The following is a 285,659-nucleotide window of genomic DNA, read 5'->3' as shown; positions in this document are numbered from 1 at the left end:
CGTTTTGGAAAGAAGACTGCGGTTTGCGTCGGCTCCTTGGTAAGGCTCACACCACTTCCAATTCAAATGAAGCCTGTAAGATTTACAGGCCGTAAGTCATATTCTCGGAGATTAAGGAAAATGGCTCTGCGGCCATTAAGAGACTTGTTCTGAGAAGTAAATCTGAAAGACGGCTGATCTTGTGTGCTTTAGTGGTCTAATGTGTCGCTGTTTTTTCCAGTCCGTGATTCCTTTCATGATCCTGGTGGTGTGTGTAAAGAGTAACCTGATTGTTACCTACATCGTCTCCTTCGCTGCCGGAGTTGGAGTGGCTGCAGCCTTCCTGCTGCCCTGGTAAGAACCCTGCAAACTTCTGTTTTTCCCTTTTATGTTTTCCTAACAGGAACACTATATGCGTTATGTATTTAACCAATCGTGACTTAAACTGTCTATGTTTTTCAGGTCTATGCTGCCCGACGTTGTCGATGATTTCCAAGTGCAGAACCCCGACTCCACCGGCCACGAAGCTCTCTTCTATTCCTTCTACGTTTTCTTCACCAAGTTTGCCTCTGGAATCTCTCTTGGCATCTCCACACTCAGTTTAGAGTAAGTATTCACTTAAGCACACACACAGCCTATATTTAAAGGAATTTCAAGCTTTTTTGTAGATGTTTCATTCACCAGACTGGATAACAAAAAAAGAAAAAAAAAAGTAGTCTAAATAAGGTTAAGCTAAATCTCTAGCACATAAATCCCACATCAAAGCGAGGAATTTGCTTTCATTAGATTAAGTACAGTAAGGCTGGATTGTAGAATCACATGACTGACTCCTCAGCAGACTGTTGGTCTTTGATCAGCGATTTTGGTGCCTTCACATCAAGATCTTTGCTTTTCTGAGAAAATAATAAATAACCACAGGAGATGTACGCCTCAGCACCAACGTTCTCCGCACCACAGATTTTAGTTTCATGATGCGTCTTCTTCTTCAGTTTCGCAGGTTACATCAGTCGAGGCTGCACTCAGCCAGCGGCAGTAGATCTAACCTTGAAACTGCTGGTCTCCGCCGCCCCCGTGGCTCTCATCCTGATCGGCCTGGTCATATTGTACTGGTATCCGATCGATGAGGAGAGGAGGCAAGGCAACCGCAAACTGCTACAGGAACAGAGGTAAGGCAGGACATGCTTTACTCTCTTGTGTTACCGTGTTAGGGTGAAGCCGGACTTCGACTGATCACTCTTTGTTTTCTCTCGCAGGGACAATGAGGCAGACTCAGAAACAGACTCCACAGAGCTGGCCATCGTGTAGCATATTTTAGAGACCCACAGACCAATCGAGCTATCGACTGGTATTTTGCACTGGGCGGGACCAACGGACCTGGGCCTGTTGGACCAAACAGACACTGCCCTGTCCAATCACACTGCTGCTGTTCCACCTCTACAAAACTTGACTATGAAACATTTTCCTGGCATGAAATTCACTCTCCTCTTTTGTTCAGTCAGATCTCAAAAGCCTTACTTTTTGTATGACACACTACTTTTGAGTGCAAAAATCTTTCGTTTTTAAAGGTTGGCCCTGGTTCTCAATTGAAGTTGCAAAGAACCATGAAATGTGATGGGAGCATGTTTTGTCAGTGCTGCCGTTATTGGTGCTACTCACTGGAGCTTGTACATAACACATCGAGCATTAACGACCTTGAGCACTGCGCTAAAAACAACTTGACAGCTGTGGGACGTGAACATTGTGAGAAACTTGAACAAACAGTGAAAACGCCTTAATTTTAGTCCTGATTTTAGGGTTAAGAATCCTAAAGTGGCAGACTGATACTCGTGTCGGTCACCTGCTCTTGAGTCATGACTTGGTGTGTATTTTGAACATGTTTAATTTTACAGTTAATCCTCACCGTTTACTTAAACCAGTCAGCCAGTTTGTGTTTCCACCGCATTCCCATCCCACTTTACTTTTAAAAGAGGCCATAATAATGTGATACTGGAACTAGTGGCCTGAGTAACTTCTGTGCTCTAAAGGGCTCCTTTTGTACCAATAAACATAAACCACTACAATACAATTTTTTTTTACGTCACATAAAAAGCATTTGAATTACTCTCATTACCTTTTTCATAGGACAGCTACTGAAGACAGGAAAGGCATCTTTCTTTCCGTGACACTGACAGTAGCCTCGACTACAGCCGGTACTAATTTAGTGACATTTGTTATTTAAATATTTATTAGTTTTTTGATTTTACTGTTTTTTGAATTCATGCTTGCTGGAAAGTCCTGCGCCTCGCAGTATTTAAATCTCTTTAAAAGCTTGAAAGGTTCCAACTGAATCGGACGTCTCGAAATGAGGAAAATGGGCTGTGAGTGAAATTTTTAAAAACATTTACACACCTTTTAATGCATGTTGCTATTGCTACTGTCTTTGCTATATATGCATTCAAAAAGGGAAGCACATAAATGTGGGAGGGAAAAAAAAGAAGATTGAAAGATGTAGGAGTGAACGTGTCATTGCCCTTGAGTGTGTTTTTTGAATACGTCTTATTTGTTTGTATATATGTGTGTGTTTATTGAAGGAACAATGAGGATGCTATGTGATCATCTCAATCCCTGTCATGGACGTGTGGATTGACATATTTCATATCATTGATATGGAAATGTGTACATACAGTGTCATATGTTATACATACTGTTACACCTTCGATATGTTGTCTCTGACGACTGGTTTGCCGATGTGAATTTGTTCATATTTCTTCCTCTTTACTTTTTCCCCCTCCCCAGAGATTCCTTACTGTACACGACAACATGGTGCCATTTTCACTCACTCAGCCTGTAATAATTGTACATCGTGTAAATCTCGCCCTGTTTTTTATTTTGCCTTTGTTTTTCTCTTTTTAGAACCTGTCAGTGAACTTTCCTCATCAATTTTGAGGCTGTAGCCAAATGTGTGAGCTTGAATCCCACAGTGGACACACAGATGCCTTGTGTACATGCCTCCTGTGCATATGTATATATTGTATGTAAACCTGTAAATATCTTTGATATTTGTGGCTGCGAGTGAAATGAACCTATGTACACTGTACTGTAGTTATTTAAGAAAAAATATTGACATTGAAAAAGATATTGTTAATAAATACTAATTGGTAAGTGTACTGTGAACGAGTTGTCAGCATTCCTTGTGTCATAAGGATTTGTAGCCATAACCCAACACCTACTGATGAGATAACTCTATTTTAATAGCTCCTGTCCTCAAAACACCTGACAGTGTCCTCAAAGGTAACCGGAGCAGGTTGTGAAAGCAGCAGACACAGAAGAATCACATCAAAAGTCAGATTTTAAAGCTCTACAAATACGTATTTGAAAGCGTACTGAATGATGATGAAGAGACGATTCAGTTGTGCCATTTTCCAGTCAAACACATCATGATGTGCAGAAATTATTAGTTTATTATTTTGGTTATTACAAAGTTTATAAGACTCACCCAGTCCTTCAGTTCACTAGACACACAGTTCTAGTCACACTTTGAGCATTATTCATGGTAAACCACTGCCATCTAGTGTCAGGGTTTGGTCCCAATGTAGTGAATGAAATTTAGACATGGATGATGAAAAGTATAAGCCTGCAGTCACACTGCAGTCTACACTATAAGTGTAGTAAATTAAACTACAGGCTACACACTTTGTTTGACTTTCATAGGAGCTATGTCTATTACAGTCATTTCATTCAAGGGTTTTTTGGAAAATACACTTGACTTGAGACTGTTTAATTTCAGAACATATAACACATTATCTTTTTACAATATCCATTTTCTGAGTTATTGGGCAGCTTTTTGAGAACTAAAACTTATAAAATCAGAAATTAAAAAACATACATATAACCTGCAAAAAGATGTATTAATATGCCTTTAAATGCTCCAAAAACAAAATTAAAAATAAATAAATGTAAGCATTAATCAATGTATAAAACGTGACTAATTTCTTTGTGATATTTCTGCTTTAATTTGCCTCTAATTTATCTATGTTTTCATTAATTCAACTATTTATGTATAGTTATGTATTTATTTATGTATTTGTTTCAATTTGCATTTCCCCCAAATGTATTTCCACAAACTGAATGAATGTAAATTGATAAATGAATAAATAATTAAAATGGAAACTTAAATGGGAAAGTAAATGAATAGTTAAAACAATACAGAGGTAAATAAATACAGAGGTAAATTGAATCCGACATATCTATTTGGTCACATTGTATACATTTTGTTAATGCCTACATTTATTTACATTTTTATTTTTGGTGCATTAAATCACATATAAATCAGTCTATTTAGCAATATATATACTTATTCTTAGTTTTTGATTGAATCATAAATCTTGTTTTGTGGACCCACTTATCATCACATAGTCATCACAGTGCAGATGATGTATCGTTGTGTTATGGCTCATTTATTAATTATTATCAAATATTTCTATTAATAATAGACCAGTTTCGTTTCCTGACCAAATAAAGGAAGTGGAAGAGTAAATGCAATGTAAAGCTTGTCAGAAGTCATGCGCTTTTATTTTGAAGGACAAACATTCGTACCGGAAGTGTTCTTCTGTTAGCCTCCAGCGTTGAGTGTGAAGCTGAAGCTCCTCGGCTTTTAAAACTGTTTCCCTCTGCTTTTTCTCCATGTCTGACAGAAACTACAACGACTCTAGCTGAGTAAGCACACAACACAATAAACACTCTCGGTTTTTTTCCTCATGGACTCGTAAAAGCCTTTGTGTTCACGGCTAACTCCGCTAGCTTGATATGGCAGCTAACCCTCCAGGACCAGGCTTTCAGAACAAGACGCGGGTGGCCATCCTGGCGGAGCTGGACAAGGAGAAGCGGCGGCTGATGCAGGGCCAGGCCATGAACAGCCCCGGGGCCAACATCCCTCTGTCGTCCAGACCCAGCCTGAAGGAGGTGAGGGACAGCGCGGAGCAGCAGCACATCGCCGCCCAGCAGAAGGCCGCCCTGCAGCACGCTCACGGCCACTCGTCGGGCTTCTTCATCACTCAGGACTCCTCGTTTGGGAACCTCATCCTCCCGGTGCTCCCGAGGCTGGAGGCCGACCTCTGACTCTCAATCTGCCGGCAGACGCTGAGCAGTGCCTCGGCCCGGCTGGACATTAACAGCAGCTCACATGCAAACAACACAAGCTGTTCTATTTCTCCCCTTTTTCTCGCGGTCTTTGTCCTGTAATCAGTCCCATGTAGGTGTCCAAAAAAAGTTCTCGCACAGAATAAAATCTGACATTTGAACACTGGCACTGTTGCTCCATTAGCAGGGGTGTAGATAGAATAAAGCAGGGTCCCCAAAAATAACAGCGCAGTCGGCCCTTGTGTAATGAATGCATCCTGCTGTGATTAAACAATCATCATCATTCACCTTTTCAGTAATGATTATACAGACACCTAAAGCTATAAGAGTGTAATAATCATTAATAACACACTAACTGCTCATAGACAAGGCTTTTATGATGGGGACAGCCGTGTGATGCAGGGGAGGGGAATCATTTGCACCCTCAGAGCTGGAAATGCAAAAGCAGGAGGAAAACTAGATATGATTTGTACAGGACTGTGATATTAAAACATGCTGTTAGGCCACTGAATGCCGCCAGGAGAAAAAGAAATCTGCAAAAGCCGGAGAGGCAAGGCTGGACTACAACCAGACAAGAGCACACAACTGTCAGAGGACCCGAGACTGTCAAGGGCTCCAAAGCTCCACATTCACTGTGTGTTCATTAGTTGCAATTGTAACTTTACAGGAATTTGTAAAACTAACGTTTGATACGAACTAAGGCGGTGCTACTTTGAATACAGTGGTGGAATGTTATTAAGTACATCTACTCAAGTACTGTACTGAAGTACAAATTCAAGTTAGGCCTGTATGTGCTTTACTTCAGTGTATCCATTTATGCAATTTTATACTTCTGCTCCACCACATTTGTCTGACGTCCCCTTCCTCACCAGTGAAAAACCACGTATGTCCAGTTGTGAATGTTTGTGTTAAACTTGAGGATAAAGTGTGTGTTGGTGATATCAAACTGAAAACCCATTGGATTAGCTGTGAAATGCAACAAAGCTGAACACATCAATCGTTTATAGAACATAAAGCATGTATATAATGTAGTCAAAGTGATCGTTTTGTTGTATGTACTGTTTTTGTATACTGTCTGTTGTATTTACTGACTGTCTGACGGTTACGATGCTGTGAAAAAAGGAATTTCCCCTTTGGATAATAAAGTCTGAGTTCAACCATAAACATCTACAGCAGTAAAATACAACATACACATTAATGCAGCAGCAACATAAATAACCCCCCAAAATCAAACATAACCGTTAAACGATGACAAGCACCATTTTCTGCACAATGAGTACTTTGACTTTCATATTTGAAACATTTTGAGGATAACAGGCTACTTTCATACACTTCTGTAATGTTTTGAACGCAGGACTTATACATGTAGTGGAGCGTTTCTAATGGTGCGGTATCATTTAATTAAATAAAGGATCTGGATACATCTTCCACCACTGATTGAGCACTACATTTATCACTACTACCTATTAGCCTTGATTGTTGCAGCAGTATAGTGTTTTCAAGGTGTTAAATATGTGCATTTGCTCATCTGGTATGGTATTGAATTCTTCTCTATTAACGTTATTATGTAAAAAATATATTAAAAGTTTATATTAAGTATATCAAGGACAAAATCATACTGAAGTGTTTGTTCAATCAAAAAGCACATCAGTTTTTATTTCAATTAGGGTCATTTGGTAGCGCTTCATAATAGCCATAATTAATAAATGGGACATTTATAGTGACAGTTTATTGTTAGTTAACAGTTATATGACTGTTACAATAAACCATCACTAAGAAATGGTACATGTATAGTTAATTAAATGTCGATTAACAGTTATTTCAGTATAATCACTATTGACATGTTTATAAACAGTTTATTAAACCATTGTGTTTCATAAACATCAGTTGAAACTTTGCAATAAACTATTGTTTGATAAATAGTTTTCAAAGGATTTCATTGTTTTTTTTAAGTTTAAGATTATTAATGTTATGGACAATTGTAACTGATAATAACAGTAATATTTTCAGTAACACCATGAAAATCTCATACCTGTGCAAACCTACTTGTTTTGCAGAGAGGTGCTGCATATATACATATTTTTACATGCTGTATGTATTGTGATTAACTAAATTACTAAATTTCAAACACAGCATGTCCCATCCCAGGGATAGCCTAATGATTTGTTTCTGTGTATCTTGGTGAATAATTCAGTAAGAAGATGATAAGTAGGGGAGACCAGGGACAGTTGTAACAGGGGACGGTTGTAACACCTTGAATTTCTCCAATCAGAAACAACCTAAAGTGATGACACTCACTGTGCTCATGCTCAGTTAGTTTCCCTCCATTCTTGCTTAAAAGGGAGCCACATTTGAAACTTCCTGACGGCGTTATCTACAAAAGGTTGTTTTTGAGGTGAAAAAAAATTACTTTTCTTTCTGATGTACTTTTTTGGATGCTGTTATAAGATCAAATGTCTATGAATTCAAACAAGTATTAGTAGAATCACTGTTTTGTAAGCTAAAAATAGAAATGGCTAACAGTGTCAGACTAGCAGTCAAGCTAGCTCACATGAGATGAAAACATGGTTGGTGATACTGGGACGGTTGTAACGCCCGTTGTAACAACCGTCCCAGTATCATCCACCAAGTTTCATTTATATTTAAAAAACTTGCTAAGGTTAGGGATAGAGTTGCAGATATTGGTATTAAAGAGAAGCTATGCGGTTTTGGCAATTTCTTTGCTGTTTCTAGCCAGCTCAAAGTTGCATGGCAGGTTTTTCCGCTCACAGAAGCTGATCCAGTAAAGGATCAGTTTCAATTTGGTTGGAATGAAAACTTGCAGCCACAGCGGCCCTTTACTGGATCAGTTTGACACCACTGCGCTAGGGGGAAGCGTGACGGCCACCATTCACCCCAGAAAAAAGTCATATAACCATTCCAATGACTCCGAAGCTGTCAAGTTAAGGTAAATGAAGCAATTAAAGTTAAATGTGCACTTTTTTTAGGTGTTCTACCCATTAAATACTTTTCTTGCATTATAATTTGATGGCTTCACCACTTTTTTGTCATGTCGTATGAAAAAAAAGGTAATCATTACTAAAAAACATGAAATTAATAGTCACGATAACGTGACTGATAAATAACATTTTCCATTTTGACTATATGATTGATTCATTGTGTATTTTAGACATGTTACAACTGTCCCTGTACACTGGGACGGTTGTAACAGTGGAGAGACTGTATTAGAATCCATTTTGCAACCTGTATATTTTCATAAAACCACTTAAATACATTATTTCAGCAGTTGATAGATTGAAGATTATAATATAACAAATTGGTTATTCCAGTGTAAATGGTTTATGATGTATTGCTAAAATTGCAAAAAAGTGTTACAACTGTCCCTGGTCTCCCCTACAGGCCTACTGTCTGCTGTGTGCACGTTAAAATCACAACAGTTTTTGTTTGCGCCTCTGCACTCTGCACTCGATTGCTTTCCCCTCTGTGTCTTGTGAGTCGATAGCAGAGTCGATGCTTTCGCTGATGCAACACACTGACAGGTACGCTCAGCCGGCTTTTCTCACCCACGTCTCATTACAAGAAGACAGGTTTTGAGGTGAGTCAACAGCTCTTAAAATATGGCTTCATCGTGGACTGGTACTACTGCCAGATAAACCAATAGTACAGTACCAAACTGGTCGCAGCTTTAACCCGAAACATCACCGGAGCGAGGTAACGTTAACGTTAGCTGCACATGGTTTTGTTGCTAGCTAGCTAAACAGCCTTAGCTGGCGTTTTCATTCATTATCAGCGTGACGTTTGAGGTGAGCTGGCCAGTAAGGTAGCAAGCATGTTATCTGAAAGTTGACTGAATGGCCTGTTTCTGACATATGGAGGAAAAGGGGTAATGAAGTGTAAACATAGTGTTAACAAGTAGCTCTCTGTTTCTTGCAGTCAGTGGCTAACCTCCTCAGGTACAACATGGCGAGCTAAAAACGTTTTAATAACATTCGTGGTCTTCTAGTAATTTCGGCTTAATTTAGTTTGAGTCAAATTTTAGTTTATATTGTCCAAAAATGTCAAAGATTGTGATTGTGTGACGCTGCTCGTCGCCCAGTTTTTTGGGAAACAGCCAAGTCTGCTCAGAGACTTGTTCCCATTTTATCTTCTTGATCAACATCAAACCGAAAGTGATCTAACAGATAGACATGTTGTAGAGAGAGAAAAATGAAACGATGCTGTCGGTCTTCATAACAATCGTGTCGTCTTCGTCAGAAGGCCCTGCACCATGGCAGATCAGCTGAGTCCAGATGAGAAGTTGAACCTTATCACCAGGAACCTCCAGGTGGGACACACAAATAAAAACATACAGTCACGGTGACTGAAGTCCCCCAGCAGCTCACCTCATTTATCCCTGACTGTGTGTACTGCAGGAGGTCCTTGGAGAGGAGAAGGTGAAGCAGGTTCTCCAGGAGAGAGAGCTGAAGGTGTACTGGGGCACAGCGACCACAGGCAAGCCCCACGTCGCCTACTTCGTCCCCATGTCCAAGATCGCAGATTTCCTCAAGGCCGGGTGTGAGGTGGGTACACCCACTTAAGCTTCAGGAAGGAATTTAGATTTTAATATGTAGCTCACATGCATGTTTTTGTTTCCTCTGCTTTTCCTCAGGTCACCATTCTGTTTGCAGACTTGCACGCCTACCTAGACAACATGAAGGCCCCCTGGGAGCTGCTGGAGCTGAGGGTGAAGTACTATGAGCAGGTCATCAAGGCCATGTTGGAGAGCATCGGCGTGCCTCTGGATAAACTCAAGTTTGTCAAAGGAACTGACTACCAACTGAGCAGGTCATTGTCGCGATGATACTCGGACTGTATTAACTTTACATTCTCTTAAACAGACTTTTGTTGCTGCAGCCAATACTTAAGCTAATGTTTTAAGTCTTTATTGTCTTGTGTGTCAGAGAGTACACTCTGGATGTGTACCGTCTGTCCTCCATGGTGACAGAGCACGATGCTAAGAAGGCTGGAGCTGAGGTCGTCAAACAGGTGGAGCACCCTCTGCTGAGTGGTCTGCTCTACCCAGGACTACAGGTAATAAAAAAAACATCTTAAAAAAGACTGTCAGACTCATCACAGTGATACTAATATAGGAGTGGTATAATATTACTCTGGGTCTCATAAGAACAGCAATGATAAGACTAACCACACTGATTACTGTAATTACAGCCATTTGATTACTCCAAAGAAAAACAGATTTTCAACTAGGACTTCCAGATGTGATAATAGAACAATTTTCATTTATATAAAAAGTAAAAATCTTGGTTTTAGAATTTGGAATGACCAGTGATGGAATTTTACATAAGTACAATTTATGCAAGTACTGTACTACGGTAGAATTAAGGGGTACTTTACTTGAGCTTTATTGATTTTTCAATGGTATTCAATGTTGATATGCCATTACTTGTGGCGTTTAATCAGATAGTGTTGTCGAAAGGACACTGAGTACAGAGAATGCAAATGGATACTGCATCAGAGCCAAAATATTGTATAAGATTTATTCCACCTATGATCGAAAAAATGCTGAATATATTTGCCCTGATAATTAGTCTGTCCCTAGTAAATATTGGATTTGCTGATAAGATTGATTAGAATCTCGATGCTTGTTCTCAGGCTCTGGATGAGGAGTACCTCAAGGTGGACGCCCAGTTCGGAGGAGTTGATCAGAGGAAGATTTTCACTCTGGCAGAGAAGGTAATATCTCCCTCCATTGTTGTACATTTCTTTCAACCTGTTACTGTCTCTCTCCCTCACATGATTTACCATTTACTTCTCTTTCATTATGAAACATAATGTATCCATTTAGCTTTAGTAGACGCTGATGATTGGTTAAGAAATTGTTGTCAATTTGTTGATAGCACATGGCTCATTCTTATGCACTTCAGGTGTAGACATGCAAACTAAATTATGAAGATCATTTATAGCAATTAGTTATTGATGTTACAGCATGATGATCACATGAAACGGTTTTCAAAATAAGATCCCAGTTAACTATAAAATGTAACTGAAGCCGTTCGTTTGTCTCCAGTACCTGCCCTCTCTCGGCTACGCCAAACGCGCCCATCTGATGAACCCGATGGTACCAGGACTGACAGGGGCCAAGATGAGCTCCTCAGAAGAAGTGCGTCACAGGAAAAAAAACATTTTAAATGGAGCCTTTTCCTCTAGTATGGTCATTTATATCATGTTCTGTTTTGGCTGCAGGAGTCAAAGATTGATCTCCTGGACACCAAAGAAGACGTGAAGAAGAAGCTGAAGAAGGCATTCTGCGAGCCAGGCAACATCCAGAACAATGGAGTCCTCTCCTTTGTCAAATACGTTGTCTTCCCTCTACGTGGAGGTAGATAAACTTCTCCTTGAATCTGACTCTGGTGTCTTCGCTTCAGACCTCCCCACTTGTATAAAGAGTATAAAATGAGTTGATAGTTAGAAACATTGTGTTTCAGAGTTCTGCGTCAAAAGAGACCCAAAGTGGGGTGGAGACAAAATCTACACTGACTTTGAAGAGGTGGAGAAGGAGTTTGCTGAAGAGGTAAAGTGTCGAAATTTGTTTATATGAAAAATAAAATTCCTCCTTTAAATACATTCTTGCTAAACGCTTGAGTTTCCCTTCATGCTGTGCTCTAAACATTACTAATCTCTGACCCTGTTAGACTATTCATCCAGGAGACCTGAAGGCCTCAGTGGAAGTTGCACTAAACCAGCTACTGGAGCCAATCAGAAAGAAGTTTGAGTCTCCTGAGCTCCGCAAACTTACAAACTCTGCCTACCCCAGCGCCTCAAAGACGAGTGAGTATTGTGCCCTTCATTCTTGGTGTGTGGTCCCTCTCTCACATCATTTCAATTCCTTTAATACAAATACAGAGGTGTGACTAGTTTGGCATAACATCGGATGTCAACAACCTTATGTGACTGGTCATCATTTGTGTGTGTGTTTTTTCTTTTTTTGTGTGTGTGATCAGAGGCAGCAGGAAAAGGCGCCAAGGCAGGAGGAGGTGGAGCAGGAGGAGACAATGATGAGCTGGCTCCTTCCAGACTGGACATCAGGGTGGGCAAGATCGTCAGTGTGGAGAAGGTAGGACGTCAAGATCATCAATGGAGTGCCTCTTCTGACGATGTGTGTTGAGATGATCCACCTGTATCACAGTCATCTGTCTTTGTTCACATGATTATTTGTTGTCCACCTCACAGCATCCAGATGCCGACTCGCTGTACCTGGAGAAGATTGATGTAGGAGAGGCGGAGCCGAGGACGGTGGTCAGCGGGCTCGTGGCCTATATTTCACAGGAGGACCTACAGGACAGGATGGTGTTGGTGCTGTGCAATCTGAAACCCCAGAAGATGCGAGGGATTGAGTCTCAAGCCATGCTGCTGTGTGCCTCGATGTGAGTGTCATTCGTGTTTTGCACGCACGCCGCATCCCTCAGACTCATTTCTCTTTCAAAAAAGTTAATTGCCTTTTTTTTTGGTTGGTTGATTTCCAGTGAAGGGGAGCCCAGGAGGGTGGAGCCTCTGGACCCTCCAGAGGGGTCCTCGCCAGGAGAACAGGTCTTTGTGGAGGGATATGAGAATGGCAAACCAGATGACAAACTCAACCCAAAGAAGAAGGTGTGGGAGAAACTACAGGTATGTGTCAGTCAGACTTTAAATAAGTATGCTTTTTTTCTCTAAAAAGTTGATGACATTATTTCCATAATGGCATATTGGAATAAAATCAATCGGCATTTGTACATTTAGATTATATATATATTTTCTGTCTCCAGGTGGACCTGAAGATCTCAGATGAGTGTGTAGCTCAGTGGAAAGACAACCACCTGATGACCAAACTAGGACAGATCACATGTAAGACACTCAAAGGAGGCAACATCAGTTAGACACGTATCGCACTGACCACCGACGCTGCTCCTGCCGGCCACATTACATCAACTACACTCACAAAAAACGCCCTGGCAACCAACAGTCAGAATTCATCTGGGTGTGATGATGATGGGACAATTATGCCAAAAGGTGCTTTGGCCTGGCTGCAAATTCTGTGACCTTGCTTTGACTATTGGGGAAAAAAAAGAGCCTTGTACAACAACGATTCTGTAACTAATGATTCAGCCTATGATTCATTACTGTCTTATTTTTTTTTTCTTTTACCTGTGGTTATTTGGTGTTATTAGTATACTTTATAATACATATATGACGCCGTTTCTGTCAAAGAGAGACATTACTACTCAGAAAATGAAAGTTGGAAAGGTGCAGAGCTGGTTGTTCCTGGAAGTAGCTGATAAGGATTCTCAGGTGTTTGCAAAGGGACTTAATGTTTCAGTAGTTTCCCACATTGTGTTGTTCTCTTTATTGTAATATCAGGGCAATTACCAATCTGTCAAGTACTAATTTAAAAAATGGTTTTATTGGTTTCAGACATCAAATGTGTATAAAAATCAGTATGTGATGAACTGTAAGACATGGAACGGTTGCATCTGGGCAAGTGTTGTATAGAAATAATTATCTGGAGTTTAACTGTCATCAAATATTGCATCATCTCTTAATATGGAATAAACGCTGGTTGAATTGTGGTCTGCACAAATGAAGTATATTTGTATTAGATAGCAATATTACGTCTGTACAGATCTTTGAAGACAGGAAAGAAGAAACCACATATTTAATACACTTAAATTTTATTTATAGAAGTAATAACTGTACATAATTCTTTATAATCATCAAGATGTCGATTTTTGACCCATTACAAAAGGTCAGCATTATTTACTCACCAATGATTTTGCCAGGGAAAAGCATTCTGTGCAAATAGTGAAGAGCTGGATTTTTCTACCACAAAGGCTTCAGGCCAAAGTTTTAGATGCAGAGCATTTAATAAAAACACTGACCTCACACTAAGCCTACTCCAGTGTATCAATCATCCAGGGCCAATCGTCACATCAATAGCCCTAAAAGTGGTTTTCAGATGAAGTAGATTCTTAAATATTTCAGATTTCGGTAGGAAAGGTGACTGACAGTGCTACTAGTGGAAACAACCACACATAAATAAATAGGATACTTGTGTTACCTTTATCTGAATTTGTGGGGCTGACCTTGATTAAACCCAGGAGGAAGATTGTGCAGATTATGTCGAAGCATCGAACTGACGTTACAGCAGTTGCTGTGATCAGATCCGTCTCCGTGTTAAATCTAACTGGTTTATCATCTGTAGCTTTACAAAAGTGCCCTTTGTCCTAACTTACAAAATATCTTCCTCTCACTCTTATGAGTATGCAGCATCCCTTTTTCTCAAATGCTATTCCTGATATATTTAAACACAGTGAAACTGGGCCTGACAATTTTGTTTTACCACATTTTAAGTAAAGAAAGCGATAAAATACTGATCTGTCCTATATTGGATGTAATTGTCAGCCTTTTCTGACAACTGCTTGAATCCCCGTGAAAGGTCTGTATAATATTACAACAGGGAAAATAAGACTTAACAGACAGTAAACCTCTGTACATAAATGCTAAGTCATGACAAACCCTTTTCTCTGAGCTGCAGTTATCACTACCTAATTCTACCTCTGGGAGGCGATCTCACACAAGCCAAATATTTACAGTTCAGCCAATGTACACCATTTCATCCTGAGGGGCCTTAATAAGAGATAAACTATAGCTTAGAAAAATACTTCAGAATAAAGCTATCATAAGAAACTGGGAGTGACACTTTTTTTTTTTGCATAAATATGTAGGAAGGCCATTACAGGCTAAGGCTTTTGGAGAGAAGACTGAGCCCACACAACACTCTGATAGTTGAGTTAAACGTCTCTCAGTAATGTCAGTCCTTGCTTTGAGTTGTTCTTTTACTTGCTTGGAGTCTTTGCATGCTCATCTGGCATGGTCCTCAGTTAATAGCCGCAACTCTCTTTTCAAAACAGTGTTTCAATTGTATCCGCTGTCACTCTCGTGGCTGCAAGGGGGACATGAGAGGAGGTTAGACATCAACATAATACAGTTACAGCCAAACACGTAATGAGTATTCTGTCCTAATCTGATTTAGTCACTGAGACATGATCATGAGCTTCAGGTTAAGGCTGACTGACGCACTTTTGACTGAAAAAGCTGTGGGCAGGCCTGCCACATTTGTATTGTGTTTGTGTGGGATGGGGGCTTGCGTGTGCAGTTTTCTCTTATTGGCATGGGGAGCAAAAAACAGGCTTTTTAAGGCAACATGAAACTGCCAAGTTGGTTAAGATCATGGTAATGCTAGAATTTGCATTTTGCTTTTTCATGACAAGAGAGTGGCATGTCAGCTTATCGATTCATTCAGGCACTGAATCAGCCTTAATGGGTTTACAAACTCAGCAGCAGTACCGAGATACATTGACGAAGGCAGTCCTTCATGACTTAAAGGTGTAATTTGTAAAATCTTGCCAGAATTCAAGGGTAGCTCCGAAACTATAGTGGGCAACATAATTACTGACAACTACTACTCTTTGCTAGCTACCATTAGCTAATTAGTTCAGTTAGCAATGGAGCTGTTAGCCGAGTTCCTATTAGCTGACAGGAGTCCGCCTTGACCGCAACCTTAGATCAGTGGGAAGTCACCCTGGGCACTGGAGCTCAGCTCAACCAAGCTCAGCCACCTCCCAGTGACCACGGCTAGATTCCACACTGGGACTAAGCACAGACTCCGAGACCTCACGGGGTCAGTTTGAGGACAGGGGATACAGTATGGAGGTGATTTACAGCAGCTCACATCTGAATGACACTGAGGAGTAAGTGAGAGTCTAGAGCTTAAGTATTAACATCTCGTTTGCTTAGTTGAAGACTTATTTTGTCCAAACCAGAGGTGCGTAGAAAAAAACCAAGACTAGGCTGGTGAGTTGTATTTTGGTGATCTCGAATGTGTTTTACATTGAGTTAATAAGGCAATTAAACTCATCTAAGTTCGGTAAAAAGGGAGAAACTTGATTTCAAAAGTTGTATCATTGTATTTCTGTTTTTGGTAAGGTAAATAGATGCAAAAGTATCTCCTTTCTTGACATTTTCTCAATTTATTTTGTTCATTTATGAAACTAAAAGCTATAAGAGCTTGTAAAACATAGCAAACTCTCTGCTTGCATACATCTCTCTGATGAAAATATGTCTTCTTGATTAACATAATGTCCATAATGTTGTTTCTTTACATTATGTTGACAATAGTTTGTTTTTTATAATGTTGTGAACTAAAATTCTGGCCATATCCTACAAATTGCACAATTGCAGTTAACAAAGATAATGACTGAAAATGATGGTCACAAAAAATGTTGCTGCTCTTACTTGTTGTCTCAGGATGTGATATTCCCGTCATATGTACTCCTCCTATTGCTTCGTTTCCTTCAACACTTAAGTCCATTTTTGCTGCACAAGCAGGAAGATTGTGTGAAGGACTGATGCTCCCGTGGGCTGGTTTCTTTGCTACTGGTGGAGGAACTTTGTCAGACTTCATCCCACCATTAGAGAAAGCGATGGCCTTTGATTGGTCAGACACCTGCATGAGCTCGGCTGCCAAGCTTTGCTTCAGACTTGCCTGAGCTTCAGGGGAGGAGGAGGCTGCAGTCTCTATGACAACCTTTTTCATGCTCCTGGAGAAGATGAAGCTGGCGGTAGAGGCCGGGGACTTGTGCATGTCACATCCTTCAGGTGATCTCATGGCCAGAGCCCCCTGTTCACTGACACAGCTGAAAGTGGATGATCTCACACCTAGTCGCGGTGGAAGACCATCTCTTGATGACATGGCTGCAGTTTTCATGCGTATGGCTTCCTGTAAGCGCATTGAAGGGGTGTTTAGTGTCACAGAGGATGTTTTTACTGCATGTGGAGGAGATTTTAGTGACAGAGACTTGCGGATAGGCTTCTGAGGAGTGCTGTGAGTCCCTGGGATTGAGACTGGGTAATTCTCCTGAACTGGAGCTCCCTCATTTGTTGACTTCTCCTCCGATGGAGCTTTCACCTGGTCTTCAGTCATGTTGACTGATCTGAGGCGAACCATCTGAAGCAGGGAGGGTGTGACTAGAGGTATGTTAGCGTCTTCTTTGGGAATGGGTGCACTTTTGTGGCGGGAAAGTATCTCCTTGCTCCTGGCATCACGATTTGCTACACTGGGCTGCCTTCGGAAATTAACCCCATGGTTTAAAGTCTCTGCTGGTAAAGGGGGTGCCACTGGGACAGGTATTGGAGGTGGGGCACTGACTGGAGGCTCAGAGGGAGGCTGATCTTCAGTCTTCAGAGAGTCTCGCCTCAGGAAGCTACTGGAAGGAACTATGGCAGACACTGTTACTGGGATCTCTGCTCTTGTAATAAGTGGCAAAGAAAGGGCTTCCACTGGTGGAGGTGGGACACTCTCAGGAACTGATAAAACATTTTGCACTGGTCTGCCAGACATCTCATTGACTGTGTTCGCTTTTGAAACTTGCAGAACAACCTCTGGTTCGGCGTCAGTTACTGTTTCAGGAACAGCAGGGGGCAAAGCTGGAATTTGTTCATGTGCAGATGTCACCACTTCACTCGAATCCTCAATTGTCTCTCCGACATTCTCTGTGGAACTTTTTGAGACATCCTTCTCTGTGCTACCTCTGTCCATCACATTTGACATACTTTCAGTCACGAAGGGTGGAGGAGGTGGAGGAAAGTCAACCTCATCTCCTCCATCAAAGACAGAGTCCCCTTCCATGGGAGGCGGAGGAGGTGGCCAGCAGGACTCTACAACTTGGATCTCCTCCTGTACCCTCTCTAATTCATCTGGTGGTGTAGATACTGATGAAGGAGGTGTCTTTCTGGACAGAGGAGGTGTAGGGTGGTATGCTGGGGGAGGGGTGGGTGGTGGTGAGGCCTTACCTATTTTGGGAACCTTTACAGATAGCATCTGCATGGATGTGACCTCACACTTGTCCATGTCCTTCTCGCTCTTATCAGCTAAATCTATAACCCCATTCTGTCTATGGTTCTCAACAGGTAACTGAAGTTCTGTTGAGGCACTGCTACTCATTTTCCTTTGCTGTCCTTCCACTGAGTGCTCTGTTGACACCAGTTCCTCTCTGTGCAGTACTGTTGTGGGTTTCTTCATGACAGGAGGGGGGTCTTTCTTTTGAGTCATCGCTTGAATCTCAGGGCCCTTCACGCCAGGGCTAGTACTCTGCTTTTGTCCCTGAATGTCTGCTTCAATCCACTGTTGTTCAGTACCAGAACACTCCCTATTCTCCAGCTCCTTTTGAACACCTTCGGGACCTGTTGCTTGCAATCTCTCAGACTCTGCTTTGCTTTCTGTCAACTCTAAGACAGATGTATCCATGACCGATTGTTTTTCCACAAAATCTTGCATCTCCTTGCTGGCCTCAGTCTGTGTTCCTGCTTGTTTAACTGTGCTCTCTTGTATCTGTGCTGGTTTCTGGGTTACTTTGCTGATATTTGGGCAAGGTCCAAACAGTAGCTCAAAGGAACGTCTGTTGTGAACCCATGCCTCTGGAGGAGGAGGACATGGTGCTTTGACTTTGGGAGGAGGTGGTATATTCATCCGTTCTCTGACTTCAACACTCATAGTTGAAGAATTGTTATCTGGAGTGAGTTCTTTTGCAGCAACAGTGGGTGGAAGTCCCTGTTGAGGCAGGCTAGGGTTACATGGGGAAACATCTTGATTCACAGGTTCAGATGTGCCAGATGATAGAGAGGTGAGAGAGGACGAAGGAGAGGCTGCTGAGGATGAAGCTCGGGACACAGATCTCTCTGGTTTGACTGGTTTCTTCTTCTCTTTTTCAGGGGAGGTCGGAGAGATCCCTTTAGGGGAAAGTGTTGGCGTGCCACTCTGACTGGAATAGCCACTGGAAGGGGACATAGTCCGTTCAAATTTACCCCCTTCCGAGGGAGTTTTCTGTGGGGAGGAGCTGCTGTATTCTGTTGCTCCTACTACCTCATTGGAAGAGGCCTGTGTGTGGCTCAGAGGATTGGAAGAAGTATCTAGGGAGCTTGACCCAGTGGAGCATGGTACAGTGATGGGGCTCTTACTGGTACCTGCATTCATCGATTCTATCTCCTCCTTTGCTACAATATTTTCTGAGGCATTTGACACATCTCCAGACACGGAGTCATTGAGCTCTTTGCTTTCAACCAGAACTTTGGTGTTGCTCCTAAACTTATTATTATGCAGAGAATTTGTCCTCCGCGGAGGTGCCGGGGGTTGCTTGGTCTTCATAACCGACAGACTACGACTCTGTTTGGTCTTTGCATCCTCCCCGGCAGCCACTCTCCCTGAAACACCAGACTCAGATGCTTGACCTGTAACAACCATGTCATTTTTGGTGCTGGTGTTGCTTATCATGCTAACTGAACTACGGAGACTGACAACATCTTGGTCACCACTTGGCTGCTCTGTCTGGCTTACCTGCCCATTTAGATGCACCTTCTGTGATTTACGACTTTGCGTACTACCCTTGGAGGATACAGGGGAGGAGTTTGAAATAATGGTCTTTGAAGACTTGCTCCAGTCTGAACCCGAAGTAGATGTGGGCATCACTGTGGGGTCGTGGGAATTGTCCGACTGGGAACCATCGCCATCTGATCTTCTGGACAACAAAGGGCTGACAGATGAGTCCCCAGATGCCAGGCTGCTTTTGCTTACAGTACGAACACTACCACCATGATTTACACTGCTGCCACGCGTCCGGCTGCTGCTACGGTCAATCTCTATGACTTCGACTGAGGCTGGCAAGACCGCATTAGGGATGATTGTAGACAAGTAGGTAGCCTGAGGAGATATGGACATCACTGGGCCCTAAGGAGACATATGAATTTTGCAGCTAAATGTCACAGCTGGTAAAGAGACAAGAAGATTCAAATGAAAATATGGTGGAATTCTTACCTGGGGTTCCTGGAGGAAGTTAAACAACGTTGAAGGTGAGAAGGAAGAGGAAGTGGTCATGCCAGGTACGGCAACAGACCTAGGTCTCAGGGTTGGGGGGCAGAGATATGAGCCCTGTTGGTTTAAAGGCTGCTCGTCTTGGTACACTGCCTGGAGGTGCTTCCTCAACAGCTGTTCATCTCTGGATGCCTGTTTAGTAGTGGAGAGAGGACCATTATTAAGTGATAAATTACACAAAACCATGAATAACATTTCTGGAGGAAAGAATTATTTCCGGTGAACCCTTTACCTCGAGCTCCGAGAGATGCACTCTTGCTCCTTCCTTATTTGCTACTGTAGTCCCTCCATCAACTGTTGGAATGATAACAACACCTGATTGGCTGTTTTTGATCTGTCCATCGTGATTAGGGGTAGAACCAAGCTGCTGGAAGGTTGAGTTTCTGTGCAAAGCTAGGAAGAGGGCACATTCCTGTCAATAACAAGTTTGCTGGCAAGGATGCAGAATGTTTACGCATTTAGCAAGGATGATGGTGTGGCCATACCAAGCTCTTTCTGGACCTGGTTGGGGATACCCATGATGGTGGTCCTCCTGCTCCTCTTCCTGCTCTTATCTAACCTTTTCACAGGATTCAGAGGTTTGAATGTAGAACCTGAGAGACGGAAGAAAAAACTCTTGTTTCGTCTTGTTGCAGTAATTTAACTTGAGGAGGGGTATTTTTGCAATGAGAAACTGTGTGCAGGAGACGACATTGGTGAAATAACGGGAGCAGTACACCAAAATGCACTGAAACTGGCTTTTAAAAGGATGTTTGAAATATGTATCAGAATACCAATCACACTTTCTTTGTGCATACACACTCATACACACAGAACTGCATACTTTGCCCTCCAGCTGTGATATGCAGAGGCAGCGACGTGCTGTCTTAAGATGAAAAAAAAGCCTCAGCAGCCTGCGTCTTGTGTCAAGTATCTTTCCCTTTGAATTTAAACCATAACTGCAGAGGCACCAAGCAGCCTGGAATGAGACGTGCATGCTAAATAAATGCTGCCTATGATTCATCATAAGGCCGTTAGCTCAGGAAGAAAACTTTAAGTGCTCTCAGAGACTATTATTAGCTCCTATTTCCCTAAGATGAACAAGATATGGATCCTTCCTTTTCAAGTCTTCTCTAAACACACACACATGCTCACACACACAAACAGGGCTGTCGTTTACCTTGGCGCGTGAGCACAGGCCTATTCGACACAGCAGAGGTTACTGTGGTATCAGTACTCCCGGTGGTTGATCTCGCCTCCGGAGAGCCACCTCCGTCCTTGGAGCTGATATCCTGCTCCGGACGCAGAGTGTCTGTGGACTGCAGGGCACAGACACACACAGACACACACATACACACACATTCACACACACAGTGTTTAGTTAGGTGGCATTCGTTGTGTGGAGGAAGTGAAAGGAAAAGGTATGGCGTTATCCATACTTACAGCAACGCTCTCATCGTCTGGAAAGTTAACTCCATTCTGGTGTTCTGTTCGAACCAAATAGACAAGTCAGAATAGTCAGAATCTAAATACAGTGGGACTCCATCCATAATCATGTACACAGTATCCTTATCACTGATCACGTATAAAAAAAGAAGGTACATTTTAAAGTGCCAGTAACCCCCGGAATCTGCGTTGTTGTGGTATCTTTTATATATCTCACAAGTAAATACCAGTAAGTGTCTGCAGTATGAATGTATATGTTTATAGAGACCTTCCTGCTGTAGTATCTTGAGCCCTTCCTGGGCCTCAGTGTGCAGGTCCTCCAGATACTGTGGCCTGCTGCCCTCGATAAAAACATTCTCCTGGTAGTGCTGAGAGGTCCTGTAGTGGACGGTCAACCTCTTCTGGTCTTCATTGCCCTTTGGGCCAGCTGTGGAAAGACAAAGAAGACACTTATCAGCTTTTCTGATAATAAACTTTTTGCTATTGTGTCCTACAGTTTCAAGGAGAAATATTCCACTGTAAATAGCCTGGAATAGTAACAGACTAACACCGATTTAAAATGCCATTTAGCAGCAGCTTAGTACACCTTCCTTTCTATTTACCTTGTATCTACCATGTTCTCCAAGCCAATTAAACTGAATATCCCACTGACGTCTATCCCCAGGTACCTCCCCATCCTCTTAGGATACAAACATCAACACACAAACAACAGGTGTCTGTTTGCCAAAACATTTATCAGCTTTACAGTGAATCCGCTGCACCTCCACCTGGCATGACCGTGTGTGTTTATCTGTGCACATTTGACGCAGCACACTCTTCAAATCTCCTCAGCCGAGGAGTTTGGTGGGCAGACGTCCAGCCTGACCAGACTCTCAACATTAAACTATTGCCCTGCTAATCTCCTGAAGTCTCTTCCCTCCTTGCGGGTCCGTGGAAGACTAGATAATCTGGATTGCTTGCATGTAGAGATGGCACTGGACCGCCTACTGAGGGTCCACCTGCGTGGGAACTGGGCCAGGCTCTCCCTTCAGGATGGCTTAACTCTATGTCAACAGACAGCCAAAAGGAGTGACTGAACAGAAAATTAAGATTTTAAAACAAACTCACTAATTAGCACTGGTACTAGCTGGACAGCAGTCCATATGGCCAGTGGCCAGCCAGCTGTTGTTCAGTCACGCTTAACCACAGCATTTGCTAAACTGTAGTGCAAACTGAAGATGCTTTTATTTTGGTTTCATCCCCATGTAATTGCCTCATGGGTAGAAATAAAGAGATGGCTGGCTTTATATTCAGTTGCCTAGAGTGTGTGCACACATACAATTACATGAGATTTTGGAAGTCCTCTTGCCTTTCAATACTGTTGTATTGTTGGCTAACAGATGAGTTTCTGATGTGACAAACGAGGTTTGACTTCTTGTGCCTTGTGCCTATTATGCACTTTTTTATTCTATAATAATTGTAATAATAATAATAATAATAAGAGTTACAAATAAGCAAGGGAGGCTAAATTAAAGGGGCACTATGTAGTTTTGGAGAGGAAATTCAAACTCAGAATTTGAGTATTAACAATATTAAGGTAATAATACAAAATCAGATATATTTTTTCTTGTTTCCATAACTGAATAAAAAAGCTGTTCTCAGAGGAAAATAAGGTCCCCAGAATACTGTTTGAAGCTAGAAAGGTGGCAGGGTCCGCCACATATAAACAAAGTAAAACAGTATGAAAATATGTTGTCCTTTAAGTTCAGTTTGTTTATAAAGTCGTGAATATGAAGGAGTTTGTTTACTTAGTTTGTGATGGATCAATGAAGATCTTTCCCCTCTGATTAAAATTGCTTTACCAAAGCTACGTAATGCCCCTTTAATGGTCTTCTGTCATGTTTTTGACCACTAGACCACTTTGATTTTTAGGATTGGTTCCTGTATTGTTGCTTATGCAAATGGACAATACTACACATGTTCCTACCTTTGGTTTTGAGGTATTCCACTCATTGATTGTTGGTGGCAGCAGCAAAGCAAATCCACATAAATGTACTTCAATGCACCTTTGAGGACCAGCCCAGAAAAATGGAACAGTTAAAGATGTTTAAGAATATTATTTTGTTTTGTTCTGTTTATTATTAGTGTGTGCACTGACTTTTTCACCCTTTAGCTTTGCACATTATGTAAGTGATCTAAGTTGTATGTCGTCTGTTACTAGGTTATCAAAGGTCAACACGAGGTGTCCGCTTTCCCCCCTTTGTCACTTTCAACAGTGTGGCTCTCAGTCTCACCTGGTTAGGTAACGCTGTGCGACTGACGATGTATATACTGTACATGTTTGTGTGTGTAAGGTAACACACACTCCTCCTACATTCACACAGGTGAGGCAGCCCAAACACAATGCCCTCCCCTGTGTGTGACTGTGGGAAATCTCGAGTCATTGTGAACTTGGGGCTGTCTGACGCAATCCAAGGAGTGCAGACGCATTTCATTAGGAAACAGCCACATAAAAATTCAGGGTGTCGTGATTTAACTAACAGTTGTGATTATGTTTGAGAGCAGCCCCTCGATTAGATTCCGCCAGACCCCTGCTGGAGGCTTAGGGCTTTTTGGTTGATTTAGACGATCGCCATAAAAGTCAATTAAGCTCTTTATCTCATTACAGGGGACCCCCAAACTGCCTTCAACACTAATTCTTGCATGCCAGTGTGTCTGTATTTGTGTGTTTGAGACAGAGACCAGTGCAAAAAAATCTGCAATTATCATCCCATCTTTGCACTAAAGCAAAAAAAAAAAAAAAAAAAAAAGCCAATAATTCATCATTCATCTTGATTGTGTGACACAAACTTTCAGGGTATATGAAGCGTTGGAAAAAGGTCAGATTACCAGCAGAAGCCTCGATCAAAGCTACGTTAAAGAGTATTACACTGTCGTATAAACCAGCGTTCACTTCTGTCAGCAGCCTAAAGTCTGACAAATTCCTCCGTGTGACTCAGCACTCACCCTTCTTCTTGAAGACAGACAGCAGAGAGTGGATGCTCTTCCTCAAGTAGACCACCATGCCTACACCAGCGCCATTACAAAATCTAAATAACGAGGTAAAGCAAAGCGGGAGTCCAACAAGTCCCCGTTCTGTCAGTGGGGAGAGAAATCAGCCTACAAAGAAGATCCAGAAGAACTCTCGGCGTATAAAAAATGATGAAAGCGTGACAGCAGTTGAGTGAAGAAGCTCTCTCCTCCACCCGCAGAGTGTCTGAGTGACTTGGGAAGGACACAATAAGATCTGCTTCCAGCCGGGCAGCCTGTCCCAGCTGCCTTATCCCTGAGTCTGATACCCTCCTCCCTTCCCCCTCTGCTCTCTCTCTCTGTCTCTATTTTGCTCTGTAGCTCACACTGGCTCTCTCCATCGCTATTCCCTCACTATTGTCAAATGAAGAACCCCCCCACCGGCAAAACGGCTGTCAAAGTTTGGCTTTCAGGAGGCATCCACCCCCACTTCACTCAATGCAGAGCGACACGTGTGACTGTGTGTATGCACACACACCGCGCATGTGAATTCCCAGTTAAAGCATACAGTGAATTTCCCTCCTTAGAGTGTGAGCTCAGAGCGACACACGATAAATATCGTGATATTTTGAAATCTCCTAAAAGGACTTCATAAACCTTGCTACTAATTTTATGATGACTGCGTTCAGTAAATTACCACATACACACAAAATTGCCACATTTCACAAAGCCAGAATCTAAGCAGATATAGTCTCATATCACGGTATAGTAACATGTTGCTATATTAACCGGCCCTAGCAGGACATCAGTGCTGTCAACATAAACATTTTACTTCTTACCTTGGAGTAAAATACTACCTTGTTAATTAAATCACTCAGACAACATGAACATCAAGAAATATTGTAATGCCTGATACATGCCTGATTATTTATGATGTGTTTTTGCAGCATTTTGGCCCTTGACTCTTTTTTTCACTTGACCTAACTTATAGCGACTCATAACCGGCTTGTTATGTATCACATCTGCCAATAACGCAGGGATTTTATTTCTTTACTTAAACATGCCATAAGTTACAGTTTGCCACCTGTCAAATTCATACTGACGACAAATACAGGGCAGCATTTTACCAGATTAACCTCTAACTACTGCCAACTGTAGCTGGCATTAGCTCATTAGCTCAGTTAGCCTTGCAGCTAGTGGCTCAGACTGGGAGCTCGGGGACCAGAGGTGTGTCAGTCATCACACCACCTGCTCAGTGGTTCTAATGTGTTATAAATACCTTATACATTACAATAAAATGCTTCATAATGTATGATTGCTATTACAATACACTGCGAATGTTTAGACACTATAGAACTTACAGTATAAACACTGGTGCCATAATACGCAAAGATTATTGCCTCAAAAGCATCGTGAATATTCATAAGTGCTTATGACTAAGATTAAACAGTGCTACAAGTGCATTATAACACGTTATATGTATGTTCATAATATGTTACAATGCATTACAGACATGGGCGTCATAGGAAGTGTTGCCTTAAAATGAACATATAAACTCTCGTCTAACTAGACTCTCCTCAGAGACTATAAAATTGAACATTTTTGGCAATAAAAGGAAACACAAATGAATTGTCTTACTTTAAATCAACTGCACTCTCTAGTTGTGCAGCAATGGAGGCTTTCCTCCTTGTATTTGTTACTGCCAATTCCAATTGCAGCTGTAAAAAAAAAGCTAAAACAACATCATCCTCATTGATGTATTTAATGGTTAGCTCTATTCGTCTTTGTCCTTACCCTAATGAAAAGCCTTCAGCACCACGCATCTGTCTGACGCTGTGTCTCATTATCAAAGGGCTACAGGGGCTGCATTAGGGTAGTGACAGTAGAGGTTGTGTCCTCACAGTGAAAAGCCAAACAACCACCGTTTCAGTGTACCGTTCTGTCCCTGCTGAATAACACCATCCTTCTCTCCAGTGCCCTCTTTCCTCCCTCTGTCTCTGCCAATCTCTCCTCCTTCACATCTTTCTCTTTCTCTGCCTTTCTCCTCCTGTCTTCCCCTTTGCCTTATAGCCACAGAGGTCCTGTTTGAGTTATAAATAGCTGACACAGCCTCGGCTCGTCGTCGCAGCTCCAGTGGGGCTGTGTGAGTTCCTATGCGCCTGCTAATGTTTCCTGACAAACTGCAGAGGGTATGAAATACAACACGGCTGTGGGGAAAAAAAATAACTAAAAAGGCTGATTCTGTGCCAAGCGAGCAACTGGTGCCGTGGTCCAGGATTAGAGAGGCAGCACGTTGGTCCACTTGCCCTCTGAATGGGTGTCTATTCCCAATAAAGTGGCTCAACGGGGGGCTACAGCTGGCTCATACACCCGGACCAGCTGGAGGGTAGTAACACAATTACCTTCACCCATACACCCACCATCCCACCTCACACTGCACCAACACACAACTCCAGGCAATGGAAAATGGGTGGCGATACTAAGCCACCCCTCCAGTGGAAAAAAAAATCTCTTCCCCAGTGTTGAGGGTCAGCCTGCCCGGCCCGGGGTGCTGGCGGTGGCTCAGCCTCAGGCCGGGTGCAGGCTGGAATGAGCTGAGGCCTTCAGGAGAGCAGCTTTAGATACGGGAGTCATGCCAGAGGATTAACTCTGCCAGTGGCTTAACCTGCCCAACTCTTCACCTTACACTCCCAGCTCGCTCCTGACATTTGTTTTCCCTCCATCAGCACCTCTCATCTCACACCTCTCCAAGTCTTTTTTTTTTTACTTCACACAAAGTTTGTTGAATCCTCTCCATGAATTCACTCTAATTCATAATTATTAACTAGTATGGGACATGTGGGAACTTATATGCATATGAAAACCACTCCCTTTCCTCAAAAGATAAATCCTTTTCCACACCCAGTCCCCTCAAAGCAGACCTTTACTAAGTGCCAATTTTTTGGAGGACTTTGGCCCAGCCTGCGTACCCCCCTGTTGTTAACCAAGACCCCTCATATCAATATTCATTAGAGGGCCTAAAGAGACACCATCTGGTCTTGGGGGAGAGGGCAGAGGGGAGAGAGGGGCTTGAAATGCCTTTGATTCGGCACACAACACACCATTCCACTGCATAAGCAAAACAACACACTGCATTACAATAGAGGAAGGAAACATATGCTAACTTCATGCTAAGATGGATTTGTCAAACTGACACATTTTGGACCCTAGAAGACGAATAAGCTACAAATATTAAACCCCAGACTGCTAAATACTTTCTTTCAAGAATTTCAAATCGAGCTACTGCTCCTTTCTAAGGGCTATTCAGGAGTTGTCCTACAGCATTTAATGTGTAACGCTAAAGATAACATCATAAATCAACTGCGCCGGACTGTTGGACTTGTTAGCAGGAGCAACAGTTGGAGGACGGTCATAGTTCAGACAGCCAACAAAACAGTGCTGTTAAAATGTCAAGGGCCAAAAAAAACACACACGCCTCATTAATGCGAGCCACAATCAAAATAGCGCTAATGATTTGACATGCCATTCTGTTTTTTTTCCAGGCTGTGCTGTGTTAGAAAATCTCACAACAGTAGGAATTATTGTTATCATTATCGAAGCGTGAATCCAAAAATAAATAGCAGCTATAAAAGATTCAAATCAAAAAGACTATGTGTAAAGTTATTTGCCTGTTTCTCTTTACTTAAAGCTGCTACAAGGAGCTTTTTCAGTTGATTCTGGCGGCCCCCGCGGACAAAAGATGATGATGGAGAAACTAAGTAAACTGTTTTAGTGCCGCACCACCAGATTACAGAGCAGCTTCTTCCTCAGGCATTAATAATAATTATAATGTTTGTACAGATATCTTAACTAGCGAATGGTCTCATTTGCTTATGTAGGTCATATAGAGGCATCTGCATTAAAGGGATATTCCGGTGTAAGTTTAATCCATGGTCTAACACACCGTGAAACTGTGTTAGACTCCCTCTCGAGAGATCAAGTTAGCAGACCGCTAATTTACGGAGTTTTATCAACCTCAGAAACGACCGCACGAAAACAATACACTGCAGTAAATGGATCCAAATATAAACCGCCACCAAAAAGCCACAAATAATGCTCAGAACAGCACCAAACTTCAGCAACAGTACAAATAGGGTCTCAGCACATAGTCCGGGGCATCTAACCTCCGCTAGCTTAGCTGGATTTCTACTGAAAAGCTGACTAAATTTACCACTCTTCTGCAGCAGCTTCCTGTTGACGGGAAGTCCCGACGAGTCGATTACCGAGTGCAGTAGAGTTCCGCGGCTCATGGATGAAAATGTATGATTATGACTCCATGGAAAAGCAATCAAAGTTCATATGTGTCTTACCTGCCAGTTTATAACAGTTATTATCGAGAGCGGACAGGGAAAAGAACAGAATTGAGCATTTCTAACTGCACTCGGTAATCGTCACGTCGGGACTTCCCCGACCCGGAAACTGATGGAGGAGAGTTGAAATCTGTTTTTAGCTTCACAATAGAAATCCAGCTAAGCTAGCGGAGGTTAGATGCCCCGGACTATGTGCTGAGACCCTATTTGTACTGTTGCTGCAGTTTTGTGCTGTTCTGAGCATTATTTGTGGCTTTTTGGTGGCGGTTTATATTTGGATCCATTTACTGCAGTGTATTGTTGTCGTGCGGTCGTTTCTGAGGTTGATAAAACTTCGTAAATTAGCGGTCTGCTAACTTGATCTCTTGAGAGGGAGTCTAACACAGTTTCATGGTGATTTAGACCATGGATTAAACTTACACCGGAATATCCCTTTAAACTTAGACCGTTTCATAATCAGTTCAAAGTTCCTTGTTTTTAGTTTCAGCAGCTTAAACAGTCATAGTTTCAATTTTGCCATTCTCTTTCCTGTTATCTATTTTTTTTTCCTTTAGTTGTACCTATATGTTTTATAGATGGTCTGACAGAATCAAATTTGAGCTTGAAATCTTTATCAATGGTTAGAATTTAAGAGTTTATGTTTAAACCGTAATCAGAGTTTAACAATCGTCACCTACTTATAACTTTTTTTTGGGGTAGGGCAGACAGCGGAGCATTGCAATTGTATAGGACCTGGATATAAAAGCATAAATGTCTGTTGAGCGACCCAACATATTTATTCATCACCAGGATGACACCTGGAATATACTGATGCTTATAAATACAAGCACAATAGATTCATTTGCAAAATAACCGGGCACAAAGCAGGCACAGACCTCATCTCTTTGACGAGGGTCCACATAGATAAGCTTCTCTCCATCAACACTGTCATTGCTTGCACACACATACAGTATATAACCTGTTGCTCCACTAGAGAGTGCTGCATCAACTCCAGCAGCCAGTATGAGGCTGCAAAAACAGCAGGTCATCTGATGAGGACGTTAACTGTAGATACACAGGGGCCGGTTTGTTCTGCTGGAGGCGAAAAAAAGCATCTAAATGTAAAATATGACTCCCAGCGGGGTGACCAAGCCCCGGCTCTGACACTAACACACATACACAGTTGTTAGAAAACGTAATCCTGAGACCACATGGTGAGTATTAGCTCATCTCATGTCCTCAGCTCAACCTCTCATTTGCTGCGCTGGATGAAAACAGAGAAGCAGAGAGAGAGAATAAAAAGTGATAGCTGCTCCGCCTTTTGTCGGAACTTCGCCATCAGTATCAGGTGAGCAGACGGGCCACTGGGCCATGAGGAGGAACAGGGTTTCCACTTCATGCCCGGCTGGGCTTGAAAACAGCCACCTTGTGTGTGTGTCCGGTGTGTATAAATGGGTGTGCGGTTCAGCGAGTGCATGCAGGGTTCACTAGAAAAAGAAAGTGAGGGGACATGGGGACACGTGGACGGAGCTATGACGGCAAAGATGAGAAACACTGGAAAACATTTAAATATGGATGATTGTGCTTGTGCAAGGGGGAGCAGTGTTTTCCACCTGGACACCAGACAGAGGGGTCAGGACGTCATCATCCTCACCTCGAGGTTTCTGGGAGATATATGGAAATAAACTTGCAATTAAACTGAGTGTAAAAGCTCTTATTCTATACTTCCCAGCTGCCCTTCCCTTGTCTGTCGCACTCAGCCCTGACATACGTTTCTTTAAAAACATGTTACAAATATAAGCTTTCATTTTAAGAAGGATCCGTAATTTCCTGGGCGCTGCTGTTTTCTTGGGACCTATTTTCAGGTGGGATTAATACACATTCAGTGCTCACTTACAAACGAGTGGCATTGATGAATATGTACCGCCGGTGCCTACTTTACTGGAAACAAAGGAGCCAGTCACCCTGTGCAACAGTGTGGCTCCTGGGCGTGTTTGAATTGTTTCTGGACAAAATTTATGCAGGACTGAAACTGCCAAAACTCATAAATAAATAAATAAATGACTGAAAAAATAAATGAAATAAAATGCACCAAAAAGACCCCATGACACTCTGAATGAGAATGATAGCCCACTCATTTGCACAGTGACGCAGGGGTATGTATGAAGAAATGCAGCAGAAAAAAACCCCAGAAACTAATAAGTTTGTAGGAAAAAAAAGGAAATGAAATAAATGATCTTCTTATCTTTAATGAGTTAATCCCAGTTGCTCTTTCCATCCCTGTAGACAGAGGTAATGAAACTGCCAAAGTGCAGGAAGTGAGGGTTAAAATGTGACCAGCAATAAACCTCCACACACACACACACACACACACACACACACACACACAAACACACACACCCACACACACACACACACACACACACACACACACAGGTGTCATTATTCAGCTCGTTGCCGCTCCCCTGATTTGTATTCTATGGCTGTGGTGGACTTGAGTTATGAGCGGGCTTACACCGAGTGGTGATGTATTAACCGGGGGGGGGAGAGCGAGGCAAGCTAACCTACATCCTACAGATCTAGCTGAATATTTCACGTATCCTGTTGTGATAATATCAGGCACCGCACTGTCTGCTCGGGTGGCCTGCACAGACGAAAAGATGAACGTCGTCATCAGGCTAATTTTTTACTGTATCTATCTCATGTTAGCTCTTAGAGGTAAAGGGAAGTGTAAGGAAAAATGTTGAACTTGGATTACAGGACCGTGGAGATGACGGGCCGGAGCGCCGGATACACGTGGGCGGGGAAAGTAAGGAAGGGCTGGAGAAAGCAGAGGAGGAGAGAAGGGCGCAGGGAGGACATAAATCACAGTACAGTAACTGTCACTGCCCATGAACCATCTGCATTTTTGATTTCCTCTGGGTGGCCTACTGAGCGAGCGAGATAAAGGGGGAGAAACAAAAAGACCGGGCAAACAAGACAAAGTGAAAAAAAAGAGGTCACTTCGGAGCAAAACCGTGTCATAGAAGTTCAAGAAATTTGCTGAAAGGTGATCTTGTGCTCATTTATAGTGCAATCATTATGCTTCTTTAATGATTAAAGGGACAGTGCGCAGTTTTGGAAAGTTAAATAAAATGTATTTTATATTTCAGAAATGTTTTATATTTACAATCTAAATACGGTAATTATGTAAACGCAGAGATATGCATTTTTTCCATTACTGAATAAACAAGCTCTTCTTAGAGGAAAATAAGGCACCCAGAACACTGTATGAAGCCAGACAGGTGGCGGGGTCTGCCAGTATAAACAAAGTAATCCAGGCTGAGAAGTAGTGAGGTTCACATGTTTTTCAGCACAGCATGGAGCCTGGATGGTTTACGTTGTCTTCCCAGCCTCTTGCGTCTCCCCTCATCAGCAGCGTTGAACCTCTATGTGCTCCACTTCTTAATCATGACCTGCAGCAGGTGGAGCACCAGAGCTGAGGTGACTGATTGCACCTCAGGACACAAACACGGAGCTAAACTAAGCTGCTGCAGCATCCACCCCGCTCAAAAATAGTAACTATCACTCTTTCTGTAATTATCCCTCTCGGGCGCGCTCCCTCCTGTTCTGTCTCCCTCTCTGATAAGGGGATTGTGGGTATTTTTCCTCAAGGGGGATGAGCTTTTTCTTTGCTCCGTGTCGTTCCAACTTAAAAGCTTTTTGTGAGTCAAGCTGAAAGCTCTGTAAACACAGATACAGATATGGATGCCTCACAGCGGAGACACAGTTGACCCGCTGTTCACTTCGTTCATCTACAGTCTTCAGACAAGATTATAAATCTATTTGTTGCCAATTGGCAGGAGAGTGAGTATAGTCCTCTGGGTGACCCCGGAAAATAAGAGGCTATGACGAGACACAAAGGCCTCCGGAGAGAACCACCCAGAGAGAGGACGGAGTACAAGTGTAGAGAATACTGCAAAACAACTTATGTAGTTTTTAATGGTCAGTCACATTACCTTTTATATGGCGATGTATTTATTTATGTCAAGATGTTTGGTAACGGTTAATTAAACTTAGATAGAGTTCATAAGAAACACAGATAACAGCTGGAAATAGAGGTGCTGCAGGTTATTCCAGTCCACGTCTGCCTGACGGTGAATGGTCTCATTTAGTATGATGGACGAGTTAATGAGAGACCTTCAGCTTCCGAACAGACTCATCTCCCAGCAGGACAAGACAGGACAGGCACCGCGGCCTCGAGTCTGATTCCAGGGCCGGATCTAAAGTCTGGCGAGGCAGGTTTGAACTGAAGCGAAGTTCAGAAACAAAACAGTCTCAACAAAATACATAGTTTGCATAGTTTTTTGTTCAGGAGTTTCGTTGATAGTTTAAGGTCAATAGTTGGACACGTGTGGCCTTTAAATTAGGCAAAACAACGATTTTCAAAGACACGATCAGTTAAAGAAAACTACAAGTACCGCACTTCATTTCCTCCTGATGTGAGCTCATCCTTGTCACTCCCGTCATTAAAAGCATTCACTCGCACTCACTTTACATGTCAGTCAGCGGTTTCACGGGTGTACTTATCCACCCTGTTATCAGACAATCTTTCTTCTTGGACTGACACGAGACTGACGGATGACAAACCTCAAGATAACGCTTCTCTCCACTGTCACAGACTGAAACCCATGAGCCCCGGTTCACCCCCATAGCACTCCCACTTTAATAAAGACGACCACTTCACAGGAATAATTGGTTTCACATTCAGCAGCTGCTCAAGCTCCCAGCGTCCTTTTCTCGATCGCAAAATCCAAATGTCACCGTCCGGGTTGGTCTCATTGGCGACCCAGAATGTATATCTGTATGTGACTTTCCTTTTAACCAAAATGTCATTTCCATCGTTCATGTTCTCATTCTCCTCTGGAAGTTAGAGATGGTAAGGATTTCCAGACACGCACTGGTCGAGACAATCCCCCCTTGTTCTTTCCTGTACATGGACTCTCTGTCTATTATAATGGAGTAAACTCATGTGATTCAGCCACAGATTGCTGACGCACAGAGCAATGGACACAGAAGCTGTTTAACAATGGAAAAAATACAAAACGATGCCTTCAAGAGGAAGTGCCACCTCTGCTGCCAGGAAAATATCAGTGCTTTTAATCAATATAAGGCTCGAGTTGACATAATCAACCCATCTGCTGACGTCAAAAGTGCTGAGCTGTGAGGTTCAAGCGAGACGACTTTAAGTTCATTCGACCGCGTGTCATCCGAATCACACTGAACACATTAGGCCCGAACAGACGCACCCTGTTTTCAACGCGCCACGCATGTAGCGTAAACGCGCAGGCAGTGAAAGCACCACTTTGTTCATCTGCAATATAAGTGCTCCGGTGTGTGTATGTGCGTGAGAGATAAGCAGAGGACGGCGGTTGTGTTGCGTTGACTTGTGCCTCCCGCCCTCAGAAAACAACACGTCACTCTGCCAATTGTGAGCCCCCCCCAAAAAAACACTCTCCTCCTCGTCACTCTTCCTCAGTGAAATCCCATTATGCGCGGCCAGTGAACTAAGCCTCCCTTTGGTAAACAAGTCGAAAACCATTTTTGACGGAATCGTTTTGAAAACGCTTGGAAATCCGCGTGAAAAGACGACCAGCGTTGAAAGTGTTGGAGTACAAAAAGTGGCCGAGGCGGGTGCCGGCTCCACACCATCTGCTTGGCCCCGGTGTAACCTCTCCGCCCAAGAGCCCTGAGATGACATAACTTAATTACTAATGATGTCATCAAGGTATTACAATTATTAAGATATTCAGACTGTCTTCATATAAAGCTGCTGTGTACCAGATGCAGTTACTAGATCCTTCAAAACAAACAACGCTCAAATGAACACTACTCGATTTTATCCATAACGCACAGACATCCTACAAACTTGGAGGAAAATTTCAAGTTTGTGAAAGACATACAGCTCCAGCAAAAATACGGCTGTAAAACAACTACGTTTGTCTGCAAGTTTTGTCCACAACGAGGTCATGCTCAGACAGAGAGAAGAGCTTCTGTAAAGATTCGGAGCAGGAAACCGTCTGTGACACTGACGCTACACACATTTAAAGCTACCATGCAGAGTTTTTGTAAACAAACAACAACTCTGTTTACATCCATTTTTTTCCACCATGTCTTATAATATAGAATATTTTTGATTCAGAATCTGTTACATCTATTATTTCTGTCTTATTTCCTGCCTTTTGTTGGTACGTGGTCGGTACAGAGGACTTTACAGTGAGATCGCCGTCTTAGCGCTGTCTGAATGTACAGTGAGATTTGTTATCTTTCCATGCATTGTGAAAGTTAGTAATCACTAACCAAGCATTATTTACCATCATGCATTGCACTGGAGGGGGAAAAAAATGACCTGAGTGGTGTCCAAATATTTTTTTTCATTTGACAGATGAGCTCGCAATATTGTCCTCTATACAGAACTCCCTAGGTAGTAGGTAGAGAGTAATGAATGACCGGGTGACCTCAGACGCAACCATTGTTCACTGTTCTGTAAACCCTACTGTGTGTCCAAAACTCAGTAGTCTGTCTCTGTCTTAGCCTGAAAAGCCGTACTAACTTAAAGATATCATGTGGAATGTCTATCCCATCCCATCACAAATTGTTCTAACAATGTTCAGGATAAATAGCTTAACACAAGGTAACAACACATGTCTCACGTGATTCTGCCAAAGTGTCAGATAGCTCCTCATCGCCACCTCATGGCAGAAATGATATCTTGTGTGTTTAATGTGTTTTGCAGGATATTGCGTGCATGCTAACATTTGTAGAACTGCTACAGAATGTAGTTTTTATCACAGATAAAAATCTTTTTTTTCTACACACTTCTACACATACACACTTGCTTGTTTTGAGCTTGCTTCTGAACACCAATACACAAGCACAAAATCTTATTGACCCTTATTTAAGCCTCTCTGAGCACAGCTGATGTGTCTTCAAATGTCGAATAAGAAAAGGCTTCACTGAAACAGGTCTCAGTCTGCCTAAAGGAACTTCTAATGCACTTCAAAGATTTCACTTTTATCGTTTGTCATATTGGATTTAGGGAAGATTCTGAGACTGTTTCAAGTTGATAAAATATATTAAACAGCTGGTGGTGCTGCTTGTGAAGGCTTCTTTTTTCTTCTTCTTTTGGCTAAATCAATAGAAAAATTCGCTTCAATCTTGATTTTTCTAACCTGAGACAGAACATAAATAATTATCGCAGTTAAACAAACTAGATTTGTTCTCATTAGAGTCAGAGGAAAGCTCTAAACAAACATTTAGGGTTCATGTTTTGATGTATAACTGCATTTCCGTGAAGTTTATTCTTAGGTTTGATCTCGCCTTCTTCTCTCGCAGCAGAGCAGGATCTGCTGAGCTAAGGCTGTCACAAGCTTCAAATTACAGATTGAACACAGTGATGTTGGAAAGTGAGGCCTAATGTGAGCAATGAAGGAGGATTTTGTTCTCTTCCCAAAATGATAAACATCAAAATCAAACCATGACAGTGTTGAAATAATGCCCTTTGAAAGGCAAGGTCACAAGCAGGTCTGAGTGTGTGTGTGTCTGTGTGTGCGTGTGTGTGCGTGTTGTTAATTGTATGGTCTGATGCTTTAATTCAATTTAGGTGGCGATGCAGGAAGCCATTACAGAGCAATCCAAACACTGGGTCCTTTCATAGTGGAGACAGTGCGATCACTCTGACACACTGAAGCTATACAAGACTTACACAGCAGCAACATGGATTATACGTGGTCATAACCAGTGAAATGAATGTTACTCAAATAGAAATGAAACAGAAAAAAATGCATTGATGCTTTTCCTGTCACCTCTTCCACATATAATAACTAAAGTACTGTCCTTTCTTTAACTTAAAGCTGCGTTATTTGATATTTCTGACCACTCTGAGGCAGCACAAAACACAATATCGATGTATTAACACTTAATCGAGTTGTTGTTGATGATAGCAAAGGGAGTTTTTGGCCACCTGATGAGCGCAAGTTCAATATCTATTCTCCCGTTAGCTCTGATTTGGTCTCCACCAACTCTGTAGGTAAACATCTTGAGCTCCTAACGGCTTTATTATGTTAACTGAGCAGTTCCTAACTTTGACTGTTGAAAGTTGGTTGAAAACCAAAACAATGAGCTGAAAGACTCTAAAAAAAGAGACCCCCTACACAACAAACTGACATGATACGACTCGCTGCGACAAAGACCGGCTGTTGTGTCGCCTCATGTCTCCTTTATCTCCGCCAAAAGGCTGCAATTGAACACACTGCAAAGACTACAGCTGGCGGCCAACAAGCTATGCTATGATTTAGCAGCGTTTTTGACACCCCACTGGTTAAAATTTCCGCTCTTAAATGGTCGCAAATGGTACCGGTGAAGAGGCTGAGGAGAAAAATAGAGTAAACAGAGTAACTGCACCAAAATGGGTGAACATCATGGATATTACAGTGCCAGGCTCCCTTTCTTTCTTCTGATCGGTTTGCATGAACAGCCAATCAGTGATTGATTTCTCTCACTGAAAAAAAAAAAGCCTTTCAATAAGTGGACGTCCAGTATCAACAGTGCAGGACATACAGGCGCAGACTGCCTTTACAATGCCTGAAAGCCGACTGTCGGTCTGGTGTGTAGGAGCCTTTCCACACGCAAGCCATTAGATCCATTGTTCAGATAAAATCGTTGACTAGTGCAGCCTTATCAAGCGCAGCGCTGAAGTAGAAAATTGAGCACATAAACGGATGGATTACTGCCTTAAGGTAACAATCTTTATTTTTACATTTTTTTAATGAGTAAAAACCCAACACTTCTGCTAACCATGGCTGAAATAACAAGATATCCTTCCAGTTGCAGCTCAAGTCAAATTTGGGTCACGACAACACGTCTGTAGCAAACAAATATACTCCACATACACTTACTAACCCGTTGTGGATCATTTAGAGGTAATAATCCTGACTTTAAGCGTACTCTGTTTATGCCATTCGATGGCTACAAAAATTCCCACGCTACATTTAGGACCAGACTAGATGCAGACGAGCCACAATTGCATGCTGACAGAAACATCCTTAGATGATGGATAAGATGTTAGAAGTTCCTTCTGCTGGAGGGCATGAGAGGACAGGACGGAGGAAGAAGGTTCCCAAAAAACACAGGCGGCACTCTGGTGCAACAGGCCAGAACATGATGTTACAGGTGAAATATTGATGACGACAAATTAAAATAGGCCGAGCCGAGCCAGGCAGCGCTGCTGGTAATGATTTGAGAGCTTAATGTCACAGGAAGGAGGAGAGGAGTGATGAGTGACAGGGCTTTAAGCATGCTGAGGGCTCTTTACTTAGCTTAAAGGTGCAGTATGTAGTTTTGGGAAACAATTTTTAATCAGAAGAGAAAGATCTTCACTGGTCGATTTGTTTTATACCTAAACAAACTAAATAAACAAACTCTGTTTGTTTTCATGACTGAATAAAAAAACTGACCTTAAAGGACAATTTCAACCTGTTCTACTTCTTGTGTGAAGCAAGAAAGGTGGCAGGGACCTTATTTTCCTCTGACAACAGCTTGTTTATTCAGTTATGGGGAAAAAAATCTGAGTTTGTACTATTAATTCATTAATATTGCAATAAATTATATATAAAATATAGTGCCCCTTTAAAGGTGCAATATAAGAAATTAGGTGAAACCATAAAAAAAAACTAAAATCAACAACAGAAGGTTAGCAATTGAGGTTATATACCGTCGAGATGCATCCGTGTGAGCAGGTGTTGCTTGCTTGCAGTGAGATGCGCAGAGAGAAACAGCAGCAGAACATGAAAGATCAGGCGAAGAGTCATCTCCCCTTTATCCAACTGTGTGTTGGCTAAGCTCTCTGTGGGGAGTCAGTGGCACACAGTAAATGGGATCTTCAAAGGAGAACCAAGAAGAGAGCGTCTTAGCCCCGCTTACAGAAATCAAAAGGCTTAGACGAGCCTTACCCTGCAGGATAATGGAATATGGAATATCACACCCCGCACAAGACAGCCATAATGAAAATTGCAGGGAAATCTGCTGGCAGCCTTGTTCTCGAATTATACACGTGTTCCTCTCGTCTTCTCTCGCCATTATATTCTCTCGGCTAAAGTCACCTTCTTTGCGTTCTGCCTTTCTAATTCTGTCATCAGTTTTCGCTTTACTTCACCTCTCACACTCCGTCATCGCCCCGCAAGTCCCAATTTTTCCATTTTTCACAGCCAAAGGCGAGCAGGCAGAGTGAATCTTACTGGATGTAGATGCAAATATCTCCTCTATGGAGGGCTGGAAGATGAATAACCAGCCAACAATCCAAGGTCAGCAAGATAACAGCATAAAGGAGAGGGAGGGAGGGGAGCCAGAAGGAGTGAGATGGTGGTAAAAGGCAGATAAGGTGTGTGATTTCAACAAGATGTCTGAATATTTCGGACGCAGGCTTTCAGTGACACGAGTTTATTAAACGGCTCGTTTTAGACACACTGAGTCAGTCTATCCAGTGATGGAAGCCAGCTGAGGTTCTCCCCGCAGAGTATGACAAGGTAATGTGAAACATCTGGAGAAGCATCAGCTGCATCGCATGAGTTCATAAACCCTCAGAAGGGCCCGAGAATGAAAGGATGACAGCGCAAACAGGGTCTGTGTGTGTGTGTGTGTGTGTGTGTGTGTGCGCGTGCAGTTCGTGTGTGTCTCTGTGTGTGTGTGTGCGTGCAGTTCGTGTGTGTCTTGCTCCCTCTGCATCACTGACCACCTGTGGATGCAGTAAAGTGAGTTCATAGTGAGCTAATCTGCTGCTCACACCACCACATGAATAAGCATCTTTGTGACTTTTGGAGCTCAGCTCTCAAGTCTGCACACCAGATTGTGTCCTTTAACAGATAGTGAAGAGACAAACAAAGGCGATCCCTGAAAACTCGTACAGTGGAAACTGCTCATATGGATCAAAAAGCGAGGGACAGAATCGTTCCTGTAAAATGCTGTTTAAATAAACCAGTCTGCCTACTGTGTTCATGTCGGGTCTTTTGTTACATGACAACAACGGCGGAAAAATATGGAAATCTAATTACGGCAACCTGTTTCCTATCACCTGGGTACCTGAGGCTGGTGCTGTGTGCACACTGAAATCATGACGTGTAAAAGAAAACTCATTTTCTCTTTAACAAAGTCTCCGTGAAAACTAATGACAAACCTCATGTAGTCAACCAAACAATGAGGCCCGTTCAGGTGAAGCCTCCTTCAGTGGGCCCTCTGTGAGAAAAAGCTGTACTGTGTTTAACAGTCAGTAAATAGCGAAGCTGTATGTGTCATTACTGTATAATGATGAAATGAATATACAAATGTCAATAAGATGGTAATCTGCATGAATGAAAAAAAAAAAATCCACATAAAAGTCATTTGCTTACAGTGATGAATCTGACCTGGACAGACCTGATCGGTTGCTGTAGTTGAATGAGTAAGCTGATAGTGTGACTGAGCCAGTTGCAACTAAATTTAAAGCTGCTACACAAACATACACAAATAATATTGGTTTAAATAAATAAGTTACAATAAAAAGACATAGGACAGATTGTACAATCTGTCACTGTCAAGACATACGGAAACAAAACTAGCCAAAAATCTCAAATTTGACTGGTGCATCTATATTTTCGTCTCTCCTTAAGGACGTGTTAACAATACCAAAAACTTTCAGTGTCTTCTGCCAAAGATTTGGACATAAGAACACACCTTCGACTGACCTTGACCAAAAATACAGAAAAAAAAAGGCAAGTCAGTCCATGTGTGACATCCAGTCGTTTCCCAGTCTGTTACGTGTTGTGTCCCCCCGTCATAAACGACCTCTCAGGTGTTGTGAAGGACACAGGCGGGGTTTCTGATTTGGAACGCGGCCACGACCACAGACATGACACATATTTTGGGAGCACGGAGTGAGGATCTTGTCACTGAGTTCATCTCCTGCACGTTTCATCGGCCTGCTACACACACACACAGAAGAAGAAGAAGCTACTGTTACTGCAGCACAGATGCACCATGACCGTGTGTGGTTGCTGCCTTTTCTGTGGATGTTAGCTATGATTTACTGGTATATAAATAACGTCAGCAACTTGCATCAACACAGTTGCATGTAACTCTATGTAATACAATGCTCTCTTTCCTTCCTTCTCTAAATCTGGCTTGGTTTTAGGGCATTGTGTTGCAAAAATCAGCTACAGTCACCTCGTAAAAACAAAAATCCCCCTGGCATCATGAAAGCTCGGAGAGGTTGTGTGTTTGCGTGGTGGACGGGCGCCCAAGCGTAAGGTAATTTGCCGGAATGTAGGAATGCATTCACACCCCGAGTGTCTGAATAAACTCCCCGTGAATGAGGCGGTGAACGCGAGACAACGCAAGACGACAATCACACGCCCACACAGACGTCGACCACCCTGAGAGAAACACGAGATCGAGACCTGGTCGCACACACACGGTCATTATCTACAACGAGAGAAGCTTTTTGTACATGCACACACACACAAACAACATCCTGATGTTTGGATAAGACGGGATCCACAACTTCTCGGTCTGGTTTGCTCACAGCCGACGCAAACCTCCGCACCATTAAACACAAGGTTCACTAGGGTCAGCTGTTACCACGGGAACCAGGAGCATCAGGGACCGATTTCAGCCGTATTGATTGAAACAAAAGACGCACTGACGGCTGAACTGAACTATGCCGGCAATTACAAATTACCTTTTTCCAAAATAGTAATAGTTACAATATGACATAGTTTCATTACTCCCATCTGAAGGTGTAACTGCAACGGAAGAAACAACCCCGCAAGCAAAATGGAAGTCTACGAAGAATCAATTCGTCAAGGTCTGATTGTTATTGCTGTTTGGTTCCAGCTGATGTTGGTCATTTTTCATGACGTCTAATGCAACAAGCAGACAAATGCATTCGGTAATATTCTAATGCACCAACTCCAACTAATGGGCGTAAACCAACACTGCTGTCAGATGGAAGAGAATGGCAGATTTGTGGTGGACAAATCACTCTGTTTAGCATCTGTTCATCACGAGTTTTTGCACCGGTGTTCATCACTAACGTCCTTATAGGTATCAGCTTGAAGCAAACATTGGACATAGTGTATCAAACCTTGCCCCACTGACTACGTTTTTTGGATCTGGTACATCATTGTCCGCCAAGAAGAAGTTGGACAGAAACCAGAAGATTTGATTTGAGTCAACATGAAACTCCACTGGCTCATTTCTTTTAGCTATCAGTTTCAATTATGCCTTATAACTGACTCAGGCGACAGTCTTTGCTAGGTAATGGAGAATATGCCAAAGCAAGAGTAAAAATGAAAGAGAAAGAAACATCAGTGTTTTTTTTTAAATGCTTTCAGTTTTAAACTGTTTATCAGAGCAAAAATAACAGTACAGGCTAAAATTCAAACTGCAAAGATCCAGTTCTGTAGAATTGATGAGAACCGCAAAGTCCAGTGAAAAGTCCCCGGGTCCGACTCGAGGGACCACATTCATATTACACATATCAAATGGATCCAAGTATCATGGCAGCTTTATGGCTAGAGTTGGTACATGTGTCAATAACCAGCCTACCGAAGAAGCACTAAAGAGATTGGATGGCGTTATGTCAGAAACACAGGGAGGGGCAAAAATAGTCCCAGATGACGTCAGAGAACACGAAACAGAAAGCAACACCTGAGAAACAGAAAACATCAACAATCTCAGCGGCGTTATCGGACAATCTGTCCCTGTCAGCGTGAGCCGACGTTAAACCTGTTTGTCTGGTCCTTTTTGTTGCTTCTGGGACTGTTAACGGAGACAATGATCAGCGTGGGACAGGCTCAGCTCGGTTTTGCACTGCAGGTCGAGTGGTCGGGCAATAACCGCTCACACAGAGTCATAAAATGATACCCACTCGTAGCCCCAGGGTCAGACACACACACACACACACACACACACACACATTCACTGTGGTGCTGATGTGCAGGGAGGTTTGGGGGTTTGGGTCATCTGTCAGCAGGAAACAAATCAGGGGAAGAAAAAAAAAAAACCAGAAAGTAAACACTCTGTGCCCACACACAAGCCTCTTCTGCTCACTTGTGCAATAAGCAGGAAGCCTTGAAGCTGACTAAGGTGAAGTCAGCATGGGAATATTGTCACTGTGCATCTAAAAAGCTTACTGTGGGAACTGGTGCTCATGCGTGACCACACGGCAAATAAGTCAACCTGCTTCTCAAACTATTCACATTCAAGTCTGATTTTACAGATACGGATAAAATGCTGCTTTTCCGTCAGTTAGCTGTTACATACATGACGAGCGATACCTATGGATCCTCCCCAGATACTGTGTGTCCTCTTACCTGTCTTCAGTTTATCTGGGCGTCCAAACAGCCAGGAGCCTTTAGGTTTTCCCCTGCTGGGGCTTAGAGATGAGTGTCCGGAGAAGTTGCTCTCTGTCTGGACCTTCTTTTTCTTCTGAATGCTGTTCCCCATTTTGGGGCAGTCCCGGAGCCCCTAAAGGGGGTCTGTCATCTCGTCGTCCTGTGAGCTTACATCTGTATTCCTTCTCTCCAGACCTTCACACAGCCCTTCGCTCCACAGCATGGAAACACACCCTGAGTCAACGTCAATACCGCGCTCCTGAATCCCTGTGGTCAAACAATTCCACACACACACACACACACACACTGCAGGATAGAGCGTGTGAGTGCTATAGACCCACTGACACCATTCCTACTACACACACACAGATCCTGATACACAAACCCTCAAATCAATCCTATTCTCCAAGACGTTGACATCCAGCTGCTGTAGCATCGGCAGCATCCAACACTGGCAAGCTCACTACCAAGTGTGTGTGTGTGGTGTGTGTGTGAATGTGTGTGTGAAAGTGCCCCTCCCACTCTGTGACTGTGTGATCGCTGAGCTCCCGAGCCGAGCGTTCACACAGCTGAGCATTTTTTTTAGTGTCGGAGAGGGCTAAAAACACAAGCGCACACTAACACACACACACACACACACACAGACACGACACTTATCTCCATCATATAGATGACTGAATGATTCACATGCCTTTTCCTCTCGGTTAATGGCACTCTTTATTAGTGTTCATCCCGGTAATTTCCTCTTGTAGCGAGCAGTGATCAGTTGTCTTCATTCCGAGACATTGTAAGCCCAGCTGACAGATCCTGTCAACACAATGTGGTGATGGAGAAAACACAGACTCCTCCGCAAGAGTCTCTCTCACACACACACACACACACACACACACACACACACACACACAGAACAGAGCAGTATATCAGTGGTGTTTATGTGTAGGAATGAGTAACTAAAAGAGAGAATAAAAACGGAGATAAAAGCAAGAGTGGGAGCTACAAACGGCACAGAGATGCTCAATAATTCACGCGATCTTCACAGGTACAGCTGTCTGGCACGTTTTGGAATTCCAAACAACTAACACACACACACAAATCAGTATGAGCTAACGCGCTCGTATAAAAACTTTTAAAAAGAGCAGGATGTACACCAGTGAACCGGTGAGACTGATCAAAGCTTGCGTGGTGATGAGAACATCCCAGCTATGCTTGGAGGAGACACAGATGCTGAACCAGGCGGGTGAGTTACAGAAACAGTCATGACGGGGGGGATTCCAGAGAAGCAGCGGCGCTCTTCACAATGTGAGACGATATTCGACAAATGTCAGCGTGAACAACGCCCGACCTTCACTGTGAACTCATCCTCTACCTCATTCCTTGGGTTCTGTTTCTTGCCACCTATTTCTATCCCTTATAAGACAATTCCCAGTGACGAGTTGGCAGGGTGTGTCCCACAGTGATGATGTCACGACCTTTTGCAGTCACTTAATGCTGGTGACACCACTCCTGGAGCTTGCAGATTGATAGCAGAACGAGGTCAGAGAGAGACGGAAGAAGAAGAAGAAGAGGAGAAATGCCATGAACGCGCTGGAACTGAGATTCCTTGTAGGAAGCAAATGGAGGAAGAGGAAGAGAATGTGATGAAACCACACACTCCTTCTTCATGGTCGCCCTGCTCACGTTTCTTCCCACCACTCCACCCCCACCCCTCACATGTGTAGAGAACTGCTTGAAGATAAAAAGCCTCCAATAAAAAGGAGATTTACTGACTGTGGGAGTCGCGGCGGAAGAATTTACTATCGCTCGTTTTCCTAGGAAAGGAATCAACTTGGTGTTTGAGGAGCTGGAGGAGCTGAAGTGAATTTCCAGATAGGAGTGCATGTGCATGAATGTATCTGCATGATAGAAAGAGCAATGATGGCTGTCAGCGTATGAAATCACTCGCGCTTCCCGTAGGAGAGTGTAAAATGATCTGCAATAAAGCGCTCGCAGAGAGACGCTGCCTCTTAACGCAGCCCTGGCAGAACCGCGCCCAGTACATTTGTGCTGGTGGAGTACTCCGCGCTCCCTATCTCATCCGTCATAGAGCCATGAGAGTGCACTTGGAAAGTGTGTGTGTGTGTGTGTGTGTGTATCGGATGCTCTGCACCCTGTCTTCACCTACAAGCTGCAATACAGCGTGCAAACATGCCCCAGATACATTTAAATAGAGCGCGATCAAAGTGTGCGTCATTGTCAGGAGAGATTTTAGGATTTGACAGCTGCGTGCAACTCAAAGGAGAGCGCAGCGAGCCGGTCTGTGTGCCTGTGTGAGTGAGCGTACGCATGCGTACACTAAAGGACATTTGTGTGGAGGAATGCCGTCGTCAGGGGATAGTTGTAAGGGAGAGATGTTGTCAGGGTGACCATCACCCGGGCCTCAAGACAGGATTAGAGGATCTACCTCTCTAAAGGTCTGAGACCAGTGCTATGAATTCAGACGACAAAAAATCAAATAGTGTCATTCATTGCAGATTGAACTATTTGACCCTGATGGCATCTTGTCTCCTGGGTGCAACTTTTTACAGTTTAATTCCCACGTTCAATGCATCTGCTGGCATCAGCCCAGCACTACCATCTTGTGGCAAGGCTCTGCTACCACAATAAAAACCCTGAGGGCACACGGAACAGCGACACTGATGCAACGCACTCACAGAACATGCCGAGTCAATTACATCCCGACGCGCAACAGCTGCAGACGTGAGCCATGTTCCCAGAGCAAAGTACGACTCGGGCCCCATTCGACATGCTTCAGGTACGTTTTTATTTTCTATTTAGTTTTCCACCGCAGCCGGTTTTCGCTCAACGTAGGCGAACTGCAGCAACATCGTCTTCCACGCCACAAGCAAACGGGAACAATGGAGGATATCCTGTCCTTACCGGATATTTGCACCCGAAAGGAAGAATGTCTTCACCTTGTGACTTGGCGTGGTTTTTTACAGCCTGCCATTTTCAAAAATGTGGGAAAAGCGAATAAACAAATTGCAGCCGTAATTTCATCTGCAGTCAGTGTCTGTGACAAATTGTGTTGATCATAACCACACATTTAATTGACCAATCAGTGGGCTTCAGTGTTTTCACTCCGATGTTTAGTTTTAGCCAAGTTCGCTCTGAACCAAACTGGATACATCACAGTGTTGCATAAACATATTAAGCCCATTAAGATGAAGTGGTCAATGTTCCAAGAGCTCAGCCCATCAGAACATATAAGGTCCCAAATGTCACTTGTGTACTGACTGAATTCCTCAGTTGCTGTGTCATCGTCTGGTCTATTCTTCTGCCCACGGGGGGAAAAAAAAAAGTGAGACAGACAGAGAGAGCACGCAGCTGGATCAGGTAAACACTGTTCAACAGGTGTATCTGTTACAGCCAGTTACGTAACGGGAGCCACACACACGGTCTTGAGGCTAAATCAGTTGTATATCCCTCTGTATGTGAACTCCCACTCCCTCAGTCCCGCGCTGATTTGTTCCAGCTGCTTTCCCCGCCACATCAAACACAGTCCATGTCCTACAAAACAACCCATCAGCTCTTATTCCATAAACATTACCTCCGGAGGAAAGCACTGCATGTTGATCACAAGTCGTTTTAGTATCCCCTTCCTTGGTATTGTACATATAAGTGCAGATGTGATATACACATGGGTTGAGTGTGTGTGCATGATTCCCTAAAGAAATATGATAAAAATATAATGAAAAAAACGCTATAATAAAACGACGATATTATCTACAGCGAAGAAGATTTTACTGTACTTTTTAATGTCAGATCGGTACTTGTTTCATCCAAGTTTCAGGGCTCCGGGGTGCGACGGTTTTGGTCGCACATGCACTCAAAAATCTGTCAAGTTCCAAAAAACATTGTCACCGGTTGCACAAGATGTTGCCTGTAACAGTATTTTTTTTTTCAAACAAACACCAATTGATTTCCTATAAACCTATTTTCTGTAAACTGTTCCACATAATGCATGAAGAAAATTAATTAAAATGAGTCACTGGGTGCACCTAATTAGAACAGTTAGGTCCAACCAGTGTAAAACATTTTCTGAAGCCCAAAGTTTATAAAAAAATATAAATGCCACATCAGTAAATTAACAGATTCTGGTTGAGCGACCAGCCGTTCATCCTTCGCTGTGACCTCAATTCTTCTTATGCTTTCTCTTTCATCTCCAACTGCTCATTATTCTGCCCCTCTGCCTCCCTACTGTACGTCCTCGCATTAAACGTGACCTGAAAGACGATTCAAGTTTCCCCTCCGACATCACAGTCTCACAATGCCGTTGTCTGGGAGACGTTTACCTCACCTGCGTGGCTTTAGGTCTGCAGTGATGGATGAGGGCTGAAGGTATCCGCTTACCCAGGTAAAATTACCGCCCTCGCCGAAGTGTGTGCGCGCGCGTGTGTGTGTGAGCGGTGAGTGATGTTTCTCAGGGAACATTGTGCGGTGGCATTAAACTTTCACACTCCTCCCTCTCTGCCGCATGCCTTTCTTTACCCTCCACTCGCTGCCTTCATCCTGTCAAACTGTGGCCCTGAGTTGTGGCCTGTAATAGGGCTCAGGCTGTATACAACGTTCCCCGTGTAATGAGATGTTCGCTCTTCAATTACTCTGCCGGGTCTTTAATCTCCAGTATAGTTTGTGAATCTACACACCCTGACTGTTTTTCTGATGTGGCAGCCGCGCACAAGCATACAAGCACACACACACAAACGAATCCACGCACGCAGAAAGAAACTGAGGCAAAGAATTGGATCCATTACAAACGAGGACACAATAAAAAAGTGTTCTCACACGGCCACGTACACACACACGCGACTTCACAGATGCAGCAGACAATGACTACACACACGGACGCACATGTGGAATCCCAGGGATTGTGCAAAATGACCTCACCGCTCAATCAGCCAGCAGCTGAAGATGGGCTGCGCTGGACAAAGCAGGTAGTTGCGGGGGCTCTATACGCCCTTGTTTGTGTGTGTGTCTGTGTGTGTGTGTAGGTGATGTAATGAGTGTTGGCGCTGGGTCGGCGCCGCCTTAAGCTCGGCAATACGCCGCTGACACACAAACACAGAGATACCCTCTGATACAGGGTAGCACTTCGGTCACACACCCTCTCGGCAGACGTCAACACACGCGACTTTAAACACACGCTGATTGCACAATAATAAGCAGTGAGGACCAACACACCCACAGCAGCGCTGAAAAGACGGCATGAAGCAATCTGAGGAGCAAATCAAAAACAGTAATATGGAGCGATGAATAGGCAAAAAGAACTGAAAAATCTGAGAGAAAGAAAGACGCGTGTGTGTGTGTGTATGTGTGTGTGTGTGTGTGTGTGTGCGCGCTGAGAAGTCGCTCTAATTAAAAAAGCATTGAGAGAGTGTTCCCTAAGAGTACTCTCAAGGCTGAAAGGGCCTTTGTGATTCGCTGTAATCTCTCCTCTCCATCGCATAACTCTCGGCCCAATCTGGCATCCAGGCTGCCGTGCACGCACACGTGCACTCTAACAGACCTTGACACACACACACCAACCACCCTGATGCACAGCTCCCAGGAATTCAGCACATCAAAGGGCGTTTTCCTTTTTTTTTTTTTTTTTTCCTTTTTTATTAGAGGAATCTCTGTGAAATCCAGCCCCCAGTCAGCGCTGGACTGCAGAGATCACGGACGAGCAGATCGGAGCCAGTCATGCAGGGATGGCAGCCAAAGTAAACGTACCAACAAAGAAATATTCTAGCAAGAGCTACATGTCATTGCTACAGAAACAAGAAGGTGCAGAGGTTTGCTAGGGTGTGAAGGTACGTGTATTTCTGCCAAACTGTTCTGTACAGGACATCGGGTTCGGTATGCGACTGCCTCGCTTCGAGAACATCTTGTGACCCAAACAGTAACTATCGAAATAGACCATGTCTAAGTTGTTACTTAGAACAGACAATGTTATGTTTGGGAAGTGGGACCAGTTGACAAAGCCCGGTTAACCAGGTGAGCCAAGCGCATGAAGTGTCAATGCCTCCAGAGGTGGCAGACGTGGCAAAAGTCCACACTTTTCAAGTAAAGATACTGGTGCAAAAACATGAAAAATAAGAGAAACTCTGCTAAAAGTTGAAGTACTGATTCAACTTCTTTATTCAAGTAAAAGTATTAAAGTACATGCTCTGAAATGTACTCAAAGTAAAAAAGTAAAAAGTATTCCTCTAAAGGACATTTCTGTGCAAAGCTAACTGAACCATATTAATAAGAAGATTAATATGGTGGAATCAGTGGGATTTGTATTAGCTGTTTGTATATGCACCACAAAGATGGCAGATTGATGAGTCTCATTCCCAGGATGTCCAATACTGACATTTGGGGTTGGTAAAGTGTCCTGAGCACAGCAACTGGAAAAATAAGAGAATCCAGGTACAGGACTGCACGGTCACTGCAGATACAAGACACTAACAGCCCTTTTCTCTGCACTCGAGTCTCCCTCTCTGTCTGTTTCCATCTTCCACCATCTCATTGTTACGTTTGCTGTGCCTGATATGTGCTGAGCGGTTGAAATCATTCTTGTGATGTTGGGATGCAAAATCTAAATAATCCATATTTCCCCTCAAATGCATTCAAATTAAAGTTACTAGCCTGTTTTGGAAATGGCAGGAGTAGAGAGTAGAGATATTTGTGTTAAAATGTTATTCTGAATGTAAAGATTTGTCAGAGAAATAAAGGATACCTGAAAAGTCCAGTATCACAGTGTTTGTACTAGTTCCCACCTCAATAAACAATAAATATATACCACATATACTGTATGTCGATGACGAAATATATTGTGATAAAACATGCTTTTAATTCCATCACAGGGAACGTGATTTTTCTGTCCTTCTTCAGTTTTGAGTACGATCGATTTCCATTACTGTTGCAGACTTTGTGGTACATGAGATGTGAAATGAGCAAAGACAAAACGTCGTCTGATTTTTTTGCGTCATGTAGGAATTTTTGAGGTCATTATTTTGTGCAGAATTCAGACACGCAGATGAAATTAGGAGCTAAGCAGAAATTATTGACTTAAGATTTATGGAGTCGATTCCACTTGTGTCTAATAAACTGACGGCTTCAGAAAATGTCGTAGAAAACATCAACTGCAACTGATAGATAATGACACTGGTGTCAAGATGTGTGAGAAAGTAAAGGTCACTGCTTAAGCTCATATCATATTTTGCTTTGGAAATGGGGAAAATGTCTACATATACATAAATAATATACAATAATACTTTAAAATCCAAACCAGCATAGTCATACACACCAGGGACGATGTGGATGCGTGAGTACAAGTATAGTTTGTGTCTGGTGTGTGTGTGTGTGTCTGTGTCTGAAAGTGTTCTTTGTCTCATCAGGTTGCTTAAAGTCACCCAGCAGGTTTAGTAAGAATGGGGCAATGCAGCAAGAGGAAAATAATAATAATAATTTACTGCTGGGAAAAAAGCCTCCCCTCATATTCTGTGAAGGAGACAAAGCGCCAAAGAAAGCAAGACGATCCGAACCCGACAACTTCACACATACAGGTGAGACAGAAAGCAACCAGCTGCACAAATCCGACCCCACTCATGAGACCACAGACCGCCGGGTTAACTTTGGCGAGATCCAGCCATGCCTGCACACTGGAATATAGTGAGAATTATAGTCCAATGCGTAGAATTTAGAAGGATCAACTGGGAGAAAATGGAATTATCATTTATAATTATGTTTTCATAAGTGGTGATCACCTGACAGTAGGAACCTCTAGGCTTGCCTTTGATGTTACAAAGTGTTCAGGCATACACCGATTACACAACCTGCCCACCACCCCCAGCACTGTGTAGTTGTTTTTTAATCATTGGAGACGCTGACAGCAGCAGCAGTCATAGGATTTGCTGTCAAACCAAAAAGCAGAAGCAGTGGCTGTTTGGTAATATATCCAGTTTGAAACTAATTGCAAATACTGAACCTGGGAGCGTTAATGAGGGTAAAGGAGTTGGTTACGTCACTGAGAAGTTGGAGGTGTGTGGTCTTGCAATCTGCAACCTAAAACGAAACTAAAGACACCAAATTCTCCAGTCTTGGACTTTTTAAGACGAGCCCAGCTTTTCTTATCCACCTTTTCCCTCCAAAACAAACTCAGTCTACAAACTAAAACAATATACTTGAACCCAAAATAAATCTAGGGTTCTAACAAAGCAATCATCTTGCAAGAATGACAACCTAAAATGCTCTAAAGCAATATACAGCGAATGAGCAAAAGACTCCGTCACACTACCTCAAGGTCACTTTTTTAATCTGCAGCTCTCAGGATTCATGATTCTCTGCGATCTGTTTCTTGACAGTGATCCCCCTTTTGTATGAAAATCAGTAAATCACTGAAACAAAATGCCAGACAAATGTTTCCCACACATTCTTGCGATCAGCCTTTGACCACATCCTCTGCTGGGGAAATATTAGCCTTACTACTAGTTAATCTTTGGTTTCAAATGGAGTCACTGTCTGTTACCCATCCAGCATTCATGGTTCTCGATAGACCACACAACCACATCGTATGGCATAATAAGGTATCATGGAAGTCCCTTTTAGGCGGAACGAGCACAAAAACCGCAAAAGTCCAAAAAAGGTCTGAATGACTGTGAATCTGGATTTCCAAGAGTTGTTGGATAGTTACTACAGTAACACACACACACACACACACACACAGTGACAGAAGAGAAAGGGATGGCTTTAGCGGTGGAACAAAAACAGGAAATGGGGACTGTGGGTAATCTCTGTGCTGCCGACCAAGCAAACGCATCAGTAAACAGAAAGAGGGATTAGACCCGTGTGTCAGTCTATGCGTGTGTGTGTGTGTGTGTGTGTGTCACTGTTGCCAAGTTATAAATATGCAGACTGATGTTCTGACGATAACAAAATCCTGATTAACTTTCCATCATAATGCAAAAGTACGTATATTTCTTTGAAACATCATGATCACACAGTCTGTGATCATGACAGACAGAATTATAGAGCGGAGCTGCCAAACAAGCCTTCCATCGGATCCTGAACTCAACTGACCCTTGACAAGAAACATCCACTCTGGCAGAACTTCTGTGCACTTTCTTAGATAAAACCTTCTCTCAGTGATTGCTGGTTTTCTGAGGATGGTCCTTTCTTGACGGTCCAGGTAATTTTGCAAATGATCAAGCCTGCATTCACTGGTTTATTTGGCCACTTGGGAGCAGCTGCAAACAAAAACAGTATATAACTGCATAACTTTTTTCAGGTATAACATAATAGCTAACACTTCCAGCACCCAGCGGACACAGACACAATTTGAATTCAGCTGGAGTTGTGTCTCTGATCGTCTGGACAAACGTAGCTCCTTTTTGCTAGTTGTTACTTTGTCTGTTTGCTGTACGTTGCGTACAGTGGGTTTATTAGTTGTTGTTTTTTTTAAGCTAAAATCATCTGCCTACTTTGGTCAAAAATTAGGTTCAAGAAAGGTCTGCTGTGATATTTTGCATTATCAACTTATTGTATATATCTTGTTAGCTTTTGAGTGTGGATGTGCGCGACCTCGATCATTTTGCTGAGCTTGATTTTGCCCGATATCGCTCTTTACATGTTTGTTTATCTCCGTAAGAAAGTCACAAACATTTTAGCCCACATCGGCTGCAACACCTAAGCATCACTTTTTATTCATTGTTTTGTTAATGTGGTTTTGCTTATTCAGTATATTTTTCAATGTTTGAATATTCAGAATTAAACATGTGTTGATCTTTGAAAGGATGTTCTTGCACTACTATGCTTTTATATTATCATAACATCGATGGCAAAAAATCTTTTTGAAATGACAGTATTGTTTATTACAATTATTTCTAGGACGATATATCCTCTAACATAAAGTTCATGACAGTATGAGTACACCAAAAAGGTAAAGTTGTGGGCAGATAATGATCTGAATAAACAATGACAGATGCTAAAAATGGTCCATAGAGCAAAGTGAAACGTCAGAGTTGGGTGATCACATCTATGGATTCGTCACTATGGGCTACAGCTTTTACATTAAATGTAGTCACTTGATCCATTGTTAATGTAACAGTATGGATAAGTGCACAGATTAAAGGTTTAACTGTAATTGTTCAGATTTAGACTTAAAATATGCCTTTTTGTGTTAATCTACATACTACTGTAACAGTCTGTAGAAGAAAACTACATGGATTCAATTTTGTGTTGAATTCTGTAAAAGAGCAACTTTTTCTTTAAGTCAGGTTTTAATGAGCCTTTGACTGTCAAAAAACATAGAAAATGTGCAAAAGCATTGATTTTGTACGTCTATATATTTGATATAAGTGTCATTTTCAGAGGTGTTAAGGCTTAAGCTTCTTCTACTGTCTTCTTCTCCCCATCATCACTGTGTATCAGCTGAACACCTCAAATTAAAAAGAAGGTTAAGTATAATGTCCTGACCCACTCACCTTTTGCAGGGTCATGGTTCTGAAGTCCCAGTTTGCTATCCGTCACGCCACCGCCAGCACGGCTCAGCCCATTAGTGATGCACTTTTTCTTGCGGCTCCCCTTTAACCAGCTGAAGGCCTGTCCCAGTGAACTTCCTGGCTTCTTCTGCCCACGCTGAGCCCTCGCCTCTCGGGCTAAGATCTCAGTGATGTCCCTGGGCACCAGGTCGCCTGTAGACCTCCTCCGGGACATAATGGAGGTCCTGGGAGCCAAGGCCCGGTACCTCCACCCGGATCAGTGTGTCTTCTGTTACAAGTCAGAGGACCCGAAATCTCCCTGCTCTCCAGGGTTGGATGAGCCCCTCTGTCCCTCAGTGTCTCTGTTTTTTCTGTCAGTCACCACCTGGGACAACAATGAAATCAGCGGGATGGGAAAGACAGCGAGACAGGGGGGCGAGATGGAAAGACAGAAAAGTATGGTAAAAATAGAAGCCAGAGGGAGGACAGAGTGACATGAGAGGCAAGAACAAGACGAAGAAGAAAAAAGGGCAGATCCATTAAGTTGGTAGATTAACTGGACTAAGTCAAACTCACATAGGATTATTACTGGCTAATGAGGAGAAACTATGAAAACACAAGGAACAGATAACTGTTAACAATATAACATTCCCACAATGTCCAACTAAAGTTTTCACTCCACCCCCACATTTCCCCATTTTTCTATTCTCTCAGATTTGTGTATGTAGAGAAGAAGCCCCAGGGAGGAGAGCTAGACCTCGGCAGCGTCTATGTGCGTGTCTATGTGCGTGTCTATGTGCGTGTGTGTGTGTGTGTGTGTGTGTGTGACATGTGGTTCACATCAGCAGAAAAAAACGTGCTTATGGGTGAGTTAGAGAAAAGAAAGAACCTCAAAACAATAAAACTGGAAGTGGAAAAAAAAAAAAGGTCTTCAAATACATACTTCTATTTCATGAAGACACGGACAGAAACGTGCAGTTCCCCCAAGTGCTGTCACATCAACAACCAATGCAAACATTTGCTGTAAACGGCGCAGACAGGACATAACAGTACAGAACTTACTCAGCGAGCGTGCTGTCCTCTCCTCTCCTCTGCTCCCCTCTTTTCTCTCAGCCTGAGAACAGCCTTGCAGACCATGTGTGTGTGTGTGTGTGTGTGTGTGTGTTTAGCAGAGTGAATGAAGCTCCATGCTCTCCGAGTCCCTCCCTCTGAATGGGAGCCAGCCTCTCCTCCCACCTCTCGCAGTGTTGTTAGGAGTCAGACACACCATTCCAGCTTTAGTTCCTCACGTTCCAGACAGCTGCTATTCGGCATTTTAGCTTCAGCGCTGAGTTCTTGCACGGTTCGTTAGTAGTTTCTTGTCCCGCTGTTGGCTTCCCCTTTTGTCCTTTCTCTTAGCCTCCTTTCCTGGGATCAGGTGCAGTCATCCCAGTCTCCCTCAGGAGGGGAACCCCTGGGTCTTGAAGCATTATGGCAGCTAGGAAAGAAAAATACACACCTCGGACCAGTGTGTTTTTAGACAGATCACTCTAAAAGCCGGACTGAAAGACTGAAAGCCTTATGTTGCTTTCATAGACAGGGCAGGTGAATTTCCTTTCTCTTGAAGTAAAAACAAAAAAAAAGGGAATCTGATGACAAACTTCCCTGGGAAACTACTGAGCGGTCCAGTGTTGGAGAGGTGGCCTGCCAAAGGTGAAGAGATTCGGCTGCTTTTCTGCAGACAAGAGGGAGGGGATCTGTCCTGTCACCGCGCAGCCAGGTGGAAACTCGACACCCCTTGTTAAACATGACACACACAAACACACACACACACAATTAGACAGACAGGTAGGGCCGCTCTCAAGGGACCAGTTACATTTCAGTCGTGTCCAGTTTTGCTCAACCTCAACATGCAAGCTCCACCGCTGAACTCTGACGTGGGTTTCCAATTGCACTTGGATGGTGACGAGACAGGCTGACGTCACTGTAAATGTGTGGGTGGGTGGGTGTCATGGGACTGGCTCATCTGGTTTAAATGTGGTGAGGGCCCACAGGGTTAGGGAAATGGGAGGCAAGAGCACTGAGGGTGGAGGAGGTGTAGCAGCCTTGGGGGAAAAGGGCTAAGACACACCTGTGATTATAGTCTACAACACTGTCAGTTAGAAACAAGGGGCTTCACCGGACTCAATTCATTGCCAGAAGAAGAGCCCTGTCTTTTGTACTAATTTAACAACAACACATGTAAAGGGCAACTCCAATTTTATACATTAAATGGTGTTTACAGGTTTTGGGGGAGTACTATGACAAATATGAAAAACAGTCTAAAGGCTTTTTGAGGATGCTTGTAATCTGATAAATAGCCTCCTGTGAGTTGCTGAATTGCATTTTGGGTAATGTGGGCAGATTTTGAAAAGCAGTTCACTGGTTTAACATTATGGACAGTTTAAATCATCAAAATCAATACAGCAGAACCAGAGATATCACCTTTTTTTATTTCACACATTCTTCTTCCTTTTCCAAACCTGGCGCCTACATTACCCACAATGCAGCTTAGCCACTGGGTGACATCACAGGAGCCAGTTTATCAGATTACATGCTGCGCAAGAAGGCAAAAGGCTTTTATGTTACTTTTTTCCAAATATGCAGAAGTACTCCCCAAGACACACTTTAACTGTGTAAAATTGATGGAGTTACCCTTTAAATATTTTACTGACTATAAAGAACTGTCATAACTCCCCCCCCCCCCCTAGGATTTGTCACACAGTAGCCTCCACAATCAACAAACATCAGAGAAGTTACTTGTTACTTTGAGCAGCGATCCAGCAGAATTATTCCCCAAGAGGGAATAAATCCACATGCAAATTTTGAGTTTTCAGCTTTCATAGCTACCGTAAAAAAGCATGCATTAATCACACATCATAAAGGAACATCAATTGTTTCAATGACAAGAATGTTTAACACTCCTGTCAGTTTTTTCCAGAGATTTGCTCTCTATCCTCTTAACTAAAGCTTCTATCCACTAATGATTACCAATGAGTTGAAAATCACGTCCATCCAGATTTATTGCTGCATTTTGCACTCAGTGTGCATCTTTGTGATATGACACAAGATAAACATTACCTAACTCTTGCACCGTCATATTCACAAGGTCTGTTTCACCCCTTTGTCACTGAGCTGTGGGTCACTGTCTTCATTTAGCTCCTGAGATGAGGCAGCCAAATTACCTGTCTGCTGGGATTCCTGGGCTACTTCTGGCACACGTCCTGTGGCTATTACTGTCATGATGGTACTCGTATGCTGAGACTTTAATAACCTTCGTCCTTTTGAGTAGATGATATACCCTCAGTGCAAGTCAGCAGCCTCCAACCATATGTCTTAAGCAAACATCGTGGCGAATCATAAGGATTATCTCCAGCCAAGAGTGGATTCATACATATGGAAAACATTAACTTGATACAATAAATACTGTGTCAAATTAAGATCATGCGGCAGCTTCTCTTTTTAGCCCCTAAAATTGATTAAAACTTAATTTACTTTTTTTTCCCCAACAAGAATCTGCCCTATTGCATGTTTTGGAGCGAGTGATGATTCAAGATTTTCACGGCGCAAGATGTTTTTTATTCTTTGTGTGTGCGTGTGTGCATGTGGTCGGGGAATCTACACCGACTGCATGTCACAGTGTGCCGGGAGGGGCCGAAATGACTCAGAGTTTAGTTCACTCGCGTCTAACAGATTGAAGTGTTTTAACGTTTCCATGGCGATTCAACAGAAAACAGCCATCGTCTGTACATCTGTGAGGGAGCTGTACAGCCTGTGTGTGTGTGTGTGTGTGTGTGTGTGTGTGTATGTGTGTGCAGTAATAGGTACACAATCATTCACCACCAGAACACTGAGAGCCGACTTGGGAATGTATCACCAGTCCTCCCTTCCTCTGTATTTCTCTCTCTCCCTTTCGACTTCTCTGGCTCGACTGTTGTAGCTACATTTGCTGGGGATGTTCACGTGCACACCCATAATCTTTTCCAAGCCCTCCCCCCTGCTAGAGGAACGATTACATCTTCATGCATTTGCTTGGAAGGCAGATGATCATGCACACAACCTAGGAAATTTGTAGAGTAAGATATACATGAGTATGTTTTAAAATGGGATTAGTGAGATATTTTTGGAATCCATTTTCCGTGTAAATTTAATTCCATATCATTAGTGGATGAATACAGACATGCATGAAATCTATTTATCCATAGACATGTGATTATAGAGAAATACAGGACCTTGTTAGGTTCAAACTGTCTGACGAAAAGTCTAAAACCTAACTAAACTTACAAATAAGGGTGGCCATAAGGATAAAATCTTATATCATGCATAATGTAAAATGTATATCACACAGTACAGAGTCATACAGTGAAATAGTTTGGCGTGAAACAGCCATCCATCCCATCCTCATAGTGAATCCTGGGATCCTGTCTAAGATCATTTATTTGAGACGGTAAAAGTTTAAGTCCGTTTCCTTTGGGGGAGTTTCCTCTGTCCTGCCAAGTTTATAACTACAACGTCTAGGTTTCTGCTTAAATGTGCCTCAGTATTTGTTACAGTGACATGACTGCATCCATGGCAACATTTAAAATGACTGAAAGCAGCTTCTCTGATCATGAAATCAGAGTTGTAACTAATGAAAACTGTTTCTCAAATGTAATATCATGATATCTGCACCAGTATATTAGAATGTGAGAATACAGAATACGGCTGATGATTGAAAGAATAGCATCTTAAGACCAAACGATGGAGCAGTTGGGGGTAAGCACCTTTCTCAAGGACAGTTCAGGCTCACAAAGTACCAGACTGTGTGTAAGTGTGTGTGTATGTGTGACTGAAACGAGGCTACGGGCAGGAAATCCATACTGCCGGTCAGGATAAGCCCAGTTCTCTCTGACCAGCATTATCATTCCCGACCTGCTTTTGTCCTCCGACAGACGCATTCTTTCTGCACTGACTGCTACTCTCTCTCCATTTCTCTGATATAAACTTTCAACACCGAAACTACATCAAAAAACGCCGATACAGGTCTCAACTGCACTAATCTGATTTTTTTTTTCACTTAACCTCTATAAGGTGTGCATGACCACCCCTTAGAAATGCATTTCTACGAACCAATGAGTGCTCAAAAGCCCTAAAAAGAACAAAACTCTCTGAAATTACATTCCACAGCCCACTATTTATAACATTTACCAACGGAGAGGTTGGGAGGGGTGGAAAGAGAGGTGTGAGAGAAAGAGAAATGAGGACAGAGAGCATCGTGGCATGTAATAATAGTTTTAAAGAGAAGACGGAGAGGTTCCAGGTTGATACTCAGCTGTGCAGCACACTGAGGGGATTCCTCTGTGCAACAGAGACAGCTTTGTCTCACCAGCCTAGGACTAGAATAGATGTAAGAGTCTCTGTTGGCAGTGACTTCGGGTTGAAAGAGGACTATGGGAAGAGGGATGAACCGAAGTCTAAACCAGTAGTTCAAGAGTGAAAAAGTGGCAGGTAAAAACAACTCTCTGACCGCCCTGCACTCCCTGTCCAGGCATGTAGTTGCCCTTGGTGGTAGAGACAGCCACTCGCTGTCCCTACCACATTCCTCTTACCTGGCTTTAATGGAGGCGCAAAAAGACCAGCGTATAAGGTTGTGAGAGCCAAAGGGAGGTGTCCATTTCATTGCCGTCATGAGTAAAGGGAGAAAGTAGGGGAAATATTGTTGAGTCATGTCTCTGGTGAGAGGGTTCAGTGAGATGAGGTGGACAGGAAAGAGAACATATTGGTTCAACTTGCAGAAAATGAAGCTCCAAGCGTTGGCTGTTGTCTTTTTTATGGCGCCTCTGGGGAACAAATTTGTCCAAAAGCCAGACTACAGAGACAATAAGGATAAAGGAGGGTCATTTACTTTCTTGCTGTTAGTTCTGCCTTAAAACAAGGCAATACTCTTGAAACAGTGCAGTTTGTGACTCTTAAATGTACTACACTGTCGTTCCAAAGGACAGGGTCCTAAAAATACATGGCACAGCAAACCTATAATCAATGAATTATGGATTTTTACATTACCACAATGTAAACTATCTCACTTCTTCTTGAACAACTGCTGCTTGAAGCTGCCTCTGAACACAACTTTTGAACTTTAAAGCTGTGATGTAATGCAGAAACTTGAGAAGCTGATTTGCAATGTTGACCCTGAATCAGTATTTCCATTTGTCTGATACAATCTAGAGAAGAGGAGGCGGGGTTGGTGTGTAACCCTATCACAGATCAGATTTGTGACCCTGAAGCCGTCCATCAAATTTTATTAGCCAATCAGTGTTTGCTTCGTCCTGGACAAGTTGAGGCGGACCTGTCGATGTTGATTTAAGTTTACATGACCCTCTCTGGATATACATATACAAACACATAAATTAAACAAGGGGAGCAGTAAATGTTCTATATGGTCCATGACCAGCTACACTGGAGCGTGTGTTTTTACAAAAAGATGAAATAATAAAACATAGTCAGAGCAAACATAGAAAGCCCTGTGTGTCTGACGTTCGGAGTGAAACTGTCTGCACAGTGGACATTTCTCAGAATCCTCGTGTTCTGAGCCAAAACACACTGGCTGTGTACAGAGCCATCTGGCCAGCGCTTCACATGAAGATACACACAGACGTATGGACACAATTTGCTCAAATAAAAACCGCAAAGAAATATTTAGGTCCCGGTTAAAGACACTTTTGATTAAGGATCTTGTTTCAGTGCCTTTTAGCTGTTCCGCCCCTTTATCCTTTAGTTATTTGCATCGTTTGCCAGCTTAGCTGATTTACACCTAGTTTCCACGTTGCTCTGTGTTGGTATGCGAGTGAACTGGAAGTCCATTCATTCCTAGGGGAACCTCAAAATCTCCAGTGTGTTTGCAAAACTGCTCCTGTTCTGTTTTTTTATTGGCTCTAGAATACGCTACGATTACATGCCAAATGTCAGACCTTTGCAGTGAATTTAAGACAGATGGTATAGACCAGAAAGTTAGCGTAAAAATGTATTAGCTAACTGATTGATGGATGCAATACTGCACAATTTACACATTTTTGAAAATTATTATTATCTAGTGAGCTAGCTGTGTAACATACAGAGCAAATACATTGTGGCTCATACATCTTTAAACAAAATGAAATTATTTATCATTTATATAATCTAATAAATTGTATTGATCTTTTAATTGTCACTAAAGTAACTATTAAAAGATATTTATATGAAAAACCCTACACATAACATTAATCCACAAAACTGACATTCCCTACTGCAAAACCAAAGTTTGTATAACATATCCACTCTTTTATGCAACATGGAGGCTTTTTAAGTTAAACAAAAAAACAGATCATGTTATGGTAAGAGTGAACTGCTCCTTTAAAAACATGACATGAAATATTTTTGCTGCAGGAATTCCTGTGAGGGTGTGGTTGCTGGGTTGTTTGGGACTGGACAAAAACAGCCCGCAAGTTTCCATCCATCCATCCAACAATCTCACCCTCTCTGTAATTCTTTCTTTCTTTGTCTCTCCCTCCCTCCACTTACAGAGGGACGATCTGCCTGTTTTCACTCTCTCCTTGGGGGGGGGGGTTGTTGAAATGAGGCACTGACGTCACCAGCCAGGAAACTGAGGTGACCTCTGTCAAATCTTTATCAAAAAAACAGGATTGGCACTTGCACAACATCTAATTAGGAAAGTTGAAAACAAAGTAATGATCCTCTCTGGTGAAAACTTTTTGGGAAAAACAACAGGGCTTAAGAGCATATTTGTGCATTCTAGGTCTAAGGCTTTTGGGAGTGCGGAAGAAAATATTTGTTAACTTTTGAAAAACGTATTGTGAGTCATCTTAATATTCACTGTCACACCCCAAGCTAACACTTGCACCGCACAACTGAATGCCTTAAAATTTTACACCTACACATTCTGTACCAGCAAGTGACTCAAAGCAGTGACAACTCTGACTTTGCGTCTAAGCTTTATATGTCTGGGCTGAGAGCAGGCTTCAGGTGGACAGAGTGCCCTCTTGGAGCCTTCATGATACATGGTTGTGCTTAAGTGGCACCAGTAAGAGCTTGGTGAGCCTTTACTGGAGAGAGATGAGTTACACGAAAGGTATGCTTCAATTTATACAGACTGGTGTGGTGGATAACATGTTGGTGTTTTTTCTGTCTCTGTCTCAACCAGAGTGAGATCGGCGAATAACGATGTTGAAAAAAAGACTGTGTCTACAGCCATGTGGTAATTAGCAGTAAACACAAGCACAGCTGAGGCTCAAGGGAACGGCATTAGAGTTGCTGGTATTTGGTCAAGTGCTTGATGATAGCTCAGGAAGAGTAATTAAAGGATTATTAGTTTCTCTTGAGTGTTATAAAGCAATCACACGGTGAGTGCCACAATCTGCAGTTCCTGGAGTGGCCACTTGGGGCTGGCTCCAAAAACAAGTCAGTCCCAATAAAACCCCATATTAAAATGCCCTGTTTACAGCCTGGTATACATGACAACAGTATGTGAGGTGGTTTTATAAAACGCACATGTTTTTAATTATATAAAGGCTTGAAGTTATGCATAATAAAGGCAGTGGCCACTTTGAATGATGGCTTATAGCTAGCTGTCTAGCTTGCTGTCTGCAACCAGGCATCATACACCCACCACAGATTCAGCCACACTCCACCTCCTGCCCATTTTTTAATTAGCTGGGAGGTAAGTGGTGCCTCCCTGATGAAAACGGCCGGAGCTACGACATCGACATCAACAGCTCTTCAGAAATCTGTGGGTTACATCAGATATTATGTCCATACAGTCTGTACCAAAGTTAATGGCCATTGTGAATCACTGAAGTCAGAGCGTGTATCATCTGGGACCCAAGAATGTCTGTACAAAATGTGGTGCCAATCTGTCTGTCCAAGCTGTTGGAACATTTCTCAGGATAGGTGAAAACATGGCAGCGGCTTCACAGGATCAGTCAGGGCCAGGGATGACACAAGTCATCAGAATGTGTCCTCTGGTCACCATGAATATATAAAAACAAATGTAATGGTACAGTTGGTAATCCACCCAAATGCTTTTGAGACATTGTAGTCTACAACAGAGTGGTACACCAATCGACTGATTTATTAAAGAACCAGAATGGCTTAAGGGGCAAGAACATTTCCTGCAACGTGTGAACAATACATCTTGCAACACAGACTCTGTGGTCACTGACTCCTTCCAACACCAACAGGAATTGTGTCACGCTGTTGGCAGGAAAGTTTTTTTAAGAGTGAGAAAAAAGATTACAGACTTATCAAAGGACTTCTCATATCTCGTTCAGAGGTATATTGTAGGCTTACAGCAAATGTGCCCATTGCATACAAGTCTGTACACACAGCCTCACATACACACAAAAAGCCTGTTGAACACATACAAAAACACCAATACAGTACTTTATATATGGAGTCTCTATTAAAATATATTCTCCCTAGACTTTGGTTAACGTTTTACAAAAGGTCCAGGCTTGAATATCTCCTGGTGGTTTCATTGTTTACACTGTTCTCTTTGTAGAAATGACTGAAATCACACTACGATCCTCACTGACTGAGCATGTCTCGTCGCTTCATATCAGCTGTTTTCATCTGCAGTGCCCCTTTATGGGAACTGGTTGTGACTGTGCAACGGCATAAAGGTGATACAATGAACAATGAATGATTTTTTCAGTTTGAGGCAATACCAAATGAGTCTGGGCTCTGTCGCAACGCAATAAAGGTTTTTTTCAAAACATCCCATGTCCCCAAAATGTTGGGAAGTGAAGAGAAGTAGCCTCGTCTGAAAATAGTTTTGGGTGCAATAAAAAAGCTAACCAAAGCATTTCGGGGACAAATTGTAGCTGCTCTGTGTCTTGTTAAGGGAATGCATGTCTGTCATCTTTAAATAGAGGACACATGCTTCATCCAGAAGAGTGGAAAAACACACTGAGGAAGGTTCACGCGGCCCCCTGCTTCATTACATAAAGTGATCCCTTAAGACCATGAAAAGCCAACTGGTACAAACACTGGGTGGCTGATGACAGTAAGAAGATGGCGGCTGACAATTATGAAGCGGAGAGACACTCTCTTTAAAATAAACACCCGATAAGGTCACTGTCATTAAAACACACTTAGCCGGTGGGACAACGCTTTATGATGTACGACATGACAGAAAGACAGGGAGCAAAGTGAGAGACGAGAAAATAGAGTTTGGAAATGTTCAAATCCCCTGACCGACCGAGAAAGTGTGCCTGGGGAAATTTGAGCAATGTTCTCTCTTGCTGCAATAAATAGCTGTTGAGGTGCCCTAGAGCAAGGCATTATATCTTATCGCAGCAGCAGAAGACTGGTTGCACTGGGAAGAAGAAATGTGAAAGTGACAATTCGAAGTTATGCTGTGATTAAAAACCCATGCCCTTCTAACTTTGGGAATTCCATCTGACAATTAAATGCCTCTATAAAAAACAATGCTCGCTCAGATAAAAACAGCGACGTCATCGCTTTGGCTGCGGTGGCTAATATTTTAGATGAGATTTAATTGTGCTCCCATGTTTTTGTTCAACGCAGCTAAAACTACGATCACCGGATTATCTTTTAATTTAAATTCTTTTCTAAATAAAACATTTGTGGAGCCAACAGACTAATCCCAGTGGTTTGTTTGGGTGTTAGATGTGTGCTGTCTTACAACCCGGATTTAAAGAAGTTGCTACACTGCGTAAAATATAAATAAAACTTAATGTGGATCCTAGAAAGGCTCAGTCATTCACAAGCAAGGATGGGGCGGGGTTGACCACAGTGGGAAACGCATATTACTACGTTGGCCTTGGGACACTTTGTAAAACATTGTTGGTGAGCACAGTTTAACAAAGGATTGCATTCTGTTTGTATTTAGATTTTACACAGCTTCCCAACTTTTTTGGAATCAGAGTTGTATAAACTTTAACTTTTTGATTCATACTATTAATGATTTAATGATCATTACTGCGGGACTCTACTGCACTCGGTAATCGACTCACAGGGCTTCCCCACAACAAGGAAGGCTTCTCGGGTGGTGAGTTTCGTTTATATTTTCCGACAAATACGGTAACTATATCAAATGTTTGATGCCTCGAAATATGTGCTGGACCCCTGTTTCTAATGTTGCTGAAGTTTGGTGCTGTTCTGAGCATTATTTGTGGCTTTATGATGGCGGTTTAATATTTGGACCCATTAACTGCAATGTAATGTTGTCGTGCGGTCGTTTCTGAGGATGCTAAAACTACGTTAGCTAGCGGTCTCCAAACTTTATCTCTCGCGAGGGAGTCTAACACAGTTTCACGGTGTGTTAGACACAGATTAAACTTAGACCGGAATATCCCTTTAAGCAGAAACATCTTAAAGGGGCCATTTTGGAAAACAAGTACAAACTCAGAAATACTTACCTTTTACATAACTGAATAAACAAGCTGTTCACAGAGGAAAATAATGTCCCCCAACACTTTAAGTAGAAAGGTGGCAGGGTCCGCCAAATATAAACAAAGTTAAACAGTATGAAATTGCGATGTCCTTTAAGGTCAGCTTGTTTATTCCATCATGAAAACAAATAAAGTTCGTTTAGGAATAAAAATCCATCAATAAGGATCTCTCTCTCTTCTGTTCAAAATTTCTTCCCCAAAACTACATAGTGTACCTTTAATGTGGAAAAATCATAAACCCCTGAGGGCATTATGTAGCTACCACCACCAAACATGACAAAAACCATGAGCACAAACAGAAAGTATCAACAAGGGATACTTTCGGATGAAAGGGTTTCTTTTTCTGAACTGTTCTTGTTAAAATGTTGTTAGAGCAAACAGTGGACCATATTTTGAATAGGATGTGTATTATGAAGAGAGACTCAGTGTGTCCACCAGTGAAGATCACACAAACACAGATGACAGCCAGGAAACTTAGTGAATAATGCAATGCACACTGTTCTGCAAAGATTGTCCTCCACCAAAGCCCAATCTTGAGATTAAGAAAGCCTTTCTCTGGATAGGGACGCCTTACTCAAACAGATTAAAGGATGGAAAGAGATGAGAAACAGGGGGAAGAGGAGGACACACTGACAGGATGTTCTGGTCAGTCTGGACAGTACTGCAGTCCAAGTGAAAGTCCAGCATATGGCCTATCTCAGTGGGACATTCAGTCCTCAGCCACAACGCCTCCATAAATATTTGGTCTCCCCCTTGTTCTACTCTACACCCACACACAGACACTGATGATCTCCCCATCCTCTATGAATGATAGTAAAGAGACAAAGAGGGGCTGAAAAGATGATTTTTACGGCAGGCAAGTGATGGATAGTCTCAAAGTCTGTGTCTAGATCCCTGTGGCTGTTTGGGTGTGCATCAGCACGACAGTGTTGAAACAGATAATCCCCGGGACACTTCATGTGAATTATCGTGTCTCTCCCAAAGCCCAGACTTGCCAAAACACAGAGTCACAGTGGTCAACAAGGGTGAATTAGATAAACATTACATCGTTCCTTGAGCACAAGGGACGTGATCTTGTCATGGAAAGACTGAGTCAGAATGTCAAAGGAATGACCGTTGCTGTTTTATTGGGTGTTAACTGCAAATGAAAGTATATCTAGTGATAAAGGTCATGTAACAACTCCAAAAGGGGGATTTATTGTTGGATAGTTGTGTTCATTTTATAGTACACACAGGCTAAACAGGTTTTTTACCATTCTCTGTCTATCTCTTTATCCCTTTTGAAAGCAGGAATTAGCCTTCAATGACAAATTTAAGGAAATAACATGAAAAAAAACAGAGAAATAGGGGTGAAAAGATATGAATAGCATTTAGGTGAAGATGGCTGTCATCATTATCGTGTTACAAACTACATTAAATGTGGTTATAATATTGGTGCTTTAATCCTGTATTGACAATTTGATTGCTGTGTTCATGGTTCATGAGAAAGCCAACAGAAAGACTGGGTTGAGAAGTGTTGAGAGCAAAACTAGTTGTACAGAGTCAGATTCAATATCAACTTTTGCACCACCCTTATGATGAGGACTGAAAATGAATCTGTGAGGCCATCTAGTGGTGTCTGACTGCAACATGTGCTCCTATATTTTGAAGAATAATGTAGGATAAAAGGTATGACATATAAAAGTTCAGGCAAAAAAAGCATTAATGCATAAAATATCCTAAAATACAGAATAATGATAACATTTAGTCTTTGCCACTCAAGATACGGATCACACCACAAACATCTTTCCTCTGATCTGTCTTTCTCAACATTTTAACTATCGTCACCTCCTCCATCCCTGGAACCTTTTTTTCCGTTCCTTCTTCCTCCCTTGCCTCATCTTTAACAGCTCTGTCTCATCCTCTCTGCCCTCTCTTTAGACTACAGGAGACCACCTGTGGTCCATTGTCGGGGTCAGAAGTTTAGGGCGAAAACCAATCCTCCCGTGGGAAGCTGCCAGAAAATTGCAGGGAGCTATTTAAAGACTTTGTGATAATGAGGCGGCTCGGGTGGAATCCCTGAGCCATGTTCTCTTTCATCATAAACGCAGACATCATAAACCCTCCACACATACACACACCCAACTCTCAGCGACATCCATAGTAAATGGATCCAGCTGTAACTGCTCTTGTCAATCTGGCGCTACGGAAGGAACAACTAAGAGATGTCTGTGAGCTACAAGTTCCACTGAAGATTCATCATAGTGATGATCCTGCTGTCCTGAAACAAAGCACATTTCTCCTTGCATGTGACAACATTGCCATTTGATTCATGGAGGTACAGTTGTTCACGCATAAAAACACGTCAACCTTTCACAGACGTTGTTGTGAAGTCTTCTGACAAATACAAAATGAGACAAGACGACAAACACATACGGCTACCAGGTGTTCTGTATAATTCATATTGGCTCGGATTGTCAAATCCTTTAACCCTCTTGGGTTCAAACAGCCTGCTGTTGCTCCTTACTCAGTCCAGTGTTTATTAATAAACCTAAACAGATTTGAGGTAGTCATGGTCACACATAGCAGCACGCTGACTGAGGGAGGCTGGGTCAACTGTCGTTACTCCCCCTCCTCTCTCAGTTCATCTGCACACACTGCTCACACTCACTCTTTGCCGCTCACTTTGCGTTGTCGTCTGAACCTCATGTACCTTCTAACCGACTCACCCCGAGGATACCACAAAAGGCCAGAAGAAACAAGAAAAGAAGTAAGTACAACTATATTTCACGTTTACATAAATGATTGTCCGTGCAACTGATGTTGATCAAATTTGGTTGGAAGCCAAACAATGACAATTCATGCAACTCTCACAAGTCTTTCAAAACTTTTAACTTGCTCTTATTTAGCAGTTAAAAAGATGAACGTATCACATGGAGATGAAAAGAAGTTAGATTTTATGATGTAATATAAGGAGAAAAGCAAATTAGGAGGCTCAGAGCGCTCAACAAATATAGGCCAGCGCTGCCTTTGGGTGGTGGAGGTCTAAAGGAATGTGACTTGCCTGTCCTGCAGCAAGACAGCTGGTGACTGTCATGTCTTCCACAGGGCTTTGGTCAGCCATCCATAGCACAACACTGTCCAGTCCTTGGGCACTGGGAACACACAGAAGGGAGCTGTTGGTGCTGTAGATTTTTTTTTTTATCTGACCTCGTTTGACACAAACGCTCAAGCAGCGTCTTGAATTTTGGTTGAAGAGGTTTTGGCGAGGTGGCAGCAGCCATCAGCAGCTATCAGATGAATGTCACACTTGTCATCTTTGCCATTGACAGTATTGGGTCAATTTGATGAATTTACTCTCAGGGAGTCTCTGGCCAGTCTTGGCAAACACCTCAAAGGGTGAAATTACAGCTACATTATTCACCAAGGGAGAATGCAAATGCCCATCCATCGGCACAACGACATGTTATGATAATTTGCTTCTCTAATGTAATCTGTGTAATGCCACTTGCTGGAGCTTCAGATGAAAGACGGTTGTATGTGTTTACATTTGCATTGTTGCGGTGTTCATGTGAGTGCAAGAGCAGGCCTGTTTGAGGTGCGTCAGATCACTGCCAAGCAGCCAGCTGGTCCCTGGGTGATCCAGGCTATGAAGACAGCTGCTGTTAGCACACCCTTTACTCAGCAGCCCCTTGTCCAGCTCTACATGCCTGTATGTGCCAATGACATCAGCATAGTTTACTGTAGACATCTGGCCAAAACATTATCCCACCTCATCTGTTGACATGTCACCAATGCAGGCTAGGACTAGTGTTTATGACACGAGACACAACAGCCAGCTACTGCGGTTATCATGCTTAATGTGCGTCATCTAGATGGTCTAACATATGAATGTGCTTTTGTCAAGGGATGAGACAGTGGTAAAGGCTGACTTCTACATTGATATTCGCTACAAGAATTACGCTAAGCCAATGGAGGACCTGGATGACAACACCTCATCTACTGGGTTCGAGCCTCTCTTCATTAAAGAAGAGGAATCGGATCCAGACAGAATCCTGATGGAGCAAAGGGAGTGCAACACGGCGCAACCTGGGCTCACCTTCACAGGAACAATGCTGAATCAAACAGCCTTGATCAAGCCATACTTGCAGGAGATGGATGACATACTGAAAAACTGCGAGGAGCTCACCGGTATCACTTTCGAGTCAGACTTCTCAGCCGGTTACAACGAAACAAGCCTAAAGGAATCAAGTCATAGGCTCAGGAAAGAGGAAGAAGCAATGGAGAGCTGTGGAGAAAGAAGTACTTCTCCCCATGCATATCTTTCCACAAGCTATATTGACACACACATGGATGGGGCTGGATCAGAAGGCCAGCAAGTGCAAGGTCAGGCGCAAAGCCTGGGCACCATCACCAACAGGTGTGAAATGACCACAGACGCTGCTCGCCAAAGAGAAATGCCTCTTACGTCAGCGGGTAACAAACTCAGTGACACCATGGTGGAGTATGAGGGCCAGCTGTTGGGAATGTTGGCTATGCTGGAGAGCTGTATGGAAGAGGCTGGGATGGACTTTGAGCCCCAAGACTGGGTTGCAGATGAAAGTCAAGAATATGTACACATAAGTAAGAACCCTAATCTTAGCAGGGGTACGACACTGGTGCCCATTCAGCAAGTGAAGCCGATGAGGTCAGAGACCCAGCCGATGCAAGTGGAATCCTGGGCTGATCGACACGAAAGGGGAGAAGAAGTTTCCAAGGAAAGCAGAAGTGAAGTGACAGTAGGTCCAACGACAAGTGGAAGCCAGCAGAATCCCATGCTTAGCTGTGACAACATGGATGGCTTCTTAATGGATGGACTGGAAAATCAAAGGAATTCGAAAACAGACAGGATGGTTCTTGGTCCTCAATTTAGGTTTTCAGAACCGTCGCTGCCTTTGGCCAACAAAGAAAACGACCCACTGCACCTTGAGGCTACAAAGACAGGATATGCTTCTACTAATGAAGGCACAAACATAAACAAAGATGTAATTGGGATTGAAGTAGACAACACAGAATTGCAATCTGAAGAGGGACAGGAGCCAGACATGGACAGCATTGATCCGGGATCAGGCGTGAATGACCTTGCAGCACTAGGTTCTCAGATGGAGAAGTGCATTGAAGAGGTACAGCGGTTAGAAAAGAGGAGGGAGGAACTACTGGCGGAGGTGCTGGAGTTGAGAGGGAATCAAAAGAAAGATGAGGCAGAGGGGAGCAACGAAGAGGAGCCAACTGATAGCAAAGTCGCAGAGCTAATGAATGCACTGAAGAGGGAGGAAGAGGAGAGAAGAGAGGAGAGAAAGAGGGAGATTCAGAGCCTCAGGGAGGAGAGAGCAGAGGAGGAGAGGAGGATGTGGAAGGTGAACCTGGAGAGACAGGGGCTTCAGGAGGAGCTGAGAAAGCTGAAGAGGAGGCTGTTCGCCATGGCGAGGGACTGTGCTCACAACCAGCTCGCCTTGAACACCCAGCACCGTGAGGTGGAGCTGTTAAAAAGGGAAGAGGTAAGAAACCCCTAAAAAAAAAAAAAAAATCACACTCATCGTATTTTTAAGAAAACAACCAAGTAAAAATATCTTTCATCCTATAATTCAGGAGAAGCTGCAGTCACTGGTGCTCCAGCTGACAGAAGAGAGCTCCCAACTTAGGACGGCCCAACAACAACAGCTCTTAGACCAACAAGCAGAGCTTCATGCCCAGAGCTCCAATCAATCCTGCAACACCCAGGATGAGCTGACTGAGTGCAGAAGGCACTCCTGTGGAGACATCCAACAGTACCTGCAGTGTGGGCTGAAAGCACTGGAGGACAGGTACTCTTACTGTCTTTTGCTGGCGTAGCCTGACTCAGAATCATGTTTACTTGGTCACCACAACAATTTTTTTCAATTTTCTTATTGTCTATGGGTGTTTTGGGCAGGTATGAACCCATTTTGCTAGCATTGCTGAAGAGAAGGGAGGTAACAACCGGTGCCCTGGTCAAAGCCAAAGACCACGCCCAGGAGCTGAGGACACAGCTGAGACCCCTAAAGGAGGAGATCCAAAAGCTGAAGCTCCAGAGAGCTTGCTTGGAAGAAAAACTCAAACTAATTCACATACAGAGGAGAGAGGATGTGGGGCAGTACAAGGTAAGCAAGATGGCAAGTAGGGACTACATGTAAAATGGGCAAGGAGATAGAAAGAATAAAAAAAATAAAGGCAAACTGTCCAAATGTGCACCTGTAAAAGGCATAGTCACCCAATACACAAACCAATGTAGCGATACCGTTCTTACAGGAGACAGTTTATTATCTGGAGGAGAGCAGCAGAGAGCTGAAGATGGAATTAAAGATTCAGACAAGAAAAACCAAAGAGATTAAGGAGTTGAGAGACAGCCTGGCCAAGCAACTGCTCTCGTACAGGTAAGATTTGTTGAACAAGTACAATATTTGTTTTTAAACCTTAAGGCAATAGCTCTAATTGGTTAAAATATCTTTCCTCACAGGGCTGCTATTGAGGACCACAAGAAGCGTGACGAAGAGAAAACATGAGTTTTGTTTAATTACAAACTGCTTTTTTTTTTTTTTTTTTTTTATCTTCAACATAGTAAACTTCAAGGATCAATTAATGCACTTTAAACAGATTAAGACACATACAGAAAAATGACATTGAAAAGCTTTTTTAGAACAGTCTATAAAGAACTAGACTGCAACTTGTAGAGAGGTTTTTGTTATGAATAAAGGCTTTGTGTACCAGTTACTGTCTCTGCATGAAGAGTGGAGAGGGGTTTGTGTACTTATAAGGGCAACATGGCTGAAGGACTAAACACTGGGACACAGAGTTATAGAGTGAGAGTGAGTTTGGCAGGCAGCAAAGCACCAAGACGTCACACCAGACATAAAAAAGGTCTGCGCAAAGCATCATCAGGCATTACCAACTCCTTGACTAAAAGGATTGTTAAAGGTTGTTTAAAATATTTCCAAGCTTAGTAAGCCACTGATCTCATTAAACTAAGTAACAGTCATATTGAAAAATGTTGACAATACATCAGGTGGACGCAAAGACTAATGAAACACGTTTTATTAAGAATGCACTCACTGTACAAATATTGAACATATAAAAAGTTCAAACACTACTCTATCTCACGAAAACATTTAAATGATTTATGTATGAATAAGGTGAGGGGAGGTGGGACAACAAATGGACATTCAAAAACGCAATTCACTCCAAATTGTAATATCACTCAGATGTAGCTGGTGTAAAAATCTGTATCCAGAACAATTAGGTGATGACCAGACTGAAGCAATGAAAATGGCATTTTTATAACAAGCTAGCTTGCAAATAACATATGTCAAAGTAACCATCACTCTGCATAGTGCAAAGGACTCCAATTGCAATCTACTAAACTTTCCCCCCCTTGCAACTTTTCCAAGTTTTGCTGTGGCGGCCGTTTTCACTTTTTAACAGCAGGTTATTGTACATCATCTGTCAGTATGATCAAGATCTTGTGTTCTAGAAACAAATTTTATTAATTACAGAGAAAGTATTGACCAAAACATTTCAGTGTGGATGGGAGAGCCAATTTGGTTACAAAAATACATATTTCAAATGCACTACGAAAAACCTGGGTAAGATTTTTCAGGCAATATATTTAAATTAAATGAGTTCTTTACTTTGAGTATTCCAAAAAGGACCAGGGCTACACATGATGGTTTTCTTTTTGTATTTACAGTGATTTACGGCTTGTCCCACCAGTAGAGAAGGATGGGGGAAAAGTAGCTGCCTGAAACTACTGATGTGGCAGTTTGGCAGTTTGTGATGAGGCTGTAAGTAAATACACACAGCATGCAGCGGTGCTATGCTGTGGCTTCAGGGTCTGTCGAACCCTCTGGATCCTCATCGTTGTAGATGTTCTCAGCCTAAAAGGGACAATCAGTGTGTCAGTCATTCAGGCAAATAGAGTTGTTTTTGTTGTGACATATTTACAAGTCTGAGCATTTTTTTCCCCCAGTACAACAAGAAAAAGCTTAAAGCTTTCAAAGAGCCAAACTTTACCAAACAAGACAACCAAATGGTGAATTGACAGCTTTTTCTGACGTTCATTACAGTACAGGGATACAGGACGGACAGAAGTTCAGTAGCTTAAGAAAGCATTACACTGTAAAGGAAATAAACATACAACTGGGGTAGTATGCTTACCATTTTTCTCTTCTGTCTCGTCACTCTGTCCTGACTGAATTACTTAAAAATGTTCTATCAAAAATTTATCTTGACTGAGATTTTCTATTTCTATTTTCTGAAATGTCAGGAACCTCCCATCACGCAACTTTTCCCTGCAAAGAGTTGGCTTCTCAGATCCACATGATACAGTTTTTGTAAAAGACAAACGATCTTGACTGCAGACCTGCCTGCTCTCTGTAACCTTAACATGTCATTGCGATGTTTATTATCTTGTATATTGTTAAGAGGAAATAGATCCCTCTAGTTTATCAAAAAGGAACCCCATTCTCTTCCTATTTGTAATTAACAAGATTTATAAAATACGTTGTCTTACCATTTGCCAAACTTGCATAATGTTGTCTTCGGACACAGAGCAGATGACCCAGGGCTCGTTGGGGTTCCAAGAGAAGTCAGAGATCTTGGCTGTGTGTCCTCCATGAATAAACTAGATAGAAGAAAAGCCACCATTTTCGTTATTATAATAAAAGAAGATGCTAGCAATAAAAGGTAATATCTGTCTCCAAAGTTCAACAGGCTTAAATGAGACTCACCAGCAGCTCAGGTGGGCCATCCTCTGCATCTTCTGGTGACTGCTCCTCTCCGATTTTACTACAGGACAGACAGCAGAGTTCAATATTATACCAAACAATGTCACAGGAGGATTAACCTGATATGTCCACTGGATACCGAGATAGTTTTGCAGTCAAATATACACTGCGAGCGTTTCAGGTGCAGGTTGTGTTCAATACATTCAATGACTGTTCAGCAAGTCCCCTCAACTTGAAATGTATTTATCTGTGTTGCACAGTTACAGCAGAAAGAAAGAAAGCAAAAGCATCGCATTAGCAAAAAGATATACTAAGTGCATTAAGACAGCACAGCTGAAAATAAAGATACACAACGAGCTGCACTTGCAATGTGGTTGAGCCGCTCTGTTCACAGGACGGTGGATGTTACCATTAGTACTGGAATGGAGGGCATTATCTCTAGCAGTGGCAATGAAGCTGGAATGCTACACGGCTGCATTAAGTGGAGGACTGAGGTAAAATGTTGTTTACCTGAGGTCCCAGACATTGAGGCGACGGTCTGTTCCACTGGAAGCCAGTATGGTCTCATTATGAGGTGACCACTGAACCTAGAGTGGCCAGTCAGAGAACTCAAGTTAGGTCACCCTGAACAGCATCACAGATGTGTATTACTGACGCTCCCATCACATTATTTGTCAGGAACAGTTATTTCAGAGTGTGTATATCTGCCAAGTATTGATCCTTCAAACTTTTTAAATGTGTCTGAGAACTTAAAAAATGTCAACCTGTAACTGCATCTACATGATATAACTTTTTTTGTCTTTCTAACCAACTTCACAGATTTAAATACATGATATCCTCCTTAATTCAAGAAAATGTCATAAAAAGTAATAAATATCTTACCTGGAAGATTTCATCCTTGTGTGACTCGAAGGAATGCAGCTTCAGTTTCAAGTTCCTCAAGTCCCAAAGAGCCACAGTCTGTGAGCAGAAGAAAGGTTATCAGTACCTGCCTGATTTTCATAATCTCGACAATCAACCTGCAGTTACAACAGCATTATACATAGGTGTGATTGGCAAAGTACAAAAAAGCAGGAAAATATACGGCTCCACTATGTCTGTCTTTACATTTATTTTTGTCCCGTTGTTGGCTTCAGCTAAGAAAGAAATATTTCGCCCCACACACCCAAAATTCTTAGAAAGACAGTGTTTCGGGATTTCTCCGGAAGAATCAAACCCCTTATTCTAAGTATTCAGTCAAATAGTGATAGATTGTAGTATCACAGAGCTAAGCAACATGCAGTATATTGGCAAAATGGCAACATTTAATATGTTTCAGAATATAGCATTACCTTGTCTGCAGACCCAGAGGCAAGGATGAATTCACTGTAAGGGTTAAACGACAAACAGTTGACCTCTGCTGTGTGGGCATCGACTGCATGGCTGGGCTTGGAGGTGTTGTTTGAACGAGTGTCCCAACTGAGGTGAAAAATGACATTAGTCAGTGGACTTCACAAAATCACTCAACTTTTCAGGCTGAACCTTTTCTGTTTGATTTGTTCATTATAAATTTTCTTACATCATGAGCTTCTGGTCATCTGCAACAGATCCAAAGAGTGACTCATGAAGCAAGTGCCAGGAGACATCTTCCACTACGGCAGTGTGACCAGTGAAAATAGTCTTTGCATCAACAATCTTCCCCTCTTTTGGCACCGCACTTATGTCCCACAGGCAGACAGTCTGAAGATTAGGAAAGACGAGGGTTACAAATCTATCACTACTCCCAAAATCTGATGCAGAGTAGCAGGAGTCTATTGTGAGAAGAATGTTTAAATTGGTGACCCAAAAAATCTCACCAAAATTGCCTGATAATATTGAATACAGAAATAAAACCTGACTTGTCCCTTACATGGTCATCTGATGCACTAAGCAGAGAGCCAGACAGATTTGGATTCCAGGAGAGACCATAGCCTTCTTTCTGATGGCCTCTGAGCCGCAGATCGGGGCGACACTCTCCTGAAGCATCTATGGACAATGAAGCATAATGTCAATTTTTTTTTTTTTACTTGAACTAAAACAGACACACACTCAAGTATTGAATAAACAAAATACTAATGATATGCTAATTAGTTTACATTACATTCTGAACTTGTTTACAGAACAGGGACCTTCAGCAGTGTACCTGGCTTGGAGGGGTGCTTGGTGTAGTCAAACACCAGAACATCTGAGGTGGGGGTCTTGGTTGCGATGATGCAGGGGTTTTGGGGCATATAGCGGGCACGGTTCACCTCTCCTTCATGGCTGATCTTGATTTCTATCTCGATCTTGCCGCTTACAGAGCCAAAGCCTCCAAACTCTGCAAAGAAATAAAAGAAAATGAGTTTAGAGTTAACAGACGTAACGAAAAGTCAATACTGTTTTTGCTAAAAGAAACGGATGAAAAATAACTGATCTGTCCAAAACAGTCCAATTATAGACATTATAACTGAAGACGAGCTTTACCAAGTTGGTAAGAGGGGGATAATGTATGGTCTGTGTCTTTAAATCGCATGGACCTACTACAAATGTGCAGCACATTATAAATATGCCGGACTGAATAATCAAACTTATTTAGAATAGGACCACACAAGTCTCGCACCTCCTTTTTCGCTGTCATAATGTGAGGCATCAAACTGGGCGTCGTCATTGGGCAGCTGGACACTGGCAATCACTAGGTGATTCTGCTCGTCAGATGTGTGAGTGCCCAACACCAGCCGGTGCACACTGTAATCCTTCCCCTCTGGCCTGGTAAGGAGAAAAGGTTTTGTTATTAATATCATTCACACTTATTGAGACAGTGGATAATGGTGTAGACATGTGAGAATTTGTCCTGGTCCATTGTGTAAAGTGTGTACCTGGAGACATCAGGCAGCCACTGAGCAGTCAGGCTGGGCCACTCCAAAGCATGGGTCATAACCAAGTCATACAGGAAGGGGGTGTTTTTCTTCCAGATCTTGTACTCCTCATTTATCACCCTCTCCTCAACGGCATCATCAAATGCACCTGCTGAGAGTGCAGAGAGTGACAGACAAGTCATGAACAATAATCCATATCAATTTTAACTCACCTGTAATACTTGCAAGATGGGTCTACAGCTTACACACACACTGAAGGGCGAATGTCTGGATACATGCCAGTGCATCTCTGCTACAGACGAGGCATTATTGACAGTTAATGCATAGCACTGAATCAATGGCTGCCTATGGTTGTCTTTGCAGACAACTGACGGCTGATTAACGCACGTTACAGCGTGTGCTCAATGTGCGCCAGGATGTTAATACTTTTACAGAAACATAAAGACGTAAGCTTTCCTAACGCTAGCTATCACGTTTATGCTCGTGCAAGTATTAGCAAACTAGCTATCACAATTCAGTTTAGCAACGTTTGGGAGATGTACTTCGGCCTCCCTTCTAACTACGACATCATTTTGGTAGCAAACGACAACTGGTGGTCGGCGATGCGGAAACAATAGCTGTACAATGCACCAGATTGTTACAGCGCACGCAATGAAAGTTTACCCGGCTTTTGTTGTAACTGGTAAAGGCCAGCTACAGAGCCACGGTAGCTAGCCGCTACCTGAGCTAGCTAAGACATGGCAATTAACCACGTTATTTGTCGCCTAGAACAACAAAAGCCTTCAGTTTACCTTCCTTGTCCGCCATTGCAGCTATAGACCGCAGAGACTCGAGGTTTGCTGAGATGCGGAGACAAAGAGAGAGCGTTGTCTCCGGCCCTCTTGTGTGCTCTGCTTAAAACACAGAGCGAAAGACGCTAAGCTAACAGCTAGCCGAGCACCAGACTGTGAGGGAGACGTAGGTGCATTCGCGCGCTCAGGACAAGAGGGGGGGGGCTTCCCTCCACCAATCAGAGGGCGGCTCGTGCTCACCAACGGAGGGGGGCAGGATGTTGTTTCTGCCGGTTTTCCGAAAATAAAATAATAGTAGTCCTAGACAAACTATTGCAAATTCCTGTAAACGTATTAAAATAATTTTAAATACACAATAATAAATTCACAATAAATTATAAAAAATATGTTTATTTATATAATAAATTCACAATCAAGATTCTATTGTGGCTTCAAAACTATGGGGTTCCATACTATGGGGTGCCATTAGTATGGGGTTCCATTAGTGCCAAAAATATGTCTACATGCGCACTGTCTATGTCTACTGAACATTTGAGAAGACATTTGTCTATGTCTATTAAACGCTGAGCTGTCCTTGTTTCATTTGACTTTGTCATTACATCGTGTCCTCATACTGTGTCACTTGACAAAGTGTTGTTATGATGTGTTGTTTCACAACGTCGTTACTACCTGCCGTTACTACCTGTCGTCTTGATGTGTTGTTTGACAATGTCGTTATGTGTCGTTACTGCGTGTCGTCTTGATGTGTTGTTTGACAACGTCGTTACTATGTGTCGTTACTACCTGTCGTCTTGATCTGTTGTTTCACAACACGTTACTATGTGTCATTACTACCCGTCGTCTTGATCTGTTGTTTCACAACGTCGTTACTATGTGTCGTTACTACCTGTCATCTTGATCTGTTGTTTGACAATGTCGTTACTATGTGTCGTTACTACCTGTCATCTTGATCTGTTGTTTGACAATGTCGTTACTATGTGTCGTTACTACCTGTCGTCTTGATGTGTTGTTTCACAATGTCGTTACTATACGTTCGTTACCGCGTGTCGTCTTGATGTGTTGTTTGACAACGTCGTTACTATGTGTCTTTGCTACATGTCGTCTTGATGTGTTGTTTGACAACGTCGTTACTATGTGTCGTTGCTACATGGCGTCTTGATAATGTGCCCATGTTGTTTATTTCGTTTTTTATCTTTTGCTCTTTTAATATTCATGTCAAATAAAGGAGTGAAAAAAGATTAGTGCACTTTTGTCGACTAGTATTCTATCTTTACTGTGTTTTCCAGCGAGATGTGACTCCGCTTACAATTGTGCTTGAACTATAGTCTGATTATTGTTGTATTATTGTTTTGTTTAAAATGTTTATTTTTCTTATCTCGATTAATTGTGTGTATTGTCGCTGTATCACTCTCTCTATGTTATTACTTGAATGAAAACTTTGGTAAATTCCGTAATTTGTAAGACAGATATGCTTAATGAACTTAGCGTAAAGGAAATGTAAGACTAGCACAGAAAAGGAAGATTATTTGAACACTTTTGACTTTTGAAACTTTCTTGGCACATGAAGCTGTCATTCCTGAAAACGACAACATTCCTTTCTTACTGGCTATTGGTCAGTGGGGAATTTACGTCTCAGTATGAGGCTATCTGATTGGACGCTTGTCTACAACGGACCTCTCATTGGCTGATGATGACGCGGGTCGTTAAACGGTAAATTAAAGCTCATGGCAAGCTTACAAACCACCCTCTGTCTCTCTGCCATGTCGTGAGTGATATCTCAGCGGGCTCATGCTGTCAAAATGGCAACAACTGATGTGTCCCGTGCGCTCGACATTCTCCGCTCACTGTATCAGCACGTGCAGACACTGGAGCAGTTTGCGGACAGCATCGTGTTCAAAGAGGGACAGAGAGCCGTGCTCGTCAAACAGTCCGACACAAACCGCTTCATATCCTTCGTCAGGGGTGTTTTTATATGCTTTGACAAGGAACTACAGCAAGTGCCAAGCTGCAACCAGGTAACATGCCCCTGAATGAAAAACTATCCGACTTGTCAGTGTCTTTGAGTTGACACGTATCGTTACTAACGTTACTCCTGTAACTTAGAGCACTGTAACAGTAACGTTAGCTAACGCTTGCTGTCATGGCGCCTGTATTAAGGTCGTAGCCAATGTCAAGTAATGTTTTATTAACCTATTGTACGAATATAACATAACATGTTAACCCTCAATTTTAGTTGTGAAAGAGTGGAGGTAGACATGCTGTGGCGGGATATTTAAGTCGCAGTTAAGCTAGCTAAATATTAAACTGTCATCAACGATGGCTGACGTTAAAGGGGCGGTTTGTAGTTTTGGAGAACAAACAAACTCAGAATTTTAATATTTACAATATTAAGGGGGTAATAATACAAACTCAGAAATATTGTTTTGTTGCCACAACTGCGTAAACAAGCTGTCCTCAGATGAACACTTTGAAGCTAGAAAGGCTGTTGAAAAGGCCCACCAAATATAAACAACATATGACAGTATTAAACAGTGTTGACCTCAGTTTGTTTATTCAGTCATGTAAATGAAGAAGATTTTTTTTTTCTGGGTTTGTTTAGGCTTTTTAAGAAAACGGTAAAAAAATCAGTAAATTCAGTAAATTAAGCTCTTTCTTTTCTGATTACAATGTCTACCTCAAAACTACATAGTGCAACTTTAAGTTCCACAGTTACTAAATGAGCAGCGAACTAGCCCAAGAAGCTGTTGGGTTTATAAGGGACAACATTTGTTTTCCTGGAAGCAACAAAGACAGAAAAATGTCAGCAAATTGTTAACTTTTTGTGTTGATGATCTTCTTTCCACAGATCTGCACTCTACCTGAACTGCTGGCCTTTGTTCTTAACAGTCTGAAAAGAAAAAGAAAGAGAAACGTCTTGGCACATGGCTACAATTTTCTGTCTGTTGCACGGGAAGAGCGAGATGCGGACCACTTCAAATTCCAAGGAGATGTAACTCAAAGTGCTGCTTACATCCATGGCAGCGACCTGTGGAAGAAAGTCACAGTGCGTCTTGGCACAGACATCACACGGTACCTGTTGGAGAGCTGCTCTGTGTTCGTGGCAGTCCCTCCTTCCTGTGTTTTCCAGGTGTGTGGCGTTCCGGTTTATGACAGGGTATCAATGACTACAGCCCTCCCTGGCTTTTTTCTCCAGCCTCAGTCCAGGAATAATAACAGTGCTCAGTTCGGAAGGTATCGACGAGCAGTGGCCTTGAAGAGAAGACAGAAAGTCAAGAAACCTACTATCAGCAAGAAGAGGAGGAGAATGGACGTAAGAGTGAAGAAAGGGAAAAGAAATAGAGAAACGGATCAGAAGGATGAGGCGGCGATTATGACTTGTTCAGGAAAAAGGAGACGGACAGGACTGCTACTCGCACAGGAAATCCAACAGGTTTGCGATGAAGCAGTAGAGCAAGTTCAGCCCCTGCCTCTGGAACCAACTCCCTCTGTGAAACCTTTGGAAAATGGTGCTTCTGGTCCCAAACAGCCTGCTGAAATCCAAACAGCCATGCTTCCCCTGGAGGGGAGACCTAGTTGGAGATCAGGGATTTTCCCCCCTTTGCCTACATCGCAATGTTTTATCCGAACTCTGGGATTCCTGTATGGGGGAAGGGGCATGAAGGGCTTCATTCTTAATAGGAAGAAGAAGAGCGCTGATGGATGCAGAAGGCTACAAGGGCAAGATTTAGTACGAACAGTCTTTTTTGAGGGACTGGCATATCTAAATGGGCTTGAGAGAAAACCGAAGAAACTCCCCCAGCGCTTTTTTAACATGGTCCCCCTTTTCAGTCAGCTGTTGCGTCAACACAGGAGATGTCCCTACAGCAGAATACTGCAAAGGCTGTGCCCACTGGTGGAGGAGAGAGATGCAGGACAAGGGGAGTTAAGCTCTGTCTTGCCTCGACACTGTGCACTTCACAGGGTCTACCTGTTCGTCAAGGAATGCCTCACAGCTGTGATTCCTCAGGAGCTGTGGGGCTCGGACCACAACCGACTTAATTTCCTCGTCAGGGTCAGGGGCTTATTGCAAAGTGGCAAGTTTGAGAAGCTCTCACTGGCTGAACTGATGTGGAAGATGAAGGTAAATGACTGTGATTGGTTGAAGATCAGTAAAACAGGTAAGACTGTCATAGGCGTCAAGCTGTTTGTTCTCTCGCTGGATGCATTTTGGCCTTTACCAGAGCACTCTCATCTGCAGGCAGAATCCCGCCCAGTGAGCTGTCATACCGGACACAGATCCTGGGTCAGTTCCTGGCTTGGCTTTTAGACGGCTACGTTGTGGGCCTGGTTCGAGCTTGTTTCTACGTCACTGAGAGCGTGGGCCAGAAAAACGCCCTCAGGTTCTACAGACAGGAAGTCTGGGCGAAATTGCAAGACTTGGCCTTCAGGTACTCACTTATACACACACTGCAATGTCTTGTACTTGTACAGTCATGCTCACAAGTTGTTTTTGTGATTTAGAGGTCATCTCTCCAAGGGTCAGATGGAGGAGTTGACTCCTGCTCAGGTGGCGTCCCTCCCGAAATCCACCGTCATCTCTCGCCTTCGCTTCATTCCCAAGAGTGATGGCATGAGGCCTATCACACGAGTCATAGGAGCAGATGCCAAGACGAGGGTACATTTTGGTTAATGGTGTCTGGTTAATTTGTTGATACATGTTCTCGGAATTCCCATGGGTCCATGAAATCCTTGAACATTTTGTGAATATGAGAGGAAGAAAACTGACAGTCATTCATGGTCATTAAATGTGCTTAAATTGATGTATTAAGAAAATATTTGTATGTCAAGAGTAGAAATTGAAGTTGTTAAAACATTTTTTTTAAATTAGTATGAGTAAAAAGACTATGTTCTTGTGCATGTGTGTCTCTTATAACTGTAACACAACAGCACAGTTGAGAAGTGTTAACACAGTCAAGCCTCTCTGTTTTAAACTTGTTATTGGTGAGCTTCTATAAAGCCTGCAGCTTCTCTTTTTATAAAAAATCTGTGTTGTAACAGTGACCATGATCTGTTTCTCAAATGATGGTGTGTTGGGTTCTTAAAGTTGAGGGAATTAGGGCAGGAAAGTCCTTGAATTTGATATTTAAGAAGGTGTGGGCACCCTGTGTTGAGAGATTGTGCAAATTATTTAGGACATTTCTTATCCCCTGCAGTCCTACCGAAAGCGTGTCCAAGACTTGCTGGATATACTGCTTGCTTGTGTGCGCTCCACTCCATCCCTCCTGGGCTCCACAGTGTGGGGAATGACAGATATCCACAAGGTGATGCAGTCTATAACACCTGGCCAGAAGGACACGCCGCAACCCCTCTACTTTGTTAAGGTTAGTTTTTGTCCTTAATTAATTGTCCGGACTGATGTAACATTAGTGATGCAGTCATACTCATACATCTGGTGATACTGCTACCAAGAGCATAACAGTTTTAACGTTCAGTAAAACATTTTTTTTGTTATATGTTGCTTTCCCCTCACTTCATTTTTTCAATCTGTCTCTGCGATTAAGGTGGATGTGAGTGGAGCCTACGAGAGTCTACCCCACGACAAACTCATTGAGGTGATTGATCAGGCTCTGAAACCTGTCCAGGACGAACTCTTTACCATCCGCTACTATGCCAAGATCTGGGCCGATTCCCATGAGGGCCTGAAAAAGGCCTTTGTTAGACAGGTACTCTTAAACATACACAAGCATACTGTTCACATTATGCTCATGTATGTTTGACTCAATTAGAGTGTTTGTCATGTTTATTATATAGGCAGATTTCCTAGAGGATAACATGGGATCCTCAAACATGAAAGGATTTGGGATGTCACTGCAGGAAAGAGGAAAAGTTCATCACACCATATTAGTAGAGCAGGTGAGAGCAACACCTTTTGGTATATTTCTTTAGATAAGAATGTTTGGTATTTTTTTAAGCCATCGGCCCATCTTGTCTTTTCTCCCTTTAGCATTTCTGCTCAGATCTTCGTGGCAGAGAGGCGTTAGAGTTCTTCACCCAAATGCTAACTGGCAGCGTTGTTCAGTTCGGGAAGAAGTATGCATTATCCACATTAAAAATTAAACATTCCTACTTAATTTGCCCCTTTATGTAACAGAATGTTTGTCCTTTGTGTTTCAGGACGTATCGTCAGTGCCGTGGGATTCCTCAGGGGTCTGTTGTGTCCGGTCTGCTCTGCTGTCTCTGCTACGGCCACATGGAGAACGTCCTGTTCAAAGACATTACTGGAAAGAGAGGGTACAGCCATTTATTTTAGTGAAGTTCCATAGATGTAGTAGCACATCCGTAGCAGCAGAAGGCAGTCTTCTTGTACTTTACCTTGTTTCTGTTCACTGTATTTGTTATTTTCCACTCTCTGTGTCCTGTAGATGTTTGATGAGACTGGTGGATGACTTCCTTCTGATCACACCAGACTTGCATGATGCACAAACCTTTCTCAAGTATGACGCTAAGTTTTTATGACTTTTTTTATGACTGTTCATATGACATCAGGGCTCTAAGCCAACATTCATTTGGACAGATCTACGTTATCTTTACGAATGTACTTTTCAAATATCATGATTATTTTTAACCTGTAGAAAATCCATTATTAACCAGACTCAAGATGAAGCAGTCAGCCTCTCATGACTCAGCAGTAACATTGTTAATGGAAGCCATACAATACAAGATATTTTGCAGTAGAAGGCAGCAATATGATTAGCATGGCACTTTTTATCTTGCAGTAGTATTTGTGTGGCTACATGTTAAAAGTTAAAAAGACAGAGATTTAACCTAATGTAATGCTAAATCTTAAATTGAGCAGTTAATAATGGCACATGCATGATGTGTGAAGGATCCTGCTGGCAGGGGTTCCACAGTATGGTCTGGTGGTCAACCCGCAGAAGGTGGTGGTCAATTTTCAGGTATCGGGAAGCGAGGGTTCTTTTCCTGACATCCGTGTGCTGCCTCCTCGCTGCCTCTTCCCCTGGTGTGGACTGCTGCTGGACACGCACTCGCTGGACGTCTACAAAGACTACTCCAGGTTAAGCATCTTGTCAGTCCTGATAAGGGGTGTCACAAAGCTCCATATCAGCGATTGGATTTAATTCTGATTTTAAGATCAAATTGAGTATTGAGTTTCCCAAATGTCGTATTCCTTTACCTGTCATAACTATAATTTAAAAAGATCACCAGTCAATTGGGAACAAACTGTTACAACAGGAAGAAAGAAGAGTCATTGGATGACAGAAAAGTCATTTACAACACCATTGTGTGTCTCCTCGTCTGCAAAACCCTTGATTTTCTGCTGTGTGTGTGTGTGTACGTTGACATGTTGAAAGTTTTGTGTTGTCTTCAGATATGCACCAGACATGTGTAAGTGGTTGAGAATAAAATATGCATATTCTCTCCCCTATGTTCTACCACTCTCAAGCATACACGTGGACACTCCCTGTTCCCCATCCGCATGTCCTCTTCTAGTTATACTGTAGAATTATTGACTTAGTTCTTTCGTGAGAATGTACTGGACTTTTGGCAGTCTTTATGGTTCTTGTATACTGAGTGGAAACCCACACATGAACTTTTGTACCTGCTCATAAATGTTCTTAGAGACAGCTCCCTTTTGAGAATGGATGAATGATATTCTAACATAGAACACAGTTAACATTATAACTACATCTCTGTTAACATTCAAATGTTTCTTTTCTTTTGTATTTACTTTTTACTTTCCATCTCTTACAGCTACGCAGGCCTGTCTTTGCGCTACAGCCTTACTTTGGGCTCTTTCCACTCAGCTGGACAGCAAATGAAGAGGAAGCTTATGGCCATCCTCAGACTCAAGTGCCATCCCTTGTTTCTGGACCTGAAGGTCAGGAAAATGATTTATATTTTGATGGTGCCTACATTACCCATAACGTAACTTAGCCACTGTGTGACATCACTGGATGAATTTATTATATGAAATGCAGCTTCCTCTGGAACCACAAAAGGCTTGTACTCTTCAGCCTTAGTTTTACTTGTTTTTAGTGCTAATTAGCGAATATAAGCTTGCTAAGAACTCCCTAAACTAAGATGGTTAACATAGTTAGTTCATCTGTTAAACTTAAGCATCAGCAGTGTAATTGCATTTAGCTCAGAACACTGCTGTGCCTGATTACAGCCTCACAGGGTCGCTAACATAGCTGTAGCCTCCTTTTCATGGCATTACATTCAAGCTATATCTTTTACAAACATTTAGACAGTGTGTGTGAATTGAGTCTTTGAAGGTGTAGGTCTTCCAAATGGGCCCATCACCCAACTAGATGTTCAAATCAGCTGCAAACAAACTCAGTGTTCTAAATAAGGGGCCGCCTCCTGCCAAGAACATGGCCTATAAAAGTATAAAACCTGAATTCTTCTCTTCCTCTGACAAATTATGGCATCAGGTGCCATTTTCAACATGTAGAGTAAAGGATAACAAGCAGAAATTAAACTGAGACAACAACCAAGTGGTAAATAACAGTTGTAAACATTTCAAGTTTTATGATAGCTGGGATTAGCTGATAGCTGGTTGCCTTTCAGTTTAACACGCAATGTAGCAGATAGGTAGTAAATGTTCAGACTTCACCTGGACCTTGCATGGCATGACAAAGGGTAAAACAGGTCAATGAACAAAAGATATAACTAGTCGATATTGACCTTGTTAGATATCATGTACATGATGTGTATTAAACAAAAGTTTTTTTGCTCTGCATTTGATTAAGATGTATTAAGCCCATAATGTATTTATTTATTTATTTATTTCATTTTCAGTTGTTTTCTGTACCTTTTGCTCTTATGCTGAATATAATAATAGATACCTTTCCTTTCTTAGACCAACTCTCTCGAGGCCGTCTACAAGAACATCTACAAGCTAGTGCTGCTTCATGCTCGCAGGTAAAGTTGTTAAATGATGCAATTCTTGTCTCTGTCTATTGTCCATTCATTTGTATTATTCTGTCAGATTAAGTATATTTGTATCAGCACTGCGATTCCATTCATTTCGTTACCTTCCTGAAGTACTGAAATACAATTGTGAAGAACACGGGTCAGGAACACACTGACCACTTTCCCTCTTGTGTGTTTGCTGGCCCTGACTTGATAAATAGGCCAATAAAGGTAATCCTGCTATTGAAGTAAGCACCGGGGTGGTTGTCAATCAATACCTCCACTGAGCTGAGAGTTAAATGTACCACCATTATCTCAGAATGTAAATATCTAAATCGACAGGGCTCGTCTCTGTATATTCTCTCTTGTGTCTTTTATTATTTTCTGTTTTGTCTTTAGGTTCCATGTGTGTGCTCAGAGTTTGCCCTTTGGTCAGACTGTTGCCAAGAACCCTATGTTCTTCCTCCAGATGATATGGGACATGTCGGAGTACGCCAGTCACCTCATCAGGCTCAGCAACAAAGGCAACATTTTCTCTTCATAATTCAGGAAAAAAATACCTTTAAACAATATCAAATTCAAACCTTATTTTTTATCATGTGTTTGTTTATTTTGATCCCCATTAGCTACTGTATTAAAACAGTAGCCACTCTTCTTATCTCTTCCTCTTTGTGCAGGATTGATATTAGGCAGTAAGGCCCAGACCGGCATTGTGCAGTACGAAGCGGTGGAGCTGCTTTTTTGTCTTTCCTTCTTGCTAGTGCTGTCACAACACCGTCCCTTCTATAAGGATCTGCTCCCACACCTGCACAAACGTATGTACACTCAGACCAGATTATCGGAGTTCTAGTGGTTCAAGATGTAGAAATCACCCAGGGTTACCGGTCTGTCATAATTTCAGTGAATTAAAAGAAATTAATTGGTGACTGATGTTGTGCTGTGTCAAGAGGTGTTAATAATTAGTGAGGTTACAGCTGCTGAGCCATACGTGCTGACAGTGGTTCTCTTGTTTTGTTTTGTGCGCTCTTGCACCCCATAAAACCAAAAAGTCACTCTCATCCTGGTTGTGGTGTGTTTAGTTCAGTTCACTGAGGTCAAGTGAGCCATGTATGTGAGAACCCAGTCAAGCCAGCCTCTGCTTGATTTTAAATGTGCATCTGTCCATGCTGTTGAAGTACGGCCAAAAAGGACGAACCGTATTTTATCAGTCATTTCACACATTTAATACACTAAATGACAAGCAAATTATTATGCACATCTGTCAATAATAATATCATGTTCAATAATTGTGATTGCAACTTTGAGGAAGTAATGTAATGAACTTAAAATTCACAATTACAATTTATAATTATATATGATAATTCATACCGAGCAGCCCTCCTGCTCTGGCTAATCATAAAACTGCACTTGCACTACAGCAGGAAATCAAAGCCCAGTCTTCTCAAAAGAGACTTCATAAATCACCAACATGAAAACATCCTCATTGCAGCTTGCCAGGAAGGCCAATCCCTTTAATGTGGACTTTGATCCTGAACCAACAAATCCAGATACATGTACAGAAGTCAATGTAATCCGGACTTTGATTGGATTGTAAACGTGTTGGAAAGAGTTCAAGTGGGTGAATTTAAGAGTTCCCAACCAAAGAGAAAAAAACATCTTCATATGTTCTGCTGTCATCCTCTTGACAGGAAAACGCAGTCTAGAGCGACGTCTTGGGGATCTAAGGCTGTTGAGGGTCCGACAGGCCACCAACCTCAGGACACCAGTGGACTTCTTGGCCATCCAGACGTAGATTACCACTAAGCCACAATTACAGCTCCCAATAAAACCATGAAACCCCCTGCAGCTGAAAGATTTAGGTATGTCTATCAAAAATCAATTAAAAATCCTGTTTTGTTTCCTTCTCTCATCCTTAAGTTTTGCGGCAGTGAGATGAGCAGTGTGTTAAGATCAGTCATTCGGATTTATCTGATCTGTCAGTGTGCCAAAGTAAGTGTTGACAGTTAAACATTGTCTGGGAAGCTAACTGCTGGTAAAAGAGGTAAAAACAGTCCTTAGTCATCGGATATAAAACAGTCAAGTGATAAATCTCAGTCATAAATGTACCCTGTAAAAAAACAGCAACCACATTATATAAAGACGTGAAGGCTAATTGAAAATCGTCCAGCTACCGGATGCACCCATGTCATCCCACACTTGTTTGTCTCTCTGGACTTTGATTTACGCTTCTGGTAGTTTTCCACAAATAAGATACATCATCACTTGGAAAAATAATATATATGTAAACCAGTAAAGCTTAAAGGAAAAGTTCACCCAAAAGGGAATATTTAGTCATTGTTTACTCACCCCATGCATATCTAAAGTAGAGTGTCTACAAAACATTTCTGGAGCTTTACAGGAAAACAGCATTACTGCATTCTCCAAAACAACTGAAGCAGATGGGGACCTGTATCGAATTGTAAACTGGCCTAAAAGTATATACCCGTTTTTTATGATTTTTTTGTTTGTTTGTTTTTATTATTATTTATTATTGTTTTTTTTTTTTTTACATTTTGAAACCCAGAAATGTTTGATGGACTACAAAACTTTATCTGACTTTGGGTGAGTCGATAATTACTGAATTTCCATCTTTTGGTGAACTTATCCTTATCCTTCATATGCAGTTTTGTGTCATTTTGAATGAGTGTAAGACTTTATGTTCAGATGGAAGGCTTGGTTAATGTGCAACCAGTGTGCTGTTTGTCTCATAATAATGTGTTAGATTGGATGTTATTTATATGATGTACACTACACAGCAATGTGCAAAGGAAAGCATTTCACAATTAAATAAATACAGTTTTGTTATTGAAGAAACACCAGAGGTTTGAGTTCAGCGTGACTGATGCTCAGTGAATTAAGATGGACATTCCAAAGAAGCCATGATAGTAATCTGGAGATACTTTTCAGTTCATGAATGCAGTATTACACTTTCTCAGATCTTTGGTTTTACTGTTCCTGTGTTTCAATCTCAAATCCGTTATTGCTGTAGGGATTTGGCTCAGCGCGAGCAGAGGACGTTCTCCTCCGGCAGATCAGTCTGTAAAGAGCCACCAGAGGGATGGGAAGCACAGGTACTGAGGAGAGGAGGATGATAATGGCAAACACCCAGTCTGGGTAGGGCCTCACCTCAGTTTCAGGGAATAATTCCTTAAGAAAAAGACAGGAGGGAAAAGTGTGGATTTAATGCAAAGAATATTATAACCTCTTTATAATTTTTCTCATTGCAAGATGAGGCATCTTGCCATTTTCCATGAATGCATGTCCAAGAGCATATTAATCTTCTCCTCTAACTCTCAGTAAGGCAAATAAGCCAACAAATGTAAAAATATTACACAGGTCAATATTTCCTTGTCGGTACACGTGACTTGCTTACAAAAGATGGGTCCCAAGCAGGATAGGTGGGGTGAACCTGTGCCTGGACAACCACATATGCAACCAAAACCACGACAAGCATCACAGGGCTAATCACCATCCAGCATGCCTTCCAGTAGATATTTGGCCTCGACCCAGTCATGAAATAAATGTCTTCGCTGAAACTGTCAGAGGACAAGGGGACCAGAATAAATGTAAAGACACACAAGGATGAACATTGTATACGTATACATAAGACCACAGAGTTGCATTAGAGAAAGGGAGAAAAAGTTACTTTTTCATTCCATGCACATAAATGACTCCAATGATCTCAAAAAATGCGATGATGAGCAGAGGCACAGAGCCCACGTAGCCATTAAAGACCTCCACCCAGTAGTTCCCGGAACCCAGGGTGAAGATGAGACTGATCAGGAAGGAAAACAAGCAGATGACCCCTAAGAAAATGAAAAAATGTATATATCAGAGAGGAAATTAAAAAGGAAAATGTTTTTCCATTTACTGAAAAACAGCTTAGGCTAATTTGCAGCTACCTGTTACAGCCTCCAAAGGGATCCACTTGGGCAGTAGTTTGAGGTCTTTGATGGGTGTGAGGACTCCCTCTATGTTACCAAACATGGAGGAGAGGCCCAAGCTGAAGAGCATGACGAAGAAGAGAACGGCCCATACCTGCGAGCCTGGCATCTCTAGCACTGCTTCTGTGAATGCGATGAAAGCCAGACCAGTACCTGATGCGCCCTGGAGAAGGATGGAATTAACAAGGATTCATAAACTAACTGTACACGTTCAACAGCAACACGACACTAGAGCAGAAGACAGACAGGTTCAACAAAGGAGAGAGATTTGAAAAATGTTTTCAAAGTTACAGCACCTGGTCAAGGAATCTTTGCAGGTCACAGACCCTCAGCTGCAAACTGGCCACCTCTTCTGTATATGTTGTGTTAAGATTTTCAAACCACGTGTCATAGTTTTCAAGTGTTATGTTCTGGTCTGAAATGTGAAAGTGGTTGGTCAGAGCCAAGATGTTCCTGCAGACGGAATAAAAATCAGTCAGCCTAATTGGTATCAGCAAGAGAAGAAGACGCTTCAGACTTGGACTTAGAATATATTTTTTTTGCAAACATACTCTGTTCGACAGGAGTTGAAGGCGGTGGTAGCTTTAAATCCCAGGATGGAGAAGATGGAAATTGAGGCGTAGAGAGATGTGGCACTATTTATTACTCCAACTACAACAGCATCCCTCTCACAGTTGTTTCTTATAGAAAGAGAACAGAAAAAAACAGGGCTTTCACAGTCATCACACAAATCATCTCAGTTTGTTAATGTAGTAATGAGTTTTAGAACTTACCTCTCTGGATTGTAGCTTGAGAAAGCTATGAGGCCTCCAAATGCCAGAGAGAGAGAGAAGAAGATCTGGGTGGCAGCGTCCAGCCACACCCGAGGCTCCATCAGTATGTTCCACTACAGTGGGCGTAAAAACATCACATCAGTTCACTGTGTCTGGGACACACGAAACAATGAACTGTGATGACAACAAGTGACCAAACTCACATCTGGAGTGAAGAGGTACAACAGTCCATCAGTAGCTCCAGGCAGAGTGAGGGCACGGACCAGGAAAATAGTCAGCACTAGGTAAGGGAATGTGGCTGTCACGTATACAGCCTGAAACATTCAAACATATGATATATCCCTCAGTAACTCTCAATCTTGTTAGCAGTAGCTGATACAGTGGCGGTAAACAGACCTTTCCCATGGACTCGATGCCTTTGATGAAGCAGATGAAGACCACACACCAGGCGCTGGCCAGACAAACAACCATCCACCACTGCAAGGAGCCACTGATCCCGATGTCAGGTGTGATGTTCAGTGTCTCACGGTACCAGAAGTAATTCACTGGTGTGCTCTTCTCACACTCTTCGTCGTAGCCTACATGAATGCATAGAAACAAACAATGACAACGAGATCTTTTACCTTGTTAAACTTTTTTATCCTGAAGGAAATACTGTTTATTTTGGTTTAAACATACATTAGATTTTTTTAACAGAGCTAAGTTCATGTACTTACGCAGTTCAGTATTAAGATGCCTGATGTTTTTCTGCATTAAAAACTATTTATTATCATGAACTAGATTTTAACATCGTTGGTATTATTAACAATAAATGAGACTATGGTTTTGCATTTTGCCTGCCCCTGATTCCAAAATCTGTTACTGATCGAAACTCTATAAAAGCACACTCCTTTTATTTAATGTTGTGGTGCAGTTTCTCCATGTACCATAATACACTCAAGTAGTTTTCCAATAAAATCTTGCCTGCAGTGCCACATAGAGCCCTGTTGGTAACCACTCCTCTCAGTGATAGTCTTATAACTTTATTGCAAGTGTACTGAATTCTCAAACTGACACTGCTACATTATAATTGACCGTACAATAGTGAGCTCTTATCCGATAATGCTGTCACTGCGGTGGTAGAAATCAGTGTGTAATGATAAAAGTAACAAGAGTAGCTAAATGGTTGGCATATCTTGTTACCTGTGCGGCTCTCATTGATCGGACACTGGCTCCATGGCAGGGGGTTTTGGAAAGAGTGAAAGAAGTACCAGAGCACCCAGGCCAGGATGGTGTTGTAGAAAATGCTCACCAGGAATGACACAATCATAGAGGCAATGCCTAAAGCGTGTAAGAAAGAATAAACAACTATTTAAAAACCACACACAAAAAATTTTTGGATCATAAATTGATTAAATATTAAAAAAATTAAAATCCTTGTAGATTTACATAAAGTTATTGAGTTGTTCTGTGCTGCTGTGTGGGTGTTGTTCCAACAACATCATAATTTAATGTTGCTCCAAACCATCATTGCAGCTGACAAGTCCAAATCTGGAGGATACTGTTGTAGCTGAATGGGTTAACACAGGGCGTTCACCCAGGAAACTGTGTTTTGTGTAGTCATATATTATTTGCAAACTCAGCCAGGCCATCCTCAGTTGCAATAAGTATTTCATGCAACAAAACAGGAGGTTTGACACAATACTACATCTCTGAGGGGAGTCATTTTGTTTTTTCAGTTTTCTGCTGCACTTTGGTCAGGTTTAGACAACAAAATACTTAGTTATGTGTATGTACACAAAACGTTTTTTAAAAAACTTTGTGACATTTCTAGCCATGTTTGTAGCAACAGAATCAGGTTATTTCAACTTTTTTCAAACCCTGATCTAGTGGTTTTTTTTGTTTGTTTCTTTTTTTGTGTGAACCTAACCAGTCCATAAACAGTGTTAGCGTGACATAAAATTGAAAACTGAACTAAAATATAAAGCTTCAACATGTCCACAGTTAGCAGAACATGTACATTACAAACATTAACATTGACACATTCTGGGGAGCAGGTTCAGGGGAAATATGCCAGGCTGTACGTTCAAGAAAATGTTTTACTTATATATGGTCTCGCTTTCTATCAGGAAGGGAAAAATAGCATTGGAGGATCTCTAAATAGTTCGAGGCCACCCACCAACGCCACCAAGAAGTGGTGAGATTGAGTTCCAGACACCAATGCTGCCCAAGCGGAGCCTCTGTCCTATGGCCAGCTCCAGGTAGAGCAGAGGGATGCCCTGAAATACCAGCGCGATCAGGTAGGGAATGAGGAATGCACCTGGGGACAAGAAGTAAATATTTGCCAAGTTAGACATCAGACACTGTCGCTATTGACTGTCTCTATTAACATACTCTGCAGAGAAGTTTTAAGATAAGGTTGTGGCTATTTCAACCTTCCTCTTGAATCAAATGCCAACGCTTTTAATTGCTAAATAAGTGCACTGCAATACAAAAACTGTATGACTATTTAGTTGTTTTCCAAGTGGCCAAAAACAGAATTGGAGTCAGGCTTATAAAAACTGTAGTACAACACAATACACAGATCTAAAAATGCTCAACGAAAAGGTCGGTGAATCAGGAAACTTGGACTCAATATGTAAAGCCCCATGCACTTGTGGGATTGGTTGTTTACACGACTTAAAAGGAAGTGAATAGAGAAATTACAGTAAATATCACTAATGATTAATCAAAGTTATCCATTTCTAAAGCAGAGTGATAACGACTGGCCTAGTCTAATGTTAATGACTTATGTACTGAGATAAGAGAATCAGTGCAGTTATACATCTAAATCTCTTAATTTACATCTAAATCTCTTAATTTACATCCAAATCTCTTAATTAAACTATGATGATGAGGATGACTTAAGATATAACAGCATCCTATAATAGTATCTTACCTCCTCCGTAGATTTGGCATAGGTAGGGAAAACGCCAGACGTTTCCAAGTCCCACTGCAAAGCCAATACATGTTAACAGGTACTGAACCTTGTTGTCCCATTTTGGTCTCTCCTGCGCCCCAGAGTCTTCAGTTTTGCCCATCCTGAGCTGGTAAACTGGCTCAGCACAAGTCCAGTTGAGTTACAAGGATGTTGCTCTCCAAGTCCTAACATACACTTCAATCAGTCTGAATCAAAATACATTTGCTGATATTTATTTGAGTCCAAAATCTTTTCCCTAATCTCAGCAGAGCATATGTCAGAAGAAACACACTCTAGGGTGGTTTTGGTGTCCAGTGCTCTTCTCAAGTCTCATCCTCTGTTCCTCTCCTTTGAGTTATCCTCTTTTAGTGGGCTGTCCTTTAATGTCCAATCAGGTGCAGCTTTGGGTCAGAGATGCAGATTTTTTAGGAAATCAGTCCTCCAGGAAGGGAATTAAAGCATGAGGTAGGAGGTTTTATTGGGAGTGTGCTATTCCTTGAATAATGGATAACCTGGTGATGCTTGTGTCAATGTTACGCTGTTTAGATGGGGCCAATAAAAAAGAGGTAGTGGCAGTTGTAAAACAATCAAGTCCTGTCTTTATTCAATAATTCAGACTTTGCACAGTAAAGTTTGTACATTGATATTAAACACTGTTTTCATAAACATCTTACATCAGGTGGTGAAATGACAATGAGAGAGAATACATTTACGGATATACCACGATTCAACAACACTGAAAGCAAATCTGTTGCTTTATAGTATTGTAAAAGCTGCATAGCAATATGAGAAGTATGTATTTGACATCATACCCTCCACCCAAATCCTAACTTTCTTAAGTGCAATATTATAACACTGTATTGCTCTTGTTCCTGTTGTTCCTGTTGTTCCTGTAACATCTTAAGTATTTGTTGCTCCATGACCGTCATTGCAATTGACAAATCATTTACTGTATCGTCATAGCTTTGCAATTTGAGACCAGACAAATATACACATGAGGGAGCTTATCCTTTCAAACATGTGTGTTATGTGTTGAAGGTTATATTTTAACCGAAACACAATTTTGAAACAATTTTACTGAAAGTGAAAAGAAACTGAACTTTGTGTTGAAACAATCGATGAACAGTGTAATGTTCCAACCAAGATACAGACACCAATCCCCAAACTAAGCCCACTTATTTTTGTATCCTCTTTTTCATGGACAAACGATGAATACCATTCTCATGTCTGTCTGCTAAATATAAAAAGACAGCCAACAGACATTTAAACTAGCTCAGCATAACATCTTAAAGTGACCGTTAACAGGCAAGGCATTCTTGGTTTGGTTGTCAAATTTGTGTGTATCAAGATTTCCACCTAACTCTCTGTAATAGCAAATATGCTTATTTCCCAATAGTTTTAAAAATATTATTTTGAACAGTACAAACAATTAGTTCATTGAGTTGTAGTTTAATAGAAATAGATTAGAAATTGAGAAAATTTCATGATGATTATCTGTGAGTTTGTTAGAATGAGCAACCCTTTAATATAATGGATTTGTTACTTACACATTTACGTGTCAGTACATGTGACTTGCTTATGTAAGATGGGTTCTATGCAGAATAGGCAGGGAGGTTTTGACCCTTGAAGCTTATGTAGGCAACAAACACCACCAGGAACATCAAAGGTCTAATCACCATCCAGCATGCCTTCCAGTAGATGTTGGGCCTCAACACAGTCACTGAAACTGTCAGAGGACAAGGGGACCAGAATAAATGTAAAAAACAAACAAGGACCAAAACTGGATATGATTCCCATAAGACTACAGACTTACACTTTATTAAAGAAGATAAGAATTAAGTACTTTTCCATTCCATGCATATACATGACTCCAATTATCTCCAATATTGCAATGATGATTAAAGGAGCAGAGTACACACAGCCATTAAAGATCTCCACCCAGTAGTTCCCTAAACCCAGGGAGAAGGTGAGAGTGGTCAAGAGGGATAACAAGAAGATCATCCCTAAGAAAGTGAAAAATATAACAGAGAGGAAGAAATCTTTGAACAGCTTAAGCTGCAGCTGCCTGTTACGACCTCATTATGGATCCACCTGGGCTCCAGTTTGAGGTCATTGATGGGCGTGATGACTCCCTGCATCATGCCAAACATGGAGGAGAGGCCCAAGCTGAAGAACATGATGAAGAAGAGAATGGCCCATACCTGCAAGCCTGGCGTCTTGAGCACTGCTTCAGTGAATATGATAAAAACAAGGCCAGTACCTGACGGGCCTCGGGTGAAAGTAATTAAAAAGCATGAACAGAATGTACATGTTCGCCCGGCACATTATGTACTGCGCTGAGGGAAAGAACAGGGAGACGAAAGAAGAGGACAGTCAGGATTTAAGAGAGCAGAGAAATTAGAAGAGGGAGTTGCAGACAAAATAGAGTGCAATGTACAAGGCTGGATCAGTGTAGCAATCCCAGAATTATCACCATAGAAAAGAGTGGATGCTTCAGTTCATACCCACCTTCATGCTCTCAGTGGAGTCATCAATTAAAAAGAACACTGCTTCATTATGACTGCTAGCGTAAACGGTGCTTCATAAGCTAACATTAGCAACCCATGCTCCAACTCTGCACTGATATTGGAGGAGCAGCAACTTCACTGCTGGCTTTAATTTAAATTTCGGATGACATAGACCATTGAAGAGGGATGCAACATTGGAATACTACATCTACACAACACTAACAATATGACAGATGGTTAAGAGGGTTAGCTACTGAGACATCAGCAAACTAGAAATTATTGTTTTATGCTTGTGATTAAGAAAATAACTATTATACACTGAAACAACAGCTTCTCATAACCTCTCAACCTCTTTTTATTTGAGGTGTGCTTATAATTAAACCTTGCTATAAGGGACATGCAGCCCTTAAACCTCAACCTACCCCTGTATCCCATCAAGAATCAGAACACCCTACCAACACACAAAACAGAGGGGTAGGGCAAAGGGGGCGGATTAGGTTGGGCAAAAATGTCAGGGCTGCTTTTGGATGTTCAAATGAAATACCAAAACCAAGCAACAGAGAATTAAAAAAGAATAGCATTTTACACTTATCTTTTACTACATTCTACTGTTACAAATGTCATTGATCTTATTCATGATCCATAATTATTATGGTCTCAAATCTGATTCATATAACGAAGCAATGGGCAATTTTATCTTTTATTACCAAGTTGGTAATCCTTTCTTTTACTGTCCCCTAATTACCAGGTATTTAATTTGTAAATTCATGGTAATACAAAAGTGTTACTAGGTAACTACAATTGTAATAAGAAAGCAAATACAATAACAGGTAACACATTTTTGTCACCATATATTTACTGGGTAAATGGCTAGTAATTAGGGGACTGTAGCTACCTGCTTATTACCAGCTGTAATTACCCAATAAGACACTATAATCTACCACATGAATTTACCAGGTAAATACCTGGTAATTAGGGGACTGTAAAAGAAAGGCTTACCGAAAAGTTATTACATAGTTCACATGCTTACCCTTAAACTTACTCTTAAATTGTTATTTCCTGTATGCACTACCATTTCTTCTCTACTTGTCTCCTCCTTCTGCAACTTGAGTCACTGACAATGTGACGTCACTCAGTGCACTAAGAGGCCTGCATTTAATTTGACAGGCTTATTTGTCATTACTGGCTCACATCGAAATTACATCTGAGACTAGAATCTTAACTTTCAGGGGCCCCATAAGATCACCTGGTGATGCCAATGGATTTTATGTTTTTTCAAAGTTACAGTACCTGGTATAGGAATCTTTCAGGTCACAGACCCTCAGCTGCAAACCGGCCACCTCATCTGGATATATTGTTATTACATGCTCATACCACTTATCATAGTTTTCAAGTGTTATGTTGTGGTCTCAAATACAGCAACCAACCAAACCACGAAACCCTCTGCAGCTAACTGCTGGTTAAAAAGGGAAAAACAGTTCTTAGTCATCGGATATAAAACAGTCAAGTGATAAATCTCAGTCATAAATGTACCCTATAAAAAAACAGCAACAACATTATATAAAGACATGAAGGCTTATTGAAAACCGTCCAGCGACCAGATGCACCCATGTCATCCCACACTTGTTTGTCTCTTTGGACTTTGATTTACTCTTCTGGTAGTTTTCCACAAAGAAGACACATCATCACATGGAAAAATAATTTATATGTAAGCCAGTAAAGCTTAAAGGAAAAGTTCACCCAAAAAGGAATATTCAGTCATTGTTTTCTCCCCCCATGCATTTACAAATAAATGTGTCTACAAAACATTCTGGAGCTTCACACCAAAACAGCATTACTGCATTCTCCAAAGAAACTGAATCACCCGGGGACTTGTATCAAAGTGTAAAAATATATGTACCCCTTTTTATGTTTCTCTGTTTTTCTCAGTTTTTCTTTTAACATTTTGAAATCCAGAGATGTTTCATGGACTACTAAACTTTATCTGACTTTGGGGTGAGTTGATAATTTCCATCTTTTGGTGAACTTATCCGTTAACATCATATGCAATTTTGTGTTACTTTGAAAGAGTGTAAGACTTTATGTTCAGATGGAAGGCTTGGTTAATGTGCAACCAGTGTGCTGTTTCTCACATTATAATGTGTTAGATTGGATGATATTTATATGATATACACTACACAGTAATGTACAAATGAAAGAATTTCACAATTGAATAAATACAGTTTTGTTGTTTGTTTGTTCGAGTTCAGCGTGACTGATAAAATGCTTAGTGAATCAGGATGGAAATTCCAAAAAAGCCATAATAGTAATCAGGTGATACTTTTCAGTTCATGAATGCAATATTACACTTTCTCAGATCTTTGGTTATACTGTTCCTGTGTTTCAATCTCAAATCCGTCATTGCTGTAGGGATTTGGCTCAGCGCGAGCAGAGGACGTTCTCCTCCGGCAGATCAGTCTGTAAAGAGCCACCAGAGGGATGGGAAGCACAGGTACTGAGGAGAGGAGGATGATAATGGCAAACACCCAGTCTGGGTAGGGCCTCACCTCAGTTTCAGGGAATAATTCCTTAAGAAAAAGACAGGAGGGAAAAGTGTGGATTTAATGCAAAGAATATTATAACCTCTGCCAAGAAGGTTTTAATCTTGTTAATGACCTAACCCTTTTGGCATGAATCCAGATGAAGACACACATGTTTATAATTTTTTTCATTGCAAGATATGGCATTCTGCTTTTTTTCATGAATGCAAGGATCTTGATGAAAACAATCTGGTGTATTTACAGTATTTGTGAGTGCAAAAGAGGACTACTGGCGGAGGTATGTGCTCTACTGAGTGCCTGTCTACTTTGATATTGACAAGCTATTAATATTGAAAGTTTATCACATTGTCTGCCAGTCTGTAATATTTGTTAATTCACCTTTTGCAGGCAGAAGATAAATGACTCTCTCATGTCTTAAGAGCATGTTCATTTTCTCGCCTAACTCTCGGTAAAGACAAATAAGCCAACAAATATGAAAATTTTAAACAGTTCAATATTTCCTTGTCGGTACATGTGACTTGCTTACATAAGATGGGTCCCAAGCAGGGTAGGTGGGGTGATCCTGTGCCTGGACGATCACATAAGCAACAAACACCACCAGGAGCATTAAAGGACTAATCACCATCCAGCATGCCTTCCAGTAGATATTTGGCCTCGACCCAGTCATGAAATAGATGTCTTCGCTGAAACTGTCAGAGGACAAGGGGACCAGAATAAATGTAAAGACAAACAAGGATAAACATTGTATACATATACATAAGACCACAGAGTTGCATTAAAGAAAAGGAGAAAAAGTTACTTTTTAATTCCATGCACATAAATGACTCCAATGATCTCAAAAAATGCGATGATGAGCAGAGGCACAGAGCCCACGTAGCCGTTAAAGACCTCCACCCAGTAGTTCCCGGAACCCAGGGTGAAGATGAGACTGATCAGGAAGGATATCAAGCAGGTGACCCCTAAGTAAGTGAAAATATAGTTATATCAGAGAGGAAATTCAAAAGGAAAATGTTTTTCCTTTGACTGTAGAACAGTTGAAGCTAATTTGCAGCTACCTGTCACAACCTCCAAAGGGATCCACTTGGGCAGTAGTTTGAGGTCTTTGATGGGTGTGAGGACTCCCTCTAAGTTACCAAACATGGAGGAGAGGCCCAAGCTGAAGAGCATGACGAAGAAGAGAACGGCCCATACCTGCGAGCCTGGCATCTCTAGCACTGCTTCTGTGAATGCGATGAAAGCCAGACCAGTACCTGATGCGCTCTGGAGAAGGATGGAATTAACAAGGATGCATGAACTAACTGTACACGTTCAACAGCACCACGACACTAGAGCAGAAGACAGACAGGTTCAACAAAGGAGAGAGATTTGAAAAATGTTTTCAAAGTTACAGCACCTGGTCAAGGAATCTTTGCAGGTCACAGACCCTCAGCTGCAAACCGGCCACCTCTTCTGTATATGTTGTGTTAAGATATTCAAACCACGTGTCATAGTTTTCAAGTGTTATGTTCTGGTCTGAAATGTGAAAGTGGTTGGTCAGAGCCAAGATGTTCCTGCGGATGGAATATAAAATCAGCCAAGAGAAGAAGAAGCTTTAGACTTGGACTTACAATATATTTGTGCAAACGTACTCTGTTCGACAGGTGTTGAAGGCGGTGGTAGCTTTAAATCCCAGGATGGAGAAGACAGAAATTGAGGCGTAGAGAGATGTGGCACTATTTACCACTCCAACTACAACAGCATCCCTCTCACAGTTGTTTCTTATGGAAACAGAACAGAAAAAAACAGGGCTTTCACAGTCATCACACAAGTCATATCAGTTTGTTAATGTAGTAATAAGTTTTAGCCCTCACGTCTCTGGATTGTAGCTTGAGAAAGCTATGAGGCCTCCAAATGCCAGAGAGAGAGAGAAGAAGATCTGGGTGGCAGCGTCCAGCCACACCCGAGGCTCCATCAGTATGTTCCACTACAGTGGGCGTAAAAACATCACATCAGTTCACTGTGTCTGGGACACACGAAACAATGAACTGTGATGACAACAAGTGACCAAACTCACATCTGGAGTGAAGAGGTACAACAGTCCATCAGTAGCTCCGGGCAGAGTGAGGGCACGGACCAGGAAAATAGTCAGCACTAGGTAAGGGAATGTGGCTGTCACGTATACAGCCTGAAACATTCAAACATATGATATATCCCTCAGTAACTCTCAATCTTGTTAGCAGTAGCTGATACAGTGGCGGTAAACAGACCTTTCCCATGGACTCGATGCCTTTGATGAAGCAGATGAAGACCACACACCAGGCGCTAGCCAGACAAACAACCATCCACCACTGCAAGGAGCCACTGACCGCGATGTCAGGTGTGATGTTCAGTGTCTCACGGTACCAGAAGTAATTCACTGGTGTGCTCTTCTCACACTCTACGTCGTAGCCTACATGAATGCATAGAAACAAACAATGACAACGAGATCTTTTACCTTGTTAAACTTCTTTATCTTGAAGGAAATACTGTTTATTTTACTGTTTAAACATACATTAAGTTTTGTAGCAGAGCTATGTACCATAAAACAATCCAGATCCACTAGTTTTCCAATTAAATGTAGCCTGTAGTGCCACATAGAGCCCTGTTGGTAACCACTCCTCTCAGTATAGTCTTATAACTTTATTGCAATTGTACCAAATTCTCAAGCTGATGCTGCTACGTTATAATTGACCATACAGTATTGAATCGCTATCAGGTAATGCTGTCACTGTGGTGGTAGCAATTAGTGTGTGGCGATAAAAGTATGATGTGCAGCTAAGATGTCTTATTGTGTTACCTGTTAGGCTCTCATTGATCGGACACTGGCTCCATGGCAGGGGGTTTTGGAAAGAGTGAAAAAAGTACCAGAGCACCCAGGCCATGATGGTGTTGTAGAAAATGCACACCAGGAATGACACAATCATAGAGGCAATTCCTAAAGCGTGAAATAAAGAATAATCACCTATTAAAAAACCACAAAAAACATATTTTGATAATGAATTAATTAAATATTTGAACAATTTAAAATCCTTGTAGATTGAAATAAAGTAATTGGGTTGTTCTGTAACCAGTACCAGTGTCAGATTGTTTGTCTGGTAATCCTGTGTGGGTGTTGTTCCATCAACAACATAATTTAATGTTGCTTCAAACCAGCATTGCACCTGACAAGTCCAAATCTGGAGGATACTATTGTAGCTCACCCAGGAATTGTGTTTTGTGTAGGCATATATTATTTGTAAACTCAGTCAGTCCATCTTCAGTTGCAATAAGTATTCCATGCAACGAAACAGGAGGTTTGACAACCCTGATCAAGTGTTTTTTGTTTGTTTGATTTTTGTCTGAACCTAACCAGCCCATAAACAGTGTTAGCATGACATATTATTGAAAACTGAACTAAAATAAAAAGCTTCAACATGTCTACGGTTTCCAGAAAATGTACATTGCAAGCATTAACATTAACACATTCTGGGGATCAGATTCAGGGGAAATATGCCAGCCTGTACATTCCAGAAAATGTTTTACTTTAATGTGGTGTCACTCTCTATCAGGAAGGGAAAAATAGCATTGGAGGATCTCTAAATAGTTCGAGGTCACCCACCAACTCCACCAAGCAGTGGTGAGATTGAGTTCCAGACACCAATGCTGCCCAAGCGGAGCCTCTGTCCTATGGCCAGCTCCAGGTAAAGCAGAGGGATGCCCTGAAACACCAGCGCGATCAGGTAGGGAATGAGGAATGCGCCTGGGGACAAGAAGTTAATATTTGCCAAATTAGACATCAGACACACTAAGACTGTCTCTATCAACATACTCTGCAGAGAACTTTTAAGATAAGGTTGTGGCTATTTCAACCGTCCTCTTGAATCAAATGCCAGTGCTTTTAATTGCTAAATAAGTGCACTGCAATACAAAAACAGTTTTTTTCCATGTGGTGAAAGACAGAATTGAAGTCAGGCTTTTAAAATTGTACTGTACAACTACACATAACACAGATCTAAAGGTACTCAAGGAAAAGGTGTGGGAATCAGGAATCTCAGACTCAATATGTAAAGCTGATAGCCCTATGCACTTTGTGGGATTGGCTGCTTACACAACTTAACCCTGACCAAGATAGTGTAGGGTTAGCTTAGTGTTGGCTCTGAGACTCTAAATAAAAAGAGGTGAATAGAGAAAATTTGGGCAAATGTCAGTGATGATTAACCAAACAAAGATCAAGGTTACCCATTCCTGGAACATAGTGATAAGAACTGGCCAATGTTAATGACTAATTGTACTGAGACTAGGGAATACATTTACATTGTTGCAGTTATACATCTAATTCTTTTGATTTACATATAATTCTCTTAATTAAACTATGATTACAAGGATTATGTAAGAAATAATGGCATCCTTTAATAGCCTCGATTGTTGTGGGTGACTTCAAACACTCAAACAAAAGATTGTCCTACCAAATTTTCACCAACATGTCTCCTGCCCACCAGAGGAGACAAAACTGTGAACCATGTATACACAAACATGGCTGATGCCTACCACGCTGTCCCCCTCCCCCACCCAAGACAATCTGACCACCTCTCACTGTTCCTACTGTCTAAGTACTCCCCACTCATCAGACATGTGAAACCCACAGTGTGGACAAAACAGACAAATTGTGGCCAGAGGGAGCAAACTCTGCACTTCAGCAGACATTGACTTATATGCCTCCTCCGTTCTGGACTGTATCAACTCCAACATTAACAGTGTTACCACCCTCAAACGGATCATTACATTACCTAATCAGAAGCCATGGATGAACACATGACACTGCCTTCAGATCAGGCAATGCTCAGGCCCATATCTCATCCAGGGCTAACCTGAAGAAGGGCTTCAAATAGGCCATCACAGCTGACCGAGGTCTGGACTGACATCTTCAACCTGTCACTAGCCCAAGCAGTTGTCACCGCGTGCTTCAAAACCACCTCCATCGTGCCGGTGCCAAAACACTCCACTGCAGGGAGCCTTAATGACTACCGCCCAGCTGCGCTCAACCTCATCATTACAATGTGCTTGGAGAGGCTGGTCCTGGCTCACCTCAAAACCACTTTACCACCCATACTGGACCCCTTCCAATTCACCTACTGCCAGAACAGGAGTACAGAAGATACCAACTTCACAGCACTTCACTCCGCCCTCTCCCACCTTGCCAACAGTAACACATATGTGAGAAAGCTGTTCATTGACTTCAGTTCAGCATTCAACACCATCATACCCTCCAAACTGATCACCAAACTCAGTGACTTGGCCATCAACACGTCCCTCTGCAACTGGTTTCTGGACTTCCTAACCACCAGACCACAGTCTGTTAGGTTGGATAACTACACTTCCTTAACCCTTACCCTGAGCACAAGGATGTGTGCTGAGACCCCTTCTTTACTCCCTCTTCACCTACGACTGCACACCTGCACATGGTTCAAACACCATTGCCAAGTTTGCAGACTACACAACGGTGATTGGTCTCATCAGCAACAATGATGAGTTGTCCTACAAGGAGGAGGTCCAGCACCTAACAGCGTGGTGCACATACAACAACTTGGCTCTCAACACCAAGAAGAGCAAAGAGCTCATTGTGGACTATAGAAAGTCAAATGATGTCACACACCCCCCCATCTATACCAGAGGGACGGAGGTTGACCGTGTCACCAGCTTCAAGTTTCTGAGTGTCCACATCTCCAAGGACCTCTCTTGGACCCTTAACACCTCCACTCTGATCAAGGAGGCTCATCAGTGTCTCTTCTTCCTGAGGAGAATAAAGAAGGTCCATCTGTCTCCTCAGATTCTAGTGAACTCATACCACTGCACCATTGAGAGCATCCTTAACACAGAATGGTATTGCAACTGCTCTGTCTCTGACCAGAAAGCACTGTAGAGGGTGGAGAAAACTGGCCAATACATAACCGGTTCCTCACTCCCCTCAATCGAGGCTCTCCAGAGCAAGCGATGTCTGCGAAAGGCAGGTAGCATTGTCAAGGTATGTTCTCACCACAACCACAGACGGTTCACCCTCTGCCCCTCCGAGAGGCGCTATAGGTCTCTCCCTACCCTGACCAGTAGGTTCTTATTCCCTGCATCGTCCCCCCCCACAAACATACACCACTTTTAATACTGCTTATTACACTTATACTGTACAAACTGTATCTTCATTTAGTACTGCCAGTAATATTCGTTATCTCCATACTTCAGAAATACTGTATTCTAATTTAATCTAATCTAATCTAATCTTACCTCCTCCATAGATTTGGCATAGGTAGGGAAATCGCCAGACGTTTCCAATTCCCACTGCAAAGCCAATACATGTCAACAGGTACTGAGCCTTGTTGTCCCATTTGGGTCTCTCCTGCACCCCAGAGTCTTCAGTTTTGCCCATCCTGAGCTGGAAAAAAGGCTCAGCACAAGTCCAGTTGAGTTACAAGGATGTAGCTCTCCAAATCTTAACATACACTTCAGTCAGTCAATCTAAAGAAAAACATTTGCTTATTTTCCCAAAAGTCCAAAATCTTTCCAATCTCAGCACAGCATATGTTAGAAGAAACACCCTCTTGAGTGGTTTGGTCTTAGTGATGTCCAGTGCTCTTCTCAAGTCTCATCCTCTGTTCCTCTCCTTTGAGTTATCCTCTTTTAGTGGGCTGTCCATTAATGTCCAATCAGGTGCAGCTTTGAGTCAGAGATGCAGATTTTCTTAGGAAAGTCCTCCAGGAAAGGAGATTAAGCATCAGGTATGAGGGTTTATTGGGAGTGTGCTATTCACTGAATAATGGATAACCTGGTGACGCTTGTGTCAATGTTCCACTAACCTGAAGCATACTGTTTAGGTGGAGCCAATAAAAAAGAGGCAGTGGCAGTTGTAAAACAATCAAGTCATGTCTTTATTTAATAATTCACTTTGCACAGTAAAGTTTGTACATTTGATATTTAATACTGTTTTCATTAATATCTTACATCAGGTGGTGAAATTACAATGAGAAAGAATACATTTACAGATATACCAAAAATTTTACTATACTGCATGCAAATCTGTTGTGTTATAGTATTGTTAACGCTGCATAGAAATATAGGAAGTATGTATTTGACATTATTCCCTCTACCCAAATCCTAACTTGCAAAAGTGCAATATGATCTTGCTCTGTTAATGTTGTTCCTGTGACATCTTAATTAATATTGCTCCATTGCAACTGACAAATCATTATGTGTATTGTTATAGCTTAGCAATTTGGGGAAAAAGACCAGACAGATATACACATTGGAGAACATCCTTTCAAACATGGGTCTTATGCCTTGAAGGGTATATTTTTAATGAAACACAATTTTTTTTCCTAAACTTAAAGTGAAAAGAAACTGAACTTTGTGTTGAAACAATAGATGAACAGTGCAATTATATGTTCCAACCAGGATACAGACACCAGTCCCCAAACTAAGCCCACTTAGCCTCCACAGCTTGCTCTTTATAAGTATTTATTTATTTATTTACTTATTCATTCATTCATTCATTCATTCATTCATTCATTCATTCATTTAAATTACAGTCCTTGAGCCCATTAATTATCATTTCACAAGAATGTCAACAACACAAGTCCCAACGCCATGACAACACCACAGGTCCGAAGTCATGCATGTTAGACAACTTTCTATTTTGTCAATAATAATAAGTGTTGTCTTTCTGTATGTGTAAGCCGACAGATGTAATGACAGACTGTTGGTCTGCCCAAGCTGTACCCTGCCTCTCCAAATGTGAGCAAAGACAGTCAGTCTTAACTTGCTATCCCGCATTCCTTCCATTCTTGAACCTCTAAGAGGGAATTTAAAACCAACTTTACTATCTGAGACTTGTGTAGCTTCAGATAAACAAATACATTTTTGCACAAAAGGAGGACTGTGGATTGTGACCCAACTCTTTAGTATAAAATAGCAGATAGCAGCAAATATTGATCAATGCAGCTTTAAATATAAGTGAATGTATCAATTTAAAGCTTATCAGCTTAAGGATACCTTGATAATTTGAAACAATGACCTTGTATAGCGTAAGGTGTGCAAAGTGGCGGTATCATGTTTTATTCACCTACCATCATATTAATACTTAATACCAAATATGTGGTATTGCAGGAGTGATTGTGCTTCCCACATCAAGTTGAAATAAGGTTTAAAAAATTGTAAATATTAATAAATGAATCCTCGACTTTTACTAATGAATCAAAAGTTTGCCTGTGATACATCATTCCCATCTTTTTGAACAATGCAGTTTCCAGCAGCTGTCTATTCCTCCCACCTACTGGTGTAAATATGCGCCTGCATGCATAACATCATCATCCCCGAGCACTTCATTTTAGTTCACACTATAAAGACATAATGAAATGTAGTTTTATTAGGTACGACATAAAGATTGTTTTGTCTTATCGTGCAGTACACTTTCCTTGTAATGTGTGACTAATTAACTAATTAACCAGTACAATATTGTTTGACTTTATTTTACAGTACATTTTATTGAAACTGGCAACAAATAAGCCTGACATAATTTTTTCTTCGTGCTGTGTTTTGTCTGACCATTATTGAAATGCCTGTGTTGTCTCAGTCATCGTAGGTCCACGTTAGCAGCATTAAGTGTGGTGTCTATATTGTTATTTGGCTGTGAGGGTAAAATACTGTTGAATCAATATTTCTTGGATCTGATATGGCACTGCATTTGATTTATAAATGCATGACCTTGTGAAATAGTGTATAATAGTGTATTAGGATCTCCTATTGGCTCTCTAAATAAAGTATGGTCAATGGCCAATCTGATGTTTAAACTCCTCTGTTAGTCTGAATAGTCATAGTTTACTGCTGCATGGTAAGGACCCAGAAGCACCTACGTGTGAGATTATTTGACGATGGATTTTTCCTCTTAAAGCCAACTGTTTCCCTACTCCATCAACTATGAAATGAATAGTTAAAGAAATAAAAGATAAAGAATTAAAGGTAAGAACAAGCAATACATATAATGTTTGAAATGATATTGCATTTAAATTTAGAATTTAAAATAAAATAATAAGAACAATAATAACATTTAAATAAAAATCTAGACAAAATCTAGTGAAAAGAATAATGGGCTATGATAAAAACAGTTTAGAATAAGTATAAACATTAAAACCATAAACATTATAAGACACTACAGTAAAGCCAGACTGAATAGATTTTTAGTTTTTGTTAACATTTACATGTATAAATATTTCCAGCTTCTCTCAGACCCTCCAGCAGGCTGTTCCAACAGCTCAGATCGTGATGGCTGAAAGCAGCGTCAACACATGTTTTTGTTCTGCTTTGTAGAACAACTAAAGAAGGAGAGCCAGAGGAGCTGAGGGGCCTTGACTGGCTGATAAACTCAAAGCATTTGTGCAATGTAGTCTGGTGCACGGCCATGTAGTGCCTTACAAACTAATAAAATACTTTTAGAATCAATAAGAAAACTAGCAGGCAACCAGTGTTGTCTATTCTTTAAAATAGAAGTATGTTGCGGTCTCTCTCTTGTCTAAGTCAGCACTCGTGCAGCAGAACTTTGTATTAATGCAGCTGATTTATTGTACTCTTCAGTAGAACTGAAAGGAGAAGATTACAGTGGTCTAGCCTGCTAGTTATAAAAGTCTGCATTAGTGTCTGTGTTGCTCATAGAGAGAAATGGCCTCACTTTGGAAATGTTTTCCAAATGCTATTCTTGAAGATGTGGCATACACGTGACTTGAAATTTAAACCTGACTCAAAGCCAACAGGGAACAAGGGGAAGATTTTTACGGTCCAATAAATCCTGTTTTGTTATTGAGTAAACGTACGACTTGTGAGTTTGGCGTTACTGATTAAATATCAGCTGTGCGGTCGATTAAAATGGAAAATCCACATCAACAAAGATTTACAATCATGATGTACTTTTCAGTTTCAATCTCAAGCCATCATCAATGTAATGTCTTGGGTCAGCACTCGCAGAGGCTTCTTGATACTCCAGCAGATCAGTCTGTAGAGAGCCACCAGAGGGATTGAAATCAAGATGGAGAAGGATGACTATAGCAAACACCCCATCTGGCGAGAGCTTCAGTTCAGTTTCAGAGAATAGTTCCTAAAAAGAAAGACAGAAGTGTAAACTTAAATGTACAGACAATTATAACAGTATTCACTATTGAAATGAAGGTGATACAATTCTCGAACCCCTTTATCCTCATTTCTGTCTGCTAAATATAAAGCGGGAGCCAACAGGAATTTCGCTTAAACTAGCTGAGTATAACAACTACAAGTGGCTGTTAACATGCAAGGCATTCTTCAGTGTTTCCTCTAGGATTTTTTTCAGCGGGGGCAGGCTAAAAAATGACACTTGACTGCAGATTTTACTTTTATGCCCAGCATAATCCCCATTTTTATTGAATAGCTGGCATGGAAAATGGCTTTTTAAGGGCTGAATGTAAAAATAAAAAATAATAACAAAAATACAACAGTAAAATAAAAAATAAAACAGTAAATAATAATTTCTTGATAGGGCTGTAGAATCAGTGGCAAAGTTTGCACCCAGGCTCAGAACAATGAATTTTTCTGGGTTTTTTATAGAAGAGCTCTAAGGCTCTGTTGTACAGAAATTCTCCGAGAGGTGGCCCACTGATGCTCAGCAGCATAGATGCTGCAAGGTGATCCCCCTGCAGTCTGTTTCTCAAGTCAGTCTTCACCTACAAATAGAAACAATAATGAGATTGTTTCTCTCAATGTCCTACACCCTAATCATTTTAAAACTGTTTCTAGTTTGTGTCTGATGATATATTATAAATGTCTTACCCTATTCATTGTTGAAAAATCCCTCTCACAGTTTAAATGAAAATGCAATCAGCAGTTACATCATGGCGTGTATGTATTCGCTTAATGCTATCAATTAGTTTACTCACGTTAGCGACACTGAGTTGAGTTGGCACCGGGCCCAATTAATTAAGCTACCGATATGTTACGTAACCTTAGCTGGCCATCAATATTTTGCGAATGTCTATTGAACTTATAAAATCTATTATAAGTTTTCTTAAGCTAATAAGTCTACCTTTTCTCGAGTGAGTCGTTGCCCTATTTTCAAGATGACACTCCTCTGACTCTCCGACCTGGTGCCTGGGTGCTTGACGTGATGTCACTTTCAAGGCCGCACTCTCGCGAGTTATTAACGTCGATGGCACCAGTAAGTTCTGGGGGGGGGTCTACTCCAAAGGCCGCCACTCCTAAATGAATGTAGAGGAAACACTGTTCTTGTTTGGGTTGTCAAATTTAGCGATGCATCTAGGCATATAATCTACCAATTGACAAAGCCAGGCTGCTGTTTCTGTATCCACAGCTACTTTTCTGCTTACACTAGCTTTGTATTTAGCATACAGATACGCGAGTGTATCAATCTTTCCACCTAAATCTCGGTAAAAGCAAATATTAATTTTCCCAAGAATTTTTTAAATATTCCTTTAAACGGTTCCAACAATCAGTTCATTGAGTGAATTTAATAGAAGTAGATTAGATTAATGTTCTTGTTCTTTTATGTTCTTATGTTCTTGTGTTTGTTTTTGTTTTTTTGTTTGTTTTTTCTTACTATGGCTCTTTTGGGGATGTTTTCTCCAATGCACTGTCAATCCAAACCAAATAACTCATGTCTGATTGCTTTAAGGTAAAATTCACCTCATGGAACTATAGAGGTTTGAATAAGATTACAAAGATAAAGCCAGTGATAAGCAGGATAACAGTTTTACAATCAAAATTAGTTGTCTTACAAGAAACTCATCTATGGGCTGTCACATACCTGTTGTTCATCAGTGAGGATTGGGACATTTCTCAAGTAACTAAATACTCAGCTGTTGCTGGTCGCCTAGCGTTCATGATGTGGGGAGCGACCCTCTCATTAGTCCACACATTTGGATGAATAAACATCAGCCTGTTAAATTACTGGAGCCTCCCGCGGCTCCAGCCCCAGAGCCTCCAGCAGCCACCTCTCCAGAAATGCTGCAGCATCTTGGCACTCTGCTTTCTCCGGCAGGCCCACCAATCACACGTTGTTGCATGTTGGAGTGTTTGTCTTCATGTCGTGGTTTCTGTTTGTCTTTTTTGTTGCCCTTTGGTGGCATTTTTATGTCCATGTACTCTTATATTTGCGTTGCTTAAGTTTAAATCAAGTTCTGGTTAGTTTTGTAGATTTATTACAAGCTAGCAGCAGAGGTCAAAAAGTTGTAACTACCTAGCACCTCGCCATAACTGGAAGTCCTGAAGGGTATATTTGAACTGAAACACAATTTTGTTTTTCCTAAACCTGACCGAAAGTGAAAAGAAACTGAACTTTGTGTTGAAACAATCGATGAACAGTGTAATGTTCCAACCAAGATACACACACCAGTCCCCAAACTAAGCCTACTTATTATGTTATCCTCTTTTTTGTGTACAAACAATAAATACCATTCTCATATCTGTCTGTTGAATATAAAGCGAGATCTAACAGACATTTAGCTTGAACTAGCTCAGCATAACAACTTAAAGTGCCCGTTATCAGGCAAGGCATTCTTGTATGTGTGTATCAATCTTTCCACCTAACCTAATAGCAAATATGCTTATTTCCCAAGAATTTTTAAAATATTACTTTAAACAGTACAAACAATCAGTTCATTGAGTGAATTTAAGAAAGATAGATTAGAAATTGAGAGAATTGGGTAATGATTATCTGTGAGTTTGTCAGAATGAGCGACCCTTTATTATAATGGATGTGTTACTTACACCTTTACGTGTCAGTACACATGACTTGCTTATGTAAGATGGATTTCATGCAGAAAAGGCAGGAGGTTTATGTCCCTCGAAGCTAACATAGGCAACAAATACCATCAGGAGCATCAAAGGACTAATCACCATCCAGCATGCCTTCCAGTAGATGTTGGGCCTCAACCCAGTCATGAATAGATGTCTTCACTGAAACTGTCAGAGGACAAGGGGACCAGAATAAATGTAAAAAACACACAATGATCAAACCTGGATATGATTCCCATAACATTACAGAGTTATACTTTATTAAAGAAGATGAGAATAAAGTACTTTTCCATTCCATGGACATAAAAGACTCCAATAATCTCCAATATTGCAATGATGATTCAAAAGGGGCAGAGTACACACAGCCATTAAAGATCTCCACCCAGTAGTTCCCTGAACCCAGGGAGAGGGTGAGACTGGTCAAGAAGGATAACAAGAAGATGATCCCTAAGAAAGTGAAAAATATATCAGAGAGAAAATTCAAAAGGAAAAAATCTTTGTCATTGGAACAGATTAAGCTGATTTACAGCTGCCAGTTACAACCTAATTAGGGATCCACCTGGGCACCAGTTTGAGGCCATTGATGGGTGTGAAGACTCCCTGCATCACGCCAAACATGGAGGAAAGGCCCAAGCTGAAGAGCATGAAGAAGAAGAGAATGGCCCATACCTGCAAGCCTGTCAGACTCACTCGCTAAAGCAAGACAGGTGGTCAATGTTGCAATAGCATATGCAGAATAAGAAAGAGCCATATGAAAGTATATACTTTGTTTCAACAAAATATAAGAACCTATTAAGGAACAGCTTGGATGCAGGGATTTTATGTTTCTTAATGCAGCTGTATTATCAAGGAAAATATTAGTTAGGGCTAAGTATCTGATTGGGACTCTGTCGGGTTAGAGTTAGGGCAGATACTTAATAATACTTAATATTATATATCAATATATATGAGTCGGATTGGGATCAGGGTAAGAAAAACCTGATCGGCACATCTCTGGTTTTAGTCACACATTACACTTTCTGTCAATAAACAAAACCCTTAAACCTTCCCTGAAAGAAACTTTGTTTTTTTTTTGATCTCAGGTGGTTGCCCTTTGTGCCCTAAGACAACCCAGTAGTTTTCCTCTGTAATGTCACGTTGAGCCTTGTGGTTAACCACTCCAGCTCGGTGACTTTATTGCAAATGTGCTGAAGTCTCAAATTGACTTTGCTACATTACAATTGTCCATACTGTATCGAGCTGCTGTCATGCAATGATTCTTGGTGTTACTGTCACTGTGGTAGCAGCTCTCAGTGTGTGACGATAACTGTTTCAAGAGCAGCTAAAATTGCTTATTTTGTTACCTGTTCATTTTTTATTGTTTGGACGGGGGGATTTGGAAAGAGTGAAATAAGTACCAGAGCACCCAGGGCAGGATGGTGATGTGTAAAGTGCCCAAAAAGAATGAAAAAATCATGGAGGCAACTCCTACCGACAAGGAAAAAATCAACATTATCCATACCCCCAACGAGGGTTTTTAGCTAAATAATGAAGTATCTGACAAATAAAATATCCTGCCTCAGATACAGTATTAGAGTCAATATAAAGAAAAAAATCGGTAAAGGGCTCCACCCAGCAGTGGTGAGATGGAGTTCCAGACACCGATGCTGCCCTTGCGAAAACCTCTTCCCTATAGCAAGCTCCAGGTAGAGCAGAGGGAGGCCCCCAAACACCAGCACGATCAGGTAGGGGATGAGGAATGCAGCTGATGACACGAAGTTAACATTTACTTCACAGTTAAACAGCAACAGATTAGACTTTAGACTGTTTTAATCAACATACTCTGCGGAGATTTTTTGAAAAAATAGGTAATGGGTATTTGAACCATCTGAATGAAATAGATGACAACTTCTTTTCATCGTCTTAATCAAGTCATGATAAAGAAGATTTAAGAGCATGCTAAGTAAGTGTACTGCAACACCATAGGCACCATGGGCAAAATTACTAGTTTCATCCCCCCCACTTTTCTGTGTTGGAAACGTGTCAGAGTGCCGCGTCTTTGTTTCATGAGCTATTAAATCCATTCCACTTACTTATTGAAAGAGTGGCCAAATGAATGCAACTCCATTAGAAGTTTCCACTGCCACCTTGCAGCCAGGCAGATTGACATGCAGATTGAAAGAGTACATACACACATACACACTGATGAGCCGGAAACATTAACTAGTGATTGGAGTGCAGATTCCAGGCAGCTGAGTTGAGGTGTGTCATGCAATGGAATTGCCAAATATGTATTTTTTGCAAAAAAAAGTATGTTATTTCATGCACCTGTACCAGAAAGCTATACATTTGCAAATAAATGTACATATTGATACATCTACTTAATTTTTTAAGAATCTTCAAATGTGGGCTCTTGGGCACTTTCTCTGGATGAAATTGCAGATGTGGGCATACCGAGAGTTTTCATGATATTATAGCCAGAATGCACTAGAATAAATAATATTACACCTACTTAATTAAAAAAATGTCTTGAGGACAACCCCCAAAACTAGATTTGGCATAGGTAGGGAAAACGCCAGATGTTTCCAAGTCCCACTGCAGAGCCAATACGTGTTAACAGGTACTGAACCTAGTTGTCCCATTTGGGTCTCTCCTGCACCACAGTCTTCAGTTTTGCCCATCCTTAGCTGGTAAACTGGCTCAGCACAAGTCCAGTTGAGTTACAAGGATGCAACTCTCCACATCCTAACATACATAACATTAATCAAACTAAACGTCCGAAGAAACATCCTCTTGAATGGTTTAGTCTAAATGCAATTAAATGCTGCTCTCCAGCCATCTGTCTTATTCTATTCAGTGGGCTGTCCTTTTATGAAATGTCATATCAGGTGCAGTTTACATACATATGTACAGATACAGACTATTATTATTATTGTTGTTGTTGTTGTTGTTGTTGTTGTTGTTGTTTTAAGAAATCAGGCCCACAAGAAGGGAGTGAAAACATCAGATATTAGGTTTAATTGGGAGTGTGCTGTTCCTTGAATAATGGAAAACCTGGTGATGCTGTGTCAGTGTTCCACTGAAGCTACCTGTTTGGATGGAGCCGATATGAAAAAGACATTGAGGCAGTTTGAGTCAATAATTGTCTTTATTCAGTCATTCAAAATGTAACTTTGTATGTTGAAATTCAACAGGGAGTCTTTTAAAGAGAGTAAAAACCAAACGCGTGGAAAAATGAATACATACAGTTGAAATAATAATTTAAAGCAAAAACGTAATGATGAGACAGTAATAAAGTGAAACAGATATGATATAGTATTTAATTTCAGAGAAGCTATTTCAAAGTCACTCTTGCTGAATTTCTTGATGCGCGAGCTCAACCAGGGGAACGTACCATTCCTCAACACTTATGTTCAGAGCAAGTGGATGAATAAGTCTAAATCCCTTTTCTTGCTCCTCTTTGATCACTGCCAGTGGTTAGCTGTACAAGTTAATATCAAACTTTTTAAGCAGACCTGAGAGGGGGATTTTTCACTAATGAAGTCGGGTTTTCGCAGATTTAACTAAAGGGGGGGGCAGTAGAGTTAAACAATAACAGTAAAAGGTTGTGTAGATGAGTATTTGTGTCGCCTCAACCATACCAAATATTTTTGTTGCCTGAACCAGTGGCGGTCCTAGCTTGCATGGAGCCCTGGACGAACCTCACCTTCCCCCAAACCTAAAAAGGAGTCAGTGTTACTGGCCAGCTGGTGATGTTTTCATGTTATTCAAGTGTCTATGGTGGTTTTTCTCAGGCTTTCAAAGATGTAGTTTGGATGAGATTCTGATTCATTCATATATATCTGAGTGTTGTCTTTCCACACGTGTCAGCGATGAGACAGACTGTGGATCTGTCCAGGCTGAACCCTGTCTCTTCCAAAGTGAACAGAGCCAGGCAGTCTAACCCATTACCAAGGAAACACTGTTAAACCAAAAATAAACTTTTATAACTTTAGGAGATACCAACGTGATATGACTATCTCAGACTTCTGTAGCCTTATAGCAGCTTCAGATTAAATTATAAATACAAAAGAATGGCTGGATTTTGTCCCCATACCTAGGAGTGACTTGGAAAATTGTGAACTAACCCAGTACTTCTCAAAATATGGATCAGTTTAATTTAAAACAATGAATTGGTGAAAAATACGATGTGTTAAATCGCAGTATCTTGTTTAAGTTACCTATTATATTGATGCCTAATACTAGGAATGCACAATATGGATTTTTTTCCCCCAGTACCAATAATTGATAATTACCTCCTCTTCACGGCTGATACCGATCAGATAACCAATTAGTTCAGATCTTTACATTTTGAAAATATGTCAATAACCTGCCGTTTATCTGAGGGTAAAAAAACTAAGATGTGGTGAGCAAAGATAAATGGTTTCATATTCCACAGCTCTGACAGGATTGTGTTGAAACTCATAGACGTTCTCTCCTCTCTGAACCCTTACAGAACATGTGTTATGCATTACTATCACGTAGGTATTCCTCAGAAACTGTAAAAAACAAAACAAAACAAAAAAACAACACACCAACAATGACATGTTTGGCTCTTGAGTCTCCACTGTGTGGCTCAAACCAGGTGCAGCAGTAAACACCATACAACTACATGGCTTCTTGTCCCTTCATGTCTCTGATTTAATGTGCTCTTAAACACACCACAGACTATATTATATACTTACGGATTTTATATTTCGCTTAAGGCCAGCTACAAGTATTTTTTAAATGTGTATGTCGTTCCAAGTTGTAGACAGTTCATGTAATGCAGGCGAAATACTGTAAAGAAATTAGGTTAATAATGTACATTTTAAGGGTTAGGGGACAAAAATATTTTAATGGCAAAACACACAAGTAAGATATGTTCATGTAAAACATTATGCAGGTATACAACTAAGGTGGATGAGCAGAATATTTAATTTTGTCTCCCGTGAAAAAAAGATACAGTACAGCTATATTATAGGGAAGCCATGAAGTTGCACAAAACATGAGCAGAAATATGAAGAATTTACTAAAGTGCATCAAGACAAGTTTAAAATCTGCCTTAAAGGTTCAATTTGTATGAGTTTTGCATAATGTGAAGAAATAGCAGATTTGACATTGACATTATGATGCCTGTTTGTTTAACAAGTATCTACTGACTATAGCATGCTAACCAGCTAGCTCCATTCCATCTCTGTCCAAAGCTCCTTTACCACTAGTGTAAACACTAACGTCCCCCCGGTCCTCCAAATTCACGGTCCGGACCGCTAGCTGCACTGCTAACTGAGCTAGATAGCTAACGACAGCTACAGTCAGGCAGCCCCGAGCTGTTGTTTTAAGTATGAGTTTGACAGGAGGGCAATTCTTACATATTCCACCTTTAAGAACTTGCATTGATATAAATACACAAACCACCACCTGACTTTAAAACAGTTTAGGGCAGTTGGCTTTTCTGTCCGGACGCTCTTTTCTTCTTGCAGTAAACAAACACCAGCCTACATAACGCATACAGGGGGACTGCCAGACTGGGGATTCCTGCCAACAAAAAGACGACTGCGTTGATCCATGAAGGGTATGGTACTGACGCCATAGTTGGGAAATTCTCCTGTTGATCACAAAATAGAATAATTTGTTATCACTATGTGCTGTTCTATCAACAAGATTTACCATGAATAAGTCATCATCATGAATTTGTCTAATTTGCAACACGACAAAAGAGGTAACAAGCTTGTGTGCTTACAGAGTCGGGATCCCACACTAAATAGGTGAGCTTCTTTTGGGCTTGTGTCACCAGGTAGAAAACTAAAATAACCAGAACGATTAGTGGACTGATGAACCTCCATGAAACCTGCCAGAAGATGGAAGGCTTATGTCCAATCATGAACTTCAAGTCTTCGTTGAACCTACCACACAAAAAGGTTTTCATTAATTATAATATATTGCATTATTTTTTTCAGCAAAATACACATGGTTGTCCTGGCCAAGAAGAAATATAATAATCCCATTTAAAGATATTAATCGTGGCTGTTAAGCCAAAACAATGAGCTATAAGACACTTAATAGCCTATAAAGCAGAGGGGAACTGCAAGGTCGGGGGAAAATAATTTGTGGATTTGTTACAGTAGGAACACAAGAAGTAATTATTTCAGTTGTTAATAAACATTATTGATAGATACAACTTTAACGACACATACTGCTGTATGTTAATATAGTGTTGTAGTCAAGACCACACCAACCGAGACCAAGACATTACCGAGACCAGAGAGTACCGAGACCCAGACTAGGCCAAGACATTGGAGGTCGAGACCGAGACTAGGCCAAGACCTTTCTTTTGAAACAATGTGTTTTAAACCATTAATTTTGCCTGATTTATATTTTACCCAGACTGTATTCCACAATGCCTGTTCTTTCTATACTAGCACACACAACTCCATTTTGACTTGACAAAGCCTCGTGTGTATCACATATTCTTGGGAAGAAATATGGCACATTTCATCGATGTTGTTCTGTTATCTTGCTTGTGACAACAAGGCTAATATAGTTGGTGCTTTGAAAGTTAGCAAATAAATGCCTAAACCGACCATGGAAAGAGTTGAGCTTATTTTCGCTTATTGTGGCCCACAATTATATATGGCCCAATGGCAGCACGACACACACCCTGACACACCTATGTACACCTCCCAAAGGACATTGTTGCAGGACACCTTAACCATAACTGTGACATTTCTAATTCTACAATTCTATTTTATCCAGTTATCTTCCTTCTCTACCTACTACAATTGTCTTTTTATAACTGTATTAAAGTAATGAGTAAATACACCTTTAAATTGTAGCAGTGTACTTATTCAGTCATGTTTCTCACAATACACTTCAAGCAGGGTCATTTTAAGTTCCATGACCCCTTGGAATGTTTTACCATCTAAATGCCTTGAAGGACACGCAATGAACATTGTGCAAAATAGTAGAGGCCGACTGATTTATCTGTAGGCCGATATTATCGGCCAATATTAGCCTATCACAGATATATCAATATCAGCGTATATATTGTCTGATATGAAGACCTTATATTTAAAAAGTACAAATACAGAATGGAGAAAGTCACTCCAGCAGAGTGCGTTTCAACTGGGGTAAAACAGCTGGTGTCAGGAAATGTAACAGCTACCTCACTAATGGTTAAACTATAAACCAGCACAAAGCCACCATGTTCTGAACAGACACACTAAACACACTTACAAAAAGTAATATTTAGTTTTAGAACATAAATAGCAAACTTACTATTAATACTTGTAATTTGTAACACACTATCTGCTACTAGTGGATGGAGACTGATGTCAGGTTAACAAGGGGGATGCTTTTTGGTAATTCTGCTAACAAGGGGGACGGCATCCCCCCTCAAATCGCCTACTGCTTACTAGTTCACACAGCCGCCTTCCTCCTGTCGTCTCCATACTCAGTGTGCAGGGGGGCGTGTCAGTCACTCTCACACTGACACCTGCCGGGGGAAATCTTTACACTACCAGTGATTATTAGCTTATTATTAGGTTATTAGCTGTTTTTGAGAAGGTCCTTTTTCACTCTTATCAGTAAGGCATGGAAAAAAGCCTATCATCGGCGGTCTTGACCGGTCTCGTTCAGGCCGAGACTGAGACAAGACAGAGTAAAAATGCCCTCGATTCCAAGACAAGACCAAGGCCAATCTCAAGTACTACAACACTATGTTAATAAAGTTGACTAAAATCATTATCTCTATATTTCACAAACCTGTCTATGCCGTAGATGTAAACAATAGCTATCATCTCACTCAATCCGATGGTCAGCAGTGGAACAGATCCAGCAAAGTTGTCAAAGAGCGTTACCCAGTACACCCCTGAGTTTTGTGCAAATAGGAGGCAGATGATGAAGGCGACAAAACATGTTACCCCTGAAACACACATGCATAGAAAAACAAAAGTCAGTCAAGCAGTTCATCTGGGGTTACAGAGCAAACATGTCAATGGTTTAAACTACAAAACAGAATACCAGTTACAGCTTCTTGGGGCCATTTTTTAGGTAAAACATTCAGGTCTCTCAGCGGGACCACCACTCCCTCAATGTTGCCAAACAAGGTTGAGAGTCCCAAGCAGAGAAGCATGACGAAGAAGAGGACAGACCAGATCGGAGAACCAGGCATCTTGGTGATGGCTTCAGTAAACACAATGAAGGCCAGACCTGTTCCCTCCACTCCCTGTACAAACACACATCAGTCAAGACTAAAAAAACAAAAAAATAATTGTGGGTGTGTTAGATTTTTATCAATACTGTCACCTCACTGAGAAGTTTCTGCATGTCACAGATTTTGAAGTCCAATCCAAGAACAGTAGTGGGATCAGATGTGTTGTAATGATTTAAGGCTGCCTCGTAGTTGCTTGCAGTGATGCTGTCTTCAGGAAGGTCAAATGCATTTGATAATGTCACGATGTTACTAAGGAGAAAGTAAGTCACAGATTAGAGACTTTACATCGCTGAAGTCAACAAATAATTTTTGAACCTGTAAGTGAAGTATGTACACATAACTGAAGAATTTGAGTTATGGAATGAAAATCAGCAATTTCCCAATCCAGTCATTGTAATTTAAGATATTGGAAAACAGTTTTATTTCAAAGACATTACTGAGGTGCAGCAGAAATGATCAATTTCTCCAGACTTGTGTTTTGATGTTTGGTTGGGCGTACCCCTTTGTTTATTTTGTGATTGTACTTTTCAAATGTAGAATATACTTTTTGGACCGTGCTGTTCCAAAAACATTGAAACCCACACCCTGTGAAGACTCACTCGCTGATACAGCTGTCATATCTGTCTGTGGCCCTGAAGCCAATGATGGTGTAGGTGACAGTGGCAGCATAGATTGAGGTGAGGCCGGTTATAACAGACAGGATCACAGCATCTTGCATGCAGTTGTTGCTTTTGGAAAGGAAATAAAGCAAAAGATTCAGGACAGTCAATAACCATGTATGGCTACTATGTTTTTTATATATATATCTTTATTAAGGTGAGCTAAAAATAAAAAAAGGAGAACTGCTGTGAGGTAACAGGTCCTTGATTAATTATCTCTTACTGAACAGGGTTGTAGCTTGAGAAGGAAATGAGGCCTCCCCATGCTAAGCTGAAGGCGTAAAAGACCTGGGCACCTGCGTCGAGCCAAGTGCTTGGATTAATCAACTCGTCCACCTATAAGAGGAAAACATACAGTGTGATGTAGCTTCAAGCTATTTGGCATATAATTGGCTTTGTTTACTATAGTGATTTGAAACATACATCTGGTGTGAAGAGGAACTTTACTCCATTCATCGCGCCTTTAAGAGTCAGTCCACGGATCAGGAAAATAGCCAGCACGATGTAAGGCAGAATGGCTGTGACATACACTGCCTGAGGTCATGACAGGAAAATTAATAGTTAATAGTTGTGATGATTTAGGAATGGCTATGACTTGTCTGACAGTTTGACAGACCTTGCCTGAAGTGCTGATCCCCCGTATGTAACAGATAAAGATGACCGTCCAGGCAGAAAGCAGGCAGAGTACGATGGGCCAGTGGATTCCTCCAGAGTCATCTATAGAGGTTGAACTATTTAGAGTCACTCTGTAGAAGTAGTAATCCACAGTGGAGCTCCGTTGACACTCTGATACAAATCCTGCCGGGCGAAAAAAACAGTGGTCTGTAATGTTTTAATCATGAGTAGATTGTGATTTATTTCAGGCATACTGTGCAGGTTTTGTTGTTTGATGTTTGTAAAAAATAAAATCATTCAAAATTCCCCCATCCTCCCTGGCTCAATGAGCCTGCAGAGAGAGAGATGGCATCAGTGATCAATTGGAGAGCGAGCAGCATTGGTTAGAACAAAGCAGGGAATGTGGATTTTGGAATTTCATTTGCCTTTCTGCTCTGTGTTTGTGTGTGTGTGTATACCTCAGTCCTGCCCTCAGTCAAACAGACACGCAGACCTGAAGCTCATTATATAGTCATAATAGACTGAGAGTATAGAAGGGAGACAGCAATAAAACCTTGTCGATACTTTGTTTTAGAGAGTCTTGACCCCATACCCTGCGCGTTGTTGCGGGATGGGTGCTCCACACTCTCAGCCCAAATGGTTGATGCTGAGAAATGGAGGGCAGGACCTCTCCAGATACAGAAACAACTGCACACATATTGTATGTCATTAGTGATGTTTGAGACGGACCACTGTTGTGTGAGTCTGTATATTGGTTTTTGTTTTGTTTTTTCTAAATATCCTGCACAGTGTACCTTTAATGCACTTGAACATCTCAGTGTCTATATTCAAATACCTGTGGCATTGTCATTGAGAGGACACTGGGTCCAAGGCAGCGGGTTTTGAAAGGAATTGAAGAGGTACCACATGATCCAGGCTATCAAGGTGTTGTAGTACAGTCCAATCAACAAGGAAACCAGCATGGAGGCTATACCTGTGTAGGACATAATCATTAACTAATATCACAGTTATAGGGTTTACAGGAACAATTGTGTGATGCTGTTGTGCTTACCAACACCAGTCAGATAAGGGTTGATGGCCCTCCACACTCCGACGCTGCCTTTCCTGAGACGCTGGCCGATGCCAAACTCCAGCAGCAGCAGGGGCATTCCTTCCAACACCAGCAGGATCAAGTAGGGAATCAAAAAGGCACCTTGGAAGTGTATGAGCAGGAGAACAATTATACATTTATTTTGTCGCATTATCACAGTCATAGTTTTCTTTTCAGCATCCCAAAATAAAAAGGCTCTAGCAGGCAAATGAAGCTTGGATATTAAATGTAATGTCTTGGTTACAGCTGTGCCACGGAGCCTTGCCTGTGAACATGAATAATAATGTTAATGTTGCAGATTGCTATGCAGGGTACACTGCAGCTGTAGAAGATATATTCAGATCATTTACTTAAAGGGATATTCCGGTGTAAATTTAATCCATGGTCTAACACACCGAGAAACTGTGTTAGACTCCCTCTCTCGAGATCAAGCTGGCAGACCGCTAATTTACGGAGTTTTATCTTATAAACCTCTGAAACGACCGCAGGACAACAATACACTGCAGTAATCAGTGGTGACCTTGGGTGACTTGAAAGGCGCCATCAAACAAATAAAATGTATTATTATTATTATTATTAATCGGATCCAAATATAAACCGCCAACAAAAAGCCACAAATAATGCTCAGAACAGCACCAAACTTCAGCAACAGTACAAATAGGGTCTCAGCACATAGTCCGGGGCATCTAACCTCCGCTAGCTTAGCTGGATTTCTACTGAAAAGCTGACAAAATGTACCACTCTTCTGCAGCAGCTTCCTATTGACGGGAAGTCCCGACGACTTGATTACCGAGTGCAGTAGAGTTCCGCGGCTCATGGATGAAAATGTATGATTATGACTCCATGGAAAAGCAATCAAAGTTCATATGTGTCTTACCTGCCAGTTTATAACAGTTATTATTGAGAGTGGACAGGGAAAAGAACGGAATTGAGCATTTCTTACTGCACTCGGTAATCGTTGCGTCGGGAAGCTGATAGAGGAGAGTTGAAATCTGTTTTTAGCTTCCTAATAGAAATCCAGCTAAGCTAGCGGAGGTTAGATGCCCCAGACTATGTGCTGAGACCCTATTTGTACTGTTGCTGAAGTTTGGTGTTGTTCTGAGCATTATTTGTGGCTTTTTGGTGGCGGTTTATATTTGGATCCAATTACTGCAGTGTTTTGTTGTCCTGCGGTCGTTTCTGAGGTTGATAAAACTCCGTAAATTAGCGGTCTGCTAACTCGATCTCTTGAGAGGGAGTCTAACACAGTTTCACGGTGATTTAGACCATGGATTCAGCTTACACAGACACCTAATATCCCTTTAAGTAACAAAAATGAAAAAAAAAATAGTTTTATCAAAGCCTAGAAATACTCTGTTAAAAGTAAAAGTCCTGCATTGAAACATATAAATTAAATGTACAAAAAGGGGAAAAAAATCTGTCATTATGCAGAATGGCCCATTGTTTATGTGAAAAAAACAAAACACGATTGAACATGTCTAATTCACATGTTGAAATGTTAATATCTTATGTGGAAGTAAGTAATCAAATACGTGTAGTGGAGTGAAAAGTACAACAAAGATGTGTATCGTAGTCCAACTTGCTGGTATTTATTGTGAGCAACACTATCTAACAAGCCAGCAAGAAAGCTTGAAGGCTTGGTTGTTTTAGTCTATCAGATTGAGGCAATTGTGGCTCCACTGCTGCGTTCCAGGAATATATTCCTGTTGAATTTGCCACCAATCAAAGTTTCCCGGTGGTCACATCAGCCAAAGTCCATCTTTTGATGTAATAAAAAGGCACATTTACTGGATATAGGTTTATATTGTACCATCTAAGGCAGTATTGTTAGACTTCACTAAGCCCTCTTTGTAGTTTTACAGCAGTCTGTCGATGTCTGTCGTCATAGACACTCTCAATCCACACACATGGGAATTTTCCATGTGTACCATCCCTGACACGAGGATTGCATAAGGGCTTGAATATCGTTATAATATAGTTAAAAAACAATCACCAGATTCAACTGTTTCATCCCCAGTGGACCATTCAACACTTTGCATATCTAAAATCATTGGTGCCCTTTTTATACTACAATCCTCAATCATATTTGAAAGATACCAAAAATTCCAAAAACATATATATATATATATATATATATATATATATATATATATATATATATATATATATATAGGAGGGTAGTCCTGCATGCAAACCACACTTTGTCAAACGATAAGGATTGTATGATTGACAGTCTATGGACTTAACCATACCATGTACCTGTTTTCATCTGAGCTTACCTCCTCCGTGACTTTGACACAAGTAAGGGAATCGCCACACATTGCCAATCCCGATGCAGAAGCCGACACAGGTTAAGATGTACTGGGCTTTGTTGTCCCACTTGGGCCTGTCCCCGGCCTCCTCCTTCTCCATCCTCTCAATGTCCTCATAAGTGGGGATCCTCTGATCCAGTCCTGGGTTAGGAATTACCAGTCTCATGGCGACCCAACTGAAGCAGAGATGTTATACTTTTGTTCCTGGATTTCAAAGTGAAGGTTCAGTGTCTGTACCGGGGAGTCTTGAAACAAGTTTATGATCTTTTACTTTATTGGTGCAGTTCACAGATTAGTCGGTGCACACTTTGGACTTCTGTTTTGATACCAGCATTCAGTCATTAAATCTAATCAAACATATGGATATTAAACATACATAAACATATAAAATAATGGAAATGTGATTATCACAGTCCCCTAATAGAAGAAGATTTTGACTTCACTGGTCCCTGGAGTACCCCACCTCTCAACTCATTTCAGCTCTCACTGACCTTTATGTTACTTATACTGCTGTTTGGCCCTGAGGCAGATAATGGGGACGATAACTGTTGCATATGCTGTAAATGTGCTTTTATCTTTTTTGTCCATATTTTATATTTGTCAAAGAGCTGCTGTCTGTGTTTCGCTGCTTTCTTATTAAAAACAATGACAATAAAGAATCTATTCCATTCTATTTTATAATAATTTGAGGTATCGTCAATGATGATGACAAGAACAGTTTCCTGTTCACAGTTGTTCCTTCAAGGAAAACTAAAAACAGATGTTCTTTTCAAGCTTCCTCTAATTAGACATTTACTGGAAGCTCCAAGGCGGCCAAGAGGAAGAAAACCTGCACATGTCACTGGATTTATGAACTCATTCAGAGCGAATAAAAGGTAAGTGATGATTTAAAAAAATTAAGTTCAGATCAGTCAATGCTTAAATCTGTAATTAGAAATCATTTCTAATTGTCTACGTCATTGTTAATTTTTGTGTGAAGGTATTGTTCATCAATCAACTAACTTTTGAGATTGACATGCTTTGTTTTCTCTTCTCTTTCTCACATATTAAAACAGGCATTCCAACTGGATTACCAATTGGCCAAAGTGGGCACCTGCTTAACCTCATGTCTCCAGACACCCCCAAACATTCCAGCCGTGGGTGCACAACGGTTGGAATAATTTTTGCAGCTTTGCTTGGGATTTAACACAAAACACAATATTAACTGAGCTAGCAACTGAGATGATAAGGGTCTTAAGGTGGGTCATGCTTTACTATCTAATCTTGAGCCCACCTTGAAGTTCATTTTAAAGGTGTAACATGTAAGTAATACTTTAGCCATCTGTTGAAAGTAGCTCAAAAATGTAGGGGGCAGTGCATCACCAGAGTAACCACTAACTTCTGCTCACAATAGGGATGACATATTTATGCATGGTAACCCAGAAGTTAGCATCGCCCTGGTTCCCTAAACAAAAAGCCGATGTTTTTTTTTTAATTGGACTATGGATTATTGCCTAAAAAATAAACTCTGTAAAAAAAAAAGTGTAAATATATTCAGCCTGTTGTAACCACAGACCTTATTTCAGGCATTTAACTAAAAAAACATTCAAAGATACTGTCAACTTGAGACAAGCAAACTGGAAGATGTATAATGCTAACTGATTTCTGGGTTGTAGGACTCCCACAGCACTCTACACTCTTCGCTATGGCTATCACTGGCTGCAGCTGTTAGGTAGTTAGCTTGGTTAGCTGTATAGCTGCTGGCTTTATAAGATGATTGAAGTTTGCCTGGATAGCGTACAGAGGCGATTTACAGTGGCTCTGGCCAGAACTATGACTGCGGGGATTAGATTACAGGGCAGGCTGGGACCTCAGAGGTAAAATTTTACATACTGGTTCGTTAGCATTAAAACTTTTTTTGTGGTTTCTTTAAAAACTTCTTAAACAAAAAATTTGGCCTTATCTTTCACATTGCACCTTTTCAAATGGCATGTTCAGTCTATCTCTATATAGTACAGTGAAATGCTTTGTTGCTTCCATTGGTGCTCAACATATACAAAATATAGATACATCCAACAAAAGATGTAGTACAATATGGTGCAAATATTAAAGGAAAGCAGGTGGAAGGGTGGACATGTTTTTTATCAGGGAACATTAGAGGTGTATTCTATCAGGAGCTTTGCCAATGCGCTCTTTCGAACAATTGGTTCAGATGTCTTCAGTGAATTAGATCTTCTTGACTGTAGTAATTCTTTCCCGATGCTTTATTGACTGCAACTCTGTCCAAATCTATCACACACAGTTTAACTCTATTCTAGTACTTGTGGTCATCAGAGTATCATAAGGTATAATTAAGAGTGCTTCAAGTATAAATACATAATCATATTATATGATGTTCTGGCAGACTATGAAAGGAGTTTTTGCTGATGGGATAATATTACTCTTAGGTCGCTGACTTTGCGGCTAATAAATCTCAACACTCACTTTGCTCTTTTATTGCACTATTAGCTCAAGTACAACACTAGTTGTGGGTATGTGTACTGCTTACTGCCAGTAATATAACAATTTAGTTCTAGATTGTTCCCTATCCCTGTATAGTTACTATTTTATACACTTTTAATCATTTATTTTTTCTATTTATAGGTACATATCTCTTTCCTTGTGATGCTATAACACCTGCATTTCCCAGCTGGTGAATCAATAAAGGGTTATCTTATCTTCTTATCTCATACCTGTTAAATATTTTATTGATGGCCAAAATAATAACACTGTATATTGTTGACTGTATCATTCCTTGTTATAGGCTGTGATGTTGAGTATGAATAGGTAACTACTGTCTTACCTAACATCTTTGGGATCATGAAATCACCCCTTTGTTTACAACATGTCAAACATTTATTTTAGAATATATTCTTGAACAAAGATCCAATATTATCCAGTATTATAGTACATTTCAAATACTACATTCTTCTAATTCAGTTCAGGTCTAATATAATTAACTTATTTTCTCCTTGTTAGATTAAAACTGTATGTATAATTTGAGTTCATTTCATTGTATCCGTCTTCTGAAAACACTCCAGAATTATTTATTGACTTATGGAACCACTGATGAGCCTTTAGGTCTATAGATAGCGTGTACCGAGCTCTAACAGTTGATTTAATGATCATGTTTTATTAATGATTCAGTTATCATATAAGATTATCATTATCTTGTGATTCATCAATGCACAATAGTCTGGTAGATGATCAAGAGGCAAAGTTCAGTTTAGCTGACTTCAATGAACTTTTAGTTATTTAGGTTACTTATTACAATTTATGATGTTATTTACTGCTTACTGTATTAACACTACAGACTGCTGATCTTTCGTTTGTTAATTATTTAATGACAAATTATTTTATGGCTGACGTCAGTGTGATGTATGCCCATAACTATACAGCTGGATGAGTGCGTGAGTAAGTGATTTTTTACTCAAATAATAGTGCTTAGTTAATAATTTAACACTTAAAGCACATTGCTGACAAAGATCCCACTGTCCCCTTCATTCCTTAAATGTTGCGGTCTGATCTGTCAGAGTGAGGTCTCCCTCTCTCGGTCAATGCGCTGCATCACATCTTCTGTGTCTTTAAACAATTATAGCCAACTTTATGTGTTGCTATTCAAGCACATCGATATCAAGGTCAGTTTGACTTAACATCAAACCTGTCTATGACTTTTAAGTCCATGTCATAAAGGTCATCTTCGTTATGAGTCATTTGTAGCATTGTTTGTATACAGCAGTTGCGAAAGTTATAAGACAAAAACCTGAAGGGTTGAGTGTTTTTTATTGAAACTCATTTACCTACAGTCACCTTATGTTCTTCCAACATTTCTGTGCGACATTATCTGCCATATTGTTAGAGGTGGAGGCAGAATAGTTTTGTAAAACAAATGATTTTGATAATGATATAGCTTATAAAACATTGTGGTGTCTTGTCTCTCTTCAGAAAGGTACAGTACGACAAGAAACCATTCTAGCAGGTTTAATAGTGCAATGACTAAGTACAGTATACAGCAGCAATGAATTTGCACAAAACGGCCAGAAATTTGACAACTGAAGTGCATCATAAAAACATCAGTATTGTGCTTCAGAAAAAACACTGCAATTCAAAAAATAGTCATTCTAAAGCAATAATAGAAAATAATAATAATCTTGCATTATGTTGTATTACATAATTAAACATTTCAGGCTATTTGGCTCATTAATTTTCTGGATGCTATTTTATCTTTGCAGTGAACGAAGACCAGCCTACATAACATGTATAGAGGCACTAGCAGACTGGGGGTTCCTGCCAAAACAAAGATGACCGCGTTGACCCATGAAGGATATGGTACTGTCGCCATAGACGGGAACTCCACCTGTGTACCATAAAACAGCATGGTAAGTGCATTTAGTATGCAATGGCAGTCCAAGCTTTGCTGAAGTCTGTTTAACTACTGTAATAAGGTCGTCATTGTATACCACAGAGGAACATCATCTACCAAAAAATGCTTAACATGCCATTTTGTGTATTTTGCAATAAGATAACATAAACAGCTGAATATGCAGGGATGCAAAGGATGACATTAGTTAATCACAGAGCCTGTGTGCTTACAGAGTTGGGATCCCAGACTAAATAGGTGAGCTCTTCTTGGGCTTGTGTCACCAGGTAGAAAACTAAAATAAAGGCAATAGCTACTGGACTGATGAACATCCATGAAATCTTCCAGAAGATGGAGGGCTTATGTCCAGTAATGAACTCCAGGTCCTCATTGAGCCTACCACAGAAGAAGGTTTTAATTAGTTTTAAGAAAAAGATTCTAATACTCTGACCACCAAAACAGGTATGTGAATAACATTTTATTACAATGCAGTGCTCTTCGGGAAAAAGTTTTTGTGTATGCCGTGTGACATTCACCACCCATCCCAAGCAATAGACTGTAATGAGATGATCAGTGTTATTCATGTCACTTGTCAGAACCTTGACTGTTTTTTGGCTGCTCGGTGTGCCATAAAAGCATTCCTGTTACACAGTACTTCTACAGCATCTCCATAAGGCAGCACATGTCAAGATGTAGAGAAAACACAGAAGGACAATGTGTTGCTTAGATAATTTTGATAAGCACAAACCTGTCTATGCCATAGATGAAAACAATGGCTATAATCTCAATCAAGCCTATGGTCAGCAGTGGAACAGATCCAGCAAAGCTGTCAAAAAGAGTTACCCAATACATCCCCGATTGCTGCGCAAACAGGAGGGAGACGATGAAGGCGACAAAACATGTTACTCCTGAAACAGATATGCACAAAAACAAGGAAGCGTGTGTAAAAGCAGACCAGAGACAAACAAGAAAGATGTTTCATTTAGAGTTGAAAAAGCTGAGTTGAATTTTAAAAACCAAGTTACCAGTCACTGCCTCATTAGGCCAATTTTTCGGAAATACATTCAGGTCTTTAAGCGGGACCACCACTCCCTCAATGGTGCCAAACTGACTTGAGAGTCCCAAGCAGAAAAACATGAAGAAGAAGAGGACAGCCCAGATCAGAGAACCAGGCATCTTGGTGATGGCTTCAGTAAACACAACGAACGCCAGACCTGTTCCCTCCACTCCCTGCACAAACACACAAACATTAGTCGTAATGAAGATGAGATTTCAGAAAAACAATCAAAATTCAGAATCTGATATTTAGATGGCATTCGTCAATACTGTCACCTCGCTGAGAAGTTTGTGCATGTCACAGGTTCTTAAGTCCAATCCAAGTATAATATCCGGCCTGGAGATGTTGTAATGATGCAAGGCTGCCTCATAGTTGCTCACGGCGATGCTGTCTTCAGGAAGGTCAAAGGCGTTTAATAATGTCACGATGTTACTGGGGAGAAATGTGTCACAGATAACTCTTTACTGGAATTTATATCAATAATTATATAAGTTCAGATTCTTCAGAATCAGAATAGGCTTTATTGGCCAAGTATGTGTATACAAGGAAATTGATTCAGCCTTTTTCAACAGGGTTGTAGAATGTAATTGAATTATGCAGCATAAAGAAGTAATAGTCATTTTATTTTATAACTTATGGGTTATGGGTGGGTGGGGGGTGGGGGTTCTTTTTGTAGCCTTTATACTTGTTTTTCTGGGTGATTTTAATCACCCACTGCTGATTCTTCCAGTGCAGTTTGTGATGTTTCCAGGCAGGATGCTTTCCAGTGCTCCTCTGTAAAAGTTGACAATAACCTAGCTCCAGAATTTAGTCTTCTAAAGTTTCCGTAGGAAGTAGAGACATTTCTGCCATGACCATGATAGGTTCAGCTCCACTGATGTAGACAGAAGGGTGTCTTTGCCTCCTCTTTTCTAAAATCTACAAAAAGCTCCTTGGTTTTGCTGTCATTGAGCGGTAGACTGTTCTCTGGCACGCTGCAAGATGGTTCATTTCCTCCCGATATGAACTCTTGTGTTTGTAATTTAGGATGATGATGCTGGTAGAGTTAGAGTTCTGTCAGTGTCTGGGAGTGCAGTCATGTGTGTACAGCGTGAGCAAGAGAGGGGGCTGAGTACAAAGCCAGAGGGGGCTACAGACAGTAGCTGTTCTTATTCTAAAGGTGTGTGAAGACTGAGTGGAGGAAAGTGGATATGGCATTGACTACTGACCCTGGTGCTGACTGTGGGTTGAAGTTTGTTCCTGTCCTGTTTGGTGATTTGTACAAACAAGATCGTGATGGATGAATAGAGAAAAGACTGGATAACTGCATTGTAGAACTGAATCAGCAGGTCCTGAGGCAGCTTCAACTAGCTGTCAATCAGAGGTCCTTCAGATGGGTCAGCATCAGTCAGTAGGGTCTGTAGTCATTTATTCCCATGTTAGAGGGTTTCAGTTGGAAGGGGTTTGGGGTGGGCAGGGGATGCAGATGGTTCCTCAGTTTACAGTTCATAAAAACCTTCCCCCAGAGAGGAGGGCATGATTTTTCTCACATTATAAAATCTGTGCACCAACCTTCCCTAATGTGGAGCAGATTCTGTATGATTCCAAAGAAGATGGGCAACGATTGTAGGTGTACATGGTGGAAGACTTCCCTTGTCATTTTTTGAGACATAATGGATGGGGAGCTGTTTTTCTGTTCAGTCCTCTTTTAATGAATTTAATGTTCAACACATTTGCAAGACAAATATTTTTTTGTGACTTTCTTAAATCAGAAAGCATTCGTCACTACAAAGGTTTGGGGATCAAAGTTGCTGAGATATTTTTGTCTGGACCAGACTGTTGGACCAAGCTACCAACCAATTCTACCTCACCTAGGCAACACTGGTAGCACAGTCAAAGCTTACTTTGGTAAATACTCTCCCAATACTCTTCCTGGGCCAGGAAGAATGACACCAGTAACAAATAACCTATTGAAATTGCGAGCATGAGTGATGTATTGAGATAGACATGAAAAAAAAAAGGATTAAGCTACACATAGACCATATGAGTTTAAGTTATAGATGGAGAATGTTTGCTTTCATTTTTAAGAACTGTTTTTTTTTTCTTAAAAAAAAAAAAGGTCCATTTAATTTCTTCATAAATTCAAAATGAACTGTACTCACTCGCTGATACAGTTGTCATATCTGTCTGTGGCCCTGAAGCCAATGACGGTGTAGGTGACTGCGGCAGCATAGATTGAGGTGAGGCCGGTTACAATGGTCAGGATCACAGCATCTTGCACGCAGTTGTTGCTTTGGAAAAGAAGTCAGCAAAAGACACGAGACACACTTTGACTTTGTGTCTGAAAATGGCTAGAATCTTCTTTTCCAATCAATGTGAGAAAAATGATACTTTAACTACACTTACTGGACAGGGTTGTAGCTGGAGAAAGAGATGAGACCCCCCCATCCCACACCAAGTGCAAAGAAAACATGGGCACCTGCATTCAGCCAAGTAGTTGGTTTTGTCAGCTCATCCAACTATAAGAGTCAAGGCATATGGTGTGTCTTTGAGCTATGAGAAAAGTAATTTTTATTTTTTATTTAAACGGAAGAGATTTAAAAACATACATCTGGTGTAAAGAGGAACTTAATTCCACTCAGCGCGCCTTTAAGAGTCAGTCCTCGGATCAGGAAGATGGCCAGCACGATGTAAGGCAGACTAGTTGTGACGTACACTGCCTGAGGTCATGACATGAAAAAAAATGTCTTAAATAATTGTAAGAATTTAGGATATACTTAGGCCATAGTCTTACAAACGGTTCAACAGACCTTGCCTGAAGTGCTGATCCCCCGTGCATAGCAGATGCAGAGGATTGTCCAGGCAGCTAGCAGGCAGACGACCATGGGCCAGTGGATTCCTCCAGAGTCGGCTATAGAGGCTGAAGCATTCAGAGTCACTCTGTAATAGTAGTAATCCATAGTGGAGCTCTGTTGACACTCTGGTATAAATCCTGCCACCCAAGAAACAGTGGTAAGCAAATGTTTTAATCATGAGTTTGGTTGCTAAATATGCTTGAGTTTCTCATTGTGTATATTCAAATACCTGTGCCATTGTCATTGAGAGGACACTGGGCCCAAGGCAGCGGGTTTTGAAAGGAGTTGAAGAGATACCAAATGATCCAGGCCATTATGGCATTGTAGTAAATTACAATAAAAAAGCACACCAGCATGGAGGCTATACCTGTGTAGGACAGAATAATTAACTGATATCACACTTTAAATACACAAACTGGATTATTTTATCCACCCAAGGATTGAGCCAGTTTAGCCATATTTGGGTTCAAGGTTGAGTAGTTCTGTGTAAACAGCTGTGTGTTTAGCATTAGTGACAGTTTGCAAAATTGCAGACAACATTGACCCTCCTCTATATTCCAGTATCTACTCATCCACACTATGCCAACTTTGTATGGCTCCTCTTATTGGCTTCGTTACCTATTCAAGAAACAGTGCATAGTCCTTGTGCTTGAAACGTAAGGTTTGTAAAATTAAACAAATTAGTGAAAACTCATGGTAAGTATGAAGTCAGTCAATGTTATGTTGCAGACTAACTTTTGGTCCATGCTGAGATAAGCTCATGTTACCTGAACATAAACTGTAGACTTCACGAAACTATAATGTTATCATCAATTTGGCATTTATAAAATCCACCATGTTATGTTAATGCAGTTACACTAAAACGTATAAGCAGTGGCACGTTTTATTTTATTTTGTACATAACACAATACAATATAAACCTACATTTGCTTGGAATGTTCAACCAATTTATGTGGTAGAATTAACTCAAACAAGCAAACAATGTGTCAATTTGCCAGATATCCATTAACAGGTTTTTGTTGCTGTTGTGCTTACCAATGCCTTTCAGATTAGGGTGGATGGCTTTCCACACTCCCACACTGCCCTTCCTGAGACGCTGGCCGATGGCAAACTCCAGCAGCAGCAGAGGCATTCCTTCCAACACCAGCAGGATCAAGTAGGGAATCATAAAGGCACCTGGAAAAAGTACAATTATGCACTTTTATTGTTGTAATAAACACAATCATAGGGTTTTCCAGCATCCCAAATATGAAAATGCTTTAACAGGCAAATGAAGTGTGGATGTATAATATTAATACTGCCCCATGAGAATATTATCGTTGTTGTTATTGTTATTATTATTGATTTGTTTGAATAAAACTCTCCACCCCCCACAATTTCCTTTTACCTGGGACATTGTTGCTAGGCCTCTAAGTGTATAAAGTTTCCCCTTAAACTTAATTCAGGCTAATATTGTACTGTGTGCTAATCTGTATGATTTCCAAGCCATTCCAACTTATTTGAGGTCCAAGTTTCTGGTATTGTGAGCAAACAGGCTTGCTTTGATCCTAAACATTAAGCCACTTTCTTCGCTCATCACATATATATTCCGGCTGTATTACAGTTTCCTGTTTCTAAATGGCGTCCATGTCAACATCCAAGTTGATAAACAAACACCTCCTATCAGCCGTAGTCCATAAAAGGGTTTTATTGTACAACCTCTTACAGTGTCAACAAACACATGGGCCCCTTTCCTATTATTGTCATCCATGACATTAACGCAGTACATTTACATTTACATTACATTTAGCAGATGCTCTTGTCCAAAGCAACTTACAATAAGTACATTTGTCACAAGAGAGTAACCACGACATATCACCGTTGATGGAGTAAAAGAAATATAGAAACAATTGTCAAGCCCTCTGATCTGATGATCTGATGCTATGCGGGGGTCGAGGTGAAGTCTGAACAAATGAGTCTTGAGTCTTTTGCAGAAGATGGAGAGTGATTCCGCTGTCCTGACATTAGTCGGGAGTTCGTTCAACCACTGAGGTGCCAAAACAGAGAAGAGTCGCGACTTCACTGAGCAGGCTTTGTTTGTTCTCTCACCGATGGGGCTATCAGTCGGCCAGCTGATGTAGATGAGCGAAGTGCTCTTGCTCAGGCGTGTAGTAGTAGAAAGATTAACCATAAGATATCCCTTAACCATTTGTATCTGGGCACACACAGGAATGAATGAGTTATTTAAGTCTATAGTTTAAATCCCTACTCATTCTGCACTGCAAAACGTCCCTCCAGTCACCCCAGCATACCTCCATCACACTTGAATTTGTCACACACCCTTCAACAACGTTTCATCTGAGCTTACCTCCTCCATGACTTTGACACAAGTAAGGGAATCGCCATATGTTGCTGATCCCAATGCAGAAGCCCACACAGGTTAAGATGTACTGGGCTTTGTTGTCCCACTTGGGCCTCTCCCCGGCCTCCTCCTTCTCCACCCTCTCCAGATCCTTATAGGAAGGGATCCTCTCATCCAGTCCCGGGTTAGGAATTAAAAATCTCATGGCAACCCAACTGAAGTACAGATGTTACACTATCGTTCTTGGGAGTCAAAGTGAAGGCGTACTGTGTGCATTGTAAGTGCGGAAATAAGACAATGGTCATTAACTTTATTGGGGCAGTCCAGATTGGCCAGCGAACACTTTGGACCTTCTGCCGCCATAATGTCATTAAGTCTATTCAAACGTATTCATTCGACCTTTATCTATACTCAAGAGATCACTGAACCATATTTACCTTAACAACATCAAAGAGAAGGAAATAACACACAGAGATAACAAGGAATAAACAATACAATTCAATTCAAACCTTCTAATTAGGGAAGATAATCTGATGAATTAAAATGATTTACATGTTAAATTAAACAGAAGGTTTAGGATCAAATGATATAACATATATGGATATAGCATCAACCAGCTCATCCTCATCAGAAAAACGACCACACTGGTTGGCTGTGAAAGCAGGTTATTGTAGAGTTCTCTTAGTCTGAACATTGTTAAAAACTGTTTTAATGATGTAAGTACACACCAATTATTTTTTTGACAATTTAATGTGGAAATGTCACACAGTATATCTTTAAACAGTTTTTGACACATGTATTATTGATTGGATGCTATTTTTTAAAGCAAACAAACACCAGCCTACATAACGCATACAGGGGGACTGCCAGACTGGGGATTCCTGCCAACAAAAAGACAACCGCGTTGATCCATGAAGGGTACGGTACTGATGCCAGAGACGGGAACACCTCCTGTTAACCACAAAAAAGTATAGTAAGTGCATTTGGTATGCGAGTGCTATACAAAATGTGCTAAAGTATGGTTAACTACTGTAATATGTTCCTCATTAAATATCACAGAGGACCATCATTCATCTAAAAATGTTTAGCATGTCATTTTGTTAATTTTGCAATAAGATACCATAAAGGGCAACATATCCAGTGATGCAAAGGATGGTATTAGCTGATCTCAGAGCTTGTGTGCTTACAGAGTTGGGATCCCAGACTAAGTAGGCGAGCTCCTTTTGGGCTTGTGTCACCAGGTAGAAAACTAAAATAACCAGAACGATTAGTGGACTGATGAACCTCCATGTAACCTGCCAGAAGATGGATGGCTTATGTCCCACCATGAACTTCAAGTCGTCATTGAACCTACCACAAAGAAGGATTTAAATTATTTAAGGGGTGGTAATTTTATCAGATATCAAGATGTACAGCAAACACAGAACAACAAGGACAATGTGATGCAAAAATAGTTTAACTAAGCACAAACCTGTCTATACCGTAGATGTAAACAACAGCTATCATCTCAAAAAATCCAATGGTCAGAAGGGGAATAGATCCAGCAAAGTTGTCAAAGAGCGTTACCCAGTACAACCCTGAATACTGGGAAAACAGGAGGCAGATGATGAAGGACACGACACACGTTAACCCTGAAACACATGCACAAAAAAAACAAAAGAGGGGAGCTTGTGTTAGAACAGAAACCGAAGACGAACGCCAATGATGGTTAACTGAGAGTTAAAAAGCTAAGTTACCAGTCAGCACTTCATGGGGCCACTTTCTAGGAAATACATTCAGGTCTCTCAGTGGGACCACCACTCCCTCAATGTTACCAAACAAGGTTGAGAGTCCCAAGCAGAGAAGCATGATGAAGAACAGAACCGACCAGATCGGAGAACCAGGCATCTTGGTGATAGCTTCGGTGAACACAATAAAGGCCAGACCTGTCCCCTCCACTCCCTGCACAAACACACATCAATCACAAGACTTAAAAAACTCAAAATAATTGTAAATGTGCTAGATTTTTATCAATACTGTCACCTCACTGAGAAGTTTCTGCATGTCACAGGTTTGGATGTCCAATCCAAGTACAATATCAGGTCTTGAGCTGTTGTAGTGACTGAAGGCTTCCTCGTAGTTGTTCGGATTGATGCTGTCTTCAGGAAGGTCAAATGCATTTAATAATGTCATGATGTTACTAGGGAGAAAATATGTCGCAGATTAGTACCTCTGAATATCTACAATTTACACACAAAAAAGCTTTTCAAGTCTATCTCAATACACTACACATCAGAGGTGTTGTGGGGCAATCATGTGTACAAAGACTCATTTCTTTGACTGATATAAAATGTAATTTGTTACCCAGTATTGGGTCATAAACAAAAGTATCCTCTATACACACCACACCATATTCATGAAATTGTTCCCTCGATAACATGAATGACTGTACTAAATGGCACAGAAATCTAGTTGTAATGATATTTCAGCAAAGTCACAAATGTCAGTCTCGTGGTGGCGCTTGAGGAAAAGTCAAGTAATCGCCAATGTCATTTGGAGCGATTGTTCCAAGGCAGTGGATATCTATCCTTGGGATATTTCGAGTCTGGACCAAAGTGGTAGAAAGGCCAAAAAATACCCGTCCAAGGGGAATCAGAACAGCGACCAAACCCTTCCAACTTGAATACAGGCATGTGAGTATTGTACTGAGATAGACATGAAAGGAATTCGACACACTGATCATAAAATTGAAGCATTTGAGTCATACTATTATTGTCTGTACTCACTCGCTGATACAGTTGTCATATCTGTCTGTGGCCCTGAAGCCAATGATGGAGTAGGTGACTGTGGCAGCATAGATAGAGGTGAGGCCGGTTACAATGGACAGGATCACAGCATCTTGTATGCAGTTGTTGCTTAGGAAAAGAAGTCAGCAAAATAACCAAGAAGCTAAGTATTGAGACTCAAAATTTGATTTTTACCTAATAATTAACACTACAGTCTTCTAAACATCTCTTACTGAATAGGGTTGTAGCTTGAGAAGGAGATAAGACCTCCCCAGGCCAATCCAAAGGCGTAAAAGACTTGGGCACCTGCATCGAGCCAAGTGGTGGGTTTGATCAACTCATCCACCTGCAAGAGCATGAGATACAGTGGGATGTGGCTTTGAGCTATGAGATGTATAATTGGTTCTTTGTATCATAGAGATGTGAAACATACGTCTGGTGTGACGAGGAACTTTATTCCACTCAAGGCGCCTTTAAGAGTCAGCCCTCGGATCAGGAAGATGGCCAGCACGATGTAAGGCAGAATGGCTGTGATGTACACCGCCTGAGGTCAATGCAGAAAAATGTAATAATCAACATCAGACTGAAGCTTTTTCAGTAATATAGTATTAAAATTGACCATTTGCTAAACCTGTCCCCCAACATCAATTTTCCAATCTCAACCCAACAAAGGTCCTCCTGTCGAGTGTCGAGATTCTGACAATGTTAATGTAGAATCCATAAGAAGATACCCTATGTCCAAAGAATTTAAAATGGGGGATCTTGTCTTTATGGTTGCCACCTTGGTCAGTCTGGGTGAGACCTCCAACCAGGATAGTGGGGGAGGCACGGGGCCAAGCTCCGCCCGTGCCACATATACACAGCAGGGATGAGCGCCCCCTCCATCTGTGCAATGGCTTGCTCCCTGGTTTTGTGATTCAACCCTGAGCTTTAATGCGTTTGCTGTGCTTTTTAGCCTGAGGGCACACTCTTGCTTGGGCCACTGGACTGCTGTCATTCCTTGGGTTTTAGCAGAGTTTGGACAATATCAGTTTGAGCTCAGCTGGAAGTATATCGCATTTTAAAGGTATGCCCCTCAACAAATGGTAAAACCTTTTAGAGGGCCAAGCTCGTACAAAATAGAAAAAGTAGTTACCTTGCGTTTACCTCTAACAACAAACTGATCTGTATCTAGTTGTGTTACTGAGTTTGCATGGGGGTTTTTTATAGGAGGAGGGTGTTACCGGTTTATTGGGCAGTGAATGTAAAAGTCTTTCTCAGTTGCCAAAGCGGGGCCTTGTTCGGATTAACCAACAGCAAAGCCTTTTAGAGGGCTATGCACATGCTCACAGAACTGGAGTTACATCCAGGTAACTTTTATTTGTCATCGCAAATGCACTTTGCAAGAAAGGGAAGCTCGGCAGGCAAAGCAAAGCCAACTAAGGAAGGCTGGTGTGGAAAACAAATGGTCAATGAACTGATTGTTTGACAAACCTTGCCTGAGGTTTTGATGCCCCTTATGCAGCAGATAGCTACGAGTGTCCATGCAGCAAGTAGGCAGAGTACTATGGGCCACTGGATTCCTCCAGACTCAGCTATAGAGGTTGAGCTGTTCAGAGTCACACGGTAAAAGAAGTAATCCACAGTGGAGCTCTGCTGACACTCTGGTATGTATCCTGAAAGGGAAATAAATGAACATAAAAAATGACGCAATTGTGTTTGGTGTGTAAGTGTGAGCTGAATGTAGGGATATTGAAATACCTGTCCCATTGTCATTGAGAGGACACTGGGTCCAGGGCAGCGGGTTTTGAAAGGAATTGAAGAGATACCATATGATCCAGGCGATTAAGGTGTTGTAGTACAGTCCAACCAAAAATGAAACCAGCATGGAGGCAATACCTGAGTAGGACAGCATCATTTGTCATGACAATTGGGATATCACACTCACAAGAAGCCAGATATTCAGTGATAACTTTTGTTGCTTGGTCATGGGGTTTTTTATTGCTTTTTTTCCAGAACCTATATTACTTACCAACACCAGTCAGATAAGGGCTGATGGCCGTCCACACTCCCCACACTGCCCTTCCTGAGACGCTGGCCGATGCCAAACTCCAGCAGCAGCAGAGGCATTCCTTCCAACACCAGCAGGATCAAGTAGGGGATCAAAAAGGCACCTGGAAAAAGTATATGATGATCGATTGTAAGTGCCATGACATCAAGAGGTATTCTCAACTAATTGGGTACAAAGTGAGTATTGGCGAAGGGCAGGTCCTGAATGAACAGCCCTTAAGTCAATCAAGCCTCATCCAATATCAAATAAAACATTTTTATTGTGAGTATTCCATACATTTTTCTTACTTATAGATACAATCCATCAAAGCATGCCTGATTTCTTTCATCATAATCCATGCATTATTCAATGAGAAATTAATACAACATGCCTTATCTCGAATAGTTCAATATGTGCTCAAAAAAAATGTCCTTTTATCCGGATCCGCACCAAAAGTTAATCTGGTCAATTCAAGGCCGAGACCTATCCTCCATCCAAGTTTTCGTGGGAATCTAGTCAGTAGATTTTTTGTTTATTCCTGCTAACAAACCAACCAGCCACACAGGCAACAACATAATGTCCTTGGCGGAGGTAATTAGTTTCATTAGAACAGAACAGAATAAAGAAGTTTGCTGTTAACAATTAATAGCAGATACATAGCAGATACAGAAGCGTACAGCATTCTGTTTAAGGTTGCTGATTAGTTGTTATATGATGTTGTGAAATTCTGTGATTTAAGTAATTCATAGATTGTTTAATAACAATTACATTAGGTTTATTTATGTATTTATTTATTTATTTAATAGTCAAAAAACAAATCCTATTTCTAAACACTAAGGACAGATGCAAGGTATTATTGCTGTTGTTATGTGTCCATAAACTGGGCACAGGTTAAAGAAAAGCAACAGATTATTCATTATACTATGCACACCTCTGAAATCTGTCCCATATTACTGTGGCTCAATCATCAGCATTCCAAGAAAATGACCCACTTCACAGTCAGGTTAAAGAAAAACACACACATATACACTGTAGGTAGTGTGAGTGCATTCAAAACATTCTTAGTATAGTTTTAACTATGCACCCCAGGGTGTATGTCTGTAGCCATGACTTCACGAGATTGCACAACACTCCTCTCCTGTAGGCATGAATGAGTGATATATTTAACCGGTGATTGTATTCAAAGTTAAAGTTCTCAGTGTTAACCCTTCGGTGACACATTCTGATTCGGCACTGCAAAATGTCCCGTAGATGAAATGATTTAGAATTTACAATGAACTGCCATAATGGTGCGGGTTGCCTCAGCCGCACATACATTTGTCAAACACCCACACATTCAGCAACTCAGCCACAGATTTCCACTGAATTTACCTCCTCCGTGACTTTGACACAAGTAAGGGAATCGCCACACGTTTCCAAGACCAATGCAGAAGCCCACACAGGTTAGGATGTACTGGGCTTTGTTGTCCCACTTGGGCCTGTCCCCGGCCTCCTCCTTCTCCATCCTCTCCAGATCCTCATGGTTAGGGATCCTGACATCCAGTCCTGGGTTAGGAAGTACCAGTCTCATCACGTCCACATGTGTACTGAGCCAGAGCAGTAGTGTCTCCAACAGCTGAGGAGTTACGCATATCAGTGTCCCCGTAAAAGATTTATGATGTTTGCTTATCCCAGATTAGCCAGTGCAGACTCTGCACTTCTGTTTTAACGTACACATTCATTTAGTGTGTGTAATAATTAAAAAGTGAAACAGATCAATTCATATGGCCAGTTGCCAAATGGATTTAGGATTAGCACCTCTACATGACTAGAGTAATCCCATAACTCGTGTTTTAACAACATCTGGTTTCATTAACATTTTGACACATGAACAGATGTTAAAGAATGACAGAAAGCTCGATAACGGCTTTTTATCCGCATTTTAGATTATGCTGTTCACATGACAGCTTGAATAATCGGGTAACTCCATAAATCAGATACTAATTGGTTTATCAGTCTGCATGTAATCGTGCTCACTGAAGGGTCCTCCTTAGTCACACAAATCTGAGAAGGGATCAGATACATTACTTAGGCAATTTGTTATTAAAGAAGTCAGAAACAATCTCTTTATTCTTTTTTTTTTAAGTATTTTTTTGGCCTTTTTATGGCTTTATTGAAAGTATAGCTGAAGATATGACAGGAAACAGGGTGAAAGAGAGGGGGAGTGACACGCAGCAAAGGGACTTGGGCCGGGAGTCGAACCGAGGTCCGCTGCAGAGCCTCGGCACATGGGGCGCGCGCTCTACCAACTGAGCTAAACAACGGCCCGCAATCTCTTCATTCTGATTTCATCCCACAAACTGCCCACACAAACTGCAGGCAGTGTCGCTCTCTCACTCTCGATAGCTTTCTCCTCCTCTCTTTTCACTCAGGCTCCCCTCTGATGGACCATGGACCTCTGGAACATACAACATACTGATGGATCATTGCTCCCTGCTGTTTAATCATCTCCTTATATCTGTATTTGTGTAAAATTTAATGCATCTTCAGTCTGAGCTTCTCTGTTTTACTGTTAATTATCTTGTATGGCGTGCCCCCTTCTGGGTCACCACAGTGGAGAGGAGGTCAGGTGGCTCGGGCACTACTTGGCGATGTCTCGACCTGCTCAGCCGTCTTCTGGGATCCACACTCTTTACACATATTATAGTTTGTATCAGATATTCTGTCAATGCAATTTGTAAATTGTAAATTTTGTTGTGTTCTGTTCTGTACAGGCGACCTCTATTGCATGTATATTGGATCCCTCCTCTGTGGCTCTTCCTGGGTTTCTTCCATATTTTTCCCTGATAAAGGGTTTGTTTTTGCAGTATAGCAAGTTTTTCCACACTTGAATTGAGGGTATAAGGACAGAGGATGTCGTTCTCTGTACAGTTTGTAAAGCCCACTGAGACAATGTGATCTTGATTATGGGCTATAAAATAAAATTGATTTGATTTGATTTTCATGTCATTTTTAAGACGGGAAATTAAACCAGCGATTTCAGTTGTTCAATAAAAAATTAAAAGTGTTGCCAGTAAAACCCTTCAAAGAACAACTCGCCTCATTATATTCCACATGATTTATTAATTTAACTTTACAATAGCCCTTCACAATAGGCCCAAAACCTTATAAATAATGGGATAAAAAGCACTGTTGGGATGAATGCATTCATTTTTTGCTTTAAACAAATCAGACATTCTTACAGTTTGTCAAAAGTTTCAACAAGAATTAGCTCCTCTACTGAAGATTATTTACAACATTTTAAAATAAAACATTATTTTATATGAGACACATACTGAATCTACAGTGTTAGAATAGTTGGACATATTTGGAACCAAAGTTAGATAAGATTGAAACCACTTTCACATCTGTCTGCTAAGTATGGTAGCTGCAGTAAATGGCTGGTTAGCTTAGCAGCTGACGCAGGGACACAAATTGTGATTTTTACGCTTCAGTTTTTTGTACAGAGGAAACAAATGAGAATCAACATGTTAAACAGTGAGGTTTTTTTTCAGTCTATATGATGAGCTAAGCTAATTAGCTGCTGGCTGTAGCCACACATTTAGCACACGTACGATCAATGTTTCCATCCAACTCTTAGCAAGAGTCCAACTATTAACTGAATATACAACATACAGCAGTAAAACAAATATTACAATATAGTGGGGCAGCTTAGCTGAAAAATTGTGTACTTTGTGATATAAGCATGAAATTTGCTACAGTTAAGGCCACAGGCAGTCTGAAAAAATGACATCAGGCCGTCGTGAATTTTCAACATGGTGTCCGTGGTGGCCATTTTAAAAATGGCCGCCACTGACAACAGTATTCAGATTAATTTTCTTATTTGCATGATATAAAATATGATGTTGATGATCTTGTGAGTTAAATGTATTTACCATACCTAGTTTAAGAAAGTTTATACATAAAGAATACATATAAATCAATACAAATTCAAGGTGGTTGCCACGATCACCATGAACATTGTAATTGTAATAACGTTTTGTATATTGCATATGATACTGTGGATCTCCATAATTAAATATACATTTTATCATGCAGAAATAAAATCTGCAATGTGTAATAAGCCCAGAATCTTCCTTTGTTCTCACTTTCAAGATGGCCACCATTTACTTGCAGATATCCAAAACTTATTTTGTTATTACAATTAGCTCACAACTAGAAAAATAAAACTGATTTAGGAAAACCCTTATTCCCCCCAGTCCAGCTATGAACTTATCTCCTGCAAATGTAAGAAGGGTTGTGTTAAGCAGTGTAAGTGCAAAAAAGGGAATGGTAGTCATGGGAATGGTAGTCAATACAGGCCATTTTGAAAAATGGCTGCCACGGCCGCCATATTGAAAATATGCGATGGCCCGATATCTAATTTTTTTTGGGCTGTCTTTGGCTATAAGTGTACCAAATTTCACGCTTTTATCACAAAGTGCAGGATTCTTTGGAATTATGCTGTTAAGCTGCGCCACTAATAGTACTAAAAACAATTAGGCCACGGTATTAAAACTGCATTATTTTTTACATGTTTACTTGTAGTCACTAGTGCACTCTGCGATCATTGTACAGGGAATGAGGAAGAAAAAGGTATCAGTATGACATACAAACAACAATAAAACAACTCTACATCAATTTTATCATTAAATATTCAAATTTAGAGATACCTAAAACTTCATCTTTTCACCCATTTGTATTTTGGCAGAGATAGTGTCCACTGTGCTGTCACTGTAGTCCTTCTTCTTGCAGCATTTCATCTGGATGAATTTGTAGAGGAAGACCAGTGGGATGGCTAGACTGGGAACTCCGGCCAGGAGAAAGATGATTACGTTGATCCAGTCAGGATATGGACGTGCTTCAAGGGTGGGGAAGACCACCTATAACAAGAGCCAAAGAAAATGGTAGATTTTACAGCAACGAACGAGACTCAAGAGGTCAAGGATTGTTTTATAATAATCAATGGGGCATTTCTAATAGAGGATTTCTACAACTATCAATAATATAAACATTTTTAGACATCTCATCCTAAAAAAGCTCGTTACACACTTACCGCCTCTTGGTCCCAGACCAAATATGTGATACTCTTGGTGATTTGGGTCACAAAGTAGAAAACCAGGATAACCAGCATGATGATTGGACTAAGCACCCTCCATGTCACCTGCCAGAAAATATTAGGCTTGTGGCCAATCATAAACTCAATGTCCTTGTTAAACCTGTTGGGAAGCAATAAGAGGGAGATGTAAGGTCAGCTGAGTGTGCATGAAAGCATCCATAAAAGACAACCTTGTAGTTTTATCAGATATGTAAAGCAGCCTGTATGGCCTTGTGTGTGCTCATGTTCCTGCTGCACTGGAAGGAATCACAGAATGGTTTCCACTTACACATTTTATAACTCAACATTTATGGCTTTCATCAGCAGGAAAAGATCTTTTCCACATTGTTCACCATTGTCTTGTTTTATCAATAGATATGGTTGTACTTGTGTATTATCTCTCCTGTGACGACTGACACATTACTGCAGTTCTAAGTTCAGAGTACAGTGCTCCTTTACTTCCTGTTTTTAGATTATTTTTCAGTCTCGGCATCACACGTGTGGCAATAACAAGCTCAAGAGTCGCCCGGCATGCTTACAGCTCCGTGACGCTGTTCAGTGGTGCTTTCAGCTTAATCTTCGTGTCAGCATGCTAATGTGCTCTCAGTGTCAGCGCTAGCTAGTGCTGAGGTTTACCAGGTATAATGTTTCATGTTGGTATGTTAACATTTCCTTATATGAACCATCTTGGATACACCGTACAGTGTTGGCAGAATTTTGCGCCATGGCCCCCTGTGTGTCTCCTCTCGTGTAACCCTTGTGAGCTGTTTATATTGGGTCTTTACTGAAAATCCTTAATAATAATAAGATGGAAAAACAAAATAATAGCATAGTGAGCCAGTAGCCTTTGACTGTCAGTCAACCACTACTTTGGTTTCCCTCTCTGGATCCCCCTAAGATAATTTTCCTGGGGCGCTCCTGATAGTAGGCTATTACAAATGTAGCTACGTCAGCATGCTTGAAAATAATATAAACACATAATAAATGTTGTGGGTAGATTTGTGGTTAGCCGTGATATCATAATTGGCCCCTAAGTATGATAACTATAATTTCCCATCTGGCAACACTGACTCTGTACTAAAATTCACATCCTCGATAGACTCACCTGTCTGCACCATAGATGTAGATAACACTGAACATTTCACAGAATCCGATGACCAGAAGTGGAATTGAGCCAGCAAAGCTGTCAAAAAGAGCCAGCCAATAGTTTCCAGAGCCCTGGGCAAATATTAACCCCATCAGGCAAGATATTAAGCAAGTCAGAGCTGGAAAAACATTACAGAAAAAGTGGTTACACTCATATACCCTCGATCAAATAGTAAAAGTATTTCGTTTTAAGTTGGAATTTCAGATAATTACCACAGAAAACTTCTTTGGGCCAGCTTCGAGGCAACAGTCTGAGGTCCTGCAGAGGAACCACAACTCCCTCGATGTTACCAAACATAGTGGAGAGGCCAAGGCAGAAGAGCATGACGAAGAAGAGGACAGCCCACAGAGGAGAAACAGGCATCTTGATGATGGCTTCTGTGAACACGATGAAGGCCAGACCTGTTCCCTCCACGCCCTGAAGGAGTAAACGCCAAACATTTCTCCCATTGTCCCTCAGTGAGACTAACATTCTTAATGACAGATTGATTAACAGCAGTAGCTAATTATTACTGACCTGACTGAGGAACTTGTTCATGTCACACGTCTCTAGATTCAGTCCTTCAATGATATTTGGATTTGTGTGGTTGAGGTGGGCCAAAACGTCGTTGTAGTTGATGTCTGTGATGTTGTTTTCAGCGTAGTCAAAGGCATTCATCAGCTTCAAGATGTTGCTGCACAAAACACGAGTTGAGTTCAGTCCCATATCACTGAATCCCCAGGACTTTTCAAAGGCATATTTTATGCAAATTAAAACTCACTCTCCCATGCAGTCATCATAGTTCTGCGTGGCCCTGAAGCCGATGATGGAGTAGATGACCGTTGCGGAGTACACCGAGGTGCAGCCATTGATGATGGAGATGAGAACAGCGTCCTGCTCGCAGTTGTTGCTACGAGGAAATTGCGATCACGTGAGTAAAAGTGTTCCGAAGGCAGTTCATTGTTCGACTGTGCGGTTTATGCAGTTACTCACTGAATAGAGTTGTAACTGGAGAAAGAGATGAGACCTCCAAAAGCCAAGGAGAAGGAGTAGAACACCTGAGCACCTGCATCCAACCAGGTTGTTGGATTCATTAACTCGTCCACCTAAGAGAGTCAGAAAATAGGATGTGTTAACAGTAAAAAAAACTCAGACCCCAAATTGGGATGTATCTGCTCTTAAAACTGACAGTAAACACTCTGTTTCAGCCATTGTTGATAAATAATATGTGAAGGTACTTTGCACCATAGAACGTCAAATCTTGCAGGTCACAAAATGAAGCAAGGAGTTTAAAATGGAGCTTTGTAGTTTTGGAGAATAAATTATATATCAACAATATAAAGGAAGAAATATTTACCTAGCATTTTTTAGAAACTATGTCTCACAAAGTTGTTTTTATGAAAATAAGAAAATCCCTAAAAATATATAATATTAATATATATTTGTGTTACAGTCCAATCCACCATTATCTTATGTCTTAGGTTTAGATTTTGATTCAAAGAAGACAGATTTTCTAATAAACCCCTCAAGCATTAAAGGGGCACCGTGTAATTTTGGAGAAGAAATTCAAATTTGTATATTTATAATATAAATGAGGTACGAATTCTTATAAATAAACGTTGTTTCCATGAGTAAATAAACAAGCTGTTCTCAGAGGAAGGTAAGAAGGTAAGGTCCCAGAACACTGTTTGAAGCTAGAAAGGTGGCAGGGTCTGCCACATATAAACACAGTTAAACAGTACGAAACGTTGTTGTTCTGTAAGGTCAATTTGTGTATTCTGTTTATTCAGTCATGAAAACGAGGAGAGAGTTTGTTTAGGCATTAAAAAGAAAACCAGCCAATAAAGATCTTTCTCTTCTTATTATTGTCTTCCCCAAAACCACGTAGTGCACCTTTATGATTATTGTGTTCTGTGTGAGAATTGAAAAAGTCAGTGACTGATCAATAGATTAAGGGTTAGGTTTAGGGTTACACTAAATTGTTTTGACAGTTGTCAATATTACTGAATATTACTCATATATGACTTCTTACTGTGTCAAATACTTGGATCATGAGTAAAAATGTATTGATGAACAAGACATAATTTGTTGGCTATATGGGATTGACCTTTAATTATCAGCTTTTATCAGTCGCGTGATGAAAACAGTCAGGCGTTTAGTTAATCGTTATCTTTTTTACCACTTCCCAATTGATCCGCTACTGAAAATATGATGGACGCTGTTAGGATTTATTATTTTCCCATCTGATTTAAGTTTCTAACACTGTGAATTAATTACTATGCACTGGTAAGATTTAAGTCAAACACAGTGTTATCTAAGTGATATGCACTTACAAACTGAATTATTAAAAGAGTTGCACTGAATCATAAATCATAGATTGGTCGTAATTGTTCATTCTTTTATGAGGGGTTAATACATTGGAGAGAAAAGTCAGGATATGAGAAGGAACACAGCTCCTCTCTTGCGGAGAGGACAAGGTTATAGATAACGAGTTTGGTCTGCACAGAGATGTGCGTGTTGTAGGGAGAGGCCAGGGATACATGAGATTATCGGATGATGTACATTGTTCTATTATTTGCTTGCACTCACATTGATGTCCTTGAGAGAATAAAAGTAGCACGAGTTTGAGTCGCATGTTCAGAGCTGCTTGAAAAAAATGAATTATAAGATGAGCTCAAGACAAGTGAGTGATGAGGAAGATAGACAGGAGAGGGAGGTTCTCTCAACAGGGCGCTGTCTCTCGGGATTGGATGGGTCGTGATGCCGAAGGGCTGGGACAAACTCGGGCACCTACGATGGGAGAGCTAAGTTTAAACCACTGGTTGATGTGTTACATCAGTGCTTACATCTGGCGTGAAAAGGAACTTGATTCCCTCCATAGATCCTTTCAGAGTCAGTCCTCTGATCAGGAAGATAGTGAGGACCACATACGGCAGGGTGGAGGTGACATAGACAGCCTGAGAAAAAGGCAGAATGGTAAAATGAGCCAAAGATGTTATGTCTGAACGTTCATATCTGCCCCAAATCAGGCCATATCAGATTACTCAGATGTAATGTGGCTCTGACCTTTCCAGTTGTCTCGATCCCCCTGATGGTGCAAACGTAGAGCAAAGTCCAGGCAGATATCAGGGCCAGCACCATCCACCACTGCAGACCTCCGGACTCATCGATAGCTGTTGAGGTGTTCAGAGTCTCTCTGTACCAGAAGTAGTCGACCGTGCTGCTCCGAGCACACTCCTCCACCAAACCTGCGAAGGACGGATAACGAGATGGCAAAAGGCGAAATTAGGATTCCATTGCCAATTCAAACTACCTCACACTCGATGATTAGGATTATCAAACGGTTAACATCGAAATTCAAATTAGCCGAATCCATGTAAGGTATAATGAGCACTGTTGAGAGAGGATCAAAAACTTGTCTAATTCATATTTAAATAGTTTATTCAGTCATCTCATCACTGTCATCTAATTCTCATGTTTGCTGTGTTATTGATTTAATAATAACACTAACATACTGGAACTCAAATTCAAAAGGATTGCTGCGACATTTATTCAATCATTCGATTTCATGGTTACTTTTTCAGAGCTGGAGAATCAGTGGTTTTACTCAAGTACCTAATTCATAACCTAAAGTATTTATGACTAGATTTATTTAATCACTGGAGTAATATGCAGCTGCGATAATTTTGCATTAATGTGAGGCAAAGGAAAATAACTGAAACACTTTCCAGCCTGCGAGGGCAGTGCGTAATGTTAGTTAATACTACAAATACTAAACTAACACATGCCTGTTAGTTATTCAAAAAGTCTAAAACGACCAAGTAACAACATTAGACGGAGCACGGTGTAACGTGACAATACTGTCGCAGCAGCCGTGCAGATACTACAGATGAAGAAACATTTGGAAATATGGAGTCTGGTAACTTTGGAGAGAGCGATACACTCAAAGCAACATTAGGTGACTTTTTTTTAACCTTAATATAACATCTTTGAAATCATTTTGAGTGTACAGTTTTTAAGACATAACATTGTTATTATGTAAATGTGTCGATCTATCCATGACTCGAGTTGAGCCATTAGTTCTGCCCCTACTGCTTCTTTTCTAAAAGTTTATTCATATGGCACTTGTTATATTAATATTAATCCATATCCTTCTGGTCCTCAGCAATGCACCTTAAAAAATGTGAAGTAAAACTGAAGTAAAAGGTTCTCCAGATATTTGGAGGAGACATGGAGATTCCTTGATTTAAGTTACTGTTAAGGGGATGAAAACCACAGACTTGGTAGATGTCTGACAGTTTTCATGATATATGACGGCATACCTGTCCTGTTAGCGTTGAGGGGACACTGGCTCCAAGGCAGAGGACTCTGAAAGGAGTTGTAGAGGTACCACATGATCCAGGCCATGATGGTGTTGTAGTACATGCCCACCAAAAATGAGACCATCAAGGACGCAATACCTGTAACGAAATGAAACAAACTGTTTCGTGGTAATGCACCTTTAAACAGGACCATGAGCCTTTAGCCATGCCATGCCAGCAGGTCTGTGAGGTTGTACTGGCAACTGTGATTTAGCTAAATGCTAACCTTGCTAACATGCTAACAAGCTCATAATGGCAATGCCAACATGCTGATGTTAAGCAGATATGACATTTCAAATATTCATTCATATACATTTCAACACAGTGTTGCTTTTTAGAGCTAAAAAAAAGGTGTAAAGCTGGGAATGATGGGCTTGCAATTAGTGTTGCAGATATTTTTATATAGAGGTTTTGAACTGATGATGGAGCTAATCTGTATCAAAGCTTATGGCAGTCCATCTATTGTTTTGTTTAAACATCTCACTTCCAAGCACACAAGTGGACCACATGGTGGCCCCAGAAGAAAAGTCAAGAGATTCAAGTATATCTATCAGTTTATTGATTGGATATTTTGGTAGGGACTGAACTGGATATTTTTCCCATCCCCTCATGTGCATGTTTTTCTTTTACCCACCAATTCCAGTCAGGCATGGGTTGATTGATCTCCACACTCCCACGCTGCCTTTCCTCAGGCGCTGACCAATGGCAAACTCCAGGTGCAGCAGTGGGATACCCTCCAGGACCAGCAGGATCAGAAATGGGATCATAAATGCTCCTAGGGGTTCAACATTCACATAATGAGTTAACGCTGTACAGAGTGATTTGCTTTACTCAGCACTTTCATGGAGGTGAATAAATATCCAACACTGACCATGAAGACACCAATAAACTGTGAAAGGATTGTAAATGTTTTATTACGCACGTGAGGTACTATTTAAACCACGAATAAGACTCAGACATTCACCTTTGCATAGTGTCAAAGTAAGTAATTCCAGTATAGATCAGTATGAATACGATTTGCCATTTGAGGGACTATTTTCAAGGGATTGATTGATTCAAACAGTCTAGAAAAACAGGCATTTCTATCATTTAAGAGCTTGTCAAAGAGCAAATTCTTTATTTTATTAGAAATCTGATGCTCTGACAGTCTCTGACTCTGAGCATAGATGTAATATTGTGTCCGTGCAGTCAGTAAACATCTCTTGGCACTTTCAAACATACAGTAGTTTAGCGAAAATCAGGTTACCCACAATTTTGAGAAAATGTGTATTTCTCAAAAAGTTATCTATATGAAAAAAAAAAGTTTTTTTAATGAGTAAATCCCTTCAGATCTCATAATTTGTGTGATACAGTACAATTTCCGGTAATTATGATGTTATGTCTTAGGTTTCAAAGTAATGTGATTTTTTTTTTTTACCTCTGCAGTAACTGAAAAAGGTTAAAGGGACACTATGTAGTTTTGGAGATGAAATTCAAACTCTTCCACCAATTTCAGAATTGTTTATTTATTCCATAACTGAATAAACAAGCTGTTCTCAGAGGAAAATAAGGTCCCCAGAACACTGTTTGAAGCTGGGTATGTGGCAGGGTCCGCCACATGTAAACAAAGTAAAACAGTAGAGCTTGTGTTTTCCTTTAAGGTCAGTTTGTTTATTCAGTTTATTTGGTGATGAAAACCAAAAGTTTGTTTATCAATAAAAATTTAAAAAATCAGTCAATGAAGATTTTCTGATTCTGATTAAAATTGATTCCCCAACACGTTGTACTGCTCCTTTAAAGACAAAGACTTTGGATCCTTTTCATCTTTCTAACTCACTGCTTATTCTTATTCTCATTCTCATTCGGTCGTCCCAGCCTACCTCCTCCGTGGCTCTGACACAGGTAAGGGAACCTCCAGACGTTGCCAAGTCCCACACAGAAGCCCACACAGGTGAGCAGATACTGGGCTTTGTTGTCCCATTTTGGACGGTCCCCTGCCTCTTCTGTCTCCATTCTCTCCAGGTCCGCATGGGAGGGGATCCGGTCATCCAGCCCTGGGTTTGGTAACTTCACCTTCATAGTGGCTTTTCTGACTTCACCTGAACTTGACAGAAATTGTACAATGTAGCCGTTGAGTCTCCTTTTGATAAGATGTGTCCTCTCTCAGTCTCCTCTGTGCACTGGCTCTCTCTGAATCCTGCAGCCCTTCTGTGTGTCCCGGGAGGGGGCACTGAGTAATTAACTGTGACCTATGTCACTTCAGCATCACTTATCAGTAGCTCATTACAGTTTGTGTTGTATTATGTAACGTCAGCTACTTTAGAGGTGCAACTCTCTTTCTTGTGAATGGTTAATACATTACATGAAGTTCCATCATGCAACATTTTCCCCCCTGACGATTTGGTATTCATGCGTTTGTGAGGGAAATGGCATGATGGGGTGTGATGTAAACACATGAGAACCCTTGATGTTAGGCATATTCAAATGAGCTTAATAGAATGCTTTTACTTTAGATTTTACTTTCTATGTCACTCTTCTAACAGAAAATAATGAGTATAACCAAAGGGCTAAATGTGATATCAACTACAGTTTTTGTGTCAGTTTGTCGGACTAGAATAAAAACACCCCACAGTCAGATGCAGCGTGTTTTCCATCAGAGCTTATCTTAACTAGCAGACCGCACCTGTTTCCAGTCCTTGAGAAATCAGATTGTTTTATTGCACTGGGATGTACACGCATATCATTTCAATCTGTAAAGGCACATTTGGCCTTTGTTTTCTTCAACTCGAAATTCAAATGCTGCAGCGTGATCCGGTTGATGTTACTGTTCACATCAAAAGGTTTGAGACTGAAGGAAGTGATATTTCTCCCATGTAATTGTTAAGTTATTTGTAAAGGGTATGAACATGATCAGTGCTCCTTTCTAATTCAATTATTAACCAAAAAAGCTTGTAACTTTTCTCAACTGATGTAGTTTTGTTAGGGTTAGGGTTAGAGTTACCTTAACCTAACCAAGCCACGACCATTTCACAACGTAAATAACTGATATGTATATTACTATCTTGACTTTGAAGCCATTCACAGGCAAACATTACTAAACTGTTGCCAGAGGGACTTGGAAGCAGAGTGCCAGTGAAGGAATGTGTCGTGGGCTGGGGCTTGACCGTTAAAAGCCTTGAAAGTGATCAGCTTGAATTGAATTCTAAGATGAGCAGGTGTCTGAAATGAATGTAGTCCAGGAGTGGGCTGATGTTCTCATGCTTTTTAGGACCAATCAACACCCTTATAGTAACAGTTTGGACCAAATGCAAGCAACTTAACAAAGACTGGGGAAGGCCTAAATATAGGGAATTACAATAGTAATAGTAATAGATGTATTATAATGAAGGCATTAATTACTTAAGCGTAAGAGGGTACTTGTGAGACAGTTTCTGGACTTAGAACTGTAAAAACATTTATAACCACCTAAAAACATGGGTCCAGTAAAAAACTAAGATTGTCATCAGTCATGTTTCAGTTTAAGAATCAGGTCAATGATGGGTGTCTGTTTATTTTCAGTGTTTCTTAAGTTGTTTGATTACATGAAAATAAACAGATAGCAAATATCAAACATTATTATATGATGCATACATATATTATACATGATATATAATATATGCAGTTAACATTCTCTGTTAACTTTGCTGATTAAATGTTGAAACACCATATACATTTTAAATACAAACAACACTTTTAATTCAACGACAAATGTCACAATACCTATTTATTTTCAAGTTTCTCCTTTTGAACAGTTGCTGTGCTTTTGGCCAGCGTCACTTCTACCTTCATGAATAACAGTCAGGATATTCTTGACTGGTTTATGTGCTTTATTACCTCAAATGATTAAGTGAAGAGGAACACAGGGTTAAAGTGTCTGTGATCAGTAACACTATGTCAACTGATAATGTGAAAACAAAGTTTCATATGGAAAGGGTTGGTGGTGGTGATGAATCTAAAAATAACTTTAATCTTGTTTTTTTTTTTTAATAGGGCTAAGTGCCACTGTGTCACTTACACAAGTCATCAATAACACCAATAAGCTGATTGGCACGTTTTAGTACAAGGCCTTGATGTTATCAGGCTCAGCAGCGTATCTCATAATCACTCAGGATTTTTCTGCTCATTGTCTGTGGTTACTGACAAAGGCCGGGCCTCGAGAACAGATTAGACTTTGGAGCTGTCTCTTTGTTGAGGAGATCAAGCTGAGTATAAGATGTGTTCCAGCAGCATGGCCTCACAAGACAGGTGCTTTTTCAGAAATTTTGACAAATTACATGTCATTTGTTTTTCAGTGCAGCCATGACCAGATGTTATCTCAAAATTGAATAAAGACATTAAACACTAATGTATTAGGGTTAGGGTTAGGGGTTAGGGGGTATTAGGGCTTGTTTTCTATAGCAACGATGGACCATAGTTGAAAAGTGATCCCATATAATCCAATCTGTTGATCAGATTTAGCTCAGCAAGTAAGTGAAAAAGACATTAAGTGTTTGACATTGCGGCACTTTACCACTAAAAATACAACTCACAGCACACTCCGGTGAAATGCTCTTATTATTCAATGACTTTGTTGTGGCAGATACAATATTGAATTCGTGTTCATTGGTGGTTTTCATGCTGCATCTTTGGAATAATTTATACAAAGCAAATCCTGGGATCCAAAGACTGGGAGGGTCAATAAAAACAGAAATCCAGCTGGGATAGGGTAACGTCTCCAAACTTTGGAAGTTTGCCTGTAAATATGGAACAAGACTTCAAAATGAAAAGATATTTTTCTAAACATATTTTGGAGTTAATTAGCTAATGACAGGTGTGAAACATACCAACTTTGGATTCCAGGTATGTCAGCTTGTCTCTGACTTTCTTGACAATGTAAAACACAAAGATGACCAAGACAATCATATAAGATCTTTCCATATAAGACCAAGTCTCATCACTGAGAAACATCCTCAGGTCCAGCCCTTGAGCGACCTCTGACCCTGAGAGCGTGCTGTTGAGCTTTTGCTGCATTTCATCGTAGTTGCTCTCTGCGATTGTCCCCTCAGCTGGATTAAACAAATTCAGCAGCTTCATGATGTTTCTAAAAGATGAACTTTAGGAAACATGTGAAATTAGGGAAACACCCACACTCTGTAATGCTATCACTGTGAGGAAAATCACATCTAATAAGGAGATTGTTTAGTTTGGCCTTGATTAACTAAAATAAATGGATGCAATATGTCAAACACATACCTATTAATGCAGGCATCAAACTGCTCTGTCACCCAGATGCCAGTGATGGAGCCGATAACAGTGGCGGCATAGCAGCAGTACAGCCATTAATTATAGAGATGATAACGGCATCTTGCTCTGTATTGTTGCCAGAAAACAAAACCATGCTTTTATTACAGGCGACATTTTTGCAGTGTAAATGATTTTACTTTGTTAGAGAAAATGCACGAGAGTAAAACTTGAAATATCATATAAAATACACACACTTTATTCTGTTTATCTTGGATTAGATGCCGCGTTTATTTCACAGTTGATCCACAGCACTTACTGAACAGGGCTGCAGCTGCAGGATGAGATGAGACGTGTCTTCAGTAGATATCTCTGCATGTGCTCAATATAACAACATCATAGCATCAAAACTTTATTTCTTCATATTCTTTTGACATTTTTAGTTATTTTGTTTAATGCCTGCAACCAAAATTCTTATATATTGCACCTTTAATGGACCACCATAGTATTGCAAAGCATGTGTTAGGAATTTTATCCACAACTGGTGATGCCGCTAAGCCGAGTGTATCCAACAGCCCAATTTTAAGCTAGCTCTTCCATAATGGACCAAAATCACTCAGGCATTCACTCACCAATTCCAGTCAAGTAGGGGTTGATTGCGGCCCGAATCCCCACACTTGACTTTCCAAGGAGTTGGCAAACTCGTGGTGCAGCAGTGGGATCTCATCCAGGATGAGCTAGATAAGAAAGGATATCATAAAAGCACCAGGGGACACACCAAGGTAAGCTTAGATAACCGTTAAGATAATGTGTTCCTCATTGCATGAAATCAGCACTTTCTATGTAATTGTATTTTGTGTCTACATTATTCCATGATTACACCCGTAACCTATCAAGTGTCCTGACATTAAATTTTTTGCAGTTAACCTTTCAAAATGTCAAAGTCATGTCGAAACGCTTGGACGAACAAAAGGGAGCAACAGGAACTGTTATTGTCTTCAGTATCATGCATGACGCTGCACGTGGAGTCGGCTCAGGGCTGAAAGTTCACTCCGCTATCGGGAGTTTTTTTAGATAGCGGAGGTCTAAATCAGCTGATACAAGGAAGTAAAAATGAATCACACATCAAATTATGATGCTCCTGAACAATCATCTTAAATTCTGATGATAAGTTTGTGCAACATTAACATGTTGTGTGGTGTGTGTGTGTGTGTTTGTGTGTGTGTGTGGACTGTATGAAACCTCATCTAACCTAACCCCTAGCCCACTACAGCCCATCAACTACAGATTCACTGGCGCTCTCAGTACTTTCATGGGCTAAATGTTAACCACTTCAGATTAATACACAGACTCTCCCGGACCGCAGCTCAGCAGTTGGGAAATCCGATTTCCGCCTTTGAAGGTTTTTTCAGCTTATCTCAGTCATGATATGAGGGTATCACAGCAAGTTCAAGATAAAAACAGGTCTCTTCCCTCAGCTTGGTCAGTGTACAGTGTACAATAGCTGCTCTGTCAAGTTTATCTATTCCTCATCTGAGCTTCAGTATTTCTGGTTGTTCTGTTGGGTGAAAAAACGTTCTTTAAGATGTCGACTTCTTAAAAACCGAGAAAAACAGCCTGGTTTTATAGGCTATGTTCCGAATGAACCTCAATAAATTGAGCCCATCATATCTTGAATACACACTCGCTTGTTTTTCTAGATAAACATATAGATATTTTTTTTCTTAAGCAGTAAATTGCTGTTGCTGCTCTACGCATGGCAGTGTTGTTCTGCTGGTCCTCTTCGGTCTAGACTAAAATGTCCCACTGCTGAATGGGTTGACCTGCTGTAATAAATGTGAGGGGTCAAAGGGCGAAGGGTTACAACAACAGACCAGGACACAAAAGCTCCCACTAAGCAGTGAATTCCACTACACACAGTTAAACACAGACTTCAAGATGAAGGCCCACCTCATGAGCAGGGTATACTGTCACCCTCTGCTGGAGTCACTTATCTGTCAAATCATGCAGCACAAGCACTGCAAACCACATGCATCCACCGAAGGTTAAAACACATTTAACCCTCACTACTTAATACACGTTGATGAAGGTTCTCTGCAGTTCCTTGCCCAAGCCTTTTGGGGGCCCTAAGCAGAATTTGATTTGGGGCCCCCCTCCCACCACCACGGAGTCACCTGTGCTTGACAATTATTGACACAAATGTCACGCTATAGTGTTACATTATAAATTGTATTAATACAGTGACAGATTATGAACTACTGTCCCCCTGGGCACAGATGCATAAGGAATCATCTTGGCTTGAATTATTCATTCATTCATGTTACTTGTTTAATGTCTTTAATATGTCATTTTTTATTTTTTTTATTTTTTCTTGGGGGCCCCAAGCGGCAGCTTGGTTCGCTTATGCCTCAGGCCGGCTCTGGTTCTCTGTCATCCGGGTCGTGGAAATACTAAGTGCTGTATCGTAGACAACTGCGAGAAACGTAAACAAGACTCTTTTGCACCCTCATCATGTCAAAATGTAGATTTGGAGTTCAGGACCAGAGACCTGCTAAATAAAATGACAGTTTCAGAGTTGTACATCACAGAATTCATCCATCGCTACATGCTGTTGTTCAACACATCAGCAGTTCTTTGCTATTGACGGGCTGTATTAACTCACTTCTATGAGCCATTAATTTAACCTGACAATGATGCATCATGGTTTTGAGTGCCATTTTGAATGTGTCCTCAATATGTTTGTTGTCCTTACACAACACCTAACCAAGGTCCAGTGTGGATTTAGGGCATCTACTGGTAGTGATAGAATATAATATTCCTTATTATGTTTGCGTTAATGTATAATCATCTGAAACTAAGAATTGTTGTGTTTTCAATACTTTAGAATGAGCCCCCTCTAGTTATAGAAGGAGCTATGAGTTAGTGAGTTATTTGTAATCATCAACCCCAATTGATCAGGATCAGTGCATTTCATTTTGTGCTAGACACACACACATTGTAATGCCTTATTTGCAAACACAGTACATAATGTCCAGGAGTCATGGACCAATGTGAAGTTTGTGTCATATGTCCATTATGGGAACTGGCTCCAGATTCGAGGAGTTTACCTCCTCCATGATTCTGAACCGTCAGACATTTCCAAGTCCCACACTGAATCCCACACAGGTGAGCAGATACTGGGCTTCGCTGTCCCATTTTGGCCGGCCTCCAGCTTCCTCCTTCTCCATCTTCTCCAGCCGGGGGTTGGGAGTAAACGGTCTCATGGTGTCTGTGGCGTGAAATCCACCCAACAGATACATAGTGGCATGCTGCCTTCCTTGTTGGAAATGCTGCTGTCAAGCATTTATCGCTTCATCACATCTGGCATCTCGACAGTACAGAGTGGACCTGCTGGAAAACACCCGTGCCAATAATTAATCTGATTTGTCTGACTGGTGCTTGTGGCCACACACACGCGGGTACAGTGTGTGTCACATCATGCACATTCCAACATTCTTTTTTATTCTTTTTATTCATTTTTTATTATTTATTTTTTTTACCATTCATTACTTGGTGACTATTTAACATGAGATTTTGTGGATTTGATCCAAACTCACAGTGGATTTGCGTGTTGAACTGTTAATAAGAAACCTTTTTAAGAACCTCTTGTAACAGGCAGAAGAATGCTTTTCTCTTGCCCAAACCAATGCATTAAAAAGAACAAGAAAAACACGAAAAAAGTCTGCAGTGACAAAACCTACCACCGCCGATACATGGCGTCAAGAACACCGTTGTTCAGGTCATGTTTAGGTCAAGTTCACCCACGAGCTGCAATACTGAAGAGACGGCAGCAGTTGTGACGGCCAGAGCACTTTGCTTACTTTACTTGATGTGTTTTTAACGACAGATTTTGCTCACACACGCAGATGATGTTTACAAGTCCACCAACAAATGGCCTGGTGGTGTCGTGAATGGTAAATGGACTGCCTCTATAAAGCACTTCACTCGTTAGTTACCGCGACACAAAACAATGGCCTGACCAATGGGAGGTGCTGGGGATTGAACTGCCGACCCTGTGATTAGAGGGTGAGTCACCAGTCAAAGAGCAAAATCTTAGACAGCACGTCAGAGTAAAGGAAAATTTAAAGAGCTCTCATTCTTATAATATGCCACTGTGTTTAAAGGTACAGTTCACCCCAGTGTCAAAAATACATACATATGTTTCCTCCTCCCTGCAGAGCTGTTTTTCCCATCCACATTTTTCAAAGTTCAAAGATATTGGCCGAGGAGATGTCTGCCCTCTCTCCAATATAATGTAGCCGGCTGGCACTCATCAGCAGACCTTACTGTGAGCAGTTTGATGTATGAAATAGTTCTTTCTCCCCCCGTCAACATATGCCTGAGCAGATAGAAGTGTAACTACTCATGCAAGATGTAAATAATAATGGCATCCTCCTCGGCTCAGTAGATCATCATCCATGAGTAGATTCTTGTGTCCTTTCGCGTGGTGATATGCAGGGGCGGTTCTAGGGGGGGGGGGCCAACAGGGGCCAGTGCCCCAATAACTCTGAGTCTGGACCCCCCTGTGGCCCCCCTGACAGGGAGTCTGCATTAATAATACAATGACAGATTTCTTGCAATAATTTTGTTCTGAAGAGAAAGGCAGAAATAAAGTGTCTCAGCAGTTTACTACCCAATCAAAATTGCTGAAATTGTAAACACTGCTTTGCCTGAATGAGGGATTTATCCTTTTTTTTGGGTTGTATGTGCCCCCTAACAAAAAAGCCGGCCCCAACCTGGCCCCCCTATTAAAACTGGTCTAGAACCGCCACTGGTGATATGGTTGTGTCATTGGGCGGGAAAAAGCATTTTGTTAATTGTTCCCTGAAAGAGACGTTGCTTTGGAGGTTTTTAAAAAAAAAACAGAATTATGTCAACAACAATTACTGTCTTAGTTAGCTAAGCTAGCTCATCGGGGAGTAGATGCACGCTTGCTTCTGCACAGAAATACAGTTGGCGTTTGGGGTTTGGTAGAAAGAAAAATAGCCTGCATATATAATAGTTTGTAGCCTGCATGAAACTGCTCCCAACAAGGTCTGTGGATAATCTTAAGTAACCAGGTCATAATTGTTGGAAAGAGTCATTGCTGTTGAGCTTTTCAAATGAATTGTTTTACAATCTAGGTGGATCAGAAACACTACAGATGTGAGGGGAAATATGTTGAACTGTCCCTTTAAATTTGAACACGCGATCAGAAAATATCCTAAAGTATAATTATTGTTATTTATTTTAAAAAAGCCCATTAAGTTGGTCCAAGTTGGTCGAATTGAAACAGAATTACAGTTCAACCTGCATGTAAGTCCTTTGGCCACCAGAGGTCGCAATTTGTCAGTTTTGCGCTTCAGCTTGCAGCAAAACTCTCAACAGTAAATAATTACTAATAATCATTATAATTGTCTTTGTGCGGCTCTAAAAGAGACTTACAGCGTGTCTGTTGTGCTCTGTAGTGACTTTACACCAAACTTACGCCTTCTATATCACGTCTGACCACATTGATTGAGTAGGCTTTTCATTTACCAGCCTTATAGATATAACTCACAAGTTATTTTGATAATATTATTAGAATTACTTTATGGTGTGTGTATACCTATCTGAAATTAATGTCCAAATGGAATCCTAGGTTATTATTTTACTTCATGTGCTCACATTATCTAAATGTTTTTCTATAGGATTAGCGCAGTTCATTTTGATATATGCAGCCAGTGGTAAGCCGGGGACAGCGATCTGAAGGGAGGGAGAGATGAGGCAGAGGGGGAAATAGATATGGGAGGGTGGGGGTGAGGGGGGTGGATTTACTGGGACTCAGACAGACAGACAGCAGACCGGCTGTCCCAAGCTGAGCTGATCCTTCACTCTCCAGCAACAAGCTGGAGTCCGCCCGCCGCCTCCCCTCTATCACCGGCCACCTGCCTCTCCGAGAATAACACCGCGGCATCAGGGCGAGCACAGCGAGAGCAAGAAGCCGCTGTCCTGTGTCCCACCTCTCCGGCTTCCATCAACCCTCCCCCCCCTTCGCCCTCCTGCACTCTGCCTACCGGTGTGCGTCCTGCGGGAGGACCGGCTGCTGCTGCGCACAGGGCGCGCTTGGCGACCCGGGTTTGTTTATCGTTACCAGGAGAGGAGCGCTCAGCTCAGCCCAGCTCAGCGGCCAGAGGCAGAGCTGCGACGGCTCTCACTGAACCGGGCTGCCCCCTCAGAGGAGCCACTTGCATGGAGGCACCATGGCCACGTTTGTCTGCAGGGTTCAGTTCTTAGACGACACCGATCCGTTCAACAGCACCAACTTCCCAGAACCGACGAGACCCCCGCTGTACACCTTCAGAGAGGATATCCCCCTCATCAACCAGTTAGCAGGCGTCCACCGGCTCCTCAAAGCCCCACACAAGGTAAGATCACCGCTGTGCCGCTCATCCTACACTTCACCTGTGTGGACTTGTGGAAGTTTGTGATAAAATGGGCGAATATGGGAGTTTGAGAGTGATATATTCCACCATAAAGCATGATAAGATCACTAAAAAACTTCCAAGAACTGACAATCCTAACAGAACTTCTCTCATTTTGAATACACAGCTTTGAATCAGGGCTTTAATCAGGGTTTGTTTTTGCCACTTTTAAGACTGTTTTTCGCTTCAAGCCTACTGCAAATAAACTTCCATCCCCACCATCCAGAGGCTATTTTGAGCACACAGGCGAGCACAACTGATTGGCTCTCCAGCCGGAGGACTGACAGAGGTTGCAAATGTTTGCCTCAAAGGCCACGGCAACATTAAACACACGTCCCACTTGAAATACCCCGACTTAATCCCATGTTTGTGCACATTTTTTCATCGGGAGAGATGCTGGGTTATCTCAGAGAAACCTTGGAGCATGCTCTTCATTTCTGACCTCTCTGTGGAATGGGAGAAAGAGGAGAAATACATCCCCCCCCCCTCCCCACAGCGGATCCTTTCTTATTTGCTGATGTTTTTTTTGCTTTTCAAGTCACAGTGACAGGTGTGGTAAGGCATGAGTGCAACTGGATATATCCTGAGTTGCCTCATTCAGCTACGAGTGCCAGTCATGAAGCTCCCGGTGAAGAGCCCTGAATCAGAGCTGATCAAGTGTCAAGTGTCAGATTACGGGGTGCGAGCTGGGGGGGGGGGGGGGGAGGGAGTGTCCATTCTGAGCGAATTTCAGTATTTAAAGCAAACCCAGAATATATAACACATCGACACATTCCTCACTGACAAGGTTGAGTCACACAAACACACCCACAGAGGCCCTACGAGTGGAGCAGATACACTGTGTGACCTTAGTCCTGTGCCTCTGTTTCGTACGGATGATCAAGCATCAAGCTGAAATGGAAGTGAGGAATGAAAAGAGAGCGACGGGGAGCGCTTCCACTGCTGGCACACGACTGCCAACCAGCGTTGAACAGCAGAGCGGTTTTCCAGACCGAGTAGATCTTTCGCTGCCCCGTCTTTAAAAGCCACAAAACAAATGAAAAATGGCCCGCAGCACAGAAAAGCTTATGATTACAACCTATACACGGGCAGATGGCGCAGCATGCGTTGGTGTTTGCAATTTCATTCGCATCAGGAGGAAAGCTGTGCGCAATGGCAACTGGATATTTGGGCTTAGATTATAGGGATGGAACTGAACTGGTGCAAATTGGCCCCGTCAGACCGTCCAGATCTGAAAGTTGGCGCCTTGAAACGCTCGAGTGCTGTTGGAAAATGTTAAAACTAGTTTGAGTTTGACACTTTCCCGAGTCTTCCTTTGTCCCGTTTTTGTCCAAACCTTCTATGCTCGTCTCTAAAGAAAAAAGCCCTACTGTATTATTATGTTGTGATGGCGGAGCTCTGTGTATTGCTGGCTGGGCTGCATTTAAAGTATAGGTCACTTGTCCCAGAATTCCTGTGGCCGGGCCCTGGATCCCTGCGACACTTTGTTCTCCTCACTTTGGCTGCCGCGGTTTTCCTGACCTCTTCCTCCAGCTCCTCGTCCACCTCTCTGACCGTGCACCAGCTCGTACACTCAAACACAAAAACACACACACACACACACACACACACGCACACAAACAAACACACACACACACAGACACATAAACCAGTGATGCCCTGATTTAGCCCTGGCAAGTTAGCCTAACCATATGTGTATGTGTGTGTGTGTGTGTGTGTGTGTGTGTCCTTTTTATCCACACTGCTCAAAACTTTTTTTTCAGTCTCACAGAAGATATCATCACTTTCTCTACCCCTACAAATTAACTCCCACTAGACCAGGCGAAACTAGTGTGTCAAAGGGTGAATGTGAAAGATAAATTAGGCATTTAAAGGTGCAGTATGTAACAATTGGGCACCTCAGGAAACTCAGGGTGGTATCTCTGAAAGGAAGGGGTGGGCCGTGGTGAACTGGTTAGCATGCTTACGTCAGTAGATAATCTCTACTGACTGATACTATTTTGACAAAAACATGATTTCAAAATACTACGGACGAAAATTCGTACATAGTGCGCCTTTAAAGCAATATTATGTAGAAATTGCACATTGGACATTAACTTTCATTGAATGATTTTTTTTACGCTTAAACAAAGTAAATAAACAAACTCTTTCCATTTCAGTGACTGAATAAACTAAATACACAAACTGGCCTTAAAGGACAACACAATTTCAAACTGTTTTACTTTGTTTATATGTGGCGGACCCTGCCACCTTCCTAGCTTCAAACAGTGTCCAGGGGACCTTACTTTCCTCTGAGAACAGCTTGTTTATTCTCTACAGTAAATATATCTGAGTTTGTACTATTACCTAATTAATACCATGAATGTTAGAATTCTGAGTTTGAATTACTTCTCTAAATCTCACATAGTGCCCCTTTAATGTAAAAAAGTTACATAATGGTGCTTCCATGACACACAGATGTCCAGCCCAATGCAGAAGCCTCACCGTCAGTCAAACAGCGACAGTCCTGCAGTGAAAAACTCTCTTTCCCCTCAGAGACAACAAAGCCCAGACTTCACAGCTCAACTTTTATTTCATTACCGAAGGGCTGCCATTAAAGCACCACTGGGAGATTTAATAGTCGTGTAGAACACACCCGCCTTCGCGCTCTTCAAAGAGCCCGGTCCTCTGTGGCGCTGACTCCGACACCAAAAAAGTTCTTAAAGACTCGTCGTCTAACTTACGTAAGAGCTTTGTTAACTGTCGACCCACCGTGATCGCCAGCAGGCTCGGTGTTGTTTTAACGTGGAAGTAATTATTCCCCCCAGTTTTTTCCCCCCTTTGCTCGGCTCTTCGGGGAGAATTTGATTGTGTAAAGTGTGATGAGTGTAAAGCATACTAGCCACTAAGTGTTTCCCTGGCCCGTCCCAGAGTCTTGAGTGTGAAGAACTTGTGGTTCCGTCTGGAGCTGCCTCTCTGCCGGCTCTGTCAGGATGATGTGTTTTGTTATGTTATTACTGCTATTACCCAAACGAAGTGTTTTAGGAAAGAGACACCCTTTGGAGGGTGATCTGTTAACGTGTTGTGTTACAGCGGCAGTCCCGGGGCTCACTTCTCGCTGTCCGAGCAGTATTTTCTACGACTGAGTAACGTTTGTAGATAAAACGGAGCAGCTGATGAAAGCAGGGAGCCGGAGCTGGAGGTGGCGTTGAATAGAACAGGGCATTTTCAAAGGCATTTGGAAAAGCCTCTGTTACGTTGGAGTGGAATAAAGATAAAAAAAAATGCTGAATAAGGCCGACAGATTAGGCACAAGAATGACACAAAAACCGGGGCAGTGGGACAAGACACGATTAACCCCTCAGCCCTCCGCTGTCTCACCCCCCTCCTACTTAGTCAAACCTCAATCTGAGATTTACCAAATCTCACGTGTTGCACTGGCACGAAAGGTGTGAATAACAATGGCACTGCAATACAAGGGTTCAATTCCTGGTGAAATAATAGTTTTCTTTTTGATCAGTTGTTTGTTTTTTTTTAAAAGGGCAGGAAAAAATATAAAAATGTGACATCGTATTAGAGTATATATCCTCTTAAATTCTGGACATCGTAATATTGTGATATGGCACTGTTGTCTTTTTCTGTGCATCATTTTCTGGACTTACCAGACTGTTCTTCTTCTCCTGGTACTTGCTTTTAGCCACTAAGTCATTTTATCCACATTTCTGGTGGTTATTTATCAGATAGTGTTGATTTTGTTGCCCAGTTGGATTACAAATTATCCTGGTATATGTATCACTGAATAGCCTAAAATATTGCAATATTAATTCAAGGCCTCATCGCCCAGCCTTCATTTTGAGCCATGCAAGGGGTCCAAGCAGCCTCTGAGGACAGCGGTGTTTGTTTGTCCCGTGGTCTGTTCCTAACTGAAGTATCACATCAGCTATTGAATTGGCAGAGACAGTTTGTATGGACAAAGAAATAATCGTTTTGACATTGTTTCACAGATGTCTGTGCTAAGATATCTACCGAATTTAGCATATCAACATGCTATAATGACATTATGTTCAGCCTGAGTGCTAATTAGCAAAGTTAGCGTGCTAACAGGCAAAACCAAGTTGGTGATTTTTGTAAACACAACACCTACTTAACGTCACCATGTTGGCATTTTCACTGTGAGCATGCTGCATTGCCAGACTCAGCGTTTAGCTTATTGAAAGGTCCACTCGAGGCCCAATTACTGTCTTTTAATTCAGCCTCTGCAAGATAATTTTCTCTTCGTCCTTCGTCTTTTCATTCTGGTCTACCTGGGAAAGTACAGCTCTGACATATTTAAATTGGAATTTGAATTAACCTATATTTCAAGTGTTGTGTCTGGTAACTGCTTTGCGGATAAGCTGTTTGACACAGACGGATTAATTGTTGTGGGGAGGGGGTGGGCGGAAACTGGAGCGGGACCCAAAGTCACCCCGATTTCTTACCGCAGTCCTTGCCCTGAGCTTTCAGACTTCTTCAATGATAAGTTAGCGTTGCGCTGCGAAGTTTCATCGCAACACGGAAGACGATCAGCTTCTCCTTGTAACGCTTTGGCCTTGCCACTGCCCACCACCCCCCTTTAACTCCCAGCCCCTTGTGGACACACCCACCCTTGAGCTCCCGTGTGCATGTTGCCCTGGTGCAGAGTAAATATAGCACAGTTATATTTATACTGTGAGTCCATCCGACAGTCTGTCTCTTTCTCTGTTTCCGAGTGGGAAGGAGGGACAGACAGGGAGCAGCAGCAGCGGGTCTTGTGATCAGAGAGCGTCGTCATGCAGCCCGACCACACGGCCAGGGGGGCGTTTGGCTGGGCACCAGAGGCCGGGCTAGGTTAGGCCTGTCAGTGACATTGAGGTGCTAAATGCTAAATCAACCCATGACTCTGATCTCATTCACCTATTCATACGCAAGCTTTGACAATAAGGTGCAAAGCTCCGAGCTGACTGGAACAATAACGCACCGATGTATGTGAGCTTTGACGAGTTGTAGCTGGGACGGCCGCTTGCACCTGCTATCAACTTGTGACTGTACTCATAAACATCAATGCCAGCAGGGCTGTGCAGATAAATTACTCTGCACCTGGTTCTAAACTCAGCAGGGTTTCTCATTGCACAGCGGAGTGGGTCAATTCTGACGTAGGTGCTCTCTTAGAGCATGCGATGGCAGATTGCATCGGCTCAGGATTGATCTGTGAAGACCAGAAAGCACGCTGTCATGTAAATTACGTATGTGAGAATGATTGTCATTGCTCCTCTCATAACTGTACAGAGGGGAAATGTGCTGTAGCCTCACATTGAACAAGATTAAAACAATATCAAGGTGTCATTTTTCCTCACAGCTGCTATTTAAATGCACTAAAATCTCTCTTTCTCACTCTCCCTGTTACCCTCTGGTTCTGGTTTCATGTTCTGCAGCCTTTATTGCTGCGTCTCTACTAGTTAATTCCCTTAACAGCTTTGTAATGCCAAAAGCAGAGCACACACCGCATATGGCTCTCTCCCTTTTCACGGATCACTGTACACACTCGTGCTCAGATCCTTTCCCCCCGTAAACTGGCTTTATTTTACGGGCTGAAATTGTTTAAAAAGAAAGGGTGTGAAACACATGCGGGGGCATGGTGAGGGAGCATTTAAAAAAATAGCGAGCCCAGAGACCAATGTCATTCCTGCGGGTGGTTCATGTACGCACATCACGGTCTGGCCAGGGAAAATTCACATGCTACACTTCACATTTTCCATCCCTAATTTAGGTATAAATGCCAATTTGAAATTGGAATCCTCTTTTGCTTTAGCTGTTGCCCCGTTAGTTTTGTTAAATTCAGTTAAATACAATATAAGTTTCAATATAAGACATTTGTATTAATGCGATTTTTTACTCTTTCTTATAGCTTGATGACTGTACGCTGCAGCTGTCCTACAATGGCACCTATCTGGATCTGGAGTCCTCTCTGGCTGAGCAAAGGGACGAGCTGGAGGGTTTTCAGCAGGATGACACAGGGTGAGACTGATTCATGAAAATACCCTCAGAAACAGACTGATACGCACTCACTCCTCACTTTCAAAACAACTTTGACCATTTGAGGCAAAAAGTAATAAGTCTCTTTGCCCCTTTGCTCTCTCTTTCTCTTTCTCTCTCTCTCTCTCTCTCACACACACACAACCACACACACATATAATTTCCGAGTTTCTCCATTCTTATAAAAATGGGAAGAATCACAAGCTGCTGGATTTCTTGGAAGCACAAGTTCACGGAAAGTATGAAGCGCTCTGGAAAGCGGGACAGATGTGCCCCTTCCTTCCACAGCTACAGCTCACCTCTTACTGGGTTTTAACATAATTGATATTCTGATCTTCATTGTGACAAAATTTCACAGTTTGCAAACCTGTCAACTCTCTGTAACAGCACTGTTGAGAAGTATTTTCAGTTGCTTAAATCTCCCAGCAGCAGTGCTGGTGTCTCTCATTGAGACACTAAGAGAAGTGGAAAATGGAACCCTGGCAGAATGGGCTAAAGATTTAGCCCAGTCAAAGGCAGTAAACCACCTGTATCCTGTCACACCTTTTCTTTTGATCAATTAAGTTAGCAGGTTAAGGCCTAAACAATAGCCTCACTTAATAAACATTGTTTATTTTCTGTGTGGAAAAAGCACATCAGCGTTGGATACCCTAGTATGTTTTATTATAATTCATTTCTTTGTAATAATTCTAAAAACCTTTAAATTTAAAATAAATTATAACATGTCTGCCTGATTAGTCATCATATGTTTATATATGTCAGTAGGCTATGCTTGTGTATGACAGTAAACTGAGCCTGGATCTGCCATAAATAAACGTGAACCAGTCACATTTTTCACACCTGGCAACGGTCAGCTACACTTTACCCTGAAAGTTATTTCAGGATAGCATACTGGCTACAATTAGGCACTGAAAGTCAACAAGGGAACCATTTGCAAAAGATATGCTACAAGTCCTGACTGAGGAGTTACAGGCTACAGTAAGTTATTGAAAAGAAATGTAAAAAAACACATAACACAGACTTAATGTTTCCAAAATAATTCATAAAGTTATAGTTATCCTCTCATTGATGTTATTAGAGACATTTGGTGCTACATTTAGCTGCACCAACTCCAGCTGTTAGCAGAGTTAGCGGGCATTGATAGCAGATTTTTGTGTCCTGTATGTAGGCAAACATTAACTAGCCAGCAAGCTAATTGTATTATCAAACTATTCAGTTAGCTTACAAACACTACATGTTTGCCAGCTAACTGCTCTGTCAATTCAGTTTCTCTTAATATTTATCTCGTCATTAGTGCTATGTCTAGCTATCCTCTAGCTAGTTAGCACAGTTAGCTCACATGAATAGTTTCTTTATTTTTTCCTGTATGTAACACTATCTTGCCACCAAGCTGATTAAATATGATAATAGCTATACTTACTCTAGCTCATTAGCGCAGTAAGCTTGCATGTAAGGCTTCTTTTTTGTGTCCTTTGTATGTAACGTTAACTAGCGAGCAAGCCAGCCCAAATACCTAACAATACAGTTAGCTAACAAACAAATAGGCCAGGATTACACTACTCCAGGCTGCTTCAGCTAATACTAGGCCATTTAGCCACTACATGTTTGCTAGCTAACTGTTAACTAACTTTAAATTCAGTGGTATGAGCCGGTGTTGCTTAATGTTAGCTGAACAGGTGTTACGTGAGCTAATTATCTGTATAAGAAACAGCTGAAATTTAACTGCATTCAACTAATGCAGGCCTACATTAACAATATCTGCGGTGATTTAGCCAGCCTGGCGTCAAAACAGGTGAATTGTGTTGAGGCACGACTTTAGAATCGCACTTTGTTCCCAGCCGTTGCCTTCAAACGTGGGTGACAATAAAGCATTGTCACGTAGAGCTCTGAGAAACACACTGAGCTCCCAGCTGTTAATGTAAGTGTGCAACAGTGTGTTTGTGTTTGAGAGTTTTGGTATGTTGATCTGTTTGGAGTCTGGGGGCCGCAGCGTGATAAGTGACGGCAGTCCAACAGAGCTGCGTTGTACTCTGTGTCTGTTTGCGTGTGCTTGTTTCCATGTGCACATTTATTTGTTTGTCTGTGTGTGTTATTATTTTGCGTCCGGTAAGCCATGTGACCGGTGATGGACAGGTGAATCGAGCTGTGTGTGTGTGTGTGTTTCTGAAGTGGTTGAGATCTTGGGGAACTGGTTAGATTTGAGAAGCCTGTCTGTCAGCCTCCCGAGGTCATACTGTACTGACAGTAGGAAATGAATCACACACTGGGTTGGGTTTGACCCTTTCTTGGCAAAACATCACAAAGGTTGTGGATGAATTCTTCCGAGTAAGCCTGACTTGTCCTCCCTCGCTATTTATACAGTGTCAAAAATGAATAAACTATTCACACTCAATATCTCACCCTCACACCACATATTTCACTTGTGCTGCAAAGTCAGGCAGATTCTGACAGCTGTTGCAACATCTTAAAAAACATAGTGATGGTACTCTGCTGTATTTATAGCTGTTTGCCTCATGCATTTATTTAATTTTGCCCTGCCCGTATCATGGTGATTGGCTCATGGACACTGTGCACATGCAACATGAGAAAGTATAAAAGTACGGCTTATTTTTCTACTTTTCACAACCCAGAAAACTGAAGAATTCCTTTCACTTAAAAAAAGTTCTCAACCGCGCTGATGTAAAGTGATTTTCACCCGGAATTTGTGTTCCCGCACTTGAAAAATGTGTTGTGACTCCAGCTGTGGCAGGACGCTGCTCACCGCAGTGGACAGTAAACAAGGTCCTCCGGTGACGAGGACGGCTCAGAGCAGAGTAGCCTGTTTGTTTTTTTTATTGTTGAATATATGTTTAGATTGTGAAATGATAATATTACGCATACATGTGGTGCAGATGCATGGTCAGGAACTCTTGCATTGTTTAAAAGAGACACCATTTGTTTTAAATACCAGCTTGTTATCCATCTAACTAGCATTTTCTAACCCCAAAATATCCCTTCTCATCCTCATTGTTATAAATGATATACATTATGTTAAGTCTTCATTTACTCTTAAATCCTGTTATTGCATCTAGAGTCTAATTGTCTTTCCACTGGCCTCAGAGACTCTGGTGTGACTGTCATTTTCACACAATACAGGCATTATCAGCGAGGTAGAGATAGTTAATAGAAATTAAATTGCAAGAAGAGTTTTTATCAGCATCTCGACAGATGATGTGTTAACATTTTGCTCTATTTCCGACCAAAGCTGATAACGCAGCTTAGCAAAAGGATAACAGGCCAGCTGGGCTGTTGTTTGGGTGTGTGTTGTCCTTCGCTGCATGTTATGCGTGATGGGTGTATTGCAGCAGTGTGTGCGATCACAGCGGTGCTTTCTCTGCTTGGATTGGATGCCATCAGCATGTCGGCGATGGAAGACGGTGATTAGCTCCTACAGATTGGAGGATAGCATGTTACGAAAGCGTTTACCATCATACTTCTGTGTGCTCATTTGTTTTCCTTCTGGAAATATGCCGGATATCAGTGTGCGCTCAGGATGGCACAAATAGTACGTGGAGGTGTTTGTGTGTTGTGTCTGCTCCTGCATGTCTGTCCTCAGATGTGTATCAGTATGGGGGCTCAAATTCAATGCAGGTTACTGTTTGTCTCCACCATTCCTCCCATTCCATCATAACAAGTCTTTGCCCCATAGTTTGTGTTAAGTTTATTATTTCTTCATACAATTAGCACTTTTTTTTCTTAAAGGACAAGAAAAAAACCAAATAATAATCAATATTTAGTCATTATCCACACATGCCCATGCTGATAGATATTCGGGTTAAGTTTCGTAATACGCAAAAACATTTCTGGAGCTTCACAGCAAAACAGCGTTGCAGCATTCTTGGCGCTTTTGAAGACTTGGATCACGCCGTACAAGCTGTACGGTGCAATTTAAATAGTTTTTTTTAATTGTAGTCTCCATCTGCAGTAATGCTTTGCTGTAAAGTGCCAGAAGAGTTTTCTGGACTTTGATACTAGCATTGGGTGAACTTAGCCTTCAAAGCAGCAGCCAGTCGGGAGAGATCTATGTCCTTTTTGTTGAAGGGTGTTCTATAGCGTTCACTAACGCCAAGAAAATTACACTTGATTGCATAGTTAGTGTCCAGCAACTACACGATCCACTCTGTTGCTTTAATAAAGATATTACTGAATCAATAATAACTCTGTCTGCTTCTTTCTTTGTCAGGTCCAGAGGGAAGAAGCACAGCGTTATTCTGCGGACCCAGCTGACTGTCCGCGTACACGCCTGCATCGGTGAGTCGCTGTGTGACATGATCATGGTCATGCATGTGTTTAACATGAGATTTGCCCTCGACACACACACACGGACCGTCAGACACACCAGCAAGCCTAACAACACATGGTACTGCTGGTTTACATGTGGTAGATGCTAAAGTCAGACCTGAGACCTCCCACTCAGACGCAGGTTCGACTTGTAGGTCAAACCTTTAGTCGAAATGTCTACAATGCGTTGTGATCATTTCTGTGTCAAACATGATTGGTGTGAGTTTTGTACAGTATGTGGCTGTTACCACAGTAGGACTGAGTGGTTTAGTCTTCTCAGTGTAACGCCCTTGACTGTTCTCAGTCTGAAATGATGATGAAGAGGAAGAGAGGAGAGGGGGGGTTAGCATGGCTGAAGGTGAGAGGCTGGTGAAAGACTAAGAATGGGAAGTAAGTTACGATGAAAGAACAGAGGAAAGGGATCTGAATGAGAGATTTACATTCATACATGCAGAGTAGATCTTTGGCCCTCACAACCCAAAAGTGACCTTGATCCTCCAACGTAACTTAGCTGATGCAGCAGAATTGTTTTGAGAACCATGTCAGCCATAGACAGCCTCCCAACACCCATCACTGTTCATGTTCGATAAAAACAAACTCCTCCGAAGCCCAACGGTCCCCTTTAATTCAGTCAAGACTAATCCAGTATTTGTATCACTTGTAACCACCCATAATTGCTTAACCATAATTTGAGATCACCAGATCTGTAACAGCCAACCACGAGCACAACAACACAATGCTGATGGAATCATAATCTCCATTTTGTTGAGGAATATTTTCATATCATTTATTCTCATTCGTACCACATTGCCTGAGAAATAACCAAACATTTAAAAAATGCCCTACCTCACAATGACAAAAAGGTTCTTTGTTGGGGTCTATTCTGGACTGGGACCCATCTCACATCCAAGTTTTGTGGATTCAGTAGTTTTTTACATAATCCTGCTGACAAACTAACCAACCCAGGCACAACAGTGTTTCCCACACATATGCTTACGCAGCTATTCTGTGCAAAAAACTCTTGGAGGTGGAGTTAATAAGAAAAACAAAACATAGTCATACATTCTTTTATTCTTTTATTACTTTGCTGATCACCTGACTTTTCCTCAGGTGCCACCATGAGTTTGACATATGTAGTTTTGTAAGTCAGCACCTACCTAAAGGATTGGTGTAAGCTTTTGTGAACCCCTCAGGAACCACTGAAATAACTCCATGATAATTTAACTCTCAATTTTGAATAAATACCTGCAAAAAAAGGCATTCCCATCAATCTTTGCTGTATTTTGTATATTTCCTGCTAATCGGCCAAGTGTTAGCATTGTTGCATAACAATTAAGGTTGGAAACACAATTTGCTCAAAGCAACCAGAGGGTATGATCAGCATGATGTAGCTGGTAGCATTGCTGTGGACTCTGCTGTGGATCTTTTGTCTTATTCATATTCAGCACAGTTAACAGAACTGTCCACTTATCATTTTTGGCTGTGACAGTGTTTCTTATTCTCACTCAGAGTTGGTGCCCCATAACGTACAGTATGTATATTTGTAAGTGATCCAGAAAAACAAATCTACTAAGATCTTTAATGTAAGCTGGCCAGCTGCCCAGTCACATGACAAGCGATGAACTCTTCTCTCTTCTTTTTGTGTTCGGTGTCTCACGAGGGTCTTTACCAGCCCCTCTCTGTCTGCAGCTCAGTCTCTGCACACCCATTATAATCACCTCACTCTCTCTTACCCTCCTTCCTCTGGGTCCGTGCTCCTCACTCCTTTCCCCTGTGCCTGTGTCTGCATGGCTAGCATTCTCCATGCCAGTGATAGCGGCGCTAAATCTGGATTCTCGGATCAGTGCCTCTGATTGGTTGAGAACGTGATGAGGTGAAGGGTCACTCGGAGGGGGAATAGCAGTGCTGAGGAGAGAAAACGTGCACAGTGTACAGAAAAAATAAACAGCTTCTCAATTTATGATGTATTCTTAACTAATGTGAAGTAATGTACACTTTTGCAGTGCAGTAATAACATGAAAAGATGAGTTAATGGGTAACGCCACCAATTTTACGTATTTAAGTGTTTTCAAAGGACTTGGGGAGTAAAACTGAATAATGAAAATAAAAGTTGTATAACAGGCTCCAGAGGAAGCTGCATGTAATCAAGTATATACCTTCAAGTGATATCACACAGTGTCTAAGTTGCATTGTGGGTAATGTAAGCGCTTCTTTGAAAAGGAAAAACCAATGTGTGGAATGGTCCATAACTGTCCGTAATAAGTCCAACAGTGTTATAGGAGTGTATTTAAAACCCTGGTGCCTACATTACACACAATGCAACATAACCACTGAGTGACATCATGTGAGGAAATTCCTCAGATTTTAAGCAGCTTTCTCTGAAGCCACAAAAAGCTAAATACTACTTTTTTTTACTTCTTCGGTAAAAGTCCTCGTGATCTGTAAAGGCACAAAATTGGTGGCGCTACCCTTTAATTAGGATATAACAGTTGATGGTGAACTACTATCATTCACGTGACTTCAGGAGATATTTTCTTCAGATGCTGTTAATAGTATATTGCACGTATACACACACATACTACGCAAATGCCTGAGTGAATCTAGTGTCAAGTGGTGTAAGCTAAATCCTTCCCTCACACTGATACACACAAACACACACACACACACACACACACACACACACACACACACACACACACACACACACACACACACACACACACACACAAACAGACCCTTACAAGGGGTTTTCCCATGGCTCATCTTGCTTTGAAGAAAACCGGTCATCGGTCTAAACTTGCATGTCTCATGCAGCATAATTTTTTTTAAAAAGAACTTTTTTATTAAAAAAAGCCGCATCATTGCCATATGAGATGCATTTCCTTTTGAAGGGCTCGAGTGAAACTTTAATTTTGCCCAGTGCCAAAGCTTGATGACAGAGCTTGCTGAGTATATTGACCGCAAATCCCGATTTCATCCAGCATGGCACAGATGCTGGGCAGCGACCAGATCCCAACTGGAGAGGCACTTTGTAATTCTGCTGCATTATACAGACATACAGTATAATCAGATGGCATGAGCGGGAGAGCGATCCATTCACTTTAGAGGTCCACTGACAGTTTTCCAACCCCCTCTCAGAGTTGCTTTAATGAGTCGGTTCAGCTTTCCACTCATCTGCCTGTTTAACGCTCTCTAATCCTGCCAGGCCTTGACCTTCAAATCGCCTGAATAGTGGTCAGCATACTACTCAACTAAATGAAAGTCTGTCACTATCAAGGGTACAAACCGCTCGTGAAATCAAGTATCTGCAACTTACAATTAGTTTGCCAGTACAGCAGGATTTGGTTGTCACAGGACTGAATTAAATGCATGGATCGCCGACTGTGCCAAGCCTGAGAAGTATTTGGTTTATGCGATTGAAATGCAGGAAAGGATCAATTCCTTACACTTTCCTAATCTTGCTGGCTTCGTCGGCTTTCCATTCTGATTGACAAGGATCAGGATTTGATTGTATTGAGGTCAAATATCAGGGAGATCGTAGGGTTTGCGACCTCCTTCAGTCGCTCATTGATCTTCTTTCAGGGCCACAAGGTTGGAGAAACAACTCTAACTATGTGAAACGCAGCTCTTCTTGGCATTTCTTGGCACTGCTGCTAACAGGAAGATCGAATTACATCCAGGCTCGCCAACTCCGGATTAAGGATGCTCCTGTGATGCATGTGTGTGTGTGAGTGAGGGTGTGATAATGTGTGTGAGTTAATGAGTTTTTCTGTTGTATATGAAAAGAAGGGGCACATTGGCATGGTCAGCAAAACTGTAACTGCAACACTGCTGCTGTAAGCGCTGCTCTGTGGGTGCCTTTGTGGCACTTTAACGATCCAGGTCTTCACAGCGCTCACTGTGTGACTCCCACCAGGAGATTGGGCTCAATTTTAAAGGAATGTATCTTTTTTTTATGTAGGGCAGGTGACCTGAGTGTCTTGGCCTCATCATTTCTCCCATCTACCTCTATATCTCTCTGTCATTCAGTGCCCTCTCTCCTTCACTTCCTCCCTTTCCCCCGATGGACCCTGTGGTCTGCAGTCCCATCACACTGCCAATCAGAACCCCTTGTTTAAGGGTTAATTTTAGCCGTTTCCGTCGCAGCAGAGCTGTTGTGGACCATAGCTGACTGGTGGAGTGAGGTGGCTCAGGGGTGGGGGTGAAGTGGAGGTGTTATCTTTAGAAAGTGTTGACAGCACAGAAACATGTGAGGAAGGCAGCACAGCGCTGAACCTCTCCTCACTAAATGTGAGAGTCGCATGAAGAGATGGTAACAGGGTTGAAAAAGGATAATAGTGGAGAATAATGGTGAAAGATAGTGCAAGGACTGATAGGAGCGTATCTTTTGTTGCACAACTGTCCATTTTGTCTAAAACTGTGCTAAACTGCTCTCTAATGGAACAGTAGACATTTCTGAATTAGTGTTTTTTCCATCCGAACAGTATGAAGTGTCAAAACAATTTTTTTTTATATAGTTAATTTCTCATTATGTGGTTTTGTAATTGGGAGTTAGACTCACTGGATTTAGACTCACGGTATTAGCCAGCAATTGTCTGTCTGTTTTAAGTTGCATCCTCTGCTTACCTGTATTTTACAGTTCTTAAAATCCCGATTGCTACGGGAAACATCAACCTCCGAGCTAGCTAACTACATGCTGAATGTGCGGGGGGGAACCTGAATGCTAACCTAAATGCAACTGAGCTAACAGTTGATACATTTCCATCTAGCGGGGGATTGAGCCATATTAATATCTATGCCTTTAATACACATGCTGCAGTGTGTTCAACAGATACCTGCTAAGTTTGTCCGTCTGCTTTTTGATGCTAGGCAGATTGCGCTTGGTAAGTTTTTTGATGCTATGAAAGTAAATCATTATTAGCTAAAGTTTGTGAACCAAAAGTCAGAATTGCACAAGTTGTCATATAACCATTTTTAATTTAATTATATACAATACAAAATACAGCTGCTCTATAAATATTTTCTGTAGGGTTGTCTCGTATGCAAATGAATGAATTGAAAGATGAAGTCAGACACACGTTTAAGATGGGGGGGATTAAACCACATACAATGTAAACTCACACTGGCTGAGCAAAAAAACTATAATCTTCGCATTTGTAAACTGTTAAACTTGCACAGGATTTACCAGAGTGTTTTCAGAATCCCGGAGCTTTTGTTTCCCATGTGGCCTCATTTCCCAGCCTCTCCTCAAGTGAAAGGATATGCAGTAATTAAATACAGTTTAAGTGATAGAGCGGCTATGCTATCTGACAGGTAAAGCTCCCTGTAATGAGTGGTACGGCAGGTGAAACAAAAGAGCTGGAGTGCAGAACAAAAGACCTTGCATGTGTTTTGGAGCCTGTTCAATCCCTTGGTACTTACCTCTGGAATTTGGCCCTTTTTTTTCCCCAAAAATTTGGCTTCTATACTGTTGGATTTCTGTGCCCCAATTATCCGTCTCTAATCGTCCCCCGCAGTACTGTGAGGGGGAGGCAGGGGCTGGAGGTTGAGGTGGAGGGGAGGTTGACTTGCTTTGATTTTCTTTGGTTGTTTTGTTACATAACATATTTGCAGCTTGTATTAAACAGAGGATTATGTCTCCGTCTGCCAAATAAACCTCAACTTTCTTTCTACCACATGATTCACTAGTATCATATGTCCTCATCAGTTGAGCAGTCTTACCAGTCGTACCAATACTGACGTACTGTACTGAAGCATTCATGTTTTACTTGAATATTTCCATTTAATATAAGTTTATACCACTATATCGTTCACTTTTTACTTACTTTATTTGTCTGACAGTTTTAGTTACAACTAACCCACCATGTATCTTTAAATTTGATGAGTATGAATTTTAATTTTTCTGACAAACTGAAGGATTAACTGTTTATGTGCTGAGAGCTGTCTCTGGCATCTTAGCTCAATAAACTAACGCCCCGTGGAATCGGTGGAAAAATGTCAAAAAGCTGAAAACAGGCTGTTTTTGAGAGCTCATGAAAATTTGACTTTTTAGAGCTACACGGTTCTCACAGGACAGCTGTAGATTAGACTACTTCACAATATATAAGGTAGTTAAAACTATCTCATCTTTAAAGGTGCGGCGTGTAGTTTTAGGCAAGTAATTTTAATTTGAAGAGAAAGTCATTTTATAAGAAATCAAACGCTTTCCGTTTTCATGACTGAATCAACTGAATAAACAGGCGTTAAACAACAACGCTATTTCATACTGTTTTCCTTTTTTGTATATGTGGCAGACCCTGCCACCTTTCTAGCTTCAAACAGTGTTCTGGGGATCTGATTTTCCTCTGAGAACAGCTTGTTTATTCAGTTATGGAACAAATTAAAATCTCTGCGTTTATATTACCTCATAAACTCTGTAAATATTAAAATTCTGAGTTTGAACATCTGTCCAAAACTACGTAGTGGCCCTTCAACTACATTTAGCTGAGGATATGTACTTTTGATTAAGTAAGGCTTTAAAGGCTTGTAATTAAATGTATTCACAGGGTGGTATTTTGTACTATATTTTGAGGATTTGGTGGCATCAGGGAGAGTTACACAAATCAAAATCTCCATAAATATGGGCTTACTGACATGGTGGTCCCGAGTGATAAAGCTGTAGTCACTCTTCAGTGTTGCTGTAGCGATGGGGGGTGCTGTGGTAATGACAGCAGTCTGGCCTTGAGATGCTGCAGAACAAGATGACTACAGCTGGTTCGAACAGCGATTTACTGTGTTGGATCCCCCCCCCCCCCCCGCTGTGGGAGATAAGGCCTGGTAATGGCATGGTGTGACAGGGAGATAATGCTGGGTAATGGGGAAGCTGGGAGGGGGCATTGGTACTGGACATCTGTGGCTGTACAGTTGTAAAACTCCAGACAGTTTATGGCTTTGCGGACACTCTGCCCTGTTATATCTAACCTAAGCCAACATGCTTTAACTACTTTTCAATCCGGCATCATTTCTCCTTCATCCTCCATTAGTCCCGTTTGTCCCCATTTGTCCTGCAGGTCTCCCGACTGGTTTCATTCAAACACCCTGCTCTCCTCTTGTCTAGCGCCAGCATTTCTTTCTTTTCCTGGCCTGCCTCTAAATCTATATTTACCCTGCGCAGCTTCACACACTGTCCACCACTCTTTGTTCTCACCGACACCTGTGGCTTTGGCTCAAACAGTCGTGTCTTATGATCTCTCTGTGTGCACGTGTGTGAGTCAATGAGGATATTTTACAATGCTTATGAATAGTTTTCAAGGCAAGTTCAGCTCTGTCTCGCAGCCTTGTTTTGTCCGTGCGTAGCTGCGATCATTTCCGTGCAAATGTGTGTGTATGTGGATGTGTCCGTATTTCCTTTTCACAAAATTCAGCAGTTGTGCATTCAGAGTACAAGACGCCCTCCTCGCGTTTTCACAGAGAGAAAGAAGGAACGAGAAAATCACTCGAATAGTTTCCCCTCTACCCTCACCAGCAGCTGAGACCCTGAGGAGCGACTGAGAGCATTGCGCCCACATGAGTCATGCCTTAGTTACTGCTGTGGGAGATGGAGAGATGGGCTGATGAAGCATTAGGGATGGAGGTGTAGAGCGGTGGTTGTGGTGGAGTAACTTTACAGCAGTAGCTGCTGTTGAAACGAAACGCCTGTAAGATGCATCTATCCTGCAGCTGTTCTCCATTTCTACTGCAGAAGCACTTTCAGATTGTCTTTAAAGCCTTTTTTTAGACCGAATGTAGTGCTTAAACAAATGTTTTTCAAATGTGGTTTATTAAGTCGATTGATCCTTTCCTATTGCCAGTGGACAAATATACCTTTCTTTATTAGTCTTCTTCTGGTGCAACACGTTCAACGTCACTAGTGCTCCGGAAAACAGTGAACAGCAGAAGGCATGGAGGCCAGTGACAATAGCTGCCATTACATGGACCCTGATATCCCAATTAATGTGGATACTTAATTTGATTGTGTGGAATATATATTATCATAGGTTATTTAAATGTATTATTTCTGTGCATGTTAGCTTCACATGGGGTGACACTGCTTCCAGGAGGGACGTTGCAGTAGCAAAACACAACCTCACGGTTTGGGCCCGTCATGAAAAATGTGGTAAAAGTCAGAACAAATGCATGAAGTGAATTTTCTCAACTCATTTTGGGAATCATTTCTCTTCTGTTGTGTTTTGGGAGATTAGATGCTTCGCTGCAGGCGGGGCTGGGTTGCATATATGTTGGACAAGTTTGATTCTGCTTAAAGGCTTTGTGGCATCTTATATAATCATTTTATTTTGCGTCCATGTATATAGTGAAGTTGGATTCCCTGCTCAGAAGGATTTAGCTTAGATTGCATGAACATTGTCCATGTAACCACAGCTAATGTTCAGGTCTTTTATTTCAGTCCCTGTTTCAATGTCAATGCTAACTGAACAATGTTAGCTTACCTGTTGAACATAGATGGATGTTAAACTATTTACACAAAAACACTATTTAACGTGTGACGGCATCGCACTGAAAAAGGGTTTGAAAAGTAGCATGTCCGCCAGGGTGTTATGTTCCCATCATGGTTGATCGGAGCTGGAGCTGAAAATACTCATGACAACTGCGGAGTCATTTGACCTGTTAAAGAATGCCGACTGTACCCTTCCCCACTGAAGACAAAGGCCAGATGTTAGTGGACGTTAGTCTGTGTTTTGTCTAGTTAAAAGCGGTTTAACTGTAAAGACGTTTCTTACAGTTTACTCCAGTACGCAAATAGAAATAACAACTGTGCATATTGCACGGCTTCACAAATCCATACCACGCAGTAAAACTGCAATGTGATTATTTCTGGATTTATTGTTGTCCTGCGTAATCCAGCTGTATGTGGCAGCTGTGCGTCTCTCTTGTCACCGTGATCAGCGGTGGTGTGGTGGGTCCTCTCTGTATGTGCTGTCTGTGGATGTGGCAGGGTTTTCCCTGGGCTCTAGTTACGCTGACAAACACGAGCAGCCCGACTGTTGTGCTGTGGCACAGCTGTCTGCTGTTTGGGGTTTGCTCTCCCGATCCTCAGTGCACTTACTGGAAGAAAGTAAGAAATATATCACCGTGTGTGTTTTGCCGTGTGTGCGTCTGTGCGTTACGTCTGGGCTTGTTCATATATGCAACCCGGTGCGCCTGCACAAACCCCTGGCTGGTCTGTTTTAATCATTTTGAAGCTATTACATAATGCAATAAAACATTACAATTACCACAAGCTAAACATCCAGAACACACACTGGAGAATCTGCGGGCTTGGCATCTTTTCCAGCCGCTGGGTTTTAGAGATGATGGGTTTAGGGGATGTGTGGAGAGAGAGAGAGGGAGAGAGAGAGAGCGAGAGACGGGGAGAGGGATGATTTCCAGGGAAATGGTGAATCACTTAGGGAAGGAAACACAAGGGAAAAACAAAGCGAGGAGGAAATGCACCTGCCAGACAGCAGCAGCAGTTGGCCGGCAGCTCCTCGAGTTATGTCATAGCCCTGTGGCCCGCTGACTTACAGGTGAGGAGAGTGAGGAAAGAAAGAAAGAAAGAAAGAAAGAAAGAAAGAGAAATTAGTTGTGGTTCTGCTATACTCTAATATGCCCCTACTTTGGCATTCACAACTAAAGAAAAGATAGGGAATATTTCTTTGGCAGCACAAAAGAGCAATGTAAGAATTTAAGATAAATCAAACAAAGGTCCAATAATATCAACAGATTCTGAAGTTAGCATGCTAAACAGCTAGCACAGATACTTCATGGTCCAAATGTCTTGTTCTAGCTGTCTAAACACTAACGCTCCCCTAGTCTGGAAGGCTAGCTGCACAGCTAACTGAGCTAACAAGCTAACTGCAGCTACAGTTAGCAGTAACTCTGCCAACATGCTGCCCCTTATTTATTTTTATTCAGTATGAATTTGAAAGGTGGCCAGTTCTTACACCTTACATTTGGAGAAATGTTGGCCAACATCAACAAATGTTTGACAAAGTGTTTTACAGTGTGTCTTTACTCCATTTGATTTATCAGCAGGTTAATTTCCCAATTAGCCCAGAGGTAGGTCGGTTTTACTCCTCTCTCTCACTCACTCACTCATGCACACACAGACACACACACACACACACACACACAGAGCCAAACAGACACACACATACTGAGTTAATGGGCCCCCTATCATCATTCCTACTGTAAACCAAAACCAACAGACAGAATATTGTCTCAGAAGAGTGGAACTGATACGGTCTCTTCTCTGTCTGTAAATATACCTCACTGTCTCATAACGCCCGTATACAGTAGCTTTTGTCATATGTCATCATGTCTGCATATCATATCAGTGTCACACACAGAAAGCAGGGTACACACACACAAACACACGCACACGCACATTCAAGGGAGGAGTATAATAACAGGCAAGTGTGGTATGAGTCAGAGCAAGATTTCACTTGGCTAATCCACTCAGCAAGCAGCACATATCCTCCAGTATCCTCTCTGTTTACTCGCTCAGGCTGCTGTTAGTCTAACTCTGGCTTCCCTGTCTGTTTCTGCCTCTTCTCTTTTTTATATCTGTCTTCCACTTTCTTATTTGTCAGGCTCCCTTTGGTCATATTCAATCCAGCCAATTTATTTGTATGATTGTTTATCAAAAAAACTGCCAAATTTTATTTTCAAGGCCAATAAAAAAGCAGTTTCGGCATTTAAACCAACCCGCACATGGTAATTAGGCTCAGCCACATTATTACATGGTGTTACAAAATCCTCAGAGCTCTTTATAAGTGACAGCACTTCCAAAAATGCGATGATTTACAGATACAAAGCTCTGGTTTCATTTTATCTCTCTGCTCGCCCGGCATCGCACATGCCCAGTGAATCCAGTCAGTCAACAATGACATGACACAGCAAGCGTGAGAAGTGAGTGAGGAAGAGCGAGAGTGATAGAGGTTGAGGGGGTGAAACAGAATGACAAAGGGTGAGGGGAGAGCGGGGGAAAACACTGGATGCTTGTTTCACACGTGCTCGCTTGTATGTGGGATTGAACACCACAATATTTCCCACAATCAGCTTTTGTGTCTGGCTGCACGCTGCAAAAACAAAAACAAGAAAAATCAGGTCACACTTTGTAACAATGCACCGTTGCAGATTAAATGCAATTACAGAAAAAAAACTCTGTGACATAAAGTAAATAAAAAGAATGTAAAACGACATACCGCTAACCAAGATATCGGTCATTTCAATGTTTGGCTGCCTTGCTCTTCAGAATTTAAAGGAAGAGTTTGACAGCCAGCAGACAGTTATATTTCATTTTTCTGATGCATACAAAAGATGGATGTGTAAAAATGACACAATCAGATTATAACAGTATGTGCCTGACTGTTTCTTGGTTGGCAGCTATGATTTCCTTGAGGCCCTGGAAACATTCAGCGTAGAAAGCTCAAATCTCATACTGATGTGTTCTGGGCTGCAAGTCTCTTAAACGAAGGCAATCTGACAACATCTTTACCATTTCACTGTTTCCTGATTGATTTGCAACTGTAAAACAACAGGTTTGCTAACCGATTGACTTCCATTAGACAACAGCGTACGTTAGCATTCAACCATATTCTGGCTAACTTTACTGTTGATGTGATACGATTAGAAAAGGCCGAAATTAATTCATAAATTTCAGGACACATCTCGGAGCCATTTTTTTAAACCCGGAATTGGAAAACACTGGATGTAATCAGTTGTTAATGTTTGCTAGGAAGTTGTTGAACGCTAACATCAGCTAACAAGTTGCAAAACTATGTTTTCACCTTCAAATATGGCTGATTTTCAATGTCCTTCATTGTTTCACTCACTGATTACTGGGGAAGTTGTAAAATTTGTCAGACGCGGATCCGACTTGCTCCCTGGAACACAACAGCACTACGTTATCCCAGCGTTCAAGTTTCCCACCCTGAGCGTGTGAGGATAAATGGCTGCCGTATGAATTAGGTCTTCAAAGCGTTGGACATTAATCTACAGCATTAATGGAGTGTATGAGGCTTGTGTTCATACTTCATATCCAGACATGATACAATAAAAGGAGTTTTACAGTAATGCATACAGTACAATAGTGTTCAGTATATTAGAATATTGATGTGAGTTTATTATGAGCTGTCACTTTCCATTTTGATTCAGTCTAGTAGCTGAGGTAGTCCTTGTGTGTTTGTGTGTGTGTCTGTGTGTCTGTGTGGTGTGTGTGTGTGTGTCTGTCTGTGTGAATATAGAGCAGTACTGGAGCTGTCTGTGGGGCTCAGGCTTGTCATCGCCGTGATAACAGTGTGTGTAGATATATGTGTTTGTGTTGTGGGCATCTATTCCTGTCTGTGTGTTTGTGTTTGTGGGCTAATTCTGAGGTGCCGGGGGCACATGAAGGGCACAGGGCTCGTTCTGGTCTTGGAGTGTGTTGGTACATACTATATCTGTGAGTGTGTGTGTGTGTGTGTGTGTGTGTGTGTGGGGCAGTAAGTTTCCTTCCCGAGGACATCTGCTTCTGAGCTTCTTTCACAGCTGATGTCCTTCATCAGGGTTCAAGGTTACAGTCTGGAGATGTTGCACTGTGTGTGTGTGTGATGGTGTGTATGTTGGTATGCTGCATGTCCTGTATATCAGTGTGTTAACTCTAAAATATAGCAGCCGTTTGTTTCCACAGGGGTGGATTTATGGCGTTCATATAAACGTTTGTTTTCATTTACTCCCAAGTGTTTCCTTTCACAGTACGTTTGCATTTAGGCCTCTGTTGGTTTACTGTATCTGCCTGAGTGTGGGTACGTGTGTGTGTGTGTGTGTATGTGTGTGTGTGTGTCATTGCTGAGCCTAGTGTAATCTCTGTCTATGTCCGTAGCCATTTTTCAAATCTCATGAATCCCACAGTAAAACCTTGGAGGTCTCACTCTCCCTTTCTTTCTCTCCTTGCCTCTCTCTCTCTGTCTCTCACACAAACACACACACACACACACACACACACACACACACACACACACACACACACTGAGCTCATGGGGCCTCTATCGTCATCTGTACCATCAGCAGCCTCCAGTACTCAAACTGTAGGCCAAGACCAACAGACAAAAAATAGACAGTCACAAAATAACTGAGTTGTCCTGCACAGTCTGGCCTCTGCTGCCTGCCAACTTTTCCTTCTCACTTCACTTGACATGAGACTGAAATCATGCATTATTGTCCAAACTGTATTCCAGTATGACAGATTGATGGAGTATTTATTCTTTTAACTACAGATTAATGGACATGCCACTCCACACATGTGTGCACACAAGAAGGAAATATCACCCAAACGTACCTTCACATATGGGTTCTGATACAAAATGCAAACGTTAATGTCTCTTTTCCACCGAGCTCTGTGTATATATGTGAGTCCATTCATTTCTATTGGAACATCCGTGATCGCTTATATGTTTGAAAAACTCCTACATTGGTTGATTTTGCTCCAGAATACGGCTTGAGATTTTTGAACAAGATTTTGTATGCACTGTATGCGACAGGAAGTTAGCATAAAAACGAATATATAAAAAAAATATTAAAGGAGAAGTTCAGTCAAAAATCTCTTAAACCAGCAAAGTTGATGGGGATTTGTTTTAATATTTTAAAAACAACTGATAGTAAACATAAAATGGCTCCATACAGCTTGTCCAGCATAATCCTGAAATCCCATAATTGATGCAGAGCTAAAAGCTAAAAGCTTGCACCCTGTCCGAAGTGGGTGCATTAGTTTGACTGCACGTCAAGGTTGTTAAAAACATCTTTTCAAATCAATTTGTGATCTCCGAGCTTCCAGTGATTTGGATTATGCCTGATGAGCAGTATGGAACCGTTTACCTGCAGAGTTTTAGTTGTTTTATGATATTGCAAAACAAGTCCCCATCTACTTCAGTTGTTTAGGAAAATGCTGCAACACTGTTTTGCTGTTAAGCTTCAGAAATGTTGTGAGGAATTCACAGACTTCAACGGAATTTCTGTTGGCATTTGGATGAGTAACTAAAGATTGAATTTAGATTTTTGGGCAAACTTATCCTTTAACCTCTGTCCCCCTCTTTTGGTGGCAATTCTATCTATTCATAGAGAAATGCATTTCCATGTGTTGAATACTTGCGTTGTTCATCTTTAATTAAAGACACATTGGGGGCATTAATAGTCAAACAGTTGGTTTTGCTCTGAAATGTTTTCCAACAAATGAAAACAAAACTGCCTTGTCCTTGTCATCAATGATCAGCCAGGGACAAAATAAATTCCTGACATGTGAAACTGCATTGGAAATAACTTGAGTTGTCTCATCTAGTCGACTTCATTTTTCCTTGACTTAAAATGGGGCTGCAAGGCGGTTTATTCCCAGTGCACTGTATGAACACAGTATCTCGGCGTGTTACAGTATGTTTGATACCCCAACCCATCTATATTTAGCGTGATACCAGTACAGAGAGGGGAAAGACTTCCTTGGGTTAAATGAAGCTCTCCAGCGTGCCATTACACCTCATGCTCCTCTCACTTCTTTATTTTAGATCCCACTGAGGACCTAGAGCCAACTGACTGATTGGCCCAGACAGCCGCGTGGAGGCTTTTTTAGAGGGGTGCAATGAAATCCTCCAGAAATACGAGTCAGCGGTTCTAACTGAGCTTAAATACAGGACCACCAGCTGTGACCCGCTTCCCCCCTCGCCTGACCTATGGACAGTTGTACCATCCTGAAAAATATTACCCTTGGATGACCTCACTGTGTGCCTATCTGTAAATATCCAGATATTGTTGGGGTTGGCCTGCATTTGCTTCCCTTTAATGTCTCTCCAGCTTTTTGAATATTAAAGGCTGCATTTGTTCTCAATTAGATTTTTCTAATGATCTTATGGATCCTTTTAAGGTTCATAATTCTATTTTTGGTTACTACTGGGATAGGTCTGCATGATTTAATGCTCAAAAGACGCATCAGCAGCACTGGCCCCCATTCCTCCTCTGTCTGAGATGTTCTGTTTTAGTTCCTGTCTCTTTAAGGCCCCCCTCCCAAACACTCACACTGCTCTGATTGGTCAGCTCACACAAGTCTGAGCCAGCACCGCTCACCGCGTTTCCGGCTGGCTCTGTCATGTTTTTAGCTTCCAGTCAGCATTGCTTTTCTATCGTGAATATGGTCATAAGTTATGCAAATGTTTGACATGGTGATGCAGTGTGATGTCATGAAGTCACAGAGTTAAAGGCGGGACTACTGACAAGGCACTCCAGGCTCTTCTTTGGGAAACAGGAGCTCTTGTTAGTGTGGACTTTAGGCTTTTTAACTTTCAAGACCTTTTACATAGAACCCACTAAAGGCAAGGAAAACAACAAAAGGTCTGCTTTAACATTTAACATTTGGAAAAAGAATTTAAAAAATAAACTCTGGCTTATCATCACCTCTAAAGATCATATGGAACCAGTTGACTTGTTGCACATGACATTTGCATAAACTTTGAGTCGTGTCTGTGTCCACCTGATCAACGTGAGTCCAGTATTTTGTTACCTGAAGCTCTGTTCAACCTCGCCACAAATTCCTGAGGGAAATTTTAAACACTCAGCTATGTCTACCAGCTAGTTGCTAAGTCTGCCCGGTTACTGTTTGTTGCTGTAGATGCGATCACAGCACTTTTTTTCTGACACCAGGTGGCCTCAAAGAAACATCTGCTGAGCTGGCTGCTTATTGTTAAATCTGAGGATCAAGCCTAGTTGTAGTAAATTGTTGCTGCACTTTGCTGAGGCCAACAAAGCGGAATTACACTTCAGTCAATTCGGGACACTGCGATTTTTTTGATGCGTTGCGGCAGTAGCACAAAACACAGAGTGGGTTTTTGAGTGTAATTGCTGCGGATTAGGCCGAGCATAGCCTGAGCTGGCCTGTGTGTTTTTCAGTTTGGAGATGTGTAGATGGTGCAGTAAATGTTGAGGGATTAGTCGAAGCTGAAGGGTCACAGCACTAATCTCATTATGGCGGGAGGGGAAGGAGGGATCTGACCACTACTGAGCGACTAAGCAGACAGCCTCAGCAACGGGGGAATCCCTTGTTTCACTGCAGACGACGGTCCCACGCATAGATGTACGCGTGTGTTAATGCACGTACAGGTGCGCGCATTGGTGCATTGTGACTTTCTTACTGGGAGTTTGTTGAACGCCAATTAAGTCCAACAAAGGGTTAGATGTTTCAAATTCAAATGTTTCAGAAAGATTTCCTGGGAAATCAACTCGAGGAAGGAACACGGGGCTCAATGACTCGTTAAGGCTGACATGTCTCAGTGCATGTGAGGTCATGGTGGAACAGTGTGGACAAGAACGGCCAGTCCTCCAAAACAAAACAGTAAAACTCAGAGCGAACCTATAAATGAAACGTGCCTTTCTGTCTGTCCTTCATCTGTCCGTGTGCGTCTGATCACACACAAACACACACACACGCACACACCCGCGCGCGCTCAACACAAGCCACAATGACACATCCCAGTGAGCGTTTCAGCTTTTCGTGTGACAATAATAAAACCGAGGGCCAGGAAAAAAGGAGAAAGACCAGCGGAAGACACGTAGACAGACAGATCCTCCATTCAAAATCCATCCTCTTGCTTTTTCCCTTTGTCTTCACTTCTCCTCGTGTCTGCGTGTCTCTTAGACCATCGGGGGGGGTATGTGTTTAGCTGTTATTTCAGTCTCCCTCCGTTAGGCCAAGCTGTTTAGCCCGGAGGGTGAAGGTGAGAGTGATTTGTTTGAATTATTTCCAGCTTGAATGCACCATCACCTTGTAGACACGCAGTGTTAAGACAGCTGCAGCCCTTTGTGCCAATGGGAAAACGGCCCATTGATTATTTAGCATGTCAGACTTTGTTTACTCCAGAGCAGAAGGGCAATTATGTTGACAGGACTTTGTAAGCATCTATTGGGTGATTACAGGGTATCGCCATGACGATATTAATGTTGGCATGTGAGATTGTTTGTTCGCTGTAAAAAACATCTTATAAAGTTCAACAAATTTACTACTGACTGTTTAAGACTGAAGACAACAAGTGAAGGATTCTCTCAGTGTTTTGGTAGCATGAAAATGACGGAATTCGACTTGAAAGAACTTAATTTGCTAATTACTTTGTCTGTTACACGTGGTGTGTAATGGTGTGTAATGTGGTCCTGACAAGGGTTGCATGCGACATTACCTCCAATAATCCCTCAGCAATAGAAACAATGTGCAATCCGCGCGACGCACATGAAATAGCCATCTTCCTAATGAGTCCATAGCTCCATCAAATCTAACACTAATTATTCGGATTATTTTAGAAGCTGAAAGTGTAATTGTTTCCTTTTCTGAAGAACCTTTCTGAACCTGCTGCCTTGTTAAATCAGACAGTAACTGCAAGGAAAGCAGTCCCTTCATGATATCAAGAGATTACAGAGATGAAAGAAGAAAAAAACAAAATGTACATGAAGAATAAACTCCCTCTTCGAAAGTTAATTTTATGAACTTTTCATTCAGTATTATGCGTTTATTTACGATTCTGTTTGTCCTCCTTTCAAGCTCTAGCCAATCATAACTCAGTGTGCCCGCTTTTTAACACCTGACAGCATCACTGATGGTCCACCAGAATGAATCCAGCCAAGTTTAGGACTTATCACTGCTGCTGACATGCTCCTGATGGACAGCAGACGTTTTTGTAAAGGTTACCCTGACAGTCCAACTCATGGCCTGATGAAGAACATGAAGTTAAAACGTGACCCTCGAGGGCCAGACGGAGTGTTCCCTGCATCATTAAGAGGCCACTTGATTTCCAGGGAAACCTCGAGAGACGAGAACAAGGAAATCAGACCAAACGGGCGATTTGTTTGGAATGAGATGTAGGTCATGGCACCTGCCACCCACCTGTTCTTTATCTGTAAAAAAATAACATGAAATCATGTGAAGACAGTTTCAGTGCTGATCTCAGAGTGTGAATTGAATAGACTCTGCTCTGTGTGACAGGTGGTATTTTTGTCAAAATGATCTCCTTCAGAAAAAGGAAATGGCTATGATGAGCTAGATTTGTCACAGACACTCCAACACTGTGGTTGTTCCTCCACTGCAAGGCCCTGAATGTAAACTATACATCATCTCCATCAGCTGGACTTTCTCAGAGAAAGTTTAAATCTACATTTTACTCACATGAAATGACAGACACATAATGTACTGTATGTTGTCTGTGTATTTTTGGAAGGGGAATTCCACTTATACCGCCCTCTCATTTGTCTCCCCTGCCTTGACTCCCCAGAAGCATCAGGCTTTCTTTCCTACTCAGTGGTCACCCCTTTCCTTTCCTTTCCTTTCCTAACGTGTCTTGTCTTTTGTTTCCTTTCCTCTCCACTCCTTTTTCTTTTCTTTTCTTTTCTTTTCTTTTCTTTCCGTTTCCCTCATATCATACTCTGCTTTTGTGGTGAGTTTTGAGTCACTTTTTCCCACCTATTACACACACTGGTGCCAGTTGCCTCTTGCCAGTTATGACCTGGATGATTTGATTATCTCATCTGCAGCCTATCACAGATGTATTTAATGAATGCCGCTGCTGATCTCACAGGAAGGGTCCTGCAGATGGAGAGAGAGACAGACAGGCCTGTAATATTTCGTCAGCATGTGGAATGATAATGATTTTGACCCTGGCCTTGGGTTAGCCTTGTGTAGCTTAGCTGCAGTTGCCACCAAGCTCCAGACAGCAGGCCCTTACCTTCATACACTTTCAGCCCGCCCCCCTCTCTCTGGAGGATTTGTCATGAACACGCAAACTCAGGATTTACTCACGCAGGTCCTGAAACCCCCTGCTGACACACAGTTGAATGCACAACTGTTCATACTCTCACATAGACACTTAACTAAACAGACTTTGAGCTTAATGCAGAGCACTTAGGAACACCATTACTGTTGTGTGATTATTACATTTGCATGCAGATTCAGATACAAGTACTGTGTAATATGCAAATACAAACAATTGTATTATACACTCAGATGGACAACATCTAAATATAAGCTCTGCTTATGTGCTCTGGGTTTTTTGGGCTCTGCAGACAGATGTTGGGCTCACATTCTAGGACTTTTACAATCCTGACTGATTTTGAAATTGTTTTTTGTCACATGTTTAGGGACAAATTCCACGGATGTTCTTCTCTCTAATCTTTAACAAACACACTACAAGATTTTAAAAATAATGGCACATCCCACACTATGGATAAGGTTATCTTACCAGAAGGAGCAATGCACTAACATCATCTGACCCCTCTCTTGTGATCTCATGGGTAAGCAGACATAAACAAAATGGATATTCGCTTGGTCCAACAACTTGCTGTGAGAAAAAAACTAAAGCAGAGGATTAAATGAGTCTGAATGAGAGAGGAGACATGGTAAACAAAGAGTTTTCCATCCTTGAGGTTTTAAGTTTCAACAGCATTATGCTAGTAGGATAGAATGTTAACTGATGCTTGGCAGCACTGCGGTGGTCCTCTCATTGGTCGGAAAGAACAGATGTAATCATTCAGAGTTTACATCCTAAATATTATACATGTTTGATATTATCGAGGTTGACCCTATATAGTCTAAAAGCAGTTCAGGAGGGTTAAGACTGGATCTGTAAAACACTCACATTACCAGATAATCTGTGCTGGACTGCATGTTTTGAACGGGTGCTGCACTAGTAAGGGAAATGATGGAAAGTATGATCAAATGTAGTGCAGCAACAGTAATATTGCTAATAACATGTTCGGCAAAATGGCTCCTTGAATGGTGGTTACAGCACCTTGACGCTTCAGGAGGTTGACTTGACTGGCATGATTCCCGAAACTTTTTATCTCTTTTTCGGTTTTTACTATTCAATACTTCTAATGTTAGGTTACCCACAATAGCTGAACATGTGTTTTATTGAGAATGTAATTTTTTTTTAAGCATGTTTAATTATTTGGTACTAAGTTGTGATGGTTACACCATATCAACATTTTTGTCATTAGTCCTTTATCCAGACATTTTAGACTTCTACTGAGAAAAATATACCAGAGTTCTATTTTCAAATCATTATGGGAGGATGTGCTACACTGTAGAAGACGATGAAGTACTATAAATGCATCGAGCCCCCCCAAAACATACAGATTTTAAAAAGGGTTATTACAGTGTTAATATAGGAAACAAAAAAGTACCCAGTAGTGGTCACAGGATCACAATGCACATTTTGAGGCTCCATGATATCATAGAAGCATATCAATGACCTCTTTGTGTCCAAGGATAGAAATAATAAGGCTAAATATCAGTGCAGAATGATAAGAGCTTGTTGGTTCTGAGTGCTTTCCGTGTCGTGACCTGAATACCTCACCACTGAAGCCCGGCCAGCGGCTCATTAACATTCCAATACAGCTCTAATCACCACTGCAACGTGCGTGTGTTTGGATGTGTGTGTGTGTGTGTGTTTGTGAAGGATGGAGACCACGCACGTGTTGCTCTGCGAGCGAGGACGCGGTCAAAGTGTGTGATGAAGTGCCTGCCCCAGGTGATCAGAGTCGAGCGGCTAGATTGGTTCCATCGACTCCCTGCACTCCTCTCCCAAATCAAACAATTGCGCGGCTTTTTTTTCGCACAGCTGAGACTCATTTCCCCCACGAGTTATATGGAGCAAGTCATAAAACACATTAAGATTGGTGATAGATGAAAACGTGTACATGGGAATAAACAGTGCAAACAGACAAGCTGACTTCAAGTCAGAAAACATTCTGAAAGCTTTATCCCTGAATAAAAAGAAACATAACCACTTCTTTGTCTCTTTCTCTCTACAGAAAGACTGTATAACTCCAATGGACGTGACTTGAGAAGGGCACTGTTCTCTCTAAAGCAAATCTTCCAGGTAACACACACACACACACACACACACACACACACACACACACACACACACACACACACACATATTTCCCATGCAATTACTGTCAGTTTGTTGTTGCAGAGTACAGTTGGTTATTGTGGCTGCCGTGCGCTTCCATGATGACAGGGATCTCCATCAACGTGGCATTTCTTTCCCTGTGTGTGTGTCTGTGTGTGTGTGTGTGTGTGTGTGTGTGTGTGTGTAGGTCTGTGTGGGTGGGTGTTTGTGTTTGTGTGAATCTTTATTTTAAGATGAGCGTAGTCAGCCACCTAAAATACCGAGGGCTTTTTCTGGAGCAAATGTAACAAATCATAGTTCAGCAAACACAACAGCGATGTGATAAAAATGACTGCAGCATTTAAACACAGAATGTGTAACATTTACACATTAAAATGTTTAAAAACAGCTGCAGCTATGTCAGGTATTTTGTTGGGTTCTGTACTTACACTACCGGTGTTGTAAAAAGTACCCTTAAAGTGAAACTCTCGGCAGAAAGCAACTTAGGCTTTATTTGTGATTGAATATGAGTCAAACCTTCGTGTAAAAGCATAATTGAGACGAAAGAGGCACTTTTAAGATTTACCGCAGTTTTGTTTTCGGGCAAGCTAATTTTCAATGGAGTGCAGGGGCACTTTTACGCTAGCATCAAAATCTCTATTTTTAAAACATGAACATGAAACTTTGCTCGTAGTATCACCAGGGTCTCTACACATGAACACGAGCATTGAGAACATTGTTTGTGTACACAGAGTTTACTAAAAAGACAGTTTTCTGGACAACTCACACTAGCAGTAGCACCTCCGACATGCCGCCATCATGGCAGGCAAAAAGTGTCGATCCCCGAATAAGACCTAACAGGAAGGCTTGAGGAGCGGTCCACCATTACTCTCCTGCCTGTTAGGTCGCACTCGGGGATCGACACTTTTTGTCTGTACACTCTGTCTACACAAACAATGTTCTCAATGCTCGTGTTCATGTGTAGAGACCCTGGTGAGACTACGAGCAAAATGTCATGTTGTGTCGCGCCTTAAAAAGTTTTAAAAATAGAGATTTTGATGCTAGCGTAGAAGTGCCCCTGTAAGCTTGCCCGAAAACAAAACTACGGTAAATCTTACAAGTGCCTCTTTCGTCGCAATTATCCTTTTACATGAAGGTTTGATTCACAAATAAAGCCTCTGTTGCTTTCTGGCAAGAGTTTCACTTTAACTTGTAAAAGTACAGATGCTCTGTTAAAATACGACTTTGCTAAAGGTAAAAGTCGCCCATACGAATAGTGAGTATCTGATATGACATGTTCTTATTTTTGAGCAGCAAATATAGTGAAGTATCAAAAGCAGAACAAGTAAAACATTACCTAGTCATTCTGCCTGAGTAACTTCAGATTGATTTTCATCAGCTGTAGTGGCTGTTCAATAACAAAGACAACACGTCCCATGATCCCGCACTACTTCATGACATCATCAAACAGCATCTTCTGTTTTCATTGTTTTGATTGCGCAACAGAAATTACATACTGTGTATTTAAGCGCTATTGAGCGTATCATTACACTTTATTGGCCAAACAAACGTGGAAGTCACATGACTACCTGATGACGTTTCAATTAAAACATCCATTACATCTTCTTGTCATTCCACTGCTGCTGCACAAATCTTCCTGTCCTGTCAATGACACGACTTACTCTCGGGTTCGATGCTTGTGCGCTGTCAGAACTTGGACTGTGCACCTGAAGGCAGCATCAGTTATGGACTCCTTTGCCTTTGGACGGACAACCATCTCCTTAAAGTGTTTTCATCATCCCCTTAGTTTTGTTTGTGTAATTAGAGATGAAGTATCAAAAGCAACAAATTGTGAAACACATGGCTGTTGACATGTGTGCTGTGTGTATCAGCTGGCCTTAATCAGCGGGCAGCTGCAAGTTTATGTACTTTCAACTTTAATCTGAATCCTGCATATTACTGACACCATGTGGTATTAAAGGGAAATGCAATTTGAATATACTTGAATACGTTTATGAGTTCTGAAGAGATATTTTTTGTAGATCTGTATATACATAATCATTGTATGCTGTCCTATCTAATCCTTAACTTCCCCTGTTTCACTTCAGGATGACAAAGATCTGGTCCATGAGTTTGTGATGGCTGAAGGTCTGACGTGTCTCATCAAGGTGGGAGCCGAGGCTGACCAGAACTACCAGAACTACATATTGAGAGGTAAACAGATACAGCAGTGCAAGAAGGAACTCCGATATTTATATAGAATATACTTATAAGGTGCCATTTTCAGAGACCATAAAAATCTTCACTGGTTTATTTTAATATCTAAATAAACTGAATAAACCAACTGTCCTCAAAGGACAACAACATTTCATATTGTTTTACTGTGTTTTTATTTGCAGGACCATCTTTAGTAACCACTGCCTTTCTAGCTTCATGTTTTAGGGACCATACTTCCCTCAAGGAAGGCTTGTTTATATGTTATTATATCATGTAACTATTTCTGACAAGTATTATTACCTCATTGATATTATAAACATCAACTATCTGAGTTTGAATTTCATTTCAAACTACATAGTTCACCTTTAAGGGAAAAGAAACAACCAAAAAACAATGCACACAACAGCAGATGTAACATGTTTTATAACATTTTATTACCACCTCTATTTAAGATTCACAAAAGTTTTTAGTAAAAAGAAATATAATATTAAAATTATTAGAACATTTTTGGAACAGTAGAATTAAAGAATAGAAAGGAAATAAAAGAAACCTGAGGCTGAAAGGAGATCAGACAGATGAGCAGAGAGCAAAATAGAACAACAAGTAGTAATAATACCTCAAAAATAACAAGTACATTGATATATAATATGGTAATAGCATTTAAAAAAAACATGACAATATGAGATAAAGTACAGCAATCAAAAGACGCAGAAGCAATGTAGCACTTTAGAGGTGATCAAGTAAAAATATGGTAGATTTTCTTAAGATTTCAACACACAAGTTATCGTACAAATTCTCACACATGCTTTCCATAATTTCCAAAAGCACTTGATTCACTCAGTTCCCCAGAGAGCTCTTTGATTTCTCTTTCACACACTTAAACAAACACACATGGCCATTCCTCTCCAGCCGTTTCCATCATTTCCACCCCAAACATGTGTCACGCTTAATCATTTCATGAGTAGCACAATTATGTCGGCTTTCTGTTACTGTTAATTGCCTAATGACTCGCTATTTGCAGCCAAGCGCCGAGCAGTTCTCAGAAGATCTTTCGTCCCGGAACAAAACTTCTCTTGATAAACCCCCAACTGTGCAAACACTGTGGCGAAGGGCATTTACAGCTCTTTATTTATATAATAGTAATTCATCTGAAACCATTTCGCAAGCCTGTCTGTCAGGTGTGACATCCAAGCTGGCAGGAGTGACTGGGTATGAACATGACATCACCTTTCAAATATGCATTGATGTGTTGACGTGTGTGTAGACATGCAGCAGCCAATGAGAAGATTATACTGAAAGAAACACAGCGCAGATTTATTGAGCCAGCGAGTCCTCCAAAAGTGATCATTTCAAGGCTTATCATAAGACAGTTTTTGAAAGCCCTTAGAGCGTGATAGATTGAGACACAGACGTCATCTCCAAATTGTTCTATAATTCCTTAATCAGAATGCCGTAAGGCCGAATCGAGCTCTCCACGATCCGTCTCTCCTGCTTGGCAGATGCTCTTCTGTGAACACGAATGAGCCAGTAGTGTGATTTTGAGCAAATCTCTCTGTTTTCAGGATTGATTCGATTTTGCAGGATGACTTTGTAACTTTTCCCCGTTGTCTTCGACGTGAAGGTCTTGGCATACCGCTCTCTCTCAGCGACGTGTATATCTGGTGTTGAGTAGATTCCCCTTCCATATGCAGATCCTTCTCCTGCTTTGTAGTGACTCCTGATGATGCCTTTGGCCCCATCTAGGCTCGTCCCATGGTAGGAAACAGGCCATTCTCCAGGTACAGAGTGACGCCTCCATCCTTTGGTGCCCAGCCAGGTGTCTCCGTCTGGATATTTACCTTTGACCTTCAGGGCCATGCGGTACCAACCTTTTGGACGCTCGTAAAGCTCATCACCTCTCATACACTCAGACCTGTGAGAGAGATTAGTGAAGTCGTAGTCATATTTTGGATCAAAAAATTATTTCAGATCGATGTAAAAGTCCTTCACATGGTCATTGTGCTCCCTGATGATGGTGTTGAAAAAAAAATCATCAACAGACAAAAGTTCTGCTGTTCGCTCTCGTGTGTGGTCTTTACGTCGTAGGGTTTGTCCAAAAAGGGCAGATATAACTTCAATTTTCAAATTTGAGTACAAATACATACTTGAGGAAGGTCAGTGCAGCTGATCTCTGTCACTCTGTCACTCTGTCGCGCTGCATGTGAACTGAGTTCACTCTGTCCACAAACTTTCATCCAAGATGTGAGGAAATGAGATACTTCTCTTACAGTTTCACTTCTGTCTCATGATTTGAAAGAAACTGAAAGACATGCCTTGACATGTTTTGACAAAACAACACATGACGGTTACAACAGAAACCTAATTTGCTTGTAAAAATGAAAGTGCATGTAACTGCATGTAATATGCACAATATAATCTGTGTTGGTTTCAGTTCCTGCAGGAAAACACCCAACACCCCAGCACCAATACAACATTGAAAGGAAGAGAGTCTGTTAATTTATATTTCATATTTCAGGTGTAACAAGGCAACTGCAAGTTCATTGAAAATTAAGTGACTATAGAGTTAAAAGCTTCTAATAAAATACATTACCAGACCTTTTCATTTTTTCCTTCCCTTCAGTGTTTCATTCACGCATTCTTGTGCATGTAAAAGATATTGAGAATTTAAAGGTCTAAGTCTGCACCAACAGAAGCTTCTCTCTCCTACAGAAAACACTGCTTCTGAATAGGTTATGCCTAGCCGCTAGATTGGCATTTATGAATTAGTTTATCACAGCTGCTCTGTTGTTTTTAGCGCCGCTGGCTCAGGCATGTTTGAGCTGACAAATCAGAGCTGGCTGGGTCTTTGGGAAGGGGGGCCTTAAAGAGACGGGAGCTAAAACAACTTTTCAGGGGCAGATACAGTGCTGCAGCAATGGACAGTGTGAGAGCATTAAAGCATGTAAACATATTCTAGTTGTAACCCAAAATAAAATTATGAACCTGAAAATGAGCATAATATATCTTTCTTTAAGTTTCTTGACCTCTGGAATTCTTTGGATATTTTCTAATCATTGCTTGTAGTTCTTGAATACATAAGAGGATTAAGGCCACTGTAACCAAACATATTCAAGGTCTGACTTTTTAAGTTAAAGCACCTGAAAACTTAGTATCAATCCAGTATTTCTCTACAACAGTAAACACTCAGAAGGAGTGAAGTTAGTAGAAGTTAGGAAACAAATCATCTCTAGTTATTGTTTGTGAAGTGGTTCAGACTGAATAAATCAGTGTTTTACCTTCATCAGAACTGTTTTGGTGCAGCTGATTGATCTTTTTATCACATCAGCCCTGCCCCACCATTGAGAAATGAATACACAAATCTTGTAGAAAATAACAAAATGTATTATTATGTACAATTCTTTACAGATAATACGATTTCAGGTACAATCCTACCTGATCGAGGAAATATGTTTTCAGGGCCTTTAAATGAGTTTTATGTTCAGGGTCCATCATGTTTGACCATAAAAGAATGACATACACGACATGTTTTCAAAATGAAACAGGAATAACGACTAAAACATATGAGTGATAGCCCAAGTCAGAAACGTAGTAACTTAATCCTCCACTCAAACACTTCTGAACCAATATTAGTTCATACAATACTTAAACCAAAGGTGAAAACAAATGCACAAACTAAGTAGGAATATGCACAGAATAAACCCCTTAGAACAACAGAGTAACAGATACTCGCTCATTAACATAATTAGTTGTTAACTCCAGTCGTCATCATCATCGTAGCTTCCACCGACATCATCAAAGTCATCATCATAATCATCATTATCGCCATCATCATTGCAAGTGTCTTCAGAATAGTCCGCATCATGTTTGCCATCATTGTAGCTGCCGCCGTCATCAAAATCTTCATTGCCATCGCCATCATCGTCCCCACCATCGTTGTCATCAGAATTGTCTTGGACAGTGCCATCATCGTCGCTTTCGTCGCCGTCACCATCTCCATCGCCGCAATCGCCATCGTAATCCTCACTAGCAACTTCATCATCACCATCACCAATGTCATCATCTTCATCACCATTGTCACTCACACTGCCATCATCATGTTTGCCATCACCGTCATCGCCATCGTCATCCTCACTGGCATCATCATCATCACCAATGTCATCATCCTCACTGGCATCATCATCATCACCAATGTCATCATCCTCACTGGCATCATCATCATCACCAATGTCATCATCCTCATCACCATCGTCGTCACCATCACCAGTGTCATCATCTTCATCACCACTGTCACTCACACTGCCATCATCATGTCTGTCATAGCTGTCGCTGTAATAGTCATCACTGACCTCGTAGCCATCGTCTTGGCCGCTGCCATCTCCATACACCTCATCACTGTCATCACCGTCATTTAGTTCCTTAATCAGAATGCCGTAAGGTCGAATCGAGCTATCCACTATCTTTCTCTCCTCATCTGCAGACGCTCCTTTACGAACAGGAACGAGCCAGTAGTCAAATCGTGGGCAGATCTCTCTCATTTTAGGATCGATCCGGTTTTGCAGGATGACTTTGTAACTTTTCCCTGTCGTCTTCGATGTGAAGGTCTTGGCGTACTCCTCTCTCTCAGCGACGTGTATATCTGGTGTCGAGTAGATTCCCCTTCCATACAGATCTCTGTTGCCTGCACTGTAATGACTCCTAATGATGCCTTTGGCTCCTTTTAAGCTCGTCCCATGGTAGGAAACAGGCCATTCTCCAGGTACAGAGTGATTCCTCCATCCTTTGGTGCCCAACCAGGTGTCTCCGTCTGGGTATTTACCTTTGACCTTTAAGGCCATGCGGTACCAACCTTTTGGGCGCTTGTACAGCTCATCACCTCTCTTACAGCCAGCCGAAGTGTCGGAGAGATTAGTGAAGTCGCAGTCGTAGTCCGGGTCAAAGAAATCTTCCTCTTTGATGATTGGCTGCTTCACGTAAGCCTGTCGTTTCCCAGTGAGGTTGTGGAGATGAAATTCATCCACAGATAAAATATCCTCTGCTGTCCCACGACTTTTCTTGTCATAGGGTTTGATGGTTTGTCCAAGAAGTGAAGATATAATTTCAATTCTCAAGTTTGAGTCCAAATACATGCTTGAGGAGGCCGCCATCGTTGTTGTTTACTTGTTGTTCAACCTGAATTGTTGTCTACCTTTCCTGTTACACAGTTGTATTTTGTAATCAAAGTAGACCTACCAGAATAGTCTTTTACTTTCACTTTCACTTCCAATTATAGTTTGGATGAAATAAAGTCCGTTCTGTTGCTTATAGTTACAACAATACTCAAGAACTATGACAGAGACACGTTTCACATCGTTTTTATCCGACTCTCGATCAGATAAATCGATAATAGGCTGAGTTGTTTTGGCTCTGAGGCAGCCGCCTCCCTCTGTCTGTCGTCTCGCTCGGTGCCCCGCCCACAACACTGGGCGGTCATCTGATTGGTCAAACGTCGGCGCAATAGCCTATCAACGCTGGAAGCTTCTGTTCCACAGACGGGCGAAGAGGGGCGCGTGCGCAGACTGGAGCTGCTCCAGCGTGCGGAGACGGGGGTGTATTTCAAAAGAAAGGCGGTGAAGCCGAATTCGCAGGAAGACCACAAACTGATCGTCTGTTCCTGTGACGACGAGCATGACTAGATCACGTAGTCACACCAGTGATGATACCGCAAGTCACTGTCGCACGGCATCCGTGCGTTACGGCCGGTGTGGCTGCTTGTGCCAGCTCTGTCTGACACTCTGCCTCGTGATCATCGTAATCAATAATATAACGATAATGACCGGAAATACTGCCCTTCACCGGTACAGACATCAGCTCAGGCTCATTAGGGCTACCAGTTAAACATCTTAATTTATTTTTTGATTTAATTTGATATCAATAGTAGGCTATGAATCTCCTCAGTAACAAATAATTCAAGTGAACAATCTTCTTTTAGTTGCAAATGCGAGTGAAACGCCGTCACTGTGGAGCCCAAACTAACCACATGCTTGTGTCTGTGAGTACAGTGGAAAACGATATTAATGAGGCTTGAAAAGAAAACTATTTTCTGATATTGTCTGTTGTCTGTTATAAGGAGGTGTCCTTTTTCCCCACTTTAAATCCTGTCAACCCTTAGCAAAAAGTAGTTTATTCAAGTGTACTACAAGTATACTTATTTTATACTAAAACTGAGGCAGTATACTTGAAGTGTACTTTTTATATACTACATTTGATATACTTAAGAAAAGTATAGTGAAGTGTACTTGGCTTATACTGAAAAGTATAAAGAATAGTCTAAGACTAAGTACATTAATACTTAGACTTATACTTTAATACTAAAGCTTATACTTGTACTTTAGTATACTGTGGACTGTGGCGCAAAGACTCAAGACTTGGGTATTCTGTTGTTGGTGTAATTATGGTTCGTGAATGTGGTTGTGAATAAGATGATGTGTAAGACAGTTGCAGGTTAATTCACATCCTTGTTCTGTGGTTAAATTGTGTCAAATTAACAAAGATGATAAAAATGATGGCACCGTGAGTGAAGGGGTGTTTTCCGGGAGAGACTTCCCGTTTGTTCAGCTGTGAGCATGTACAGTAATAAATGGTGAATCTCTTGCTAGAAGATTGCTACATTACAAGTCCTAACACTTACAATATCTTGATATAATTGCAGATTAACATGAAGTCATTGAGTTGTGTTTACATTTAATTTAGCAGAATTAAAATTTTTGTTTTTCACTAAACACATTTGCACTGAGGTATTACCTGTTATAAACTTACATGTTAATAAACTAAAATGTGGACAAGAAGTATATACTTAGTACACTAGTAGTATATAGATGAGTGTACTCGCTGTAAACTGAAGGTGTACTTCTGTAAACTTGAAATGACCTTATAAAGTATACTTAAAGTATACTTTTATAAACTTAAAATGTTCCAATTTAGTCCGAAGAAGTATTAAATTAGTATACTTTCTAGTATGCTACAAGTACATGGTCCATAGTATACTTGCTATACTTATACTCAAGCATACTTAATAAAATGAACTTCAAGTATATTACTTTTTGCTAAGAGGAGTCTTTTGTGTTCGTGCACAGTTGCCCAAGACACGTCTGTGGTTTGTTTGAGTTTCTGAAGGAAATCACCCAACAGCCCAGCACCAATAATCACTGATGAGAGGAGAACTTCATCTCTCTATTCATATACAAAAATTTATGAACATTTAACATGTTTTCAGGTGTAAGAAGGAAACTGATAGTTCATTGAAAAGAAGTTAATACAATATTAAAATTTTTTCAAACAATAAATCAGCACATGTTGATTTACATATTTTCAAATCACAGGATGTGAAAAATTGGCTTTACAGTATTTCTCTGTAACAGTTAACATAAACATTAAATAAAAGTTAGGAAAACAAAGCTTCCTCAATTATTATTAGTGATCAGCACACAATAACAATTTTTACTCTGACCTTTGTCTTACTGGAGAAAAAGGCCCTCAAATAAATCATCGTCATTTCACATCGTTTATTTCCTTAATCAGAATGCCGTAAGGTCGAATGGAGCTCTCTGCTATCCGTCTCTCCTCCTCTGTAGACACTTCTCTGTGAACAGGAATGAGCCAGTGGTTAGATCGTTGGCAGATCTTTCTCGTTTGAGGATTGATTCGATTTTGCAGGATGACTTTGTAGCTTTTCCCCGTCGTCTTCGATTTGAAGGTCCTGGCATACTGCTCGCTGTCAGCGACGTGTATATCTGGTGTTGAGTAGATTCCCCTTCCATATGCAGATACGTCTCCTGCTTTGTAGTGACTCCTGATGATGCCTTTGGCCCCATCTAGGCTCGTCCCATGGTAGGAAACAGGCCATTCTCCAGGTACAGAGTGACTCCTCCATCCGTTGGTGCCCAGCCAGGCGTCTCCATCTGGGTATTTACCTTTGACCTTCAGGGCCATGCGGTACCAACCTTTTGGACGCTTGTAAAGCTCATCACCTCTCATACACTTAGACGAGTCAGAGAGATCAGTGAAGTCAAAGTCAAAGTTGGGATCAAAAAAATCTTTCTCATCGATGAAAAACTCCTTCACATAGACATGGTGCTCCCGGAACAAGTTGTAGAGGAGAAATTTGTCAACAGACAAAATATCTACCGTCCTCGCGCATTTTTTGTCATCAAAGGGTTTAATGACTTTTTCAAGAAGTGAAGACAAAGCTTCAAGTCTAAGATTTGAGTCCATAAACATGGTTCAGGAGGCTGTTATTAAGTTCTTTTAGCGTTCTCTCGGTCACAGTGTGAGTGTTGCTCAGCTCTCTTCTCTCTCCTTAAACATCTATGTATGCCAGCTCAACATGCACTGAGATGAGCACTCACTTTCAGTTTGACTTGTGGTTTGAAACGAGCATGTCATGCTTCGCGGCAACACATGAGCAAAACATGACAACTATGATAAAACACTTTTTGTATCATATTGTTTTTGGGGTATAAAATGTAAATGAAAGTGCAAATAAGATCATTGTCTTATCATCATGAGAGTGCTGCATCGAGTTATAACAAAGGTTGATGTTTCATTAACATTATATTATCAATTTAATTAATTCATATATACATTTTAAATGTAGTCAGTTGTTTACTTCTTCTTCAATTGCATTTTTCCACCTATTCCTACCAACTGTTTTATTTATGTATTTCCTTTACAGAAAAAGTAAACGTACATAATTTCGATATGTTATTCACTTCTAACTAATGACGCAGTAATGTGTTCATCCCTTTAATGTTGCATTTGTTAAAGGTCAGTCTCATCCGGATGACCAGTAAAACATCCTTATTTATCAGTTGGTTTTATTTTATATAAATAATCTGAATCTCCCAAGTAGCAAAAAAATTAAAGTGATCACACTGAATACACTGAAAGAAAATATAACTGAGGCTTGAAAAGAAAAACATCTTTTTTTTTTTTTTTACTTCTACTTCTTGTTACAAGGACTTGAACTCTGCCTTTTTTGTTGGTGTTTTGAATCACAATTCTTTGAGGTGTAAATTTTCCTCACTTCAAATCTTATTAAGTCATTTATGTAATAGTGACTATGATAATTTGTGTTGTGTATATGTAGCACAGTTGCACACAACACACATCTGTCATCTGTATAAGTTTATGCAGGAAACCACACTAGGGGTGGGCGGATCGATCCAAATATTGATAGTATCGATACCAAGGTGAGTATTGGTATTGGATCGATACTAGCTTGATGAGATCGATTTTTTTGTTGTAGTTTCTCTTCTATAAATTCAGCAAATCACTGGTATTTCTTTACAGAGTTTGTGTGAGCGCAGCGCTCCTCTTCACTTCTCTCACTCCGCTCACTCAGGTTCACTGTAACTGTAATTTAAAAATATATACTTATATTGATATAGAGTCTACCTCAAACCTGAAGTTTGAATATGGCATAATATAATAACCCTTTCGTGTATCTGTTGAAGGAACATCAGTATTTCTATTTAGGAAACATGCAGATAGGTTATGGATTTAATTAAGTTAAATATAATTTTCTTATTTGGCTAAAATCTTTGTCCTGTGTTTTATCGTTATCATAATCATGGTCAACTAATTAAAGGCAAAAGTACTAAATCACTCAATGATCAGGAATTTTCAAGTAAAAAGTATCAGTATTGGTATTGGTATCGGCAATACTGGCCCTGTAATTACTTGGTATCAGATCGATACCAAAATTCGCCCACCCCTAAACCACACCCCTCCTGCACCAATAAAACACTGACGGGAAGATCATGTACAACTCTTTATTAATATACAAAAATTATGAACAATGAACATATTTTTCAGGTGTAACAAGGAAACTGGATGTCTATTGAAAAACATGTTGCTATACATACAATAAATGAGTTATTGATTTAACACTCAGAAGACAAAAAATAAGTAAAAGTTAGGAAACAAGGTAGTTTCAGTTATTGTTTATGATTTAATTCACAGTCAGGAGCTCAGTTATTCTCCTGCATCATAACCGTGTGGGTGAGGCTGATTTTCCCCATCAGCCCTGTCCACCTCAAACAGTGAGAAGAGCAAAAATACAACACAAAAATAATAATTTCATGTGTGCAACTCATTGGCCTTTTATTCATGTTCTTAAGCAGTCTTTAATCTGCAACACCTTATTATAAGTGCTTCTAAACGTCTTGTAATCCCAAAATAAACATGTCTATAAAGCTATTATCTACGCTTAAATAGTCTTGTTAATGTTAATAAATGTCTTATAAGGATTCACAAGGTCCTTATTTCCTGTTAACTAACACCTATTGTGTGGAGGTTAATATAAAGGGCTATTAAAGATTTCAAATAAGCAGATATACTAACAGAATAGTACGTTTCGATGAAGACGTTAATAACTAAAACATGACAGTCGACGCCAGAAGCTCTTTGACAAAACAAAGTGATGTGTTCATGTTTTTGATTCTCTATTGAAACAACTCTAGCCCGATATGAGTTTACGCAATACTTTAAAATAGAATGCAAATTTTAAACCAAAGAAGACAACAAACCAAAGAATAAAAGAGACTCTAATAAGACATAATCATCATCTTCATCATCATCATCATCATCATCATCATCATCTGTATTTGTACATCTTTTGTTTTTGTCGTATGTCTTAGTCTTGTGTCAACACATCAGCTTTGTGAATTATGAAGTTGGAGCATGCTCATACGTTTAATCAACCTAATCACTATCTTGTTACGTCTTCTAAGTATTTCACCATCATCGTCATCATCATTGCTCTCCTCGTTCATTTCCTTAATCAGAATGCCGTAAGGTCGAACAGAGCTCTCCACTATCCGTCTCTCGTCCTCTGCAGACGTTCCTTCGTGAACACGAACGAGCCAGTAGTCAGATCGTTGGCAGATCTCTCTCGTTTGAGGATTGATTCGATTTTGCAAGATGACTTTGTAGCTTTTCCCCGTTGTCTTCGATGTGAAGGTCTTGGCGTACTCCTCTCTCTCAGCGACGTGTATATCTGGTGTTGAGTAGATTCCCCTTCCATATGCAGATCTGTCTCCTGCTTTGTAGTGACTCCTGATGATGCCTTTGGCCCCATCTAGGCTCGTCCCATGGTAGGAAACAGGCCATTCTCCAGGTACAGAGTGACTCCTCCATCCTTTGGTGCCCAGCCAGGTGTCTCCGTCTGGATATTTACCTTTGACCTTCAGGGCCATGCGGTACCAACCTTTTGGACGCTCGTAAAGCTCACCACCTCTCATACACTCAGACGAGTCAGAGAGATTAGTGAAGTCGTAGTCATATTTTGGATCAAAAAATTCTTTCTCATCGATGAAACATTCTTTCATGTAAGCCTGTTGCCTCCCAGTGAGGTTGTAGAGATGAAATTCATCAACAGACAAAATATCTGCGTTTCTCCCGCGTTGTTTCTCATCGTAGGGTTTAATGATTCCTCCAAGAAGGGAAGACAAAACTTCAATTTTCAAATTTGAGTCCAAAAACATGGTTGAAGGAAGGACAGGAGTGGCCGTCTCCTTCTCTTGCTTACAATGTGTGTGAGCTCTTTCAGCTCACTGGACTTTATATGTACCAAATTAGATCTGTGATTTTTCTTTCACTTTCCTTTTCCAAGTTTTGATGCCACCTGTCCGCTACTTTGACACACAGCAACAACTGGGACAGACTGGAGTTCCATCCAGAGCTGCCAGCCTCATTCAACACGCAAACAAACTCACGGGTTGTCGTGATGCCATCATTTTGTCTCATTGCACAAGTTAATTTAACACAAGGCTCAGTAACAGTTAATCATGTCAAAAGTTGAGGGATTAAAATAGAAGGCATATACAGAATTTACACAAGCAAAATGTGAGGTGATGGGATTGTCCTCTAAGTGGGCATAAAGTGTGATGTGTATCCGGTACAGCTAACAGTACGGGGGAACGCTGTTTCATTCGTCCTGTTTCAAGAAACTCAATGGACTGGACTGGTAGCTTGAACTGGGCTGGTGACACAAGATTACCTACTCTGCTTCTGTGTCTCCTCGTGTTCATATGTGGAAGTGTCCTGAAAGAAAAAAAAACATGTAGCACTTCAACATTAATGTAAAAAAGATCAATCTAAGTTTTAATCTCAAATCTATGAGCCCTCCTCCCGTCACTGAACCGCTCTGGATCAGAAGCAGAACCTGATGTGACTGTTTATTCCTCCCGTCTGGTTCACCCCCGACACCCTGGTTGGTTCTGAAGAGTTGAGCAGTGGTTCCTCCCTACAAAACACTCAGCAAATGTCTGTTTTGAGAATTGGAGAATTGTAAAGCACTAACTACAGCCCAACGTCCAGATTAAATGTTTAGTCTCAGCCGTTGGATGGACTTTTATAAACATTGCTTTGCTCGCTTCAAATTGTTTTTGTTTAAATATTTGCTATCTGTTTTTTTTTTCTCTTCGCTCGTGTTGTGTGTGAACTGGGCTCACTTGTTACAGAAATGTAGATTTAACATATGGTGAAAGAAGATATGAGAATTCACTTTCACGTAGACTCCTGGTTTGGGTGTAATGTAATCTGCACTGTGCTCTGACATACGGCAACAGATGACAGCTGCAGCTTTGCTGACTTTGATTTAAGTACAACTTGAAAAGGGGATCCTGTAAATGCAAGCACAAGTAATGAGCTGCCAGACAGACAGAGGACTCAATATTGATTGTAAAAAACACTCATCACACATTATCAGGACTTCCTTTAAGAAACGAGACAAGATAAGATGTACCTTTATTGATCCCTTCAGTGGAAATTACAATATATTTGATATGTCCCCCTGCTGTGGGACAATAAAGGAATACTGATGTTTTCTTTATAAATTCCCATTAAAGGAGACATATTATGTTAATTTCCAGGTTCATAATTTTATTTTGTCTCAGCTTCTAAAGTGTGATGAAGTAGATTTATGAAGTTTAACATATAGTGAAAATGCTGAATTAAAGTCTTGAAAACATACTTTGTTACGTTTCACTGCTGACAACCTGAAACTGTCTTAAGTGTAAGCATATATAAATACTGGGTACAAGTGAAAAAATATAACTGAAGCTTTAAAATCTTAGAGAATATTTCTAAAACCTTTCCTTTTTCTCTCATCATGAACCCGATCATAAAGATGATCCCTGATGGCTTTCCCTGCTATTTATAGCTACTGTAGATGAACCCGTGTGCTGCACACAGTTGCTATTTGGTGTTCCCAGTTTGTTTATAGCAACTTTCTATATTTGTTCTGACCCTCTAACGTTTTGTTTCCCCCTTCCTCCCCCTCTCTCAGCTCTGGGGCAGATCATGCTGTACGTAGACGGGATGAACGGTGTCATCGGGCACGCTGAGACAATCCAGTGGCTGTACACGCTGGTTGGCTCAAAGGTACAGCCGAGCATAAATACACGCACAAAAAAAGAAAAGAAACAACCTCAACATACGCGCACACAATGCAAGCAGGCTGTAGCCGGCTCTGAGTTAGCCATTCATTGTTATTTTTAGCTTTTATAGCCAGAAACACAAACACATCTGCTACTGATCGAATTCTGCGTCCTGACCTGAGGGTGGTGTCCTTTGATGGTTTTGTGGTGTCTTCGTTATTTTTAAACGTTCACTTCTGCTTTGCGCCGAAAGTCAGTCTTAACTCCAGTCCAAACCTCAACGATGTATTGTCTCTATTCCTTTTTTAAAATTTCATTTAAAAGTGTCTTTAATTTGATTTATTTTGAATGTAGACGTATCTGTAACCAGGGGTGGACTCGTGATGTTTGAGGGGCAGGGGTGAAAAAGATAAAAAAGGGCACCACATGTATGTGGGGGGGGGGGACCAGACGCAGAAAGTTGAGATATATTTATAGTCAAGGAATAGAGTTTTATCACATATTGTTCTATAAAAGGGCACCAAATAGAGGCCTTTAGCATGTTTTATCTGATATAGGGGCACACATGAGGTCTCAAATAATTGTTAAGTTTCATAAAATAATAGACATGGCACCATTAAATATCTATGCTCTGTTTTCTTGCGACGTGAGTTTGTAACTTCTTATCCCCCCTCCTTTAGTTCCGCCTGGTGGTGAAAACCGCTCTGAAGCTGTTGCTGGTGTTCGTGGAGTACTCCGAGTCCAACACGCCACTGCTGATAGAAGCCATCACCTCTGTGGACACCAAGAGAGGTATAAATAGCTTAACACGCCACCAGCTGCTGAGGAACATTTTCCCTTTCATTATGTTGGCCCTGTTGCTGTTTACTGTAAATGTTCGGTTTACTGCCCAGGCTCACACAGAGGGGTGGCACTGACAGTAGAGGGTGACAATATAATTGATGTTTCTTTTTTGTTATTTACTGATTTCCAGGCAGCAAGGCGTGGTCCAACACCATGGAGATCTTGCATGAGAAGGATGGTGTGGACACAGAGCTGCTGGTCTACGCCATGACCCTCATCAATAAGGTGTCTGCATCTGAAGTGTCTGTTCTGAATGTTTACATAGATTTTAACACAGCTTTTACATCATAGAGTGCTAGACAGAGTAAAGTATAACTCTGATATGACCCTAGGTACTTTAAACATGCATCTTCTTTCCTCATTCTGATTTATTTCATTGTTTAAAGTGTTTACATTTTATTTAGTCACCAAAATGTTAAGGTTGAGGAATGAAACTGCCATAATTTCTTTCTTTCTTTTTGACTTTGGCACTTTCAGACCTCTGCATCAGGTCAAGGATTTTGAACCTCAGTTGCACCTCAGTGACTGATCTGTATCTGTTTTTTGTTTTTTCCTTGCAGACGCTGGCGGCACTGCCTGACCAGGATTCATTCTACGACACGGTGGACGGTCTGGAGGAACAGGGCATGGAGACAGTGTCCCAAAGACATCTGGGGCGGAAAGGCACTGATCTGGACTTGGTTGAGCAGCTCAACATTTATGAGGTTTGAGGCACAGAAAGACATGAGATGACGAGGAAACTATTGCAAGATTATATTTACCTTTTATGACGGATCAAACTTCTTGTAAGAGCTGCTCAGGCTGAATGAATGTGACTCAGTGCTGTATTTAAAGTACATTTGCTCAATACCCATCACCCCACTTCTCACACTTTCAACTTTCCCCTCCAGATGACTCTGCGGCATGAAGACGGCGACGATGACAGCCAGCCTCCACCTGCGGGTCGCCGGGACCGCCGGCGAGTCAGCCTCGGGGGCGGGGACAAAAAGCGTGGCCTGGAGAGGAGGCGGAGCCGCAGGGCGTCTCTCGGCCGATCCGGTCACGCCTCCCCCTGCAGCCCCGCGTCCCCGCAGAGAGCCGGCTTCCAGCCTTTTAACGGACAGAGAGCTGAGGACATGAGCGAGAGGTGAGAGGAGGGGGACCTGTTCTGAGCAGGTGTAGGGAGGGATCTAAATAGTCGTCACTCTTGAGCTCAGCAGAGAAGTTCTGACTTGTCTTGTACCAACACTTTCTGCTCCAGAGCCCTGTCAGGTGGTTTCCTTCCATCCATGTAAGTTCAAAGGTCTCTCAGGAAAAAAGGTCATCAGCTGACCTTTGTGGCCTACTGCTGCTTCTCACCTACATGCTGTAACAGCAACTAGTGTGTCTCCTGTCACATGAAGCACTCCTGAGTGGCTTTTTGTTCTGCAGTGAAACACCGGTGCACATTTGTGCTCCACTAAGAGAAAAAGAAAATCCTCAGCAGCCTTCAGGCCGTCAGAGTTTGCTTGTACTTCTAATAAAAGCGTACACTTTAAGAAACCAGCACAGGCTTATTTCAGTGCTGTGTGTGTATGCACGACAAGGGGAACTTGGATCCGGTTGTAGCTGTTTTGCTCAGGTAAATACTTCCTCTGTAATTCCCCTCATCCGTCAATGACTCCCTTTACGTGCCTCCTCCTTCATGCCTTTATCCTGCCAGTGTGCAAAATGCTAGAACAGGAGTAAAAACGTGCATTATTGTGTGAGAAATCCCTCAGCAGATTATAATCGTCATGTCAGAGACTGCTTCCTGCTTTACATTACGTACGCACACACAGAAAAAAACAAACTTGTAATGGCCGTCCCATTCGTCACACACACATGGTTCTGGTCCCGCGGAACAACACCTGGCAGCGCACGCCGACTCGACTGCAACAAGGCTCATCTGGTTTCGCTAGACAAGACGGTTTGGTGTTGCTGATCTCAAGTCAGTTGTCCAGCCGTGGTGTTTTCTCCTCTTAGCATTCCCTTCCCTCTTCCTTCTCATCCAATTTTGCCCTCATGTGCATATTAAAGTAACTATCTGGAGGCATGGCATGCGTAATGAGAAACATTCATTCCCCCCCTTTCTCCTGCTCCGTCATTCTGCTTTCATTCGTCTTACTTCTTTCTTCTTTTTTTTGAATCACTTCATCTGATAAATGTCACGTCCTTGTTTGTCTCTTCCATCTCCTTATTCCTCTGTTGTGGTGAATTCCATTTGCATGCTTTTCTCATGTATCGCATCATCTCTCCCTAAATCCTTCCCTTCAATGTTCCGCCTGTATGTCCGTTCATCCACCCTCTACAGAGAGGAGGAATGTGAGGATGGCATAGAGGAGGAGGAGGAGGAGGAGGAGGAAGAGGAGACTCCAGTGACTGAGTCTGATTCGGATGAGGAGGAGGAGGAGGGGGCTGATACAGTGTCTAAAGAGACCACCCCCAGGTATTTTAGGACATAGTGGTAACCTGGAAATGAAATGATGTCCTGTGGTCTTTAAAAGTCTCCTCTTACAATGTTTCTGGTTGTATATCTGGCTGTTTGATCTCCTCGTGGCAGATGTGCTACGTGGTTGATAGTATCAATGCAATACTGCCCATGGTTCCGACTCTCTCCTTTGCACAGTTGCTCTTTCATCCATTTATTCCTCTAAATCCATTCCTCTGTTTCTAGCCCGGCTAGACCTCTTCCATCCGTAGTTCACCGAACGACCCTCCAGTCCATCACCATCACCTCGAGAAAGGAGAACATAAAGGACGAGGAGCAGAGGAATCGGACCGAACCCGCCACCCACTCCCCCTCTTCTCCCGCCTCCTCTCTCCCCATCTCCTCCCCTCTTAGTCCCCCAGCCCAACCCTCCCTCCTGGCCTCCCTGCTGGCAAGGAAGAGGTCCATCCTCACCGTCCCGGCCACCAAGGAGGTCAGCCCGCCCTTGCGCGGCAGCTCCCGCCCCTCCCCCGACCTGCCCTACCTTCCCCACTCGCCCTTCCACCTGTTCTCCTACGACCTCGACGAGGAGCCGTCGCCCCCGGCTTCGGCTAAAACCAGCGAGGAATCGCCCAAAACGACGTCTCCCAGGTCAGACGGACAGCAGAGCTCAATCTCCCGAGAAGCGCAGAGAGTTTTCCCTGCAACTATTCCAACGCTGCACTTTTCAGTTTCCACTTCTTTTTCTGGCTTTTACCAGCTTGGATCCCTTTGCACCACTTTTGTTAATCATCACCTCCACTTTTCACCAGTTCTTCTCACTTCTTTGACTGCACGGCGTCACACCTTCAGCCTGTCATCGCTCTTATTATCGCCTGTCGTTCCTTTTTTCCACCTTTTCTTCTTTCTTTTCTTAGTTTTGATGCTTGCAATCCTCACTTTTGTTTCCCACTGTCACCACTTTTTCCTTCCTTTGAAGAACAGCACGAGCACAGGAGCTTTTTCACAGATGCACTTCTCTTCACCTGTAGATCTGTAGTTTCACTTCCTCCCTCTTAGCTTCATCCTTTCCGTAGAGTTTTTGCATTATCTCATCCATATTTTCTCCCTTCACTGTCCACTTCGATATTATAAGTATATAGTATTGTTGTATATGATTTTTCTCTTGGACTTTCCACATGACCTGAACCTCACCTATACATAGCTTGTTATGATAATGCTATAGTATATTCAGGATGCTACAATTTAAGGCCCTAGTCACAAAAGGTGCATATTTAATGGGTCTGCAAACAAACACTTATTCTCTGTATTTATTGATTAGTTTGTCTAGAAAATGTCTTAGCTTCTCATAAAGGAGTAAAACGAACAGAACATTTTGACAGTTAAGAAGCTAGAATAAAGTAGTTGGCAATCCATTTAAAGGTGCAATATGTAAGAATTGTCGAATTCATACTCCAGCATGGTCAGCATACCACTAAAGAAAGTGCTTACTGCTGCTAACTAAAGCGGCTGTTAGCTTGAAAGCTTAGTTAACCGTGCAGTTAGCGGTCATGTTAGCTGACTCTGCCCGGACTGGGAGCTTGGAGCACCAGGCGGCTGTTGGTTTTCTTTAGTATCGAACTGTCACCTCTTGAAGTACAAAGTGGATAAGGGCTAGCTGGTTAGCATGTTAACTTCAATAGTTATCTCTGCAACACAAATCATAGATGTCTTTGACGTAATGTCAAAACTGTTGTGTCTGGGGGGCGCTGTTGAGCTGGCGATGGAGTAAGACGTGTTTTGTTTGGGCTCCCGTCGAGCATCTTCTTTTTACTTTTTTATCTTAAGTTAACAACCGCGCTGCGCACTGTGGCATCGACCAGTCTGTTTTGAAAATATTTCCGAAGCCGGGTGACGGCCTTCGTTTGAGTGAATGGCGACGAATCTGCGCAAATTCAAGTACACTGGTTCAGCGAACAATAGGCCCGACACCGCCTCGAGCCACACTGCTACTGCCACCCCGGCAAAAACGTCTTCGCCAGGGTCAACTACAACAAAGATGGACACCGAGTCCCTGAAAACGGAGATTCTTCTCTCACTGAAAACTGAAATTTCGGCGGTGATAAAATCAGAAATGCGATGTGCACTTGCTGAAGATTTCGACTTCCTTAAAAGTGAGTTGCAGGCAGTAAAAGCAGAAATAAAAAACAACATGGCGGCGATTAATTCCGAGATCGACCAAATGAAAACCACAATCCAGGACATGGAGACCGGAATGTCAACATGGTCAGACGAGGTGGTGACTTTACAGAGCACGGTAAATAATCTGAAGATGGAGGTGGCAGAGCTCCGAGACAAGTGTGAGGACATGGAAGGGAGAGCGCGGCGGTGCAACATCAGAATACTGGGGGTCCCTGAGACGGCCGGATCGAGCTCCACGACATCGGTCTCGAAGCTGCTGCGAGAAGTACTACAGCTGGATAAAGATGTGCTCGTCGACCGCTCACACAGAAGTCTGGCTCCAAGAAAACCTGGTGAGAAACCGCGAGTAATCGTAGCCAAACTCCACTACTTCCAAGACTGTGTCGAGGTGCTGAGCCGGGCGCGCACCCGTGCTCCACTTCGGTACAACGGAGAGACAGTTGCTATTTTTCCGGACTACACTTCAAAAGTCGCCAAAGCCAGAGCTGCGTTCACCGAGGTTCGAAAGCTACTCCACAACCATCCGACTGTCCGGTTTGGTATACTCTTCCCAGCCCGTCTCCGTGTCACTCATCACGGAGAAGTAAAGGAATTCACCGACGCAGAAAAAGCGATGACCTACGTTAAGAGCCACATCGTTCCTGCAGCAGAGTAGCGTGAGTGAGACTGTTTGACTGTTCAACCTCAGATTCCACCTACTCTGACAATATTATTTTATATCTTTTTACATTCATGGAGAGATAACCAAGCTGGCTGTACCCAGTGGACTGATGTCGTTGTTGCCACTCTGAGGGACTGTTACAGTTTCACCACCTTATATTGTGCAAAAGGGTCAATATTCAAAATGAACCAAAGGCTTGACCAAAGGACCCTTTCTCTCTCCCTTTTTCCTTTTTTGTCATTGCTGATCACCTGTACTCTTGGGCCAAATAGTGTTTTGTTGCTTGGAAATTGCCTTATTGTGTAAAGTTTTGTAAACCTAATATTATATGTTGTGGCTAATCTACAGTGTTGAATTTCTAATGCCTTCTAACTACTAATTGACTCCATAAGAGATGCGGTGTTGAATAGCCTGTTGAGTAGTTTTTTGTTTTCTTTTTCTTTTTTCTCTCTCTTCTTTTCCTACTTGAATGCATAGAAGGCCTTAAAGTGCTATGGTGGCAGTGCACTGGATTGGTCCTTTTGAGGTGTTTGACGGGGGCCTGAACGGCAGGCTCTGCAGAGTTCCCCACCACAAACACTTATGTGTGGATTTGTTCTTGAGGGGTACCATGTTCACCTTGTTTTCCCAGGTGTTGAATGGGATGGGGGGGAGGGATTATACCAGACTTGCTCAAATCTTGGATTTATTTTTTCTATATCTTTCTTTCTTTCAGTTTGCTTAGCCAGATGTGAAATTTCATTACATAACATCTTGTACTCAGTAGGTTATGACTGATCCTACTTCAACCAGAGGGCAGCAGGGACTCTCAGTCAACTTTGTGAGCTGGAACGTAAAGTCACTAAATCACCCAGTTAAGCGTAAAAAGGTATTTACACACCTAAAACGATTGAAAACCGATATTGCATTTCTTCAAGAGACGCACTTGCGCACAACAGACCTGTTTCAAATAAAGAGAGGATGGTCAGGACAGGTTTACCACTCTAATTTCCGCTCAAAGACTAGGGGGGCAGCCATCCTAATTGATAAAAATATACCATTTACAATGACTAACGTTGACTCAGATCCTGCAGGGCGCTACATTATTGTGACGGGGCAACTTTTCTCACTTCCAGTCATCCTGGCCAACATTTATGCACCAAACTGGGACAATCCAGCATTCTTCTCAAGCTTTTTTTCTCGCTTACCAGACCTGACGTCACACCACCTTATCCTTGGTGGCGATATAAATTGTGTACTGTCCCCGGCCTTAGATCGCAGCTCCTCCAAAAAGATCTCTTTGTCTAAATCAGCACGCACTATCCAGCTTTTTCTTGAAACATACGGTGTAGCGGATGTGTGGCGGTTCCGTAACCCCACTTCTAGAGCATACTCCTTTTACTCCCCAGTCCATAAGAGTTACTCTCGTATAGATAATTTTTTCCTTGATAAAAGACTTCTCTCCTCTGTAACTAAGTGTGATTATGAAGCCATAGTCATTTCAGATCATGGTCCTTTAACCATAAAAATCCGCATTCCTAACACACAGTATGGCTACCGTCCTTGGAGACTTAATCCTCTTCTCCTATCAGAAGAACCTTTTATCAATTTTATTTCATCTGAGATAAAACTATTTCTTGACATTAATCAAACGCCAGGAATGTCTTGTTCAACCATATGGGAGTCTCTAAAGGCATACCTACGGGGCCAGATCATTTCTTACTGTGCGAATAAAACAAAAACAAACACAGCACGCCTTAAAGAACTAACAGATCAGATAATGGAGCTAGATACATTATACAGTCATCAACTATCTGCTGACATAATGAAAAGGCGTCTATCTTTGCAGACTGAATTTGATATCTTATCAACACAGCAGGCTGAATACCTCCTCTCAAAGTCGCGACACGGGTGCTACGAGCATGGGGAAAAAATTGGCCGAGCTCTCGCTCATCAGTTACGACAAAGAACTGCCAATCAGACTATACCAGCAATTAATGATGAACAGGGTCTGAAGACTACAGATAGCCTCAAAATTAACTCATGTTTTAAAAATTTCTACCAATCACTATACACATCAGATCTGTCGACAACACCCTCAGCGACAAAGGATTTCTTAAGTCCCTTGCATGTTCCATCCGTGGACCCAAACATAGCTGATGCATTAGAGAAGGACCTCTCGCCTCTGGAGATAATATCTGCGATAAGATCTATGCAAAGCGGCAAGTCCCCAGGGCCGGATGGCTATCCGACAGATTTTTTCAAAAAATTCTCAGACCAACTTGCCCCCTTACTACTGTCAGTGTTTGAAGAATCACTCTCACTTAAGACCTTACCTCCGACCATGCGCCAAGCAGTTATCTCAGTAATCCTTAAAAAAGGGAAAAACCCTCTGGAGTGCAATTCATTTCGGCCAATTTCTTTACTAAACACTGATGCAAAAGTACTTGCCAAAGTTCTGGCGCGTCGACTGGAGGGTGTTCTTCCTTCAATTATATCACCTGACCAAACAGGTTTTATAAAGAATCGTTACCCCTTTTTCAATATTAGACGCCTTTTTAACATCCTTTATAGCCCCTCTCCACCTGGCATGTCAGAGGTAATTCTCTCACTGGATGCTGAAAAGGCATTTGACCGGGTGGAGTGGGGCTACCTTTTCAGCACACTTGAGAGATTTGGTTTCGGCCGGAAGTTCATATCATGGATCAGATTGTTATACACATCTCCATTGGCTGCTGTTCGTACTAATAATAATCTGTCCCCCTTTTTCGAGCTTAAACGTGGTACAAGACAGGGATGCCCCCTGTCACCGCTCCTTTTTGCAGTCGCAGTGGAACCACTGGCTCTAGCCCTGAGGCAAAATGCTGACATCAAAGGAATTCAACGAGCAGGAGAGGAGCATAAAGTCTCACTTTATGCTGATGACATGCTACTTTATTTATCACAACCGCTTTCGAGTCTTCCTAAGCTAATGGTTCTGCTAACAGAATTTGGCAAATTATCTGGATACAGGGTCAATATTCAGAAAAGCGAGCTGATGCCTGTTGGTACTAGTAACAGTGAGACATCCTTAAATTCACTTCCCTTCAAAATTAGCCCTAAAAAATTTAAATACCTCGGCATATGGATTACAGATAAACATAAAGAGCTTTATGCTGCTAACTATCAGCCCTTACTGTCAAATTTGAATCAAGATATCGAACGATGGGATCCCCTGCCTCTCTCTTTGGGTGGAAGAATTAATGTAGTGAAGATGAATATACTGCCCAAGTTTTTATATGTATTTCAGTGTCTTCCGGTTTTTTTAACCAAGTCTTTTTTCATCAAACTGAACAATCAGATATCAAGTTTTATTTGGAACAAAAAAACACCCCGAATAAAGAGAAGTGTGCTTCAGAGACCTCGCTCAGGGGGAGGGATGGCGCTTCCCAACTTCTTGTATTACTACTGGGCGGTCAACATTAGAGTATTGTTATATTGGCTGGGTAATGATAATGATAATACGGACAATGAATGGCTAAATTTGGAGAGGGCATCTGTAAACCCCACTTCTTTAAGAGCCTTACTATGTTCTAAGCTGCCGTTTACACAGTCCATCACTGACTTTACTTCTAACCCGGTTGTTTTACATTCGGTCAAGATCTGGAACCAGTTTAGAAGATCCTTCTCGCTGACAGATCTTTCTCAGGCCACACCAATCGCAAAAAATCATATGTTTGCCCCATCATTGATAGATGATGTCTTTAATGGATGGTCCAGAAGAGGTATTATTTCACTGTCCGATCTGTATATTGACAGTAATTTCGCCTCCTTTGAGCAGTTGGTACAAAAATATCATATTCCCAAATCACACTTCTATAGATACTTACAGCTTCGGAATTTTGCATTCTCAAACCTAGAATGTTTTCCATTATGTCCCCCAACTAGCCTCTTAGACTCAATTTTTGATTGTAAGCTAGTAAGAAAGCAAACTATTAGCACAATATACAAGATTTTGTATTCTCATAACATGACACCTCTAGACCTCCTTAAAAACAAATGGGAGACTGATTTAAATGAAACAATTGCAGATGACACCTGGCACAAAATAATACAGGGAATTTTCTCTTCCTCCATCTGTCTCAGACATGCTGTTATTCAATTCAAAGTAGTACACCGTTTGCACTGGTCTAAAGTCAGACTTTCTAAGATCAAAGCTGACATAGACCCCACTTGTGATCGATGCCGTCGGGACCCAGCTACTTTGTTACACATGTTCTGGGCATGTCCGAAGCTGGGCACTTTCTGGCAGTCCATATTTGAAACCTTCTCTAAGATTTTTGGGAAAGTGCTTGCGCCGACTCCACTCATTGCACTTTTTGGTGTAGCTCAGGCGGGCCCCCCTCTTGAGATGTGGGAAAGAACTATGCTGGCTTTCTGCACTCTGCTGGCTAGGAGACTGATATTATTGAAATGGAAAGACCCAGCACCTCCAACATACAGTCACTGGATCAGGGAAACTATGCACCATATCAAGTTGGAGAAGATCAGATACACAATCAGGGGGTCTACTAGAACATTTTATAATATCTGGCAGCCTTTCCTAATGTTTGTTGAAGATATGGAGGCTGATAACTTAACACTGTAAACCCCTAATGCTGCCCTCAGTCATTTAGATAACTTATTTCATTTATCTGACTTTTTTTTTTTTTTCTCACTTTTTTACTTTTTTCTTCTTCATGTCTGGCTATGTGAACTCAATGTCTTGAACTCTGTATCATACGTTGATAATACTCTAGGTCTGGTGTCTGAGGGAGAAGGGGATGGGCTGGGAATGGGGGATTTATTTTTCTTGTCCTGCTCTGTTGGACCTGTGTTAATTGTAAACTGTAAAAGCAAAATAAAAAAGACCTTGATCAAAAAAACTGTTGTGTCTTATGGAATGTTTCAAACAAAAAGATCTTACATATTGCACCTTAGATAATTGAGGTCAAACAAGACAGCTTAAAAAAGAAAACTGCTGGATGGATAAATGAATCCCTAAAGTAAATGTATTATAGCGGAGGGTCTTCTCAGATTCACAGTGGACTTGAGGTTCAGAGAGACACATTGCCTGGCATTTTCAGGAAACACCACAGAATAAACACTACAGCAGTTACTAATTAGGGTCACTCTAGCGTTGCACCAACAGCATTCCCGTGATGCAACAAGGTGTCACATTCGTTTCTCGCCACCAGTTTCGCACCGACGAGTTAGTCGCTAGGGTGTCGTGTGACCGGGTGACTGCGGAGGTCGCTCACTGTCACCCATTTTCTCACCCCTTCTCTCACCCAGGAATGGAGGTGTCATGTCCTATGCCTCTGTCAGTACGCCGAGTACGCCCACCAGCCCCAGGTGAGAGGAGTCGACATTTTCCTGTACATGAACACATCCTGAAAAAAACACACTTGTGCACCGTTAACACATTCACACACGAGTTTGTGTGTGTGTGCCAGAATGAACACACGCGTATAACGAGCTCGGACTGTGTGCAGCCCTGCGATGCTTTCATGGTGCTGACATAGTGAAGTGAATGTGATCCTGGCTCTCTGGTTCCCTAGTTACTAAGCTGCTCCTGTTTCCTCCATGGAGAATACCCCCAGTAAACATAATTTATGGCCTGTTAGATACATATGAACACATGTCTAAGCTCTGTATATATGTCGAGCATGTGATGTGTTGTGTTCATGAACACATTCAGATGTTTATATTGTCATAATGCTACAGCAGAAGTTAGCAGAGGCAAAACCGTGACGCCATCAGTAGATATAAAGAAGAAAAAAGTCTCGGAATGTTGCACTGTGCTGACGTGTTCGACAAGGACGTGCTTGAGGATCACAGCTTCACACCGATTGAGCAGAGGTGTAATCAAACCTTTATTTCTTCTGCCTCTCTTCCCTTCAGGCCTGCTTTGGGAGGTCTTCTCTCCTCCTCCTATCGACAACACCAGGAATCACTGGCGGCCGAGCGAGAGCGCCGCCGTGTGGAGAGAGAGGAGAGACTGCAGAGGATCGAGAGAGAGGAAAGGAACAAGCACAGGTGAGGCATCGCTGGCTTTGTTTTTAAAAAAAAGCAGTTTGAAATGAGTATGTTATATAGAAATGAGATATAATTCAAATGGGTACTCCAGAACTGGAAATGTACTTCCAATATAAGGGGGGACTCGCATGAGACAGAATATTTTCACAGCACAGGCAGACATTTTCTGACTTACTGCCTCAAGTTTGAGCCAAGCGCCGAAACGCAGAGACAGTTTTTATAGTTCTGCTCAAAATCCTCCTAAATAGGATTGTGCCTGAATCTGATAGTTGACTATCACCAGATGGTTCTTGAATCTTGTTGTGACCATGAGGTTGCACGGCAGCCAGTCTTCAGGACGTTGAATGCACCTGGCCAAGAAAAAGTCCTGCAATTATAACACAATTAAAGCACAATTTCACATTTTTACTCTTCACAAACAAGACACATTGTTACATTGTTACCTGAGAACAGCTTCAGAACCATGTTGATGGTACAGTGTCGTGAAATAAGGTTAACGGTGTCTCTGTCTCAGCCACTCCCCCCCATTACTTGTTTCTGCTCTATGTAACCTCAGTGAGAGAGTCAGATAACAACGTTACATTCACGTTTACCTCAACACATAACAGTGTTATTACCTGTTTTTACAACATAATTTTCAAAATAATGTTGCTTTAATTAAGCTTGTAGCTTTAGCCTTTTCCACCTGTTTCCAGTCCTTAAGCTGCTGGCTTTATTAAATATGACGATGGTGTTCATATTCTCGAAGTCTCAGCAAGAAAGCAAAAAAGCACATTTCTTAAAATGTCCTCTTCTTTTCAGCCAAAAAATAAAGAATATTATTACAGATTTGTAACATACACAGTAATGTACTGTAGAATTGAAGCTGCTACGTAAATATGTCAAATGTACTCCATAAAGTGAAAATGAAAGTGTACATTGAAAATGATTTTCGCTGTACAAAAGATACGAGAAGAGAGTGGAGTTGTGGGTGACATCAGTACCTTAGCCGCTTGTGCATGGTGTGTAAACATTTCATATTCACCCTGGCAGGTCCACAGAGGACCTCACTGGTGCAGGGCTTGATTATTGTGTTTTTAAAATCTCTCTTTGTGTGTCTCTCACAGTCGCGACTATGTGGATAAAATGGAAGAGGCCAGGCTCGCGCGGGAGGAGAGGTAAGTGTGTGCACTAAATCAAAACAACACACACTCACAGAACAGCTGAGCCCGCGGGGAATATGTTTCAGCCGGTGGTTTGGGAAGCTCGGTAATAGCGTAATTGTTTTCAGGTTAAAAAGGTGCCCTTTGCTGCCGGAGGCTGGGGGGATACTGAACCGATTTTCTTTGCTCTGTCGGCTTGTTTTTCCCTCTCTTAAGGAGCTGTATTTTAACTGCCACGCTCTGCCAAGTGCTGGATTGTTTTTGCCTCATGCTGTGAGAAAATCAGATTCCAGGATTCGTCAAGCGTTTCACTCAGAATGCGCGTGCACACACACAGACACTCAAGCGCATGTACCTCTAATCCCACAGACAAAAAGTATTTTCATGAGGCTAATAAATATATGTGTGTGTGCAAAGGGGAAACACAGGAAGGAAGAGACGCACTCACGAGGGTATGAGAGGTCACGATCAGATCCAGGACTGATCACACTAGATGCAGTCATCTTTTCGTTATTTTCCTCCCTTCTCTTCTTCTTTGTCTTCCACTGACACACTATGTACTGTGCCAAGCGCTTTTTCCTTTAGGCCCAGACCTCTTTCACCTTCAGTTTAGAGCAACGTTGATGAAATAGCGCACGGTGTCCAAGGGCCGGAAATCAGAGCCAAAGTAAGACAAACTGAGACCAGGTGAATTCAGCAACAGATGGTGGAAACAAGACACGAGACAAGAAAGCCAGAGAGGGAGATGAGCACATGGGAGATGTATCCACAGAAGAGGCTGATGTATTTATGGTGTATTTGGGCTTCATGGTTATTAGGAAAACATTACTTTTTACCCCAGTTTACTTCCCTGAAGAATGTGTTGGACAAGATACAGCGCTGTAGCACCTGGAGAAAAAGAAGAAAAAAAGGGTATGAAATATGATGGCTTCAGTGACAGCCCAGAAAAGATTGTTAATGGTGTACGAACTGAACAGGAGCTCTGAATCATGTCTCAAACATTTTCCTTCTGTGTTGCTGCTGAACACAAAGTTTTTCCTCTTCGATGAAACTCGATGCCTGGCTATTACGTATTGCTAATTACTCGGGTGCTAGGTGCAAAGTTCTTAGATGCTGAACATGGTAAACTTTATTCCTGCTAAAAATGTTAGCATGCTGACACTTTAGCAGGTAGCATTTAGCTCATAGCTCCACTGTGCTTATCTGCAGCCCCGCACTGTGTGTTGCAAATTTTTAGTCGTTACTAGTTGCAAAAGGCTAATGTGCAATAAGCACACCAAACTAGGACTATTTTAGCTCATAGCATTTAGCTCATAGCACCATCTTGTTTCTAAACATGCTGCAGATCAGGATCATTAATACAGGCAGCGGTGCTGGAATCAACAAAACTTTGAAGATCCTTGTAGCTGCTTTAAATATCATATCATCATCATCCATGATGGGTCATCTCAGTCCTGACCCGCTGATAAGAGATTTTTGGACAATGTTTCACAATGCAAATGTGTATTGGCTGAGTACAGCTTAACACACACACACATTCAGCAAACAGGTTATCAAAAAGTGATTTATGGGCATAGACAGTACTCACAGTGATAGTCTGGTATGCTAAAGTGTTTTGCAAACTATCCCTCAACACCTTTTATTTCGAAGCGCATCATGACATTCAGCATGTTGAAGGTTTTGGTTCCAAGTTGAAGCACACAGTACACAGTTGGCTCGGTTGCTTCATTTCACTCCCAATCAGGTGCACATTCACACAAACACACACACATATATTGGTATCCAGTTTCTTCAGACCTCTGAAGTGGCCTGATGCTAATGAACTCTGAACAGAAGCTCCACACATTCATGGCACGGTGGGAAAGAGGAGGGGTCAGGAGGAAGAAAGACAGAGAGAGAGAGAGAGAGAGAGAGGGTTGATTCAGTGCCAGTGAATCTATTCTGGCCGGCAGGTTGAGTGGTAAAGTTTGTTAAGGGGAGAAAGGGAGGAAGAGAAGAAGGAAAAGGATAAGAGAGGAGAGCTGATCGAGGCACATCTTGAACAGGTTTACTCTGATTCACTTCTGCAGTTTGGCCTTTCAGCAGCCAGACATTAACTCTTCTCCTGTCTTCTCCTCTCCTCTTCATCCTCCTCCCTAACACTGTCTCTTCTTCTCTTTACTCCCGCTGGTTGCATATTCGGACTGCTGGCGATGGCTGAACATTTGGCTTAACAGGAGGGGAAAGGAGGGCAGGATGGTGAAACTCTTGACTGCAGGATTTTTTTTTAGGGATGAATGCTTTAAATGCTTTGATGACGATTAATAGGGTGCTGTAGAGAATTGAGCTGGGCTTATAGTGTGAGGAGGAGACACAGAGGAATGTGATTTTAAGGTCAACAGCAGGTTTGTAGTTTGTGAATTCAAGTAAATCAGTAAACAAACTACTTAAGTGCATTGAGACCAGCTTGTTCTCCAGCTCTCTGTCTCTATGTTTTACCTCTTTCCTCCTCCTTTTCTCCTCCCTCTCCTCCAGGTATAAGAACGTGGAGCGTCTGGCAGCAGAGGAGTTCGAGCGGGACCGTGTCCGGGTGTCAAGGACTCGCCCTGACCTCAACCTGAACTTTGAACCCTCGGAGGCCTGGCCCTCGTCATCGCGCAGCAGCACCCCGTCCTCGTTCGCCTCCCAGGAGGACGCAGAGGCTGACCTCGAATCCGGGACTCCCGCTACCCCCAACACGCCCTCTGAGACTGGTAGGACGACTGAGAATACTGTTTGACGGAGTAGCTGTCATATAGAAACGCGCTACACACTGTATTGACTAATCACATGAGGTCTCTGTGAGGATGGAGTTGCTAACAAGTAAAAGATGTTTAGATGACGACATGTAACACTGTAGTCAACTAGACATGTTTACATATTACTATACGGTCAAATATCTGGTCGGTTTTGCACTCAACTGGACATTAACATTCAACATTACTACCAGTGCAACTCATATTAGGATTACCACTGTTTCTCACTGCCATACTACTTCTATTACCACTACTAAAAATACAGATTTAAAGGTGCAATATGTAAGAATTAGTCACCTGTTGAATTCATACTCCAAAAAACAAATAGGAGGCAGCACAACAGCAGAGTAACCGCTAAGTGCTGGGACCCTGGAATATCGCAGAGTGTTAGGGTTCACGCCACGAGCACAGGAGCTTTAGACTGAGATGGGCTGGAGCTAGCTGGTTAGCATGCTACATATGCTTGGCAACATGATTTGTAGACATCATAATGTTAAAAATGTTATTTCTATACACTCTGTCGATAGTTTTAATGGAGTTTTGAATATTTTAATGCAACATTTTTATACAGTGTGCCTTTAAGGGGCTATATTAGCTTTTGCTGTAACTGTGATAACATTGAATTCAGATCAATCAATTTAAAGGAATAACTGGTCAGTAGCCAACTAAAATGACTAACTGTTGCATCCAAGGAAAACTTGTTGGTCAAAAAACAATTGCAACCGTGATCGTAAGTACTTTCAGTAGACAGCAGTAGACAACAGAGTGGGCTATCTTGCAGAAGAGTTGGAGATGTGCAACTGTTCCATCATTCAATGTACAATTTACAACAAATTTCTGTCCAAAAAAATGCAAAAAATAATCATGTATTGTTTTCGTAAGTGTAATTTGGATGAAGGTTTACAGCGCTAACAGGGACATGAATGGGGGGAAGGAGGCCTGAGTATACAGTGCTACGCCCCTGAACGTTAATATCATCAAGATCAAATTGCAAACAATTACCTTTGATGACATACTACACGCAGTGTTTGCTGTGTATCCCTCATGCGTAAGTGTAACAATGGCAGACTCCGCCATTAAGCAGAGAGATAATATTGAATGTGAATACACTGAATGGCTAAATATTGCCAACATAACTTAATGGTGCACCAAAAACTCTCAGTACTGATGTTTCTGGGCTTCCCTCTTCAAAGGTGTCGGCATGTAGTTCGATAATAAAGGATACTGCGGAGGCAAGGCCGGGTGGAAAATAGAGCGATCTTTATTAAAACGAAATCTAATGCCTTGAGTCCGATCAGAAGCGGCCACGTTCAGATATTATCAAATCTGAGGACAAAACAATGCCAAAATGCTTGTCCTCTGCTCCATCAAAACCTCAGCCTTTTGCTCTTACAAGGTTTTTCCAAATGCCACCCCCCGTTCCTTCTGTCAGGGCCTTTTTTAAGAGTCTCTCCTCAAAGTCACCCACTTCTTCTGATTGGTTCCCTTGCCAAATTACTTAACAGAAGACAAAGGGGTTCTATCTGTGCTTAGTCATCTCTTATTATTTGGCATGCAGGTCAAGCTTAGCTAAGCACTTAATCATCTGTTACCTTTGACCCTTACAGTTGGAAGCCACCTCCTGGACTTCTATTCACACAATGAAAATCAATTGGTCATGATTGAATTCAAACTAAGTTGGTCAGTCATGATTGAATCTAACTTAAGTAAGTCAGAATGTGTTGTCCTCCAGACACCTCAGTACGACCTGAAGATTATAACTTTAATATTGTGTGTGTTACACTTTTCTTGTATGACTTTGAATTCTGTCGGTCCCACACCTCGGTGACTTATAATTTAAACCAGAAGGTCTCCAGTTCATTTCCCAATAGAGCGCCCCAAAACAATCATTCTTAACCTTAAATTGTTGCAGGTTGCAGCCTGTGGTTCAAATTAGCATGCAGGCCTGAGCACAAGAAGGCGAGGCGAGAGGACTGTGGAAATTACTGAGGGAGAGAAGGGGGAAACCATCAGGGGGGGCAGAAAGAAAAAAAAACAGAGAGAGGACAGGGGTGAAAGGGTCAAATAGTTTTTTGAAAGACCTTTTTGAAAGTGGGATTCCAAAACATCTTGGGTAAGAAAACAGCCTTTTCTTGGAGCTGAGTGCATGCGTCGCCATGAGCTGAGTGGCAGCGGCTCAAACAGGCGAGTGTATGAGGCCTCACAGTGTCGTGTTATTCTAACCCCGCCTGCCTCACTGCGCTGCCTGTACTGTTAGGTTACCTGTTTGCACCGTGTACATGAGCGTGTTTTGATGTAAACAGGAACTTAATTCCTCATTTCCTGTTCATATCCTGGTCCCGCAACAACCAGACTTTATAAACCCGCCATATTGTTTACATTAGTGTATGGGCGTGTGTTTTTGTTTTTCTTGTTACCGTGTGAGTGTGTGTTGACGCAGGGAGCCTAAACAGAGACGTCTTTAAAATCGAAGACAGCCGTGTCACATGTTTCACCTTACAGTGTGTTTCTGTGTGAGTGATTGCAGCACGTCTAATCAAGGCACGAGATGAGATAGTAAACCGGCATTTGACATGTTTTTTGTGACAAGGAGAAGCTGACGACTCCAGTGCCAGTGTAGAAGCGGAGGAAAAAGAGGCCCCTGCTGAGGAGGAGGAGGAAGAGCAGAAAGAGGAGGAAGAAGAGGAGGAAGTGCAAGAGGAAGCGGCAGCAGAAAAGGAGGAGGAAGGCGAGGAGGGCGAGCAGGAGCCGGAGAAGGAGAAAGAGGAGGTGGAGGTAGAGGTAGAGGCGGAGGCAGAGGCAGAGGCAGAGGAGGACAGTGGCATCCTGAGCGACAAGGAGCGACAGAATGAGGAGGTGAACGAGAAGGACAACTGCTCGGCATCGAGCATCTCCTCGGCCAGCAGCACTCTGGAGAGAGAGGAGAGGGCCAGCAATGAGAATGGTGGGTAGTTTGGTGACAAACACTCAGGTTGTGTTGAGAAGTCTAGTTCAAGTTGGCAACGTATTAACATCACTCTTCAAAACTCTTCAAATTAGTCATGTTAAAGTTAAACTTGATTTTTTATTTTTTTTTCCTTTTTTTTTTTTACTACCAGCACTATTTAGCAGTATATTGATGACTATGTGTCATTCTGCTGCCAGTGTACAGTTGAAGACATGGATGTAATAAAATGCAGTTTGGTGAGCAGCAGTGATTGTAAACCTAACTTTGAGTCAAGACAAAACAGCAGATTTATTGTAGTCTCAAAATCACAGGAAAAATTGATGTTGGAGTAAATGTTTTCAAAAGCTGATGCCAAATGTAGGTGGTAATGTCTTAATATTTAAGGAGATATGTTATGCTTATTTTCAGGTTCATAATCTTAGTTTAGGTTACTACTAGAGTAGGCTTACATGCTTTATTGCTAAAAAACATATCAGTTTTCTCATTCTGTCCAGTGCTGCAGCACTGTATTCGCCCTCTGTCTAAAACGCTCTGGTTTAGCTCCTGTCCCTTTAAGGCCCCCCTCCTGAACACCCAGGCTCCTCTGATTGGTCAGCTCACACACACGCCTTACCCAGCACCTTCGACAACGACAGAGCAGCTGTGCTACATCAATATTTACATGCCAAACTAGTCGCTACGCTTAAATTATGCCAATGTGTGACATGATGACATAGTGTGATGTCACAAAGTCACGGAATTTCAGACTGTATGGTCTGTCACGTGTCCAAGAACTGATCAGGAAAGGAAACAAATGAAAAAGCCAAATATGTTTCCCCTTTCAGATGAGTCCTCTGTAGTGAATGGTGAAAATACATTGCAATTTTGCACTACGTTGTTGCAGATATGTTTATTCCGCAGAATAATAGCTTCAACATAAGAAGTAGTACTAAAACCGTGAACAAACACTATACAAATTACAGAGGGCTAAAACTGGAATTATGCTTCTCCAAGTGTACATGTAAACATCTCTGCAACCTACAGAGAGAGGAGTGTTATGTTAGGTCACGGCGGCTCCCACAGGGACGGGCACACCTCCCAAATCTCAACAATTATTGGCCGACTGCTTATTTCAGCTGCTTTTGGGAGGCATGGCCGACACAAAACTTACTTCTGTAATGAAAGAAAGGACCCTTGTGCATGTTGGCCTACCTGCAGCAGGGCGTAGACTATTTGTTATTCCTTGTGTCAAGTAAACTGAACCTCATTTGTAATTCCTAAATACATACTGTTATATATATCGAATTGTATTTGTATTTCAGTTTATACCCTAAAGTGCTTTGATTTAAAAGCATCCTTGACAATGGCTTATGGCATGCAAAGTGCACACTTTCTCACATCCCTCTCTTCTCTCGTCAACCTCCTTCTCAGGCTTTAAGGAGGAAGAGGTGAACGAGCAGTGCAGCAAACTCCTCAACAGCAAGCTCTTCATGCTGGACATGCTGTACTCCCAGAACAAGAAGCCCAGTGATGAGGAGGAGGAGGAGGAAGAGGATGCGGAGAAGGAGAAAGAGAAAGAGAAAGAAAAACAAGAGGCGGAGGACAAAGAAACCCAGGAGGACGCTGACAGCCGACTGGAAGGTGACCAGGAGAGCGACAACAGGGCCGACAGCTCCGATCACCTCCGGAGCATCCGACCGTTAGCGGAGCGGTTTGGAAACTTGATCAAGGACCTGGTGTCACCCCACCCTCACCTTGAATGCCCGGCCAGCGAGCCCCCTCCTCCCCCACCCAAAAAGGAATCAGACACGATCTGGGACCAGCTCCTGGCCAGCCCTCGAGAGCTGCGCATCGGGGACATCAACTTCACCGACCTGACGGAGGCGGACGACAAAGACATTCTGGATGCTGTTTTGATGGGAGGGTGCAGCGACCTCCCGCCCCCCCCCCCTCCTCCGCCATTCATCCATCGCTTCCCTCCACCCCCTCCCATGCTAGGCAGCTGCCCACCACCCCCTCCCTTGATTGGTATAATGAGGCCTCCACCTCCGCCTTCATTTTGTGCCCCGCCGATTCCAGGGCCTCCTCCCCCAGAGCCGCCTCTCTTCAACAAGAAGAAGAAGACGATCCGGCTGTTCTGGAATGAGGTGAGTCAAGACAGTTAGCTTTTTCATTAGTCAGGTACAACTGAGGCTTTTTGGACAGAAGAAACTGCTTCATCACTCTTTATTCAGGCTGATGAGTGAGAAGTATCTGTTCGTTCGACTGGAAGTCTCGCAGATGAAGATCAAGAGTTCTTGTAAAACAGCACATTTTCATTAGCAAGTTCACGAGAAACAGAATGACCCACAGTGTTCCTGCTGCTGCTTTAACCCGGGGTTATTTATGTTCACAGTTTCTCATTTACATCTTTTATTGTGGGAAATGGGCGTCCAACACATGTCTCTACCTCATGCAGTCCATTGATCTCGTTCTGTTTGTGATCAGGTGCGTCCGACGGACTCGCAGTACAGCGACTACAAGCGGAGCGGAGACTCGTTCTGGTCCAAACTGGAACCAGTGAAGTTGGACACGGCCAAACTGGAACACCTGTTTGAGACGAAATCAAAGGAGATACCAGTTACAAAGGTAAACGACCAGTGACTGAACATGAGAGACTGAACACAGAGGTCTGGGACACCAGTGTACAAGTAGCAAGCTGTAATACACAGTAAAATCTGACAAGTGATTAGTTAAATGTTAAAATGGTTTAGCTTGTACTTTACTTGGTGATTTTGAGGTAGTTGTGTTTCCTGACTTTTTAAATCTAAACTCAACTTTTAAAATGTACAGTGTAAATCTTAAAGTGTTTCAAACTGTCAAACTAATTTGAGGGTCCCTTTTGAAATGTCGCAAAAAAGACAAAAAAACATTGCAAATTAAGCACATTTCCAGCCAGGAGCAAATAAACTAGGCTACGGAAAAGTTTTGTCTGAAGTTTGCGGGATAGACTGAAATCATTCATCATGGCCATCTACAAGGGAAGTCTGGGTATATCCATGAAGACACAGAGACGGCAGAAACAGCTCAAACCACCTAAAGTTAGAGCAACATTTTTTTTGACAAATTAATGATTTTTAGGCGCTTCACAGTAGCACAGTACCTCAAAATGTGCACTGAAAACATTAACGGAAGCAAAGCTACTGTTTGATACCAAATGAATGCCTCAACTGAGACAATCATTTATGACAATTAGTGATTAGATTTGTTTGGTCATCTTACAGCACACACGATCGACCGACCGGTAATTGGGGTTTGTCAAAAGTTGATATAATGCATCTTAAAACAGTGACACAGTTTTTTTACCCTGAAACTTTTCGGATGGGGAGTCACTGGTTCCCAAAGGTGCTACTACAATACCGGATGAAAAATGACAGCTTTGTTACGGATCAGGAGAAAGACAGGCGGTCTTCTAGTCACTTTGCACCAGTGTGGGAGTATCGTGTATGAAATTCACAGTCCGTCATGTTACTTATCTAAGATATTTAAAACTCTATCAGCTCCTTGTGATTTGACAGAAGTCGTGTTCTTTCTTTATGTTTCTTTATGTACTTCAGTGGCTGCTGCTTTATCACACACACCTCCCTTTTCACACAGCCCAATGATAACAGTATCCATTACCTATAGCAATTGAAAGTTGAAGGGGTTTTGGGGAGGTCACGTGTGTTCTGATCAAACGGGCGAGTTTGAATCCTTCTTAATTCTCACAAAGCCTCTAAATAAGAAAAGTATGGACTGCTAAGATTCGGGCTTCTCACAAGTTGAACTCCGGAGCCTCTGTTTTGAAAGCACAGCTTCTGTCCGAGCCTCAGCTCGGCTTCTGGTCTACAGGTAATGTAACAGTATGATGGTGGTCCGCAGCTACAGTGTCGAAAGAGCTCAAGTAAAGCTTCCAGTTAATGAGAGAATCCAAGATTTAGAGGACCACCACAGTATTAAAGCCATCAGAGGCGACGGCAGACTTTGCTGATATTATTATGGCACACTCTCCTTTGTTCCTTCTTTAGGTTCCTGGGTTCTCTTACCTGAATGTAAAGTATGTTTTAGTTATTAAAACGATCAGAGATCGCAAGGTTCAAAACAATTTCACACAAGATTATGCTTGTAAATGTTGTTTTTCTTTATTGTAAAACCATTAGTATTCATTTGTTTTCAGACTTATTTCCTTTCGATCTGTTTCCCTTTCTGACTATTTAGTTTACAATAACTGATACGCTGTCGTGTAAGTCTTCTAGACTTTTATATGACGGGTATATAACTATATAGTGGCAGGAAACTAGGTCTTCGCAACTCGTCTGTTACACTTTCAAGTTACGACCGCTTTCCTTTAATAGCTCATAACAACCTCAAGTGCTGGTGAGGCCATGTGTTCACATATAGTCTCACTACATCTGCAGACATGCAAACATCAACATAAACACACATACTGTACCTGTGATCGTATTCCCTGCTCCCGCTAACCATTAAGTTCCCACAGCTGCTGTCAGTGTGAGCTGAGCGACGATCCCTCTAATCCGTAGAGCCGACCACACAGAGACAAGAGAGAGCGACAGAGGGAGGCCCGGCATTGACCCTCACATTGTTTTTGTGCTCTAGAAAACAGCAGCGGACGGCAAGCGGCAGGAGATCATCGTCTTGGATTCCAAGAGGAGCAACGCCATCAACATCGGGCTGACGGTGCTGCCTCCTCCTCGAACGATCAAGACGGCCATACTTAACTTTGACGAGTACGCGCTCAACAAGGAGGGCATAGAGGTGAGAGCTCCACGCGATCTGATGTGCGTGATTGAAAGTGACCCCCGTCGCTTATTCACCGCTGTCCTCTCTTACAGAAAATCCTGACGATGATCCCCACAGAGGAGGAGAAGCAGAAGATCCAGGAGGCCCAGCTGGCCAACCCCGACGTCCCGCTGGGCTCAGCAGAGCAGTTCCTCCTCACTCTGTCCTCCATCAGCGAGCTCTCCGCCAGGCTCCAGCTCTGGGCCTTCAAGATGGACTATGAGGCAACTGAGAAGGTCTGCATTAAACTATTAGATGAGATACAACTTTAACAATTTAAAAAAAATATGCTTTTCATAAAAATGTAGAGGAGGGAAGGGCCAAACCAAAAGCATCTTGAAACAGCACATTTAAAATCATAGCGAGCGAGTGGATGTGGTTTTATCAAAGCAGAAACAGGCACGCGCATAAAAAAGCCAAATGAAGCCCACTCTTGGTAAATGTGCCCAGCATCTGTGCAAACGTGTGTGTGTGTCTCATGTGTGTCGGTAAGCAACAACATCCCCTTCAGTGCAAACAACATCCGCGGAACATCAACATACTTACATCAGAACATCATAACAAAATATGCACGCTTATTAGCGGCACCTTGTCCTCTTCTGGCACGCTCGGGCGGAGAATGCATCCAGGAGGAGAAGTTCAAAGTCCAAACCCCGTAGAATGAGGAACGCGCTGCCCCTCCCTCTCCCCCCGTCCTGTAAATTTTACGGCTTTCCGCAGGATGCATTTGTCTTTAATCTCTCCGTCAAAGGCACGACGGCATTCCCGACTCAACTCTGTGGGACGGTTTGGTGGTGGGAGGTTTAATGGAGGGCATCATACCGCGCGGGAACACAAACACATGCGCACGGGATAACCAAAACACAAGAGCCCGATGTAATCAGAGGCACGAGGCCGACCAGAGCAGCAACCTTTAAACGACCTCTGATGACCTCAGACAGGCGCAGATAATTTGTGGTCGGAGACGGCGCGCACCTGCTCGCCACTTACATAACAACACATGTTTTTGGGTTCATTAGTTGACTCAACTAATGATGTTTGTGTGTGTGTGTCCTCCCCCTCGCAGGAAGTGGCGGAGCCGCTGCAGGATCTGAAGGAAGGTATGGAGCAGCTGGAGAAGAACAAAACTCTGCGTTACATCCTCTCCACGCTGCTCTCCATCGGAAACTTCCTCAACTGTTCCAACGTGAGTCACGAGCGTCACAGGCTCACGTCACCGCACTGGGACACAATGACAAGCTTCTTTTGTTTAGGGGTAATTGTAGAGATAGTCAGTGGTTTTAATGGAGTGTGGATTTTTTTTAAACCTGTAATTTGTAGATGAAAAATCACATCACAGATTAGCTGCTATTGTTTGGTCAGAACAGATGTCTGTGGATTTTTGTGCAAGTTTCTTTCCACATAGGGAATCAGAAAAGAATCTTGATCCGTGTGTCCATGTGTCCAGGCTAAAGGCTTCGAGATGACGTATCTGGAGAAGGTCCCAGAGGTGAAGGACACAGTTCACAAGCAGTCTCTGCTGCATCACGCCTGTTCTGTGGTGGTGGAGAACTTCCCTCAGAGCACCGACCTCTACTCGGAGATCGGAGCCATCACGCGTTCTGCAAAAGTACGCGTAATACTCGCCAACAGAAACTTTATATATGAACTGTTCTGCATCTCTATGCTCAGTGGGCAATTTGGTGTGTCGGGGGACAAAACTCTGATCATGATCCTTAAAGCAATCAATAGATACGGTTAACAAAGTAGTGCCATGTTAGTGATTTACAACACATGCAGTTTGTCTGTGGATTGTAAAGGCTCGGACAGCTGCCCACTGATATAGAAACTTTCTGTCAGAATGGAGCAACTCTCAACAGCTTATCAGTTATCAGTCCTGGGAGATTAACAAGGGGGATGCATTTTGAAAATATTTTCAAGCCTTGAAACTGTTACAGTCACTGAATGCAACATGACAAATCCGGTCACAGTCAGATTCCATTTTTAAAGCGGCGATCATTTGCAGTAAAGCTCTGACAGCTCACCGAAAACATACCAGGCTGTTTCCACTGAGCATTTTAGTTGAAAGTTTATTGGGGTCAGGAAGTCGATTCTAACTGTCATTGTCTCAGGAGGGATTTAGCCCTCGAACAATGCATGCTGGGAAATCTATGCTAATCATGCTTCTCAGTGAATTCCTACTACTCTTCATTTCCATCAGCGGTGGACTCGGCATGTTTGAGGGCAGGGATGAAAAATATAAAAAACGGTACCAGCCATTTCATTTAAAAAAATTAAAAATGCCATTCAGTTACTTAGAGGGCTTCCTATGTTTTGTTTTTCAAACACTTTCCCTCCACAAGTCCCTCATTTGTGCCAACTTGTCTTCCGTCAGGTGGATTTCGACCAGCTGCAGGAGAACCTGTGTCAGATGGAGCGCCGCTGCAAGGCCTCATGGGACCACCTGAAGGTGATCGCCAAGCACGAGATGAAGCCCCAGCTGAAGCAGAAGATGTCCGACTTCCTCAAAGACTGCGCAGAGAGGATCATCATCCTCAAGATTGTTCACCGCAGGATCATCAACAGGTAATGATCTCACTGGTCTTAAAAACTATGCATCCATTTGAACTTGTTAAAGATTTTCCCACAAGAAGACGAAGGAAATTGGTTGTTGTCGTGCTTCTCGCAGGTTCCATTCGTTCCTGTTGTTCCTCGGTCACCCGGCCTACAGCGTGAGAGAGATCAGCGTCCACAGGTTCAGTAAAATCCTCAGCGAGTTTGCACTGGAGTACCGAACCACCCGAGACCGCGTGCTGCAGCAGAAACAGAAGCGAGCCGACCACCGCGAACGCAACAAGACCAGAGGGAAAATGATCATGGACGTCAACGCTCCTGTGAGCATCACACACACACACACACACACACACACACACACACACACACACACACACACACACACACACACACACACACACACAGAATCTCTTACATAAGGACACACTCAGGTGTCACTCTCAGATTCTTTGTCAAATCTATCATTGCTTTTTCACCTTATTCCCTCTTCATTTTTTCCGAGCTCATCTTTGACTTTCACCTTTTCTTTCCTCTGTAGTCTGATGATGAAGAAGAGAGTGAGGTATCAACGTGTGTGCTCTCTGTCTGCATGCATGTCTCTGTGTGTGTGTGTGTGTGTGTGTGTGTGTGCATGAAACGGCTAACCATGACCGGACCACTTTACCTAAAATTTGTCCTTTTTTTTACTGATTTTAACATCTAAATGAATCAGTCAGTAAACCAGAGCAGGCACTCTAATCTTTACAGGCTGGATTCTTCTTTGTCACATTAGAGTCAAAACGCAAAATACTTCAATTACAAGCTGCCGCGTTCTTATTCTCTTTCTTCCCGTCTCTCCCCGTCAGTGTGCTCGGTACGGCTCTAGCAGCAACAGCGGCGCCCCCAGTGGCAGCCAGGACAGCGAGCAGCCTCAGGGTCTGGGCCACGCCGAGGATGCTGTAGAGCATGAGAACATGAAAGCCGTGCTGAGGACCAGCGTCAGCAGCGGAGACAAGGAGGCAAGCGGAGTCCCGGGGCTTCGGACACGGACAAGATCCCGGCCTGGACGGGGAGGTGAGGATGACAGGAAGTTTCTTGCAGAGAAGGGTCACAGCAATTTAAAGGGTTCCTGTGTTCATGCTTAAGCCTTTGTCATTCCGCTCCACGTGTTCAGGTCGCAGCATGCCGGCATGGACGCCACCCGCAGAGGACACTCAGATCGGTGGGGACGACGCCGCAGACGAGATCATGGAGCGTATAGTGAGGTCGGCCACTCAGGGTCCAGGAACCAGAGCCCAGCCCCGAGAGAGGAGGAGGTCCAGGGCCAACCGCAAGTCATGTACGACCTTAAAGATTAAATCCATATCACGCACTCATTCTAAGCAGGTTTTGCTCACAAAAAATGTGTTTACTCTAAAAACCATCCTGCCAAAAACAAACCATTCAACAGTCCAACTATTGTCCTGTAAGGAAGTGATTTACTTTTATTTCCTGTTGATGTAAAATGTTCCCCCACAAAGCAATACACAATGAAGCAGAGGCATCTGTGCACATTAATACCAGAAAAAAGTATTTAATAATAAGAGAAAGATCTGTTGCATTGTGGGAAATGTAGGACCTGATGCTTTGTTTGTTTTGGAGCTTGGCCCAAACTAAAAGTCAGGATATCTCTGCCTCTGCTGCATCAAGTCTCACCTTTCCTTTTTAAACCATCTCTTAAAGCTGCAACGATTCATCAGCAAAAAGAAAATCAGTTGCCAACTATTTTGATCAGTAGCTTGACAGTCATTTTTCAAGCAAAGATTGAAAACATAATGAGGTTCCAGCTTCTTAAATGTAAGGATTTGGTGCCGTTTAGTCTTTGGATTTGGAACTGCTTGTTAGACTAAAGAGGCAATTTGAAGCCTTTTGGTATTTCACCCTAAATTACTAATTGTAAAAATGATTGTTCTTTACAGCCATGCAATCTATCAAAACTTCCTCAGCTTAATAAAGGCACAATACTAAATGAGAAGTTACACAATACAATCGCAGAGTAGCACATGACACAAAATCAAACAAGAAAAGCAGTTTTAAAGGTGAGAATTGAATGCAGCAGGAGCCGTCACACAGAGGTTAGAACATTACACAATCAGGATAACATAATTTGAAGTCTTTTCTTGTTTTGTAAAGTAACAAATGTGCTTTATAAATATAGTTGAGTTAGCATGTTTAAAGGTACAGTTCAACTGATGCAGACAACACATTGAAAAAGTTTCTATAAGTCCTTCTCTTCTCTTCTTGCAGTGAGGCGGACTCTGAAGAACGGTCTGACCCCGGAGGAAGCTCTTGCTTTAGGACTAACCGATTCTCCGGACACATAAATATGACCGTCAAGCCTCCTGCTAACTGTCCTAATTGCCGTGGAAACACAGCTACGGTCACCAGAGCAACACCTCTGTCCGCCACCTGCCTTCGCCACACTTTACGGAGTTGTATTCCACCTGTCACAAAGCCCTTTAGGTTTTTGCCAGCTGCTAATTTTGCCTGACGTGTCTGAGTGATGAAGCTGCAGTTGGATACTGGTGTTTCTTTTTCTTTCTTTTTTTTTTAATGCAAAACAGAGAAAAAAGTGTCAGTTTATTATTTATCTAAACATATTTGAAATGTTGCATTAGTCCAAAGGGATACGATTTGCTTGTGAGTTTCCGCAGCTGTGACTTCTCATAAATTTAAAGCTGTGAATTTCAGTTGTAAAGATCAACGGGCCGAGGATCTGATTCATTCTCTTGTCCAGTTTGAAAGAATCCCAAGAGATCAGCACAAAGAGGCTAACTGAGAACAATGAAGAGTTTGCTTCTGCAGCTACACGTTCGACAAGTGACGGGTGTGTATTAGTGGGAACGGGAAAGGTTTTTTCAATCTGATGTGTGCCTTTCATCAAAAAGGGACAACACTGTACCTTTTACGCCATCGCGCCCTCTTGTTTCATGCACTTCCCACTTCTCAGATAACTCACACGCGTCACAGCCGCGGGCGATTGCGATTTCTCAGTATTTATTTGCAACAGCTCAAACATCTTGCACCTTACTCAACCTTGATGCTGAAATGAAATGACTGACTCGAAACACAAAGAAGATTGACGTATTGATCTCAGAGGAACTGTTTATAAAGTGTAAAAAGACAAAAGAATAAAGACTTTTTTTTTTTTTTTTTTTATTTTAATAATCTATTTTGAAAGACATGCAGAGAGTTCTGCATACAATGTGTAAATGCCCTTTTCAGCTGCCAGGTACTGAATACTGTAGTACTACAGTGTGCATGTTTAGTGCGGTTCATGTGATGTATTATTTTTGTAATTTTTCTTCTGTAGAAACTTGTATTATAGTCAAAGATACAGAGAGGCTATTCTGTGAATTGTAATAAAAGACGTGCTCGTAGCTGAAGTATGTGTTGAGAGAGGGGAGCGGCGTTTGGACGTTCGCTTTGAACTCTGTGGTCACATTGTACTTTGTATGAACTTGAAACAGGTTGTGGATGATGTGAGTCCCCAGCTGAACCATCTGCTCCTCTGACAGTACGAACAGAACAACTGGGAACGGTTACATACACTTTCACTTGAAATGCTGTGTATACACATTCTGCAATAAAAGCGAGTGGAGAAAAAAAAGGATGTGCGCGTCGTCTCTTCTTCACTGCTTTCACTTCTGAGGCCAGAACACGCGGCCTCGTGCCTCCGCTGAGCAACCTTTGGATTAATGAGGTGCCGTAAACTGCTGCTCGCTTTACTTGTGCAGGTTACTGTTGAGTCTTTTTGTTTTGTTGACTTTGCGTTTGTCTGTACTACCCGTGTCCATGGCCAAGTCAATGAGTCTGCTGTGGGGGGCTGGATCCCCTCCCTGCTGGAGAGTTATGATCACTCTGGAGGAGAAGAAGCTGCAAGGGTACAGACACAAGCTGCTGTCTTTTGAGAAAGGAGAACACAAATCGCAGGAAGTCTTGGAAATCAACCCGAGGGGACAGGTGGGTGTAAAAACAACCAGATTCTCATTTAAAAGACACCTATTGTGATTTCTTTCCCCCCCTTTCCTTCAGTGTGTTGTAAACAGTAGGTTCTTGTGCATTTTTTATGTGTTAAAAAGGTCACTGTCTGCACAAACAGAAGCTCCTCCCTCCCACAGAAAAAACTGCTCCTGAAACGCCTCATCGCCTTTAATTCTGTGACATTGTGACATCACAATCCCTCACCATGTCACACATTTGAATAGTTTGTGCCTTGCTCCTAGTTTGGCACGCAATACTTGGTTTAGCAAAGCTGCTCTGTTGTTGTTAGCAGTGCTGGCTCAGGCGCGTGTGAGCCGACCAATAAGAGGAGCTTAGGATTATATTTACATTAAATACAAGTTTTCTTATTTTCATTCTAAGAAGTCCAGTTAAAGACATTCATTAGTATAAATAAGAACATGTGATATATCATCGTAAAGGTTTACCAGCAGGAAAATAACAGCTGTGTGATGTCCTTCCTTCAGCTCCCTGCCTTCAAACATGGAGACAACATATTGAATGAGTCTGTCGCAGCGTGTTTATACCTGGAGGTAAAGTGTCAAAACTGATCCCAACACACTGCCTCATCTCACGATTTCAGAGTTAAAAAAGGAAACAAACCTTCTATCGTTCTGTGACAGAATCAGTTCAAGTCCCAGGGTGTCAAGCTGATCCCGGACAATCCTGCAGAGCAAGCGCTGATGTACCAACGCATGATGGAGGGACTCAGCCTCACTGATAAACTCAGTAAGATACACACACCTTAGTCTCACAGACCAAAGAGGCAAACATGGACAGAAGCATTGAACACGATCACACTATATGTACATGTATCGGTCTTAGATTCAGTCATCTACCGTGACCTGTTGGTGCCTGAAGAGGAGAGACATGAATCGGCTCTGAAGAGAAACAAAGAAGCGCTGGTCACTGAACTAAAACTCTGGGAGGGTTACCTGCACAAGGTAGAGCATGAACAGCGCACACACACACAAACACACAAATTCACACCAGTGTTTCTATCATTTGATTTCTGCTATCAAGGTGGCTGCAGGCTCATACCTGGCAGGGGCCTTCTCATTGGCTGATGTGATCGTCTTTCCGAACACTGCTTATGCTTTTCGTTTTGGGTGGGTAGAGTTCAACACTTGATGGAAGAGCCCAGACCGCTTTGTTTATCACTGGCATCCTAACCTTGTTTCTCTTCTATAGACTTTCTGCTGGACGTTACCCCAAACTGGCCAAATATTACAGCCTGCTGAAGGACAGACCCAGCATTAAAGCCAGCAGGCCCCCACAATGGCTGGCCAGCCCGCAGGGATATGAAATCCTGAAGGATCTTTAACGCAGTGCCTTCACCATGACACTGTATGAAAAATAAACTGTTAAAATAAACATTAAAATGTTTTAAACTGTTACGTTTTTTTACTTTTTAAGGGCCAAACACCTTTAAAAAATTAAATGTGAGGTTTAAATGAAACCCTTTAATAAAGGAAAATTAATTGAAACAGCTGTAGTACCTCCTCCTGACCAGCAGGTGGCAGTGTAGGCGTTGATTATGACGTGAGAGCCTGATGAAGTGTTTACAGAGAAGCAAAACGTCCATTACTACTTGAGGATAAGTCGCTGGTCACTTCATTCTCGGTTTCCATCAGAGGACTCTGGCTTCAGGCTGTTAAATCTTAAACCATGGCCAAGGACATGACTCTGCTGTGGGGCTCCGGCTCTGCTCCCTGCTGGAGGGTGATGATCGCTCTGGAGGAGAAGAACCTGCAGGGCTACAACCACAAACTGCTCTCCTTTGATAAAATGGAGCACAAGTCCCAGGAGGTGTTAGATATAAACCCCAGAGGACAGGTACCGTCTCTCTTACAGCCAGCATATTAATGTATTTACAGACTACAACCTGCAGTCCCACCATTTATAGAACCCCTACCAGAGGTGCTTTTTTGTTTAAGGCAACGCCAAATTCCATTTAAAACTTTATCTATTAAATGTTTTCCAGCTTACCTACAAAATGTATACTTGTTGAAACAAGACTGAACGCTAGAGACGAACCACATGGGTGTGAATTTGAATTCGGCTCACATGAAAATCAACAATAAGCTTTGTTTTGTCAGGAAATCGATCTTCAATGAATTTCCATTACTAACCAAAGTGTGTTTCACACAAACGCACCACAGGGGGCGGAACCTACCAAGCAATAATAACGGGTCCTACAGGTGTGCTAACAACATGCAGATGTTAGATGTGTCTCAATTCGCGGGCCTGGGCGGCAGAAATCCTGTCGTAAGAGTTAAACATCTGGTGACGCAACCAGGAAATGCTCCAAATGCTTCACCGTCCCATTTATCAGCGGCTGACGCGGTTAACAAGGTCTCTCTGAGGGACTCTGCGTCCTTTGTGACACAGCAGTTATCAGAAGTCAGGGGTACATTTTTATAAAGTACTGATTTGGGAAACACTGCAGACACAGATTCTTAACAGATAACTGGCCGCCATGTTTGTTATAAAATCCCTGTGTGATAGAGCTCAGCAGGTTGTCTTTAATTAGCTCCCACAAGCTTTAATGTTTATGACAACACTGATAATAGTTAACCAATGAACTGTCTGTCTCACTCACATAATAACCAAGTACATTACACAGTATGATAATAACCTGTTTTATTTTGAAGCTCCCCTCTTTCAAACATGGAGACAACATTGTGAATGAATCCTATGCAGCCTGTTTTTACCTGGAGGTGAGTCAACTTAGAGATGATAAAGGTGAACTTTGTAGTTGTGGAGAGGGAATTTAAGTCAGAAGAGAAAGATCATTAAACAAACAATTTCATACTGTTTTACCTTGTTTAGATCTGGCGGACCCTGCCACCTTTCTAGCTTTAAACAGTGTTCTGGGGACCTTATTGTCCTCTGAGAACAGCTTGTTTATTCAGTCCTGGGAGAAAGAAATAACCTCATTAATATTTTAAGTGTTAATGTTCAAAGTTTGAATTCCGTCTCCAGAACTAGACAGTGCTCCTTTTTTAAATACTCAACAAGCAATTTTACACATAACACTAGATTGTAAGTGAAACCTGTCTTTTCTGTCTTGATTTTCAGAGTCAGTTTAAGTCCCAGGGAAACAGGCTGATCCCAGACAGCCCAGCAGAACAAGCACTGACGTACCAACGCATGTTTGAGGGACTTGCCCTCTATGAAAAAGTCGGTAAGACAATTGAATTGAAATCCCTTCAGCAGACAGGTCAAACACCCTCAAACACAGCCCACCTGGGACGAGGTTATTTGGATGTTTACAATATTTTCTCTTGCCATACAGAACATACTTCTTTTTTTTTTTTACAAAAATTGGACTGGGAGGAAGTCGGCCATCTTGGATTGCACAGATTAATTAGAATTTTCAACAGATCTTTGAGCGATTCAGGATGCTGTAAAACTGTTATCCATGTTTGAACTGTTAAACATTTCAATTTGATTTCATAATGTTTTTATTTCCACACAGGTAAAAAAAAAAAATGCATAGCTTCTACTGCTGCAGTACGAATTTTCATTCTTAATATAAACAGCGCAAGTCTTTTTGTTAAAGGCACGTTAAAGGATAAATTCACCCAAAATGAAATTTAAGTCATTATCTGGTCACCCCCATGCTGATGGATAGTAATTTCATAGTCGACAAAACACTTCTGATAATAAAACATTTTATTTATAAGCTGTTTAGAGCTCAAAAGCTAAAAATATTGAAGCTCAATATATCTATTTAAGTGTGTGGTTTTTTTTTGTTTTTTGTTTTTTTTAGGCGGAGTTATCTACTATGAGTACTACGTCCCTGAAGAAGAGAGGCATGACTCTGCTCTGAAGAGAAACAAAGAAGCTCTGGTCACTGAACTGAAGCTCTGGGAGGGTTACCTGAAGAAGGTACAGTATGCTCTGTAAACACACACGATGTCAACATGAACTGACGTCTTCAAACATGCTGTATTTTCCACTTCTTTGTTTCAAGCTGGGCTCAGGATCCTTCGTGGCAGGAAAGACCTTCTCACTGGCGGACGTGACCGTTTTCCCCACTGTTGCCGTTCTCTTCCAATTCGGGTCAGTAGGAGAATTTTCTGGAAGTCGTACCAACATCATAAGTGATCTGCAGATGTATGGCTTGACATTCCTACTCTCTGTTCTGTAGGCTGTCTGCTGAGCGTTACTCAGTACTGGGAGAGTATTACGCTCTGCTGAAGGATCGGCCCAGCATCAAAGCCAGCTGGCCGCCTGAGTGGCTGCAGGACACTAAGGGAGAAGACACACTCAAGGACATCTGAGACTCGACTCTTACTCGCGGTGCGGGGTGCATGAACAATCTTTGTTTTAAGTCCCTGCGAGCTGACTGTTTTTCCCTCTCTCCCTGCCTCCCGTTTTACAAGCGTGTGGTCGCAGAAAATGACGTTAGACTCTTCAATGGTTAAGCTAAGCATAATAAATCTAACTTTAGCTTGCTTGATTCGAGTGGCGTCGGCTGAATATTTTGAGAAAGACAAGTGTTTGCTTGCCGGCTGTGTTCACACAGTGCTGGCTTTACCATGACTGTAAAAAAAATGGTCAGGTAATTTAATAGTTCACGTTCTGCTGCCACCATCTGCTGGCCAAGTAGTGATGTAGGACATCAGTTCTTGCTCTATATTGTAGCTGTACATTTGTGAGAAATTAAAGTCCGTGTAAAGCAGCATCAAATTTGTGTTATGAGTTTGTCACACCACAGAAACGTGTCAGTGACCACTGAGCCAAATTTGAAAGATAAAAAAAAATTGCTAAGTATATAAAATTAGGTCTCAAAATCATGGAAAAAGAAGCACTTCTCTCTGCTGTGAAACGCTGGGGGCGTGTCAGTTAGAGGCGCTGGAGCCACGCCCACGCGCTGGAGGGGAGCCTCCTCCGTGTTCTGTACAAGGACGTAACCTACAGTAACAATGTAAGCTAGCAGCATCATCAGACGGACCCAGCCCGACCTGTTTGAGCCATCAGAGCCAGAAACTGACTCTGAGTCAGACACTGATAGTGCTCAGCCTCGTTCCTCACAGTCCGTGTTTTACATTACACACAAATGTAAAACCCCAGTCTACATATAATTCCTTGTCATAGCTATATTGGTGCACATAAAATATTACCTGTGGATTATCATTGTGCTGTCAGATGGACTCCGCTCAGGGAATGAGGCCAAATCACGTCATGATTAAATGCAATAACATTTGCTAACATTACATGACAGGATGCACGATGTAAAATCACTTTCAGGATTTGCACCTTCAGCAAAATGCATTTAATTGCCCAAATGTACAATATTTATAACATAAGCACACACTTACACTCTCTGGCGAGCACATAATGCCGGCGGCGGAGATTAGAGCACCTGTTGTTGGTGCGATGGAGACAGTCGAAGGTGGGCACATAATGCCGGCGGCGGAGTTGAGAGCATCCGCTGTCGGCGGTATGGAGAGGGTCGGTTCGGTCCCATTGACCAGCGTCACGGACTCTTCAGATATCCAGACTTTACCTGGTGACAGTTGCTGTAACTATTGGGGGTAAAGTGGACACCGCAGAGACGGGTGATGGTGGTGATTTTTAACTCTCCACAGTAGCTCCTCTTGACAAAATCGATCCACCGTTTCCTTACGTTGTCGTCCTTAGGAAACTTAAATAAGCTAACGGCGCCGTTTCCCGGCACACTGTGGCATCCAGGAAAGATGCATGAGCGACGTGGAGGAGACATGACTGTTTAGCTAGCTGCAAACTATTGTAAGAGATGCTATCCAAGACTCGAGCAGGCGTAAAAACCACCAAAGCTAATGCGCTGAATGTAGTTATACCGCTTCCGCAGCAGAGCCGGGTTTATGCAAATCATGGCCGCGTTACGTGACGCGGCTATGATTTCTGACCCGCCCATAAAATCCTGAACACAGAAATTTTGAAACACAGTTTGTGAGCCTAGCTCCACAATTAAATTCTAAATGGTTGAATGGCTTTTTACATGTTTTAAAGAAATACATTTATGACCGTTTTAAAGTGTTGAGAAGAAAATGGCTGAATTTGCTTTACACAGACTTTAAATGCTTTTGAATTCCGTAATCAATGTACAGTAGAGAACATACCAGGATGTGAGAGAAGGGGAGATTCCCTAAGGTGGTTGCAGGAAGGTGACATTTACTGTTCAATAGAACATCAAATGGTCACCATCCTGGGAAAGGCATGATCAACACAAACATCAGGGGGTCATTGTTTTGGGAAGAAATGATTAACAACTGTCGGTAAAGTATGTAACTTCTGTTCTGTTGTAATTATGTCGCAACATTTCAAAGACTGCAGAGAACACTTCGGGTCTTCTCAACATACTGCATTTATTGAGGAGATCTGAATCATCACATGGCGTCTAAATTTCTTCAGAGAATGATCAACTCTTCACCTCAACAAGGAGAATTTCTCTTACACGTTCATGTTACAAGGCAAAATACAGCTGATAGAGCGCTCATTACAGCCATAACAGACCTGAGACTAGACTTGAACATGTGACCAAAGACTTGTGTGCATGCTTTTGCTTGATTGTTTCATCTCTGTGTATCAAATATGATCCAGCCGTTTTATTTTTCTGTCACTGGAGAGGAAAGGTGTTGGGATTGCCTGTGTGCTCTAAATACATTACTGTTGCAGCAGAAGACATGTGGCTCTTTTATTTTAGCCAAACTAACTTTTAGATTTTGTTTTAAAATGTATTTTTTTCCAGAGGCATGTTATTGTCAATTGGTAAACACAGGTTGTGTTAAACTGTGATAGTCTAAGGATATTGTTTTTTGCTGCCTGGATACATAGTGTGTGTGTGTGTGTGTGTGTGTGTGTGTGTGTGTGTGCGCATCATTAAATCGTTATATTGTCATCGTATTAAGTTGCAACACCTGATGACTAACAACAGTTTTATATGCTCGTTGAAGTCAGTTGTGTCAGATTAATAGGTTTCACTAAATAATCTCAACTACTGCAAACATGTCATTGGAAACCAGTATGTTGGCTCTGCAGAATTACTGTAGCATAGGCCTGATAAAACAAAGAAGATTTTCAATCTCTGTCAATAAAAAAATGAATGGGCGTTCTTTGAGGACATGACCTGCTGGTTTTATTATTTTAATAGCCGTGCCAAAATTTAAATGGTTTGCGCTGCTCAAAGGTGAGTGAAATGCTCTGTGCAATGGTGACTTTGCATAAATGACAGCTCCGTGTTTCAGGCTTCCCCTGTTTTGCTCCATCAGCTGATGATCAAAGGAGTAGTTTGTATTATATATATAGATAAAGTAGGTTTCATGGGGCGGCCTCATCCCACTTGTGCATAATACGCAAGTAATGCACTGTATATCTCTGGCAGTTAAAAAAATCGCAGATAAGGGAACACTTAAAAGAATATATTGCATATTGTAAGAAATATTATAAATGTGCCACAAAGGTGATATCTGGACAAAGAATTTCTAATAGTTTTTTTTTTCTTATTCGTTTTATAAGGTTATTAAAAGCAATCATTGGTGTATAAAAAAATCAGTCTGCAACAGAATCAGTTCAAGTCCAAGGGTGTCGAGATGATCCGTGACAGTCCTGCAGAGCAAGCGCTGATGTACCAGCACATGATGGAGGGACTCAGCCAATAAACTCAGTGAGATACGTCAGAGATGGAAGAAGTACTCAGAAAACTTTACCCAAGTAAAAGTACTGTGATCACAGCAGAACCATAAGTCTTTTCAAAAACCTAACCTTAAAAACTATTTTGGATTAGTTGTTAATCCAAGGTTGTTAAACCTAACCTTAAAAACTATTTTGGATTAGTTGTTGCTGGCATCAACCTTGTTTCTCTTCTATAGACTTTCTGCGGGACGTTACCTCAAACTGGCCAAATATTACAGCCTGTTGAAGGACAGACCAGCAGGGATATGAAATCCTGAGGGATCTTTAACAGTGCATTCACCATGATACTAACTTACACTGTCTGTAAGTAAGTTAAAAAACAAACTGTAAAATTATTACTTTTAAATTCTGTAAAACTGTAAATGTATTTTCTACGGACCTAACCATTTTTTAAACAAAACGAAATGTGAGGTTTAAATGAAACCCTTTGATAAAGGAAAATGAATTGAAACCGTTGTAGTACCTCCTCCTGACCAGCAGGTGGTACTTTTATTATGACGTGAGCGCTTCATGAAGTATTATCAGAGAAGAAAAAGTACATTACTACTTGAGCACAAGTCGCTGGTCACTCCAGTCTCGGTTTCCATTAGACGGCTACAGCTTCAGGCTGTTAAATCTTAAACCATGGCCAAGGACATGACTCTGCTGTGGGGCTCCGGCTCTCCTCCCTGCTGGAGGGTAATGATCGCTCTGGAGGAAAAGAACCTGCAGGGCTACAACCACAAACTGCTCTCCTTTGATAAAAAGGAGCACAAGTCCCAGGAGGTGTTAGATATAAACCCCAGAGGACAGGTACCGTCGCTCTTACTGCAGTCCCACCATTTATAGAACTTTTACCAGACGTGCTTTTTTGTTTAAGGCAACGCCAAATTCCATTTAAAACTTTATCTATTAAATGTTTTCCAGCTTACCTGCAAAATATATACTTGTTGAAACATGACTGAATGCTAGAGACGAACCACTTGGGTGTGAATTTGAGTTCGGCTCACATTAAAATCACCAAGAAGCTTTGTTTCGTCAGGAAATCGATCTTAAATGAATTTCCATTACTAACCAAAGTGCTTTGCACACAAACGCACCACAGGGGGCGGAACCTACCAAGCAAGCAATAATAACAGGTCCTACAGGTGTGCTAACAATATGCAGATGTTAGATGTGTCGCGGGCCTGAGCGGCAGAAATCCTGACGTAAGAGTTAAACATCTGGTGACGCAACCAGAAAATGCTCCAAATGCTACACCGTCCCATTTATCAGCGGAACATTTGTACAGTGATGCTGATTTGGGAAACGCTGCAGACACAGATAACAGATAACTGGCCGCCATGTTTGTTATAAACAGGCTGTAGGGAGTCCCTGTGTACAGAAGAGGATTAGGGCCACATGTGAATTTTTTTCTCAGTTCTGACTTTAAAGTCAGAATTCTGAGAAAAAAGTCAGAATTCTAAGATTAAAGTCAGAATTCAGAGATTGAAGTCAGAATTCTGACTTTAAAGTCAGAACTAAAAAGAAATTCACATGTGCAGACTTCTGACTTTTTTTTCACAGAATTCTGACTTTAATCTCAGAATTCTGACTTTTTTCTCAGAATTCTAATCTCAGAATTCTAACTTTTTCTCAGAATTCTGACTTTAATCTCAGAATTCTGACTTTAATCTCAGAATTCTGACTTTAAAGTCAGAACTAAAAAAAAATTCACACGTGGCCCTAATCCTCTTCTGTATCTGTGTGATAGAGCTCAGCTGGTTGTTTTAATTAGCTCCCACTAGCATAAGCATTAAGGTTTATGATGACACTGATAACAGTACATAATAACCAAGTACATAATACAGTATGATTATAACCTGTTTTTTTTAAGCTCCCCTCTTTCAAACATGGAGACAACATCGTGAATGAATCCTGTGCCGCCTGTTTTTACCTGGAGGTGAGTCAACTTAGAGATGATAAAGGTGAACTTTGTAGTTGTGGAGAAAGAACTTAATTCATAAGAGAACTTTTTTTTTTCTTTTTCTTTTTGCCTAAACAAACAATTTCATACTGTTTTACCTTGTTTAGATTTGGCGGACCCTGCCACCTTTCTAGCTTTAAACAGTGTTCTGGGGACCTTATTGTCCTTTTGAGAACAGCTTGTTTATTCAGTCCTGGGAGAAAGAAATACCCTCATTAATATTTCAAATATTAATGTTCAAAGTTTTAATTTCGTCTCCAGAACTAGACAGTGCTCCTTTTTAAATACTCAACAAGCAATTTTACACATAACGCTAGATTGTGTGAAACCTGTCTTTTCTGTCTTGATTTTCAGAGTCAGTTTAAGTCCCAGGGAAACAGGCTGATCCCAGACAGCCCAGCAGAACAAGCACTGACGTACCAACGCATGTTTGAGGGACTTGTCTTCTATGAAAAAGCGGGTAGGACAATTAAATTGAAATCCCTTCAGCAGACAGGTCAAACCCCCCCTTTCAGCAAAATTGTTGTTTTTAGCTACAGAAATGCATTTATTAGGTTGCTGGGATAGTTCTGCAGTTATTGGGTTTGGAGATCGTCAGTTGACTCCATAGCGGGAGGTTGAGCGGTATCGGCTTGAGATAGTCGGGCTCGCCTCCACGCACAGTCTGTGCTCTGGAACCCGACTCCTTGAGAGAGGCTGGACTCTCTTCCACTCTGGATTTGCAAGCAGTGAGAGGCGGCTAGTTGGTGTGGGCTTGATTATAGCTCCCCAGCTCAGCCGCCATTTGTTGGAGTCTTCCCAGGTGAATGAGAGGGTCTTTTCCATGCGCCTTGAGTCGGGGATAGGTCTCTCACTGTTATTTCGTCTTAGGGGCCCTGGGAGGGGTACTGGAGAGTGCTCCAACCGGGGACTCCGTCGTTCTACTGGGGGACTTCAACGCCCACGTGGGCAGCGTCAGTGTTACCTGGAGGGGTGTGATTGGGAGGAACAGCCTCCCCGATCTGAACCCGAGTGGTGTTCTGTTGCTGAACTTCTGGCTAGTCACAGTTAGTCCATAACAAACACCATGTTCAAGCATGAGGGTGTCCATCAGTGCACGTGGCACAAGGACACCCTAGGCCGGAGTTCATTGATCAACTTTGTGGTCGTGTCATCTGACCTCAGGCCGTATGTCTTGGACACTCAGGTGAAGAGAGGGGCTGAGCTGTCAACTGATCACCACCTGGTGGTGAGTTGGATCCGCTGGCAGGGGAGGAAGCTGGACAGACTTGGCAGACCCAAACGTAGTGTGAGGGTCTGGTGGAACCCTCTGTCAGGGAGGTCTTCAACTCCCACCTCCGGGAGAGGGGTCACTGAGTCTGAATAGACCATGTTCTCCACTTCCATTGTTGAAGTCGGCCATCTTGGATTTCAAAGATTAATTGGTAATTTTCAACAGATCTTTGAAGGCTTAAGGATGCTCTAAAACTCTTACCCATGTTTGAACTGGTGAACATTTCGATTTGAATTTTTTATTACCACACAGGTAAAAAAAAAAAATAAATTCATACCTTCTACTGGTGGAGTCCAAATTGTCATTCTTAACATAAGCAGCACAAGTGTATTTGTTAAAGGACAAATTCGCCAAAAATTGAGTCATTATCTTGCTCACTCCCATGCCAATTGAAAGTCATTTTATAGTCAACAAAAATCCTCTGGAGCTTCACACCAAAACAGGCTTGAAGCACTCCCCTAAACAACTGAGTTTACAAAAGTAGATGGGGACTCGTCAAAAAATGTCTCTGGAAGCCCTGAGATCCCAAATTAATTTGACAAAACAATATTTATACTCTCAAAACACTGTCAAGCACACGCTCCAGACAGGGTGCATGCTAATGCTTTTAGCTAAGTAGCAACAGTGACATTTAGGATTTTAAAAAAGGGTGTAAATAACATCTTTTCAACTATTTTTGGATTTCCAAGGAATTTGACAACGTCAGACGAGCTGTTTAGAGACATTTTATGTTCCTGTTTTTAAACAAGTCTCCATCTACTTCAGTTGTTTAGGAGAATGTTGCAATGCTGTTTTGCTCCAGAAATGTTTTTGACCTAAAATACTTAAGTTAAAAAATGGATCTTTACATTTATTGAAGCTTTTTATAGCTTCTACATGGAACAATAAGAGAAATGTGAAATTTCACATCTTCTTCTGTAAACAAAACATTTTTGTTGCTTTAAAATGCAACACTCATGCAAAGAAATAACATCATAGACCCAATGAAGCTCAATATATCAATTTAAGTGTGTGTTTTCTTTTTTGTTTTGTTTTTTAGCCGGAGTTATCTGGTATGAGTACTACACCCCTGAAGAAGAGAGGCATGACTCGGCTCTGAAGAGAAACAAAGAAGCTCTGGCCACTGAACTGAAGCTCTGGGAGGGTTACCTGAAGAAGGTACAGTATGCTCTGTAAACACACACGATGTCAACATGAACTGACGTCTTCAAACATGCTGTATTTTCCACTGTGTTTCAAGCTGGGCTCAGGCTCCTACGTGGCAGGAAAGACCTTCTCACTGGCGGACATTATTGTCTTCCCCAATGTTGCCTATCTCTTCAGATCTGGGTCAGTGGAAGAATTTTCTAGAAGTCGCACCAACATCATAAGTGATCTGCAGATGTATGGCTTGACATTCCTACTCTCTGTTCTGTAGGCTGTCTGCTGAGCGTTACCCAGTACTGGGAGAGTATTACGCTCTGCTGAAGGATCGGCCCAGCATCAAAGCCAGCTGGCCGTCTGAGTGGCTGCAGGACACTAAGGGAGAAGACACACTCAAGGACATCTGAGACTTGACTTATACTTGCGGTGCGGGGTGCATGAACAATCTTTGTTTTAAGTCACCAGAATATCGCGTTGTGATATTGTAAGGATATTGTTTTTTGCTGCCCTGATACATGGTGTGTGTGTATATGCATCATTATATTGTCGTCATATTATGTTGCAACACCTGATGACTAAAACATGCGTGAGTCACTATAACAACAGTTTTATATGCTCGTTGAGTCTCCTGTTGAAGTCAGTTGATTCAGATTAATAGGCTTCAACCTATTTGTTTTACTAAATAATTATTAATTAATAACTACTGCAAACATGTCATTGTAAACCAGCATGTTGGCTCTGCAGAATTACTGTAGCATGGGCCTGATAAAACAAGAAGGTTTTCAATCTGTGTCAATAAAAAATGTAGGCGTTGTCTTTGAGGACATGACCTGCTGGTTTTATTATTTGAATAGCCGTGCCAATATTAAAATAGTTTGCTCAGCTCAAAGGTGAGTGAAATGCTCTGTGCAATGGTGACTTTGCATAAATGACAGCTCCACATTCAATCCCGTGCTTTATTTTGCATCCATGTGGAACCCACAACTTTGAGAAATTCACAACAGCTTCCTTGTCAAAGTTGGCCCTTTTATTCAGTTCAACATGTTGAATGTTGTGGATGAGTCTTATGGGGCTGCCTCATCCCACCTACACAGCATACACTGGCAGTTCACAGATAAGGAACACTCAAAGAATATATTTATTGTAAGAACTATTGTAAATGTGCCAAAAAGGTGATATCTAGATAGAGAATTTCTTACCTATTCTGTAAAGCCATTAAAAGCAGTCATTGGTGTAAAAAAGAAAAAAAAAGTGTGATAAATGTTCTCTCTTTGCAGCACTTAAAAACTGCACATTTACCAATGGAAATTACGTCTTCAAATTTCAATCCTATTATTCTGCGACAGAATCAGTTCAAGTCCCAGGGTGTCAAGATGATCCCAGTCCTGCAGAACAAGCGCTGACGGAGGGACTCAGCCTCTCAGCTGATACTCAGTGAGATACATCAGAGATGGAAGAAGTACTCAGAAAACTAAACCTGAGTAAAAGTACTGTGATCACAGCAGAGCCATAAGTCTTTTCAAAAACCTAACTTTAAAAACCCTCTTGGATTAGGTGTTGCTGGCATCAACCTTGTTTCTCTTCTATAGACTTTCTGCTGGATGTTACCCCAAACCGGCCAAATATTACAGCCTGTTGAAGGACAGACCAGCAGGGATATGAAATCCTGAGGGATCTTTAACACAGTGCATTCACCATGATACTAACTTACATTGTCTGTAAGTAAGTTAAAAAACAAACTGTAAAATCATTATTTTTAAATTCTGTTAAACTCTGTAAATGTATTTTCTACGGACCTAACCATTTTTTAAACAAAACGAAATGTTAGGTTTAAATGAAACCCTTTGATAAAGGAAAATTAATTGAAACAGTTGTAGTACCTACTCCTGGCCAGCAGGTGGCAGTGCACGCTTTGATTATGACGTGAGAGCCTGATGAAGTGTTTACAGAGAAGCAAAACGTCCATTACTACTTGAGGACCAGTCGCTGGTCACTTCAGTCTCGTTTTCCATCAAAGGACTCCGGCTTCAGGCTGTTAAATCTTAAACCATGGCCAAGGACATGACTCTGCTGTGGGGCTCCGGCTCTGCTCCCTGCTGGAGGGTGATGATCGCTCTGGAGGAGAAGAACCTGCAGGGCTACAACCACAAACTGCTCTCCTTTGATAAAAAGGAGCACAAGTCCCAGGAGGTGTTAGATATAAACCCCAGAGGACAGGTACCGTGCCTCTTACAGCCAGCATATTAATGTATTTACAGACTACAACCTGCAGTCCCACCATTCATAGAACCCCCACCAGAGGTGCTTTTTTGTTTAAGGCAAAATGTATACTTGTTGAAACATGACTGAATGCTAGAGACGAACCACATTGGTGTGAATTTGAATTCGGCTCACATTAAAATCACCAAGAAGCTTTGTTTTGTCAGGAAATCGATCTTAAATGAATTTCCATTACTAACCAAAGTGTGTTTCACACAAACGCACCACAGGGGGCGGAACCTACCAAGCAATGATAACAGGTCCTACAGGTGTGCTAACAGCATGCAGATGTTAACAGAAGTATTTTAGTGTCACTTAAATGATCAAGTCATGAGTTTGTCGGAGTGTATTTCACTTTTAAACAAGATGAAATGTAGTGGCTAAATTGTTATGGTAGTCTGGCGTCTATGAGTCTACCCCGTCAATGATTCAGGACTCTGAGAACCTGACCGCTCAAGTTCATTAACGTTACCTTAATGGGCAGTGCATTTTTGTACAGTACTTATATGGGAAACACTGCAGACACAGATTCTTAACAGATAACTGGCCGCCATGTTTGTTATAAAGTCCCTTTGTGATAGAGCTCAGCAGGTTGTCTTAATTAGCTCCCATAAGCATTAAGGTTTATGATAACACTGATAATAGTTAACCAATGAACTGTCTGTCTCACTCACATAATAACCAAGTACATTATATGGTATGATAATAACCTGTTTTATTTTGAAGCTCCCCTCTTTTAAACATGGAGACAACATTGTTAATGACTCCTATGCAGCCTGTTTTTACCTGGAGGTGAGTCAACTTCGATACCTATTCTCAGCAAGAAAGTTTACACATAGTAGTAATAATAATAATAATAATAATAATAATAATAATAATGTGAATTATTGTGCTAAATTCAACATTAAGAAGTGTACCTTGTCTTGATTTTTAGAGTCAGTTTAAGTCCCAGGGAAACGCCCTGATCCCAGACAGCCCAGCTGAACAAGCACTGATGTACCAACGCATGTTTGAGGGACTCGTCTTCTACGAAAAACTCAGTAAGACAATTACATTGAATTCCCCTCAGCAGACAGGTTAAACCCCTTTTAACTGCAGAGCATGGGACCTCAAGGCTGTGATAAAAAAAACCCAAAACAAAACAAAAACATAAAAAGACCGCAACACAAAATTGCCTCTTGGTCCGTTTTAAGGGCCCGAGCGTCAGCATCGCAATATATGTGCACAGTGGTCACACGTGCTATGTCAAGTAAGGCAAAATAACTCAAAAATATTCAGCCACAACTGTTTCGCTGCTTGATACAAAAGAAAAACATAAACATTTCTCATTTTCCATCATTCAACTACAAGAAGTCCGTCTCATATTCGATAATTCAGTCTGAACGGTTCGTAGAAAAATAGTTTTGGTTTGCTGTGCATGTCGAGCCTACATGCCACTCACTCACTGCCCTTTTTGAGAATTTCTTGCTAAAGACTACAGTGTCCGTCTGTTTGAGGGAAATTTAGGTGGCTTATTTTTAATATGAAACTATGTATTTGTTACCTGCTTTTTATAGTTTATACAAGTCATAGTAAGAAAAATGTAGAGCATTGCATCTTCTTCTTTAAACAATAAAATACTCATGTTTTAAAACACTACATACAGTTATGCCAAGGAAATAACATCATAGACCGAGTGAACCTCTTAATATATTAATGTGTGTGTGTGTGTTTTCTTTCTGAAGACGCAGTCATCTACTACAAGTGGTTTGTCCCTGAAGAAGAGAGGCATGACTCAGCTCTGACGAGAAACAAAGAAGCTCTGGCCACTGAACTGAAGCTCTGGGAGGGTTACCTGAAGAAGGTACAGTATGCTCTGTAAACACACACGATGTCAACATGAACTGACGTCTTCAAACATGCTGTATTTTCCACTTCTTTGTTTCAAGCTGGGCTCAGGCTCCTACCTGGCAGGAAAGTCCTTCTCACTGGCAGACGTGACCGTTTTCCCCACTGTTGCCTATCTCTTCAGATTTGGGTCAGTAGGAGAATTTTCTAGGAGTCGCATCGACATCATAAGTGATCTGTAGATGTATGGCTTGACATTCCTTCTCTCTGTTCTGTAGGTTGTCTGCTGAGCGTTACCCAGTACTAGGAGAGTATTACGCTCTGCTGAAGGATCGGCCCAGCATCAAAGCCAGCTGGCCGCCTCACTGGCTGGAGAACACTAAGGGACAGGACACACTCAAAGAGATCTGAGGTTCTCACACAGTCTTGGATCGATTCTACGGAAATATTTTGCCGGATAGGTTCAGCTCAGTGTGTCAAATGTGATACAGCTTTTTTTTTGTTTTACTGACAATGAAAAGGTTGTGATTACCTGTGTGCTGTTGCAACAGCAGAAATGGATCTTCTATTTTTGTCAAGCTAACTTTCAGATTTAGTTTATTTTAGGTTTACTATAGGCATGTTCCCGCCAGATCTTTCTTCTTCTTCTTCTTCTTCTTCTTCTTCTTCTTCTTCTTCTTCTTCTTCTTCTTCTTCTTCTTCGTTTTTTAAATTAGCTGGCAAACACAGGCTTGTAGGTATTTGTGATATTGTTGCGATAGCAATTTTTGTTTCCGATATACATGGCTTGTACATGTAACATTAATCTGTAGACTAATACATGTACACGTTACTATGACAACAGGAATAAATGAATGTTTCATTTTGTACTTCAGTCAGTTTGGATTAATGGGTTTCAACCTATTTGTTGTACTCATTAAAGTCAATTACAGCAAAATGTCATTGTAAACCTGTATGTTGGCTCTACAGTTACACTGCATACATGACAGCTTCATATTTAATCCTGTGTATTATTTTGCATTAGTGTAAAATGCTTAACTTCTATTTGACATCTGTAAGAGCTGTGCTGATAACACATGTTGGGTGTTTCTCTGGGCCCATGCTCACTTCTGGCACCTCTGTGAGATGAGGCTTCTATATTGCATCCCATCCATGGATTTGCATTGTTTGTAGAATGCACAACTTCTTTTAGAAATTCACAACAGCCGTATTATGTGTTGGTGAGCATCACTTTAATTACAAATAGATTTGAGCGTCTACTATATAGAGACATTTGACATGCTTTTGAGGTCAGGTTCAGGTCCTGCACTCACGAACAGCAGCACGACAAGACTTCTGTGATGTCACATCCTGTTCCTTGTTGAAGTTGGCTCTTTTATCCAATACAACCTGTTGAATGTTGTGGATGTCTTTGGTGACATCACTGAACGGAATTGATCAGATTACGTGCAGCTTCCTGTGGAGCGACAAAAGGCTTCATTCTACCTTATCCATGCATGCAGGAGTACTCCCCAGGACTTGTGTAATTTAGTAGAGTTACCCCCATAGATCAGTTCCTGGAAGCCATGCTGGCAGGAGCAGCAGAGGGTCTCACACTCACTGATAAACTTTACAATGCATATAAAAATGATCACATGTAGAGAATGAGCCTGCACGACCAAATGATTGTAATTACAAAAAAAATGAATAAAAAACATAGTGGGAAAGTAGATGAAAATAAGACTTTACAAAACACCAGATGTGTCCTCCTGTGGCATGGATACATATGCAGGGTAAAAAAAAAACATTATCTGGAGATGGTTGCAGCTTATGGTGGGCCTTTTGAAACTGCAATAACAAGAAAGATCAGTAGGTGGGAATAGTACTTCACCTCACTACAATATGGTAGTAACACATGGAGCATTTAGGATACTTTTGATATCAAGTTTTGCTGCTAAGCTTTGTCATTGACAGGTTATAAGATGACCTACAATCACAAGATGAAAATCAGTGGTGTAGTGGATATTATTTAAATGGGGGAACGCCATTCTAATGACAACATCACAAAGAATACTACATGCATGTATGAACACACTGTTACGACCCTAGTGGTCATAAATGTTTGTCTGTTTTAAATATCCCTGTTTTACCTGTGTGAGTGAGAGTATGTTTGTGTGATTGGTTGCAGGTGTGTCTGTGATTGTAGGTTGTCCCTGGGAGCTGATTGGTTCCTGCCTGAAGACAAGGGTTTAAAGGCCGGCTCCTCCCAGTTCCTGTGGGCTCTCCTCTGCTGCTGTCCAAGACTACCAGCATTTGTGGGATTGTGGACAAACTATGTTTGATAATAAAACTATGTTAAAACGCTCGCTGCTGGTGGTGTTTGGAGGATGGGAAGAGGGGAGTACTGGATGGATACTTTTGCGTTAGTCACGTTGTGAGGTGTGGCCGTAATTAATACTTGTGTGCAGTAACTTTTGTGACTTTTGGTTGTGGTAACTGGACTCTACTTTTGTTGGGTCACTTGTGGTTGCAGCTTAAGTGTAAGCTGGCAACATTTTGTGTAGTGGTGACTACAGAGTGATGTCTTTTGTGTGGTCACATAGGTGTTACTGATTTAGTGTATTAATTAGTGTGATTGGCATGGTGTCACTCCCCAGATCAGTGGATCTTCAGTGGTGGATGTGGCTTCCCAGTTTGTCTGATCACTTTTGTCACACTCCTTTTTATATTAACATGTGGTTGGAGATCACTAGGTGTCTATTTTGGATGTGGTAGTGGCAGTTCACTTTTGTTGGGTCACTTGTGGTTGCAGCTTAGGTGTAAGCTGGCAACATTTGTGTGTAGTGTTGACTACATAGTGATGCCTTTTTGTGGTGGCTGTTGCACTCCACTATTGTGTTGGGCACCTGTTGCTGTTTTTGGTGTGTTTGTTACCACAGTTGGTGTATTTGCTTTTTGTGTCCTCTCCTCATGGTGGTGGCCATTTTGTTTGTGGGAGTGGCACCCACTAACCAGGTTCTGGGTTCTGTTTTTATGTAGATTTGTTTTAAGGGGGGAATAGACATGTGATTGATCAACCCCGACCAATGAGTTAATAATTAGAGGGCTCCTTGTGATCTGTGTTTAACAATGCCTCCTAGAAAAACATACACCCTACAACACTAAGGAAAAGAAACTGAAGCTCCATGCAGCTGTTCACAATAGTTTCTCTTTTTATGTCTCCAACAACAGAACCAGTTCAAGGCCCAGGGAAACAAGCTGATCCCTGACTGCCCCGCTGAACTGGCAATGATGTACCAGCGCATGTTAGAGGGTCTTACACTCCACCAGAAAATGCGTATGTTAACCCTGATGCTGTTGTTGCAAAACAACACACACACATTGACCCCATAAGATGTGCATATTAATGATATTACAACACCTGAGCAACTTAAATGTTGTTAAGTTTTATCTGATGGTTCATGACTCATCCGATTTAGAAGCCTGCCTTCAGGGACTTTGAGCTACATTGCTCTTAGCAACTGCCCCCTTCTCAAGAGACCCATGTTGTTCAAAACAACTCCCATGAGCTAATGAGCTGCGCATATCTATCTATAAATACAATGAATCTCTGTCTGTGTGTGTGTGTGTATGTGTCTGTTGGTCAAATATCTCTGCGGATAAGGATCACACTGACCCGAGACTTTCAACATGGCTGCTGCGTGGTGTGCATCTAAGCATTTGCTTGTACTGCAATGATACCGTGAATAAATTATTTCATAAATGCTTTACAAATTCCACGAGCATTGTCCACCAGAGCCACCACAGTCACGTGCGCACCAGAACCAATCACTACACACCGTGGCCACGTGCGCACCAGAGCCAATCACTGCAGAGCTCAAGCCCACGACATACCTGAAGAAACAACTGGATTTATACCTGCAGCGGCGCGAGCTGGACCGGGATTTTGCCGGCGATTCGGTCCGTTCTGTTCTGTTCTGTTCTGTTCTGTGCATCTAAACTGACTGTTGTGGATTAATGAGATTAAACGAGTCCGGACCGAGTCTGTTCGGGTCTGAGGAGATCCGGAGACGCGCGGACAACAAAGTGGAATCGGAATCTGTGGATGTTCGTGTGTAGCTAGCGGCTAGCTAGCTGCTAGCCGCTAGCTACACGGCCCACCTCCCGAGGCGACGGACTGGACGCATCGGCATGTCCAAAACCGGACCTAGGGTAAATAATGTCCGCCACGCTTTTTCGCGAACATTGCCGTCACGTTTGCTTTGTGTCTGGTGCAGAAGAAACGGTAAAAACGGGCTTTTGTCACGAAAGGGTCCAAGCAGCAAGTTTGGTTGTTGAGGAACAGGAAGTTGTGGGAGGGACCTAGGCGGATGATTGACAGGCAACGACGGTCGGTGTGTAGACAGTGATATTGAGAGTTGAGAGATTTGTGACATTTAGCATGTTTGGAGTGTGTAGTTAGTGTGTTATGTAGTGTTTGGTGTAGTGTGTTTAGTGTGTAGTGGAGTCGGTTTTTTGTTTAATGAGTCAGAATAATGAGGAGAAGCTGAATGTGGAGCAGGCAGTGCAGCTCTTAATTCAGCTGGAAGGAGCTCAGGCAGACCTGAGCATTGCCTGCATTTAAATGTAAATAGTTACATATAACTTTGTACATTTTTTAAATGTATGCACAAATTTAGCAAACAACAATTTATATTTGCATTATAAGTAAAAAAATAAATGGTTTGTTAAACACATTTGTGGTTTTCACAGTAAAAAAATCTAACTTTTTCTACTCGGATTTTATGTTTTTTTTTGTGATTTTAGGTCCATTGTGTTAATACAGTATGTCAAAATGAAAAAAGAACTGTACAGTCACACATGTGAGGTTGTGCTGAAAATAATGACACCAAGTAAATAGCTTTCAAGGTGAAATATAAAGGCAAAATCAAAAATAGTCAAAAACAGCCAATTATACCCTGGAATATCGGATTTCACAACAAACCTAAATATCCCTGATTTCCCACCTTCAAACACAGCCTCATTTGGCCATCCATGAAAAAGCTGCTTAACCTCCCACTTCATTGTTTGAGGAGGGGTGCAAAAAGAAGAGGGCCACTTTTCCAATAATTACCATCAGCATGTTCATAAATGGATTTCAAGATGTTAAGTGACTAAAGTTTTTCTGAATGGGCTGCTTCAAACTTTATATGACCCACTTCTTCTGTCTTTACTGATGTTGCAGAATTCTCTGACTGACTCCACCCTGTGCTGCAGGAGACACAGAGACAATTGGCCCACAAATGTGGGAGTGGCTGTTTCATGACTGACAATCTGTTTCGACATTTTTCAGTTGATGTCATCGCCTACAACTGGATAGTCCCAGAGGAATAGAGACACGACTCTGCTTTGAAGAGGAACGGAGAGAGTCTGACTGCTGAGCTCAAGCTGTGGGAGGGTTATCTGGAGAAGGTAAGACTGAAGATTATCAAATACTGCCATGAGGTTCATAACTCAGTTAGCCGTGCAGCTAGCGGTTGGGCCTGTGTGCGCGGGACCAGGGGATTGTTCGTGGTTACGCTGCTAGCAGAGGAACTTTGGGACCACGGTGAAGTTATTTTTTTTTGGATGTCTGTGAGCTAGTGAGCAGAAAATGAAGCAGGTCGTGTGTTTGATGAGCTCTGCAAGAAACTTGATATAACTTCTTATATGTCCCCTATAAAAGAATAATGTTAGATATGGTTTGATTCACACAAAAACAATGTTTCTTCGGGTTGACTTGTTATTGGTGAAAATTATAATATGATAACTGATTTCATGTAGCACTGTGATGGAGCGACTCCGTCACTAACTGTAGGTAGCGCATACACACACACCTACACACACAATGCACATTGCTCCGTGGTGTCGCTGGATGCAAGCAGCACACACACACCTGTATGCACACACACGCCTGGCACATGACTCTCGGACCCGTTCACGTCGGAGCGCACACACACACGCCCGACTGACGGCTCTCCGACACACACGCACCTGTCCGACACACGGCTCTCGGACCTGTTCACGTCGGAGTTAAAGTCAACCCGCAATTCTTTCCCTTAACTGCTTAGTAGTGTGATCAAGGGTGCACACTTCACTCTACTGTTTTCGGGTTACATACATACTTACACCAGCAGTACACATTCACAAATGGATGAAACACATCACACTCACCTGGTCCTTGCCCACGCAGGCAAAATGGGGGCGAAATAATTTCTGCTCTTAAAAGGAGTAGGACGGGTCATGTGACCATGAATAAAAATGTTTATTATTTTTATTGCGATTGTGTGGCCAAAGAACATGTTATGTGTATGGAGAAATGTTGGATGGCAGGGTGAAATGAGTGTGTAAAACACACTCATGTTTTAACAGCCTGTAAACATTTCATCTACATATGGTGTCAGAAGTGGGATGGCTAGTCGGAGAAACACAACCCGCCCTACAAGGCAGCGCATAGGACTGCATTCACAACGGCGAGTGCAGTCAGAGGTTGCAGCACCCTATGAAGACCTGGCTTAGGAGACGGTTCCTGCTTCATCAGAGGAGGATGAGGTGGAGAGCAGGTATGGAGCAGCAGGCCCCATAGCGTCTGCAGCCCCGGCATCAACAGGGGGCCAGGGGGGAGAACTGTTGTCTATGATGAGAGACTTCCTGGCAGCACAAAATAGGAGCGAGTAGGGCTTGTTGGCAGAGCTCCGAGGCCTGAGAGCCTCTCTTCCACAGGCTGACCAGATGCCTCAACCCACCACCCAGCCACCTGTCCACACCTCACCAGGGCTCAACCAACCATATGCTGCTATTACACCAAGCACGGCGACCGCAAGCAGCCCAAGACTTCACCTGCCGACGCCAGCACTCTGGCGTGGGCAACGAGAGGCATCATCAGAGGCGGCGTCTCCACAGGTGCAGGACTTTGATAGCAGACCAGCGCATTGCCAAAAGATGGGGATGGCCAGAACGTGACTGGGCCTGCAGACTCGTACCACTACTGTCTGGAAAGGCATTGGAGGCCTACACCATGATGGATGAGGAGAGGGCCCACTGCTACAACGACCTGAAGGAGGCACTGTTGAACAAGTTCGACATCTCACCAGAGACGTATCGGCAAAGGTTCCGATCCACCATAGTACCACCTGGCGACACACCTACAGAGACTTACCACCGCCTTAAAGGTCTCTATCGACGCTGGATTCGGCCAGAGCGGCGCACCAAGGAGGAGGTCAGTGAAACCATCATCCTGGAGCAGCTACTCAAGGTACTTCCACCAGAGGTGAGGACCTGGGTTAAGGAGCATGATCCAGAGGAGGGACTCGCCGCTGCCAAGCTAGCACTCCAGTACCTCAATGCTCGGCGAGGAGGACCACCTGCACATCCCAACCACATGGCACACAGACCTACACTCCAGCCAGTGCAACCCCGGCCTACAAGGAGAGAGACCAGCCAGGAGCTGTCAGGTAACCTCAGCTCCTCTACCCCAAACCAACATGGACCTGGTAAGGACCTTGTTTGTTTTTACTGTCAACAACTAGGACACAAAGCTTCTGTGTGCCCCATATGCAAAGCTAAGCTGACCTGCGCTTGCTATGCACCCCGGCCTGAGGTGGGTGATGGTGAAGCGAGGTTTCGGCAGTACAAAACTGTGACTGTTGGTGACCAGCAGGTTACTGCTCTTTTGGACAGTGGTAGTTCCATGTCACTGATTAGACAGGATCTAGTACCAGTAAGCAGTATGGATTACAGCAGACAAGAGGACATTCTGTGTGTTCATGGCGATAGGCATCCATACCCCACAGCAGAATTAACTGTGGTCATTGATGACCAGCCATACCTGATGACTGTTGGGGTGGTTGCAAAGTTGCCTGTTGCTGCCCTCTTAGGCTGGGATTTACCTGTGCTGATGGACTTATTGCTGGAAAACAGGCCAGCGAACATGCACTCTGGGAAGGGGGGTGAAGACAATGTCAATGTTTCTTGTGCTGTGATCACTCTAGCTCAGGCAAAAGCTGGTGTCGCATTGCTCCCAGACTCTGATAGTAGTCTGTGTGAGGGTGGCACTCAGAAGCTAATAAAAGAGGATCCTTGTGGTCAGCCTCTCACAGACTTGGACAGTAGTCTGTTCGATGGTGGCACCAAGGGTCCAAGAAAGTCCCGTCACCAACGCCACTTTGAGAAGCAGCTGAGGTCAGCGGAGCCCAAACCAAAACTTGTTTGTCAAATCAAATGTGGGCTGTACCTAATAATGTTTCTGTACTACAGAGGGAAGATGAAACACTGAAACATCTGTTTGCTAAGGTGGTAGTGGAAGCAAAGGGTGATTGTGTGGGGAGAGAGAGTTTTATTGTGGACAGGGATGTGTTGTACATGGTGAATAATGACCAGAAACGCAACAAAATGTAGTCCCTGCTAACTGTAGGTCACTTGTCATGCACCTAGCATGTACACTTCCCTGGTCCGGACACCTTGGCCGCCACAAAACATATCTGCGCATCAGTTCAAGTTTCTATTGGCCCTCCATGTACACAGACATTCAGACATATTGTGCCACATGCCTGACATGCCAGAAAACATGCGCTGCCCACAAGTCTGACCGAGCTTTTCTTCAGCCACTTCCTGTTATCTCCATTCCCTTCTGCAGGATTGCTATGGACATTGTGGGCCCTCTGGTGAGAAGCAGCGGCGGACATGAATACATATTGGTGGTGAGTGACTATGCTACCCGTTTCCCAGAGGCTTTTCCCCTGCGCACGATCACCACACCTGCTGTGATGCGGGTGTTGGTGCAACTTTTTTCCAGGGTGGGAATACCAGATGAGATCCTATCCGATCAAGGGACCAACTTCACGTCCAGGTTACGACCCACAGACCGATGGTCTTGTTGAAAGATTCAACCAGACCTTGAAGAGGATGCTGCAGAAGTTCGTGGATGATACTGGCAAGGACTGGGACCGGTGGCTACCATTCCTGCTCTTCACCTACCGTGAAAGTCCCCAGGCATCAACGGGTTTCTCCCCCTTCGAACTGCTGTATGGCTGGGAGGTACAGGGACCCTTGGATCTGCTCCGGAAAGGCTGGGAGACACCGTCAACAACCCAAAGCGACAGAAGTGTGGTGCAGTTCGCGCTGGAGATGAGGGAGTGACTGGCAAGGTACCAGGAGGAGGCAGCGGTTAATCTGCAGGAGGCCCAGAGAAGCCAAAAGACTTGGTATGACCAACAGGCCATGCGCCGTGAGTTCCAGCCTGGTCAAAAAGTGTTGCTGCTTCTCCCTTCATCAAACAGCAAGCTCCTGGCAAAATGGCAAGGGCCATACCTCATCACCCGAAAAATGGGCCCAGTGACCTACGAGATCCATCACCCAGAAAAGAAAAAGACCAAGCAAACCTACCATGTAAACCTCCTGAAAGAATGGAAGGACCGGCTGGTCCAGGCTCCAACGGAGGTTCTGCTGGTAAGGAAGTTTGACAGTGATGACGAGGCAGAGACTGAACTAGAGACCCTGACTAGCCCAGCTGTTCCAGTGTTGGCACATCTTGAACCCGACCAAGCTGCACAGCTCCTCCAGGTCTTCAAGGAGGCCCCTTCCTTATTTGCTGCCAGCCCAGGGAAAACAACGTTCATGGAGCATGCCATTCGCCTCAAGGACGGACGGCCAATTCGCCAACGTCCCTACCGGGTTCCCCAGCAGCTGGCGGGAAAACTGCAGCAGGAGGTGGAGGAGATGTTGAAGCTAGGAGTAATCGAGCCGTCCAACTCTGAGTGGTGCAGTCCGGTTGTCATAGTTTTCAAGAAGGATGGCTCACTCCATATATGTATTTACTTCCAGAGGCTCAATGTCATCTCGGAGTTTGACGCCTACCCCATGCCAAGACTTGAGGATTTGCTGGAGAAGATCGGAGCTGCCAAATACATCACCACCCTTGATCTCTGCAAGGGATACTGGCAGATGCCACTGGAGGAGTCGTGTTGACCCTACACAGCATTTCGAACCCCAGCTGGACTCTTTTAATTCACTGTAATGACATTTGGGCTACATGGAGCACCAGCCACCTTCCAGAGATTAATGAACCAAGTACTCCAGGGGTGTGACAACTGCAGCGCTGCGTATCTTGACGACGTGGTGATCTTCAGCAACAGCTGGGCAGAGCATTTTCAACATCTCTCTTTGGTTCTGGGGAAGATACAGAAGGCCGGGCTGACACTCAACCCCTCCAAGTGTGAGTGGGCACAACAAGAGCCACGATACCTGGGTTACCAGTTGGGACGAGAAGAGATACGTCCGCAGGTGGATAAGGTGGAAGCTATCCAGAACTGCCCTCGACCCCGCACCAAGAAGGAGGTACGGTCCTTCCTTGGATTGATTGGCTGGTACAGGCGGTTCGTGCCTCAGTTTGCAACCATTGCAGCCCCACTCACAGCTTTGACGTGCAAGGACCAGAGGAACCCAGTAACCTGGTCAGATGACTGTGAAATAGCCTTCAGTACCCTGAAAACCCACCTGTATTCATCTCCTGTCCTCAAGAGTCAAGACTTCCAGAAAAGATTTCTGGTACAGGTGGATGCATCAGCAGTTGGCCTTGGAGCAGTTCTGACCCAAGGTGACCCTGGAGAAGAACACTCGATCTTGTACCTGAGCCGCAAGCTGCAGCCACGTGAGACCAGGTATTCCGCTGTGGAAAAAGAGGGCCTGGCCATTAAGTGGGCCCTGGAGAGCTTGCGCTACTACTTGCTGGGATGTGAGTTTGATCTGGAAACTGACCATCGGCTCTCACCTGGATCAACAGCATGAAGGACCACAACAGTCGCCTAACTCGATGGTACCTCTCACTGCAGCCCTTTAAGTTTGTCATCAGACACTGATCAGGCAAGACCAATGTGGTGGCCGACTACCTCTCCAGATTGCCGCATTTCGCCAATCTCCAGGAGGAGGGGGATGATGTGACGGAGCGGCTCCGTCACTAACTGTGGGCAGCGCATACACACACACACACATACACACACAATGCACATTGCTCAGTGGTGTCGCTGGCTGCAAGCAGCACACACACACCTGTGTGCACACACACGCCGGGCACACAGCTCTCGGACCCGTTCACATTGGAGCGCACACACACACGCCCGACTGACGGCTCTCCGACACACGGCTCTCGGACCTGTTCACGTCGGAGTTAAAGTCAACCCGCAATTCCTTCCCTTAACTGCTTAGCAGTGTGATCAAGGGTGCACACTTGTTCACTCTACTGTTTTCGGGATACATACATACTTACAGCAGCAGTACACATTCACAAATGGATGAAACACATCACACTCACCTGGTCCTTGCCCACACAGGTACAGTGTAAAACACAGCCTGTAAACATTTCATCTGCCCATTAATATCATGATAAAGATAAATTCCTGTAAAAGTGGATATGCCCAGAGAGGGGCTTTGTGTAAGTCAGTCTGGCTATGGTTACAGAGAAGGTAACAACTGAGACAGAGGGAATTGCTCAGCTTTTGTTTTGTTTCTTTTTGTACAGTTTGTTATTTACACTTTTGTAAATATTTGCACTGCTGCATTGTGGAGGTTGGGGTAATTAAAATATATATTTCATATATATTATCCGACTACCCCATCGTTTTTCCGTTTTTGAGGAGTTTAAAGTAGAACCCCGCTACAAGCACACTTATTTTGATTATGTGTATTTATTTGGCAAGAATATTTTTATAAGACAATGGCTTCTTTTTCAACAGCTTCCATGTCATGTGACCCACTGCCAAATTGTATCACTACACAGTTCACATAAGACCCACCTCTTTTATTGGATTTTACTGCTCCTTCTATCTAGCAGTAAAAGATGCTACTGTAGGCTACAAGCATCCATCACAGCTAACGGTTAATAGAGAAAGAAATGTGTGCAGCTGGCATGAGAATCCTGGTTGTCAAATCTACCCACCAATACATGAATGTGGTCATATCTCCCTATTTTCTGTCTTCTAGACTTCAGGTGGTTTCCTGGCTGGAAAGACCTTTTCACTGGCTGATGTGTGCGTTTATCCAAGCCTCTGTGTTATCTTCCATTTTGGGTATGTGGATTAAATGACTTAGAGCTTCTCAGCGAAACTAATGTTGGGGCACGGGGGGCAAACATTCGCAATGCATGAACTTGGGTACATTATTAACTTTTCTCCATCCTGTAGGTTATGCGAGAAGCGTTATCCTAAACTGGCAGCCTACTATAACCGTCTGAAGGACAGACCCAGCATCAAAGCCAGCTGGCCTCCAACCTGGCTGGAAAACCAGCAGAGTCAAGATATGCTGAAAGACATCTGAGAAGCTGACAGACTGAAAACAGTTCCTGTTGTAAAATATGTAACCACTACTTGTATTGCACTACTGCAGCAGGCAGCATTTTAAAGACATTTGCATTTGCTTTTACTGTGGTTTTTGATTTGCTAACACAATTTGGTTGAGAGTGAAACTGCAGATTGTGCTGTAAACAAAAGCAATAAAAACTGACTTGCAGCTGAGTTGCATTCTGTATTCATTTGAAGTAAAGAATCCACTGAGCCATTTCTGACTGGAATCTGTTGAACAGAGGTGAATGCAACAGGGAGCAATGGTATTGGCTGTTTCCACACCCAGACATTTGACTATAAGCATCACGGTCTTTCATAGAAAGTTTTGAAGCCTTTTTTTTTTTTTTTTTTTTTTACATATACAAAACTGTTAACAACTTAATTTCTGCACCTCACAGTTTTGACAGCAGAGGCCACTCACCTCCAAGAAACCACTGCTGCTGTTCACCTCCTTTGGTATGTCGCCAATCATCAAATCATTGTACAAATCAAAGTCTGGGTTACCAGAAAGGTTTATTTGAATATTACTGCGCAATTTAGTCCGTTGTGGTGGGTTCAAAGCCAATGAAACCATTATGTCTGCAGATGATTTGCCAGTTTCAGGCCTCTGAGCAATGTTGCATCCCCACTCACAGTAGGACATAATGATTAGTTTACATTGTCTCTTGTTCAACAGTCCAATCAGTAAGGTTAAAGGGGTGATTTGTAAGACATGTTCAGAATATGTGTTTGAAATATTAGAAAGATGAACTAACATTATCAGTGGAGACTTAATTAACATTTTCCTTACTAAACATAAAATACAACCTGCATTTAAGTTTGCCTCTTGATCTAAGACACACTTAATTGCCTCCCTAATTCGTCTAATACACACTTAATTTAAAGTCCACATAAATTATACAAAACTTACCACAGCCAACCAGCCGTGTTGGTTTGTTTTTCCACAATCAAATCTGATACAAAATAAGATGAGAAGATGCCAAGATATATACAGCAAGAAAACAAAAATGAAGCAAATGTAAACACAGTATGCAGTGCAGATGTATATGTAGTGCAGTAGTAAAATCGTCAAGTGTTTTCGGGGGGATTGAAAATACAACCAGGTAGAAGTAAATGTGAAGTGAGAGCATGACCAAAGGTCAGCACAGATAAATGACACAGTTACAATATTGGTGCAGCAACATCCAAATGTTGCTGCACCAATCTGGGGTCCGTTTCACAAAGCAGGTTTAGTGAAAACTCTGAGTCTGTTAACCCTGAAATGAGGAAAACTCTGAGTTTTCCGTTTCACAAAGGGAGGTAACTCAAACCAGAGAAAGAGGGGTAACTCTAGCCTGTTTCACAAAGAGAGGTAACTTAAGCTCTCGGTCAGTTACCATGGTAACATACTCTATGAACCTAACCTGGTCGGGACCAGGTTTTTCTCAACAAACCTCGAGTTTCTCTGTCTCCGCCCTCTTTCAGCCACACACGGTATTTGATTTCCTCATTCATTCAGTCAGCAGGCGAGTTTTGGCGTAGTATAGTTCTGCTGTCTTTCTTTTGAGAAAATCATTGCAAAAATCAGTCAGTAGGCCTACATTAGAAGTTATATTAGGTGGCGACTATTTTCACTACCATGGCATGTCCTTTTGATAATGATCCCATGGATGAAGGTGCAGCATTACTGCACAGAGAATTAAATATTCGTCGGGAGATGATTATCAGATTTCATAGATGTTCTTGCATTTTCAGACAATTATCTTTTTGAGCGGTACCGTTTCACGTCACAGACCATCATTTACATACACAACCTAATCCGTCCTTACATTTCCAACATTACCAACCGAAGTCATGCTCTCACATCCCAGCAGATATTGTGTGTTGCACTGCGTTTTTTTTTTGCAAATGGGAGTTTTTTATACAACGTCGGAGATGCAGAGCACTTGAGCAAGGCAACTGTATCAGAGCGGTCAGAAAAGTGTGCCTCGCCCTGAAACGGCTACTACCCATCTTTATCATTTTCAGCTCCTCTGCCTCCGGTAGAGGTGGTGGTGCTGGGCCACCACCCGTTTTACGGGCATCTGCTTTCTGTCTGTTGGCTGAGTAGAAGTCTCTGTTAGTTTAAATAGGCTTGATTATTTAACAGAACATGATATAGATGAGAAGACATTTATGTGTGTGAAAGCAGCATTATGTTGGGAATAAAACAACTGTACAGTCAAACAGCCACTTAATATTTACTTTACAATGTAAAACATGATCAAAATGAGGTACCCCCATGAGATTATGATGAGGTCTAATGTTTTTATGTTTCATCTTAAGTTGCTGCCAAGTGCGCTTCTCCCCCGCGGGATTGCACCTAAATGAAATAAATTAATAGGCTACCACTCAAGCAGTTTCCCCCTGTAATATTATTGTGATTGCAAAGGACTACATTTAAACTTACGCATTGACCCGAGAACCAATGTTTTCCCACGCCGTCTCCCTCTCTTTTGCTGCTGCAGCGGTGTTACACATCCTTCTAAAAACGTGCTCAAACTCACCGTTTGAGCGCATTAATATTTCCAATTCCAGTGGAGTGAAAAACGTAGCCCTCCTCTTCCTCGTTGCCATGGTGAACTGTCGAATCGGAGCTCCATTGATGCTGTCTTTTTATACTTGTGGTGCACGCGCTTAACTCCAGGTGAAACTACTCCGAGTTGATCAAACTAACTCAAATATGCTGTTCTGGAACCGAAAACTCAGAGTTTCCTATCTCAGAGTAGATCAACTCAGAGTTCAGGGTTAGACTCAGAGTTTGTTGAACCTGCTTTGTGAAACGGACCACTGGACTCTGGAACTGACCTGATAATTCAGAGTTTGTGTTGCACTTTTAAAATGGATTGTGATGTACCTTTAGTTCAATGTATGAACATCAATATTTGGTTTGATGTGTGATGAGCATGTGGCCAGTCAACCATGACGTTTGCAAAATTTTTAATTAGCCCTCCTGCAGGGTGAATTAACAAAAATCAACAGAATAAGATCTAGACTGTAAGTTTGTTTTCCTTGTGTGTTGCCCTTTAAGTTGACTGTTTGGGGGTTGTTTCCAGCCAATCATTGATGTGTCAACAATGAGCTATGCAAATGGGATGTTTGTAGATATCTAGGGTTATAGAACCACTTCTTTTCCTTAACTTGTGCTCCAGGAATCTGAGAAGATGGGGATATATTTGATTTTGTTGGGTCTGCTCTCCATCTGCAGCCTCTCCCTCAGTCAAGGTAAGACACTCTATAGACCACAACAACAGGACTTTTAATGAAAGTAGAATGTATTCACTACATATGTTTTTGTATTTGTACATGTAAAGGTGTTTTCATTTCCAATCTTTCAGATTGTAAAACACAGCATGAGGTGGATGTGGATTTTCCGGGAACGGACATAACATCTGTCTACTCTCCTGACGCTGATCACTGTCAGCAGCTTTGTACCCAGCACCCGTCCTGTCTGTTCTTTACCTTCATCCGGGGTAACTGGACCAGAGATAACAGGTATAGAATGGTGAAATAATTATAATAACCCATAAGTTATACTTACTGCTTATTTTCAAAGAAAACAAGCCAGATCCAGAGCGCCAGTGCTAGATGCAAAACATTTTTTTTAAATCAAAGCAAACAGTATACTTTTGCTCTTAAATACTTTTCTTTTTGTACTGTACATTAAAGATCTTATCTCTATAAACTGCTGCATTGACCTGTTATTTTATTCTTGATGGGTTTGATTGTCTAACTATCATGTTGGTCTATTTTTCACTGAAACTATGGTGACCCTTGTTCTTTTTTCTTTTTTTTTTCTTTTTTTTTTTAAAGACTACTAAAGTTAAACCCCTCCTGCAAAACAATCAGACAAAATCAATAACGATTACCCCACTCTGCAGGCACTTTTACTGCTACCTCAAGTCCACCACAACTGGAGAGCCCAGAGTTCGGACTCCACTGCTGGGTGTCACCTCTGGATATTCTCTCAAGCCCTGCAGCCCTGACCTAAGTAAGCGTTTGACCATTTTAAACCACCATGATGACCAATAGTTAATGAGTCATGCATGGTCACGCTCTGCTTTACTCTCTATGCCTGTCTCCCAGAGCCTTGTCTGTCTCAGGTGTATCAGAATGTGGACTTCTTTGGGGCAGACTACCGGACGTTTTTCACAGCAGACTATGAGGAGTGTCAGAGAGCCTGCACACAGGACTCTGGCTGCCAATTCTTTACTTTTACGAATGAGGACATTCAAATGGAGAGCATCAGGTAACTCTGGAGCACACAATTTTAAGTTGTGGGTGAAATTAAATTGTCATAAAGAAGTAGGAAAGAAAGAGTTAAGATGAACCACTTTTCTCATTTGTTTATTCATCTGTTCCACATAGTAGTAAATGCACCTCCAAGTTGTCGTGTGCACATGGAAACCAAAAAGAGTCATCTAACGATCATGATTTCAGATCAATGACTTTTCCAAACAAAGTAGTCTTATGGCACAACTGGGGGGGGGGGGGGGGGGGGCTTCAATAATGTAATAGTAATGGAAAAAGGTCTCGTGGTCTGATGAGTCCACATATAAGGTAAGATGTTCACAAATTTGAGAATACAAATATTGTCCGTATGTGTGCGTGATGTGTGCTGTATGTATGTATGTCTGCGGGTAAAAATAGATGTGACTGTGCAAATGTGCACTATGCAGGGATCTGATATATATATATGACATATGATGTTTCTTGTTGTATTTTAGGTTCAAGTGCCACCTCAAATTCAGCTGGACGATACCAAGGCCTTCTGTTAAATCATTGCGGAATGTGGTATCTGGATTCTCTCTCAAGATACAAATGGGTCAACAATCGGACACAGGTAAAAAAAAGTCATAACATTAGGAAAAACACCCTGCAGGTCGCTGTGCATGCTTTCTTATTGTATTATCTATGTTTCACACAGTGTGTCAGGGCAAGCTGTTCCCACGCACTGACATCCCAGGAGGCGACATCATGATGCTGCCTGCTGCCTCTCCTCAACACTGTCAGGCTTTGTGTTCCGCTCATCCACTGTGCACCTTCTTCTCATTTGTCAGGTAGTGTGTTTGTGAAATTACAAATTTAATATAGCTTTTTTACTCTCTCTCACAAATGGGCAAAGTCAAAATACAAGGTGACAATTTGTATTTAGAAGATGAGTTATATTAGCCTATTTGTTGTTCTAGTTACTTAATGTACAATATTGTAAAGGGACAGTTCCTCAAAGTGCACCCCCCTAGAGCTAGCAAATGTTACTGCCATTAATGTTTACAGCCTACGCTGTCACTGGCGAGAGCCTCTTGTTAATGAGAAGATGCACACTTCCTTCTAGCAGTTGGGTTTGGGTAGATGGGTAGACAGAAAATAGTTCCTACATGAAACTTCTTGCAACAAGGGTTTTCTTGAGGAACCAGGTCATGACTTCCAGAAAGAGACATTACTGTTGTTTTTTTCAAATGTATTTACAGTGCCATCTAGTTTCACTACAGTCTAAGAAAGGCAGACATCTCTATGGCTGATATCTACAAAACTCTAACTTGTTGAACCAAGAAAACAGTTGAAATGTCCAGACAAGCCATTTTCGAAACAATGGCCCTCATTTATCAATCTTGCGTGAAAACTGGTGCAGATCTGAGCGCTGAATTGGTATTACGACAGGACACACGAGTGATTTAAGAAACGTTCGTATCTGACCAATCCCAGCGTACAAATGATCGGGTCTTGATAAATGCGGCAGCTGAATTCGATCATCATTAACATGTTACGCCCTTAAATATTCCTGGTTCGGAGGCCTCGACCACTGAGGTCGGACATGGAGAGAAGAAACACAGGCAAGAAGAGAAACTTTTCCGAGATGGAGATCGGCATCCTGGCAGCGCCGGCACATCAAAGGCACTCCGTTCACTAATGCAATGTTGTGCAAAACTGAACAGGCCAAAATAATATCGCACACCTTCTCTGGGGTGTACAGCAGCACTCCCCCTGCTGGTCCGAGACGGAGCCACCTGCCCTTCAGCAACCCGAAGCAGCTCCACTGTGACCCGTGTGCGTGTGTGCGCAGTATTGAATCTGCGCTCCAGCTCTGTAGCAGGGTTTGCCAGCGGGGTTAAAAGGTATTCTGTTAATTAGTTGTCACGTTAGGCTATTTAGCCTATCATATGTTATTTAACAAAAAAGTGGTATCAGTAAAAACGTGGGCTTTTTTTTTTTAAATTAAATTTTCTTTTATTCGTTTTAAGAATCCGTTTTCATCTGTTCTAAATATGTGACTGCTTGTGCTTAATGACAGCTGAGGTTTGTTTAATTATTATTTTCAGACGCAGCCAGATTTTGCTGTGCTGCACCGCAAATCCACAGACTCAGATTTGCGTACACGAGCTCAGGCCTGACGTGAGATCTGATCGTAGCTTCCGCTCACGTCCAAATTGATAAATGCCGAAGCTTGCGTGGAAATGGTCGTACGCACGGTTTTCTGCCGTACGTTCATTTGATAAATGAGGGCCACAGTCTTCAAAGTCCCAATACTGACAACACACTGTGTTTAGAAGCTAAAAGAGACACAATCACCTGAGCCGATACTGAAGTACAGTTTCACCAATTCATCCACACGAGGCATTTTGTGCAGGCAGTCATACGCGCTGTTTGATGTAGTCTCAGAAGGTCGACTTTAAAGGAGAACTTCGGTCGATTTAAACATGCAACTACTTTTTTATTCATTTTGAGTCATACACGCTACAGTGCTGTGTGCTTAGGTGTCTGCTGATGTAGCATAACTTTTGGTGTGAGATGTGGAGCATGTTAAGACGCTTAAAACACAGTGTAAAGTTCTGACCCCATGCTGTTAGCGTTCAATGCTAAGTCTCGGTTCACGGAGCTCTGTAATGGCTGGACCAAATTTGTTCGCGTCTTCGGTACTGGCAAGTCAAGGGTAGCTTGAGCAATGAAGCTGCATGTTTAAATCGACCAAAGTTCTCCTTTAATTTTGAAGTGTCAAGTTTCTTATGCACTGTGTATAGTGCATAAGGAAATGAGTAGTGCCCTCTCTTTTGTTGCAGAAATGGGTTCAGTTGTCAGCTGAAGAGAGATGAAACTTACCTGGTGATCAGATATAATGATGGAATCACATCTGGGCTGCCGGCACATTTCTGTCAGCTGGATAACAGTATGTATGACTAATCAATACAAACCAATCGGGACTGTTTTTGGTGTGTGGGTCAATATTTTGTTCTGGATAACTGAATGTTTTCTAGCTATAGATGTCAGTGCCAGTCCATTGTCACTTATTTAAAATACATGGACACACATGCACAAACAGGACCTATACACATGTATTAGTGGAGAGGTGTTAGAGTGAGGGGGCTGTCCCATATGAGGTGCTGAGAGCAGGCAGGGGTTTGGTGCCTTGCTCAAGGGCGCAGGAGGCAATCTCTCCATCTACAAGTCCACACTCGGAATAGACTGGTCCGAGCAGGTCTTGAACCGATAATCCTCCAGCCCCCAAGTTCCTGCAGACTGAGCTAGAATAGGAGTAATGTAGACATTTAAGACAAATAAATAATAATAAAATAAAATAATTTCTGAATAAAAACCCTGTGTAAGGAAGTTTCATCCTTGTCTGTATTACAAAGAGGTAACACTTTTCACTTATCTCAGAAAACAAAGAAACTAAACTTCTTTCATTTTCCTCTAACACTGCATGTACAGAAAGTGACAAACACTTTTTATGTGATTGTCTTTGTTTCATGTGTACACATGCATATATTTTTTAAATTAATTAATTAATTTTTATCTCTGTTTTATCCTTTCGTGCAGCACTTTGGAAACCTTGTGTTTGTTTAAACTCGTGCTATATAAATAAAGTGGATTGGATTGGATCGGATGTGAGCTAATGATAAGGCTGAAATCATACATGATCTATGGTAGTCTAACTGTTTGTTTCTGCTAACAGACTGGGTAAAGGTGGCTCATGAAAACGTAGACTTCGGTGGTTCTGACATTCGCTATGTGCTGCTGGACGATGCTGACACATGTCAGAGGACCTGTACTGAGGATGCTCTCTGCCAGTTCTACAGCTACGTCACAGCACAATTCACTGACCCTGCTTACAGGTACAGTATTTCTAACAAGTGCAAACCTTCATTGTTTTTTAAAAATGTTTTATTAAATTGTACACGATCACCTCTAATGTATCACTTCATAATGTGATGACATTTTTATTGATGTTGCTGAAATAAAGATACTGTTGATGATTTTGTGTTCAAGGCGCCGCTGCTACCTCAAGCGGTCCATCACCATGCCTGCTCCTCCTAAAGTGGCCAAACTGACCAACGCGGTGTCCGGATTCACCCTGAGGAACTGTGGATCAACACCATCACATGTTTAACTAAAATGCAAAAAATAAAGCAAAAGCCTGATTTCTACTTCATGTGGGAGGCACCGTAACTCATACAGAGTTTGATTTGATATTATCTATTAATATAACTATGAACTAACACAAAATGCACATCCTATCTTTCACAAGCCCCTTGTTTCAAATAGAGGAATTATTACTGTTCCCACTACGTGTTGTAACAGTCCTTCCAGAATTTTTTTTTTGTGATTGTTGCAGGCAAAAATCCTTGATTATGTGGCACATTTTCTTAAAAAATGAGATGGAATATGCAGGATTTTAATGCGATGAAATTGCGGGAATTTGCAAAAGGGGAACTTGCAAAAATTGCGAGAACTTGCAAAAACTGCAGTTTGATGAATAGTAAAAAAAAAAAAAAAAAGTGATTCCCCCCCGACACTCTGTTCTCATTAAGTTAGTACCGTAATGTAAAGAGTCATTTCTAATGACTTCCTATGATAAGCAAGCATACCTTATTAAACACATGGCTCACACTTACAAAATGTTGATGAGTCAAACAAGTTCCATTGCTTTACAAAAAGAATAACAAAAAACGAACGAACGAACGAACAAACAACTTCTGTAAAAATGAATACATTAAACAATTAAAATAAAATGTGTGCTTCCTGTTTTACAGAGGTAGTTATACAAAACAGACATCTTCTGTTAAAATAAGTGCTTCCAGTGTACAAAGTGCAATCTCTTACTGTAACGTACATTTACATACTACTAATACACTAACAACTGTGTATATATATATATGATATATATACACTCACTGGCCACTTTATTAGGTACACCTTGCTAGTACCGGGTTGGACCCCCTTTTGCCTTCAGAACTGCTTTAATCCTTCGTGGCATAGATTCAACAAGGTACTGGAAACATTCCTCAGAGAGTTTGGTCCATATTGACATGATAGCATCACGCAGTTGCTGCAGATTTGTCGGCTGCACATCCATGATGCGAATCTCCCGTTCCACCACATCCCAAAGGTGCTCTATTGGATTGAGATCTGGTGACTGTGGAGGCCATTTGAGTACAGTGAACTCATTGTCATGTTCAAGAAACAAGTCTGAGATGATTTGCGCTTTATGACATGGCGCGTTATCCTGCTGGAAGTAGCCATCAGAAGATGGGTACACTGTGGTCGTAAAGGGATGGACATGGTCAGCAACAATACTCAGGTAGGCTGTGGCGTTGACACGATGCTCAATTGGTACTAATGGGCCCAAAGTGTGCCAAGAAAATATCCCCCACACCATTACACCACCACCACCAGCCTGAACCGTTGATACAAGGCAGGATGGATCCATGCTTTCATGTTGTTGACGCCAAATTCTGACCCTACCATCCGAATGTCGCAGCAAAAATCGAGACTCATCAGACCAGGCAACGTTTTTCCAATCTTCTATTGTCCAATTTTGGTGAGCCTGTGCGAATTGTAGCCTCAGTTTCCTGTTCTTAGCTGACAGGAGTGGCACCCGGTGTGGTCTTCTGCTGCTGTAGCCCATCCGCCTCAAGGTTCGACGTGTTGTGCGTTCAGAGATGCTCTTCTGCATACCTCGGTTGTAACGAGTGGTTATTTGAGTTACTGTTGCCTTTCTATCAGCTCGAACCAGTCTGGCCATTCTCCTCTGACCTCTGGCATCAACAAGGAATTTGCGCCCACAGAACTGCCGCTCACTGGATATTTTCTCTTTTTCGGACCATTCTCTGTAAACCCTAGAGATGGTCGTGCGTGAAAATCCCAGTAGATCAGCAGTTTCTGAAATACTCAGACCAGCCCGTCTGGCACCAACAACCATGCCACATTCAAAGTCACTTAAATCACCTTTCTTCCCCATTCTGATGCTCGTTTTGAACTGCAGGAGATCGTCTTGACCATGTCTACATGCCTAAATGCATTGAGTTGCTGCCATGTGATTGGCTGATTAGAAATTTAAGTTAACGAGCAGTTGGATAGGTGTACCTAATAAAGTGGCCGGTGAGTGTATATTTTCCCTATATTATTCTTGCATCTCTGAACTGCTGAGCGGGTGCCAGAAGATGCCATGGACATGCCACAGGTTGCCACTGCAGTGCCACTACCTGCCGATACCACTGGGAGGATCTCGTTTCTATCCCATAATGCATAGCATATCTCTTACAAGCCTTCAAAATAAGAGTACATCATGAAATAATGCGAAGCAATGTAATATTATCACTTTTTTTTGTTGTTGCTGTAAATAGTATTTTTTAACATTACATGAATTATGAACTCCCTTTTTTAATGAAATAAATTAAAGGGCAAATCACAACTTTTACCAGAGGGCAGAACATTACTTTTGTATGCTTTAAATTGATATATTTATGAAAATTTCACCAATCAATATTTTTTCATATTACAGTTTTTATTGATTGCTTTGACCTGCTTAAACAAACTGGGATCCACTTGGTTTTCATCATCACTGTCTCAGCAGAGCACAAGACACCTCTTGCAAATGTGTTAACGCTTTCTCATTGGATTGACACATTTTCCCCACCCTTTTGCAGAACAGTTAACACAGATGTCATTTAAGCAGTCCAAACTCCATTGTTTTAGCTATGGTAACCAAACAGAAACCATCTGTTCCTAACTATTAGAAACTACCTACATCAGTATGAAATCACTAAAGCACCTGTTTGACACTCCTAAACACAAATCTTCAATGAGCAATCAGTCTGCAGGCCTTAAAAAGTGCAGCGGCCGTGTTCTTTGCCAACATGGATTGAAGAGGTCTAAGGCAGATGAGAGTGAGAAATAGGTGCAGAGGAATGTCAAGGTTGGATGGCATGCAAGAAGATTTTTCCCTTGGTTCATTGCAAGGGAGGATAATGAATGTGATGTGGATAATGGCCATGTGGCCCCATCTTCAAGACAGAAGAGACTGAGTATCAAGTGGCAATTTCTTTTACTCTACAGTAATAGATTTGGATAGTTTACTGTCATAGATTTTATTTTATTTTCTTAATTTCTTATACTCTCATAGATTTTATTTTGGTATACATGTATTTTGTGTAATATTTACAGTATTTCAGTTTTCTGCCACAGCTTGAACAAAAGAATCAATGGAATCAATAAAATTTGTGTAGCATACCCTCCGACAGATTGTGAACCCGACTAATGATTTTCTCAAAACTGTCTTTATTTTCACAAACAGCACCATAAACCAGCTCCATGAAAACCAACTTGTAGAAAACCAAACACAAAAAGTACAATTGCATTTATGTTTCCACTCTGCACTGTACAATACACCGTAGCTTCATCACAGGTGAGCGAGAATTAGCTTAGCTTTAGCATAGTAACGTAAATTGTATATATGACCGTAACACACACACTGACCTTATGCCTCCTCGGGGGGTAGCTAATACAGTCTTTGGTGTTTTATTCTTGAGTTACTGTTGCTTTATCGCCTTATTTTCCTTAGTTTGCCTTAAAACCTTTTACTTTTACCGTCAGCTCACTCATACTGTTCCTTTGTTTATACCGGAAGACACAAACCGCCAGGAAGTAGCAAGGTATGTTAGCGATCGCTTCAAAATAAAAGCTTATCACAAATAAAACCTTCAAAATGGACAATATACATATAAAACCAGATGAATTAAATTTTAATATGATGCACTCAGATCATGAAATATATTATGGTAACAAAATCATGTCACAATGCATTTAAAGTAACTTAACTATTAGTTTTTAAAGATTTTAACTTATTTAACCATTTTAGCAATACAAGGCTGCCCTCTTGTGGACAAAATGAGTAACAGCAATACATAAAACCAAAAAGTGGTTTGCTACAATTTGCATCAAAGCATTTCTGAGTCTGGATCCAATTCTTTGCAGTAAGGCAAATTTGACAACAAATGGCACTGGCATGAAAGCTGCGACAGTAATAGGCTACAATGACAAGCAATGGTGCACCGATTCGCACTGAGTGCTGTATTTTGTATTTTGTTGTCCACTGTGTAATGGTTGATTGGAAGAGCTCATACACTTGTTTGCAAGTTGTGTTGTTTGAAGGCAACATTAGCTTTTGTTGCATATCTTAAATGTTTTGGCACGGTTAGAGCCTTTTGCAAACAAAATGAGTCATTTTGATCATGAATGCCACTGTTTCGGCCTGTGTGTTAACTGTTTTGAAAATGTGGAGTTTGAGTTGACTGCTGCATCAAAGCAATCAATAAAACTGTAATAGTGGATCAAACACCTAGTCTGCAGTTCCTTTCAGCTCTACAGAGATTCAGTATCTTTCAACTCATTGTTTTGGATCTCCAGCTGCAAATTTACTGTTTCACTTCATTGTCACCGCTCTTATTAGCTGTATTTTGGTTAAAAACTCAGCATCAAACAACTGACAAAGTCACCAACCTACCAACCATCTGATGGACATTGTTACATTGCAGAGAATTACCCTAAATGACCAAATAAGTGTTATTTAAAAAAAAAAAGTGGGCAAGTAGATAATAATTAGACTTTATCAGATCTGAAGAGAATTGGTCACATATTACTGCTGAAATGTACCGATAGGTTTCAGATAATTACTACTTGCTGCAAAGTCTCTGCATTAAAAAGAACAGACATTCAACCATTCAGTCTTTATTTAAGTAGAGCTGCCAACCGTGAGCAGGCTTCTCTTGCATGGCCACTGTGTGCACACAGGACATGTAAGGTGTTCAAACCATCATAATGGCTTGTAGTCAAATGTCAAATCATGCATGTAGAGCAGAAACTAGTCTGTCAGCCAACACTTTGTTGTAAAACCAGTTGTACCTTGGTCACCGTTGCTTTTCTTCTATCTCAACGTGCTTTGTCAACAGATAAAATGATTGTCATGCTAGTTTTGCATAATCAATCTGATAAACAGTTTCCCAGTGCTTAAGCTGAACAAAGACAAGAACCACGTATGAAGACACAAAGATCGCTATCAGAGGACATTTTAGAGTGAAGATGAAGCGATATGAAGAAGTGGAATGTGAACAGTCCACTCACCCCAAAAAACAGAAAGCACTACAGTTTGCCTTGTCCTTGAAATATAGAGAAATTATTGTTGTTTTTTTTTCTTTGGACAAATTTTTCTGAAACCTAAAATAGTCTTGGTCAGCAGTTGAATGTTTTGCAGGAGGGAACTGGGTTCAGAAACACCACCCACATGGTTTTTGTATGATTCCTGAAGCTCTCATGCAAGTTGTCCTTTTTAGCACAGCAGCACTCCCAAAAGAAGCAAGACAGGGACTGCAAACATGGATTACTTAACAGAAGTGTTGATTCAGGCAGCTATTCAAGCACCCAACATCCGGAGTGCAGGAGAGACTCGCAGAAAGAGGAACAAAGAAAGTGCAAATTGCATGTGAACAATGTGAATAAAGGGTGCTCAATTTTTCTACTTAGAGCCGCCTTCACTGTCACTCCCAAGTGTAGGTATTTATGACATAGGTGGCGTCTATTACCTTCAGTGGAGATTTGATTGTTATTTTTGAGTGACTGTGCCAGCACTCTGTGTGTGCAGGGGTGAGTGAGAAGTGCTGAGTCACTGTGAGTCTTCAACAGCCACTATAAGGGCGCTGTGAACGTGCAACAGGAAATCATTGAATCACTGTGAGAACAGTTTAACATAACACAATTAACTTAGATAATATTCACATAGGTTTGCATGGATACAGATTGTATAAGTAATGTTTGTTGGATTGCTGTGCTTACATGAAAGCACATCAATAATTTCCTCAGTGACAAAATCCCCATGAACTCTGTAATGACAACTACTATAAACATAAGGTGCAGTATGTAAGAACTGGCATCCTGTCTAAGGTCACCTAAAGAAATCTAAATTGCATAGCTGCTAGCTGTTAGCCAATTAGCTCAGTTACCCACTCAGCTTATGGTCTAGACTGGGAGCTTGGAGAGGTATGACAAGACAGGTCAAACTGAAGCTAGCTGGTTAGCATGCTATCTTCAGTAGACACATCTGCAACACAACATGCAGACGTCTTTGACGTAACAAAAACTGCTATTTCTTCGCATTCTGCTGAAATTCATTGCGTAATGTTTTAAACAACAATTTGTACAAATTGCACCTTTAAGTCACTGAGGGATCACAGCACTATACACCTACTGTCTTCCTATTTATGTTTATTTTATTATTCATTTTCACCATGACACTATATATATAAATATAGCTCTAACGTGTCGTTAACTGTTACTATGAGCAACCATCAGTGCACAAAATTGCATCATTAATGTGTTGGACTCATGATATGCACATCTGAGATCAAAGAGTAATAATGCAAAGCAAGAGAAGTCACTCCTCCACATTTGACTCTGCCAATGACTGTTGATTTCAACAGCCAGAGGTATAATAATGCAGAAGTAATACATTTGCATACTTTTAATATGAAGTAGTGCCGCCCTGAGTTAACAGACATGGAAGAACAGGGGTGGCCATGCGAGGACAGGGTGTGAGCCATCTCAGCCGTCTTGAGTTACAGATCCTGGGTGATAACACGAAAATGGGATGGGGCTTACTTGCACCAATCAGGTCACAAACAGTCAGTCGGAGCTTGTTATATAACAGGCGTCTGCCACATTCCAGCTTCACTCCTTACTTCTTCCAACACTTTCAGCCGCCGTCAGGATTAACACTTCCCTCTGAAACCATGGCCAAGGACATGACTCTGCTGTGGGGCTCCGGCTCTCCTCCCTGCTGGAGGGTGATGATCGCTCTGGAGGAGAAGAATCTGAAGGGCTACAACCACAAACTGCTCTCCTTTGATAAAAAAGAGCACAAGTCTGAGGAAGTCATGAAGATGAACCCCAGGGGACAGGTTAGTTAACCATTACCTATCATTAATACATATCATGTTACTGTGTCAGCCTGCGTTTCCTGATGCTCACAATTTTTTATTTGTTTTAGTGACAAAAATAATAGACAAACGTAAACTTTTCATTCCACTCTTTCTTTGTTAAAGCTTCCTGCCTTCAAACATGGAGACAAGGTCCTGAATGAGTCCTTTGCCGCCTGCCTGTACCTGGAGGTAAGAGCTTAGCTGTAGATAATATTTGATGCTGCCACCAATGAGTTAATAATTAGAGGGCTCCTTGTGATCTGTGTTTAACAATGCCTCCTAGACAAACATACACCCTACACCGCTGAGGAAAAGAAACCGGAGCTCCATGCAGCTGTTCATTATAGTTTCTCTTTTTATGTCTCCAACAACAGAACCAGTTCAAGTCCCAGGGAAACAAGCTGATCCCTGACTGCCCCGCTGAACTGGCAATGATGTACCAGCGCATGTTTGAGGGTCTCACACTTCACCAGAAAATGAGTATGTTAACCCTGACACTGTTTTTGAAAAACAACACACACACATTGACCCCATAAGTTGTGCATATTAATGATATAATTACAACACCTTAGCAACTTAAATGTTGTTGTTAAGTTTTATCTGATGGCTTCATGACTTCTTCCCTCAGGGACTTTGAGCTACAGTGGCTGTTTCATGACTGACAATCTGTTTCAACATTTTTCAGTTGATGTCATCGCCTACAGCTGGAGGGTCCCAGAGGAAGAGAGACACGACTCTGCTTTGAAGAGGAACAGAGAGAGTCTGACTGCTGAGATCAAGCTGTGGGAGGGTTACCTGGAGAAGGTAAGACTGAAGATTATCAAATACTGCCATGAGTTTGATAGCTCAGTTAGCTGTGCAGCTAGCGGTTGGGCCTGTGTGCTCGGGGCCAGGAGATTGTTCGTGGTTACGCTGCTAGCAGAGGAACTTTGGGACCATGGTGCAGTTAGTTTTTTTTGGATGTCGGGGAGCCAGCGAGCAGAAAATGGAGCAGGTCGTGTGTTGGATGAGCTCTGCAAGAAACTTGATATAACTTCTTATTCGGCGCCCTACACCAACTTCATTATACAGGAAAACCACCTACAGTACAACTAGTCTTCAGCCGCTTTCTGCTTTTTTATTTTTCTCATGCAAATGGCGACTAACGCTACTGCAGTGACGCTAGCAACATGCCTGGACAGGCTGAGCAGAGCAGTATGATGGACATGGAGGCTGAGCTGCTGTCCTCACTTAAACCAAAAATAGCTGGTCTTTTCTAAAAAGAGCTGAGGGATGTGTTGGCTGTGGAATTTGGTGTGATCAAGTTGGATCTGCAAGCGGTTAAAATGGAAATCATAGATTACTATATCATATATGACAATGCCATCATATATTACTATATAGTTAAATATATGTCCACTATAACAGAATATGGTTAGACCACACCTAAACGTGAATGTGAACAAACCAGGTGGTTGTCAGGTCACCTTTTTTGAGCTGGAATGTTAAATCATTTTTAAATCTGTTTTTTCCTGAATTTCTTTTTTAATTTTTCTATCTTATTACTATTTTTCCCTTTTCTGAACTCACTTGTGGTTCTTTTTGTGTCTTCTGCAAATTGTTGTTTATCATACTTAATATGATGTATATTTTTGTTCATTTGTTATGGTGCAAGGGAAGGGGTTGTGTGTTGGAGTCTGTTGGACGATATTTAACTGTATCTCAAATTGTATTTTGTATAATCTAAAAATGAAAAAAGCGGCGTCTCTTCCTCAGTCTTATGAAGTGTTGGCAACAGGAGGATGGTTAGCTCCTGGTTAGCTTATATTTTTATAAGACAATGGCTTCTTTTTCATCAGCTTCCATGTCATGTGACCCACTGCCAAATTGTATGACCCCACAGTTCACATAAGACCCACCTTTTTTATTGGCTTTTACTGCTCCTTCTATCTAGCATTAAAAGACGCTACTGTAGGCTACAAGCATCCATCACAGCTAACGCTATATAGAGAAAGAA

General features: G+C 41.8%; 18 protein-coding genes, 1 long non-coding RNA gene and 2 pseudogenes across 34 annotated transcripts in view; 12 read left to right on the top strand and 9 right to left on the bottom strand.

Moving 5' to 3' along the window:
• Positions 1-3,132, top strand: part of mfsd2ab (MFSD2 lysolipid transporter A, lysophospholipid b) — a 17,388-nt gene extending 14,256 nt beyond the window's left edge. Inside the window, exons 10-14 of the mRNA XM_030411991.1 lie at positions 1-39; positions 221-333; positions 442-585; positions 969-1,145; positions 1,233-3,132. The exon at positions 1-39 is cut by the window's left edge and continues 45 nt beyond it. Of these exons, the coding sequence (XP_030267851.1) occupies positions 1-39; positions 221-333; positions 442-585; positions 969-1,145; positions 1,233-1,284 (525 nt within the window). The 3' untranslated portion in view covers positions 1,285-3,132. The remainder of the gene's footprint in view (positions 40-220; positions 334-441; positions 586-968; positions 1,146-1,232) is intronic.
• A 1,383-nt stretch (positions 3,133-4,515) lies between these two features.
• On the top strand, positions 4,516-6,261 carry LOC115578806 (SOSS complex subunit C pseudogene; annotated as a pseudogene).
• Positions 6,262-8,545: 2,284 nt separating this feature from the next.
• yars1 (tyrosyl-tRNA synthetase 1) lies at positions 8,546-13,697 on the top strand. Of its 6 annotated transcripts, none has more exons than XM_030411967.1 (14): positions 8,546-8,692; positions 9,355-9,421; positions 9,510-9,656; positions 9,746-9,921; positions 10,038-10,167; positions 10,747-10,827; positions 11,162-11,254; positions 11,338-11,473; positions 11,580-11,665; positions 11,787-11,922; positions 12,096-12,208; positions 12,325-12,518; positions 12,618-12,759; positions 12,897-13,697. In XM_030411967.1, exons 2-14 carry the CDS (start codon positions 9,365-9,367, stop codon positions 13,005-13,007), a joined length of 1,602 nt encoding a protein of 533 aa, XP_030267827.1. In that variant the 5' UTR covers positions 8,546-8,692; positions 9,355-9,364; the 3' UTR covers positions 13,008-13,697. The 6 variants fall into 6 exon arrangements, with proteins under 6 accessions (XP_030267827.1, XP_030267826.1, XP_030267825.1 ...); XM_030411966.1 differs by having other exon boundaries at positions 8,547-8,692; positions 9,352-9,421; XM_030411965.1 differs by having other exon boundaries at positions 8,615-8,636.
• Positions 13,698-13,782: 85 nt separating this feature from the next.
• Positions 13,783-54,875, bottom strand: nhsl3 (NHS like 3). Of its 4 annotated transcripts, none has more exons than XM_030411960.1 (10): positions 54,746-54,875; positions 53,687-54,068; positions 21,747-21,905; positions 21,476-21,519; positions 21,213-21,351; positions 20,539-20,646; positions 20,286-20,446; positions 19,997-20,185; positions 16,423-19,909; positions 13,783-15,070 (listed from the first exon to the last, which is right to left on the bottom strand). In XM_030411960.1, the coding sequence occupies exons 2-10, from the start codon at positions 53,916-53,918 to the stop codon at positions 15,030-15,032; spliced, it is 4,560 nt and encodes a 1,519-aa protein (XP_030267820.1). In that variant the 5' UTR covers positions 53,919-54,068; positions 54,746-54,875; the 3' UTR covers positions 13,783-15,029. The 4 variants fall into 4 exon arrangements, with proteins under 4 accessions (XP_030267820.1, XP_030267821.1, XP_030267822.1 ...); XM_030411961.1 differs by lacking the exon at positions 54,746-54,875 and adding an exon at positions 54,627-54,737; XM_030411962.1 differs by lacking the exons at positions 53,687-54,068; positions 54,746-54,875 and adding an exon at positions 43,179-43,768.
• A 12,876-nt stretch (positions 54,876-67,751) lies between these two features.
• Positions 67,752-72,793, top strand: sync (syncoilin, intermediate filament protein). Its single transcript, XM_030412511.1, has 6 exons — positions 67,752-67,897; positions 69,035-70,664; positions 70,756-70,970; positions 71,078-71,285; positions 71,434-71,558; positions 71,642-72,793. The coding sequence occupies exons 2-6, from the start codon at positions 69,099-69,101 to the stop codon at positions 71,685-71,687; spliced, it is 2,160 nt and encodes a 719-aa protein (XP_030268371.1). The 5' UTR covers positions 67,752-67,897; positions 69,035-69,098; the 3' UTR covers positions 71,688-72,793.
• Positions 72,189-77,770, bottom strand: rbbp4 (retinoblastoma binding protein 4). The gene is made up of 12 exons (XM_030412512.1): positions 77,569-77,770; positions 76,778-76,928; positions 76,522-76,667; positions 76,066-76,239; positions 75,793-75,908; positions 75,463-75,623; positions 75,236-75,362; positions 74,787-74,864; positions 74,415-74,491; positions 73,908-73,965; positions 73,691-73,801; positions 72,189-73,055 (listed from the first exon to the last, which is right to left on the bottom strand). The coding sequence occupies exons 1-12, from the start codon at positions 77,582-77,584 to the stop codon at positions 72,993-72,995; spliced, it is 1,278 nt and encodes a 425-aa protein (XP_030268372.1). The 5' UTR covers positions 77,585-77,770; the 3' UTR covers positions 72,189-72,992.
• Positions 77,771-79,343: 1,573 nt separating this feature from the next.
• Positions 79,344-88,382, top strand: tert (telomerase reverse transcriptase). The gene is made up of 15 exons (XM_030412513.1): positions 79,344-79,583; positions 80,414-81,725; positions 81,806-81,995; positions 82,069-82,222; positions 82,761-82,928; positions 83,109-83,270; positions 83,359-83,460; positions 83,552-83,637; positions 83,722-83,838; positions 83,970-84,041; positions 84,434-84,622; positions 85,321-85,447; positions 86,432-86,493; positions 86,884-87,008; positions 87,162-88,382. Exons 1-15 carry the CDS (start codon positions 79,368-79,370, stop codon positions 87,332-87,334), a joined length of 3,255 nt encoding a protein of 1,084 aa, XP_030268373.1. The 5' UTR covers positions 79,344-79,367; the 3' UTR covers positions 87,335-88,382.
• LOC115579059 (sodium-dependent neutral amino acid transporter B(0)AT3-like) lies at positions 87,968-94,503 on the bottom strand. Its single transcript, XM_030412516.1, has 12 exons — positions 94,158-94,503; positions 93,399-93,539; positions 92,423-92,560; positions 91,637-91,818; positions 91,444-91,554; positions 91,241-91,353; positions 91,019-91,147; positions 90,764-90,920; positions 90,426-90,630; positions 90,170-90,329; positions 89,897-90,059; positions 87,968-89,670 (listed from the first exon to the last, which is right to left on the bottom strand). Exons 1-12 carry the CDS (start codon positions 94,297-94,299, stop codon positions 89,470-89,472), a joined length of 1,842 nt encoding a protein of 613 aa, XP_030268376.1. The 5' UTR covers positions 94,300-94,503; the 3' UTR covers positions 87,968-89,469.
• A 2,519-nt stretch (positions 94,504-97,022) lies between these two features.
• Positions 97,023-105,856, bottom strand: LOC115579058 (sodium-dependent neutral amino acid transporter B(0)AT3-like). The gene is made up of 12 exons (XM_030412515.1): positions 105,499-105,856; positions 102,842-102,982; positions 102,041-102,178; positions 101,472-101,653; positions 101,279-101,389; positions 101,076-101,188; positions 100,854-100,982; positions 100,619-100,775; positions 100,281-100,485; positions 100,025-100,184; positions 99,752-99,914; positions 97,023-99,252 (listed from the first exon to the last, which is right to left on the bottom strand). Exons 1-12 carry the CDS (start codon positions 105,638-105,640, stop codon positions 99,028-99,030), a joined length of 1,866 nt encoding a protein of 621 aa, XP_030268375.1. The 5' UTR covers positions 105,641-105,856; the 3' UTR covers positions 97,023-99,027.
• An 11,008-nt stretch (positions 105,857-116,864) lies between these two features.
• LOC115579118 (sodium-dependent neutral amino acid transporter B(0)AT1-like) lies at positions 116,865-125,140 on the bottom strand. Its single transcript, XM_030412631.1, has 12 exons — positions 124,894-125,140; positions 122,576-122,716; positions 122,360-122,497; positions 121,526-121,707; positions 121,333-121,443; positions 121,133-121,245; positions 120,850-120,978; positions 120,343-120,499; positions 120,058-120,262; positions 119,800-119,959; positions 117,779-117,941; positions 116,865-117,643 (listed from the first exon to the last, which is right to left on the bottom strand). The coding sequence occupies exons 1-12, from the start codon at positions 125,090-125,092 to the stop codon at positions 117,473-117,475; spliced, it is 1,869 nt and encodes a 622-aa protein (XP_030268491.1). The 5' UTR covers positions 125,093-125,140; the 3' UTR covers positions 116,865-117,472.
• Positions 125,141-128,708: 3,568 nt separating this feature from the next.
• LOC115579117 (sodium-dependent neutral amino acid transporter B(0)AT1-like) lies at positions 128,709-136,132 on the bottom strand. 2 transcript variants are annotated; one of them, XM_030412629.1, is made up of 12 exons: positions 135,543-136,132; positions 134,231-134,371; positions 133,425-133,562; positions 133,151-133,332; positions 132,950-133,060; positions 132,747-132,859; positions 132,503-132,631; positions 130,637-130,793; positions 130,330-130,534; positions 130,053-130,212; positions 129,538-129,700; positions 128,709-129,301 (listed from the first exon to the last, which is right to left on the bottom strand). In XM_030412629.1, the coding sequence occupies exons 1-12, from the start codon at positions 135,739-135,741 to the stop codon at positions 129,128-129,130; spliced, it is 1,872 nt and encodes a 623-aa protein (XP_030268489.1). In that variant the 5' UTR covers positions 135,742-136,132; the 3' UTR covers positions 128,709-129,127. The 2 variants fall into 2 exon arrangements, with proteins under 2 accessions (XP_030268489.1, XP_030268490.1); XM_030412630.1 differs by lacking the exon at positions 128,709-129,301 and having other exon boundaries at positions 129,558-129,700; positions 130,148-130,212; positions 135,543-135,938.
• Positions 136,133-136,267: 135 nt separating this feature from the next.
• Positions 136,268-141,934, bottom strand: LOC115579119 (sodium-dependent neutral amino acid transporter B(0)AT1-like; annotated as a pseudogene).
• A 1,478-nt stretch (positions 141,935-143,412) lies between these two features.
• Positions 143,413-153,108, bottom strand: LOC115579116 (sodium-dependent neutral amino acid transporter B(0)AT1). The gene is made up of 12 exons (XM_030412628.1): positions 152,793-153,108; positions 151,568-151,708; positions 150,895-151,032; positions 149,639-149,820; positions 149,419-149,529; positions 147,566-147,678; positions 147,354-147,482; positions 147,110-147,266; positions 146,806-147,010; positions 146,552-146,711; positions 145,405-145,567; positions 143,413-145,231 (listed from the first exon to the last, which is right to left on the bottom strand). The coding sequence occupies exons 1-12, from the start codon at positions 152,989-152,991 to the stop codon at positions 145,022-145,024; spliced, it is 1,908 nt and encodes a 635-aa protein (XP_030268488.1). The 5' UTR covers positions 152,992-153,108; the 3' UTR covers positions 143,413-145,021.
• Positions 153,109-156,245: 3,137 nt separating this feature from the next.
• On the bottom strand, positions 156,246-167,271 carry LOC115578939 (uncharacterized). Its single transcript, XR_003983566.1, has 4 exons — positions 167,111-167,271; positions 156,804-156,908; positions 156,491-156,505; positions 156,246-156,300 (listed from the first exon to the last, which is right to left on the bottom strand). It is a non-coding gene; the product is annotated as an uncharacterized LOC115578939 (long non-coding RNA).
• fhod3a (formin homology 2 domain containing 3a) lies at positions 162,021-239,540 on the top strand. 6 transcript variants are annotated; one of them, XM_030412298.1, is made up of 30 exons: positions 162,021-162,596; positions 168,556-168,665; positions 172,906-172,973; positions 193,833-193,900; positions 196,024-196,129; positions 209,460-209,554; positions 210,231-210,342; positions 210,524-210,618; positions 210,954-211,097; positions 211,284-211,519; positions 211,634-211,663; positions 212,705-212,839; positions 213,068-213,472; positions 220,956-221,015; positions 221,565-221,699; positions 222,806-222,856; positions 225,356-225,573; positions 228,206-228,559; positions 229,973-230,688; positions 231,029-231,169; positions 233,177-233,335; positions 233,413-233,595; positions 234,426-234,545; positions 234,807-234,968; positions 235,734-235,924; positions 236,028-236,232; positions 236,451-236,474; positions 236,758-236,965; positions 237,066-237,230; positions 238,178-239,540. In XM_030412298.1, exons 1-30 carry the CDS (start codon positions 162,432-162,434, stop codon positions 238,252-238,254), a joined length of 4,938 nt encoding a protein of 1,645 aa, XP_030268158.1. In that variant the 5' UTR covers positions 162,021-162,431; the 3' UTR covers positions 238,255-239,540. The 6 variants fall into 6 exon arrangements, with proteins under 6 accessions (XP_030268158.1, XP_030268159.1, XP_030268160.1 ...); XM_030412299.1 differs by lacking the exon at positions 236,451-236,474; XM_030412300.1 differs by lacking the exon at positions 212,705-212,839 and having other exon boundaries at positions 162,022-162,596.
• A 99-nt stretch (positions 239,541-239,639) lies between these two features.
• On the top strand, positions 239,640-241,256 carry LOC115578938 (glutathione S-transferase A-like). Its single transcript, XM_030412304.1, has 6 exons — positions 239,640-239,893; positions 240,400-240,465; positions 240,556-240,661; positions 240,758-240,876; positions 240,956-241,041; positions 241,124-241,256. Exons 1-6 carry the CDS (start codon positions 239,726-239,728, stop codon positions 241,254-241,256), a joined length of 678 nt encoding a protein of 225 aa, XP_030268164.1. The 5' UTR covers positions 239,640-239,725.
• A 223-nt stretch (positions 241,257-241,479) lies between these two features.
• Positions 241,480-244,625, top strand: LOC115578777 (glutathione S-transferase A-like). The gene is made up of 6 exons (XM_030411940.1): positions 241,480-241,768; positions 242,587-242,652; positions 243,014-243,119; positions 243,708-243,826; positions 243,912-244,000; positions 244,089-244,625. Exons 1-6 carry the CDS (start codon positions 241,601-241,603, stop codon positions 244,219-244,221), a joined length of 681 nt encoding a protein of 226 aa, XP_030267800.1. The 5' UTR covers positions 241,480-241,600; the 3' UTR covers positions 244,222-244,625.
• Positions 244,626-248,103: 3,478 nt separating this feature from the next.
• LOC115578778 (glutathione S-transferase A-like) lies at positions 248,104-252,868 on the top strand. The gene is made up of 6 exons (XM_030411941.1): positions 248,104-248,410; positions 249,474-249,539; positions 249,918-250,023; positions 251,876-251,994; positions 252,077-252,165; positions 252,254-252,868. The coding sequence occupies exons 1-6, from the start codon at positions 248,243-248,245 to the stop codon at positions 252,384-252,386; spliced, it is 681 nt and encodes a 226-aa protein (XP_030267801.1). The 5' UTR covers positions 248,104-248,242; the 3' UTR covers positions 252,387-252,868.
• Positions 252,869-253,902: 1,034 nt separating this feature from the next.
• Positions 253,903-257,002, top strand: LOC115578776 (glutathione S-transferase A-like). 2 transcript variants are annotated; one of them, XR_003983525.1, is made up of 7 exons: positions 253,903-254,196; positions 254,965-255,030; positions 255,173-255,278; positions 255,963-256,081; positions 256,167-256,255; positions 256,344-256,698; positions 256,744-257,002. XR_003983525.1 is itself a non-coding variant. In XM_030411939.1 (6 exons), exons 1-6 carry the CDS (start codon positions 254,029-254,031, stop codon positions 256,474-256,476), a joined length of 681 nt encoding a protein of 226 aa, XP_030267799.1. In that variant the 5' UTR covers positions 253,903-254,028; the 3' UTR covers positions 256,477-257,002. The 2 variants fall into 2 exon arrangements, 1 of the variants encoding a protein (XP_030267799.1); XM_030411939.1 differs by having other exon boundaries at positions 256,344-257,002.
• Positions 257,003-271,495: 14,493 nt separating this feature from the next.
• Positions 271,496-277,189, top strand: LOC115578350 (coagulation factor XI-like). The gene is made up of 9 exons (XM_030411261.1): positions 271,496-271,640; positions 271,754-271,910; positions 272,297-272,406; positions 272,502-272,664; positions 273,143-273,258; positions 273,343-273,475; positions 275,474-275,580; positions 276,367-276,526; positions 276,681-277,189. Exons 1-9 carry the CDS (start codon positions 271,580-271,582, stop codon positions 276,799-276,801), a joined length of 1,128 nt encoding a protein of 375 aa, XP_030267121.1. The 5' UTR covers positions 271,496-271,579; the 3' UTR covers positions 276,802-277,189.
• A 6,180-nt stretch (positions 277,190-283,369) lies between these two features.
• LOC115577593 (glutathione S-transferase A-like) overlaps positions 283,370-285,659 on the top strand; it is a 2,908-nt gene continuing 618 nt past the window's right edge. Inside the window, exons 1-4 of the mRNA XM_030410473.1 lie at positions 283,370-283,642; positions 283,787-283,852; positions 284,038-284,143; positions 284,349-284,467. Coding sequence (XP_030266333.1) covers positions 283,475-283,642; positions 283,787-283,852; positions 284,038-284,143; positions 284,349-284,467 — 459 coding nt within the window. The 5' untranslated portion in view covers positions 283,370-283,474. The remainder of the gene's footprint in view (positions 283,643-283,786; positions 283,853-284,037; positions 284,144-284,348; positions 284,468-285,659) is intronic.

Source organism: Sparus aurata, chromosome 3 (genome assembly GCF_900880675.1).
Source record: "Sparus aurata chromosome 3, fSpaAur1.1, whole genome shotgun sequence".
In the NCBI taxonomy this organism is placed as follows: Eukaryota; Metazoa; Chordata; class Actinopteri; order Spariformes; family Sparidae; genus Sparus; species Sparus aurata.
The sequence above is the reverse complement of the archived record's forward strand: the minus strand, read 5'-3'. Positions and strand labels throughout refer to the sequence as shown.

Coding starts and splice junctions, on each gene's coding strand:
- yars1 (XM_030411964.1), top strand. Junction 11,923..12,095: donor CCCCAGCGCCTCAAAGACGA/GTGAGTATTGTG, acceptor GTGTGTGATCAG/AGGCAGCAGGAAAAGGCGCC. Junction 12,760..12,896: donor AGGTGTGGGAGAAACTACAG/GTATGTGTCAGT, acceptor TTCTGTCTCCAG/GTGGACCTGAAGATCTCAGA.
- nhsl3 (XM_030411960.1), bottom strand. CDS start 53,918: ATGTCCCGGAGGAGGTCTACAGGCGACCTGGTGCCCAGGGACATCACT. Junction 21,520..21,746: donor CAAGATACTACAGCAGGAAG/GTCTCTATAAAC, acceptor TGGTTCGAACAG/AACACCAGAATGGAGTTAAC. Junction 20,186..20,285: donor TGCATCTCTCGGAGCTCGAG/GTAAAGGGTTCA, acceptor ACTACTAAACAG/GCATCCAGAGATGAACAGCT.
- sync (XM_030412511.1), top strand. CDS start 69,099: ATGGAGGACCTGGATGACAACACCTCATCTACTGGGTTCGAGCCTCTC. Junction 70,665..70,755: donor AGCTGTTAAAAAGGGAAGAG/GTAAGAAACCCC, acceptor CCTATAATTCAG/GAGAAGCTGCAGTCACTGGT. Junction 70,971..71,077: donor CTGAAAGCACTGGAGGACAG/GTACTCTTACTG, acceptor TGTTTTGGGCAG/GTATGAACCCATTTTGCTAG.
- rbbp4 (XM_030412512.1), bottom strand. Junction 73,966..74,414: donor CTCAATGTCTGGGACCTCAG/GTAAACAACATT, acceptor TCTGTCCTGTAG/TAAAATCGGAGAGGAGCAGT. Junction 73,802..73,907: donor ATGGCCCACCTGAGCTGCTG/GTGAGTCTCATT, acceptor TCTTCTATCTAG/TTTATTCATGGAGGACACAC.
- tert (XM_030412513.1), top strand. CDS start 79,368: ATGGCAACAACTGATGTGTCCCGTGCGCTCGACATTCTCCGCTCACTG. Junction 83,271..83,358: donor AAAAGGCCTTTGTTAGACAG/GTACTCTTAAAC, acceptor TTTATTATATAG/GCAGATTTCCTAGAGGATAA. Junction 85,448..86,431: donor CCTTGTTTCTGGACCTGAAG/GTCAGGAAAATG, acceptor TTCCTTTCTTAG/ACCAACTCTCTCGAGGCCGT.
- LOC115579059 (XM_030412516.1), bottom strand. CDS start 94,299: ATGGGCAAAACTGAAGACTCTGGGGCGCAGGAGAGACCAAAATGGGAC. Junction 91,819..92,422: donor GATCAATGAGAGCCGCACAG/GTAACAAGATAT, acceptor GCATTCATGTAG/GCTACGACGAAGAGTGTGAG. Junction 91,354..91,443: donor TGTACCTCTTCACTCCAGAT/GTGAGTTTGGTC, acceptor CGCCCACTGTAG/TGGAACATACTGATGGAGCC.
- LOC115579058 (XM_030412515.1), bottom strand. CDS start 105,640: ATGGGCAAAACTGAAGACTCTGGGGTGCAGGAGAGACCCAAATGGGAC. Junction 101,654..102,040: donor GATCAATGAGAGCCTAACAG/GTAACACAATAA, acceptor GCATTCATGTAG/GCTACGACGTAGAGTGTGAG. Junction 100,983..101,075: donor TCAAGCTACAATCCAGAGAC/GTGAGGGCTAAA, acceptor TGTTTCCATAAG/AAACAACTGTGAGAGGGATG.
- LOC115579118 (XM_030412631.1), bottom strand. CDS start 125,092: ATGAGACTGGTAATTCCTAACCCAGGACTGGATCAGAGGATCCCCACT. Junction 121,708..122,359: donor TCTCAATGACAATGCCACAG/GTATTTGAATAT, acceptor TTCGCCCGGCAG/GATTTGTATCAGAGTGTCAA. Junction 117,644..117,778: donor TAGTGTGGGATCCCGACTCT/GTAAGCACACAA, acceptor TGTGATCAACAG/GAGAATTTCCCAACTATGGC.
- LOC115579117 (XM_030412629.1), bottom strand. CDS start 135,741: ATGAGATTTTTAATTCCTAACCCGGGACTGGATGAGAGGATCCCTTCC. Junction 133,563..134,230: donor CCCTAATCTGAAAGGCATTG/GTAAGCACAACA, acceptor TGTCCTACACAG/GTATAGCCTCCATGCTGGTG. Junction 129,302..129,537: donor TAGTCTGGGATCCCAACTCT/GTAAGCACACAG, acceptor TATGGTACACAG/GTGGAGTTCCCGTCTATGGC.
- LOC115579116 (XM_030412628.1), bottom strand. CDS start 152,991: ATGAAGGTGAAGTTACCAAACCCAGGGCTGGATGACCGGATCCCCTCC. Junction 151,033..151,567: donor CCCATGCCTGACTGGAATTG/GTGGGTAAAAGA, acceptor ATTTCGTTACAG/GTATTGCGTCCTTGATGGTC. Junction 145,568..146,551: donor TACATCTATGGTGCAGACAG/GTGAGTCTATCG, acceptor GCTTCCCAACAG/GTTTAACAAGGACATTGAGT.
- fhod3a (XM_030412298.1), top strand. CDS start 162,432: ATGGCCACGTTTGTCTGCAGGGTTCAGTTCTTAGACGACACCGATCCG. Junction 162,597..168,555: donor TCCTCAAAGCCCCACACAAG/GTAAGATCACCG, acceptor TCTTTCTTATAG/CTTGATGACTGTACGCTGCA. Junction 209,555..210,230: donor ACACGCTGGTTGGCTCAAAG/GTACAGCCGAGC, acceptor CCCCTCCTTTAG/TTCCGCCTGGTGGTGAAAAC.
- LOC115578938 (XM_030412304.1), top strand. CDS start 239,726: ATGGCCAAGTCAATGAGTCTGCTGTGGGGGGCTGGATCCCCTCCCTGC. Junction 240,662..240,757: donor CAGCCTCACTGATAAACTCA/GTAAGATACACA, acceptor TATCGGTCTTAG/ATTCAGTCATCTACCGTGAC. Junction 241,042..241,123: donor GCTTATGCTTTTCGTTTTGG/GTGGGTAGAGTT, acceptor TCTCTTCTATAG/ACTTTCTGCTGGACGTTACC.
- LOC115578777 (XM_030411940.1), top strand. CDS start 241,601: ATGGCCAAGGACATGACTCTGCTGTGGGGCTCCGGCTCTGCTCCCTGC. Junction 241,769..242,586: donor ATATAAACCCCAGAGGACAG/GTACCGTCTCTC, acceptor TTTATTTTGAAG/CTCCCCTCTTTCAAACATGG. Junction 244,001..244,088: donor GCCGTTCTCTTCCAATTCGG/GTCAGTAGGAGA, acceptor TCTGTTCTGTAG/GCTGTCTGCTGAGCGTTACT.
- LOC115578778 (XM_030411941.1), top strand. CDS start 248,243: ATGGCCAAGGACATGACTCTGCTGTGGGGCTCCGGCTCTCCTCCCTGC. Junction 249,540..249,917: donor CCGCCTGTTTTTACCTGGAG/GTGAGTCAACTT, acceptor CTTGATTTTCAG/AGTCAGTTTAAGTCCCAGGG. Junction 252,166..252,253: donor GCCTATCTCTTCAGATCTGG/GTCAGTGGAAGA, acceptor TCTGTTCTGTAG/GCTGTCTGCTGAGCGTTACC.
- LOC115578776 (XM_030411939.1), top strand. CDS start 254,029: ATGGCCAAGGACATGACTCTGCTGTGGGGCTCCGGCTCTGCTCCCTGC. Junction 255,031..255,172: donor CAGCCTGTTTTTACCTGGAG/GTGAGTCAACTT, acceptor CTTGATTTTTAG/AGTCAGTTTAAGTCCCAGGG. Junction 256,082..256,166: donor GGGAGGGTTACCTGAAGAAG/GTACAGTATGCT, acceptor CTTTGTTTCAAG/CTGGGCTCAGGCTCCTACCT.
- LOC115578350 (XM_030411261.1), top strand. CDS start 271,580: ATGGGGATATATTTGATTTTGTTGGGTCTGCTCTCCATCTGCAGCCTC. Junction 271,911..272,296: donor AACTGGACCAGAGATAACAG/GTATAGAATGGT, acceptor CCCACTCTGCAG/GCACTTTTACTGCTACCTCA. Junction 273,476..275,473: donor ACCTTCTTCTCATTTGTCAG/GTAGTGTGTTTG, acceptor CTTTTGTTGCAG/AAATGGGTTCAGTTGTCAGC.